The sequence below is a fragment of the Malaclemys terrapin genome, chromosome 6, assembly GCF_027887155.1.
Source record: "Malaclemys terrapin pileata isolate rMalTer1 chromosome 6, rMalTer1.hap1, whole genome shotgun sequence".
In the NCBI taxonomy this organism is placed as follows: Eukaryota; Metazoa; Chordata; order Testudines; family Emydidae; genus Malaclemys; species Malaclemys terrapin.
Genome location: NC_071510.1, coordinates 9,711,287 through 9,999,644, shown reverse-complemented (window position 1 = coordinate 9,999,644; position 288,358 = coordinate 9,711,287). Strand labels below are relative to the sequence as shown.

Below are 288,358 nucleotides of genomic sequence, written 5' to 3'. Positions count from 1 at the left end.
CCAATTAAAGTCAATAGAATGGTGCCTTTTGACTACAGTGGGTATAGCAATGGGACCACATTGGTCCTTCCTCCCCCAACTTGTCCCTTTAAAGACACAGATCCTGCTTTTATCTCTCGTTTGAGGCCAGCTAGAGTGAGTTGTGCACTACAAGCCACAGTGACACACAGGCAGATGCAGGAGAACCTGAACCAGTCTATGAGGCCACTGGATGGTGTTTGCTGGGAGAGGATCCCCTTAGAAAACAGGTAAAGTAGGGAACAAAGTGATTTTGGAAGTGAGCGCTTGTTCTGGATTATTTAAAAAAAAAATACATTTCCTGGCTGATACCAGGCAAAGCTACACCACAGAATGGCAACAAATGGCAACCTCAGAGCTCTGACCTGCGCAAATGTACCTGAAAGTGACATAAAGTATATTGTCCTGGATTCATGCGGACAGCAACTACTGGCACCAGGAAACTACAGACCAGTTAGTTTAACTTCTGTGCCAGGGAAGATAATGGAGCAAGTAATTAAGGAAATCATCTGCAAACACTTGGAAGGTAGTAAGGTGATAGGGAATAGCCAGCATAGATTTGTAAAGAACAAATCATGTCAAACCAATCTGATAGCTTTCATAGAATCATAGAATATCAGGGTTGGAAGGGACCTCAGAAAGTCATCTAGTCCAACCCCCTGCCTCAGAGGACTTGCGATACCGTGGAAGGGGGGAGAACTTTCATGTGACTTAGCCAGAGGGCTAAGCTATGAAGAGGACAGTGCTGCCACTCCCAACACATGAGAGGCCACAGAGTAACTGAGGGGAACAATGGACTGAGTAACCGCAGGAAGAGGCGTCAGACCAGGTGGCACAGCTAATTCCCCAGATGAGCCACAAGGAGGTGCCGCCGAGCGGTGAGTGGACCAGTCCCCGTCACACTCGCTTTGTGCAAGCTGAGTCTAACAGTGCACAATGAATGTCCGTATACATTCGTGTAAATATTTAAAACAGGCACAGGCAACAACTGCGGTGGTTATTATTGAAGCCTCACTCCCTTTTCGTGGTTGCTCATAACTTTCTAAAGCAGGTCCATTGGAGGCTGAAATATCCCTTTTTGGTCTTAGCCTAGATTGTGTGAGCAACAGACTCAGCTGGGCCATTTGTGAGTTATTGGAGCTGAACAAAGGAAAGAAAAAAGAATCCCCATTTTCCCCTCTGAGTGCAGAACAGAAATGTACTTGCTTCACAAAGAGCAGAAAGAGGGCCCTGTCGTGCAAGTTTCACTCACGTTGAGAGCATACGTGACCCACTGGTGAGTGAGTATGTGTGACAGGCCCTCCGCTGTGGCAATCCACAGAGGCTACGAGTTGTTACAGCCCCCACCTATAGCGCCTGGGCTCTTTAGCTCTTCGTAGCAGCTGAGGCTTTTAGCTCTGCAGGTCTCCATTTCAATCCCTGGCATGATGGCCAACATGGTGGTCATCGTATTTAGTCACGTGAGGAGGCCAACTGAAGCCAGGGGGCCAGGGTCTGACAGCCTTCCTCTCGTTGAGTAGTACCTTACATTGACTTCTCATAGACTCATAGACTCATAGACTTTAAGGTCAGAAGGGACCATTATGATCATCTGGTCTGACCCCCTGCATGCTGCAGGCCATAAAACCGTCCCCACCCCTTCCCTGGACTCTGCTGTTGAAGTCCCCAATCCTGTTTTTAGTGACTTCAATCGGCAGAGACCCTCCTGCTAGAGATCCCTGCCCCATGCTGCGGAGGAAGGCGAAAAACCTCCAGAGGCTCAGCCAATCTGCCCTGGAGGAAAATTCCTTCCCGACCCAAATGTGGCGATCAGTAAGACCCCGAGCATATAGGCAAGAGTCTCCAGCCTGACCCCGTTAGCCATTATACTATTTACCCACCATTGCTTGGCTTTCCTTGACTACTATGTTTTACCATTAAACTGGGGCACTGGAGATGAGTACGGGCATCTTGCCATGCGTGCTCGCTGGGTGGCGTTGCTGTGATTACTGTGCTAAGGATGTAGGCTGTGGCTGCTGAGACCAACGGTTGGCCTCCCGCTAAGAAGGCATAGCTCCGGACTGCAGATGTGGCTGGTGCATTTAGATCCAGGAGATTGGGGGTTCGGTTCTCCACTGCCACTGATTCATGCAAGGGTGTTGTGTTACAGCGTGGGGACAATCTGGAAGAAGGCATGAAGACAAGAGTGGAAGAAGGATAAGAAGAGAGCAGGTCAGCAAGAGGCTAATGCTATATAAAGTGAGATCTAACTAGTCCTGTCAGTGGTCCGCAGCCTGGGGAACTCTCTGCCACTTGTAGTCCTGTTCCTGCAGAGCAGGGAGGGATTTGGTGTTGGCTTAGGAAATGCTGGCTGTGATCACCGGTATTAGTAGGTGTAATGATTTGCGGAAACTGTCTATGTACAACTTACATTATTGTATGCAGTGTAGTTGTAGCTGTGTCGGTCCCAGGATATAAAAGAGATTAGGTGGGGGAGGTGATATCTTTTATTGGACCAACTTCTGTTGGTGAGTGAGACAAGCTTTTGAGCCACAGGGAGCTCTAAATGTTACCTCACTCATCTTGTCTCTCGAGGTACAATTTATGAATTCTGAGGGATTTTTATGAAATTGCTGTATCACTGAATGCCTCAGTGGTATGGAGTCAGCCATATGCTATCAGGGCTGGTGCCACCTCTCTCCCAGACTAGGAACAATGGAGAGTCGTTAATATGAGTGGCTCCCATTCAGATAGGAGCACCTTAAGACAATGGGATGGCTGAAGCCTAGTGAAACCAATTCAACCTAGATTGTCTGCAAGGAGGGAGTTTGGAGCAGTGGAATTTCCCCAGAAAGGGGAAACAAAGAAATCAGGTGTTGGCTAGGATTTATAAACTCAAAAGGATTCAGAGAGCCAGGAAGGAATCTTGGAGCAAAGAGAGAGGAACAAAAGGACATGCTTTTGTAGCAGAGGAGACCTTTTCTGACTGAGGGTCCAGACAAGGAAGCAGTGTGCAGAAGAGAGAGATTCCATGATTTGGAGGAGAAGCCCTGTTGCAAAAGGAGGAGGAGGATCCTGGGTATCCTAAAGGACTCTACCCAAACCCCAAAGAATGCTCCAGAGTGGTGAGGAAACTGAGGAAAGGAAATGTGTGTAAGTGATTATTATTCTGTCTGGATCTGTGTAGCTTTTGTGCTGTCCAAGTAAAGAGTTACTGTTGTTTGGAACCTTTGCAAAGCCCGTATGTTAGACGCTGCCACTATCTCATGGCCCTGGAGCCATCAACTGTCAATCAAAGCGCCCACAAAGTTGGAGTTCCGGGCCAGGGTGTGCTTACACAACTGGGGGGACGTAAGGGGTGTGTGTCCTGCACTGGTCCGGGGCAGGGATGGATGGAGAGTGAGAGCAGCTGGGCTTCAGGGTCCTACTTCTGTGAAGGAGTAATAGACAGTCCATGCCTGGAAGTGTGCCAGAGAGCCCAAATAGGGTGACCAAACAGCAAATATGAAAAATCGGGACAGGGGGTGGGACCGTGGGGGGTAATAGGAGCCTATATAAGAAAAAGACCCAAAAATCGGGATTGTCCCTATAAAATCGGGACATCTGGTCACCCTAAGCCCAAAGAAAGAGACACAGCTGGAGCCTACCAGATCCAGGGAAGCTTAAGAGCAGACCAGTCCAGCTGTGTGGGACCCCAACACAGCAACCTGGAGCGTAACCAGCCGGGGGAGCTTAACCAGAACTGGACAGCAGGACACATCAGATCCCCCAGCTCAAAAGACTGAAGGATTTAAATGGCCCCAGTGAATACGCCAGCAGTTAGTTTCAGTTTGGTTCAAAATATTCCGCTCTAGGTCAGTGGATCCCTGGCTGCTCTTCCAGCTTCGCCTTTCCTGTCGTTGCAAGTTGTCACTGTAGTATGTGTTTAATTGCAGCACGCTCCTCGGGCTGAGGACCCCTTCCCACTCCAAGGAGCAACAGGGACGCCAAGTTTTGAAAGCTGCCCTGTTTGGTCACAGGGAGGAAAATTCACCCCTGTGCAGCCCTTCCCACCTAATTGGAGGACTAAGGGATGTAAGTGGGATCTGAATGGTGTGAAAGGTTTGGCCGCCTTCTGCACCGGGATGAATTTAAACCAGAACTGAATCCAATCCGACACACCCCACATGGCTGTGGCCCCAGCCGTGGCCCTGACCCTCCTTGTGGTGGCAGCCTGTGGAATGTAGCAGTTTACATCTCTTTGGGCTATTGTTTCAGGCTCTCTGCAGACTCAGCCAAGCATGTTTCATTTATTTCTTGGCATCCCAAAGGGCTAGAAACTGTTTGTTCACTGAAAGCTGAGAATCTGATATCATCACGTGACTCCAGTAGCTGGGGCTTCAGGCATGGCCCTATAAACATAGTCCAGCCCTGATGTCACCCATGGAATAAGAAGAATGGCATAGAAAACAGCCTGAGGGAATGGACTTTGCTAGTATATTTTTCGATGGGCAAATGGCAGGCATTTGTAACTTGTCAGAACCAGAGGTGTGGAGCATCACAGCAGGTAAGAAAAGACCTTTTGAGGCAGTACAGACAGAGAGTCTGATTCAGATCAGAAGTGTAAACCTGGGAGCGGCGTGTAAGGAAGCCCAGTAAGAACAATTTAACATAAAACCTGGCAATAGGGACGTCTCATCAGACTACGAGACATTAATGTATGAGGCAGGAGAAAAGGACAGAGAGAAAACCAGATGTAGTGGCACTGCCATGTAATGCGTAGCTGGAGGAGAAAGTGGGAGTATTACAGGAACATATGGCCCATTAGATGGATCAGCTCTTAGCCAGATTTGAAAAATTAAATAAGCAAAATGTAGAGGACATACAGCAGACAACATTGCTAGATCGATGCATGGAAACTGAAGCAGATGAGATCATGCACACTAAGACTGGATAATTTGTGCACTGCACTATCTAAAAATTATTATACTTGAAAGAACAAATTAACTGTGTCTTTATTTTACTGCAGTTAATGAGTATAAACAAACAGAATGGGGAGATCACGTGGCCTGGGGAATCCACACACCGCAGTCCATGTTAAAATACACGTCTAACCTGCCAGCACGACTGGAACAGTGCGGGCAGCACAGTCAGCCCTGGGCAGTCACAAATCATGAATCAGGCCCCCAAAAGTCACGAGAATGATTTATAAATCATGAGATTGCTAAAAGTGAGATATATTAGCGTATGCACTGACTCTGTGGGTGCTCCAGCCCTGGAGCACCCACAGAAAAAAAATAACGGGTGCTTAGTACCCACTGGCAGCCAGCTCCCCCACTCCCCGCCAGCACCTCCCATCCGCCGGCGGCCCTGCCAATCAACTCCTCCCCCGCCCTCCCAGCGCCTCCTGCCTGCCGCAATCAGCTGTTTCACGGCATGCAGGAGGCTCTGGGAGGAAGGGGGAGGAGCAGGGATGGGGCATGCTCCAAGGAGGGGGTGGAACTGGGCAGAAAGAGGTGGGGTGGGGGTGGGGGTAGGGTCTGGGGCGGGGTGGGAAGAGGCGGGATGGGAGTCAGATCTTGGAGGAAGGGAACAGGTGGGGGCGGGACCTGGAGCAGAGCAGGGGTTTGAGCACCTCCCGGGCCTGGAGGAAGCTAGCGCCTATGCGCACACACACACACACTGTCTGTCTCTCATACACACACACACACACCTGTCTATCTCTGTCTCTCTCACACGCAGTCTCTGTCACTCTCTCTCTCTCTCTCTCTCTCACACACACACACACACACACACACACTGTCTGTCTCTCATACACACACACACCTGTCTATCTCTGTCTCTCTCACACGCAGTCTCTGTCACTCTCTCTCTCTCTCTCTCACACACACACACACACACACACATTGTCTCTGTCTCTCTCTCTCACACACACACACACACTCTGTCTCTGTCTCACACATACACGCACTGTCTGTGTCACACACACTGTCTCTATCTCACACACATACACACACTGCATCACACACATACTGTCTCTATCTCACACACGCATACATACACAGTCTCTGTCACACATACACACTGATTCTATCACACACAGTCTCTGTCTCACACTCTCTCTCTCTCTCACACACACACACTGTCTCTCTCTCTCTCTCACACACACACACACGCACACACACTCTGTCTCTGTCTCACACATACACGCACTGTGTCACACACACACACTATCACACACATACAAACATACAAACATACACTCACTGTCTCTGTCTCACACACATACACACACTGCATCACACACACACTGTCTCTATCTCACACACACTATACATACACAGTCTCTGTGCATCTCTCACACACACACATACATTGTCTCTGTCACACACACACACACACACACACACGCACACACTCTGTGTCTCTGACACACTTCCCAACACATACTTGTGTTGTGTTGTTGTTGTTACTTCTTGGTACTTCCTGCAATGCACATATATTATTCTCTGTAATTTTATTTTTTCAAAGTGCTGTTATTTCAGTTTTTTGACTGGTCTGTGCATTTCATAATTTTATTTCTCTCTTATGCTTAACTTTAATTCTTTGAGTAGTAAGTTCTAAAATGCCTAACCTGTCTTGCCTGGAGTAATCATCCCTATGGTAACTTTTTAAACGTATATATTATATCTAGGTTTTTTGTTTCTACTGGTGGCGCACATCCGCACATACCTCGATATTGGTGCACGTAACAAAATTCATTCCGCACATGATGGAAAAAATTAGAGGGAACATTGGTGCAATGGCTACACAGCTGCTTCTGAGGGTGCTCCTGTTTTACCCTTATTTAAAAACCCGACCTTGGGAGTCCAGTGGGAGAAAGCTCCCCGTCTCTTTCCCTCCATTTATAAAGCTGGCAACCATATAGTCTTGATTCATGCTGCCTGGAACCGCTCCATGAACCTTATCCAGGAGTGGCATATATTCTTGTGAAGAGGCACCTTGTGTCTGTTACGATAAATATTCTAAAAGCACACACACTTAAATGTAGTGTTATATATATAGTGATAATAATTCTGAGAATACCGAGGTAAATTCAGCTGTATTGTGTGTCATAGTGTCCCAGAACACAGAGAAATCATGTGACCTACCAGCAGGCAAACACTATGTTAAATGTATTAGGTATGTGAATGGGGATGCACTGTTTCAATATTTGTACCATCAATTGTAGTAATGTTTGTAATGGGAAAGGGCAAGCTCTAATCAAATGTGATGTATAGCATAAATACTGATTCATTTTTAATTGGCAGTCGTAACTGTGACATTACAAAGTTAAATCTGGCACCCCCACAAGCCTGCTGGAGTCAGATAGTATCATTTTACTCTCTAAGGGTTTAACTGATAGAAGGATAGATGATAAAGACAAGAGAGAGTCAAATGTCTTTGAAAAGGCTGAAAACAGAGTCTTAAAGAGGGAGAATATTTCCCCTGAGTAATTCTCCTCCTAAGGAGACTATTTGAATGTGTGATCTTTTTATGTTGCATTTTTAGACTAAAGATGGGGTGGGTTGCACAGAGAACCCATTGTAACCACCGTTCCTGCCACATTTTAAAAGATTATTCATTTAACTGAGTGTAAAATTAAGCAGACTTATTTTTAAAGGGTGAAAGTCATCCCATGCAGAGGCCTAGCATCTAAGCTGGTTTTAAGTGGGACTGAAAGGGTGCATCAGCCTCATGGTGACCCACTGCACAGGGGTGAATTTCTCCCTATGTGACATTAGTGCTGCTAAAAACTCCTGACGGACAATGCTGGAAATGGAAGTCTTGTGTTTAGCATGGAGACACTGCAGGCGGCAGTTTAGGTTTTTGCAAACAGTCCTCCAACATGTCTTAACCTTCCTGTCCAAGAGGAACCCAGAATGGGGTAACACTGCAGCTCAGCACAACCTAGCACAAACAAAAGTGCGGGGGGGAGGGAGGGGGGAGATATATTGTGTAACACTATGGTTGAGATTTTAGACCCCCTCTGCCTTCCAAAAAAAGGACATTCAAACTTATGACTCTAACATAGCCCTACTCCAGCCCCTCGTACAAGTGTGATGCTTTGTAGCATGGCGCTAACTTTGAATGGAGGTAGGGAGGTTGCTTTTCCACCTACTAACCCCCCTCCTTACCTATCCGACAATAAGTCACACCCATGCATGCCTGCTGCAGCTCTCTCCTCCTCTCCCCTAGGCAGCTGATAGAACTGCTCCAGTCCAATCCACGGTTGTCAAACAGAGCGGGGCAACGGTTTGTTCACCACTGTGGTTGGCTCTGATGAGCTGGCTGGGCCCACGGTGCTGGCTCTCCTCTTTGTTTCCAGTTAGAATGCAACCAAGGACACACTAAATACTTTCCAGTTGTGACTCTTCTATGGAAGCAATTGCTGTAGCTGCTGTGAGGTTGGTATGCGATGGGGAATGGTCCATCTGATGTGATGCACATGTGGTCCATGTTGCAAAAATGACTATTTATTCATTATGTGTCCTGCATTAGAACTGCAGGGATTAGGACCCACTGTGGCAGGTGCTGTACTGCACTAAGGACCGTCAAAGAGCTGCAGGCAGGCGGATATATTAGTGGTTAGAGCAGTGGACTGAGGCTCAAGCGACTTGAGTTCTGTTCCTGGTTTTGTCACAGGTCTGCTGGGTGACCTTGAGCAAATGATTTCACTGCTCTGTGCCTCAGTTTCCCCATCTGTAACAATGGGGATAACGATACTGACCTCCTTTGTCCAGCACTTTGAGATCTGCTGATAAGACCTAGGGCTTCGTATTATCGCAGAACATGTTGCTGCTGGTTCAATGGGCATATTCTTCCCTGTAAGTCAATATTGAAGCAATGAGATTTAAAACTATGGTCCTGATTATATGTGGTTACTTGAAATATCCCAGAATTCTTTACCCTTTCCTTTTATTCTGTCATGACCTCTTCCCTTGTTTCCATTGCTCATCTTAAATCAGAGGGAGGCCGAGGTTTTCAGAAGTCACTAGTGATTTTGGGTGCCCAACCCAAGACACCGTAAAGCTGCCTGTTTTTCAGAAAGTCTCTAGCACCCACCCCCTGAACATGGTCTCAGGTTGGGCACTGCCACCCTCCCTAGCTGCATGTTGGCCTATGTTCTTCCTTCTCTTCCCCTCCATGCCACATGGCCCTTTAAATCCAGCGCAGCCATCTTCATGGAACAAACCATGGCTGGCAAAGAATCCAGCATGACGACTCCCTTTATGGCTTTGTATTTGCCTTCTCCCCAGTACACGCTGTGCTCTTTGCAGCAAAGACGTGTTTGCATCAAGTCCATTTTATCTCATTCATAATTAGAGTTGGGCATTTGACCTGTACAAAAATAATTGGTCAATTGGTAAAATGTTGGTCAAACATTGGTCCAATATTATGAAATAATGTCAAAAAGGGTCAAATGTTTTAAAGTACTAATATATTAGAACAGGAACAAACGAGGAAGAGTTTATGGTCTCTGTAACTAAGCGAAGACTCACTGGTGTGGTGCCTCCTGCTGGTCTTCTTGGGAATTAGCTCTTCAGCCTCAGAGCGCCCTCTGCTGGCCAGTGTCTCGCCTGTCTAAGGCCCCCGTGTCCCTCCCGGACCCTGGTGCCCCGTACCTTGGGGTTCTGGCCACTTGCAGTACCCCCACACTGGGTCTCCCCTCCCAGGGGAACCCCCAACCCCCTCCACCCACCTTGCCTCAGTGGCTACTGCCAGTCGTCACCTAGCCCCCTCTCAGAACAGGCACAGCAAAGGCAGTAGCGGTCAGTGAATGCTTCCCACATGTCTCTCCATGTGTCTTGCCCTGACTTGGAGGGGCCGCTTCTTGACAAAGAGTTTTGTGAGAATGAGGATGGGGAAAAGGAATGAAGTAGATCTTCCTGAAAACTCCCTGGAGGCAGAGAAGCGGTTGTCCATCCCTACTTTCTGGGAACAGCTTGTCAGAAAGGAAGGCAGCCATTTCAGCCTACTGTGTCTCTGAGGCAGGATAGTAGCGTACTGACTATCAAATCTGGTGGGTGGGCCCATAACCCGCGTGTGGACATTCTGCACCTGTTCACCTGCAGCAGGAGGTCCTCTGTCAGTGTAGCCAGGAACCTTCCCATTTGGTGTCTTGGTCAGAAGCCCAGCTAGGAGGAACCAGATGATTGCATTGGGTGGATGTAGCTCTAAGAAGCGTAGAGCTAGCTTTTCAATTGCCTTATGGATGGTTGGTAGTTGGCGATGACCTAAAGGACCATTAGAGAGATGCTTTCACTACATTCCTATGTTCCCTCTGCACCACAGTGCTCTCTGAGTCTCCTTCATGCACATGCATATTATGGAGGCAGCTTTGGAAACAGCTCCTAGCAATTTTTCAATGTATATGTGGAAAGGAGAAAGCTATTAGCTAAGGTGTAGAAAACAGTTATTCACTGTCTGTCAGTGGAGACTCTTTCTGTGAGTTACGGTGTACTTTGTGGTTCACTTGAAAGGAAATGCATTCGTGGAGCATTTTGTATTATTATTGCATTATAAGCGAACTATTATCCTTGGAATTATGGGCCAAAAGTCCATTTGCAGTAAGCGATAGTGTGGCAAGAGTTCCAAGTGAAACTGGTGTAGCAACAAATCAAATTTGGATGCTAGTCTGTGAGTCCATAGAGCGTCCAGTTGTCTGTCAGGTTTGGGTATTTGTTACTAGTTATTAATGGGCATTACACAAAGAAAACATCATTTAAAAATATTGTTGCCAGGTTGCATCTCAGTGACTCTGTTCAACTCTATTTCAATGTTTCATCTCCTTGCTCCTATGTTCAATGCAAACTGTCCTCTCAATACTTCCATGCTCCAAACAGAGATTTGTGCCATTTACACATCGGGGACAGTGGGTTGATTTTTAAAAAAAAAAAAAGACCAGGTGGCTTGATCTAAAAAGAACAATTTTGCTTCAGTGTATACCAACTCCATATTTTCCCATCCTAGATGTGGCCAAATAGCAGGCTGGTCATGGTGTCAGGCACACAAGTATTCTGAGGACAAATAGCTGCTATGTAACAGCTACAGCAGAAGCCAAGCCAGCAGGGAGAAGGTGGACAGTGTGTCCTGTACCCATATGTACACATCCAGCAAATGAGCTAATGGAAGGTCAGAGAGCAATCTGTATCCACATTGATGGGAATAAGTAATAGGTTGTTAAAGTTAATTGTGAGTAAAAACAGAGCTCTCAAAATTACAGGGAGCAGTTGGCGCGTTGGGAGAGAAGTAGAATAAGGAAGAGAAGGACAGCAAGGAGGGCTTTGGCAGAACAAAAAGGAGAAAATGTCCACTTTGGGTTGCTGTATGATATCACTCACATTGCAGAGAGCACAACCCAGAGAAACTAGGATAATACATGGAATCAAGGGGCTTAGATCTGACAGAAAACGATAAATTGGGCTTATTTCTTCTTGAGAGAAGCCAATTAAGAATTCTCTACCCCGATATAACGCTGTTCTTGGGAACCAAAAAATCTTACTGCGTTATAGGTGAAACCGCGTTATATCGAACTTGCTTTGATCCACCGGAGTGCGTAGCCCCACCCCTCCGGAGCGCTGCTTTACCACGTTATATCCGAATTCGTGTTATATCGGGTCGCATTATATCAGGGTAGAGGTGTATTTAAATAGCGGGCAGTTACTATAGAAGTGTGCTCGATGCTTGAGGTCCTTGGAGAGCTTAGAACAAGATGGACAAAGGTGTAAGTAAAGAGGTAAGACAGATAAGAATCACTGCAGGAGATACCACTGCACAGAGGGTGGTGACTAGGTGGAATGGAATCTTGTTGAAATGGGGAACCACGTACTGTTCCTGTATTAAAACAGAAGCTGGATGGGGTGTATTCCATTGTTGCACTCTCCATGGGAACGTTTTGCCGTTAATGCCTTTTCCCTCCCTCCCACTTAGGCTGACGGTGCCATTCTTGCTGCAGTTTGTTTGTCTGGTTTGCATGTTTGGTTTTTGTCAGCTCCTGGCACAAAGCGTTACACGTTGCAGATGAAATGATCTGGCACAGAGATGGCTGAGTCAGCATCAAGCGGTTGCAGATGTGGCCTGCTTCTAGCCCTATGCTGCCATGTCGCCATGGGTCTGACAGAGGCGCAGGCAGTGGGACTGTCTCGCCACCTGATGACGATCCTGTCCAGGACCCTAGGTACTTCGGCAGCTAGCCTGGGCTTCCAATACCGCTACACGTGCTTTCCTGATTGCAGTGTAGACAGATCCTAGGGTGGGAGAAGAGAGTTCAATATGAGATCTACTGGCCTGCAGATATGCAGAGACCAGAAAGAACTGAGAAAAGCACTTAGCCCCCACTGATTTGAATCAAATAAAAACTTCATAAACTATAAGAAACTGTTGTTTTTCCTACTCGTGAAAGCAAATACTGAAACTTTTTTGTCTTCCAAAATATTAGGCAATAATCCCAAATTCTGACTTAATTTGTTCTTCCAAAATCAGGCTTCTGTGGTTGCAAAGTGTCAGAGTTCTACTGGCTTCAGAGACTTGGACAGCCACTCCCATGCCGTGCCATATAATCAGCGAGGGCCTAAATTGAGCTGGGCTCCCTGATGTGCTCTGCCAGTACTTTTTGCCAGCTGTGCATACCAGCGATATTGCCAACTCAGTGAACAGCCAGAGCGTAGCTTGCTCTATGCTAACCGCAGAGGAGTGCTCCAACGACTCTTGCTTACCCCCGCCAGAAGAAATGTGGCTTCTTCCAGTGCCCACCAAGGATCACCAGCCCTTTCATGCAGTGGGGTCTAGTTATAGGGAGTCGAATGAAGGGGGCGGATGAATCCCCGGCTCCAGAATCAGCAGACAGATAAGTCCCATGGCCCCCGGTGTTGGGTGAGAGAGAGCCAGGAGCAGAATGGAAGCGATAAAGAGAGAGGATGGTTTGGATGTGAAGGGAGAACGGAGTGGGAAGAACAGAGAAAAGGAAGCGGGGAAAGGAGAACCTACACCACAGGTTATTGTCAGTATATTTGATCTGACTAAGTCAATTCTTACTGCCCCTTCTTGTCCTGGGAGAGGGCCCTGAGTGACAGCCAATCTGGCTGGGAGGAACAGCTCTATGTATAAAGCAAGTGTTACAGCTTAACGCTCTGCCCTGCCTCCGTGGGCAGTCTGCGGGAAGTGTGTGCGTGGGATTGCCCCCTGTTTGCCAGGCCGCTTGGAAGGAGCGCTCTGATCCCTGGCCCATTGCAGTGGGCTCCCCCCCCCCCCGCCCCCCAGGACTGAAATCCTGCTGTAGGGGCTTTTTGCTCCAACTGCAGATTTTGGGGCTGGTTATAGTCCTTTTCAGGCTCAGTAGTTCCAGACGCTCCACAGCCCCTGGCTGAGCCCCGAAACGGAGCTGTTTGGAGCTCCAGCCCAATTCTTTAAAATTCTTCCTCAGTTGATGGGTATCAGTCAGCAAAGAAATCACCCCGGTGTTAACACTCTGACATGCTCCGTGGAGTCCTTTGACTCCCATGTATTGAAAATGGGCTAGGCAATATCTGTGACTCCCCTGCTAGGAAAGGGTAGCTACAGGCAGCCATATCGGGTCACCTTTGTGACTCGGACTATGCACTCCATGCAGGACAATGTGAGACAGTAAGGCCCTTCCTTATCCTCCTGCGTGAGGCCCAAGCATGCAGGGTGCAGGGATTGGGGGAGATGCCTTGGCTCCACTCCCCGCTTGCTAATTACAGCCTCTGAGTCAGCCTGGGCAGGAGCACAGTCATTTGTTGCTGGAGATGTAAACGCTCTCCCCTAACCCCGAGCAGGGGGACTGTAACTCCGAGAGTCACACTGCCTCCCAGAGCTGCTCCTGGGGTGGTGCCACTTATGCATCACTCCTTGCCCAGGGCAGTGCCTAAAGGAACAATCTAGCCCCTTATTATTTGTACTGAGGTAGCACCGGAGGCCCCAGTCAGAGAGCAGGATTCCATGGTTCCAGGTGCTGTACAGGCCCGTAACAAAGAGAGTCTCTGCCCCAGAGAGCTCACAATCAAAGAGGCATTATGCAGTCGCTGGCAAGGGCATCAGGATTCTGCGGGCCCTATCCGGCTTATTCTGTTCTGTTCTGTGTAGGTCCTTACACCGCACGCATCACGGTAGTCTCTGAGCGCCTTCCAGCAGTGCATTAAGCGGTACGACTAATATCTGTCACGCGTGTTCTCCCATCCCTCTCCAGGGTGAGATGCGTGTGCAGTGGAGTGTCATGTGTTTTGGTGGGGCTCTTTTTCACTAGGATGGTGGTGGTTATTTGTAATATACACGTGTGGCTGTGTATTTATGTTGGAGACGGCAAGGTGAAGGAAATGAGCCTGGCACATGTAGTGGAAGATGATGAGGTTTGTGATGATACTTGGTTCCTGGAGGAGTTTGTTCCACAGGCCCACACTGTCCCCTAAGAAAGCTCTGTTTCCCACACAGACACCCTTTGCCCTTAGGGGTCAGGTGTGCCAGGAGAGAGAGATTAACAGCTGCAGAGGCTGCTTTTCATGGGAAGCAGACCCCAGTTGTTGGAGGACATCGGTACACAGGAATATAGGAATTGCCAGGGTGGCTCAGTCCCAAGCGCCATCTCACCCAGTAGCCTGTTTCTGGCAGTAGCCAGCACCGGCTGCTTCAGAGGAAGGTGTAAGAACCCTGCAGTGGGCAGATGTGGGATAATCTGCCCCCCACCCTGGGTCTCATCCTGGTCTCTAATAGAGATCATCTTAGGCACTGAAGCTAGTATCTATAACAGACGAGGGCAAACTACGGCCCGCAGACCACATCCGTCCTGCCTGGCCCCTGAGCTCCGGGCCAGGGAGCCTAGTCCCCGGCCCCTCCCCCGCTGTTCCCCCTCTCCCGCAGCCACGCCGCCTCGCGGGCCACACTCTGGCCCGCCGCTCCCGCTGGGCAGCGTGGGGAGCGCAGCTGGCTCTGGCCGGGTGTCGCGGCTGCGAGCTCCTGCTGCTGGTAAGGGGGCAGAGAGCGGGGGGATTGGGTAAGGGAGCGGGGGGTCCTGGGAGGCAGTCAGAGAGGAGGGGATGGTTGTATGGGGCGGAGGTTCTGAGGGGCGGTCAAGTGATGGGGAACAGGGAGGGTTGGGAGTGGTAGTCCTGGGGGGGCCGGTCAGGGGGCAGGGGTGTGGATAGGGGTCGGGAGGGCAGTCAGGGGACAGGGACCAGGGTGGGTTGGATAAGGGGGTGGGATCCTGGGGGGCAGTTAGGGGTGTGGGGGTCCCGGGAGGGGGTGGTCAGGGGACAAGGAGCAGAGGGCGGTTACATAGGGGGTGGGAATACCCGGGGGGGGGCTGTCAGGTGGCAGGGGTGTGGATGGGATCGAGGCAGTCAGGGGACTGGGAACAGGGGGGTTGGATAGGGGGCAGGGGTCCCGGGAGGGGGCAGTCAGGGGACAAGGAGCAGGGGGCTTGGATGGGTTGGAGGTTCTGAGGGGGGCAGTCAGGGGGCGGGAAGTGGGAGGGGACGGATGGGGGCAGGGGCCAGGTTGTTTGGGGAGGCATTCCCTATCCGACCCGCCATACAGTTGCACAACCCTGATGCAGCCTCGGGCCAAAAAGTTTCCCCACCCCGATCTATAACATCTAATATCCCTTCTGAAACTTTATCGCTATTATTAGTTAGTACTCTAATTTCTGTTGTAGTCAGCTATAGTGCATAGTCGTTTACAGTGAAAGGAAATGTGGAGGACTATAAAGAATGACCTCATGAAATTTATTTAAAAATGGTGATAGTTTATTATTAATTAAAATTATCCAAACCTCATAATGAGAGAGTTTTATACGAGTGTGAAATTACCGCAAGTTACCCTTTTCACCAGGGAAGAATATCTTTAAAACATCAGGGCCTGTCTACAGATTAACATACATTCTAGGTAGTAATTAAAAATATTTAATTTTAGAGCGGGAAAATAAAAATAATGCAAATTTGTGACAATGCCTTCCAGTGGCACGTAATGACATTTCACTGCAGAGATGTACAGTACAGCGCTGTAGGAGTATTCATGTTACCAGAGCATATATTTAATTTGAACCATTTGGCTGTTAATTCTGTTAATCAGTTTGAATGGGATAGAAAGCATTTCTGAAATTACGTGGGATTATTTTATGATAAGTTGGTCATTTATTGATATGGTTCAATGTAAAGAAGTTTTATAGGCCTTTTTTGGGTGTGGATTCCAACCTCTTAAAAGATCTGTGAATTTGTCTGCCTAGATGGCTTTCTAATGCAACTATCAGCTAGCGTACAGACGATGATGGAGTCTGGGATGTAGATCCTTGTCCTGTCCACTAAGAACTGGGGACCTCAGGTCTCCTCCTGTGCACCTGGAAGCCAATAGCAAAGCTACCGTTACTTCAGTGACACAGAACCTGAGGCTACCTGTTAATGTCACACAGGTCACTGAACAGCTGCCAGAGGGTAATTCCGCCAATCTGGACTGGATTCAGTGCTAGGGTTACCATATTTCAGCAAGCAAAAAAGAGGACGGGAGGAGCCCCGCCCTAGCCCCGCCCACTTCCCGCCCCCCCAGAACCCCCAACCCTCCCCCCGTTCCTTGTCCCCTGACTGCCCCCTCCTGGGACCCCTGCCCCTAACTGCCCCCCAGGACTCCACTCCCTATCTAAGCCTCCCTGCCTCTTGTCCCCTGACTGCCCCAACCCTTATCCACACCCCCACCCCCAGACAGACCCCTGGGACTCCCACGCCCCATCCAACCACTCCCCACCCCCTGACAGCCCCCCCCGAACTCCCAACCCATCTAAACCCCTCTGCTCCCTGTCCCCTGACTGCTCCGATCCCTCTCCGCACTCCTGCCCCCTGACAGCCCCCCCCAGAACTCCCAACCCATCTAAACCTCTCTGCTCCCTGTCCCCTGACTGCTCCAATCCCTCTCCCCACTCCTGCCCCCTGACAGCCCCCCCCAGAACTCCCAACCCATCTAAACCTCTCTGCTCCCTGTCCCCTGACTGCTCCAATCCCTCTCCCCACTCCTGCCCCCTGACAGCCCCCCCAGAACTCCCAACCCATCTAAACCCCTCTGCTCCCTGTCCCCTGACTGCTCCGATCCCTCTCCCCACTCCTGCCCCCTGACAGCTCCCCCCCAGAACTCCCAGCTCCCCACCCCCCTGCTCCTTGTCCCCTGACTGCCCCTTCCTGGGACCCCTGCTCCTAACTGCCCTCCAGAACCCCACCCCTAAGCCTCCCTGTTCCTTGTCCCCTAACTGCCCCCTCCTAAGACCCCCCCCAACTGCCCCCCAGGACCCTACCCCCTACCTGTACCCTGACTGCCCAAAACTTTCTCCACCCCCCCCAAAAGCCCCCCCCCCCCCCCGTTTCTTGACTGCCCCCTCCAGAACCTTCCTGCCCCCGGTCCCCCTTACCCTGCTGCTCAGAACAGGGTGTTGGGCTCTGTGCGAGCCGAGCCGGACACGTGGCTGCGCTCCCCAGCACAACAAAACCCGGTCCCTGGCCCTGCACAACAAAACCCGGTCCCTGGCCCTGCACAGTGCTGCCGGACCGGGTTGCAGGAGAGGCCAACTCAGAATGCAGGGCGGCTCCGGCTCCTCTACAGCTGCTCAGGAGTCCAGCCCGGGATTTTTCTGCAGCCCTCCCAGCCGCTCGCTCTGCCGGGGGAGGGGGAAATCCTGGACATTGTGAGTGCTTTACAAATTCCCCCCGGACGCTATTTTTAGCGCGAAAAGGAGGACATGTCCGGGTAAATCCGGACGAATGGTAACCCTATTCAGTGCCCTAGAGGTGAAAGGCTCCCTGTCTCATTGTGAGTGTATTCTCCATTCCAGTTAGAATGTGAACAAAGTGGAGGAGTCCAAGCCAACTAGTAGGGAAAGAGACTTAGCTCTGTGTCACCTGAGAACTTGATACCCCGCTCATAGTCCAAGGCTACATCTACACAGCATGCTTCTTTCAGTGGCATGTAGTGTCCATATGCGTGTAAACCCCCTCCCAACTCAGGTATAAATAGCCGTGTAGACCATGAGGCATGGCTTAGGTGAGTAGACTTAAAGACATGCCCGAAGGGTGTGGATATGTGTGCAAGTACATACCACACATGCTCTCTTCTTGCCTAAGTCCCACCTCCCTGTCTACACTGCTGTTTTTTTAGCCAGGTTGTGTCCCTCTGCCTTCTTATGCTGGAGCCCTTCCCTGTTGCAGTGAAAAACTCTAGGAGTGGGGAAAGGCTCTGGTAGCTCCCCATTGCTGGAGCCTGTCCCTACAGCAGGGAAAGACTCCAGCAGCGGGGAGCTCCCAAAGCCTTTTTCCACTGCTTCCCCTCTGCCAGAGCCTTTCACTGACACATGTAGCTTTTTCTTCTTCAAGTAGTGTCCCTGTGGGTGCTCCACTTGAGGTGTCAGTGCGTCCCCGCGCCGGAGATCGGAGATTGTAGGTAGCGGTGCTCGGTCGGGGCACACATGCGCAGCAGCTGTCTTGTGGTGCCGTTGGTGCCTCATGTAACACGCACACGACCCGACCCTTTCAGTTCCTTCTCAATGGTCCTTGGCTGCAGACGGAGCCTAATGGCAGTGCTGCCTCTTCGAACATCTTTAGAAAAGAAAATAGTTTACATAGTAATTTTAGTGTTAGAGCTCTTAGATGGTTTTAATTAGACTTTACTTAGCCAGTTATTTAAAAAAAAAAAAAAACATTTTTCCTTTTGATTTTGGTTCCTTAGCTTAGCGGTAGAAATAAAGTTTCCTTTAACCAATTTCATTTTTTCATCTCCCTTCCCAGTTGGGAAAAATTAACGGATGTAATGCCGGGCTCACCCGGTTTTTAAGAGATGTGACTCTTGCCGCGAGGCGATGCCGGTCTCTGACAGACATGCATCTTTTGTCCGTTGCCTGGGGGAAATTCATATCCCCCAGAAACGTACTCACTGTAGCAATTTAAAGGCGAGGTCATGGCAAGACAAAGATCTCCACCTTAAAATGATTTTGATGGAAAAGTCCCTCCAGCCTCCTCAGGAGAAAACATCAACTGAGTCACAGAGCAGCAAAACTTCTAACAATGGCAATGTTCAGCCTTCCAAGGCTTCGAGGAGGTGAGTTGTGACTTCCCCGAAACGGGACACGCAGAGAAAGAGGGGTTCCCCAGCAAGGTCTTTGCCCTTGGTGCCGAGCTTATCCAGAGAGAGCACCTACGAGGCCCTGGGAACCTCCAGCACCGTCCCCTCGCGGACCTCTGCCGAGCCCCGATGCATGAACTCAGAATCAAGACGCCATGTCTCCTCCACGGCACCGACGACCCCAGTGTGCAACCCGGTGCCGAAAGCAGTTCCGACACCCGTGCCACCACCACCAGCACTGACTCATTCGTCGGCACCGACAGACGGACCTAAAACAGCATCAACTGCCTCTGCGAAAACTGACCGCAATACGAACGCAGCACCGGCCACAGCAGCACTGGCACAATGTTTGCACCAGAGGGACATAGTGGTCTCCTCGGTACTGCAATCGCCGTTACTCAGCACTGACCAATCTCTGGGCCAAAGAACGGAGCAGCCCCCCGCATCTCCCGCCCCTCGGTGCATATACAGCGATGAAGATGGGGATGCACAGGGCAGCCATTTCTCCTCTCAACACTCCTCACCACTCTGGATAGATGCAGCAATGGTATTGGCAACCCTGTCCCTGTCCACCACCGCCCTTCCCAATGCAGTGGGCTCCATGGGATCCATGGGCTGCATATAGAGCCCACTACACCAGCTCTCCCACCCCAGCCAGACGGGAAATCAGATCACCTCCACTTTCACCAAGCAGGGAAACATCTGAGGTTCCCGAGTGGGGGATAGAGGAGGAAGAGGCGATTTCAGAGATTGAGCAGGAAGACACTTCATCTGCCCATAACTCATTCCCCTGACCGATGAGGCCATTATACACCAACTCCGACAACATCTGATGACCTGAAGCAGTTTCAAGAACTCTTCAAAAGAGTGGGCGGCCAGCCAGGAGATCACACTAGAGGAGGTGCAAGAGAAACAGCACAAGCTGCTTCAAATCCTCCAACCATCTACCTCAGCCAAGATTGCTCTTCCCATCAATGCAGCCATAATGGAGCCTGCAGAGACCATATGGCACACACCTGCATCAGCACCACCTACCAGTAAAAGGGCTGACAGAAAATGCTTCGTCCCAGCTAAAGGGATGGACTTTCTTTTCTCCCACCCACAGCCCAACTCCCTAGTGGTGGAAGCTGCCAATAACCACAGCAAGCAACCCCAGTTCCGCTCAACACCACAAGACAAGGAACATACTCAGCCACCCTCCAAATTCAGGGTGGCCAACTATTCCGTCCTCTTGGCAAATTATAACTTCTATAACTATGGCAAACTGCAGGAACTCATAGAGTAACTTCCAGAAGAGAAACGTCCCCAGTTCAAGCCCCTCATGGATGAGAGACAGATAATAGCCCGCACTGCTTTATAGGCCTCAATGGACGTGGCAGACACAGCCGCATGAACAATGGCCACAGCAGTGGTGATGCGGAGAGCATCCTGGCTGCAGGCGTTGGGAATCCCGAACAAACTGCAGCTAAAGGTGGAGGACCTTCCCTGTACTGCGAAAAACTCTTTTCTAAACAACCATTAACTATTCCCCAAGTTAGGGTTGCAGATAAATACAAAGAAATCTACTCTAAACCCAACACAACACCTGGAGTTCACTGGAGCCTACCTCGACTCCGTTCAGGCCAAGGCAATACTACCAAGCCACAGGTTTGTGACAATGAACACACTCATCTCGATGGTCACCACCAGTCCACAAACCGCAGTGAGGACTTGCCTTCAGCTCCTGGGACATATGGCGGCCATGACGTTTGTCGTAAGGCACACAGGACTCCATATGCGCTGTCTTCAGAGACGTATACGCCGAGCAAACACAGCCTAAGCAAAAGAGTGATGTTGCCCCCCTAAAGGCCATCACGTCACTATACTGGTGTACAAAACCAGAAAAGGTCTGCACAGGGATCCCCTTTCAACAGGACCCTCCATCACTCATTATCACAACAAACGCATCCCTGATATGTTGGGGCGCTCATTTGGATCACCACACCATACAGGGCAAGTGGTCAGTGATGGAAACTCAACTTCACATCAGCCTCCTAGAGCTCCAAGCAGTACACAACACAGGCTATCACTTCCTACCAATCATACAGAACAAATCAATTCGCATACTAATCGACAACAGAGCATGCATGTTCTATGTCAATCGATAAGGAGGAGCTTGACACGACAGTGTCCTCAAAATGATATTCCAGAAATGAGGCTACCCATCAATCGATCTATTTGCATCAGCAACAAACCTCAAGGGGCAACTCTTCTGCTCCAGACCGGGCCTAACACCCAAATCACTAGGGGATGCCTTCCTCATATCATGGAACACATCATTCCTGTATGCATTCCCGCTGATACCCCTAATCTCACAAGTCATTCACAAGATACCGACCGACAGAGCACACATCATTCTGATTGTCCCCACCTGGCCCAGACAGACTTGGTTCCCTTACCTGTTGTGCCTAGCAGTGTGTGATCCACAAACGCTTCCCTTGCGGATGGATCTGCTGTCACAGAACAGGGGCCAAACACTCCATTCGAATCCAGAGAAGCTCCACCTCAAAGCATGGTTCCTATGTGGTTCCAACATGGAGAACTAGACTGTTCAGAAAGAGTGAAACAGGTATTATTAAACAGCAGATGATCTACCACTAGAAATACTTACCTCAGAGGTTCCAGAAGTCAAAGAGATTCTCGCTATGGTGCCAACAAAAACAAACAGATGTCGTCACGGCGCCTCTACTGATTATATTAGACTACCTGCTAGAACTGAAAGAATCGGGCTTAACCATAAGCTCGGTCAAAGTACATCCAGCAGCCATCATGGCCTTTCACAATGAGGTAGTGGGGACATCAGTCTTTGCTCACCCAATCACAAGACGTTTTCCAGTGGGTATACAGGACATGTATCCGGAAATCCAACAATCTACACCACCATGGGACTTGAATCATGTACTCAAATGCCTGATCAGACCACCCTTCAAGCCACTAGTGACGTGCTCTTTCCTACATACGTCAATGAAGGTCGCATTTTTGGTGGCGAGCACGTCAGCCAGAAGGGTCCGTGAAATAGGGGCACTGATGACCGGACCTCCCTACACCATGTTCACTCAAGACAAAATCATGCTACGACCACAACCGAAATTTTGGCCGAAAGTAGCTACATCCTTCCATGTAAACCAAACGATACACTTACCCACGTTTTACCCTAAACACACAGGGATTCTCAAGAGGCCACCTTCCACACACTAGATGTCAGGCGAGTCATAGCATTCCATTTAGACAGAACCAAACCCTTCCGTAAATCACCAAGACTGTGCATCTCCTCAACAGACCGATCCAAGGGTTGTGCAATATCGACCCAGAGATTATCTAGATGGATCTCCACCTGTATCCAAACCTGCTACCAACTACACAATAAGAGCCTCCGTCGGGCATCAGATCCCATTCTACACTATGCCTACATCAATAGCCTTCCTAAACAATCTCCCTTTAATAGATATATGTAGGGCTTCCACCTGGGCATCAGAACACACCTTTGCTAAACACTATGCCCTCACCCAAGGCACTATGTCAGACACTATAGTTAGCCTTACCGTGCTCTCAACCATTTCACATATAACTCCGAAGCCCCTACCATCCACAGTGGGGCAATGCTCTACAGACACCTAAAGTGGAGCACCCACGGGGACACTACTCGAAGAAGAAGTTATTCACCTTGTGCAGTAGCGATAGTTCTTCAAGATGTGTGTCCCTGTGGGTACTCCACTACCCACCCTCCTCCCTTCTACTTCGGAGTTCATACTACCAGGCTCTGTGGTAGAGAAGGAACTGAGGGGATCGGGTTTTGCGCACTCTACATGAGGCGCCAATGGCACCGCAAGACAGCTGCTGTGCACGCACGCCTTGACCGAGCACCGCTACCTAAAATCTCCGATCTCCGGCACAGGGACGCACCGACACCTAAAGTGGAGCACCCACAGGGACACACATCTCGAAGAACCATCGTTACTGCGCAAGGTGAGTAACTACTTCTTACTCGCTATTGCTCATAGTGACTTTATGGAAACTTAACATTGAAAAGTGTTTTCTTTTAGTAATTTCTTTCCCATGACTAGGAGCAAATGCTGCTTTGTGGCTGTTGGGTGGTGGTGGGGTTTTATCGAGTACAAAGACCAGAGGCGCTGACTTCTAATGGTGCTGGTCGGTGCTCGACCCCCCCCACCCGGCCCCGCCCCAACTCCACCCCTGCCCCACCCCCTCCCACCCATGCCCTGCCCCCTCCCTGCCCCTATTCTGACTCCTTCCCCAAAGTCTCCGCTCCCTCCCTGCCCCTATTCGTCTCCTTCCCCAAATCCCCACCCCAGCCCCGCCTATTCCCCACCTCTTCCCCTGAGTGTGCCATGTTCCTGCTCCTCCCCCATCCCTCCCGGAACCTGCTACAGCTCTTTGGCGGCGGCAAGCGCTGGGAGGTAGGCGGAGTAGCGGGGACGCGGCACACTCAGGGGAGGAGGCGAAGGTGAGGTGGAGTGGGGCGGGGAGCTTGGCTGCTGGTGGGTTCAGAGCACCCACTAATTTTTCCCCATGGGTGCTCCAGTCCCGGAGCACCCACAGAGTCGGCGCCTGTGACAAAGACTACATATATTGGAGCTAAATCCTCAAGTGGTGTAAATTGGCATAGCTGCATTGGCATAACAAATAGCTGCATGAACTTGGCAAACAGATATGGAGTAGGAGAAGGGGCCAAGCTGAAGTTGGACCAACTAAGCTTCTTTACCCTTGTTTTGATGTAGGTGCCTGATCTGTGCTCTGTTCCATTAACACTGTTACAACTACCGTTGGAATCCTACAGCGGGTTCTACTGGAAACAGAAAAGAAAAATATGAAATGTAATATTTCAAGTACCCTATTAAAAGGCTCTGAGCAATCTGAATGGCTGATGAAGATGATGAGATGTGTAGGGATGAGGCCCTACCTACAAAGTTCAGAGCTCATTAACCAAGGTGTTAAAATAGCAATTTAAAAGGAGACTCCGGGATAGTCAGTTATACTCCCATACATCTATGTACTTCTCAGTGCCCAATGATCCAATTCAGGTGCGTGGATGTGACAACATCCACCCTGGAGTTTTGATGCTCAGGTGGGGCTAGATTGTGCTACTGCACAAGGGCATAAATGGGAGTAAGAATCCCGCTGCTGCCCCAGCGCTGGCTATCCAGACCTTGGCGCTGGGTGGGGAGGGCTACATGGGCCTCTCCTTTGTGGTGTGTCAGGGAAGTGGGTGGAGCTTTGGCCCTGGCCCACAAGGCACCACCCAGCACAGCCGAGCAGGGTTATGCAGGCCATTAGCAAATTACTGTCTTCCCTTGACCTTTTGCAAGAGCATGAGGAGAACGATTCCTTCCCTAACCCACTCCCGAGGCACGGCAGCGAAATGCTGCTCCATACAGAGGCTATGTAGCAAAGCCATAGTCTAGCCCTAATATTAGGAACTCTGGAATTGCCAGACTGCATCCGACCAAAGGTCCGTCTAGACCTGTGTCCTGTCTCCGACCAAGGGCAGAGCCAGGTGCTTTAGAGGAAGATATAAGAACCCGACAGTTGCAGAGGTGGGATAATCTGCCCCTATGTTAGGTCACATCTGGATCTCCAGACTGATTTAAACCTAGAAGCACAAGGTCTAATATCCTTCCAGAGTTTTTGCTGAAAGGTTTTTAGCATTCCCTTGTGCTGTCACTCTGGGCCTGTTAATAGCACTGGGGATCGAGCACACACAACAGAGGCAGCGCAGTCCTTGATGTGTCAGTTCACACATCTCTGGGTGTAGTCCCTTTCCCACTTTATCGCAAATTGTGTTTTCACGCTCCCTTTTAAAAAATAGGTAGAAAATAAATGGAATTTTTTACAATTGCATGAGAAGGAGGGAGAACAGCAGTGGGCTGGCATCATGCCTCTGGTTTCCAGTGCCTCTCGCGCTGTTACAGGCAGTATTGCCTTGGGGTGGGATGCAGCTGCATTATAAAATTACTCTCTCGTTAATACAGCCAGCCTGTCCAGGCTCTTGGACAAATGATGGACAATCACATACAACGGCTGCCATCAAAATCATTAAAACACTGTAAAGCACGGCCTAGAAAAACAAATGTAAGGGGACTGTTGGCCTCTTACTAAAACTCTGGGGGGAAGAGAGGGGAAGGTTGGTTGGTTGGCTGGTTGGCTGACTCCCAGTACAAAAAGAAAGGGGAGGGGTCGATGGGAAATCAGGACCCTGAGACTGACAGTCCCCAGGAGCAATGGGGAGAGGCCAATGCTCCAGGTCAGCCTGATTGACAGGGCAGGCAGGCTAGCGAGGGAGTCAGGAGGCCAGGGGGGTTCTGTCCTCTGTAGGGTGACCAGGTGTCTGGTTTTCGACTGGAACACCCGGTCGAAAAGGGACCCTGGTGGCTCCAGTCAGCACTGCCGACTGGGCTGTTAAAATTTCGGTCAGCGGTGCTGCAGAGCCAAGGCAGGCTAGCCCCTCCCTGTCCTGGGGCACCGTTCTGCACCCCGAAAGTGGCCAGCAGGTCTGGTTCCTAGATGGGGGGGGCCACGGGGCTCTGCACGCTGCCCCTGCCCTGAGAACCGGCTCTCCACTCCCATTGGCCAGTTCCCAGCCAATGGGAGCTGGGGGGGCGGTGCCAGCAGGTGAGAGCAGTGCGCACCACGGAGCTTCCTGGTCCCCCCCACTGCCTAGGAGCCGGACCTGCTGGCTGCTTCCGGGGCGCAGCGCGGTGTCCCAGGACATGCAAGCAGCCTGCCTTAGCCCCCCGCTGCACCGCTGACCAGGAGCTGCCTGAGGTAAGTCTACACCTCAACCCCGAGCCCCGACGCCCTGTCCCAGCCCTGAGCCCCTCCCAAACCCGGAGCCCCCTCTTGTATCCCAAAGCCCTCATCACCGGCCCCAGCCCAAAGCCTGTACCCCTCCTGCATCCAGGGCCGGCTCTAGGCACCAGCAAAACAAGCTGGTGCTTGGGGCGGCACATTTTTAGGGGCAGCATGGCCAGCACCAGAATGCCGCCCCTGCCGCCCCTAAAAATGTGCCCCGGCCGCCCGAGCTCACCTCCACTGCTGCTGCCGCTCGCGCGCCACGGCACGCGAAACAGCTGATTCACGCGCCGCTGCTCGCCCTCCCGCCCAGGCTCTCAAACCTGGGAGGGAGGGTGAGATCCCAAGCGGCCGCGGCGCGCGAAACAGCTGATTCGCGCGCCGCTTCTCCCCCTCCCTCCCTCCTAGGCTTCAGAGCCTGGGGGGAGGAGGCAGGGCTGGGGATTTGGGGAAGGGGCGGAGTTGAGGCGGGGCTGGGGGTGGGGTAAGAAAAAAAAGGGGGGGGAGCAAAATTGTTTTTGCTTGGGGCGGCAAAAATCCTAGAGCTGGCCCTGCCTGCATCCCAACCCCCTGCCTCAACCCGCAGCCCCCTCCGCACACCAAATCCCTCAGCCCCACCCCCCCAGCCTGGAGCCCCCTCACGCACCTCAAACCCCTCATCCCCGGCCCCACCTCAAAGCCTGCACCTCTATCCCAGAGCCCTCACCCCCTCCCGCACCCAACCCCCTGCCCCAGCCCGGAGCCCCCTCCCGCACCCTGAACCCCTCATTTCTGGCCCCTCCCTGGAGCCCACACCTCCATTTAGAGCCCTCACCCTCTCCCACACCCCAACCCCCTGCCCCAGCCCAGTGAAAGTGAGTGAGGGTGGGGGAGAGCGAGCCACCGTGGGAGGGGGAATGTAGGGGTGGGGCCTCTGGGAAGGGGCGGGGCTAGGGTGTTTGGTTTTGTGCCAATAGAAAGTTGGCAACCCTAGTCCTCCGTGTGAGCTGTGGAGAGAGCAGGGCCTGAGCTGAGCTGCGGAGCAGGGCCGTGCCAACCAGAGAGGCAGCCCAGGGAGCAGATCAGTGCTGGGAGCGGAGCTGCAGTAACCAGAGCCAGCGAGGGGCCAGAGAAGCAGCCCTGGGGGCTGGAAGCAGAGCAGTAGCGGTGCTGAGGCAGAGTGCTTGGGCTGGGGCTGGAGCCATCCGGAGCCGAGTGCAGTGAGCAGCTGGGGAGAGCGAGGGGGGCCCTGGGCAGCGGGCCCAGAGCAGGGAGACACCCCCAGCCAAGAGACCTTGCAGGGCAGAGTTGGGGGGAGGATCATAACCCTGGCAGGGGGGAGAGGAGACTCTGGGAAGAAGGGTCCTGCCACCTAGAGCCTGAGAGCGTGTGGCCACCGCCAGAGCAGGGCCTGGGCAGGGGCTTGGGACGTGTGAGGAACAGACTGAACTGCCCTTACACTCCAGAGGCGCTGGTTGTGACTAGGGTTACCATTCGTCCGGATTTACCCGGACATGTCCTCCTTTTGTGTGCTAAAAATAGCGTCCGGGGGGAATTTGTAAAGCACTCACAATGTCCGGGATTTCCCCCTCCCCCGGCAGAGCGAGCGGCTGGGAGGGCTGCAGAAAAGTCCCGGGCTGGACTCCGGAGCAGCTTCCTCCTCCCACCCCCCCGTCCCTGCATTCTGAGCCGGCCGGCAGCTCCTCCTCCTGCAGCCCGCTCCGGCAACCCTGTGCAGGGCCAGGGACCGGGTTTTGTGTTGTGCTGGGGAGCTCAGCCATGTGTCCGGCTGGCACAGAGCCCAACACCCTGTTCTGAGCAGCAGGGTAAGGGGGGGCAGGAGAAGGGACAGGGAGGTTCTGGAGGGGGCAGTCAAGAAACGGGGGGGGGGGCTTTTGGAGGGGAGTGGAGAAAGTTTTGGGCAGTCAGGGTACAGGTAGGGGGTAGGGTCCTGGGGGGCAGTTAGGAGCAGGGGTCCCAGGAGGGGGCAGTCAGGAGACAAGGAGCGGGGGGTAGGGGGCTGGGAGTTCTGGGGGGGAGCTGTCAGAGGGCAGGAGTGTGGAGAGGGATCGGAGCAGTCAGGGGTCAGGGAGCAGAGGGGTTTAGATGGGTTGGGAGTTCTGGGGGGGGCTGTCAGGGGGTGGGGAGTGGTTGGATGGGGCGTGGGAGTCCCAGGGGTCTGTCTGGGGGTGGGGGTGTGGATAAGGGTTGGGGCAGTCAGGGGACAAGAGGCAAGGAGGCTTAGATAGGGAGTGGAGTCCCGGGGGGCAGTTAGGGGCAGGGGTCCCAGGAGGGGGCAGTCAGGGGACAAGGAACGGGGGGAGGGTTGGGGGTTCTGGGGGGGCGGGAAGTGGGAGGGGCAGGGGCGGGGCTAGGGCGGGGCTCCTCCCGTCCTCTTTTTTGCTTGTTGAAATATGGTAACCCTAGTTGTGACGTCCCCATGCCACAGAGCGGGGTGACGGGTTTTTTCTTTCAACCTTTCCCATTTTTTCCTTATTTTTTTCAAATTGATTGCTTTTTAATAAATTGTATTCGCTTTGAACTATCAGTGGGTCAGGGAAGCGTCCAGTGCAGAGAGAGCACCCCGGAGTGGGGACACCCTAGCTCCTGCCCAAAATGACCACAACAAGGTTGGGGGTCGAGCCCCTCAGGAATCCCGGGTCCAGCCTTGTTGGGGTTACGAGGACTCTGCCCCCCAGGAGAGCGGAAGGGGAGCCCTTGAGATCAGGGAGGCCTCTGGGTAAAGGAAGTGGGAGCGAGGACTCAGATCCTTTCGCTAGCCCATTCCCCTGGGGTAGAGTATAAGCCAAGAAAGTTCCCCACAACAGCGGGACCATTCCCCCGCTTAAGCAAACCAAAGCCCTATGTCCGGAGAGAATTTGCCATGCTCCCAAGCATTGCAGGGTGTGGCTGGCAGACAAGGATCAATGAAAAGGGGCAAAGGGCTCCAAACCTCTGCCCTAGAGCCTTGTAGATGCCCTCCTATGCACAGACCATATATTGAGGCTCAGACCCTCAAAGAGGTGATTTCAATGGAAGTTAGATTCTCCAAGGGATGGAGGTGCCTGGGCCTGAGACTCAGCAAGCGTGTTTGTTTTGTTTTCTTTTGGGTTTTTTTGAGGGGGAGGGGAGGGAAGGGAAGGGGAAGCATGCAAGAGAGGAAGGAGCAGATTAGGGAATTGAATTCTCTGTCTGATGTGCTCCTATCCAGAGCTGGCAGATTTCAACACGGAAACCCACTCATAGTCGCTTCCATGAATTCCCCTCTGTCTGCACATCTTCCCAACCTGTGGCTGTGAGGCAGCTACGGCCTAGGGGAAAGAGCCTCTGAAATGCCACCAGCTTTAACTTGCAGAGTTTCCAGAGCACTCCTCCCCGCCCCCACGGTGTGGCTTCTTCACAGGAAGGGAGCATTTCACCCTAATAAATCAAACCTAACTACTAATTAGACAAGTCCATGCCAATGTCTGGCCACCAGCTGGCAGGCACAACAATACACACACACATACACAGGCATGGCAAAAAAAAAAAAAAAAAAAGGAACTGTTCATTTTGGTTCTTTGATACACATTTTGGAGATTGCTGCTACATATTAGTGTTCAGATATTCCTCTCCTGGTAAAAATACAGATGGGAGAGCCCCTGGGAAGCAGGCCAGAGTTATAGGTGGGATAAATGGAGACACAGAACGATGTTATATTTGGGAGATGGGCGCTTAAAGCCCTTAGATTCCATTCAAAATCCTACCCTAAGTCACAGCTCGTCAGTGACAGAACTGAGAGTAGCATCTTACTCTCCCGCCAGTGCTTCGTCCCATTAGACTATGCTGCTTTAAGGCATAAATGAAGGTCTGGATAGTTATTGTTAGAAATAAAATGGATGAGCCCCCAAACTTGGGCACGTTCTGTGATTTTTAATTAATTGATTTCCACATTCATGACATGTTTTGTAATAACTGTCTTTAACTCATCAGCAAAGAGGGGAGAAAATTGTATCCTCATGTTTCTTTCCTTCCTGTTCTCACACCATGGCAGGGTGTCTACTCCTGTGCAGAGATCATTTTGGTTTAGCTTTGTAGGGCAGCCAATAGGGGAGGAAACAGCCGGACATTGGGAATTTGGGGAGAGGGATAGCTCAGTGGTTTGAGCATTGGCCCCTTAATCTAGGGTTGTTGTGAGTTCAATCCTTGAGGGGGCCATTTAGGGAACCGGGGTAAAAATCTGTCTGGGGATTGGTTCTGCTTTGAGCAGGGGGTTGGATTAGATGACCTCCTGAGGTCCCTTCCAACCCTGAGATTCTATGAATTCCCAGTTGTTTCCTTCTGCTTCTCCCGGAATCAGCCTTTGTGTGCCTCAAAAGGAAAGAGGAGATTGGAATGTTTTGGAAATAGCGAATTTTCTATCACCTGCTCGCTAACAGATGTCTGGATACCCCAGCCCCCATAGTGAGATGCAGCTTGCGAGCACAGCATGCTCGGGTTGGGGGAAAAGGTAGTTTTCAGTCACCTTTGCGCCCTTTGTATTGTGGCTCCTGTTATGCTCACAGCATACACACAGAGAAGTTAGATTAAAACCATCAAATATTCTTGCTGGAAGGATGCAATGTAGCACAAGTAGTTTGCTTACTCAGGGCTACAGTCTGTGGAATGAATTCCCCCAGGAATCCAGGACCATCACAATCCTCCCTAACCTCCCAGTCCTGGTGCAAGGTGCATTTCTTTGACCGGCCTTCTCTAACAAACATGGAGGAGCGTGTACATTTAAATAAAATCCTACCAAAACAACCCAGTGTTAGTCGCCTTGATTAATGCACTGCAGGAAGGTGCTCAGATACTCTGGTGATGGGGTGAGGCCGATAAGAACCTACAGAGCACAGATTTGGCCCCCCCGAGATCAACTTTAATCTACACGTGACATTTTTACATAAGCCAAAATACCGACTCATTTCAAGATGTCATTTTACTCAACTAGGGAAATGTTCATTGTAAACTGTCATCAAAAGGCTGAATTATTTTCCTGTGAAAAAATATAATTCCTTAATTGCTGATTTTTTCAGTGTTCTGAATATGCCAAGGATTTGCTTTTAATCAGCCTCTTTTAAATAGGATGGTTATTCAGTGTGGCAAAAGAATTCGCAGTGTAGCATCGCTCGCTGAACTGTACGAGGGGGAGGGCGTAGCCATTGCAGGTTAAACAAAGGCAATCTTTCTCATTCCGTTGTTCCACCCAAGCCCCTTTAAAAGAGAGTCCGCGTCTTCTCGGTCTCACTGAATATTGGCTTGGGACTGTAGTTGAGACCACTGGGTGCTCCATTTCAGATCTTGTTTACTGTACAAGGTCAGAATGGGTGGTCAGGTGCCATTCTTCTCAGAGACAAAGTAAAAGGCTCTCTTTGAAGGGAGTTAAGAAACAGTGATTTTTTTCCCCCACAGCTTGCAGACGATCAGCTGATAAAGGACAGGCACAAACCTCCAAGAAATCCCTGATCCTTTCCTCAGAACGCCGCTTGGGGTGAGCATAACATAGGGGATGTGGATCGGGGGGAAACAGACAAACCTGGATGTCAAATAGCTCCACGAGGAAAAACACCAGGGGTCTGACCCAATTCCTATTAAGGTTAGTGGACAGCCTCCTATTAACTGCCATAGGCATTGGATCAGGACATAGAGAGCAGGGCCGGCTCTGGCTTTTTTGCCGCCTCAAGCAAAAAAAAAAAAAAACCAACCTGCAGCGCGGCCGGAGCGGCAAAGCAGGAAAAAAAACCCCAAAACCTGCGGGGCGGCCCGAGCCAGAGAGCAGGGGGACTCCCTGCACTGCTGACGTGCCCCGGCTAGCGGGGCGGGGGGAGAGAGAGAAGGGGGGCGGCCAGGGCTTCAGCGGGGCGCTCGCCACGCGGCCCCAACCGCCGCACCGCCTGCCGGGAGGGCTCCGCGCCGCTCCGGTCGGCGGGGAGGGAAGGACGCGGCTGCCCTGCTGGGCTTGCTACAGACCTGGCACCAGCTGGAGCAGACGGATCGCGCAGCCCGCTCCCAACAGGGCGCTCCCCTCCTCCGCGCCGCCACCCCCTACAGGGCGGCCGGAGCAGCGAACAAACAAACAAAAAAGCAGCCGTGCCGCCCTAGGATTGGGCAGAATGCCGCCCCGTAGAATCTGCTGCCCCAAGCACGAGCTTGCTCGGCTGGTGCCTGGAGCCGGCCCTGGTAGAGAGAAGTGCTACAGACATATGCTCCCTCTTTGTCCCCCAGCTCCTTTTCCCACCCGCAACAACTATTGTGGGAAAACACAGCTTGGAAGGGATGCAAAATTAGTAGAAAAGACTGAATTTGCCTTCTTCAAAAGCAGTGAAGACTGGACATTTCCCTCTCACATATATGGCTACTTCTGTGAATGTATTTAGAAAATGTGTTTGCATGCATAGGCGCCAACTCTATGGGTGTTCTGGGGCTGGAGCACCCATGGGGGAAAAATGGTAGGTGCTGAGCACCCACTGGCAGCTCCCCCCAATCAGCTCTTCACCCTCCGTCCCAGTGCCTTCCACCCATGGGGCAGGCGGGGGCAGGTAGAGGCAGGGCGGGGGTGGGTCGTTGGGGGAAGGAGTGGAGTGGGGGTGGGACCAGGGGCAGAGCAAGGGTCGAGCACCCCCCGACACATTAGGAAGTCGGTGCCTCTGTTTGCATATGATTGAAATGTAATGGTTTAAGAGCTTAATCCTGTTCCCTTGGAAGTCGATAGCATAACTCAAGTTCTGGATCAAACCCTAAGAGCTTGTCTACACTTAAAATGCTGCAGGGGCGCAGCTGCACCACTACCTATGTTGATGGGAGGGGTTCTCCCGACCTAAGTTCTTAGTGTAAACCAGGCCTAGGTTAACATCACCTCTGGTCTCCCAGGATTTGTCTTGACTAGGAAAAATGGTGAAGTTTACATTGGGATTAGCTAGTGCATTCTAGCTAAACTTGACCTCCACCTATTCTGCATCTGCACTGGGAAAAAGGATAATACCTTGAACTCAACTCTAGCTGGTCATAGTCTAGTCTAGGCGGGAACTTGTATTACACGGGAGACCCACACGCAGGGGCGGCTCTAGGCACCAGCAAAGCAAGCACATACTTGGGGCAGCCCATTTGCAGGGGCTGCAGCGATCCAGCATGGGAGTTGAGAACCAACAGGGGGCCCTGGGAGCTGTAGTTCCTTGGTTAGCTCCCTGCCTATAGAGCCAGCCCTGGAGCAGGGAAAGAACTACATTTCCCAGCATTCCCTTGGCCACTACCAACAGGAAAGAGGGGGAGGGAGTGAGGAAGCTGAGACCTCATGCTGCAGCCTGCTGTGAATGGAGAGCTGCGCTGTGAGTAGGGATTCCATGTTGTAACATTCAAAAAATAGGACACTCCACGGGGAGGGAGGGTAGCCCCACCCAGCCCCCATCCACTCCCTCCGACTGCCCCCCACAGAAACCCCAACCCATCCAACCCCCCTGCTCCCTGTCCCCAGATCACCCCCTCCCGGGACCCCTGCCCCTAACTGCCCCCCAGGATCCCACCCCCTATCTAAGCCCCACTGGTCCTTGTCCCCTGATTGTCCCCTCCTGGGACCCCACCCCTTATCTTTTTTGTTTTTATTTGCTTGGGGCAGCCAAAAAGCCTGTTTCTTTTGGAAAATTGGTACAAGTTATACTAGCTAAAGAACTCTTGCCAGTATAAGCTGTGTTTCCACTAGGACGGTTTGCTGGTGTAGCTATACCAATAAGGCGATCGCCGTAAACCCTTTCTAGTGTACGCAAGGCTTGAGTTAAACTAGTGCATAATCCTCTGTGGAGACACTTAATTCACTATGAACCTGTCATAGTGGGTACAAAGGTGCTTTATACCAGTATAGTTTATTCCCAGCTAAAGGTGCAGGTGGCAGCTGAACCAATAGTGCTAGTTCTAGGAACATCAACATTCAGGGGCCTGAATTGCTTTAACTACACCGGTAACCGATATAGTTAAAAAGGTACCGAGCAGACAAGTCCTCATGCTTTCATCTTCTAAGGAATAATGTGTGCTGTGGTGGCCTAAATCAGGGCTCTTCAGAGGCAGGGCCGTGCAGAGGGGAGAGAGGAGATGTGCCACCCAAGCCATGCTGTGTTAAGCAGGGGGTGAAGGCCAGTGTCCCATCCAGATGCTCCATCTCCTAGGCTGTTAGCCATCCATGGAGCATTAGTCCTTACCTCCATGTGTATTCTCCTGCACAGGCAGCAAGCGTGTGGCTGGCCACCTGGATGGGGCTATCTCCTGTGTCTAGCACACCTGTGCAGAGGCAAGTATAACGTGGCCCCATGAGCATGTGCACGCATACATGTGCACCTGACTTAGATAGGAACCATGCCCAAATGTAAGGCCCCACATCCTGGGTGCACTTTGTTTGAACATATAGCAACAACGGATGTGCAGTTTTACTGGTGGGTTCTGGTGACAATAAGGGCTAGTCATCCCCCTGGCACTGGGACACAAACAGGACATGTGACAGCACTGGGATGTAGCTAGAGTAGGGGTTCCCAAACTTGGTTCGCGGCTTGTTCAGGGTAAGCCCCTGGCGGGCCACGAGACGCTTCGTTTACCGGAGAGTCCGCAGGTACGGCAGCTCCCAGTGGCCGTGGTTCGCCGTTCCTAGCCAATGGGAGCTGTGGGAAGCAACACGGGCCGAGCCACCGCTTCCCGCAGCTCCCATTGGCCAGGAACGGCAAACCACAGCCACTGGGAGCTGCGAGTGGCCGTACCTGCGGACGCTCAGGTAAACGAAGCATCTTGCAGCCCACCAGGGGCTTACCCTGAACAAGCTGCAAACCAAGTTTGGGAATCCCTGAGCTAGAGTGAGACTTGCACCTTGCATGAACCCAGCAAGGGGCCTGTTAACAAGGGAGGCCTCAGTTGGAGCCTTAATTGCTCTGAGTTTCACAGCATTTTCATGACTATCTGTCAGAGGGGCACAGACCACCACCGTCTGGGCATAGATCCCAGTTCTGCTTCCGTTGAAGTCAATGGCAAAGAACCTCCAGTGGGAGCAGGATCAGACCTCTAGTGAACGGTGCATGTCACCCCAAATGGGGCATGGGTTTTTCACACCTCTGTGCGACATACATAAGCCAACTTAATTTTCTAGTGTAGACCAGGCCTCTCAGTCAGAGGTGGATTAAGATATATTGGGGCCATGGGCACAAAGAACATTTAGGCTGCCCACGTCCCCTCCCCGCCATGGGGCCCTGGTCCACCTCTCCTCCCCCCCCCCAAGGCCCCACCCCCCAGACCTGGTCAGAAGCCAGGCCGTGGTAAAAGCTGCCCAGGGAGCCTGGGCCACTGTGGGGAGCTCTGGACCCTCCACCTGCCTTGGGGGGCAAGGATACGGGCTGGAGTCTGCTCTCGGGCACTCCGGCCCCCTGCCCAGGGCAGATGGAGGGTTGGGGCTCCCCACAGCTGCCCGGGCTCCCTGGGTAGCTCTTGCCATAGACTAGGGCAGTAGTCCCCAAACTGTGGATGCTCCCCTAGGGGGCACAGAGGAATGTTTGGGGGGTGCAGCAGGGCCCAGCCTCACCCCCAGCTCCGCTCTGGTCCTACCCCAGCCCTGCCCCTAGCCTCAGCTGGGGCTCTGCTCCTGGCTGCACCCCTCTCACAACCCCCCAGCTGTGGGCCCCGGCCCCGCTCCTGCCCTGGCGTGTGTGTGTGTGCGGACTGGGCAAAGGGGGGGTGTGACTGAAAAAGTTTGGGGATTCCTGGCCTAGGGTGACCATATGTCCCATTTTGGCCCCAGACGTCCCAACTTTTTTGGCAAAACTGGGCCTTTGTCCCATTTTCTCTTGCCAACTGATCACCAGTTGACAAGAGCAAATGGGACAAAGGCCCGATTTTCCCAAAAAGGAACTTGGGGCGGGGTGAGCAGTGGTTCTGGCCAGCCCCGCAAGGGGGAGGGGAGAGGGCCAACTCTGTACATGGGGGGGAGGGAGAGGGCTTGGGGGAACCTCAGCACCACACAGGGGAGGGGGAAAGGGAGAGGGGCTCGGGTGAGCTCTGTGCTGCGTAGGGGAGGGAGAGGGGCTCACTCCAGACCTTTGGTCGAGGGCTGCACTGCGCTGGGCGGGGGGAGGGGCCTTCATCCGGCACGGGGCAGGGGGGCCATCAGGCTAGCTGAGCGTGAGGCTTGGGCAAGCAGCGCTCACTGTAGCCAGCTCTGTGAGGTGCTTGGATTCTATGGGCAAGGGGCCAGATAGAGAAGTTGTTTCCTGTGCAGGGGCACGTTTTTGCTCATTGAACGCACTTTTGCATCATCGGGGATATTTTAGTGCCCGTTACTAGAGTCCTGAGTTACAAATACAGCTTTAGAATAGCCTTTTACTTCAGTTTGTAACAACGATACAAACCATGACGACCCAAGAATAAGCGCTGCTACGTCTACTAGCAACACAGCAGCTTCTCGTCTGCCCCAACCCAGAATATGCCCAACTTACAGCCGTGATCTGCCCAGCACTTACACGTGAGTAGCTCTTTTGGGACATCTCATGAGGCGTAGAGTCAACCGAGTGTAAGTCTTTGCAGGAGCAAAGGCTAGGAAAAGGGCTTTTCAGGAACCGATTTGAGCTGTTTCACACCAAGAGTGTGGGGGAGGCAGTGAATTTCATAGAGGGGGGAGCCCTTCGCAGAGAATTCCCTGCTTTCCCTCCTTTTCGATCCAAGGGGCTGCAGCTTCAGCATCTTCACTGATCTCAGATAGGCACCTCCCAGGCCACTGAGTGCTTTACAGGTCAAAACCAACACCCCTTATAAGCCCTCAGAAGCCACTGCAGATCCAAGAGCACTGGTTGCATATAGTCAGAATGCGCAACTGCACTTGGCTATATTTTCCATGTGCTTCTGTTTGAGTGGATTCAAGGGGTAGTGCAATGCAGACTGCCCGGCACTAATCTAGGCTGTCTCACCGTGATAAAGGCATGGATCACAGTAGCCATGACTACATCCAAGAGAAAAGGTCCCAGTCTCCTGGCTAGAGGCCAATGGTAACCATTGTATAGGATCACTTCACAGGAACTGAGGATTCAACAGTGATCCCTGCCTGCTAACACAAGTCATTGGGATGGGTGTACTATCTACTCCTGAGGAAATTTTGTGCCAAAAAATTAAAAATTCTGTGCACAATATTTTAAAATTCTGCAAAGTTCTGCAAATTTTATTTGTCAAATAAATGTGGAGGCTCCAGCATGGTAGTGGGGAGCACAGGCCACTTGCTGCACAGAGGTGGGAGATCACTGTGCAGGTTCCCCCTGGGACACAGACTCAGCAATGAGGCTGCACCCAACCCTGACAGAGCGCAAGGACTGGGCCTGCCCCAGAAACACCCCAGGGCCCTGCCCCTCCATGCCAGGTGCACCAGGTGTGGGCAAGCAGGCTCAGCAAGGCAGGATCCAAGTGGAGGGGCTTAGTGTGGGGGGGATCCAGGTGTGGGTTGAGAGGGTTCTGTGTGGGGCAATCTGGGTGCAGACGGCTCAGTGGGGGATCCGGGTGTGGCGGGGGGGGATCTTGATGCACAGAGACTTTTGGGGGCAGGGTTCTGGGTGCAATGGTAATGGGACTCTGTAGGTGAAGGTGGTTGGGGCTCAACAGGTGGGATCTGGGTATGGGGGGGATAGAATTAGGCTGGGGAGTCTGGCTGTTGGGGGGTCCAGATGCTGGGGGAGTGGAGCTCAGTAGGGTGGGGATCCAGTTGCAGCTGTTTGGGGCTTGGTGGGGTGAAGTGGAGATCTGGGTACGGGTGGCTTGTTAGGGTGGTCCAGGTGCAGATGGAGTGGGGCTCATCCGGGGGGGGGGGAGGTTCTGAGTGCAGGGGAGTGAGGCTTGGTGGGAGGGTCTGGGTATGAGGGGGTCTGGATGCATGGGGGTTGGGCAGATGGAGGAGCAGCTCTCTATGCAGGGATCCCTTCCCCTGCAGCTGAGGAGAAATGGGTGCAGGAAAGGGGGGGGGGGAATTTGCAGAGCTTCCTGCAGTTGGGAGGAAAAAATCTGGGAGTGGATCTGACCTGGCCCCGGATGCCGTGCAGGAGAAGAGTAAGTCCCATCCTACCCAGCCAGGAATAGCAGCTGAGCCTGGCGCAGAGTAGGAGCCACCAGCCGGGTCTTCCCCAGTCCTGCTCCCTGCCCCACAGTGATTTACTTCTCTGCTGGCTGCCCTGGGCACCCGAAACATACTGCTGAGAAGGGTCACATGACCGCTCTTGTGGCTTCCTTTTGCTTCCCCATCAGAAACTCATTTTTCTGCGGGGAAACAAAGAATCTGCAGGGGACGTAAATTCTGAGCATGTGCAGTGGCACAGAATTCCCTCAAGAGTAACTATCTCCAAAAGTCACATGCCAACAAAGAGCAGAGACACCAATGCTCAATGCTGCAAACCCTTTTACTTTATGCAAGTGAGTTGTTCCCCTGACGTCACTGGGACTATTTGTGTGCATAGATGTATTCATGCATAAATGTTCGCAGGTTGAGGCTCAAATGTTAAAGGTTTCTTCCATTAGTAAGTAGTCATCACTTCCTCTCCTCCTCAGTGTATTTCTGTTTGTTTGATCGTCTCTGTCCTTCAGACAGAATAGCAAATCTGTGTACATTCAAGGGCATTTTGCTGAAGTAGAGCAAATAAAAAATTCCCTTTAAAAAAAAAAAGAGATGGGCACAAAATGTGATATCATGCCTTGTTTAACAATATGTTGTGTTACAGGATGTAATGTTGCACTTTAAAAGTGACCTGCAAAGGAGAGAATACTTTTTTGTGAAGTATAAACACCTGCAAGCCTTTTTTTTTCTTCAGAAAGATCTTTCTGCTCATTTTAGAGAGATTCAGGTCTGTACTAACCTGGAAGACTCTATGGTCTTGTCCACACTTGTAAATTCTGTCATGGTAATTAGCCATATGTAGCCTGGGTGTAGCTGTCACAGTATTACTGATATTTTAAGCTGTAATGTAGGCTGGGTGCTAGGGATTTTAATACTGTGTCAGCTAGCCTAGGTCCTGATTAGAACTGGCTAACGCAGTATTAGTGACTTGCGTATCCCGCCTACACTGCAGCTTACAATGGTACCTGTACTTAATACACTAGTAAAATGTGTTCCTGTCGATGGAGCCCACAATGGTGAGTGAGACTGTGGAATTGTGAGAGCCAAAAGGGTTAAAGTGAAGCAAGTGAGGGTCTGTCTGCACTGCAGAGTTAACTCAGGTACTGCCCCAAGCCCCCTTCTGTCCAGACACAAACCCCTCTCACCTGAGTGTGGTGGTGCTTTACACCCAGGCTAGCTGGCGCAGCAGGGGCGACAGGCTAAAGCCCGGGTGCTGCTTCCACTTGGGCTGGTGACCCACATTGCAGTGAGGACACAGGCTAACCCACTCCAGTGCCAATAGTCCTCCAATGCCTTCCCACAATTCCCCTGTGCCCAGAAGGACAGACAAGTTCTCCTATACCACAATTCATTGGGAAAGCAACAGAGCGTGGCTGGGGTTCCTGTGGCACAAAGAACCATGGGCCGTGACCCCAGAAGTGCTACCGAGGCACACAGGTGAGTGCAGCACCAGTGAGGACACAAAAAGAACAGGAGTACTTGTGGCACCTTAGAGACTAACAAATTTATTTGAGCATAAGCTTTTGTGGGCTACAGCCCACTTCTTCGGATGCATCACACCAGACACAGTAACTTGGGGAGGGCTTTGTAGAGTGGCTGCCCACACCAGGGCCAGGCTAACTGGCATTCCAATCACCTGAGTTAAATCTGCAACACAGATGACCCCTCAGAGGGGAAGGGGGTTTTAGTCCAAATTTTTTCAACTCTTCATTTTGTTTTTCCGTTCTCTTTGTTAACACTGATTTTAAAGCCTATGACAACCTAACAATTGGAGGAAGGAAGTCTTTTTTTGGAAGGCTTAGCACCTGCACACCTATTACTGAGGTCTGAGAGCTAACAATATACATCCCCTGAGACTCCCAACAAGCATTCCCGTAAAATCTGGAAGGAGGAGTTGGTGCCAGTTTAACTTAACTTGTCTCCCTCTGCATGTTGCATGTGGTGAAGGTCACATGATAGACACATTTTTCCTTTCACTGTCCCATTTTGCTACCTCCTCTGCTGCTGTACTGTGCAAGCACTGTGGCCCTGCTCCAAAGCCTATTAAATCTTGACTCCAATGGAGTCTTTCCATTTACTTCAGTGGGCTTTGGCATAGACTCAGCCCTTTCTTCCCTCTACACCCTGGGGGTGAAACTGGAACCAGTGGCCCATGCACTTCATCCTCACTTCAGTCCTTAACGTGGTGTTTCAGAGCTCCATACGCTCTTCTTATTGCAATTTAAAAAATGTTTACAGCGTCCCACAGTGTGCTAGCTTCTCTACGGGGCAAGACAAAGAGCTTCCAATCTAACTCTAAACACGACACAAGTGGTGATACCAAACAGCAGGTAGTGTATGGAGGAAGAAAGACAGGGCTTGCAGCAATAATTTCATGTGGTTCAGGGCTTGAATTGGGCTGGACTATGCTGAGTTGGCAACCTGACGCTGGCGGCTAGTTCTGCAGAGGCTACATTTTCATTGAAGAGGGGGGTTGGGGGGAAAGGAGTCTCTCTAGCCTGCCTGCATCTGCAGAAAGCCTGAAACAATAGCTCTGAGAGCTGTGAACTGCCCTGTTAATTGAAATGGGGCTAACTCAGATGCTCACTGATGAGGAATGTAATGACCTTAACTATTTCACTGCTGATCAGTGTGTAAGAGAGGAGAGGGAGTGTCAAAAATGTGCATAATCTACTGTGTGTGGCATCTGTTTGGTGCCCCAAGATTGGGCTGGGACTACCCACCTTTTCTTTCCAATCTGCGTGTGTCCCTAGGAGGGAGGAACAGAGCCTGGGGGTGACTGTGAGCACTACTAATCCCACAGTGCATAGGAGGACTCCCAACCAAGCCCGCTGGGAGCAGCAGGAGTCAGGTCTGCTCTGGATATGGGGATGGGATCAAATAGCTCTTGCCCTGGTTCTAGTGACTGCTGTCCCTCCCTCTGCTGGGGCTGGTTGCAGACTCAGGCAGATATTGCTGCTTTGATTATACTCAGTTCACGTTTTCAAGCTTTTCTTCTCAACCATGAGGACTAGAAACAGGTGGGCTAGGGGCGGGGGAGTTGAAATGATAGCTGTCATTCTGATGTGCTCACATGACTCTGGGATCCAGGACCCTAGGCATGTGCATACTCTGACAGTGCCTTAGTCAGCCCCCTCCACTCTTCCCCCTGGGGTGTAGCCAAACCTCAGGGAGGACACGTGATCAGATTTTGAATGTCTGCACGCTCTGGTTTTGAGTGGCATCTTATTTTGGTGTCTCCAGTGGTGGAGATTGGAGAGCAGCAGCATTGTTATCCCTGCCCCTCAATTTAAGCCATAATACAGTCATGCTGTTTAGGCAAGTGCACTTCTAGAGTGTTTGATTTAAAAAATAGTAAATACTGATATTCATGATCTGTTGTGGACTGGCTTTCCATAGGCATTGTGGAAGAGCAGAGCCTCCCCTGCTCATTCTCTGAATGGAGGTGAATTTCACCCTGGGGGAGGCAGCGTGGTGCAGCTGGATCTGGGCTCCACGCCTTGGTCTGCCACGTGACCTGAGGCTAGTCACTTTACCTTCCAGTGCCTCTTTCCCCTTCTACCCTATCTCTCTTGTCTATTTAGATTGTAGGTTCTTTGTTTGTACAGTACCTAGCACAATGGGTCCCTGATGTCAGTTGGATCCTCCAGACCACTGGTTCTAGACCATGGGGGTACACAGAGGTCTTCCGGGGGTACGTCAACTCATCTAGATATTTGCCTAGTTTTACAACAGGCCACATAAAAACCACTAGCAAAGTCAGAACAAACTAAAATTTCATACAGACAATGACTTGTTTATCCTGCTCTGTATACACCATACACTGAAATGTAAGTACAATATTTATATTCCAATTGATTGATTTATAATTATGGTAAAAATGAGACAGTAAGCAGTTTTTCAGTACCAGTGTGCTGTGACACTTGTATTTTTGTCTGATTCTGTAAGCAAGTAGTTTAAGTGAGGTGAAACTTGGGGTATGCAAGACAAATCGGACTCCCAACAGGGGTACAGTACGAAAGTCACATCACGCTATCACTGAAAAACCACTTCATTTCTACCATATAATTCTAAAATAAATCAACTGGAATATAAATACTGTCATTACATTTCAGTGTATATAGAGCAGTATAAACAAGTCGTATGACATTTTTGTTTGTACTGACTTCGCTAGTGCTTTTTATGTGGCCTGTTGTAAAACTAGGCAAATATCTAAATGAGTTGATGGACCCCTGGAAGACCTCTGTGTACCCCGATGGGTACATGTACTCCTGGCTGAGAACCACTGATCTGTACTTCCTTGTCAATAAACATCAAAGAAATAACTGACTCTCACCAATTTCTCCTCCTAACTGGAGCAGCTTATAAGGCTCTGAATTTTTGACTAACCACTTGGATCTGAAGGGATAACCATATTAATTCTACACCCAAATGAATGATATTCTTCAATTGCATAATGAGAGGAGGTTCTTAGGACCCTGCAGGTGACAACAGATGGAATCTAACGAGTAAATTATGTCACGTGTTGCCACCCATAAACTAGTTTTTTCCACAACCACAGGCAAAACATTTCTCTTCACCTATGTTGCTTGCTTCTGTTTGTTTACTAATAAGCAAGTAATTGTACATGCTCTTCGACTGTGATGTTTGCTCAGATTTGCTTTTCTTTTTCATTTCCTTACTGAGCTTTGCATAGCAGGAGATGTTGCCTCTCAGTGAAATCTATGTCAGAGCTTTAATTTTTTTTTGTTAACGATGAGTGTAGCTATGTTAGATTGAAAATAATTCAGCTCAGCACCAGTACGTGAGCCTAGAGAAGGGAACGGTAGGGTAGGCTACATGTGGCTGTTCCAAGACTTCTGTGATGCTGTTCAAAGTTAATTTGTATTAGGAAAATGTCGACTCATTGGAGAGATAAGGACTCAAAAACAGTTACATGCAAAACAGCTGCCAATATTTGTTTCCTGGGAAATCTGTGTTTCCTTGAGTGACTCCTGAGGATCCCCCATTTTCTGGTCTCCACGTTTCTAATTCTGCCCTGTGAGTAGCATTCTTCCAGCTAAGGCCTATATGGGATTCCCCCTTTTGGAATGTGTGGGCCCGATCCTGATGTCTGCTGAGTGCCTTCATTTCCTTTCAACCTGGAGTTGAGAATGTTACACACTTGGCAAGACTGGGCCCTCACTAAACAATGACTAATCACCCTGCCTCTACAGAGAGCATAAGGGGTCTCTGGGAAAGGAACTGATATAACATAACCCTTGTAGTAAGTTACATTAGGCTAGTGCATTTAGCTCCACTGCCCATACTGGGAAGGACAATTCTATGTCTTGCACATGATGACAAATCAGAGGGCATCACTGCAAGACTTGTCAGTTGTTTAATTTCTCATGGCTTCAACTATTTTAATTGTAAATTGGTGGTGGAGGGATTACAACACTGGTTGTGCATTTCCCCTGGGGAAATGGCCAGCCTTCTTTATTTGCCTATGGAGTTGAAAAATCTCTGTAAAGATGGGGTAGCTAATGAACACAGTCACCATATCTTCTGGTTGCTTTCCCCAGACTACCAGTGTCACGGCAGGGTTGGAGTGAAACATTAACCAGGTAGCCTTCATCCATGCCCCCCTCTCAGCCAGGCCCTTGGGAAGGCATTCAACAGCACTAGCTGGGTCAGAGGATACAGATAATTAAAGCATTCAGGGTTAAAATCACCCAGCGCAGAGGCCTTAAGCATCACTTGAGCCTTTATTATGGGGCTTAAGTGATACCTAGGACAGGTTCTTCTATGAGGTGAGTTTAATTCTCGGTGAAACAATATCTAAGGGAGGGATAGCTCAGTGGTTTGAGCATTGGCCTGCTAAACCCAGAGTTGTGAGTTCAATCCTTGAGGGGGCCACTTAGGGATCTGGGGCAAAAATCTGTCTGGGGATTGGCCCCCCTTTGAGCAGGGGGTTGGACTAGATGACCTCCTGAGGTCCCTTCCAACCCTGACATTCTATCTATCATTTCCAATAGTGGATTATATTGAGAACAGTGAAAAGCACATTACAGGTAAGATTCTGATAGAAGATTGGGGATTTTTATTGATTTATAGGACATACTTCACTTTTCTTTTCAAAACAAAAACATCATTGAGCAATTTGTTAAAAATAGTTGCTGTGGAGGGGAAAAAAATAACACACCAAATAATTACTCCAGATCTGTAGTAAAATTTTTAACATCAGATTTTCATTCTTTATCAAACTGGTGAGCTTTGACTGGCTTGAAACTAAATGAAATGTTTAATATTTAGATTGCCATGGATTTCTGATCACTGCAGTATTGAGAGTGAAAAGGCTGATTACGTAGAAAAAGACAGATCTGCTATCACATTCCGTGGTGCACTCCAGAACAATGAGGGGTTGTCACTACCTGCCCTGGGGTACCTCATAATGCTTTGTTGTTATAGATCCTCACCTGGGGTGCTCACAAATAGCCTAACAGCATGCATGTCACATCCTGAGTCTTTGTATAGCTACAGACCTGGTCCAGCAACTCTGACCCCTGCAGCCTGTCAACAACACACCAGCCACATTCTGGCTTCCAGCAGCCTTGGTTACTACCTGCAGGGTGACCCCAACACACTCCAAGTCCCAGATTTTCCCCACAAACACATTTTGCACTGACCAGCCCCCTCCTGGACAGTTCAGATATAAAAGGTCCATTGTAACCCTGTAAGGGATCAATATCCAACAGTTTGCTACTTCAATTGGAGTTACCAAACAATTCAAGTTAAACATGATGTTGGATTAGTTTTGATTAAAAAATAAAATAAAATAAAAGAAGCTTATTCAACCACAAACAAAGTGAATACAAGTAATAGGCATTAAAGTCAGAAATGGTTACAAGAGGAAAAAGAAAATGCTTTCTAGTAACTAAAATTTAACAAACTAGACTTGGTTCTAGGTAAAATCCTTACCATGTGTTTGTGATGTTACACCCCATAGTCTTTACGGAAATATGCTTATGATATGGCATAACTGAGATATATTTTATGCAAGATGGGTTTGGTAAGGTATCATTGGAAAGGTTATGATTTACTGAATGTGATTAACCAATTTGCATGCATGTATCATTTCTGTATCTGAAGCTGGGAATATTGACTTTGTAACAGTTACAACTGGGTGTATATTTAGGGGAACGCCCTCCAGACAGTAAGCAATCAGCCTGGATGAACCATTTAAGAAGGATAATAGAACTCTGGAGATACTAATCTCTCACCATCCTGAGTTTCCTGGGATGTTGTTTTGACACTGCAGGGTCATCTGATGATGTCACTTGGTACAGAGTCCCACCTTGGTCACTGCTGGTACTTTCCCACTGGAAACAAAGGCTTCCCGCCTTATGTACATTATATTTAAAGCTGGGAAGGAAGTTATTCCTGGCTCTCCATTTTGCCTGACTGCCCAAGAAGAGGGACTGCTAAAAACACCTGAAACGAAGGCAAAGTGGGGAGTCCAGATTGAGATGGGGTCCAGTCTGTAAAGAGAAAAAACTGGAACTCTGAGCTACAGAAACTCTGCAACCTGCCTAAAATAACCTTTAAGGTAAGAAATTACACTCAAGAAACAGGTTACAAAACGTATTAAGCTTAGCTCATGTATTTTGTTTTATTTGCTCAGTAATCTGCTTTGTTCTGTTTGCTATCCCTTATAATCACTTAAAATCTGCCTGTAATAGTTACTAAACTTGTTTTTGTTTATTATTAAACCCCATTTGTGCAATTTCCAACAGGGGGGCGCGCAAGAAGCTGTGCATATCTCTCTTCACATTGAGGGAGAGGGCGAATTCTTATGAGCTTGCACTGTATAAATCCCTGTACAACACAAGACAATATACCTTTGGGTCTGCACTACAAGGGAGGTGGGCACCTGAGTGCTGGGGCAAGTCCCTTAAGTTGAGTCTTCCCAGAGCTGATCTCAGTGTCTGTCTTTCTGCAGCTGGGTGTGGCCCTACCTGAGTGTGTGCTAGAGAAGGCCTGAGCCTGGCTCAGCAAGACAGGGTTACAGGGGGCCCAGGCTGGTGGAACAGGCAGGCTCAGTGGTATCCCAGTACATCAGGTGGCACCTTAAAGGGGGGCAACTCGTCACAGTGTTCCCAACAACACTGCTAACCAAATGTTCATGTCAGGCTCCCTCCCAAAGTCAAAGGGCTGGTTCCTTTGTCATCTTAAATGAAAGGGAGAGAAAGAAAGAGAGACTACGTGGGGTGTTTTTTGCTCCTCAATTTTATAGTCCAGTCACCCTTTGAAATGCATTTCCTAAAGGTTACTCCTACATAAAGTTCCTTCCCACTGTGAGGATGGACACAGACTCTCGTGGTGAAAGAGGTTCCATGTTGTTAAAATACAGATCAATCTGTTTCTGCCCTCCCCCCCCCCCTTCGCTGTTGCCAAAGAACGGCCACTTCACCGGTGAGTGCTCATCAACTTTGATGACAGCTGCCTTGAGACATCAGCTTGTCCTTTGTCTCTGAGAAACCGGTTTACCCCTCCCTAGACTTGTCTGGTCAAATGTTTCAGTCATGATTTCAGCTCATATTCATAACTTTATACACAATGTCGTTACATACATTTCACCTTGTTACTGACCAGTCATTAGTTTGTAAAGGATACCTCAAGGCATATTTTGTACAAAGATTATTACAATAGTGTATGGGGTGTGACTATAGGGTGCATTTGGTCACATATTGCTTAGAGCAGGTTGCTGAAAACTATTGATAAATGACCCTGTTAGTACCATTTTGTTAAATGCTGTATAGTACCAGTTGTCTTCATCTCAGAAGTGGGAAAATGATGTCTTTATGTAGCCATGCACTGAAAATAGCCAGATCTAACCCAACAGTTATATTACCTTCAAAAGTCTTGGTTGAAATTTAAACTAACTTTGTAAGGAAATACATCATAACTCCGGTAGTAAATAAACCATCATGCACCAGAAACTTTGTGGTTTTACAGTTCCATAACCTAGACACACACATTAAAAGTAGAGCTTGCCCTGAACTTCCAGATGTTCTGCAACCTTCTCATTTCCACTGGAAAGACAAATCTTTGAGTGCACATTAGATAAATGGCCAAAGCAGCTTGATAAGGCAGAACTATCCTTTTATTACCTATTTGTGGAGGCAAATTAATGGAGTGAGCCCCTTTAGAAACTGTTCTGTAGGAAAGAAATCCCCTATGCTTTGACCCTACCAATTTTTGGAGGGCTTGTGAAAGGGTGAATCTGTGCTATGACTCAGTAATATGTGATATTGAAAGCACAGGAACAATTTAAAGCAACTTCCCCAGAGGAATGGACTGGAAGATGTGATCAACAGCTGCCCTCCAAATCCTCCTTTTCCTTCCATTGCCCTTCCTCCATAGTCTTCATGTGGTGGTGTGGATTGTGACGGGGCCTGCTGTACACTGGTTCTCAGCATTAGGCTGCAGGAAGCATTAGTCCTGTCTGGCAGGTGTCAGCAAGGTGATGTCTCTCCAGATAGAGTAACAAAAAATAAATAAATTAAAGAAATTGGTGTGGGTGGCACGGGGTGTATATGTTGCCAGGTGGCCTCCACATTCAGTGAAATATAGTGGAAAGATGGCTCTTGGTGGGGCCTGGTGATGGGTTTTAACTGTTGCCATACTTTAAAAAGAAAAAATAGCAGAAGCCTCTTCCTACTCAATATTTTGTACCATGTGTTATGTAAAGATTGCATTGTTACAATGCAGTATGCAATGAATAAGATTTTAGTAAGTTTCGATAAAGAGCCAAAGTAAATGTCCTCATTAAAATACAACACAATGCATGTCTCCTTCCAGGTAGTAAATCTCATTGTTGGCTTCCAAGATGTCCTTTTTTTCAGTAAAATGTCACTTTTTCACATTATTTTCTTTACTATCCCTGAAAACTTTATAAATATGTTTTTGAACTGCATAACATTGCAGATGTGTGCATTTGCTTTAACATATACAACTACTGTAAGGATTTTCATTGTAAGGAAAAAAGTAATCTCTAACCACTTGGTATCTTTTCATGTATAAGGATTAAGGTAAAGATGTTTGTCACTGATATGTTACCAACACCATATGCAGTATATTGCAGAAGACAGTCACATATTATAACTAATTAAAGCTTACTGATTTATTAAACTCTCTATATAAAATGGGAATGTCAATTTAATCCCTAGCACCAAGAGATAGCAAAGTGCAGGTTTGGAGAATTTTACTCCTTCCAGAACTAAAACAGTGTTTTTGGAAGCAAATCAATGTAATTTAAAAGTCTTGTTTTAGCCTGGCCAAACGTTTCAATTTTATGTTCTTAAACAAAATTAACTGTTTGTCTTTCCAGACACTTTTCCTGATTGATTTTGACAGCAGAACTGGGCATCACTATGCTAATTAAACATCTGGGATTATTAAGTGAAAATTAATCTTCATGGCAGGAACCTGCATTGGTTGAATGTAACCCCCACGAGAATTTGAAGTCCTACTGCACTCTCTGCGGATGAGAGCCCTTTCTCTGAAGGTAACTAATTGACCTGACAGTCAGGCAAGAGGGGCTGAAACGACTAACCGATTAAGCACACACTTCTTCACCCTTAGAGGGAAGGGAAATTAAAAAGGGTGAGTTTTTCGAGATTACTCTAGCCCTGAAAACACATGCACCCCTGCCTTGCACTATGAAATCACAGCAAGGTGCAAATTTTTCTATAGGCACCACCACCCACGCCCCCATTAAATCAACCGTATAGGTAATTTTCGGTAACAACCATGTGGGGGTAAATGCACTTCTTCCAAAGGTTTGCTCCCTGCACCAGGGGCATGAGCAGCACAAGGCTCCTAGGGCAGATGGGGGCAGGATCTCACAGCAGCGGAGCACAGAGCCATGCACCCACCCCCCATGCAGGACTCTCGGTTTCTAGGTGCACCCAGCAATGGGCAGGTGCTGTTCATAAGTTGGTGGCCGTGCAGCAGAAGCCAAGCCAAGCCAGCCCCTGCCCTGACCACAGGCAGCTCTCTCCCCAGCCCCTGCAACAGCTGCCAGGTATTTGTAAACCATTGCTTCCTTCCCCTCCCCCACCGCCTCCGGCCCCTGCTCGGTCCGGCGGCGGCTCGCCCAGCCCTGCCCGGCCGGCTGCCCCCCACTAGCGCTGGCGCGTGATGGATAGAGAGCCAGCCCCGGAGCGGAGCAACCAGCCCCGTGCAATCGCCCAGCCGCCCAATCGATCGCAGCAGCAGCCGCCCGCCTCCCCTGCAAAGCATGCCAGCTGCAGGGGGGTGCAGCAAACCTGCGGGAAGCAGCAGCTTTCATGCACTCCCCGCATCTCAGTGCAGGGATTGCAAAGGCGAGTCCCTTCAGCTGTGCTGCAAAGCCACCCTGCTGCTAACTCACTCCCCCCGAGCTGCCGCCGGGGGCTGGGGGGAGAATCCTTTATTTGCTGCGGGTGAGAAACGGGAGAAGCGAGACCTGGCTGAGCACAAAAGGCTGCAGGGGAATCACCAGCAGCCCGGGCTCCCTGGGTGGCGTTTCCCTCCCCTGCACGGCTGGGAACAAAAGGGGAAAGGGAAGGGGGGGGGGAGGGGGTTGAGGATGATTCCGGGCTCTGCACATTTGGTCTGCTCAGGGCTTCCCAATGCCATTGCTCTCTGCACATTTCTCCTCTCTCTCCCCGGGCAGTGTGTGTGCGCGTGCAACTTCTCCCAGGGGCCCGCCCGCGTGCCAGCGCGCACCTGGGCGTGCAAAAGGCACATGCATAGAAAGTCTATGAAGACAGGTAGCCCTCTGCTGTCCCCACCCCCTTCACACCACTAAGAACAGATTAGAACATTGCACGGCGGCGCTGGGTTTATTGCACACACACGTGCATGCCTGAACTACAGTAGCCGATGTCTGTGTACACGCATGTAGAGCCACGCGTGTACAAACACACAGCGGCCAGCACACTTCATTTTATTTGCCCTAGAGCTTTTTAAAAGGGCGAGGGGGAAGAAACATGACAAGCAGATGCCCCAGCCATCCTCCTTCCCTGGCCCGGGCAGTTCTGGATTAGTACCAGTGCCCCCGCCCCCGCCATCTTCCCCCCTCCCCGGCCTGGGCAGTTCTGTGTTAGCACCAGTGCCCCCGGCCCGGGCAGTTCTGGGTTAGTACCAGTGCTCCCCACCATCCTCCCCCCCAGCCCGGGCAGTTCTGGCTTAGTACCAGTGCCCCCTGCCCGGGCAGTTCTGGCTTAGTACCATTGCCCCCGGCCCGGGCAGTTCTGGGTTAGTACCAGTGCCCCCGGCCCGGGCAGTTCTGGGTTAGCACCAGTGCCCCCCGCCCGGGCAGTTCGGGGTTAGCACCAGTGCCCCCGGCCCGGGCAGTTCTGGGTTAGTACCAGTGCCCCCTGCCCGGGCAGTTCTGGGTTAGTACCAGTGCCCCCCGCCCGGGCAGTTCTGGGTTAGTACCAGTGCCCCCCGCCATCCTCCCCCCCCGGCCCGGGCAGTTCGGGGTTAGCACCGGTGCCCCCGGCCCGGGCAGTTCGGGGTTAGCACCGGTGCCCCCTGCCCGGGCAGTTCGGGGTTAGCACCGGTGCCCCCGGCCCAGGCAGTTCTGGTTTAGTACCGGTGCCCCCGGCCCGGGCAGTTCGGGCTTAGTACCGGTGCCCCCGGCCCGGGCAGTTCGGGCTTAGTACCGGTGCCCACTGCCCGGGCAGTTCGGGCTTAGTACCGGTGCCCCCGGCCCGGGCAGTTCTGGCTTAGTACCGGTGCCCCCGGCCCGGGCAGTTCTGGGTTAGTACCGGTGCCCCCCGCCCGGGCAGTTCTGGGTTAGTACCGGTGCCCCCCGCCCGGGCAGTTCTGGGTTAGTACCGGTGCCCCCCTGCCCGGGCAGTTCTGGGTTAGCACCGGTGCCCCCCGCCCGGGCAGTTCTGGGTTAGCACCGGTGCCCCCCGCCCGGGCAGTTCTGGGTTAGTACCGGTGCCCCCCGCCCGGGCAGTTCTGGGTTAGCACCGGTGCCCCCCGCCCGGGCAGTTCGGGGTTAGCACCGGTGCCCCCGGCCCGGGCAGTTCGGGGTTAGCACCGGTGCCCCCCTCCCGGGCAGTTCGGGGTTAGTACCGGTGCCCCCCGCCCGGGCAGTTCGGGGTTAGTACCGGTGCCCCCCTGCCGGGCACTGTGTGAAGCAGGAGGTGGGAAGCCCCAGCCAGTCGCTTTAAAAGGCTTCCCCGCTCCCCACACGGCCATGGGGCGGGCGCGTGGCTCTGCTCCGCGGGCAGAGCCGGGCTGGATCCCGAGCCGCTAGCGCGGCTCCCCGCGGGAGGAAGGGCGGGAGGCCGGGCCAGCAGGAGCCGGGGGAGAAAAGTTTGTGGGTTTGCCGGAGGGGAGCCCCGGGCAGGGCGCTGGTGGGTTCCGGGGAAGCGCTGCCCCCTCGCTGGCGGGCTCCGGGCGGGCGGGCCGGGCACGGCAGTGGGAAGGCGCGGGGCTGGCGGCGGGCGAGGCCGCGCACAGGCAGGGCAGCGCCGGGGGACGGAGCCAGGCGAGTTTCTTGCCCAGGGCGGCGGAGGCGGCAGCAAGTTCTCCCCGCGCCGGGCGCGGCGCCCCCCAGCAGGCCGGGGGCGGGCCGAGGGACGCGCACACACAAAGGCGGCCGGGGGCCGCGGGCGCACGCCGGGCGGAGAGGCGCGGCCGGGAGGGGCGGCGGAGCTGCCGCCCCCTGCTCCTCGCATGCCCTTCGCTTTCGGTTCGCCGGCGCGGCGCGGCGGCTCGCAGGGCGGGGGCACCGCGGGCTGGCAGCCGCCTTTGTTTCCTCGCTTGCGCGGCTGAGCCCCCGGCGCCGGGCGGCCCCCCTGGCCCGGGTCCCTCCCCGCCGCGCGGCTCCGCGCCAGCCCTTTCCCCGCCCCCCAGCAAAGTAAGTTTCCCCGGCGGGCTCCCCCTCGCGCCCCGGCCTCGCCGCCCGCCCGCCCGCTGGGGACACCCCGGCCCCGCCGGCCGATGCCGATCGCCGCCAGCTCGCAGCCCCGCGCGGCGCAGCCCGACGCCCGCCTCTTCCCCCCGGCCCGGCTGCGGGAGCGGGACCGGGAGCGGGACCCCGCCAAGCAGGGGGCCGCCGCCGAGGAGCCGCGGGCCGCCGGGCGCCTGGATCCCCCCGGGCAGGCCGGCGAGGCGGCCCCGGCAGCCGGGCTGAGCGGCAGAGCGGCGGCTCCTCCCGCCGCCCCCTTCCTCCCCTCCCCGCCGCCGGCCCCCGCCGCCGCCTCCCCGCCGGCCCCCTTCCTGCTGCTGGAGCCGCCCCGCACCCGCTCCCGGTCCCGCTCCGGCTTCCTCACCCTCGCCATGAGCGGGGCCGCCGCGCACTTCCAGCCGCCGCCGCCCCTCCACGGGCCGAGCCTCCCGGAGCAGGGAGCCCGCAGCCAGGGCAGAGGCAGCCCCGCCGGCCACGGGCACCCCCGGGCCGCCCCCGCGCCAGGTAACGGGGACGGGGGAGACTGAGGGGAGTGGGGATGTGGGGGAAGGGTGGGGTGGGGGTGATTGGGATGCAGGGGTGTGGGGTATGTAGGGGGAAAGTTGGGGGGAGTAGGGTCTGTGAGGGGATTGATAAGGGGTGCAGCGGGAGTGGGTGCTGGGTGGGGTGCTGGGGAACTAAAGAAAGGTCGGGGAGACATTGCTGGGGGCCTGGGCTATGGGGGTACTAAGAGTGCTCGAGGGACAGGCTGCTTGGACTTGAGCTGATGGTGGCGGTGGGGTTGTTGGGGGGGGGGGGGGTCTGAAGAGTTGGGTGGTGCGGGGGCTGCCATAAGAGATCACAGGAGTAGCAGCCCACTTTGTTTTTCCGAAGTTGACACAATCTGTAACACTTCTGCCGAGTTGTTCAGCCTTAGCTCTTCCAAGCAATCTCTCTGTATCAGTCCCCACAGGGAAGATGACATGTGTCTGTCTGTACAGCGTGGTGGTGGGTGGGTGTATTTAGTATCAGACATTATATTGGCTACAAAAATGGCTACACAGTATTAAACATGCTTTCTGCTTACTTGTGGGAAGTTTGGTGCAGCGAAATGGAGAGACTTCTGTGTGTGGAGGCATTTTTCTGCCCCACACTCCTCATAAATTGGAGGGGTTTGTTTTTGCCTGTCCTATTCTGCTGGGGGAAACCGTGATCTGATTACGACTTCAGCTCTGAGCTCAGTCATTTTCATGGACACTCACAGTGTTGTCACACAGACTGAAGCTGTGAGGTGATAAGTCCCCAGGATGACATGGGAGCAGCACATACAGGGAGAAGAGAAGCTCAGGTTCCTAAGAAAATAACTTTAAAGGAAGTATCTTGAAAAAATACAACAAAGTAAATAAACTGGTTGTGATTTTATTCAAGTTTTGCCTAATGGTAACTTTCAGTACAACTGAAACTTTTATGATAATCAAAGTGAGAAATAGACTGGCCAAGATCAGTGTGGATCTATTGAATCTACAAGACTGCACGGAGGAGATAACTTCCTTTCCTACTTTACATATTTACTCACAATATTTGTGATGCTGGAATGATTGAATTGTCTGCCCAAAGGATGCTGTTTAATTCTCTTGCTGCATATAGTCCATTGGGGTAATCTCTGCCACGTAGATTGTATTCTAAAAGTTAGTATATAAGCATTTAAAATTATTCCATCATTTGAGATGTTTCAGGGTTTTTTTTCTTAGTGTCAGATGCAGAATTATAAATTATACTATTGTGGTAGAGAGACTAAAGTTGAAATAGCACATCTGTTATTAATATAATAATATATTATCATCTTCATTTTTTCTAGCCTATAGCTATAGTAGGTCTTAATTTATTTGACATTACTTTCTCTTTACATTGGCTTCAGCTGTAGCTATGCCCTCATACAATATTTTGTTAAATATAGACTTTGAATCCTTTAACAGAACAACAGAACTTTGATAATAATACTCATAGGGTATTCACTGCACATGGTAACCATGTGAGATGTGTGATTGTTCGTGGCTAGCATGGACTACTGTGGGAAAGAAACAACTAGGTAATAAAACTAACTCTTAGTATTAATAACATATAGTTTTTAGCAACCATACATCTCAAATACTTTTATTTAATCTTAATGAGTATTTGTGATTGCTTTAATTTTTGCTGTCCAACAGCTTTTTGTCTTGGCATCAGAAATCAGTTTTCATAGAAATAGCATTCTGATTTTTGTTATTTTCTTCTCAAATTAAATATTGAATAATCAGTTAGCAGCGATGCTTAGTTTTGAAAATATATGGCAGAGGAACTACTATGTCTATGTTTCAGAGTAACAGCCGTGTTATGCATCCGAAGAAGTGGGCTGTAGTCCACGAAAGCTTATGCTCTAATAAATTTGTTAGTCTCTAAGGTGCCACAAGTACTCCTGTTCTTCTTTATGTCTATGTGTAAATCCAAAACGGAGGCTAACTGTAGGCTATCTTTCCCTCTTTCCTTAATTTCTAATAAATATGCCAATTAAAAATAGGTGAGTTCTTAAATTCTTGTATATCTTGGTAATGTGGGGATTATTGGAAAACATCCTTATTCTTTTGGAAATACCATCTGCCTTCTTAATTACCACTTTATATTGGTCATATGACACCTGACACTTTTTTTTACTATTATTATTTAAAGAGTCATGTCTGTTTCCTGTTAAAAATGGCTACACAATATTACCCCAGTGAGGAACAGTTTTTGGCTGCTCACTCCAACTTTATTTTGGTGCTAAAATGTTAAGGCCTTAAATCTGCAAACACTTAAATGCGTGTACTTAACATTAAAGCATGTGAGTGGTCTCATTGACTTCAGTGGGACCCCTCTGTGTTTAAAGTTGTGCATGTGTGTAAGTGTTTAAAGGATTGGGGCCTATGATGATTTCTCTTCTCCGAGTTGTGTATGGCAATAGGAATTTTACTGTATGTTTATGAAGTTACTAGTGCAGGAAAACAGCAAAGAATGAAAGCATTTTGGGGAATTGGTGAGTAGGGAAAAGCTGTTTGTCTTCTCTTTGGAACATACAATTTTATTTATGCTAATATTTTGGGGCTGGGTGTTTATTTTTGTGTGTGTGGGTTTTTTTTTTTTTTTTTTTTTGAGCGGGGGAATGATTTACGGAACTGGTACAAGTTTTACTTTAAAATGAGAGCTATATAAGTATTTTATAAATAGCTGGATTTATTTATGTTTACTGGAATTTGTACTAAGGAGACATCAACTTAAAATCATACTTCTATTTGATTGTTTTACCTATTATTTCTAAAGGTAACTCTGAAGATTACAGAAAAATATCTGTTTGTGTTTTACTTTGTATATAGTCAGTTTTCACCATTGCTCTATGAAAGGCCCATACAATCAGAGAGATGATATTTAATAGGAAAAACATATTTGTAAAAGTGCAGAAATTGGCTAATCTTGGGAGCGGCTTTTTTTACTTGAAACTATTTCTATTTCTTTTTAAAATTGATTATACTTTAAGTGAATTTGTTGACTTAAACCCGAAATTTTCCTTTCTTATAGCTGCTCCTAACTTCCTGATACTTTCAACAACTTGTACAGTAATACTGGCAATGAAAAACTTGAAATTGTAGATGTATATTTCCTGTGATTTGAAACCTGTCACAATTACAGAGAAGAAACTCAGTCGAAGTGTTTAGTTCATCATAGTCCGTGTAAGATGTAACTATATAGCACTGTGGCAGCACGGAATTAGACTGAATGCATTTTCTTTAGCCTTCTCTGAGAAGGGGAGGGGTTGGTTTTATTTATTAGCCCAAACCTTTTGCTTAGAAACTCACTTAAACTACAGTTGCAGAGTTGTTGCAGTGAGGAAAGCTTGTAGGGCCTGTGTATAAAAATAGTACTTAGAACTGTGTTAAGGCCAGATTCTTCAAAAGAGATTAGTTCCTATTTAGAGAGCTGCCTAATTGAAGCTGGGTTTTTTAAAAAATCTGGCTATTTATGTTTACTGATCAAGACTTTCATGGAAAACAGATTAGTCTTACAAAAAATACACTTTAAGGCCCCAATTCTGCAAACATTTATGCACCTGCTTAACTTTGCTACCATGTGCTGAAGCATTTGCAGAATCAGTGCCAAAATTGTTTTTTGTTTTACAGTTGATAAAGTTTTTCTGTTAGCCACACTATTGAAAGTAATAGTTTTCAATTAGTTTGCTCTTTAATCGAGTCTCTGTTCTCAAAACATTGAAATAACAATATTATGAATTTCTATTTAGATTTCAGTATTAAGGAAACTTAGTACATTTTACAGACCAAGTCAGAATCTGTCGCAGACAATTACTGGGCGTCCCCATCCCCCACAATGTTTAGTGAAGTGTTTTTTTGTTTTTTTTTCTCATTTGTTTTCCCATTAAATATACATGTCAACAGATGCAAATGGCTTTATTCAAGATTGTCAAATTAATAAACGGGTAGTGGAATAGAAAACACAGAGCTGAACTGCTGAGTCTTCTTTTCATCCAGGAAATTGATCCTGATCTTAAGAGGCACTTTCAGGCAGAACTAGAGGAAAGTGCGTTACCTCTGTCACTGTAGGCATATCTTGTAAGTGAAAAAGATGAGAACAGCTAGAGACATGCTTGTCAGTTGGTAAGAGAGGTGTGGTTTTAATGGAAAATTTCAGTCCTTTTTCACCTTCAGTTTTTTGGAAGCTCCGATCTGTAAAATTATTTTTGTTGTGGTATTTGGGGAGGAAGGAACCTTAAAAACAATAACCTATTAGAATAACATACTTTCAGTGCGTGGTAGACAAAGCATTTTAAAGGTGGCTTTTCTCTGAAATGTTTCTACTTAGGAAAGCTACCTTTTGGCTGACTCCTGGTAGCTACATTAAATAAATTAACGCTGATTTCAATTTTCAGCCTTGTTATATTTCAATTTTAGATGGAATAGTTCTAAAAACTACAAATTAATGATGTCAGTCTCACATCAGTCAAAGCCTTACCATAAAATATTATTAAGAGGGGTGGTGGGAGATAAGTAAGCAGCTGCTAAGAGGTTTTAGTCTGAAGGAATTGAAACTGCTGATCAAAGGATCAGTGCCTGTTTTCAAACATATGCAAAAGTGCAGGGTGTGAAGGGGATGGACTTGCTTGTAAGGGTGCTGCCACTATTTGTATTGAAAGTGAGGTGGAAAGCTCTTGCAATTCATAGCGATTTTGCCTGATGCAGTATATGCTAAACAGTAGTAATTTACTGAAAACTCCCAATAAATTTCAGATTGTCACATGCGATTTTTTTATGCCCTTAGCAGTTATCTGTGTGCAGTACATATGGTTCTATTTTTGAATTGAATAGCAGTTACAGTGGTTTTATGGCGAGAGTCATGCTTAAATTTTGCATGCTCAGAGATGTGGGTCTTCTTACTTAGGTTACACTGGTCCCTTCACAGCTTTATGACCCTCTTAAGTAGAGCAAGATGCAAGGATATCTCCTTAGTAATAATGAATGAAGCACATTCAATACTTGGATTTGGTGGATAAAAGTCTGTTCTTGCACCTTTTTATATTCAAGGCTAGTGTATTTTAGCTGAAATGATTGTAGTTTGATGGCAATCCTTAGTGAGAACTTGCTCAGAATTGTAAACCCAGAGCACGTAATGCAGCCTAGTCTTTTGGTAGAAATTAGCTAGCTTGGATAATAAATTACGATTTACCTTTTGGGTTCTCTGAATTATTTAGTGAAAACCTTGGAAAGTAGGTTTTTAAAAAACAAAACAAACATTAATTTCTGGTTCTTATAAACAGCTTTTCAATAGAAATAAATCGACCACAGTATATGGAATGACGCATTTCAAGGGTTTAAGCATTTAGTATATTTTTAAGAAAGTAAATGTCCTTAGCCAAAGGGGGAGAGATTTCGGGCTTGTTTTGGGAAAAGTACACATTCATTTGTACATCTTTTTTTTTTTTTATGATGATGATCGTTTTCAGATAATATGCATCTTCCCGTAAGATTCTCCTATGAATCATCTTGATAAGTTTTTCACTTTGCTCCTAGTTTCTTGAGCAAATTAAATATTTATTAATATATGGTGAATATAAATATGTTCACTCAGTTGGGAAAAGATTCTGTGGTATACTAGGCCAGAGATATGCTATGTTGCTTTGTCAGAACATGTTAAGTTGATTAAAAGGTACAGTATGGAGGGGAGGTGATGGCAGTTGCTTGGGCTAGTTACTGCTGCTTTCCTATAGCAAACAGCAACTGCTGACAAACTTATGTTTTTCAGATTTATTGCTCATTATGTCGTTAGTCTGATAACATGATGGCTCTATTTTAGGGCGCATTCTTTTTAAAACTACAAGACAAATAACTGTAGAGAACCCTTCAGGTTTCAGACAAACATAATGACATAAACCACACTATTGCTACAGTTACTGGAATATGAATACTCTGAAAGTAACACTTGCTGGGGGTAGAGTAGGGAAATCTTTCATAATTTAAGAAAAATCTGTCTTTTCTATCCCATAGGACATACTCCTATTTAATATTGGGAAGGGGAAGAGAGAAAGTATTTAATTTTAAAATATATCTTTTGCTGCGCAACATCAATTTAGATTGCATAACTAGTGAAGGCCTAATCCAGCAAGGCGCTGAGTGACCTCAGTTCCCATTGATTTAAGTAGGAGTTGACTGACCTTGCAGAATCAGCCTCTAAAACAGTAGAGGGACAGGTTCCTTGGGTGCAATGCCACACTTGCCAAGGTACAGGACAGGGCTGTGGTGTGCTGATAGCCCATTCTGGATAGTACAAAAAAGTCTCTTCTGAATATTACTAGCTATTTTAGCTACAACATGAAAACTGGTTAGCTGCAGAATTCACAAATACATTTGGATTGCTGTACTTCCCTCTGGTGTACAGCCCCATCCCTGGACCTTGGCTACACTTGATAAAAGACTGGGTCAGGTGCTTCTGTCAACAAGGGAACTATTGCAAAGCTACATGTGAAGGTAATGGGCGTGTCTCTTCTCTTACACCTGTTTTATATTAGTGTAACTACGTAGACTTCACTGGAGTTATGTCTGCTTTACCACTGTGTAAGTGAAAGGAGAATCAGGCCTAATGTCTTACAGTTAAAGACTCTATCCTTTTTGATTTAAAAACTAGTACTTCCAAATAAGTTGAAAAATACAAAATGATCAATTACAAGTCATTTAATGAAATTCAGCACAGCCTCAATGAAACAAAAGTATCTGAAAGAGGCTCAGGCCCCCCCAACGTCTAATAGCAACACTGAAAAACGCCTCAATTATTGAATGACTAAATTCAGCTGCCAATAATTATTCAGTACCCCCTTTACGGTTGGATAGTCATAGTTACATTCTTTAGTTTAGTTTATATTATGGAACTTCCTTTTTTCCCTGTATGCGATTTAATACGTTTGAAATTCTGGTGCTCCTCTGTGTTCATGTCTGTCTTGTTGCTGAGACATAGTTTGTCTGTAGAGTGCAGGTGCTGCTTGAACGTCTAGCTAATTCATTCCAGTTTAATATTACCTTTAGAAAATAAACAAGCAGAAGGTTTTGTACTTTTTCTGGTTTATCTGTATGTTGTGCTTTGGGGCAGGTGGAGAGGCAGAAATATTTTGGGTGATGCTCTGCTTGCACATAATTAAGGTGAAAAATAGTCTTGTCACCAAAGGGAGCATGAAGAAACGCTTTAACAAGAGTACTAATAAGCATGTCTGTGAACATTATATAAATCTGGGGGTGGGGGAAGACAGGTTCAATTTTTAGAAAGATTTTGCTTACCTTTTTATATTTTTAGCCACTTGCCACTTTTCACCCACAAGATTATCTTGGCAAAATGAGGCCCTCTTGCATACAAAATCTTTTTAATTCATGATTTGATATGAAAGATGGTGTTTTAAATCTTGTTGCAATGATATTAGTGAAACTTCAGCTTCTTTCGTAAAATATCTGAAGCATGAGAATTACAGGTGGTTTCTTGTTTGGTTTCTAATATGAATCAGAAGCTTAGGTGGAGAGAGTTTTGACTAAAATGTCAGTTAAATATGAATGTGCCCAACCTGAAAGGTGTAGTACAGAAGGAGGAGGGGACTATATGGAACAGGTGAGAATACAAGATATTAAAGAGCTAGTCTTAAAAAGTTTGTGGTCTTTAACTTGTACAACTGATTAATTTGTAACTAAATTATACTTTTCTCCCTTCATGCTTGTGGCTTACTGTTGTGATATGTTGATGCAGTTAGAGGTGAGATGGAACATCCATTCTGTGCATATTTTTCAGTTGCTTTTTATTTGCTCTATAGATGCCTTTTGGTTGAAATCTCTCATGCTTGTTCTGAAGTACTCTTTCTGTCTTGTGTGCACAAAGCATAATACATATCCATTTGGTTGTTTGAGCTACCTGAACGTGGAAAAACATTTTTTTTCAACTGGTGAGAAGTATTGGTTGGTCTTTTTGTGCTCTGATAACAATATAGCTTTCTTTTAGCACTTATTTGACATGTAATGTAAAATGAAAAAATGCATGCTCTCTGTTCTGTTTGGAGGAAGGAGAGGGAAGTGGTTTTGAAATAGCAAAGTTATGGGTATTTTAAGAAGTGTTTTGAGCATGCTGAGTGTTTTGTTTTCTGAACTTCTGACACACACATGCTCTAGTTGTTCACTTTCTTAAAACATACTCTGCCCCCACCTCCCCCATTGAAGGATTTGAGCTGCTACCAATATGCCACCTTCTTATTTGGGTTGATCTTGAGCCTGCTTGCTCTCATCCAAGGTTCACTCATGGCTTCGGTTTTGGCCCAATGAAAAGGGATGTGTGTCATCAGCATACTTGTGGCATAACACTTCAAAACATCTTGCTAACTTCTCCTTCTGCATCCAAGCGAAGATAACCCATGTTCACCAGGCTGTCGAGCACCTGCAACAGTCTCGTTGGGAATCTTTCTTTCATAGATGGACCAATAATGGAGGCTTTTATGTTTCAGATCTTGCTTAATAATAGTGTTTGATTTTATTCTTGCTTAATAATCAACTTGCTGTTATTCTACTGGGGGTTGTAATCTTTCAGCTCTCATAAATTAAGCCATTGGGCTTGATCAGTAGCTGCACGGGAGACTTCCAAGGGAAAAACAAACTAAAAGGAGCTTTTAATGCAATGTTGCTTGATTCTAATTGCACAAAAATCAGGTACACTTATTTTAAGATTTGCACTTAATCTTCATTCCTCCTCCTTGTATCTATGCATTACAGTAGGGCAGGGGGAATGAATAGGTGGATTGCGGGCCAAATCGAGACCACCAGACACTTTTGAACTGACCCCAAAATCTTACTATTATTGTTGGGATTTTTATTACTTTCTCTAGAGTTTGGACCTTGACTGTACCTTGACTAAGAAATTTGGATCTTGACAAAAAATAGACTACCCCTGCAATAGGGTCTTCCCTTGCATGATTGCACAATACTGAACAGAACAATGCTACTTGTGTCGGCAAATAATAAATACCTTACAACCATTCAAAGAAATTGCACTATAATAGTACATACGCATGCACATACATAGGATTTTGTATTAGGAGATATATCATATGATCATGTCTTCAAGTACGCTGTCTTAATGCAAATGTACAAGGAACAGAATTTAACTCTGAATTTCATGACTTTTATTAAATTTCAATTCTCGTCCATGATCTACATACTCCCCTGTGTAGGATTCTTTTTACTTTTTTTTTTTTTTTTTTTTTGAAGGAGTAGTTCTCAAACTATTGTACTGGTGACCCCTTTCACATGGCAAGCCTCTGAGTGTGACCCCCCCCCCATAAATTAAAAACACTTCTAAATATATGTAACACCATTATAAATGCTGGAGGCAAAGTGATGTTTGGGGTGGAGGCTGACAGCTCGTGACCCTGTAATAACCTCGCGACCCCCTGAGGGGTTCTGACCCCCAGTTTGAGAACTCCTGTTTTAAAGGAATCGCCTAAGATTGTGTGTGTGTGTTATGTACCGTGTCATCCAGGTGTGGAGGGAGAATGGCTATGTAATTGGTAGGGGTTGTGTCCAGTAACACGCATTGAAAAGACAGAATTGCAGATTCTGTGCTGGGAAAAATATGGAGCACTTCATTACTACATGTGTGGCAAAATTTGTAGTAAGTGACCACAACACGGAGCAAGGTGCAGCAAACTATTCCAGTGCTCTGGCAGTTCTAGGTGAAGTATTGCTCCCTCACCACGGTTCACAGCTTGTCCTGTGTATATGAATGTCGACTGAGGTGTGTATGTATTTTGCCAATAGCAAGTTACTGCTGTTCAGAGCATAAATTTACTCTGTTTTCTGTAGTAGCTTAGGCCCTGATCCTATAAAGACATTTATTAATGTACTTTATGCATGGGAGTGGTCCCATTGATTTGGCTAAGGATCTGTGCAAATGTTTGCAAGATTAGAGCTATACTTTCTTTTCCCCTGCGGTAGCATGTGTTGTACTTTTAGCTTCTTCCTTACATAATCAGACTGTCACCTTTTTGGAGTTTGCAGATATTCTGGTGTAGCTCTTGCATGGGACCACTTTCTTTCTCTTATAAGTTGGTATGGCAGAAAACCAAGCAGGAAGAAATGGCTTGTGCATGGAATTTGGAGGCAGGTTTTGTAGTAAAATGCTGCACTTTTTGGCTCATAAGCCCTGGGAGCATATGGATTCTTTGTGGTGCAGAAACTGCGTGTGTGTATTTTTAATACATGTATATTTATATTTCAAGCAAGGTTTTGATTTTATATTTAAAGACGTGTTTACAAAATTGATAGGAAAACAAGTATGGCAGATACTATAATTCTCTTTAAATTATGCCTATGGATTAGGGCATTTCAGGACTTTCCGAAATTCTTAATGCTTTATTTTTTAGGGGAGAGAAAAAGCTCTTAACCAATTAAGAGAACAGTGTGTCAAAACTATCAAGACTGTGTGACAGTAACGTTTATGTTTGCTGAACAGTATGCTATAAGCTGAAGTATCAATTTACAAATAAACAGGAAAAATGTATAATGGATGTTCTTCATTGATGTCTATTACAGTTAGTAACAAAAATGGGGAAAATTCTTTTTCCTCTTTTATTGAAACTTCTAAATGTTTTTTGAAACTTCCAGCCTGTTTTTGTCTATGTCTTGCACGCTTTCACTACTCACTGTGTAGTACAAATGTAAGCTTCTAAATTGTATTACTGTACTTGGATATATAGTCAGGAGGGTGTCCCATTAGTTTGTTCATTTTTAATAGAAGAAAAGTGTTTTTACAGGTTGTTTTTAAGACACTTCATGTTCTGATGTATTCTTTATTAATTTGTAATATAACAAAACTGTTCTGAGTTTCCATCATAATACTCTTGTGGTCCTTAACTCAAAGTATTGTGAGCATATTGGTGTGTAAGCTGATGAAGCACAAAAGTGCAGGGTCAGCCAGATAGATCCCCTTTCCTAGGGAGAATTTTATCTCTTGGTCTCAGAAAAACAGATAACAAACATAAACATGTAACACGCAGATGTTTCTTGGCTCAGTTTTTTACTCAGTCCTGGGTTCAAAGAACAGCCTTCTTTCAGGCAATTCCTTTGTTCCTGGCGCAGCTGCTTCTATGCAGCACCTGCATGAACCTGAGTTGCTATTAACTCCTCCTTTTCCAGGCACAGGATAGGGTCTCTGAACCTGGTAATACTATGCTTTGAATATCAACCATATTTAGGAATCTGCTGCCAACAAAGGAGTATGTTCTTATTGTCCATTGAGTAGCAAATCTGAGCTCATGATGTTCTAATCCACTGATGTCCCATCATTTGCAAAAATAACTCCTGTGTGAATAAAGTCTGCTTCAGTACGTGTAGTTAGTATTAGTGGAGTAGAACAGTTTGTAAACTGGAAGCTCCTTTTTGTTGAATTTCAGTAGATCAAAAAAAGTTGATAGGTTCCCCTCCCCCTCTCCTCTTTTTCCAGTTGCAGAAATAAAGAACTTTGGAAATCTAATCTGATGATACTTATGGTGTTTTTTCCTATCGTATTTTTAGTTGTATTTGCATAAATGACAATCTGAAATTGTTTTATTATCTTTGTGTGCCCTTTCCTTAAAGAACTGGTTTTCTGTGGCAGGCTGGGATTGAGCTAGTCCCACTCCTAGAAAGTGTCTGGGAGATGATGATTCTACCTCCAATTCTTCCTGAGGCTACGACACTTCTGTAACAGGGTGGTTGGAATAGGATTGAAGCTAGTAATAGCGAGCAGTTCTCTTATAGTATGAGAGGATAGTGAACTTAAATTAGTAACATCGATTATATATACCATTTTGGCATACCATAGGCCAAACAACAAATAAATACACATCAGTCCCTAAAATAGACAGATAAAAGTCAGATTGTCATTCCCTTATTCTTAAGGGTTTGGCATAGAGTTTCCAGTAGGGAATGCTAAGACTCCCTTTTCCTGTGATAACCATAGTTTAAGATTACTGACCAATTGTCAATTAAATAAATAAATCCACAGGAATTGCTTAATGATTTGTCTGGGTATTTTTGTAATTGATTGGCTGGGTCAGGAGGAGGTTTAAAAAAAAAAAGCGGTGAGGCTTTAAATCATAAAAAGGTATAATAATCTTGCCTTCGCTTTCTATAGGTGGGCTCATCCTTTGAGTGCAAGAGAGAGATTTGCTAAACTGAGTTGTGTGCATGTATGTGGAGTCTCTTCTCGCATTTATTTTCTAAAATTCTTGTAAAATAGAGTTTAGCTATTCAGAATAGATATTCCTGTATTTGAAAATCATATCACCCATTTCAACTGAAATTCTGCTGATGGGGATTTATTTATTTTTTGCATGTGAGAGTCCATTTACTTTTCTCTTGCTCTCTCTAGGGGTAGTCACTGATCTACATAAACTGATTTTGAATCCTCCTAGACACTATTCCTGTTATTTCAGAAGTACCTGTAACAAGGGTATGGTATCTTGGGGCGCATTCAGATGAGTAAGTCAATCTCTTGTCTGTGACTTCCTATCTGAATTCCTGATATTTGTTTTGAATTGATGGCTATGGCTAGAGATTCAATTACAGTGGAGTGTTTGGGGCAGGAATGGGAGAAAGCACAAAGCATAGAACACAGACTGCTTACAAAAGCAGGTATGAGACAATACTACTTGCGCTGCAATTTTGCAAAAGTACTTCCTGGCTCCAAATGGACTGGTTGCGATATTCCAGCAGGGTCACATAACTGTTCCAAATGACTGATTGCCTTTCACCACACTTCTTTAGACGGTAATCTGTTTGTTTTTTCTGAACTTAAAATGTTTCAGAGGAGAAAAAATGGCCAGTCCACTGAATTCTATTACTTTAATTGGAGATCTTGTGTACTATGATTGAGTTTGTAAATTTATAATACGCTGGCTGGTTATGATTTGACAAAAGGACGACAGGACTCCCGTTTTTGAGATGCTGTCAATGATTACTACCGCTGCCACTTATGTTTTGTGATCCAGAACAATAATAGTGAGGGGTTTGTACGTCAAGAAAAGTGACCAAATGGGTTGTCCTGAATCTCCTCATTCAATAGGAGCAACTCAGAACAAATTAATCTACATAAGAGAGCAGCAGTTGCAGATGCTTATATTGCTAACCAGTGATTGGCATAGTGAACTCAAGGGATTAGAGAAGAAATTTAGGTAAATGCTAAAATAGCAGATGAATGGGGCCTATTACTTACAGCATCGGGGATCCTCCATCAGCCACATGTAAGTGGAGATGTGCCAGTACTATGAAACTGAAATACACCTCTACCACGATATAACGCTGTCCTCGGGAGCCAAAAAAATCTTACCGCATTATATTGAACTTGCTTTGATCCACCGGAATGCGCAGCCCCACCTTCCCGGAGCACTGCTTATTTGTGTTATATTGGGTAGCGTTATATTGAGGTAGAGGTGTACTCCAGCAATTGGAAGTGGTGGTGGAAGCTCTGACTTCTTCAGAAACCTGCCAAGCGTGATTCTATTTTAAAGTGGGGTTTCTGGTATCAAAATTAATAATTTTGAAGAGAGACCAAAAAAGACACATTTGTCTTTTAAACCCAGTTTGTATTTAGAGGTGTGCCGAAGGTTGGATAGGGGAGGGAACAGGTGCGATCTCCCCTCCCCTTTCCTTTTCACTTCTGTTTTATGATGTATAAAGAGATCCTGGAAGGTTCCCTTCTCCCAAGGATGTCTGTATGGGGTGGGGATGTGGTATGGTGGTGTGTGGTGTTTTTGTTGTTGTTGTTGTTGTTGTTTTCCCCCTAAAACCTTAGATGTGTCAGGAATGTCAAGTCTCATCTTTCCGGTTTTGCCCAGGGGACTCCCTTGGAGGACTCAGAGGCAAATGCAGAGCACTTTTACTCCTTAATCAAAGTGGCAGGGATGTTGAGCCTAACTGCCACGTTCCAAATTTCTGCCAGTTGTTCGAGGTAAATCTGTGCAAACAAAAAAAGAAAACTTCGCGAGAGGAAGCAGTTTAATCAGTTAATCCTCACTCAAGCGATATCCGTGATATGATAAATCTACTAGTTATCCAGTCATCCATAGTTTTCCAAGTAAAACAGGGTAGACAAGACCTGAATTTGTGAAGTAAGAAATGACCAGAACAAAAAAATTAGGCATTCTGTTTGTCGTCAAACAAAAAATATACCTTTTTTTCCCTTGCAAAAAAAACCGCTCTGTGTGTTCTAAAAGATGACTTGCAAAAGAAAAGGAGTAGGTGTGGGGTGAATTATGCCATATATAGCTAGATGTGAGGAAGCTGGACTTTTTGTTTGTGTGTGGAGGGGTAAGAAGAAGTGAAAACAAGGGAAGTAGCTGAATTTTCTGGAGAGTTTGAATCCCAGATTAATGTGGAGCAAATGTAATCTTAAAACATTTTGATACCAAGACACTTGCCACTCTTCCCATTGCTTCACTTTATCTTATTCCTCTACATTAAGAGAAATAATTTGAGGCTTTTTCCTATCAATTATGTCTTGGGATTTTTTTGATGTAGCACTTCCTGTCTGGCACTAACAAGAGAAGCATTTATAAGGGCATTTTCCTTCTCTTCATAACTCTACTTCTCCTGCTGTTTTTCTTCTCTTCTGGCTTTATTCAGCCTTCCTGACTATATAAGGAACTTGAGGATTCAAGTTTAATAGTAACATAAAGAGGAGACTACATTGTCCAGTTGCAGCAGAGATCTATTAAGATCCTGGGCTGCATCAAAAGGAGTATTATAAACAAGACCTGGGAAATCATTATACCATTGTACAAGGCTATGGTGTAGCTGCACCTTCAGGGCACTGCATCCAGTTTTGGGGCATTTTACTTCCATAGGGATATACACATTAAGGAGAATTGTCTGGAGAAGAGATACTAATGGGCAATTCAGAATGTTTTAACTATGATGCTCTGAAGAGCTTACACCTATGCAATTGGAGAAGAGGTGGCTATGTGTGGTTTATTGCTTTTATAAAGAGGGAGCAATTGAGTAAGGATTTAGCTATCTATTCAGGTAGCAACAGGAAAAAACACAACTTCTTAAACAATTAAAGTTTAGCAGGTACTGGCAGAACCAGGGGTGGTTGTGGAGGTTTTTAAGACCGTTTGGTATTGTCAGCATCTTGGGTTATAACTTGTGATTTAGGGTTTGACAGCACTAGGAAGGTTTGCTGTTTTAACTATACTGGGAGTTTCAGGAAGTGGAATAAGCTATAGTGGTATAAGGCACTTTCTATACCAATATAACTGCATCTATAGTAAGGTCTGTACTGTTGTAACTGACAGCTGGGGGTGTGATTTGTGTGTGTGTTTTTTTTTTTTTTTTTTTACTGATACAGTTATATCAATCTAACTTTTCTAGTGTAGACCAGCCCTTAGATGCTTAATGTAGTTGATTCTTGCTCACGTTTGCTTTGTTTTGGATCAAGAAGGAACTTTCTCTCCAAGTATATTAGGGCGCTCAGAGCTTTCCTTCCTTTCTCTGGAGCATTGAGCATCCTCTCTTAGAATCAGGTGGGTGAATCCCAAAAATATTCTCCCCACCCATTGTTACTCTTCTCCTGTGCCGCCTCTTTTGTTGTTGACTGGCTTCTGATCTCCTATGCATACATGTTCCTCTCAACTTTTCCCCCTCTTCCCTGCTCACCTATCCTGTGGGACATGCTAGCGCACTCTGCTGGAGTGGTCCAGCTTGATGTGCATCGTAGTGTTGAAGGACAAAGTGATATCTTGATTCAGCACAGCACTTTCTCGCTGATTGACTGAGCCCTGCAGTCAGCCAAGATGTCAGTGCGGAAGTGGGATAGGCAGATGGCTTGGGGTTTCCTAGGCTATTGCTAATAACAAGGTTCTAAAAGGTATTCAAATTTTGCTTGAGTGAGTTGCAGCACAATTTTAACACAGATGATCTCGTGCCCAAATGTTTTAGTTGGGATAGTTTAGTGGCTCTGTAGCTCAAACTGTAGCAGCTTGTGTCTTTTGATGTTGTGAAGGCCAAGACTGTAAGAGGGTTGAGGATAGGTCCATCAGTGGCTATTAGCCAGGATGGACAGGGATGGCGTCCCTAGCCTCTGTTTGTCAGAAGCTGGGAATTGGCGACAGGGGATGGATCACTTGATGATTACCTGTTCTATTCATTCCCTCTGGGGCACCTGGCATTGGCCCCTGTCGGAAGACAGGATACTGGGCTAGATGGTCCTTTTGGTCTGACCCCGTAGGGCCGTTCTTATAGCAATATCTATTGAGGTTGTCGGAGCTCTAGATAAATGCTAGCTAGCTAACTGCTACTGCAGCACTAGCATGTCTCTCTGTGAAACTCACAAAAAATAGTGGCTGTTTTATTCTAACTTTCAGTGGTGGTAAATCACTTTTTTGAGAGAAAGAGACAGAGAGATGACATTTGAGATGGCTTCCCCATCAGCTAATCATTTAAAGTTGCGTCAAGTTTTGAACACTTACATAAGAACATATGTGTGGTCTGTCTAGCCCAGTATCCTGTCTTCTGACAGTAGCCAGTGCCAGATGCTTCAGAGGGAAGGAATAGAACAGGACAGTTTTGAGTGATCCATCCCCTGTTGTACAGTCCCAGCTTCCGGCAGTTAGAAGTTTAGAGACACCCAGAGCACGGGTTGTGTCCCTGCCCATTTTGGCTATCTTCCCATGAATTTATCTAGTTCTTTTTTTGAACCGAGTTATACTTTTGGCCTTTATAACATCTCCTGGCAATGAGTTCCACAGGTTGGCTGTGTGTTGGGTGAAGTAGTACTTTCTTTCTTGTTTTAAAACTGCTGCCTATTAATTTCATTGGGTGACTCTTGGTTCTTGTATTATGTGAAGGGGTAAATAACACTTCCTTATTTACTGTCGCCACACCATTCATGATTTTGTAGACCTCGATCATACCCTACAATAGCCATCTCTTTTCTAAGCTTAACAGTTCCAGCATTTCTGTCTCCTCATTTCGAAGCTATGCCATACCCCCTAATCATTTTTGTTGCCCTTCTCTGTATCTTTTCCATTTCTAATATATCTTTTTTGAGATGGGGTGACCAGAACTGCATGCAATATTCAACCTGTGGGCATACCATGGGTTGATATAGTGGCATGATGATATTTTCTGTCTATTATCTATCCCTTTTCTAATGGTTCCTAACATTATGTTAGCTTATTTGACCGCTGATGCACATTGATCACAATTGTCCACAATGACTCCAAGATCTTTCTTAAGTCATAACAGCTAATTTAGACCCATCATTTTGTATGTGTACTGGGGATTACCGTATATACTCGTTCATAAGCCGAATTTTTTTAGTAAAAAAGGGAAGCACCAGAGACGGGGGTTGGCTTATGAACGGGTATAGAGAGGGAGAGGTGGGACACAGCCCCTCTCCCCAACAGAGGGAGCAAGGAGAGGCAGCAGAAGGGAAGAGGTGGGGCCAGAATCTCTCTGCTTCTGGCCACGCTGCTCCCCCCCCCCCCAGCCTCCGAAGCAGCTGCAGCTCCGGGGCTGGCAGGCTGCAGCCGTGCTGCTCGGCCCCACCCCCCCAGAGCAGGCTGTGGCTGCACTGCCTGGCCTGCTGGAGCACACTACGGTGGTGCCGCCCGGCCCAGCCCGCTGGAGCAGGCTGCAGCCGCGCTCTCCAGCCTGCCGGAGCAGCTCCAGCCAGGTCAGAGACATCGTCCCCTGGCCCTCCCCAGATAAGGTGGGAAGGGATGGGATGGGAAGAGTGTGGGGGTCCCGGGCTAGAGGTGGGGTCATGTGGGGGGTGGTCACAGGGGTTACTCCCCTGACCCCCAGCTTCTCCCCCACAAAAAATTTCCCCACCAGTTGCTGTCCTGACCCGTCAGGGTAAGCAGCTGGCACGCCGGGACACTTTGTTTATTTAGGTTTACCTCCGTGCCTGCAGACACTCGAGGTAAACAAACCATCTTCGTCTGCCAGCAGCTTATCCTGATGGACTAGGAGCCAAAGTTTACTGACCCCTGAATTATAAGGTCGTCTTATGAATGGGTCAGATTTGTTTGGGCATAAGCTTTCATGGGTAAAAAACCCACTTCTTCAGATTGTCCGGTGGAAGATTGTCTGAAGAAGTGGGTTTTTACTCACGAAAGCTTATGCCCAAATAAATCTGTTAGTCTTTAAGGTGCCACCTGACTCCTCGTTGTTTTTCCAGTTTAGTGAGATACCTTTGTAGCTCTTTGCAGTTGGCTTTGGACTTAACTATCTTGAATAATTTTGTATAGTCTGCCAACTTTGCCACCTCACGGTTCACTCCCTTTTCCAGATCATTTATGAATGTGTTGAACAGCACTGGTCCCAGTATGGAACCTTGGGGGATCCCGCTTTTACCTCTTTCCACTGTGGAAACTGACCATTTATTTCTACCCTTTATTTCCTATCTTTTTAACCAGCTATTGTTCTACAGAGGACTTTCCCTCTTATCCAATAACTGCTTGCTTTGCTTAAGAGCTTTTGGTGTGGGACCTTGTCAAATGCTTTCTGAAAGTCCAGATACACTATATCCACTGGATCACCCATGTCTATGTGCTTGTTGACACCCTCAAAGAAATCTAATAGATCGATGAGGCATGATTTCCCTTTACTAAAGCCGTTTTGACTCTTCCCCAACATATTGTGTTCATCTTCATGTCGGATCATTCTGTCCTTTACTGTAGTTTCGGTCAATTTGCCTGATACTGAAGTTAGGCTTACTGGGCTGTAATTGCCAGGATCATCTCTGGAGCCTTTTTTTTAAAATTGGCGTAACATTAGCTATCTGCCAGTCATCTGGTACAGTTTGATTTAAGCGATAGGTTACATACTTTAGTTAGTAGTTCTGCAATTTTACATTTGAGTTTCTTCAGAACTCTTGGGGTGAATACCATCTGGTCTTGGTGATTTATTACTGTTTAATTTATCAGTTTGTTCCAAAACCACCTCTACTGACACCTCAACCTGGTATAGTTCCTCAGATCTGTCACATAAAATGAATGACTCAGTTATGGGAATCTCTCTCATCCTCTGAAGACTGATGCAAAGAATTCATTTAGCTTTTCCACATTGGCCTTGTGCTCATTTAGCACCTTGATCAGTGGCCCCACTGATTGTTTGGCAGGCTTTCAGCTTGTGATGTACTTAATTTTTTGCTGTTAAGTTTTGTCTCTCTTGCTATTTACTTTTCAAATTCCTTTTTGGCCTGCCTAATTATACTTTTACACTTGATTTGCCAGAGTTTATGCACCTTTCTATTTTCCTCAGTAAGATTTGACTTAGTTTTTAAAGGATTCCTTTTTGTCTCTAACTACCTCTTTTACTCTGCAGGTTAGCCATGGTGGCATTTTTGGGGTCATCTTACTGTGTTTTTTTGATTTGGGGTATACATTTGATTTGAGTCTCTATTACTGTATTTCTAAATAGTTTCCATGTAGCTTGCAGGCATTTTACTCTTGCGATTGTTCCTTTTAATTTCCATGTAACTAGCTTCCTCATTTTTCTGTTGTTCCCCCTTTTTGAAGTTAAATGTTACTGTAGTGGTTTCTTTGTTGTTTTCTCCCCTGCAAGTATGTTAAATGTAATTCCATTATGGTTTCTATTCCCTAGCGGTTCAGGTATGTTTACCTCTTGGACTAGAGCCTATGCTTCACTGAGGACTAAACCAAGACTTGCCTCTCCCCTTATGGGTTCCAAGACAAGCTGCTCCAAGAAGTAGCCATTTATGGTGTCTAGAAATTTTATCTCTACATCCCGTCCTGAGGTGGCATGTTCCCAGTCAATGTGGGGATAGTTGAAATCCCCCTCTATTATTGTTTTTGTAGCCTCTCTAATCTCCCTGGGCATTTCACAATCATCACTACCATCCTGGTCAGGTGGTCACTAGGAGATTCCTACCGCTATACTCTGTTCAAGCGTGGAATTTCTATCCATAAAGGTTCTGTAAATAGATCAAACTGTATTAAGATTTTTACTATATTTGACTCTAGGCTTTCTTCCACATATCGTGCCACTCCCCCACCAGCATGACATACTCTGTCAATCCTGTGTGTTTTTGAAATATCATGTCCCGTTGATTCTCATGCTTCCACCAAGTTTCTGTGATGCCTATTTTATCAATATCTTCATTAAATGCAAGGCACTCTGATCACCTATCTTAGTACTTAGACTTCTTGCGTTTCTATACAGGCACTATAAAATTGGTTGATATTCAGTTGTCTGCCTTCATGTGATGTAATTAAATAGGACTCTTTTTCGTTTCACTCTTTCTCTTCAGTTCCTTCCTGTACATTATCAACTTCTATCCTCTCCTCTTTACTAGGATATAGAGTATCGCCTTTAATAAATCCTCCCCTAAGGGATATCTGCCTGAACTGTGTGCTCCTCTGCACCTGTTGGCTTCCCCCCAGCCCTTAGTTTAACACTCCCCTCTGGCCTCTCTAATTTTACATTCCAGCTCTCTGGTTCTGTTTTGGTTTAGATGGAGCCCATCCTTCATGTATAGGCTCCTCCTTTCCTAAAAGCTTCCCCAGTTCCTAACAAACCTAAATCCCTCCTCCCTACACCATCCTCTCATCCACGGATTGAGACCCTGCGGTTCTGCCTGTCTTCCTGGCCCTGCGTGTGGAATTGGAAGAATTTTAGAGAATGCTACCATGGAGGTCCTGGACTTCAATCTCTTACCTACTAGCCTAAGTTTGGTCTCCAGGACCTCTCTCCTACCTTTCCCTATGTTGTTGATACCTACATGTACTAAGATTGTCTGTTCTTCCCAAGCACTGCATGTAAATTCATCTGGATGTCTTGAAGCCCGCGACCTTTGCACCCAGCAGGCAATGCACCATGTGGTTTTCCTGGTCATCTCAAAGCCAACTATACGTGCTTCTAATATTTGAATCCCCCATGACTATTATTCAGGGGTATCCTCAGTGTGAGAGGAAACTATGACCTAATCTGGAAGGAGGGTTCTAACTATGGGATCGTTTTCCTCCTCTCTAGCTTGATGTCCTCCTTCCCTGAGACTGTCGTGCTCCTCAGTAGCACAGCAACCGTCAGAGTAGGGGTGGGACCATTCTAATGTGTCCCTGAAAGTCTCGTGGGTGTATCTCTGTCTCCTTTTGCTCTTCTGGTTCAGCCATTCTTATCTCAAGAGCCCATACTCGGTCTCTGAGGGCCATGCATTCCTTGCACCGAATGCACACATAAGTCCACCACCTGCCCACAGGGCAGGTAATCATACATGCTGCATTCAGTGCAATAAACTGGTTAGCCCCCACTCTGCTACAGGACTTCTGCCTGCAGTATTTTTACTCTTGCATGCTTTTTTTGTTTTGTTTTGTTCTTTGTTTTTTCAGGGGGTTATTGGCCAAAGTGTAGAGTATGTTTTTAGGTATATTTGCCTCACGTACTCCCTCGCAAAACTCCCGTTTGCTAGCACCTCTGGTGCTGGCTTTTAAACCCCTGTTCTCCCGGAGAAAACAGTCCCCTCCATGTTGAAGTGTCCCTACTTTGAAGCATTAGTTTACAGTCTGCCTTGGTTCTTTTTAAATTAAAGGGGAAGGGTTTTGGTGGAGTCTGGGTTACCTTTCATGTCTAGAGGATTTTTTAGTACAGTAAAATTATCTGACCCAGACTGCACACAGCATTTTACTCTTTCTAGTACAGAATCCCAGGCATTTAATGTACCAAAGACATTTCTGGGTGGGGTTTTTAATTATTATTTTATTTTTTATTTGGCAAACTGCAATTCAATTCAGCACCTGAGAGCATTTATTGAGACCTTTTGAGAAGGGTCACCCAAGTCCATAGAGCTTTAAATGGTCACCTGTAACCTTGCCCCCAGCTCGGTGTAAAAAGTACAGTAGTTGGATTGGGGTCAAACAGATGTGACTGGGGCCCCTCTTGCTGGCATTTGGAAACATTTTAGTAACCCTGCTAAAGAGAGAGCAGTCTCAAAAACCAGAACCGACCTAGGTGCAGACAAGCATTTCAGCCTGGGAACCAGTAGAACTGCACAAACCTATGTATCCTATGGGGTTGACAAGTTATGTCTAAGTACATCTGATTCTTGAAAAAGAGAAGAGAAATGGGTTGCTTTATTTTTAATGTTTGAAAGAATGTGCAAAAGCAGTAAATGCATCCGTTTTGGTTTTAACACATCTGAATTCCAGCAGTTTTCTGCCAGATGTTGCATGTATTATGTTGCAAGAGTTTGAGTTTTGAGAAATTAAATCCTTAATTTATTCACTTAAATTTGTGTAGCAGCTAGCCTACAAATGTTTTTACAGGAAGTATTGTGGAAAAGGAGCAGATGCGGTCAGAATTTGGGGGTGGGAGGAAGAACAAGGCTGGTACCAAACTTGTAGACACATTTTTCTGCAAAAACTGTCCCTTCTTGACAGTTGTCGGAGACGTTTGCCTTAGCGGTATCGGTAGGGTCGGCTGTAGTGCCCTCTTGAGTGCTGCACTCACGCACTGGTATATCAAGTGCTGCCGACCCTACGCCCTCACAGTTCCTTCTTACCACCTGTGACGGTTGGAGCGCCTTGTCTTGCATCGCAAGAGCGTTAGTGGTTCTTACAGTCCATTGTTCTGTCTCCTTTGTTGTTAGTTGATCGGTACTTAGACCTTTGAGTTAATTGTTAGAGTAGTTGTTTAGAGAGTCCTGCCTGGGACTTGGCCTTCGAGCGGGGCATGCCCCGTTCCCCAGGCTTTAAGCCATGTTCCTCTTGCAGCTGGCCGATGCCCATTAGTGACGTCCCATTTAAAGTGCTTGGGGGAGTCCCACGGTAAGGATAAGTGCAGGATCTTCAAAAACTTCCGCCCTCGAACTCAGAAGGAGCAGGATATCCGCTTGAGGGCCCTCCTCATGGAGGCTGCGCTTCGTCTTACCTCAGAGCCCTCTTGATCAGACTCCATGCTTGGTGCATCGGCATGCAGCGCACCACCGGCACCAGAACCCACCGAGCACCGTTCCCCCTCCCTGGTGCCTAAGAAGTGGTTGAAGTTGATGGGTCTGCCAGCACCAGAGAAAAAGGGGGATTCGGGCAAAGAAGCCATGTCAGGCCACGTGCCTGCCCCGGAGCTGATTGGGTGTACTGCTGCGGGCTAGGTCCCCATATCCAGCCAGAGACCTGCTTCCGACTCCTGGGAGAGGCAGGGGGTCCTGGCCCCTAGTAGGGTCATTATGCCAGAAGCGGGCCCAGCAGCCAAAGGGCAAGCAGGCTGACCGACACCGCGGGCGCCAAGTCAGGCGACGGACCCGGTCAAGGCCCCGGCATCTACAGGCAAGGTAGTTATGGGACTGTCCCCTAAAGCAACAGAGTGTCCCTGATCCCCGGACTGTAGATGTCAGTCCGCATCACCGTGGCCTCATACCCTGGCACTGCAGCCTTGGTCCCCAGTTAGGGGGTCCCTGTTGCCAAGGTCTCCCCCTGCAAGGCACGGGACACCTGAGTTGCGACACTGATCCCTGTACCCATGGTACCATCGGGCCTCCTGCCGGAGTTCACCATGGTGCAGATCTCCATGGCCTAGGCAGTCTCCCAGGCATTGATTTTTCTTCCTCCTCCCCCCCCCCCCCCAGGTGCCATAGACTCAGGCATCTATGGCTCCACTCTGGCCCATCTGTCGCGAACTGGGGCTGTTGATAAATGAGAAGAAATCGACCTTAATGCCTGTACAATGCTTAGAGTGCATTGGAGCAGTCTTCGACTCTGCTCAGGCCAGAACCTTCCTCCCTGAAGCTCATTTCCAAGCCATGGCGGACCTGATCTTGTCCATGGAAGCCCACCCTCTCACCACCACTCACACATGCCTACAATTGTTGAGTCACATGGCAGCCTGCACTTACGTGGTCTGGCACACGCAACTCCACCTTAGGCCCCTACAGTCCTGGCTCGCGTCGGCCTACGTCCCCAACAGACATAGCATGGACCATGTGGTCAGGATCCCGGGCCACGTACTGTCGTTACTCACATGGTGGTGGAATCCTGCATTGGTGTTGGAGGGGGTTCCCTTCACGGCTCCATCCCTTTCAGTGATCCTCGTCTCTGATGTGTCGGACCTGGGGTGGAGAGCCCACCTGGGCAATCTCAGCATGCAAGGCTGTTGGTCAAGTCACAATCGCTCCTTACACATCAACGTCAGGGAGCTCCGAGCGGTTTGCCTGGCCTGTCAAGCCTTCCTGTCTCACATAGAAAGCAGGGTGGTCCAGGTCCTGACGGACAATACAGCAACTATGTTCTGTATCAACTAGCAAGGCAGGGCCAGGTGGCCTGCCCTTTGCCAGGAAGCCCTCAGGCTCTGGAACTTGTGTACAACATGGCATCCATCTCGTATTGCACACCTCCCCCGGCCAGGAACACTTTGGCAGATGGCCTCAGCAGCACCACCTCGTCTCAACACACGTGGTCCCTCCATCCGGAAGTGGCCAGCTTCATCTTCCAGGCAGAACAGGTAATGCCACCTTTTCTGCTCGATTTTTGGGGGATCGACAGAGGCTCCCTGTTGGATGTTTTCTGCTCCCGTGGTCAGGGGCTCTGTTGTACGCCTTCCCTCTGATGCCGCTGATTGACAGTCCTCATGAAAATCAAGCAGGACAGGGCGCAGGTGATCCTCATTGCACCGGCTTGGCCACGCCAGCACCTGTTCACCACTCTGCTGGACCTCTCTGTGGCTGCTCCATTACAACTGCTCCTCAGGCCGGATCTGCTATCCCAGAACCACAGCAGTCTTCTGTATCTGAACCTGGTGGCACTGAACCTGACAGCTTGGCTACCGCATAGTTAAATGCGGAGGAGCGGGAGTGCTCAGCTGCTGTCCGACAGGTCCTGTTGGGCAGCAGAAAGCCCTCCACCAGAGCAACGTGCCTGGCCAAATGGAAGTGGTTCACTGGTTGGACTTTGGATAAAGGTATCCGGCTCAAGCAGGCCTGGCTGCAGTTGATCCTGCACTACCTTCTGCATCTAAAGCGCCAAGGCCTCTTCCTTTCATCTATCATGGTCCACTTGGCTGCTGTTTCGGCCTTCTGTCCGACACTCGGGTAGCTCGGTTTTCACTGAGCATGTGACTGGCAGGTTCCTCAAGGGCCTCGAGCACCTCTACCCGCACGTCAGGAACTGAATCTTGCGCTATCACAGCTCACGGGACCCCCCCCTTCAAGCCTCTGGCTTCCTGCGCTCTCCTTCTCCTGTCCTGGAAGGTCACTTTCCTAGTTGCGATAACATCCGTCCACCAGGTCTCAGAGATTACAGCGCTTATCTCAGAACTGCCCTATGGTCTTGTAGAGAGCCACACCCAGCTTTCCTGTCCAAGGTGGTCTCTCCGTTTCATACAGGCCAGGACATTTACTTACCTGTCTTTTTTTCCAGAGCCGCATAAGTCAGAGGAGGAGCGTACATTGCATTCCCTAGACGTCAGGAGGGCGCTAACCTTCTACATTGAAAGGACCAAGCCATTGTGCAAGTCGACGCAATTGTTCGTCGCGGTGGCCAACAGGATGAAAAGTCGTCCAGTGTCCGCTCAAAGAATTTCTTCTTGGATCACTGCCTGCATTCGCTACTGTTATGATCAGGTGATCATAATTGCCCATTCAACTAGGGGGCAAACTTCCTCGGCAGCTTTTCTAGCCCAAGTGCCTATCCAGGACATCTGTAGGGCGGCCACCTGGTCGTCTGTCCACACCTTCACGTCCCATTACGCACTTACCCAGCGGGCCTGAGATGAGCAGAGCAGTGTGACAGTCTGCTAGACTATGAACTCTAAGCCCACTTCTGAGGATACTGCTTGAGTCACCTAGAATGGAATCGACATGAGCAAGCACTCGAAGAAGAAAAACGTAAAACGTTTTGTAAGTGGTGTTCTTTGAGATGTGGTGTTCATGTCCATTCCATTGCCCGCCCTCCTGCCCCTCTGTTGGAGTTACTGGCAAGAAGGAACTGAGAGGGCATGGGGTGGGGAAGTGAGGGAGGTCTGTCTGTGGAGTCGGAGGGAAATGTGGCTTAAGGTTTCAGTGAGATTTTTTCAGAATAAGAGCTCTGGTGTCCCGGTGGGGGGTGAGGTGAAGAAAGATGGAGTCACTGCTTGGCTGAACTCCAGATGGAAGGGGGAATCTGGGCCCGAATGGAAAGTGAATCTCCCTCACCCCCAGGGTCAGGGCTGTGCAGTAGCTGGTGCAGAAAGGGGCCTAGGGCTTGCCTTGCCTGAGCGATCCTGTGGCTACCCTCACCTTGTGGGGCCCCTCTGGGCTCTCTTCAGATTGGGGCGGGGCGGAGATAGGGCAGGGGCCAGACCTCTCATGGTCAGAAGGAAGTTAGGGTTCCATGGTCAGCACATCTCTGCCCCAGTCACCAGGAGATCAACCCTGCCCTGCAAACCTGAACTCCCAGCATTCTCAGGACACATGCTGATCCCTAGTGGCCACTGATGATATCCAGCACCTCCCTCCTCTCTTAACCTGTGAGTCCCTCTCTGGATTGGAACTGGACTGGAACCAAAGACCATCTTGGAAGCAACATTACCAGCCCAAGCAGTCAAAAATCATGAGTTAGACCCGCCCCCAAAATCACAGGCTCTACCGCTGCTGCTTCATTCATTCTTCGGCGCAGAGCGCGACGGGGGGAGCCGCGATCGGCGGCAGGCCCTTCCTTCCGAGAGGGACTGAGGGACCCGCCACCGAATTGCCGTCGAAGAGCCGGCCTGGGGGATGGCGCAATTTATATTCTTGCCTCGGGCACAAAAATACCTACTTACGGCTCTGCTCAAAGGGGCGCTACAGCTGACCCTACGGATACCGCTAAGGCAAAAATCTCAGATGACTGCGCACGTGGGTGCGCACACACCTAAAATGGAATGGATATGAGCAACACATCTCGAAGAACAACAGTTATGAAAAGGTAGGTAACGGTTTTCCATGATTCTACATTGTGAATCAAATATAATGAGAACAGAGAGGCGGGGAGCTATTGATCTCAGTTTGCTGATTTCATGTGTTATGCATATGGGTAAAGCAGGCATATCTGTTTGTAACATGTGAGATCTGTATTTGGGGGGAGGGGACGGAGTGAGTGACTGCTCCTGTAGACTTCCAAGAGCCCAATTGCAGATCTCACTTACCACGGTTTTCCTTTGGCCTAGGGCTCAGTGAGCAGAAGGTACCACAGGGAAAAAAGCAAAGGGTAAATGCGCTGAATGAAAGATTGATATCCACAGGTCACAAAGCCATTGTTCATTCAAAGCCTGCTTTAAATATGCATTTACATTTCTGTTGAATATTCAATGAGTATTTTTCCCCTGCCATTATTTAGTGTGCTGCTAGCATACTGATGCTCTCAAAGAAGGGTTAAGAGTTCAGAACATGCACAATGATGATAAAATACAGCTTCTTAGTGGTCTACATCTCTCTTTTCCTTGCATCTGTTTTCAGTTGTTCATTTGATGCTAGAAACAAACACCCCATGCATATGGAAACATTTGCAGACATGCACACACAGAGTAATCTACAGATACAGCCATCTCCGAATATTTTGGATGGATCTTAGTTTGGCAGTGGCAATGTTCCTTGATTTCTGATCACCTCAGTGCATTATTTAAGAGAAGAGCGATGAAAAGAGGTACCAGTGAGGAGGGAATTGGCTCTATGGCATCCTGGATTTATGTATCTGTTAAGTGCATTGTAAACTTTGTAGGATTCTTTGTGGAAATGTGTAGGCGATATAACGCTATCTGCTGATGACTACTGCTGTTAGGGCTGGCTGCTGAAGCTTGTTCCATTTCAGTTCTAAAGACTCCTTTTGCAAGGTCCTTGAGCTCTTTGCTGCAATTAAAAAATAAATAAAAAGGGCAGTACAGTCATTTTTAAAGTGTGCGTGCATGAGGGCTAGAATTACAGAGCTATGTGCCTGTTGTATATGTTATCTAATCCAGAATACTTCTCGTGTACAAGAAAGGCAAAATAACCCACTGTAGTCACGCAGACACATCTGTGAAAGCAGCCAGAGTTGTAAAAGGTTAGCCACTGATATGGCATGTTAGACCAGATATAATTTGAGATACCTTGCCCTCCTGTTCAGAGCTCCCGTGTATCCCTAAAGGGTTTAATCTAATGTGAATGTTTTTATCACTATTGCATTTTCTATAGTTAAACTATTATTGCATCTAAGTTGGCTTTTCTGGTACCTTCTGTGGAGGGGATATGACACTTATTCTTAGATGATAATCCAACTTCTAACTAATGGGGGTTAGAAGGAAACTTTGCCTAGGGGCAGGTTATTGCACAGTTGCCTACTGCTGCGTGTATGGCACCTTCCTCTGGGATGGCTATTGCTGTCGGAGGCAAGGTATTGGACTAGGTGGACCGTTGGTCTGGTCTAATGTGGCATTTCCTCTGTCTGTGTGATACAATTATTTTAAAATTGTAGATATTAGTAAGACTCCACTCAGCTTGTCAGGTCTTTGGGGGAGGGACAGTTTTGTTCTGTGTTTGTACTGCACCTAGCACAGTGGGGCCCTGGCCCATGACTGCAGCTGGTAGGCGCTACCGTAGTGCACATAATACATCTAGAAATGCACTGGGAGTGGGGGTGGGGTAGAGTGTGGGGGACACAGTGAAACGTGGCAAGTGAGGGGGAAAATTTACATATATGTTAATGAAAATAATACAGAAATTAGGAAAAACTTTGGGGCTCATATTAGCCACTGAATTACTCAGTTTCAGTAATGCAGTGGGCACATTTTAACTGACACGAAAGTGAAATCTGCTACTGAATTCCAACTGTTAATTTACATCTTGTGATTTGGATGCACATCCCCTTGTTAATAAACTTCTAGATAGAGACTACTGTACTCTTATGCAAAACTTATTAAAAGTACTTCGCCCGGTGGATGTGTAAGGGGACACTGTGGAGTGATGTATCTTCCCCACTGCGTGCACACTGCTTGCTTTCTGAATAGCATTAATGTTTATAAGGGACGGGATGGAGCATCGGAAGGTTGGGAATTAGGCATTTGGGGGAGAGTGTAGTGAGAGCCTGTGGAGGAGGCTAGAACAGGGGATCATCAATAAGGAAAGGTTAATATTAAGCAGGGTACAGTGTCAATGAAGTTGGTAGCTGAAGTTAAAAGGAGAAGAGTGAAAGAAGAAAGTAATAGAAGGAGGGAGACAGCAAGCACAGAGAAAGAAAAGACTAAGAAATGAATAAGCTTCCGGGTATTACTCTGTAGCTCTTACTTCTTTGGGAGGGTTTATTAAAGGCTTGAATTGTCAGCTGGCATTTCCGTTTCTCCTCCCACAATGGAACATATCCTAGTCTGAGCTTGATCCTGCTCTGGCATAAGCAGGCCTGCACTCGGAGGATGTCCTTGTGCAACGCTGCTAGTGTACAAACCACTAATGGAGGTGAGCAGAGTGAATTCAGCCACCTAGATTGTACTGCATGTGCCTCTGGAAATCTATAGCCAGGCTATAGAGAAGGCTGTCTGGGCTCTAGGTCTTCTATCCCACATTGAAAACAAGCTGTGCACCAGCCATATTGCAGATGCTCCCAGCTGGAGCTGGAATTACTGTGTACATGCAGAATTTGCTAACGCCAGTGTAGCGGGGCGGCCTGGCTTCCAGGCGCCCCAGGAAGCGATGAGCCAGAAAAGCCGCCAGAGTGGGCGGAGCCACCGCGGCCTGTCCCCGCCCCCCGGAAGTCAAGGGGCGGGACAGGAAGTATAAAGGCCAGGCCCCAGCGCTCAGTAGCTGGCCGGCAGCGGGAGAGGACAGACGCTGGTGCCCGAGCTCCCGCGGACATGAGCCTGCCGAGAGCCCGGTACCCTGAGGAGGACTGGCCGAGCCTGCCGAGAGCCCGGTACCCTGAGGAGGACTGGCCGAGCCTGCCGAGAGCCCGGTCCCCCGAGGAGCGGCCTGAGCTTCCCCCCGCCGAGGGCCCAGAGGGAGCGACAGACCTACCTGGTGCTCGGGGCCCGGAGGAGCCCATGATCTGCGACCCAGCAGACGGAACTCAGGAGGAACAGGTACCCATGGAGGAGGAGATGGGAAGTGGCCCGGGGATAGCAGACCCCGAACCCATGTCAGTGTGTTGCGGTCAGGCTCCCCACTGACCGCGCGGCAGACGGACTGCTGCGGATAGGGCCCCGGGCTGGAACACAGTGGAGTGGGTGGGCCTGTGTTCCCCCCTGCCACCCCGTGCTGGGTGGCAGTCTCTCCTCCTCCCTGTCCAAGGGGCCTGGGCCCCTGACAGACTATCTGTTGGCTGCCCCGCCCTGACCTAGGGCCTGGGCTAACCCAAACTGACCCAGCCCCTGCTACAAGGCCTGGGCCACTGACTGACTATTGGTGTGCTGCCCCGCCCTGACCCAGGGCCGGAGCTGTTAATTGTATGCTCAGTCCCTGCATAAGGGCCTGAGCTCTAAACTGCTAATTGTGTGCTCAGCCCCTACCCAAAGGTCGGGGCCCTAACTGTTATTCGCTTTGTAGCGGGGCGGCCTGACTTTCAGGCGCCCCAGGAAGGGACGAGCCCCACCCCGGAACTACTACAGCCAGATTTTGGATCCTATGAAAGTTCTTTCCATTCTAGAAACTGTCAGTAGCCTAAGGTAGGATTGCCAACCCTCCAGGTTTGGCCTGGAGTCTCCCAGAGTCGGCATTGATCTCCCGGTGGCTATCGAAAGCAATCCAGGAGATTTTAATAGGGTAGTTTAAGAAAATGACATTGTCCTGTTGGGGGGGGGGGGGATCTCGCAGAATAGCTTCAGTGAGAGGTGGCATCCCTGGTCCTAAGGGACAATGCTCCATATGCTGAAATATCTTTATCATACAAAAAATCCTGCGTCGAACAAAAAATTGTGATCCATTTCAGAAGGGGTGGAAATATGAAACACAAAAATGTGAAAAGCTACATTTTAGAGACCCTCGGAAGACATGGTTTTTGGTTTATATCTATGGGAATTCAGGGTTATAATTTGCCCCCCTGGAGGGCTACCATATTGTTCTTTCAGAACAAAAAAACTTCTCGACAGACTTATTCTGTTTATAGGCTTTTTAAGCACAGTGATCAGAGAGAGATTGTTCTAGTTCATCCACTTGCATGCAGACTTTCATGAAAATCACAGCCGATCTACTGTTCTGCTTCTTGAGGAAAATGCTACATTTTTACTTACAAAAGTTTTTGTAAGTATAGAATCACATAAAATTGGTGGGTTGTTTTTTGTATTTACAGGGGAATCCTCTAATAGGAATTGATTTGGGCAGTTTCTGCCTTGATAGTTAAATATCAATGATTGTTACATCCAGGTCCATAAGAGTGTCTTTCCCAAAGCTGTCACATGCATATAAGCAAGAGTTCCGTCATGCAAGGACAGAAGGAGCTCTGCTAGATGTTTTAATGCCAGGCCAGGCCAGTCAGGTTATAATTGGCTCTAACTGTCAGTTAAGTAAAAGATAATATCCTTCACCTATAGCCAGGTGACACTCAGAAATGTGTGAAATCCTTTTCTACCTCTGGTGTTAGGAAAAAAATTACTTCCAGTCTGATCCCTCTGCTATAAACAGAGCAAATACAGTTGCCCCAGTAGTAATGGATCCATAGAGCTGAATGAATTATGATTTTAAGTGAGGGATCACTGAGGGCTCATCTTCACCGTAAAAATAAAAACAACCATTTTGGGGGAACTGTGTTACAACATAGTTGTCCCGAAGCATGGTTAAAACACTGTTCTCTCTTGGATTATAGACTGGACCGTAACTGTGTTCCTGTGCCATGTTAACTGTAACGCCGTTGGAAAGATGTTTGAAATATGATTAAAGCCCCTCGACACTACTGTGTTTTAATCATGTCGTGGGTAATTTGTCTTGTGACCAGGTCTGTAGATTTGGTACATGGTTGATTTCATAGCAAAGTCGGGCCCTAAAGGCCTATTCTGCTGTGATGTTTGAGAGAGAAGGTCTGCTCGGGGAGGGGGGGGGGAGGGGAGGAAAAGAAAAGAAAAGACAAGACAAGACAACACCATTGATTCGTGATCTCTGATGATGTGTCAGATTCTCCCTTCCAGTTCAGTATTAGTTATGGCTTTGGAACTTTGTTCCAGCAGGCCAAGGGAGGAAGCTAGAATTTGGACCTTCAGGATATGCTGCAAGACCCCCCCCGTTTTCCTAATTTTCCCTTGGAGATTTTGACCGACATCAGTTTTGGCAATGGCATCGCTTTTGTCAAAGAATATGACGCGCTTTGCCCCTGTCCCATCCCCCTTAGTTCTGACCATTTCACCCATTTCTGAGCGTCACCTGGCTATAGGTGAAGGATATTATCTTTTACTTAACTGACAGAGCCAATTATAACCTGACTGGCCTGGCCTGGCATTAAAACACCTAGCAGAGCTCCTTCTGTCCACAAATCATTCAAGCTCCCTCGCCTATGTATTTCTGCACCATTTCAGATCCAGTCACTCTGATGATGCAGGCATCGGTCCTGTTAGTAACAGCATGAGCACAGGTTTTGCCTGAACCAAGTGGTTCACAGAGAAGTACTCATTTGGGGGTTCAATCCAAGACTAACACACCTCTCAGGAGGAAGCAGAAGGGGTTTCAAGCACCTCTGTTTTTCAGTCTATTCTTTGCAGCCACTAGCATCATTGTAAGTGACATCTATTTTGTTTTTTTTCTCTGCCTGCATAACAGTTGGGTCAGTCCTTCGAGGCCTGGGAAATGGTGCTGGAAATTGGGGGCGTTAAGTATGAACATCTTTTATTGGTAAACTAGAAGTAGTTTTACTGTGAGGAGGGAGGCTGTCAGCTTTGGGGCACTGTTGGGAAATGCACGTTTTGGACAGGCCTGAAGCATTAGATTACTGTGACTCTGTGGGGAGCAAATATATTGGTAAGACCGGAGGGGAAAGAGTCTGATTTCCTGTTGGCCTCCACCTCGTTTACACTAGTGCGAAGTAAGCGTTTGACTCTATACTGGTGTGAATTGGGCTGAAGGTGTGAGTAGCATTTCCTCAGCCTGCCAATTAACAACACTATAAAATTGTGGTGGTGTGGTTGGATTGCTGTTGACTTCTGCACGTATTTAAGTTCTTCTTTGTGCTGGATGGTTTTATGGAACGCTCACTCTTCAGGAGCCTGAAGCTGTGGAGAACGGTGCCACTGAGGTAACATTTTTATTACAAGATCACGTTTTTTCATCATTGCTACCAAAACCACAGACGTGAGGCTGGTGTCTGCCAGCTCACAATTACGAGCTGTGATTGTTGTAGCGATCTGCTCTGACTTGTCAACACTTTCAGTAGGCCCTCATGGGTATGCTAGTATTTTTGTTGCTTCTATTCTCACGGGCAGTTATCAAGTAGTGGAAATTGCATTTAAAGAAAATATTATATGAAGTTTAGATGGCATTTCAATCTTAGCCAATAAATCACAACACATTGAATATTGTTGTTGAGCCCCCCCAAAGTGTGGTAGGCACTTGACAAATAAACATTATCAGTACAGGCCCTGTCCTAAGCTAAATATCTGTCTGGGACATTTTTTTGGCTGAACTGTTGGTTAACATCATTCCACCATCACAATTGTTTTCAGCTTAACACACACTCTGACAAGCTCTAGCACAGTTGCCAACATTGGGAGAACACAATTTCCTGTTATAATTGGGAGAATTTCCCGTCATGAGAGAGTTGCTTCTGTTATGAAAATAAAATAGGATAAAACATTGGCAAATAGACAAGTGAGGATCTGTGTGTAGAAATTCAGAGTACAACTTAGTCATTTGACTTGAGAGGGACTAGCAGTGAAATGCTGTTTGAGTCAAGCTGCTGGTAGTGCTTGAGTTGTAAGGGCCAAGTCCTGCTTCTCATCCTCAAGAGATGGATTTCAAGAGAGGGAAAAGTGAGACCCAGGACAACTTTAGGAAAATTAAGTAGGGTCACCGTTGTTTCTGGTGGCTTCTGAGAGAGTTCCTGCATTGAGTGCACTTATTTCCTTTTAGTCTCTGTTCTGAGATCGCAGGACTGGTCCTGTTGGATGATGCTCTTGTGTGCTGCTACTGCTAGCTCATTTCATGGTGGTGGTTGGAGGGGAGGGGGGCATTTAAATGCCAGTGCCTTTTTAAGGCTGAGGCACTTGCTCCAGCTCCTTCCTTCCCACATGTAGTCTTGCCTCTGCTCTATAGGCAACTCATGCCGTTCGTTTTTTATCCCACATTACGTTCCCTTGCATTCCACTCCTCCACCCCCAGTCCTTTCCCTGCAAGTGTTTCAGCCAGTGGGAACAGCAAAAGAATAAAAGGAAATTATTTGCAAATGACTTCTACCCTTTTTCTTTCCCTCCTCCTTAAAATATGAATGCAATAACCAGAGAGAGAGCCCGAGCCCGATAGGCTCTCATTAAGGACCCCCCCATCCTAAAATGGAAAACAAACTGAGCCCCTCACCATGTACACCAGGTTTCTTACTCCTGCCCTAGACCACTCAAGCCCCAGATGTGTCAGTTGTGCCATTTTACTGGATTTGGCTTTCCAAGTGCCTGAACTGGGAAGCCAGGAAGATGGCACATAGCTGCCATACTCCAAGCATGAGCAATCCAAAGAAATGTCAAGCTTTCCCACCCCCCACTAGAGAGCAAGTCCAGCCACTTGGCCCTGTTCCAGGAAAGTCACGGACTATGTGGGCTTCTAAAATGGAATAATGTTGCACTCCATGTGCTTTATGGAAATATGCTTATGAATATGACATAACTGGAATATGCTTTATGCTAAATACCCCTTGTATGGTGCCATTCGGAAGTTTGTAATCTACTAAGTGTGTTCATCCTATTTGTTTGCATGTATTATTTCTATATCTGGAGTTAGGAGAATAAGGTATAAACTTGTATCACTGATATAAACATATTAAGTGGAGGCCATTAAGGGTGCTCCAGAAACAATTAATTGTAAATGGCCTTAGTTACTTGAAAGCCTTCCTGTGTACGTGTGGGCCAGCCAATGGGGAATGGAGACTTGGGGTCTTATAGTGACATGTGACCATGTCACCTGATGAGGAAATCCATCTAAATCTGGTACTTTTCCATTTAGAAGCAGGGGTGGGGACCCAGAGAGACAAACGATTCCCGCTTTATGCCAAAGTTATAAAAGGGTGGAGCAGGACAAAGAGGGGAAGTCATGAGAGAACCCCTAGTTACCACCTGAAGTGTCTGCTGGATTAACAAGGACTGTACCATGGGAAAGGATTGGGCCCAGACTAGGAAGAAGTCTAGTCTGTGAAAGAAGCTTATTGGAACATCTTTGAGTGTGAGATATTACCCATAGTCAGTTTCTTAATGCATTAGGCTTAGACTTGCGTGTTTTGTTTTATTTTGCTTTGTGACTTACTTTGTTCTGTTGGTTATTACTTGAAACCACTTAAATCCTACTTTTTATACTGAATAAAATCACTTTTGTTTATTAATAAACCCAGAGTAAGTGATTAACACCGATTTAATACCTGGGGGAGCAAACAGCTTTGCATATCTCTCTGAGTGTTATAGAGGGCGGACAATTTGAGTTTACCCTGCATAAGCTTCATACAGAGTAAAGCAGATTTATTTGGGGTTTGGATCCCATTGGAGTCTGGGTGCTGGAGACAGGTAACCTGCTGAGCTGTTTTCAGTTAAGTTTGCAGCTTGGGGGGCATGGCCCAGACCCTGGGTCTGTGTTGCAGCAAGCTAGCGTGTCTGCAAGTCTCAAGCTGGCAAGGAAAATAGGCTCAGAGGTAATTTCAGCACACCAGGCGACAGTCCCAAGGGGGTTTCTGTGACCGAACCCGTCCGTCCGTCTCTCTCTCTCTCTCTCTCTCACACACACACACAGACTCTCTCTCTCTCTCTCTCTCTCTCCAGTGAAGAACTTACAATCTAAATAGACAGAAGAAAGGAAGTACTACTATTCCCATTTTACAGGTGGGGAACTGAGGCACAGAGAGCAAGTGACTTACCCAAAGTCTTGCAGGGAGCTGCTAGCAAGGCAGGGATTGAACCTAGGTCACTGGAGTCCTAGTCCAGGGCTTTAACCACAAGATCATCCTTCCCGTTCAATAAATAATATATATGGAGATCTACTTATCTCATAGAACTGGAAGGGACTTTGAAAGGTCATCAAGTCCAGCCCCCTGCCTTCACTAGCAGGACCAAGTACTGATTTTGCACCAGATCCCTAAGTGGCCCCCTCAAGGATTGAACTCACAACCCTGGGTTTAGCAGGCTAATGCTTAAACCACTGAGCTATACCTCCTCCCCCCCGAACGGATAAGAGATTCTGACCACTTCCTGCAGGAATTGGCATGATTGCCTCCACCACCCACCTTGGTCCAAAGTGGGCCAGAGAGAGGAATTGGACACTCTGAGAGAAGTGCATACCAACACCAGTGACCAGGACCCATGCTCTTTCTGGAAAGTCAGAGGCTGCAGGGTAAGCCTTGTCCCCATCTGATAGAAATAGCTGGGCCTCCCTTAGCGGGGGCACCCTGAAACATTCGATCATCTGACCCATCCTCAGAGCAAAATGGCGTGCTGAGTCATCCTGGGTCAAAGCTTTCTCTCTCATGGCAAAGGGCACATTGAACAGATTCCTTCATGAAGATCTTTGTCTTCCCACTAGCTTCAGGTCACAGCACGGAAATCACGCAGGCTGCATGGCTGGCCAGTCCCCTCACAGCAGTGGACAGAGGTGAAACAACCTAGATTGAGTAGCACCAGCAATCAGCTGGTACCCTTAGTCTTGAGAGACGGCTGACCCGCCTATCCACCTCTGCAATTGCATGAAGCTGTTTGAGTTTGTTCCTTTCCAGCAGGCCCCACGCAATAATGATGGGCAGCTGCTTCTCAAGAGCAATGGCTTGCACGTCCTACAAGGTGCTTTTCTGTCACCACTTTTAACATCCAGGGGCAACTGCTAAGAGATTTCCTAAAACGTCACACACCATAAAGCCATCAATATATTGAGGACCTGCAGCTCCGTAGTCTCCAGTTCCAGCACAGACACCTAGTGTCTCAGTGCTTGATAGCTATTAGAGCATGGCTTATGCTGGACCTAGAAGAGACTAGAGCATGGGTGAGCAAACTTTTTGGCCCGAGGGCCACATCTGGGAATAGAAATTGTATGGTGGGCCATGAATGCTCACAAAATTGGGGTTGGGGGGAGGGCTCTGGCTGGGGGTGAGGAGTTTGGGGTGCAGGAAGGTGCTCTGGGCTGGGATCGAGGGGTTTGGAGGGTGGGAGGGGGATCAGGGCTGGGGCAGGGGTGCGGGGAGAGGCTCAGCAGTGCAGGCTCCGGGCGGCGCTTACCTCAAGCAGTTCCCGGCAGCAGTAGTATGTCCCTCCTCCGGCTCCTATGCAGAGGCGCGGCCAGGCGGCTCTGCGCACTGCCCTGTCGTCAGGCACCAGCCCCACAGCTCCCATTGGCCACGGTTCCTGGCCAATAGGAGCTGCAGAGGTAGTGTGCAGAGCAGAGCCCCCTGGCAGCCCCTACACGTAGGAGCCTGAGGGGGGGACATGCTGCTGCTTCCGGGAGCCACATGGAGTAGCCCCCGACTTTGCTCCCTGGCTGGAGCGCCGGAGTAGGGCAAGCCCCAGACCCTGCTCCCCAGTAGGAACACAAGGGCTGGATTAAAATGGCTGGTGGGCCGGATCCGGCCCCCGGGCCGTAGTTTGCCCACCCCTGGACTAGAGTAAGGCTTGTTGGAAGTGGGCTACTCTTCTAAGAACCAGTGAGCCATTGTTGTGAGTCGTGACCCTCCCTCTATCTTGTTTCTTGTAAGCTTGCCATCTTCAGATCTCACTGGAAGAATTGCCTGTTCCCCAAAGCATTCTCTGAGGGCCGACAGCAGACGAGAACCTAGCACTCATGGAGGAAGCATGGTTTAGCTGAAGAGTAGGATGGAGAATTGAGGATCTTGTAACCCCTGTAACGATTCTAGATACTGCTGTGAAAGATGCTTTAGAAATACTTGTAGTCAGATTCATTTGCTATGTTCCCATTTCAGCCTTTTGTTGTAGTGCCTTGCTCTAGAATTGTTTTTTAAAATGTGTTTTTCTCTCTTTGCCCAAACCAAAATAACCCACTAGTTCCTCAAAAGAAGCAAACCCAAGAAATAGGATTTGTCCCAATTCTGTTTTCCTTTAAATATGGACCAAAGGAATAGTCTCTATACAGTAATGCTCATTGGAGCAGTGTTACCATTTTTTTTTATTTGACTGGATGGCTGTTAGATAAGGTTCACAGTGTACTACTGTGGAAACATGCCTCCTGAGTATATAGGATCTGGCAGTTCTCTATTGTGGGCAGTTCTCTATGATCTGAAAACTGTATCTTTTGGAGGCAGAGTGACCTTTGTGATGGTGATAGGTTAGTATGTTCACAAACTTTCAAATATGTTAACAACCGAACTGGCCAGTGATGGGAGCTCTCTTGCCTCTCTCCTGTTGTGAAAGGCATAAGGCAACTTTAGAATCTTGATTTGGAAGATAAGGGGTAAGAAGGGAAAGCAGAAAGAGTCGCAACCAATAAATTGCTGGACTTTCATAAACCACTGCAGTCTTAGCTGCCAAAGGAGCCTTCTCTGGAGGTCACAGCCTGCTGGCACATGTCAGCTAGAGTGAGCGTTGGAAGAAAGGCCCTAAAGAGTATTGCAATAAGAGCAGCTGGCAGTGGGGGCTAATTTTGGGTGACCCGAAGAAGAGCTCTGTGTAAGCTCAAAAGCGTGCGTCTCTCTCACCAACAGAAGCTAGTCCAGTAAAAGAGATTACCTCACGCACCTTGTCTCTCTAATAATCTGGGACCAACACGGCTACAACAACAATGCATACTTAGATGGGTTAGTGAATTTGGTCATCAAGGCTGGGAATGCTCAGAGGTTTTTGGCTGCCAAAAAAAATCATACAGCTAAAGCAAGATGCTGAGTAATAGATTAGTGCATGCTTCACTTTGGAAAATGCACAAGTTACCATTTAATACTTCGGGAGTTAGTGCAGACTTTGCTGTAGCAGATTCAGTATGTTTCAATTTTATTTCTCTTTGGTTCTTGTTAAACCTGTCTCTGAAGAGTATCCCTTATTGACTTATCCTGGAGTGTCAGCCAGATTGAGTAACGGGAATACTAGTTAGCGATTTGACAAGCTGGCTTACATGGTGCCAAACTGCCAGTCATTTGGGAAAAGAAGCTGTTTGTGAAGTACTGCCAGTTTAACTCTTCAGTAGGTGGGCTGCTTCTGAAAGGTTTCATGTTTCAGCAATTCATACCAGCATACTAGGGGAAAGACTATCTTTGATTTCGCTGGCTACTAAAAAGATTTTACAAGTATAAGAATTGTGATGCATAATACAAATCCATTTTTCCCCTCTCCATTGTTCCCCATCATATGTTCTTGCTGGGTATAATCTTTTCAAAATTTCCCTCCTAGATCTTAAAAATCATCCAGTGACCTCCCCATCTCTGTACCCTCATCTTTCTATTTGTCACTCCATTCCCAACACTTTTACAATAAGCTGCTTCCCCCTCCCACAACTACTCTTTTCAGCTATTTTCAAATCCCATGTACTTTTTCAGGTGTGTGACACTTAGATTTCTTGCTAATTTCCCCCAGCAAAAAAAAATAATAAAAAAAAAAAAACCTTAACGCAAAGGTGAAGAGTGTATGAAACTTTCTTAGGAATGATGGAATGATGCCCCTATACCTCTGCATAATGAAATTCAACTTCCAGATCCCCTAAATTTGCTCAGTTCTCTCTGAAATTTGGCCTTTGTTCCTCTTCCCTCCATTCAATCCCTGTTTTTACCATATGTCGAGATGCCACTTATGAGATAGAAAACTCAGTTTTGTTGGTATTTGCCTGTACAGTAGAACCTCAGAGTTACAAACACCAGAGTTATGAACTGACCAGTCAACCACATGCCTCATTTTGACCAGAAGTGTGCAATCAGGCAGCAGCAGAGACAAGACTGAAAAGCAAATATAGTACAGTACTGTGTTAAATGTAAACTACTAAAATGCTGCTTTTCCTTTACTATTCAGAAGAGGAAAAAAAATAAAGTTTCAAAGCTGTATTAAGTCAATGTTCAGTTGTAAACTTTTGGAAGAACAACCATAATATTGTGTTCACCATTACGAACATTTCAGAGTTATGAACAGCCTCCACCCCTGAGGTGTTCGTAACTCTGAGGTTCTACTGTAGATAATATATACCTATCTCATGGAACTGGACGGGACCTCGAAAGGTCATTGAGTCCAGTCCCCTGCCTTCACTAGCAGGACCAAGTACTGATTTTACCCCAGATCCCTAAGTGCTCCTCTAAAGGATTGAACTCACAATCCTGTGTTTAGCAGGCCAATGGTCAAACCACTGAGCTATCCCTCTCCCAATCCTAATGATAAATTCTTGTATGCTACTGAATTATTTGCACCATTTTTTGTACTTTAACATAAAAACTATTAAAATACTATGGAGCATGGTATAAAAAGTTTTAATTGCAGCTTGTTTTCAGTTTTGATGCAGGGACTTCAGAAAATGGCAACATTTCCTTGGAAACTGTGCTCAAAATCCTGATGCAACGTACAGTAACTCCTCACTTTAAGTCGTCCTGGTTAACGTTGTGCAATGCTCCACTCTTACGCTGTTTGGCTGCCTGGCAGCCTCCCTACGTGCCCCGCCTCCCACCAGCCGGCAGACACCACGGATCAGCACCGCTGGCTTGCAGCGTTTCGGGGGAAGGAGGGAGGGGGGAGGAGCGAGGCCTCGGCACACAGGCTCCCCCTCCCTCCCCAATGCTGCAAGCCAGCTGATTGCCCTGGGCAGGAGGTTGGGGGGGGTGGGAGGGAAGGGGAGCCTGCCTGCCGAGTCCTCGCTCCTCCCCCTCCCTCCTGCTCCCTAAACACCGCAAGCCAGCTGATTGCCCTGGGCAGGAGGTGGGGGGGGGGGAGGGAAGGGGAGCCTGCCTGCCGAGTCCTCGCTCCTCCCCCTCCCTCCTGCTCCCTAAACACCGCAAGCCAGCTGATTGCCCCAAGCAGGAGGGAGGGGGGAGGAGCAAGGACTCTGCGTGCAGGCTCCTCCTGCCGGCAGCAGTCAGCTGGCTTGTGGTGTTTAGAAGGGAGGGGAGGGAGAGGGGAGGAGCGAGGATGCAGCATGGGAAGTAAAGGGGGAGGAGGTGGGGGGGAAGAAGAGGCAGGTGGAGAAGGGGGGGAGTGGGCTTGCAGAGTAGGGGAAGCTGCCGCTGCTGCACAATGTGCTTCTCCTAGCCTACAGCACCTTCAGCCTCCTTGCCTGCCCCATTGTCTGCAGTGCCAGTGGGCTGTGCCTGTGTGGGGTAAGGCAGGGGCACCTCCCAACTACTGTACTTGCAGTATTTGCAGTACTGTATGTATAGTATGTTTGTAAACACACGGCACGTGCACACTACTCCCCCCCCCCCCCCCCCCCAGCGTAGTATTAAATTGCTTGTTTAAAAATTGTTTAAAACTTATACCTGTATTAAATTGCTTATTTAAAATGTATGTAATGCCTTTTTGTCTGGCAAAAAAAAATTCCTTGGAATCTAACCCTCCCCACCCCTCCGCATTTACATTAATTCTTATGGGGAAATTGGATTCGCTTAACATCGTTTCACTTAGTCGCATTTTTCAGGAACAGAACTACAACGTTAAGTGAGGAGTTACTGTAGTTTAGACTGCCACAAGTTGCTATGTTGTAGTGATTTGCTCGCGAGGTTACCTTGCACAGAATGCAAATGGCAATGACAACATACAGAGGCCAGGGGGAGAGGAGAGATGCAGTTTCATTAAATGAGCATCATTTTTTTAAGCAGTAGAGTTAAACTATGATTCATAAAAGAAAGAGAAATCAATACTTTACTGTCTATTGTCTATACGATTATGTACATATAAATGTACCCAAACTGGTGACTGCACTGACTGTACCATGTACAGTACCATATCAGCTTTTCTAAGAGCCTGAATCCTGTTGACTGTCAATACATACCATACTAGGTTAGTGAAGACCGAAGTTCTGTGCTGTCTGCAGTAAGTAACCTGATACTACCAACAGAGATGACGATTGGTATTGCAAGAGTGGAAATAGCTCGAAGTCTATAAAATATGTCCTGACCGTTTGTTTAGATTTAATTGATTTTTTCCCCCCAGGCACACTGTCAATCATCTGTAAATTTTAGGGCACTTTTTGTGTTCTTTTTCTGTATTTGATGGACTTAAAACTTGAATCAGGATGTTCATGAGAACTTACTTCCTGGGTCAGGGTATAGGGACATGTACAAATGCTTAGAGGGCTTGTGTACTGAGCTCTGTTCTCAAAGTCTGTCTTAATTTCTACTACAGCTAATGCAGGGGTAGGCAACCTATGGCATGCATGCTAAAGGCGGCACGCGAGCTCATTTTCAGTGGCACTCACACTGCCCGGGTCCTGGCCACTGGTCCGGGGCGCTCCGCATTTTAATTTAATTTTAAATGAAGCTTCTTAAACGTTTTAAAAACCTTATTTACTTTACATACAACAATAGTTTAGTTATATATTATAGACTTATAGAAAGACCTTCTAAAAACGTTAAAATGTATTACTGGCATGCGAAACCTTAAATTCGAGTGAATAAATGAAGACTCGGCACACTACTTCTGAAAGGTTGCCGACCCCTGAGCTAACGGGTCAGAAGTAGTAGTTGGATGGGACACCAGTTTGCAAAGCATGCTGCAGTGATAGTCATTGTTCTTCACAGTGACTACCAAGAAAATTCTTGGGAGAGGATTTCAGCCACTTCATGATGGCTGAGTATAACCACCATTTTATTGGGTTATATGGAACCACCAGGTGCCAGAAAAAGACACTAAAAGCAAAAGTAAGAGTGATTTCAAAAGAGATTGTTCAGGAGAATGTTGTCAACTTGAAATCTAATCAATAAAAAGAATGAATGCATATCGGAGTGTCAACTACTTCCCCTGCCATAAGGTGTAATTTTTGTAGTCCTCCTTTACTACCTTTTAAAAATAAATGTTTTGGCTCCTCTGTTCCTGTGTGAAAGACTCCAACAATGGAGGAAGCTACTGTCATTTTTTCCCCTTTGTAGTTGAAGCCCTGTTATAGGCTCATAATAAAATGGAGAAATACTTTCTCTAATTTCTTTCAACTATAGGCCTCTTAAGTGTTACAGGTAACAATTGGAGGGTTTCAAAAAAAAAAAAAAAAAAAAAAAAAAAAAAAACAGGCACAGGTGTGATACTTCTTTTTAAGTTGATGATGCCCTTCCCTTCCTAATGTAGCATATATACCCTGTTATGAGTTCTGCTTGCTGGGAGGTCTTCTAGCCTCCACCTCCCCTTCGTGTTGTTTTATCTGCCAGGGTAAGGTCACCATTGAAAGAGACCAAAATGAACAACAGCAGAACAGATAGCTACATTCCCTGGAACAGAATTATGAGTTTTTTGAAAACCCAAATGCAACCTGTTGGGAAAAGCAGTTCCTCAGACCAATTTTCTTTTTTCTTGGAAATTGAAAAGTATGTCAATGAAAGCACAGAGTATAGCAGGTGAAAGCTACTTAATTTCATTTTAAATGCTTCAAGGCATCCGAACACGTACAACATCTGTTAACCGAATGTTCTTGAAATCTTTAACGATTCTAGAGACTGACTTTATAACAGGGCTAAATGCTGCTTCAGTTATTTTATAATTGTTTGATTTAAGACAAACTAAAACTTTGGATGATTGTTTATTTATAAATATATTTCACAGTTTTGTTCTTTTTTTTGCTTCTCCCAAGATTTATAGGAGATGTAGCAGTAACTACATAATTGAATTTGACATGCTTTATATTGTAAATCTAACTTTAAAAAAAGTCATATTTACAATGTATAAAGTAGGTCATAAATGTGTTTTACCTTGTTCCCTCCAACTTTATCACTAAAGCTGTTCTGTGGTTGAAATTTTGCATGCTTACCCTTAGTTCAGAAGAGTTTATTTAATTTTAAGTTTGCAATAGAATTCTCCTGTTCAGAGCTCTCTGAATATTTTTTGTTTGGGGTGGGGGGAATCATTTTGGGTCAACCCAAAATGTACATGTTTCAAATTATTTTGGCAAAATGAAATTTCAAAAATGATCTGATTTTTTTTTTTGATTTTTTTTTCATGTCAGCGCCCAAAATGCCTTTTGTTTTTAGTTTTTTTTAAATGTTTTAAAAAATTTTTTTTCATAAATTTAAATAGGGCTGTCGATTAATTGCAGTTAACTCAAAATATTAATCTCAATTAAAAAAATTGTGATTAATCAGTTTTAATCGCACTGTTAAGCAATGGAATACCAATTGACATTTATTAAATATTTTGAATGTTTTTCTACATTTTCAAATATATTGATTTCAATTACAATACAGAATACAAAATGTATAGTGCTCACTTTATTATTTTTGATTATAAATATTTGCAGTCTAAAAATGATACAATTTCTTTTGTTTTTCAATTCACCTCATACAAGTGCTGTAGTGCAATCTCTTGTGAAAGTGCAACTTACAAATGTAAATTTTTTTTACATAACTTCATTCAACAATAAAACAATGTAAAATTTTAGAGCGTACAAGTCCACTCAGTCTTTCTTCTTGTTCAGCCAATCGCTAAGAGAAACAAGCTTGTTCACATTAATAGGCCATAATGCTACCCGCTTTTTATTTACAGGGTCACCTGAAAGTGAGAACAGGGGTTCACGTGGCACTTTTGTAGCTGGCATTGCAAGGTATTTACATACAAGATATGCTAAACATTCATGTAAAAAGCAACAGAGGGTCCTGTGGCACCTTTAAGACTAACAGAAGTATTGGGAGCATAAGCTTTCGTGAGTAAGAACCTCACTTCTTCAGATGCAAGTAGACATTCATATGTCTAAACATTCATATGCCCCTTCATTCTTCGGCCACCATTCTGAAGGATGTGCTTCCATGCTAGTGACACTCGTTAAAAAAAATAGTCAAGTCTCATCTTATGCGTATTTAACATGCGCGAATTCAGCTTTGTGCGGTTGGCAAAAAAAAAGAGAGAGAAAAATAACAATTTAAATACTGTACCTTTAGTGCAGGCGATTCCGCCCGCCATTACACTCAATGTAATTTTGACTGTATGCGATTTTCGCTTTATGCGCTGACAGCGGAACGTAACCCCAGCGTAAGATGAGACTCGCCTGTAATGTGTTAATTAAATTTATGACTGAACTATTTGGGGGAGAATTGTATGACTCCTGTTCTGTTTTACCCGCATTCTGCCATATATTTCATGTTATAGAAATCTAGGATGATGAACCTTCTGCTGGTGGCATTTGACTCAAATGATGAAAATGAATATGCATTGATCCGCTCTACTTTGGATCATTATCCAGCAGAACCCATCATTAGCATGGAGGCATGTCCTCTGCAATGGTGGTTGAAGCATGAAAGGACATATGAATCTTTAGGGCATTTGGCACAAAAATATCTTGTGACGCCGGCTACAACAGTGCCATGTGAACACCTGTTCTCATTTTCAGGTTACATTGTAAACGAAGCTGGCAGCATTATCTCCTGCAAATGTAAACAAACTTGTTTGACTGAGTAATTGGCTGAACAAGAAGCAGGACTGAGTGGACTTGTAGGCTCTAAAATTTTACATTGTTTTATTTTTGAATGCGTTTTTTTTACATAATTCTGCATTTGTAAATTCAACTTTCATGATAGAGATTGCACTACAGTACTTGTAATGGGGGAAGTGCAAACTACTATTGTTTTTTACAGTACAAATATTTGTAATAAAAAATAAATATAAAGTGAGTACTGTACACTTTGTATTCTGTGTTGTAATTGAAATCAATATATTTGAAAATGTAGAAAACATCCAAAAATATTTAAATAAATGGTATTCTATTACGTTTAACAGCCCAATTAATCTCGATTAATTTTTTTAAGTGATAGCCCTAAATTTAAGGGGAAATTCCTAAACCAAAAGTCAAAATGTTTCATTTTGGAAGTGCCGAAACAAACCATTTCAACACAGGCAATCTTAATTCAAACCATTCCTAATTCTTGAGTGCTTCACTTTGCAACGTTAGCATTATTTTATTGTTTTGTTATATAATGGGAAAAATACAGTGGAGAAACTGGTGAAGCCATGTAAACTATAATGAAGCTTATTAGAACTGGTTGAAACTACCAAAAAACAAAAACAAAAAACCTTTCACGGAAAACTCACTGGTTTTTTTTTCAAACCCTTCTACTTACTGCCTGTTTTGACACACCTTGCACATAAACAAACTGAAATAGGGTGTATGGGGTATGGTTGAAAAGATTTAGCTCATATTTAAATATAATTATCCTTTTTTGTTTGTTTTAAGGGATAATACTGAGGTTGGTAAGACTTAAAATTCTTTTTTTAAAAAACACATGCATACATATGCCACCTCTCTGCAGTGTCTGTTTTTGATTTTATGAAACAAGAATTATTTTCTTGAAGGCTCTGTGTACTTGTGAGGTATATTAAGTTCAGTGTGTGTCAACTCTGACAGTGTCTTTAGATTTAAATGTTTTCTTTCATTTTACTAGATCTGTTATTATTTAGATTGTATCAGAACATAGGAGCCCCAGTTATGCACCAGGAGCACCTTGTGCTATACCTTTGCACAAATGGATAGCAAAGAGAGGATCCCTGCCCACAGAGCTTACAATCGAAGTGTAAAGGTTTAGTACTAACAGCTTCTTCTCCAGAAGTCACTTCCCGTTCGTTATTCAAGGAAGTCATACCCTTGACTTTGCATTCCCTTGGTAACAGATTTCCATTCTATAAACTGAGAAAATCAGCTTTTATGATTCTTGCTAGAAAATCCACTGGCTTTTTTTTTTTTTTAAATTCATATATATAATATTCTCACACATGCCTTTTTTACTGTAGTATGGAAGAAAAGATGGGACTCCAGTCTGTCAATAAGCCTTAACTCTCGTGGCAGGTGATCTGCTGTTAGGTTAGCAGGTGTGAAAACCTTTAGTAAACTGTTAAACAGTTTCCCCTGTGTCTTAAAGACTATCCATTGAATGCACGACCTGCAGTGGTATGTAGGCTGTGCACCTGCAACCACTTCCTGATGGCTACGAAACAGAATTGTTAGGAAAGTACTGCACCTTGCACTAAGTTCTGTTCAAAGATGTATTGTATGTACGTTAATAGGGACAGGGTCAGCTCAAAATAAAAAAAAATAAAATTAATGGAGATATGCCATTTCCCTAGAACTGGAAAGAACCTTGAAAAGTCATAGAGTCCAGCCCCCCCTGCCTTCATTAACAGGACCAAGTACTGATTTTGCCCCAGATCCCCAAGTGGCCCCTGCAAGGATTGAACTCACAGCCTTGGGTTTAGTAGGCCAATGCTCAAACCACTGAGCTATCCCTCCCCTAAATGGAGTTTAGTCTTTCTCTCTTTACAAAGTTCTATATGTTCACGCTTCCAAAATAAATTAGTTCAATGCTATTTTTTTTAAGTTGGCATCAGTGGCTGAACATACATTAGTATCTGTGCTATAATTAACGTAAGTGTGATTAAGAAAACAAAATCCATTAACTGATCTCATTTTCAGGCTTCTTGGTGACAGACGTAAATAGAGGAGAAAAATTAAAATCTTTGTTTGAACTATGGGATAGCTTGGAGACCCCTACTAAGATAGGGCTGTTTTGTGCATTTGCACACTGCCTAGCATACGAAGAGACAGCATTTACCTTCAACCAGACAAAAAGTAGGAGAGGGGATGAATTTTTATCCTTATTATAGAATGGGAATTGAGGCACACAGTGTTGTGACTTGCCCAGTCACTCAGGAAGACTGTCAGGGCCAGGAATGGATCTCAAGGTCTCAGTCCAGTCTTAACCATGAGAGCTTCTTTCTTTTCACCTCCATGTGCTCTTCTCTCTTCTTCTTCTCCTTGCTTTTCTCCTTCTCTTCTCTTCTCTTCTCTGAATGAAATACCAGGTTTTTTTATTATTGGAATAAAGAGTTATTTGCAAGTTCCAACTTCAGACACATTTTCAGCAATTAAAAAAATAAGAGATGCTCAGATGGCACGAGACTTTCTACAGGGTTTTATTTACTAAAATGTCCTGGATATAGTTTCACTTTCTGTCTTTGCTTAATATTTATGATCGTTCCATCTGCCATGAAACAAGAACTGCAAGTTCTGTTCTTTGATAAATGGGGTGGAAAGAGCAATCCAGTTTCTCTGTAGCATAGGTAAGTACTTCAGGAACATCTGCTGAAATACTCAGATGTAACTTTTGCGATTCACAGAGTATTGGACTAAAAATGCCACCTTCCAGAGAAGGATTGTCCAGTGGCTAGGGCATTAGGCTGGATGGACTACTAGCAACACTCTTTATGAGGTGGTAGATAATTTTCCTCTCCAGACTCTGCATCTTGATTCATAGCAACAAAATTTAATGCTTTGCAAAGGAGGGTAAATAGCCCCATTTTTGGATGGGTAAACTGAGGCACAGGCAGGTTAGGTGATTTGCCCAAGGGGACACAACAACTTGGTGGCAAAGGTGGGAATAGACCCTAGGACTTCTGACTTGCAGGCAATTCCCTCTCTCTCTTTGGAGTGTGTGTTTAGTCTCCACATTCCTTTCTACAAAAGCCATCATGCATAGATTAGATGTGAAGAATGTGCTGAAGTTTTTCCTGAACAGAACTTAGTTATTTTTGGTTTCTTCTTAACTTTTAAGATAGATCAAAGGGATGCTCGTCTTCAGGCAACATCCTACTAAGTAGTTACATACGTTGTGTAATGCAGGGACGATAACATTGCTCTTTCTCAGACAACTGTGTGGCAGCTGCCGAAATATGTTTGCACTGCGTTTCTCTAGCTGATGTCTCTAAAGTAGCCAACTGGGAAGAGTTTTGGTCACCGCTACTGTTCATACTCAAAGGCTAGGTCACATGCTTAGGTTGGTCAATTTCCCTGACTGTTACACTACAGAGCCTTGGATGGCTTATAGCTAGGTAGTCTCTGTGGCTGAGATTCCGTGAAGGCAGTTGACAGAGAAAACAACTTTCCCATCTGTAATTGGAGTCTTGCAAATATATTCCTTCCACAGCATGACACTCCACCCTTGCTTTCTCTTTGGAGTTCTACTCGGGACTCCTGTTTCTAGATGCAGTCTTAATACTTCCTAGTGAATGCTGTGACGTGTGCAATCCCTGGAAGGTTTTGAGTTTGTGCAGGTTGATATGCTATTCCAGGAGGCATACACTGTAAGCACAATATAGTCCGTGAATTCCAGCTGTATAACCTCTACATGCACTTGCAGTACAGATGCTGTATACAAATGAATGCGTGCCTTGATAATTTTGCCTCATTAATTGTACAAAGTTTTTCTGATGTGGCGAGGAATTTTGAAAACATACTGTGAAGAGTGATTCTGGAAAAGTGGCACAATTGGGTTCTGTGTTTGTGTGTCAGTGACTTCCTTATCCTTGAATGGAGTACATTTGATAAAGAGATTTTCCTGACTGCCAACCGTGCAAAGTCGCCCTGAGCTCTGACATCCAAGCTGGGTTCTTTCCGCATTTTAATAACCAATAATAAAGGTCCTGCAGGCCAAATAATGACGTTGGTTCTACACATGCAGCCTTGTTGCGTTCCCGTGGGTTTGCACAGGTGTAACAAACTGGAATTTAGTAAACAATTCCCTTAAGGATGCACAAGAAGTGAGTCGAATCCCTCCCACTTCTCCCTCTCTCTGAGCTGTGTTGGCTCCATATTGCTAACATGAGTAAAAACTTATTTTTGTCACTGAAGCTAACAGTATTGACTCAGCACACAGGAAGCAGCTCTGTTGAGGTGAGACTGTACCATTTTTATATAGGTACTCTTCAGGTAGAACGATACTTCAAGAAAATGGTGGACCAACCCTTAAACATTCATTTCCAGTATGTTAGTCTTGAATTCAGAGCACGACATCTAATTATGTGGATTCCGTACTTTAAAGTTTTTGGTTTCTGAAGGCAGAATGCCAGATAATTATTGGGCAGTGATCAAATGAATTCCTTAAAACAAGGCATAATTTGTTGGTATGACTCTGCAGTAGAAAATGTGTATGTGTATACTGTTCACATTGACTTGAAATGTGGTTGTACACCTTAATTTGTCTTGTGATCTCTTATAAGCTATTAAAAAAGAGGGGTCAAATAAAAATGTGGTGATTTTGTTTCAAAATGAATGTTTTACTCCTCTTCCTTTCCCCCACCCCAAACAAACCCAAAAGAGAGCTTTTTCTTTGTTTTTGTTTTTTGTTTTCAAAGGCTTTATAAGGTTTCCAAGTTCTTGTGAGCAAAGGCTGTCTTCAGCTCATAGTCCCTTCTAACTTTGTCTGCAGATCAGCCAAAAATAATCGATTTCTGCATACTTAGAATTGTGGGTCTAAAGTCTTACCACAGCCCAGCAAGCTCAGCAAGTTTCTCGCAAATGGTGCTCCCTTGAAGTCAAGACGTAAGAGTTCAGTATGAACGACAGCTGTGGCTATCTGCTAGCGTTAATCTCCACAGGAATATATAAATCCCCCTCCGTTTGCTTATGATGGCAGAATATCTGTAATTGGAGGAACGTTTTGGTTGTGCATTTGACCTTCCTTCCGTATATCCCTGCCCGTTTTTCTTCCTCCTTTGGATTATAGTTTTTATGTATGCTCTTCAGTGTGTATATAGTTATATATCGATAATGTAATGCCTTTCTCTCTTTTACTCTTCTTTTGATGTGCTGTAATATATATACTGCTTACTGTATTTTTTCACTCCATGCATCTGATGAAATAGGTTTTAGCCCACGAAAGCTTATACCCAAATAAATTTTAGTCTCTAAGATGCCTCAAGGACTCCTCATTGTTTTTACCTTTCTCTCTGTGTTTGGTGTGAGTAGGTCCAATGAAGGCACCTAACAAGCAGAGGGAAGAAACGGTTACTGCGTGGTTTTCTTCCATGTTTTCTTCCCTGTTCTCCAAATAGGCAGATAGCACCGTTAGATCCTCAATTGTTTAATCCTCTCCCCTCTCAATCCAGTTCTATCTCGTTTCTTTCAGCACTCCTCACCTGCTGCTGCATCATCTGCCGTCGCCCACTCCCCAGCTCTCTGTGGCCGTTCACGGGTTGTGTGCTTTTTTTTTTTTACTAGAAATGGCTGGAACAGCTAACAGAAAAAGATGAAATTGTATCAGCTACAGCTCAAATGAGTTTGGCTATGGGATTCTTCTCTCTCATTTACAAGGACTTGCTGTCCCCCCAGGAATCGGCAGTCACACTGGACCTATTTCATACTCAAAAGACTGGCAGCTTCTCACTCCTAAATGTGGAGGCGAACCCTTTAGTTCTAACAAGCCCTACCCTTGTTGTACCCAGGGTTGGTTACCCTTTTTAAGGCATTTTAAAGAAGTCTCATTGTTTGAAATACGGTATTCCAGCAGTTGGTCTAAACACAAGCAGGTGAGTAAGTGCTGGAGAGGTGGATTTGAAATTCCTCAAAGGTCACAGGTGAAGACTAATTCAGGTGTTCGATCAGAGTTTCCCTTCTGGAGCTGGTGAGCCTCTTCCACACTAAGAACAGTTTCCTGCTGCTTCTAACCATGAGCAGGTGAAACTTTGTAACTGGCGCTAGTCAAAAGTTTTCAACAAAACATCGATCAAAAAATGCAGTTTCACCAAAATCAATACGGTTTGTGGGAGTTTGTCGATTTTGACAAATTTCGTTGGTTAAAAGTCTGACCAAATCATTTAAACCAGGTATGGGCAAACTTTTTGGCCTGAGGGCCACATCGGGGTATGGGGATGAGGGGTTTGGGGTGCAGGAGGGGTCTCCAGGCTGAGACCAATGGGTTCAGAGGGTAGGAGGGGGGGATCAGGGATGGGGCAGGGGATTAGGGTGTGTGTGGGGCGGCTCAGGGGTGCAGGCTCCAGGCAGTGCTTACCTCAAGCGGTTCCCGGAAGCATTTTCCCCCCTCCGGCTCCGAGGGCCGGGACGAGGGTTTTAGCCGCCTGGATGGATAGAAGAGGCTGTAAATAAGCATTCCCCTGTGAGCATTCTGGGCTAGCGTTTCAAAAAACCCAGTGTTCTTAAACCTCAGCAGCACGCCACAGAACAACTAGAAGCTGGACTGCACCAGAGATGTCGACTGACTCCTTTTTCAGTTGAATTTCTAAGTAGTCCCTTACCCCGAGCTTGGAAAGCTCACAGACCTCCTCAGCCATGTCTCTCTCCCCCGCTGCATGAAACAGGAGTATTTGATAAAGGTCTGGTGTGTGTCTGTCTCGTGCTTTTTTTTTTTTTTTTTTTTTTTTTTTTAAATGATTATTTTTTTTAAAGCCTTAAGTTTCTTCCAGAAATGATCTCAAGCTCTTTCTGTAACTGGATGTTTGGTTTCTAAATGTTGTAATAACTTAGAGGGCTTCATGCTCGAGCTGCCAGCATCTCAGAGTACCGTATATGCTCTGGTTTCAAATTCGTCAATGTAAAATTATCGTATCTTTCTCACAATTCAGTTTTTCCTTTCTGAGCTATCCCTGGAACAACTTGATACTGCAATATTCACACAACGATTTATCTTTCCAAATTGCCCATTGGCCACAGTTGAGTTTTAGCAAAGACTGAACAATTGATGCAGTACAGTCATGGAGGCTCAACAGTACCCTCAAAGCCTGAGCAATTACAGTGAATATGTCCACTGTTCCAGTTCATTGGTGTGTGTGTGTGGATACTACACTTAATTTTGTACATAAGATATAATGATTGTAATGGTGAGTGCATTGTTTTTTATGTGATATATCCAGGCATATGCACAGGTACAGGCTTAATACTGACTTTATTAGTAGAAGCTCTGGTAGCCGGCTGCACACATGTGTGTCCTGTGCTATATTCTGCAGTGGCCCTTTTGCTAGAACTCTTGGGTTACAATAATATGGTGGCTTTAAAAGGACATGCTTCCTATCCCTTTTTAATATCCATTTGAAGTCTATGGAGTTTTTTTCATTCCTGTGCAAACTCCTTCAGGACACAGGTCATATCCCACGCTTTGGGAAACAACCGCTCTCATTGTCAAAACTCTCAGGAAGGTTTATCGGGGGGAGGCGGTTTCTGAGCCACATGTCTCCAGATCTCCTGCTTGTGTCAGGTCAGGATCCTTCCTTCTTCCTGCTATTCTGAACCTTTTCTGCCAGAGTGGCCCATCTTCCATAGCAGCCTAGAAAGATGACAGCTTGGTTTGGCATATGAGCAGAAATATTTGAAGAGTTTCCTGTAAATGTGAATTGTACTTATGTCATTTTCGAACCTTCCAAATTTTCTTCATTGTGTGGGACATTTTTTCTAAGAGCTTGTCTACACTGGAAGTGTAAGCCACATTAACTAATGCGCTTTGAATTCACAGCTTTAATTGACGTGTGTTTAAACCTCAGTATGGATGCTCTAATTCAGATATAAAGTTGCCTTGCTTTAGTGAATGCACTTTAACGAATGTGCTTTATATTCACATCTTTCCCCAGTGACCCTGTATAGCCCCTGGCCCCAGTGATGTTCTCTCAGCTTTGACCACTTCCAAATCATGTTCATTCTCCTCAGTGCCACTGTGTCTTGAAAAGGGATTAGGGTAAGGATTTGGGACTTTGAGTTCTTGCTATTCTTTAAAATTGTGTGCTGTGAGTTAAGGGAGCTATTGGAGGCCTTATAGGTTTTCTGTAGGTTATCATGCAGCTTTTTTCTGTTTCTTGATATCTGTAGCCAGGAATAGACATAATTAAAGTTATCACTTCTTGGAATTTTGACATAGTTTGAAAAGATTGATTTCTCTTCTCTCCCCTCCACCCCACCGCCCAGTTCCACACGTTGGTTCTTTTTACTCTCAAAGATGCATGGATTTGTGGTAATGGTACAAGTATGCAGATGGATAGCTATCTCCATTCACCGCCTGACTAGAGCTGTGTGGAGATAAGGTAACTTTATTTTGCAAAGGATTTGATATTTTGAAATTTGGTTTAGTTTCAATTTGGAACAAAACCCCCAAACTTCAGAATTCTACAAAAGGGAGTGGCGCCCCAGCTCTGGGCCCCTCTGCCGGATGGGCTTCCCCAGAGCCGTGGTCTCTGACTTTGGGGGAGTTTGGCAGGCAGACTGCTGAGGAATCGGTGGACGAGCTGGGAGGAGACAGAGTGGTTTCTTTCAGAAGCCTCCTTGGGTTCCCGCCGAACTTCATAGAAATCCATCTGTCTCTGTGAAACACTTTTTTTGATTTTTTGACAGATCACCAAATTCCAAAGAGGATGAGGGAAGGTTTCATGGGATTTCTGACCAGCTCTACTTGTAACCTTAAAAATTAGCCCGTTTGGTCTGTTTCCGAGTGCATCATCTCCACCTTCTACTATATGGCCAGTAATAGAACCTGAAGCGTCTCCATTAATTTGCCTGTGCTTTCCTGAGCTATAGTGTTGTGACTCCAGAAGGAACTTCCTAGCTGGAAGGCTAGTCTCGTTGTGACTTTTTGAGAAGCATCAACTCTTTAAAGTGCTTCTACATTTCTATTAATGTTCTCTTTTACATCAAAGTTTATATTTCCATTCGTTTAAACTCTGGTTTAAATGATTAATAAGACTAGGACTTTTCAGCTTGGAGAAGAGATGACTAAGGGGAGATATGATAGATGTCTATAAAATCATGACTGGTGTGGAGAAAGTAAATAAGGAAGTGTTATTTACTCCTCATAACACACAAATTAGGGGGTCACCAAATGAAATTAATAGGCAGCAGGTTTAAAACAAACAAAAGGAAGTATTTCTTCACACAACGCACAGTCAACCTGTGGAACTCTTTGCCAGGGGATGTTGAGAAGGCCAAGACTATAACATAGGTCAAAAAAGAACTAGATAAATTCATGGAGGATAGGTCCATCAATGTCTGTTAGCCAGGATGGGCAGGGATGGTGTTCCTAGCTTCTGTTTGCCAGAAGCTGGGAATGGATGACAGGGAATGGATCACTTGCTGATTCCCTGTTCGGTTCATTTCCTCTGGGGCACCTGGCATTGGCCACTGTTGGAAGACAGGATACTGGGCTAGGTGGACCTTTGGTCTGACCCAGTGTGGCCATTCTTATTTTCTTATGGTTAATTTCACTGTTTAGATAAAGTTGCTGATATCTTTAGTCACAATTTGAGTCTTAAATTTGTGATTATTTTTTTTAATCTTCGTATGTTCTCTCTTGATGTCTGTAACCTTCTTGTGAGTCGAGTTATTTTAAGCCTGAGGTGATCAAGGGTTGCGTATTGCTCTTGCTAATTAGAGAAACACTCTTAAATTTCTATTAACTGAAGTTGTTCTGCAGATGGTAAAAGCTTTTTAAAAACATTTATCTATAGAGACTGAATAAGATAGGTCATGTCAAAATCTTTTTTTTCAAAATTTCCTAAGTTAAATACCCATGAAAGTAATGATTCTACACTATTGTGTAAAAATGTTTTTCTTTTGAAATTGTGCCACAGAAAGCCATTGGAGATGAAATATAGGCTCATTAAAGCAATTTTTGCTGCACTGGGACCACTCTCCAGTCAGAGGTGTCGTGTTATTGTCCTGCCCACAGGGCTACCGAGTAAGCTGTAGAATGTGATGGTGGTAAGCTCTAATATTTCTGAATGGAGAGTGATAGATCCTCCCAAAGTGCTGGTAAACCGGCTTCTGCTGCTTTACGCATATTCTCCAGGTGCAAACAATGGAAGTGAAGATTGACTGACTCAGATTCTCTTGGCACTAATACACTTGTAAGCAGAGAACTAACCAAATGCAGACAGCAGAGTCTAAAAGGGCACATTTCAAACTTTCCAAGCAGAGCTCGATAATGCTAAATCATTATCTGGTGCATTGATTAAAAAATAATAAATATTCTTTGGCACCATCAAATACGGGTTCTGAAAAATTGATAAATGTACTAACTTACCGTATGTGAAGCAGCTGCCAGGGGGAAGTTTCCCTGGAGGAACTGATATTCTTAAGCATGGCTTTGCAAACGCATTTTTTGTATTTTGATTTGATTTGCTACTCTCTAAGCCTCTTAGAAATAGAAAGGTTTCAATTTCAGCTGTGATGGAAAAATAGTATCTTTTCCATATCTTATCATGCTCTTTTAAAAAAAACTCGGGAAGGAAAAAGTACAGGACTATGTCACCTGTTCTGAGAAAAGTAGACTATGGTGTGTCAGACTAGATTCCAGATTTAACTAGAATCACAGAGGCTTAAATAAAACCTCTCTGTTCTGGATGTATGGACTTGGTGTTTGATCTATTTTAAGTTATTCGATAGTGGCTCTCGTGTAGTATTTAAGCCCTTTCCATCTGCTGTTTTTCTTCCCAGCCATACTAAGGGCCCCATGAGAGCTGAGGGCATTCAGCCCCTTGTATGCCTTTTGATGTAAAGATGCTGTTTAATAATAAGAAATGTTAGTTTTTGTTAGGATCCCCTGTAACTCTTAGCTGCCTCCCTGTCCCTTGAAAACAAACGAATGTTGGGTGATGAGGGAGCATGGCTGAGAAGTGGATAATTCTGAGCCATGTAGGGAACAGTTGGAACCTCCTAAAGATCCCAGTTTGGGTTCACCCCTGTTGTAATGTTAATTCTTCTGTTGCCTCCATACTTGATATCTGTGTCAGGTTGATTCTGTATGTTGCGATTGGAAACCATTTTTTTAAAACTTAAAGCTATTAGTGATCTACTTTGTTCGAAACAGTACTTCATTTACTGATCACTTAATTCAGTTTATTTGATAGATATGGTGAATTCTGTGCAAGAGAAACCTAAGGAAAAGTTTTCAGAAGCTAGATGGAACTGATATTTGTTCGCCAGATGTCTTGTTCTTTAGCTGTCATTGTCATTTTTTCCTCTCTTTCTGTAATTCACAGATGTTGTATGGATTTATAGAAGTCTGCAAAAGATAATATGGTACATTAGGTGCCATGCTTAGATTCCCTCAACTTTACCTGAACAGAACTCAGGAAGAAGCATCATATGCATTCAGAATTCAGATCCCTGAGCAGGTTGTATGTTGCATCCTCTTAAATTCCAGATGCTAATTTTCAGATAATTGTAGCTATCCCTTCTTTTGGAGAGAGATAGCTGCATGCCCCATGCTGGGAACATATACATTAGAAGTAAGACTGTCTGCCAGTTTTGGTATTTGGGGGGGGGGGGGAGAGAGGGGAACGGGACTGAGGTACATAACTTGGGGCCTATTGCCTTTGAAGGTGCTCTTCAGAGGATATTTAAAAAAAAGAAGTCTTTTGTGTGCTTCTTTTACCAAAACATCCTGTAAACAGGCATGGGCATCAGGTTTTGGATGGGTGGTGGTGAAGTATTTTTTCATGCTTTATCATCTTTGTAAATATCAGGAATGTCAAGTCTGGTCTTCACTGGTTTTCTTGCATGTCTCAGAGCATATGTGTTTTGTGCTATCCTGCTTTAAGTGAGAGGATGGGGGTTTTGCATCTGAACAGATACTCTTTCTCCTACAGTCGGACTCTAAAATTCCCTCCTCTGTCAAATGCTTAGCTTTCGTTCTCTTGATTCTTGTGATGTTACCATTTCACTTGTTCTTATATCATCATTTTATTGGGGTTTTTTTGTTTAATAGGTCATAAATCTCTAACATTTCAGGTCTTTTTGTATGTCATGAAGCAAAAAAGGGGCACAAGCTAACTACTTCTCTCTGTTGCTTGTCATCTTTAACATGATATTTTAACAGTGCATGTGTAGGGGGAGACCTGTAAGTCTTTCAGTAGCTCTTGGGGTGAAGGCAAATTTTTTTCTGTTCCTTGTCCAACACAAAGGAAGCCAAATTAGTCAAATAATCGAAGTTCGGTAACTGGCAGTCTCTCGGGGAATACGGTGTTTAACTCTTCAGGCTCTCAGATTTAGGGTATGAAGTCAAAGCTTCCTGCAGTTGTGGCTTTCCAAATAAGAAAATGATCATTCGTGCAGTGTTTAATTGTTTGATTTCTGGGATTTTTTCAAGACTTGCAATCAGATAAATTTAAGAGTATGTCCACTAAATGTTGTAAATTAGCATTTTTATTAGAAAACTTTAGAGTTAGAGGGACATTTGTTAGCTTTAATGAAAAAAAAATCACACTCTTGTCTGAATTTTTTAACTTACTGGTACAAATAACACACAAAATTTCTAGACCTGGAAAGAAGCTACGGGTGCTGGAAGAAGTCTTTGTCTTTTTCAATTTTGTTTACTTTTTCTTGTAGTCTTGTTTGTTGTTTTCCCCTCTATGGTCTGTTGGTTTCCTGTGATTTTTTTTGTGTGGGTCTTTCACGCAGCAACAGTAGAGGGCGAGAAACATTTTCCTATTTAAGAAAAAAAAAATAGTTTGCAAAACCACATTTGGCAGGGATGGGCTCAGGTGTATATGTTGGGAGTGAAAAATAGTTTCAGATACTTGTCTGAAACTGACGAGATTTAAAAATATATTTCCCATGTGAATCCCTTGCAGAGATTCTCGGGCACCATAGTGAAGAGGGGAGAGCTGTGATGCTGGTAAATGAATAGGTAGTTCTTGTCCCTTGGTTGGAAACGAAGGCAGTCCACGTTTCATTATTGCCCTTGTGTAAAGAGGTGATGACTTCTGTAGTTTTCGGAGTATAATTTTTGTAATTTCTGATTCTATTAGATCAAATAGAGATTGTCACCTGCATCTTGGACACTCAAACAAAAATTGAAAGCTGTTGAAAGGAACTACAGTGTCTTCCCAGGTTTTGTGTAGAGTGTGAAGTAGTTTCCACATGGCTTGATAATGATTTTCCTAATATCATGGACAAGTTCAACCCTTGGCCCATACGGATCTTCCTATTGTCACTATGTGCATAACCTGCTGTGCTAAGAGCCTTAGCCTTTCCTTGTCATACTTGAGAAGATTTGTTTAAGCAGGTACCAATGTAGGCTGTGAGACCCTTCTTGAAGGTTGATGCAGAGCAAGATCAATCCTGAAGAAAGTGCCTTGCTTAGAACAGCTTCAAGATAGTTTTAGAGGGAGGTTTCCCTTTTCCAGAGGATTTGTATTGAGTGCAGGTTGCAGACAAGTGGTGCTATTGGAGGCATTACTAGGGGATGCACAATGGGCACATACCCATTATCATCTCCTCATGGGCCATATTGTTTTAATAAATATGTATTTCCAGTAGTACCTATAATACATTAGCGGCTTTCCAAAATGAAAGGAAGGGACAATCTCTGTCCCAAACAGCTCATACAGCTTCTAAAGCCTTCTCTCCAAAGCACAATTGTCACCATTTCCCTGTGACAACTACTCTACGCGGTTTAGTTATGTGGCAGAAATAGTAATAGGGTAGTATGAAGGAGTCAAGACAAGTAAAAGCTAGGACAGTCAAGCATTTAAAAAAATTAATCGTGATGAATGGCGTTGTTAAACAATAATAGAATACCATTTATTTAAATTTTTTGGATGTTTTCTACATTTTCAAATTCATTGTATTCTGTGTTGTAATTGAAATCAAAGTGTACAGTTCTCACTTTATATTTTTGATTACAAATATTTGCACTGTAAAAAAACAAAAGAGAGAGTATTTTTCAATTCACCTAATACAGGTACGGTAGTGCAGTCTCTTTATCATGAACATTGATTTTACAAATGTAGAATTATGTACAATAAATAACTGCATTCAAAAATAAAACAAAGTAAAGCTTTAGTGCCTACAAGTCCACTCAGTCCTACTTCAGCCAATCGCTAAGACAAACAAATTTGGTTACAATTTGCAGGAGATAATGCTGCCCGCTTCTTGTTTACATCACCTGAAAGTGAGAACAGGCATTCTCATGGCACTGTTGTAGCCGGCGTCACAAGGTATTTATGTGGCAGATGTGCTAAAGATTCCTATGTCCCTTCATGCTTCAACCACCATTCCAAAGGACATGTGTCCATGCTAATGATGGGTTCTGCTCGATAACGATCCAAAGCAGTGCAGACCAACGCATGTTAATTTTCATCATCTGAGTCAGATGCCACCAGCAGAAGGTTGATTTTCTTTTTTTGGTGGTTCAGGTTCTGTAGTTTCCACATCTGAGAGTTGCTCTTTTAAGATTTCTGAAAGCATGCTCCACACCACATCCCTGTCAGATTTTGGCCGGCTCTTCAGATTCTTAAACCTTGGATTGAGTGTTGTAGCTATTTTTAGAAGTCTCACATTGGTACCTTCTTTGCGTTTTGTCAAATCTGCTGTGAATTGTTCTTAAAATGAACACTCTGAGGTGACATTGTAAATAAGAAGCAGGCAGCAGTATCTCCCATAAATGTAAACAAACTTGTTTGTTTTAGCCGTTGGCTGAACAAGAAGTAGGACTGAGTGGACTTGTAGGCTCTAAAGCAGTGGTTCTCAAACCTTTTTTCCCCCACCGACCACTTGAAAATTGCTGAGGGTCTCAGTGGACCAATTAATGATCTTTCCAAATGTTGTTTGTACCGTTAGCTGACTATTGTAAAGCGCTTTGGATAAAAACACTATTAAAAAAAACTTTAATAATAAACTTTTTTTTCTACAAATAAAAGCACACAATTCATATTTTAATATCAGTAGTCTTACCTTTCTAATGCGATGGATGTGCCGTCTCTCCCGCGCCATGGCAGCCCCCGAGCTGGAGCTGGGAAGAGGAGGGCTCTCCCCTGCCACGGCAGTCACAGAGCTGAGGCTAAGAAGGAGGGCCATCACTCCCCGGCAGCCACATCCCTGGAGCTGGGGAAAGTCGCCTCTTTCTCTGGCCGCCGCAGCCCTGCACGTCCCAAATTCTCCCCACCCCGTCTTCTCACCCCACTGCCCCCTACTCCCTATTCTCCCCCCCCCTCCCCCAAGGCCACCACCTCACCTTACATATGCATCTTCTCCAGGGTCCAGACACCTAATTAGTGGAGCCATGTCTGCGCTGCTTCACTAATTAGGTGGGTGACCCTTCATTCTCCCAGGCGTGCACCTTAGAGGGAACTATCCACGGACCACATGAATGGGCGGACCACAGTTTAAGAACCTCTGCTCTAAAGTTTTACATTGTTTTGTTTTGAGTGCAGTTATGTAACAAAAAAAATCTGCATTTGTAAATTGCACTTTCATGATAGAGATTGCACTATAGTACTTGTATGAGGTGAATTGAAAAATACTATTTCTTTTTTCATTTTTACAGTGCAAATATTTGTAATAAAAATAATAATCTAAAGTGAGCACTGTGCACTTTGTATTCTGTGTTGTAATAGAAATCAATATATTTGAAAATGCAGAAAAAATCCAAAAATATTTAATAAATGTCAATCGGTATTCTCTTGTTTAACAGTGCGATTAATTGCAATTAATTTTTTTAGTTAATCGTGTGAGTTAACTGCGATTAATTGACAGCCATCGTAAAAACCTGTTTTAATGTGCAGGGTGGGCTTCTCGGCTATGTCCCTACACTTAGTGCATCAACTGTTGGCTTCCTTTCTTTGTGGGTTTTGTCTGGCAGCTACCACTTCTCTAACCCCTCTAGGTCAGTTAGGTTATGTCCTCCTGCATGTGTGCTGGCCTTCCAGGTTTGGTGTCCCTTACACACTTGATCAGGATTTCTTTCCCAACAAAGAAACATCCAGGAAAGACGCGAAGCAGTTGGACTGGGCATAGAGAGGTGCTTGGAACTTGGAGTTTGGTTGGTCAGAGAGTTCCTTGGCTGCAGTTAGCAGGAAATGTTACGGTTTGCAGGCTGACAAAGCGTCTCCATGGACTAAGGAGCACTGTAGACTGAAAACTAAAACCAAATGCTCAAAGCAGTGACGATTCTCTGTCATCCTCTCAAATAATTAATCTCCTTATACTTCCTGACAAAAAATGGTGGGCTTTTTCAGTGGTCACCATATTACCTCATTCTGTGGTAGAGCTAGTTTCTGCTTCTTGTAGACTTTTAATTTCCTCCCCAAATAGTAAAAATTGTCTTAAACTCTCCTGGGTGCAAACTACACTCCGCTATTCATATTAGCCAGATATTTTTTGTCCTTCCTTCCTTTGCTAAACAGAGAAAAGGTCTGGCATTTCTCAGTTGTGGTCAGGGCACTTACTGTAGCGGAGAGGATTTCAGATTATGCTGCTTTGATGAGAGGAAGGAGTGCACTAGTGGTTACATTCAGCCTTTTATTAGGGGGGTTTATGTTGCTTACAACGTATATGCTGTTAAAATCCAGGCTATATCTTCGACTATTGCAGCTACCTGGTTTAGAGAGGGAATAAGCATTGGTGGGACAACTTCATTACAATTACCAGTGCAAAATCCCTTTATTCTTTTCCCCAAAATTACAAAAGATGCTGGGTGTTTGGTGGTGGTTTTCATTTTTTTAAGCATCTGAGCATGTGGGTAGTAGCCTCCATTCAAGGTTTGGCTGCCTGCTGGTTGTTCCTTTCATGTATAGATTAGGAATCCCAGTGTTAGAACTGTTCCCACTATCTAGACTAGTTCAACTGAAGTACCAGCAGGATTAATTTCTTGCCTGGAGATCTGGATTTGTTGCTTTTGATCAGCAAACTGAAACCTGGGTCTGCTAAAATGAGCGTCACAGGGTGGCTGCCCCCAGTAAATGAAGCCGGTCCAATTCCCCTGTGTCAGAACAGGTGCTCGCAAATGGCTAGTTAAGAGGGCAGGACACCATGTGGGATGGTAAAGGGTTGGGGAAAGACCTGATTAGTTAGAGCACAGACTGAGCCAGTCAGGAAAAGGGACAGGTGAGAGTTGCCAGAGACCAGGGCCTGGGAGGAAACTGTAGGATGTTCCTTGGGGAAGGCTGGAGAACAGCAAGAGGGGTTTGCTGGCTGACCTCCCTGAGCCAGAGGACTGAAGGGAGGGAGGAGCAGCAGAGGGAGTTGCCTGCTGGTGTCAAAGCTAGAGAGATGGCACCAAGGGCTGGAGAGGGCAAGGGAGCAGCGGAGGTGCTTACCTGTTGACATCTCCATGCCAGAGAGCTGGACAGAGGGTGGGGCAAGGGATGCTCGCCTAGTGAGGATGACCTCCCAGCGGAGAGGCTGTGGGGGTTCTGGCTGGGAAGAGTGGGGCGGCTGTCGTGGCAGAAGGACAGAAGAGGTCTGACAGAGTCTGGGTGTGGCAGAAGGTACTGGCATGTGGGGCATTGAGGGATGAGATGTCTTCAGATTCTAATAACTACTTGCGCTGGGGTGACGAGTGGACTGTGTGTTGGATGGTGTGGTACAAATATTAGCCAATCAGTTAATCAATACCAAAGTGGCGTGGGTTCCATATCTGGATTGGAATGAATGACCGAGTTTTGTCTTTGTTTCTCTGTCTAGAACCCTGATTACACTAGCAACACATTGAGGTTATGTTTATTAGAAAAGCAATTCTTAATGTGCCCCAAAAATCCCATGTGGACCAATGCAGTGCATGAGACAGAATGCTGCATTTAATTTATATTTCTCCTCCGTGTCCCTTCGTGGCCATTTCTTCAAGTACATATGCTGCATTTTGAACATGTGCAGGCAAAAAAAGAAGCATGTTGGCATGTGGTTGTTGCTGCAGAGTGGGTCTTATTTCTGAGGGAGGGGGCACCTAACATCATCTCTTTCTCCGCCTTGCCTTACCTTCCCACCCTAAAAGTCCAAAGCCAAGGAGGAGGCCATTCAAATCCTCCTGAATTGTTTTACATTAAGTCTTCAGCTTTTATGCTGTACTCTTGAATAGCTAGCTACAAATATTTTGTGCCTCTTTTTTTATAGTTAATTGGCAAAGGGTAGCATGAGCCTCACCTCCAATCTCCCACACAACCAGCCCATGTGCCATCCTTTCTCAGATGCGCTCTCTTGCTGCCTTGCCCAAGACCTCCCCCACTGATAAAAACAAGAAGGATGCTGCAGCAGAAACTGTGTTGCCCCTCCCAGCTAGTTCAGACACATTGGTACCCCTTTGGGATGACACTGCCCTGCACAATCAATATTTATTTCTTGTAACTAGAGATTTGTACCCTTCAAATATGATTTAAATAGCCACTTTGAATGTACTGCTGAAGCTGTTTGCCCCCCTTCGCGTGTTACAGGGTGCAAGCACGCCCTCTCAGATGCTTGGTAGTGTGCTGTGTGCCCTGAGTTGTAGGCGCTCCCAACAGTAGCACTGGGTGGGGTCTGAAGTAAGAGTCTCATGGGTGCATTTAGTACTAAAAGGAGCCTTTGCCGTTACACAGAGAGAAGATAGGGTAGCTTCTAACCAAGGCCTTAGCTGTGTATTCTGGTATTGAGCTGCCCCCTAGCATTGTGTGTCTGAGCACTTTCAGGTCTCCTTTCTGGGAAGGAGATGGTGTTGGGCCCTTGGTCTTCCAGGCCTATGCTTGTCTCACCCTTTTGTATGCTGGACATCAGCTGTTGGTAATTTTGGGGTCCTCTGTGCAATCTCCCTGCTCTCTGGCTGCATTAGTGGCATGGAAGTCTGTTTGGTGGCTGCTCCTGTGGGTGACCACCTCCTCTCTAGATACACCATCAGATATCTTACAGCCTGCATGCCTGGGTGACTCTCCTCCCAGCACCTTTTCCACTATAACTCTCTCACTGCTCACACCACTCTTCCCTCAGCTGCTGTCTGCATCCTGTGTCACAGTTCAGGGTGTTCACATCATCCTCTTGTAGCTGTTGTAATGAATTCCCCAGTGCAAACTCTGCTCGTTACAGCATTCATTTCACTGGCCCTTTCCATCACCCTCATGTGGCTATAATTACTCACATAAGCGAGTGCAGTCTGACAGCAGCATGAAAGAAAGACCCTGCAAAGAATTATACTGAACTGCCTCCTGATTTGTAGTTTTATTTGCTCTCTATTGCCATTGTTTTGTGGGGTCTTTCTACTTGCTCTCTGCTCCATATATACAACACGGCCCCCTCTGCCCAACCCACTGAATGAGAGTCTGCTGCAGCCTGAGGTTACGCAGCCTGGCTCAAGCAGTTGACTCATGGGTGTGGTTCTGAAGGTTCTTGGTTCATTCCCTGGTGTGTTGGCCAAGATGGCATCTGCCATGTGCACAGCACAGAATCGTGCCTGGTTTGGGATTGTGAATGTGCAATTAGACTGAGAGGCACACTTTCATAAATCAGCAAAAGAATTGGATAAAAACAATTTAGCGGGAATCCCAATCTTTGAAGTGTCGGAGTGCATCAGAAATCATGGCTCTAACAAATTCTGCTTTGCTGCCCTCTAATCAACTGTCCAGATGTAAAAGACCTAATGAAGAGGAAAACAACCTGTCAGTGCACCATAGGAGATGTTGCTACAGTAAATGCCTGTCTAGACCCAGGCTATTAGTATGTGATCTGGTCACACAAGACAGAGCAGAAATTCCTTGCTTCTGAGTGTTTTTAGACTCATGGTGAGATTTTAACATTTAGTCTAAACATAGCGTTTAGAGAAGAGAATGTTTCAGTCAATTTGTTAATTTTCCTACCAGTTCTGTACTACAGCTTTATCAGGTTAGTCTTGTATATGAATATAGTTACAGCTGTACTATAGCTTTAATCTCAAGTGTTTTTTTTGTAATTTAGAATCCTAGAATCTCAGAGTTGGAAGGGACCTCAGGAGGTAATCTAATCCAGCCCCCTGCTCAAAGCAGGACCAATTCCCAACTAAATCATCCCAGCCAGGGCTTTGTCAAGCCTGACCATAAAAACCTCTAAGGATGGAGATTCCACCACCTCCCTAGGTAACCCATTCCAGTGCTTCACCACCCTCCTAGTGAAATAGTGTTTCCTAATATCCAACCTAAACCTCCCCCACTGCAACTCGAGACCATTGCTCCCTGTTCTGTCATCTGGTACCACTGAGAACAGCCAAGCTCCATCCTCTTTGGAACCCCCCTTCAGGTAGTTGAAGGCTGCTATCAAATCCCCCCTCATTCTTCTCTTCTGCAGACTAAACAATCCCAGTTCCCTCAGCCTCTCCTCATAAGTCATGTGCTCCAGCTCCCTAATCATTTTTGTTGCCCTCCGCTAGACTTTTTCCAATTTTTCCACATCCTTCTTGTACTGTGGGACCCAAAACTCAACACAGTACTCCAGATGAGGCCTCACCAATGTCGAATAGAGGGGAACGATCACGTCCCTCGATCTGCTGGCAATGCCCCTACTTATACAGCCCAAAATGCTGTTAGCCTTCTTGGCAACAAGGGCACACCGTCGACTCATCCGGCTTCTCATCCACTGTGACCCCTAGGTCCTTTTCTGCAGAACTGCTGCCTAGCCACTTGGTCCCTACATGGAGACACTGCCATTTACATAATTTTGAATCCTGATACTTATATTAGTGTCAACTGAGCCATCTTAATGTCATTGCAGTATGGTCTGTAATGGGAATCCTTCAGATTCAGAGTGGTCCAACCTTTTTCAGTGCTGTGGGCCAGATGCTAGTTTGGGGGCATTTCCACAGGTCACATACAGAAATATAACCTCAGATTTCAGAATCGGATCACTTTTTTAGGTTTTACCCTTTAAGGCATTAATGGGATTAAGAAATAATACAGTTAAATTAAGACGATAGCTTGGATATTAATGAGAACCCTGAGGAAAAAGGCTTTTTTCTACACAAGCGTTCCAGTATTGACACCAATATTTATAGTGGCAAGTCAGCAGCTAAGAAACTCCTTAGTAGGGCCATAGGCAGGCCAGCGTTCAGACCCCCACTTAGTTCCTTCTGACAGAAAATCAGAACTTCAGTGACATATCAAGGGAGAGGCGCCCCCACAAATGTTTCGTATGCCCCTCCCCCTCCTGGCTCAGGGAGGAGACTGGCAGTGGGCTCACTGTGATCAGGGTGTGCGCTGAGACCCTTTGGCCTGTGCCGCAGGAAGGAGTGCCATCTGCACTGACCATAGTGGAGTGGGGAACACGGGCCCAGCCTCCCCACACACACTCCCTTTGGCTGACCCAGCAGCCACTGCCTCCCCTCCTGGCTGTGCCCAAGGCAGCAGTGCGGGCAGCCATAGACCCACTGCCCATGCAGGAGGTAACAGCCTGGGGCATCTGCTGGTTCTGTGGGGGACTGAAGACCCCAGCACTTCTCCTGCCCCCAGTGGAATAGCTGTGGGTGTTGCAGCCTGGATGCTGGGACTCGGCACCAAGTTTATTTAAGCTGCACTCACAGTGTCTGCCCTTGGCCTTCTCTGCTTTATTTCTGTGAACTGGGAGGAGATTGAAATTGACAAGAATCCTGCTTCCTTCAGCAGTGTGATAAATCTCTCTCCTTTTCCGGAGCTGGGGATGGTTAACCCCTTCTGTGCTATGGCTCAGTGCCTGTATGTTCATTGGCATAGAAGTTGAGCGGGCTTGCTCTGTGTGTAATGCTGCCATAAATAAACGAGATGTGTTTGAATATCTGATACCAAAAAAATTCCAGCAGTGAAATTATATATTGGAATTTATTCTTACATCACTTTCATGTGAGGATTCGTATTTGGATTTTGTACACTTTGTTCCAGGTGGTACCTAAACACCTTCTTTCAACCTCAAAGTGCAGGTTACTCTCTTGCTTTTTATTTTAAATAGAATTCTGGTTGGAATGAAAATTCTTCTTTTTTGTAATCCTTGTAGTGCTTCATGATAGGCAGAAGTCCAGTGTATATAACAATTGCAATCCTGGAGGCTATGGTGTATCGAGGTTGCTTGCTAGCAAGTCTGTCATCCACTCTGAGAATCTCAAAATTAAACTGACGGCCCTGACTAGCAGTATGTTCACAGGCTTGCAGAGAAAATTTCTGGCTAGCAATGCCATAATGTGGGGAGCCATTGATAACTTTTCCCCTTCTGTCGGAGAGTTAGTTTATTAGTCCAGTACCCTGGGAACATTGGTTAAGTAACTGTTCTTCTTGAGCAGTGTGTAGAGTGGGGGGGTGAGGGGAGGCTGAGAGCCATTGACCCAAACTGTGAACCCTATATATAATGGAGACCACTTCAAGCCAGGGGTGCGGCAGCCTTCTTTCCCCCTGAACCCCAATTCCAGCACCTATATTTGTTGAGGTCTGGAGGAATGGAAAACATTTGAGTGTTTGTAAGGAGACTACAATATGGGTGCCTAAACTTGGCTACACAAAGACACATTAGCCACTTCAAGAGCCTCTGGACTGTACTTGTTTGAATCAGAAATGCCACAGTATTGCTTGCTGGCTCTTGTATCATTCTTGGTTGTGGATATAAATTGCTTGTGTCTGTTTCACCAGCAACAAAAAGCAGCAGTTGATCAGCTTTGTCTTCACCCTGCAATTACAGGGAGAGGGCAGCCAAGAACCAGCCATACATCAGGAATCTGTGAGTTGAATTTGGCCCTCGGGCTGCATGTTGTTCATTCTTGGTTTTATTGCTGACAGTCTTTCAGTGAGGTTTCATTTTATTGGGCATTTTGCAACGGGCAGAATAGAGAGTTTGAGAATTGCTCCGTCTGTACTTCCTTCAGTAGGTTTTAAAATGTGCGAAAGTTGGGGAGGAGGTGAAATCTTAGGATCTAAACTGTATGAGGAAAGTAAAACAAACCTACTTAAGACATTAACATAAATGTGCTGATCCAGTTGTAACATGTAAGAGAGGCACACCTGGGGAGTTCTGAAAGGAGACCTTGCAGTGACTTGAAATATGCAGATGCAGGTTGTGTGCGTGTTTGTATAATGGGAGAAATTGTTTATCTAGAGCATTACAAAATTAATAAACAAATACTTTAGGTTACCTCTGCTTGCAAGGTGAAAATATACTTGTGGTATGTTGCATGTGTGTTTCTTTTTTTGGGCGGCTGGAAGCTGAGTAAAGATGGGACTACAGGTAAAAATGATTTTTAGTTTCCTGGGGAATTTTCTGTCAAACGGGAGGATCCTCTGCCCATTTTCACTACATACGTAGCTTCCTTCCAATAGAGGGCCAGCTGGAGTTCCTTCAGTTGGCTAGAGAAGAGGTGCCCCTGAGCAATGTAAGACCTTGAATTGTCTGCACATGGCGGCCTAGAGAGGGAAGAGACTAATTCTTACCTTTGTAAATTCATGGTTTCTTTACAACAGTTGAGTAAAGACTCTTAGATTTAGAGGGATCCTCCTGCCACATTCAGCTTTTTAGTCTGTCACCAGTGGAGCTGATGGCAGGATGAAACTCTGTTAGAACTTTTGCCAAGAGTGTATTTTCTTAATATTTCAGATTGATCTAAGCTGCCCTTGGAGATTTTTCTAGCCTTCTCGCTTTACAGCTCACAGTGAAACTTGCTGTTTAAAATGGTTTTTCTTCACTTTTGTCTTATTTTAGTGCAATTCAGTTTTGTGGCAAAAATGATGGTTCCATTACGGGCTGTGTTCCTCCTTAGCCATGACTCAGGGAAGGTACACAGTGAGAAGATGAGATTGTTTGCACCCATCCCTCCTCTTCTGTCCCCTGTCTGCCATATGACAGTTGCCTAGTGCTTGTGTAGCAGAAAGCAACTGGGGATGTCTGGCTTAGGTTGGCCTTCTGGCCTATCATTCTTGCTGCTTTTTGGCCTATGTCTGGCAATATGCAGAGGACCATTACTGGAAGAAAATGGAGCAAATGCCATGATTGTAAACTTGCCCCTGCAGGCCTCTGTTTTAATCTGATTTTTCTCTCTTAATAAATCGGTTTTAATGAGACCATTTGAGTCTTGGGGGTGAGTTGAGGGAAAAGCTGGCTTATCATGGGGCACTCAGCTGATACAAGTCGCTAAGGAAAGTGCCTCTTAGACCCTGGGTGCGGTCAGTAGGAGCTTAGAGGAAGCCAGCTGACCATGGTGAGTGGCAGGATTAGAGGACCTCAGGTTGCCTGCCATATGAAATCAGATTCCTGGCTCTTCCCTTCAGTGGCACCACACCCTTTTTAGAGTTGTAATAAATTCTGCTCTCATGGAGAATGAACCTTGGAGGCTTGTTTGCAGCCATGTCCTAGCAAAACAAATGTCTGGTGAGTTGTTTTCTGGCACGTAGCTACAGCACAGTACAGAAACCTACTCAGAATCCTCATCCGGCGTCAGTCGCTGGCACGGTGACTAGTAATAGGTGGGTTAGAATGGGCTCACTTTTGAGCTTTCCAATTTTGGAAGCTCTCAGTTGGGGAGCCAACATAGAGGGAGGAGGAAGTGGGTGTATAAATCTCCTCATCTGATCATTTGCCTTCTGAATGGCAGTGAAGGAAGAACATACCCAATGCCAGCATCATTTTGGCTGGGTCCTGGAAAAGCATTACTAAGTAAAAGAATTGGATTTTGCAGTGAGAGTATGTTGAATTTGCTAATTTCCTATCTCTGTATATTTTTACCTCTTGTAGAACTGATTCCTCTTGATGGCATTACTGGTTGGATAACACATTTAGCGGGGTAACTAATGTGTAACTTGGAATTTGTTTGGCTTGCCATTTATCGTTTCATTCAGCTGTGTCTGTTACAAAGGTTTTCACAGGAGCTCAGTATCATTTTGCTTAGGTAATTTGCATTCTGAAAACTTTGAGTGAGTAAAGTAGCTTGAATGCTTTAAAGGCAATGAGTATTGGGAACCGATCATTCAGAGAGATTATTACCACGGAAGCCAAAGAGACTTTTAACTATTTGGCAATATTGAGAGTACTCGAAGTTTCAGGTAAATAGATTCCAACACGCTGATATGGAACAGTGGCAGCCTGTTGTCCCATTTATTCTCTGATCAGCTTGTGGAATGTTGTTGTATGACAAATGTAACTGTTACCGTGGTGTTTCAGTCAGTGGCTATTCATCCACATCTCTCTTCTCTAATACTATTCCCATTAAGAATTTGTTTATGGGGCCAAATATTCCCTATGTGTCCAACAGTCTGTCTTGAGGGAGCGCACAGATACGGCTGAAGGTCACAAGAAATCCTTTCAGCTCAGCACACTTGGGACCATGCTTTACTGCTGCTTTCAGAGTACGCCACTCGCTGGCCGGTTGTGGTGTTCGCCGCTCATGGTAGCATATGTGATTCTTGGCTTGGTAGAGAAGCAGGTCTCTGTTCCACTTACATTCTGGTGTGTGTCCTGATGTATTTCTCAACACTCTTTTGTGTACTATGGATGCATTCTGTCTAGCTGTATAAAAAAGTACACAATCCACTAGTGTGGATTTGTGGGAGTGTGCTTCATTTCCTCCCTTGCACACCACACAACGAAGGGGAAGGATTTAGTTCATAGTTTGAGAAATGAAAAGTATTTAAAAATAACAATCAGACTTAAAGGGTCCTTTTGAAAAACTACCTGTATTTTGACATAGACCCAGTACAAGATGAGTGCTATAGTTTCAAATGATGCCATTCAGTGAAACATGGTAGATGGAATTAAATTCTCCTGGGTATCTTCTGTATTTCCTTTCTTGGTTCCTGTGTGAAAACACAATGTGGAATCTTTAGTCATCAAAATATTTTTCTAACTCCTCTTACTGCTTCATTGCTGCCTGTGTCATCCTTTTTTTTTTTTTTTTAATTGTACAATGACAATGCATTGATACTGTGACTTTGCAGGAGTGACATCTGGAAAGAGGCAGTGACTTGTGTGGGAGAAATTCTTCCTTCAAATTTGCATTGCATTTGGGGGGAACACACTTGGTCATTAATCTCAGATCTCAAAATAGGGTTTTACTTTGTGATCCTTGTTTAAAAGCGGCACCCATTAGTAACTCTACAGTTAGAAATTGTCTAGGTGTATCCATTATAACTCCTCTATGGCAGAATTAATGACTTTGTGATAAAAATATACTCCAGGCAGTAGGAAGTTGGCATTCAAGGTCTGAATCCAAGGAAATGTTATTTTTTTAAATTTGGAAATGTGATCCTAGTTTGATTTATAGGTGTGTCAGGTAATAGCAGTATAATGGTTTTGGTCATTGTTTGTGGTTCCTATAGCAGTGTTTTGTTTGTGTAATAATTGCTGGGTCATTAATTCCATAATGTGGTCTAATTTGTTTTCATTATATGGACACAGTGTCCAATTTTACTTGAATGTTTGCTATTAGTTATTTTATATCAAGTACAGGTAAAACATTTGGGGGACTCTTTGTTTTGATATATAATTTTAACCTTCTCTTGGGCTGGTTGATCTGCAAAGGTTGGAGGATACTTTGCCTACATAACTAAAATAGAGTGAGATGTGAAAATTTGGGGCCCAAACCTGAAATCAGCGGCACTATTTGTATGAGTAATGTTTCCAGGCCCAGGCCGCTATTATGGGAACAGATGTCTTGGTCAGCTGGTTTGCTGCTGAGTTTGTGTATGTTAGTTTGCATTCTACTTTGTACTTTTTTTTTTGCAAGTTATTTTGCAATTGAAAGTTTTGATATGCTTCTGACTTGGCAGACATTTAACCTGGGTCATGTGAGTAGCAATGTTGCTTGTGTCCTATACACTCTAGCTTGGTATGCTGGTGTAAAAATGTCTGGGAATATGTGGCTAAAGGGTGTGGTGTCAGGGAGGGAGTCAAGAAAGAGGTAGTGGATGGAGACTAAGGGTATATCTACATAGCAAACAAAAACCCGCAGCTGGCCCGGGCTCCAGCTCAAGCCTGGAAGTTTACACAGCAATGAAACAGTCCCGCAGCCCAAATCCTGCAACCTTGAGTCAGCTGGCACAGGCCAGCTGCGGGGTTTTCTTTGCTGTGTAGACCTACGCTTAGAATATGACTGTTACTGTAAAAACAAAATTCTGCTTTCCCTGGACATGGGGGTTCTAGGAATAATTCTAACTTTAAAAAAAAAAGTGGTGAGAAATCAGCTTTTTTTGTCTTTGCATTCAAATACTGTACTCTTCCTGTATGTGTCATGCTTAGAAGCTCCCTATCCCACTAGAACCTGAATCATACCTAGGGCCCTACCAAATTCAAGGCCCATTTTGGTCAATTTCACGGTCATAGGATTTTAAAAATAATAAATTTCATGATTTCAGCTATTTAAATGTGAAATTTCACGGTGTTGTAATTGTAGGGGTCCTGACCCAAAAGTGAGTTGTGGGGGCAGGGGTCGCAAGGTTATTGTAGCGGGGGGTTGTGGTACTGCTACCCTTACTTCTCCGCTGCTGCTGGTGGCGGCCCTGGAGAGCGGCGGTTGCTGGCGGGGAGCCCAGCTCTGAAGGCAGAGCCACCACCAGCAGCAGCGCAGAAGTAAGGATGGCATGATATGGTATTGCCACCCACACTTCTGTGCTGCTGCTGGTGGGGCATTGCCTTCAGAGCTGGGCGCCTGGCCAATAGCTGCCGCGCTCTGGCTGCCCAGCTCTGAAGGCAGCACAGAAGTAAGGGTGGCAATACTGTGGAACCCCCCTTCCCCAATAACCTTGTGCCCCCCTCCTCTCCCGCAACTCCTTTTTGGGTCAGGACCCTCAATTTGAGAAACGCTGGTCTCCCCTGTGAAATCTGTATTGTATAAGGTAAAAGCACACACAAGACCAGATTTCGGGGGGGAGAAGGGAGGAGACCAGATTTCACGGTCCGTGACATGTTTTTCATGGCCGTGAATTTGGTATGGCCCTAACCATACCACAAAGCCTGCTAAGCAGCTTGACAGAGATTAAATCTATATGGCTGTATGCCGAGTAAATTGGGACAGAATGTGGCCCAGAAACTGCAGTGTTCATTCATTAGGATACCGGTTCAACTCCCCAAGAAGTGAAGGTGTTATGCCTTTGACCTAATGCCTCACAACGCATCTAGTGCACACCCCAGCCGCTCACTCATGCAAATCTTAGGGCTAGAATCGCTGTAGTGGCACAGCTGTACAGATGTAGCAGCACCACTGTAGTGCGGCTAGTGCAGCTGCTCTGTGCCAACAGGAGAGAGCTCTCCTGTCAGCATAATTACTTCAGCTCCTTGATTGGGGCAGCGTTGCTTCCGCCGGCACCGTGCTGTCCACACCAGTGTGTAGGTCGGTGTAACTTACGTTACTCAGCGGGGTGGCTTTTTCATACCCCTGAGTGACTTAAGTTATAGCAAAGTAAGCGCTAGTGTGTACAGGCCCTTACATGTGGTGCTGAGAAACGTATCCTGGCAGAACCCGTGTTGTATGTGTTTTGTGGATAAATAGGATTTTGGCCTCGAGCTGCCAAACTGGCACCTTTCTCAAGGGCTAAATCACTCTGAACGTTTTTTAAAGGGATGATTTATCAAGTAATAGTAGGAGATGCTGAAGTAATGAATTAGGAAAGCTATATGGGAGATGAATAATGAAGATGGGAGATAAATTAATTAACAGGGTGGATTTATCTAGATTCTAAATTCATCTAGATGTGTAAACTCTTCAGGCCAAGGTTCATGTTTTTTCCTGTGCCAACTACCCTGTTGGTGCTTAACAAACAATCATGTTGATATTATTTGTTAAATTACTTTTTATGGTGCCGACAGGCACTTGACAGAGAGGCATGATGAAAAGGTCCCTACCTCACTCCACCCTACCATAGGGAGTTTACAGTCTTAGCATCTGCTTGATTGAGAGGTTTTGCAAGGGAGCTTCCATTTCCTATTGAGCTGGATAATCTTAGGTAGGACATGTCCTCCAACCCCCTTCTTTGGAATAAAAGGAGAGTTTTGGGGTTTTTTAGAGTCTGGCTTGTTTTGCACAGCGACCCTCTGCCAGCTCTTTGGTGATCCCCTTTGGCTCACAAGAGGTGGAGCGGAAGGGAGAAATGTTGAACTATGGGGGTTTATAACTGCTTGGGGGAGAGTTGGTCTGAGGGAGAAGGTGCTTGTGCTGCAGCCACAGAGGGCAGCAGGGAAGGGAGATGCACCCAGAGTGAGAATACAAGCTGGTGAGTAAGAATAGGGACGAGGCTCCAGGAGCTTGTGAGCAGGTGACAGCGCAAGACAACCAGGCTCCAGCCTAGGGCAGCAGGACATGTGGGCGGAGCAACCCTGGAGTCTGCCAGACGGAGATGCAGCCACTTACATCGGAGTAGATGGGGGACGGGGATGTTCCAGGGCCGGGTTACTGGAATTCAGAGCACAGAGTGTGATAACATCCAGTCAGAGGCCACTGATGGAGGAGAGTGTGACTGGGAGGGTGGGGGAGTGGGTAGACAGCTACAGGTAAACAAGAAGAGCAACAGAGAGTTCCTTTCTTTCATTCAATATGGGTAACTTTTTGAATTAAGCCCCCATCAGGAGCATCACCATTCCTTGTTTCGCAGTGGGGGAATGGGGATAGAGACGCTGAACCTGAGTGGGGTTAGCTGCTGAATTCAGGGGGAGCTGAGTACTCAACATTTCTTGGGGTCAGACCCATCTAGCAAAGGGGTGCATTCAGGCTTGACTGGGGATAAGACCAGTGTAGCGTGGTGCCATCTTGTGGTCTCTGCAGATACTGGACAGGAAGTGAGCTAGAGAGAAACACACTTCCCCGAGAATTTTATAGCTACGAGTGCCCAGATGAAAGAAGCTGGAAGCACCTTTTGTTAAATAAACCAGGTACAAAGTAATAACATGGGTCTGGTCTGGTCAGCCTCTCTTCCCTCTTTGCTTGACCCTTCAGTACCTCTGCACTTACCCTCAACAGCAGGTCAAAGCTGATCAAATAGGAACCCTCCAGCATCTTGTGGAGCATCTTCATCTCTTATTGGCTTATGTGGTAGTTCAGTCTGCTCACTTCTTCACAGGACTGGTTTTATATCGTGGCAGTCCAAGTTCCTGCCAAAACTAAGCAGTTTGTACATGGTGAAATAATAATAATGACTGATATTTAGCACTTGTATAGCGTTTTCATGCGCACTTAGCACAGGTGGGTAAGCATTATCATCTCTATGCTATAGATGAATAAATGAAGCACAGGGAAGTGAAGTGTCTTAAGGTCACAACAGATAGAACAAGGAGCAATGGTCTCAAGTTGCGGTGCGGGAGGTCTAGGTTGGATATTAGGAAACACTATTTCACTAGGAGGGTGGTGAAGCACTGGAATGGGTTATCTAGGGAGGTGGTGGAATCTCCTTCCTTAGAGGTTTTTAAGGTCAGGCTTGACAAAGCCCTGGCTGGGAGATTTAGTTGGGGATTGGTCCTGCTTTGAGCATGGGGGTGGACTAGATGACCTCCTAAGGTCTCTTCCAACCCTAATCTTCTATGATTCTGTGAACAGGCTAGTATCAGAGCTGGGAATAGACCCCAGCTTGCCTTCACCTAGGCCTCGTCTTAAACACTGGCATGTTTCCTACAATATCCCCATGGTGGGAGTACTAATATACAGGCTCTTGTGCCACAAGCATTTTTGCTGCTGTGTTGTCTAAACCCCTGGGCCCAGTCCATGCTGACTTTCTCACCATTGCTAGCACAGGTTTCCACGCACAATACAACACAGTGGGCAATTTTATGAAAATGTGTATGTTGGCAAGGTCTGGTCTGTTCTCCTCTCAAGACCTTTACTGCCTCCTGTAGCCAATGAGAGAGGATTTTCATTGTTGAAGTGCTGCATAGGCTGTGCTCTTGTTGGTTTGTGGGGCTATCTAGGCTGAACAACACCACTTGAGTATTTCCTGAGTGGGCTGGAGTGCCCTGCTGCCTGACCCCATCTCTGTAGTCAGGAAAGCAGCTAGATGGCCCTGGCAGCTGGGGAAGGTGGCATGCGTCTGCCTGAGAATGTAGGGTGCCATCATGCCTCTTCGGCACGTATATAGATTCAGCCTCTGCCTTCTATCTGCCACTTGGCAGCTGCAATTAAGTATATCGTGTATGAGTTTGAAAGGGGTGGGGAGGTAATGTGAAGGCTTCTCAAGGTTTTGTGGCATGAGCTAATTAAATGTATGGATTGTTAAACTATTTAATATTTAAACTATGAGCTGCTAAAGTTAGTGAGTCTGTAAGATAGGACTAGATTTTATAAATCAGTCTAGATTACCACTTAAACATAATAGTGATTTGTATTTTTGTCTTTAGTTATAATTGCGCAGTTGCACTCTGTTAGGGGGTTGATGTTGTATGTTCTGTGCTATCAGCAATTTTCTTTCTCTCCTAGAGAGACCATCTAAATTTAGCAATTCACACTTTTAAAATAAATGACATTGATGTAATGTTGGCATATTTTCTATTTACTTATATTTGCGTGTCTGATCTTGCATCTTTACTTTTGGCTTTAATAATATTACTGTAGATAGGATTATGATGGACTAAACTGCATTGCCAGGTCAAAGGTTCTGAGATGGGGGCTGCTAAAACGCTAACTGAGAATAAAATAGAACCATATATTGCATGCATTTAAAAAAAAAAAAAGAATGTTAAGGTGGTATGTTTAAATACTCAAGCCAAAGTTAATTTTCCACTCACAACTTTGTCTTCCCCCTCTTATGCTTATGCATTACAGTACATGCTTTAATTTATATGATCACAGTAGTTCTCAAATATAACATACAATTTTTATAGCCTTGCATCTTAAAGCACTATGATCTTTGTGTGTCTGTCAGCTCATAATGTCATTTATCTTAAAATTACCCAGTAAACTTTTCTTACATGACACACTTCACTATTATTTAAGGCTGTTATTCTTAATCTGAACATTTTGCTTTAGTATATCGGCAAGTTAGTTTTTTAGTTAACTGCTTTATTGTGAAATTGTGTCCTAAGGAAGGCCATTCTGCTGGTTGAAACAAAGATTTATAATGTTGCTTACTGAATTATTAATGTACATACCTTAGAGAGAGAGTTTATCATATTAAAATGTCTGTCAATAAAGAGACACTTAAGCACTAATAAGTATAAAAGAATGGGAATAATGCTATGCATGTACCTATGGTAGGCTGTAAAACAAAAAAAGGAACAGAAAACCTTGTGGTGTCTGTTCATACATACATACATACATACATGGGTGGAGTTAAGGTTGCACATATCTTAACTGTTACTTGATTTTTTTTGGTAAATACTTCTGTGGAACTTCAGTGTCTTTGGTGAATGTCAAGTTTCAGAGTAACAGCCGTGTTAGTCTGTATCCGCAAAAAGAAGAACAGGAGTACTTGTGGCACCTTAGAGACTAACAAATTTATTAGAGCATAAGCTTTCGTGGACTACAGCCCACTTCTTCGGATGCTGTAGTCCACGAAAGCTTATGCTCTAATAAATTTGTTAGTCTCTAAGGTGCCACAAGTACTCCTGTTCTTCTTTTTGGTGAATGTGTTTTTGTATGGAATTTCGTTTGTGTGTGTGTGTGTCTTTTTGTTTCTTTAAAAAGAAAAAAGATGGAGGGGAACAAAAGACTTAAAAAGGAACTTTTCTCCAGAACTGGAAAACTCTTTTATAGTTTGTAAATATTGCATGTCAGTTACAGAATGTGGAACTCTATGGACAGGTACCACTGTACATACCTTTGGATGCCCCCAAGAGGGAGTCCCCATCCTGCAGACCTTGAATTAACAGAGGCCCTGCCTCCAACTCTTCACCCCTTACAAAAGCAACAGTGACCCTTCACTTAGCCTCAGTTCTTCTTACCAAATTTATAATCTATAGTTAACTGTGAATATAACTTAGCTGCGCAGCTCAGCCTGCCTTAGTTATGCACTTCACAAACTTGATACCAAAAAAACCATCAATAGAACACAAACAAAAACCTGTCTGCTGTAAATGCTCAGTATTGGGGGTTCAGACACTCAGAACTCCGACAACTCCAAAGGAATATCTAACAGATAGTGGCTAGGCTGTGGGGGGCGGGGGAGAGAGATTTCATGTTCATCCACTTCTGGGAATGAGGCTAGGGAAAAAGTCTCTGCACTGAATGAGGTGCTGTCCTGTGTGGGGAAATGTGCTCATATAATTTAAAGATAGTCTCATAATACATATGCACTATGGGGATGAACGAAGATGGTACAGGCAACCTTTTTTACCTTCCCGCCCCAATATGTTGGGCATAATTGTCTCAATTTGATTTTGCTTGTTCAGTGAATTAAAATATTTCTAAAGGTTTGATGTTTAGTAGAACTATACTGTCTAGTTGCTGATGGCTTTCGTTTGTGGGTATAATAAAAAGGGAAGGGCAGAAGTAAAACGCTGAGTGTGAACATGCCCTTCTTGGAAACAAGACTGGGACAGATGCTCACTAATTGGAGCGAGACCAAGAAAGATAGGGAGAGAGAAAGTTAATTTATGTTTGACGGGCCATGAAATAACTTTTGTCCTAGCAAGTCAGTCCAACTGATTATTAATGTGAGTTACAGTAGTAAGCACTTCATCTGCTGTAGGGAGATTGGGGTGGGGGAGAGCTCTCTACATGGTAACAAAATGCTACTTAATTTTGGTCCCTCTGGAGTGAGACCAATTTTAATTGTATTTAGGGATGTGGCATTCATTTCCATTTTAGGAGGCTATCCATATTGAGATTGAGAATTTCCTAAAGATGTCCTTTTTAAAGATCTGATCATGCAACGTGTGTGTTAGTAGTCCTGTTGTAAGTCTTTGCAGGGCTGGTTCTGAAATCAGCACTACTGCTTGAACAATGGGGTTAGAATCTTTGAATTTTCAAACTAATCACAAAGCAACAAAGATACATTTAGTCTCAATTTTGGTCTCAAGAGTTTGCTGACATTTTTACTATAAAAATAGAAAAAAAAATGGGGGGGGGAAATGGTCACAAATGCACATACAAACAGAATAGTTGTGTACTTAACTGGTTTAAAAGCTGAGAGAGTCAGCTGGAGTATGATCTTAGACCTTCTCTTCCTCTCACACAGGCTTTGTGTGGTAGCTTTTTATAGCTTTTATTTTCTAAATAGGTGTGTGCGCATATTCTAATAGACAACATGCAAAACACACTGGACGTTGGTGCAATGATAAAGGTAGCACTAAAAAGTGAGGAAGATGGTGAGTTAAAGTTGAAAGCTCAAGTGTAACTCTGCCCCCTTGTGCTCTATCAATTAATATATGATCTCTTCATCCTAAATAACTTGTCAATTAATCCATCCTACAGTTTCTTGTACAGCTTTGTGTAAAATAAGTTGCAGTGCAGTACAGTACATACAAGTCTTTCTTTGATGTTCAGATGTCAGTGAGATCTACAAAACAAGGTGAGGCTGAAGAAAAATCAGTCCAGTAGTTTATGAACATTTTAAAATTAAATGGCCCAGCATTCAAGGCAGCTTTTACATAATTACTCACTTCAGTCAACTCAGCGACTGTAACAGCCCAATGTTCAAAGCCATTATATTTAATTTGGGCTAAAAAAAGTTTTAAATCTTATTTATTTAGACCTTCATAACTTTAAAACTGTTGAACACTGCTTTTGTTTTCAAACTAAGTTTACAGAGACTGACGTTAAGAGTAAAGAGTCCCGAGTCTCAACATCCTCATGTTGAGAATGACTGACTATGTGACCGTGAACAAGACATGGAAGCCTTTGAGCATTTGTGTCTCCATTTTACAAACAGAGACTGATATTTACCCTCTTCCAGTAGAGATGTTCTGAGGTCTAGCTACTGTTCGTAGAGTGCTGTAAACGTATCAAAGCATCAGTGTCACTTGTGAGACTAAAGTTCTATAGTTCCTTGTTCTCAGTCCTGTAGTAATTCCGCTAGTCTAGATGGGTCATAGAGGTTGTCATTGCTACTGCTCTTCCAAGTTAGTTGTTTCCCTGCCAAATTCTGGAAGTGTCAATTTTGGAAGACTTTAAAGTACTTATACATTGAGAGCGAAAGCACTTTGAGTTCAATCTTTAGAAAATCAGAGGCACTGAGAAATTCTTAAGTTCTTAAGAACATAACAGAAGATGCACCTGCAAATATATCAAAAACTTGTAAACACTACTAAATCAATTTACTTCAAAGCTAGCTTGTTCCTTCCAAATGAGCTTTTCTTGATGAGAACTGTAAAATAAGCCAAGTTCGAACTGGATTGGTTCGAGATATTAAGTTATGCATATGCAAATCTGTTTGCATCTTTTGAGAAGTTCCTCTTTTTAACCCTACACAGAAATGGTTTAAAGGATTATGCTCATAATTTATACACCATGACACATGCACAAATCACCTTTGGAATTTCTTTCAGAATGTTATGCGTAGCTGAAAAAGTAGGTTTTAATAGAAACTGGAAATCAACTTTGCTTATACATTTTGCTGCTTTGGAAGCTGTAATTAACTATATAGGCATCCAGGTAACAGGAAGATGTGCAAAGTGATAGAAAATAGGAGAATCACAGTGAAAGTCTTCTTGTTTGGTTGCACCCAGGTTTTGTGGTGTGTATTCGAACAGTCATCACCCTCATGTTCTCTAATTTAGATTGATAATAATAAAAGAGAATTCCATGAAGAGACCAAAAGTAAAATGTTAGCCTGACTGGGAATTTTTATTTTACTTCCTGGACCTAGGGTGATTTGGTTTAATTAAAACACAGCACAACCTTTGCTGAAATATCTGGTTTACAGTGTTTCTGTGTTTATACATGAATATGAGGGGTTTTTAAAATGTATGTGTATCATCTAAATCTTTGGTCACTGAGACTTAACAGGTGTTTAGTGAGCTGCTATTTACCACCTCAGCAGCTATTAAACTTTCCAGCAGAGGGCACTGTGCGTGCCTGATTTGAAAGCCCACTGCTACATTTTAGCTGTTTGGTAACCTTTCCCCGCAGTGCTGCTTTCTGTGGTGGTCTGCCTGAACCAACTACTGCAAATTATTTGTACGAAAATAATTATCTACCTTCACTCTGCTGCTGCACTGCATGTACGTCTGTGTGTGCTGCTTTGTGCTGTGTACGTGTTTCACTTGCTGCAGAGTGAAACTGCCAGTAAGTTTCACTGTGGTACTTGGTGCAGAGAACCCACAAAGGGCTGTGGCACCTGGGACACATCATGAAATGGGCTGCACAAGAGGGCAGGCAAGGAGGGGACTGACCTCAGAAGACAAGAAGCAGCAGCAGAACAAGTCTCGGAGGAGGGGCCAAAAGTAGGGTTACCATACGTCCGGTTTTTCCCGGACATGTCCGGCTTTTTGGCACTCAAACTCCCGTCCGGGGGGAATTGCCAAAAAGCCGAACATGTCCGGGAAAATGCCGGCCAGGCACTTCCCCCTCCCGCGGCGGCTCTGCTCCTCCCCTGACTCTTCGGCTCTGTTTAAGAGCCGGACTGCCCGAGCGCTACCAGCTTCGGGCAGCCCCCATGCCTCCGGACCCTGCGCCGCCGGAGCCCGGGAGGGGAAGTGCCCGGCTGGGGGCGCAGGGTCCGGAGACAAGGGGGCTGCCCGAAGCCCGAGCGCTACCGGCTTCACGGTTTGCCGGGCATCCTCCAGACCCTGCGCCCCCGGCTGGGCGCTTCCCCTCCCGGGCTCCAGCTGCGCTGGGGGGGCGCAGGGTCTGGGGGCTGCCCGGCAAACTGTGAAGCGGGTAGCACTCGGGCAGCCCTTTCCACGTGGCTGGGAGGGGGCGGAGTTAGGGCAGGAAGGGGCGGAGTTGGGGCTGAGCTGGGGTGGGAAATGGGTGGGGCCAGGACCCTGTGGAGGGTCCTCTTTTTTTTTTTTTTTTTTTTTTTATTTAGGTATGGTAACCCTAACCAAAAGTAACAAATGGTAGGTGAAAGAGGCCAAATGGTCTTCTACCAGCCCTTAGAAAATACGGCATCGAGACAGAATGTAGTACTTCTCTAACACAGACTGGTTATGCAGCAAGTTATTACATTTACTTACTAATCTTCGTTTTCTATCCCTCCCTAGCTGCACATGGCTGATAAAATCCCACTGTAGGAGCTGTAAACCTTGTGCAGTGGGGAAATGTGGGGGCACAGAGCGAGAGAGAGGAAAACGTATCCATGTTCATCTGAAAATGTCCTTTAAGTATTAAGGCCCTCAGATCCAGCTCGCGGTGGGTCTGACGAGGGTTTCATAGTTTGGTAGCTCAGAGGAAATGCGTGCTCATGCTTTATGGTACGTATACTTCAAATGAGAGTTTAAGTTGATGTAGGTCAGTTGAATACAGTCACAGTGGGCTCCTATCCATGGAGATGCTCTCAGTAGGTTGGCTCCTCAGGAGGACAGGCCACACTGTGCCAGTGTGTGACAGGTTTGGTTTTGGTCCCCAGAGCACCAGTCGGATTGCAAGACCCCCTGTAGAACGTATAGACCCTGTTACATGGAGAAAGGAAATCTTTGGTTACGCACGGAAACATATTTTCCTAAAGTGTGCAATGTGGCAAGTTCATTATGCTGTAGGAGTCTTAACTCTTCCATTTTTTAAGTATCATCTGTTTTTAATGTGATTAAATGATTCAGCAATGTTCCTTGACTGGGCCAACTTTTGGGTTTTTTTGTTTTTGTTTTAAATGACAAGGTATATGTTAAGTTGCTATTCAGCATGTGCAGTAACTTGGTTTTCATGGGGTTTTTGACTGTGTACATAGTTGGGTTTTCAAAAATTAAATATGAACTCTGACTTTAACAGTTCTTTAAATGTAGGATTTTGTATGTTCATTTTATTTGGAACCTTACATTAGCTGACAGTTTGCTTCAGGCAGGCTGGCTAGTACAGTTTGTGCATATAAATCTTAAATAGAAATAGTTATAAAAAATGTTGTTGTTGAGTTATTACACGCTCATTAAAAGTCTTCGCTTATCCAGAAACGCTGAAGTCTCAGTTGAGGGGGAAAAAATTCTTTTGATGTAATACTAGACATTTAACTTTAATAGCATACTAAAGATTTAATTTTGTGTAAATCCCCAAACCGTATTTTAAAAAAGGGGTGGGGGTGGGGGGAAGATTGGAAGAACTAGAATCATTTTGGTCTCAAGACCAGAGTCTTGCTAGATGGGTTTAATAAAGGAAAATGAAGTAGATGTCTGAAGCCCCGCACCACTAAGGTCTTCGCAAGCATTTCAGAATAATGTATTACATTCGTACATTGGAAAAGTCTAACAAAATAAGGCCCAATCCTGCAAACACTTATGCATGTGAGAAACATTGACTTCAATGGGATTGCTCGGATGCTTAAAGTTAAACATAGAGTAAGTGTTTGCAGGCTTGGGGCCAATGTAGTTACGTTCTTAGAGGGTAAAGGCATAAAACAGTAGCTTCTCCACAGAAAATAAAGAGAACAACTGTACAAAGAATGAACCAATGCATCTGAAGTAATGGGTTAAAAATTGAGCTGATAGAACTCGATTTGTACCAACTGGCATACTAAGGAAGATAGAGCTGGTTTCCACTGCAGTTAGCTGGGAGGAGCAGGTGAGACAAAATGCCTCCTGTACATGGAAAACAAGTATGTGCTTGTCTACATGTAAATGGAAACTGAAATAACTAAACTGGTTTAAATTCATACCTTTAGCTATTTCTGCACAAGTCTGGGTTTGGATGCTCTTATTTTGGAGTAAGAGTGTCTTGTTTTGAGTGAATTGAAATTGGTAAATAACTCAGTTCAGTTGAAATAAGATGCTCTTAATCTGCAATAAATGTCAGATTTTCACTGAATAACTAAAGGTGTGAAATAAAACCAATTTAGTTATTTTGGTTCTGGTTTGTGGATGGACCAGCTCTGTGAAGGCTCAGTATTCAGCTTTCTTTCTCAGATAACTGCTCCCTTTTTAAAACTCTGTTTTTTATGTATTTATTATTTGCATTACATGGTTAGTTTTAAAATCCTAAATGTGTGTTTTTTTTTTTTTTTTTTTTTTTTTCTTGAGCTGCTGTGCTGAAGCCACTCAATGGGAAGGGGGTGGAGATATTGGGGGAGGGGAGGGGAGTGTCTCGGGTTTACCTTACCATTAAATGCATGGGCTGCTTTCCAACTCCCCAGCTCATTGGTCATCTCATTCCCCATGCCCTTGTCATTCCTCTTCACCCCCCTCACTTGTACTTTTTGGGCAAGCAGACCAATTACCAAATTAGTGGTGAGTCCCAGGTTTGGATGCTGGCATTCACACAATCCTGCTCCTGCTAGGCAAGGCCCAATATTGTTGTTGTGGCTTTGGAATGGAAGCAATAAATATTTGTTACTTTTGAAATACTCTTGTTGTTTATAATGGCGCTGCCATAAATCGCTAAAAGACATCCGCAGTAAATAACAAATGGTACTTTATGGCGTGAGCAAAGGCGGTGGAGCCATATCTGAATCCAAGAGTCTGGGACCAGTGATGGCATCACTTGAGAGAGGGCTGGAAAAACCCAGGAGGAGGAGTAGCATGCCCACATGTGTGTGATGAAGGGCAGCACCGGGAGAAGAAAGAAGAGGCCTGGATTTGACAAGTTCCCCCCGGACTTAAACTCCTTAGCCCAGTCCAGCAAAGAACCTCTAGTTGCAGTGGAAAGGCAGTATCAGTTACTTGGCATCTGGGGTGGGGAGGAATGCGGGGGGTTAAATGTATAAGTGGTGGTCTCCAGTAACCCCAGGTTGTCCCTGGCAAGGACTCGGTGTTTTGATTGTTTGAGCTGAGTTCTGGACTGACGTGCCGGTGCCTGCTTTCTGGCTCCACGCTGAGAGTGCCTGAAGGGGTGCTGCCGTCAGACCGTTTGGAAACACTAGCTGTGTAACAAGCACGTACCGCTCTCTTGCCAGGGCTCCATCGGGGACTTTTTTTCCTTTTTGGGCAAAAATGTGAAAACTGCTTTGCATCAGCCTCTGCCTCATCCCCTCGTGGCAATCCCCTTCATGATGGGGGTGTTGAGGGCATCCTGGAGTGGGCTGCGCTCTGTTCCTTGGCTGCATAATGGCCCCTTGGGGTGCTGTCAGCCAATGTAACTTAGAACAGCCCGGAGGCTGCTTGCTCAGTTGTGTTAGGGACTGACCTCACCCTCAGCTGCATCAGGATGTGGCACCACAAAGGTGAGTTTAAACTAGATTTCCCCCTTTCCCGTCAGTCCAGACCCGAGAATCAGGCCCCCAGGTCTCACTAAGTTGCCATTAAGTTCCACAGCTGCAGCACCATCCAAAACTATTTAGTGGTGTGGGAAGTGAGAAGCTGCTGAGGTCCTTCTTTGGGTTCCTTCCCTGCTGACCTCACTCCTGAGTGAGAGAAACCCCCACTGAGCTATTTTCAGACTTGCCTCTCCTCCTCCTTTTGAGGCATATTCTTGCAAATCAACAATTTCAGAAAAGTAATAGTCAGAAAATATATATATAAAAGATCCTGCTGGAAAAGCATCTTTTCTGCCAAAACTAGGTTGGATTGCTTGGAGTCTCAGAGCACAAGCTTTAGCCAGTGCACCTGTGCGTCATGATCCATTATTTCCATCTCCTCTGCTCACCTCATTCTAAGAGGTACATTTTCAGTGCATTGTGTTTGCAAACCTGTCCAGTGTCTGCAGTGTTGTGCTCGATGAAAGAGGGTACAGGTGAGCTTGCAGGATAGCCAGTCCATCAGTTGGCACAGTGTAGATGGCATACACGGGACCATCTTTGACCTTGCGCTTCAGGTCATATTTTGTTACTATTTTTTTCTTTCCTTTTGCTATAGAACCTTAACGGGCACAATGGGAAGACAGTACAAGTATCTGGAAAAGGTCTGAGGTTTGCCATAGGCTCTGCTCTTGGTAGTTCCCTTAAAGTGTGATCATGTATGTATTTTTAAATGGACCAACATTTCTTGGTCTCACTCCAATCCTGGAGATTTCCAAAGAGCTGTACTTTTTTGGCAAATATTTGAAAATTGCTTTGCATCTGATATCTGATTTCCCTATTTTATTTGTTCTGCTGTAGCCACTAGATAGTATTCTTGAAAAATACACTTGTAGAGGGAATGGTCTGTGCGCCCTTCCATTACTTAAAGATGGGCAACACACTTATGAATACATCATGGGATAGAATGTCAGAGTGGTGCACAAAGGTTTTAGATGGGCAATGCATACCCCTCCCCCCCAAAAAACATATCCTCCATGACCAGACAAGTAAATACTCAAAGCACCAGTATAAATTTAAAAAATGATTTAACCGAACTTTGTCTCATCATTTTTTGCTCTCTGTAGTTTTTATATAAAGGCCTTTCAGATTAATTCTGTCCTTGGTGTGATGGCCAAAAAGCCTTGAGCCCTGGGGCAAGGAGTTAAAAAGCTTGGTTGCATCCGATGAAGTGGGCTGTAGCCCATGAAAGCTTATGCTCAAATACATTTGTCAGTCTCTAAGGTGTAACAAGTACTCCTGTTCTTTTTTTCTTGGTAACTCTGTTCTTCATGTCAGCAGCACCTTCTCTATAAACCCCACTTTCCCATGATTTTTAGCATGCCTATTAAAAGTGCCATGGAGATTAATTCAAAGTCCAAAGTTAAAATAAAGTTATGTATAATATATAGTTATCTATATTAGAATTAAAGGTTTTGGAGTCTAAGTGAATGAAAACAAGGGATTCAAGATATTTTGGACTTCTTTTAAAGTGAAAATGTTTTCATTTTGAAACTTTGACTATGCAACTTTTCTCTTCCTTAAAAAAAAAAAATAAAGTTGCAACAATACTAAGCGCTCGCACCAATGTGTGCGCACAACAGTTGGATTGATATGACTCATGGAATCATGTCCTGACGAGCCAATAAGGATGGCACTTGATTCTTGCAATGAAATGCTTCCTTTTCAATGGGATGAGTCAGAAGAAAATTCATTTCACAAAATACAGTTGGATTGGGGGAAATATACAACTTTCAAATCTACATATTCTTGTCAAAATAAACATTTTGTTGACAAATCATAAATCCTTCCTCTACTGAAGTAAGTAAAATAGTTAACGGAGTAGAAAATTATGCTTTTAAGTCTCAATATGTGTTTACATGAGCCTAAATATAAGTTTACCCTGGGGACTGGAAAACCGCTAGTTATGTAATTTAAGGACCAAATTGTTTTTCAGTTGTTACTTGACAATAGCAGACAGGAAATGAAAGATTAGGACTTGATGCTTCAATCTAAAGCTAACAATGAAATTCTCTTCTCTCCCCTCCCGCACTTTTCACGAGTTGAATTAAGAAGTGTGTGTTCATGTTCACCTTAACACTGAATGTCTCGGATCTGGTGGTTTCTATCACAATCATAAAAACCCCTCAGGACAGCAGTCGGTGTGTTCCCCCCCAAGGGTGACTTAACCTTTCATCATCTCCCTCTATACCTCATCCCTGATAAACTTGATTGGAATATGTAGATTTAAAGATCATTGCTCCTTTTTGCTGCTTGAAGGCATGGGAGGAAAAAACTAAAGAGAAGCACGGCGTGGCTCTACTTGGATTTTTCTTTATAGTTATCATTAAGGATACGATTCTGTCACTGCGGTCCTGGATTCTGTGACTTTCCGGGACTACTTCTGGGGCAGGGCTGAGGCAGCAACTGTGGTTGGGTCAGCACCCTTGGGGCTGGAGCAGCTGCCGGCCGTCAGCCCTGGTGTTGCTGGTACAGGAGCAGCGCCCCCTGGGGCCGCCTGAACAGCTGACCAGTAGCCAGCCCAGGGTCACTGGAGCCGCAGGCCTAGAGCAGCTACAGGCCCCTGATAGTGCTCTACTGGTCCCCTCCCCTGGAATTTTTAGTAAAAGTCAGGGACAGGTTGCGGGCTTCCATGAACTTTTGTTTATTTCCTGCAACCTGTCCCTGATTTTTACTAAAAATACCTGTGACAGAATCTTAAACTTAGTTATCATGGATGTCAAGTGTGGGTTTTTTTGTTTTACTGGAGGACTTGTTAGAGATCTCCGAGATGTGGAACATGAGGTTTCTCCTCCCTTCATTGAAGGGGTGTTTGAATATTTAGCGGGCATGTTTTCTCCTAGGTGTTTCTCAAATACCCACCTCCATGTAGCTGATTAACAGTACCTAATATAACTAGAGGATAATCAAGTTACATGTATTTAGCCTTGCAAGCAACTGCAATGTTATATTGCCCTTGCCCTATCCCCCTGCCTGTGGGGGGTTGGCTTTGCCTACTCTCCATTTTACTGAGACTGTGAACTCATCTGGGCAGGGACTTGATGTATCCTGTCAAGCAGCATGCATATTTGTGCAGCCCTGTAAGTTTAAAAAAAACAAACAAACAGAGCTTTGGAAAGAATTCTGCTGGCAAGTCATATTTTCTGTAGTCCCTTTTTTGTTGCTAAGGACACTTGTATGAAAATACCTTATTTTTCAGTAGTTCATCTGCTCCTGCTGGCTGTTCCTTAACTGAATTCATGTTACCTTCCCAGCAACTGGTTGTGATGTCATAATTAAACAGTGGATTATGACTTTAGATGTGGGATAAACTGCAGGAGCAGATGAACTCTCAAGAAGCTAAGCTGCTGCTTTCATGTAAATGTCTCCAGAACTATAAAACCAGGAGAGAATTATTTGTAAATAGATTTTGTTTTTCAGTTTTAATTTCATTTACACCATTACGTGCTGCAAATATTCCATCTGCGAGAAAATGTTTATCTGTAAATTGAAAGTAACAGCAAAGATTTCTTCACATAGCAAGCAGGAAGAAATGGATACAATTTTCTTCATACTGAATTTTAATCCCTTTCCAATAAGCAGGATTGTCAGTGTTAAATGTCAGGTTTCCCATTGAGAACATCCAGCAACAGACTCTCACAGCCAGCCTGTCACAAGTATTGATTTCCCCCCCCCACCCCCTTTTCCTCCAGCAACCAGCTTTGAGAGTATCTTTTTGCTGTCACTACATAATGATGTTGGGGAGCCCAGAGGAATGTACTGCTGTTGAGGGGTTTCTTGTCAGTTGTAGCTAAGAATTTTCAAGGAGCAGTACCAGCCACCTTTCCCCAGTAACAAAAATCAAAAACAGCTTAAAATAGCTTTGCTAAGATTTAAATGTACAGATGTGGCCAAAAAAGCATCTCCTATTGTAACTTGAATTTGCAGCTTTGAACATACTTGTATACCTGTTAGGCCAAATGTAGCCCTGGTATAAGCAGACACAACTTTGTTGACTTGAACAAATTTGTGCCTGCGAACACTAAGGCTAGGTCTACACTAGGGGGGTGATCGATTTAAGATGCACAAATTCAGCTACGCAAATAGCGTAGCTGAATTCGACGTATCGGAGCCGACTTACCCTGCCGTGAGGACAGTGGCAAATCGACCGCCGCAGCTCCCCCGTCGACGGCGCTTACTCCTACCTGCACTGGTGGAGTACGCGCGTTGATTCGGGGATCGAATGTCGCTTCCCTACGAGACGCAATAATTCGATCCCCGAGAGATCGATTTCTACCTGCCGATCCAGGCGGGTAGTGAAGACAAGCCCTTAGGCTAAGCTGTATCTGTATTTATAAGGTCACATTGGGAGCCAGGTTCTTTTTGCATTGCCCTAAGGGGATGTTAGTGTTTTTGCCATTAATTTAATATTGTTCGTACCCAAGGTAAAATAGCCACAAAACTGTGAGCCAGATGACAGAAGAGGTAAATAAAGGAATTGGTTATACTGTGGTAGTTTTTAATTGCATGAATTTGGGATGGCCCTATAACGCACTTGTGGTTTTGCTGAAAGTGAGAAATGCAGATTATCTCAAATGGGTGCCAAGAAAACCTTTTATACCCACACCACACCCCTGTGTTCTTTGTTTGCCACATACTTTACCAAACACACTTTAGAAATGTTAAAAGCATAGAAACATTTTTGTGGCTATTTTTCATTTTCCACTTCCTATAAAGATCAGAGAGCCTTCGCTATTATGAGTCTGATTATACTGGAGAACCGTTATAACTAATAAAATGTAGAAACCCCCTAAAATGACCTAAAGTAACTTTTTATATAATTACGTTGTGACTTTCAGTATTGCCAACCTAGAGTGCTGAAAAATGGAGTCAGCCCCCTCCCCCCCCCCCCCCAAAAAAAATCATGAAACTGGGCTTAAAATAGTGAGATGTTTAAACAATAATAAATGTTGGTTCCTTTCCTTTGCCTTCTTGTTTTGGAACCTTTAGTATACACTCACATCATGTTTTCAAGCTTATCTCTGCAAGCATAAGGGCCAGAAACTTACTTTATTTTTTTATTTTTTTTAATGAGAGCTGTGATTCTGGGGTAATAAAATCACTCTGAAAACTAGGTCTTTAAGAAAAACACCAGATTTTGCAAGGTGAGACAGTAAAATCGTTAAAGTTGGCATCTCTGGACTCCTTGGGTGTGTCGACATAGCAGGTGAGCGTGAGCCTCCCAGCCCGGGTAGATGGACTCGCTGGAGCTAGCGCGCTAAAAATAGCAGTGTGGGTGTTGTGGCTTGTTTGGCAGCTTAGGCTTTCAAGCCCCCTCAACCTCCTGAGTCTGAGCTCGGGTGGCTGGCTTGCCAGAGCGACCATGTCCACACTGGTAATTGTAGTGTGCTATCTTGAGCCCTGCTAGCATAAGTCTCTCTGTCCAGGCTGGGAGAGTTGCTCCCAGCTGCAGTGTAGACATACCCCTGTGGGTATTTACTTGGGGAAGCTAGCCTGTGCTGCTGCTCGCTGCTGTCTGTCACATTCTTGTTTTTTGGCATGTTAGCTCAACAAGAGCTAGTGTGAATATGTCTCTTCGAGGTGGGTATATCTACTCCCAGAGTCGATGTAGCCAGAGGTTTGGAATGTGAGGAGTCGTTGTCCTGGGAAGATGAGTTGGTCAGAAGTAAATGATAAATTTATGATGCAGTTTACCACATAACTTTGCAAATTATTACATGAATATGACTTTCACCTAAGTGAAACACCAACATACTGTAGCTTTTTATTCTTAATTCTGTGTGCGGACAATAAATATCAGACTGTGCGCCCCGTCCTGTCAAGAATTACTGTTTTGTTAGTAAATTACATATGCATGAAACTGCAATTATTAAACTTTTCCAACTGAAAGAAATTGTTAGGTTGTTGATTTACTAGTGTACCAGTGCTTTCCAGCTGTTTCTCAACTGGTAGCATGTTCTTCTAGTGAAAGGTGACTTTTTTTTTTTCCCCCCATAAGAGAAACTTCAACTACTCTGAGTACTGCATGTGTTAGAAAATGTGCTTGTTTCCCTCTTAGTTTTCTTATTTCCTAGGACTCTGCATTTAATGTGCAATGTTTTCTCACTTGTCTGGGATGGATATGCTATGCCATCTAGGAGGGAAGATTAAGATAATTAAGGGCTACTATGAATTATCACTTAAACTCTCTTCTGCATCCTCCCATGTTTTTATCACCAGTCATAAAATAAATGGCATAGTAAGTTTAATGTATTATTAGCAGTAACATTCCTATTGTGTGTAGGTGCGTTTCTCATCTCTGCTGGACGAACTGCAGCCACAGGACTTGTTTGTATTTGCAACTTCTGCTTCCTGCAGTGTAACGGGGGGGGGAATCAAAGCAAACTTTTTATGTAGCTTGGGAATGGTGTTTGTGGTTTGCCTCTTGGTTAGAAACAGATTTACCATAGAGGCTTATGGTGACTAGATTGTTCTCTTCTTACTTTTCTCCTTCTCTACTTTCACCCTACCTCCCCACCCCTTTGTGCTCTGAGCTATAAAAGCTTCTGTTAAATAGTCAATCTTTCTCACTGATATTAGGGATACTAGAGTGTTGTTTTCAGTGCACCAGAGTTGTGTGGTTTATAGGAATTTTCCAAGTGCATTTAATCTCATCTGGAACTAACATGCAGTGCTATATATGTTCTGAGATTCACCAGGCCAGTTTCTGAGGCACTAGGAAATGGAAAATAGGAAAACCTGTGGGCCTTTTGCAGCAGTGATAATTATATCAATACATAATACATGGTAGTACAAAAGTGTGTGTGTAAATGGAATATCAAGAAAGCCAGGCTACTTAGTGCCAAGTTTCCCACAGCACTCTTAGCTCTGTCCATTTGCACATATCCATTTATCAAAAAAAAAGGAGTAAACAGTGAAGTGGCAAAATTTGCAGGCTACTAGTAAAGTCCAAAGCTGACTGCAAAGAGTTACAAAGCGATCTCACAAAACTGGGTGACGGGGCAACAAAATGGCAGATGAAATTCAGTGTTGTTAAATGCAAAGTAATGCACATTGGAAAACATAATCCTAACTATACATATAAAATGATGAGTGGTAACAGCTAATTTAGATCCCAAGAAAGAGACCTTGCAGTCATTGTGGATAGTTCTCTGAAAACATCCACTTAGTGTGCAGCGGCAGTCAAAAACTAACAATGTTGGGAATCATTTAAGAAAGGGATAGATAAGTCAGAAAATATCTTATTTCCTCTATATAAATCCATGGTACACCAACATCTTGAATACTGCGTGTAGATGTGGCCGCCCCATCTCAAAAAAGATATATTGGAATTGGAAAAGATTCAGAAAGGGGCAACAAAAATGATTGGGGGTATAGAATGAGAAGAGATTAATAAAACTGGGACTTTTCAGTTTGGAAAAGAGACGACTAAGGGGGGATATGATAGAGGTCTATAAAATCATGACTGGTGTGGAGAAAGTATATAAGGAAGTGTTATTTACTCCTCATAACATAAGAACTAGGAATCACCAAATGAAATTAATAGCAGGTTTAAAACAAACAAAAGGAAGGATTTCACACAACGCACGGTCAGCCTGTGGAACTCTGCCAGAGCATGTTGTGAAGGCCCAGACTATAACTGAGTTCAAAAAAGAACTAGATAAGTTCATGGAGGATAGGTCCATCAGTGGCTACTAGCCAGGAGATGGGCAGGAATGGTGTCTCTAGTCTCTGTTTGCCAGAAGCTGGGAATGAGCAACGGGATGGATCACTTGATGATTCCCTGTTTTGTTCATTCCCTCTGGGGCACCTGGCACTGACCACTGTTGGAAAACAGGATACTGGGCTAGATGTACCTTTGGTCTGACCCAGTATGGCCATTCTTATGAGGGTCTTTTGTTACATGATGATTCCATACTGGGCAGCATGGCATATATATTTGGGCTGACTCTGATAGTACTCGTATGTCAACTTATGAAAATATTTGAGAGGTTGGCTAGGAAGTTATCGGGGGAAGGGTGTGGGGGAGAGTAGAGTTCAGCATGCCAAGTGATATTGTGTGTGATGGTGTATATGCATGCATATAAAATAGAAAATTTCTAAATAATTAAACACATAAGCCTAGAGTAATCATACATACAATAAAAAGTTCATTTTAATATTTAAAAATCTAATGGAAAAGGATATTTCATGTCTTTAGACCTGGCCAGGTAGGAACTTCTGTCACGCAGCCTCTGAAAATAGTGGTTTGTGTAGTTATTTAAAAGAGTAAACGTAAATATGCTCATTAAGCTAGATTGTCAGCTCTGGAAATTGAAGTCTCCTAGCTATGGAACTGGAGTAGTATGGACAGCAGGAGTGCCAGCTTCACTGCCATTGCAACGTGATGTGTATTCACCCTGACTTGCTTAGTCCACATCTAACCGACCTTGCCAACAAGGGGGCCAGGTTTTCTTGGTGGGCTTTGCAGTGTGAACACACATCCTCTAAGAACTAGACTGAAACCACTATCTCACTTTACACCAGCTGCCAAATCACCCTCAGAGTGGTTGCCAGCCTAGGCTCAACAAGAACTATGAGTCGGGCCCTACCAAATTCACGGCCATGCAAAACGTGGTGAAATCTGGTCTCCACACCCTGAAATCTGATCTTTTGTGTGCTTTTATCCTATACATATTTCACAGGGGAAACCAGCATTTCTCAAATTGGGGGTTCTGACCCCAATGGGAGTTGCAGGGGTGTCGCAAGGTTATTTTTGGGAGGTCACAGTATTGACACCCTCACTTCTGCACTGCCTTCAGAGCAGGGCGACCGCAAAGCGGCAGCTGTTGGCCGGGCGCCCAGCTCTGAAGGCGCAGCAGTGCAGTCGTAAGGGTGGCAATACCATACCATGCCATCCTTACTTCTGCGCTGCTGCTGGCAGCGGCTCTGCCTTCAGAGATGGGATCCTGGCCGGCTGCCACCTCTCTCCATCAGCAGCACAGAAGTAAGCATAGCAGTACCGCAACCCCCTCTACAATAACCTTGTAACTCCCTCCCAACTCCTTTTTAGGTCAGGACCCCTACAATTACAACACCGTGAAATTTTAGATTTAAATATTAAATTTATTATTTTTAAATCCCATGACACTGAAATGGACCGTGAATTTGGTAGGGCCCTAACTATGAGCCTAAAGCTGGAAGGCTCTTTATGCCATTGTCAGGTCCCTGAGCAACCGGTTCCCCGTAAATAAGCACTAAAAACAACAAACATTACTTGATTTTGTGTGTCACGTTCAGAATATATGTGACACTTCAATATATGGAGGTGAATTTCTTGCCTTCTTAAGTAAGGCTGTACGCTTACTTCATCCATATCACCTAGACAGGCCAGAATATTATCAACAAGGAGTGTGAAGTTAGGATCACATCAAACCCTGCTTATGAGCACAGATGCTAATAGTCTTAAATAGGCTCTTGCAGCTGGGTCATGTTTTTAATTTGGATTCTGAGAACCAACTGCCCCTCCCCTCCCATCTCCAAAAGGTAACTGGTGCCAACTTTGTAAGCTCAAGCCAAAAAAAAGTACTGCTTTGACCCTTTTATCTGGGTTTAATGGTTATTAATTAAATGCATGTGCTGTTCAGTCTGTATCAGATAAATAATTTAGATAGGGTAGAACTATAATTTTTTGCAAAATAACACGGATCCAGCAGATTTTTTTTTTGTACTTTTTTTCAGTAAATTTTGGGAGAGAAAATTGCAGGATTATTTAAAAACTTGACTACCATTCTACCTGTGAACAGTTCTCCCATCCTGGAACTAGTTTGTGTACACGTGTGTTTCAGTCTTGCAGGAAAATATTCCCTGGACCATGTGCACATTCCAACTTGTTGGAAGGGTGTGTGTGTGTGTGTGTGTAATGCTCAACAGTCCTTGCTACATTTTTTTATTTGAAAATTAAGAGATGATGATATTTTCAGATGAGATCTTTGTAACTCATTCTGATGCTCAAGACCCCTGAATAAAATAACATTCATTAGCAAAGTAAAATTTCATACCAACAAACTCAGGCCTTGATCCTGCAACTGGATTTGCTGAGATATAAGAGGCGCTCAGCTTGGATCAAGTAGCCAAATCAGGGTCTTAATTTTCACTTGAGTATAGGGCTGTCAGGTGATTAAAAAATAATAGAATACCATTTATTTTAAATAATTTTTGGATGTTTACTACATTTTCAAATATATTACTTTCAGTTACAACACAGAATACAAAGTTTACTTTATATTTTATATATGCTCACTTTATATTTATTTTTGATTACAAATATATATGCTATAAAAATGATAAAAGGAATTCAATTTCAATTCACCTCATACAAGTACTATAGTGCAATGTCTTTATAATGAAAGTTGATTTTACAAATGTAGAATTATGTACCAAAAAAACCCAAAAACGCATTCAAAAATAAAACAATGTAAAACTTTAGAGCCTACAAGTCCATGCAGTCCTACTTCTTGATCAGCCAGTCACTCAGATATTTACGTGCCAGATGCACTAAAGATTCGCATGTCCTTTCATGCTTCAACTACCATTCCGTAGGACATGCTTCCATGCTGATGATGGGTTCTGCTTGATAACGATCCAAAGCAGTGTGGATTGACGCATGTTCATTTTCATCATCTGAGTCAGATGCCACCAGCAGAAGGTTGATTTTCCTTTTTGGTAGTCCGGGTTCTGTAGTTTCCACATCAGAGTGTTGCTCTCTTAAGACTTCTGAAAGCATGCTCCACACTTCGTCCCTCTCAGATTTTGGACGGCACTTCAGATTCTTAAACCTTGTGTCGAGTGCTGTGACTATTTTTAGAAATCTCACCTTCTTTGCATTTTGTCAAATCTGCTGTGAAAGTGTTCTTAAAACGAACATGTGCTGGGTCATCATCCGAGACTGCTATAACGTGAAATATATGCAGAATGTGGGTAAAACAGTGCAGGAGACATACAGTTCTCTCCTCTCCCCCCCCCCCCCCCAAAGAGTATAGTCACAAACTTAATCGACGCATTATTTTTTTAATGAGCATCATTAGCATGGAAGCATGTTCTCTGGAATGGTGGCCGAAGCATGAAGGGGCATACGAATGTTTAGCATATCTGGCATGTAAATACCTTGCAACGCCGGCTACAGCAGTGCCATGCGAACGCCTGTTCTCATTTTCAGGTGACATTGTAAATAAGAAGCAGGCAGCAGTATCTCCCGTCAATGTAAACAAACTTGTCTTAGCGATTGGCAGAATAAGAAGTAGGACTTAGTGGACTTGTAGGTTCTAAAGTTTTACATTGCTTTGTTTTTGAGTGCAGTTATGTCACCAAAAAAAAATCTGCATTTGTAAATTACACTTTCATGTTCGAGATTGCACTTCAGTATTTGTATGAGGTAAATTGAAAAATACTATTTCTTTTGTTTATCATTTTTACAGTACATGTATTTGTAATCAAAAATATTAAGTGAGCACTGTGCACTTTGTATTCTGTGTTGTAATTGAAATAAATATTGAAAATGTAGAAAAACATCCACAAATATTTAATAAATTTCAATTTATTGTTACAAATGCGATTCATTGCAATTAATTTTTTAATCGCAATTAATTTTTTTGAGTTAGTCGTGTGACTTAACTGGGATTAATTGACAGCCCTACTTGAGTATAAAAATGAAGCTAAGTAAATTGCCTTCTAGACTTAAGAACTGAGTACAGACCTGGAGCTTGCCTGCTTTACAGCACCTTTTAAAAAGCGATTTGTGTACGTAACGCATTAAAAGTAGTTCTGCTGCTGTTCTACTGAGTGTATTTAAAGTTTACTGTATAGCTTTTGATGCACAGTGTTAGGAAATATGTCAATTTTAAAAGAGAACAAAAACATGTGGAAAAGAGAAATTATAAGCATATGACATTTTTGGACAAATGTTTAATAATACTTTTCAGAACACAGTCAGGCTACTTTATTTCTATAAATAAGGTGAGATTGGCATGTTAGCAGAATTTTCTTGTGGATGCAGTTTGGTTTCTTGCAAGAAGGTTAGATTTTGTTTTTGGTTTGTGGTGGTGGTATAAGAACACTTGTTAGAAGAAAAGAGTGTTTTAGGTGGTGAGGAAACATACTTTGAAGTTTGTCTAGATTAATTGAATTCTGCCAGCATGTGAAACTTTAATCTTCTGGACAGCAAAACTGGAAATTGTATGCAACTTGGAAATCCCCAGGCCAGTATTTATATGCAGCCATGACATGAACTGTTTCCCAGTAGCTGTGGTAAAGTTGGATAGTCTGAAAGTGGTGTGATTCAAGCCTAAAACGATGCAAATTGGCCGTGTTCCATCAATGAACAACATCCAGAGGCCAAGTATTGGGTAGGGCTCAACTGTTTTCACCCACAGTTAGGGTAGTGGCTATATAATACCACTCTGCTTTTTCCATACTCTTTGCTAGATCATAAGAAAAGGAGAATATGTAAAAACAGTAAAAAAAGGAAACCTAAAAAACCCCAAGTCATTAAAATTCCTGTGGCATAATAGCAGTAGCAATTGCTGTGGAAATACAGACCATTATATATTCTGGGTGCACAGCAGCATAAGCTACAAGAACATATTCTGCTTTGTTTTAGAGTGTGGGTGAAGGAGTGGGAGAGGGGACTAACTCTTCTTCTGTCTGCTTTTTCCTCTTCATGGAAATTTCTTGGTTTTCTTAATGTAATGTGAAAACTCTCTTGAATGCAATTAACTACTGTATATGCTTAAGCAAAAGTAAGTAAAATAGTTACGGTAATGAAGAGTGATACACACAAAAATAAGATGGTTATTCTGAAAAAGTGATAACAGGAGAGGTGTTTAGAGAGGTCTTGCAGTAGCAGTCACTTCTGCCTACCTTCCTATATTTGTTAAGCAGGATTACAAGCTTTCAGAGGGGTTGTCTTATGGCTGGAGCAGAGGGTAGACTTCAAACCTCTATTAAACACTATGGTTGTGAAATGGCTTATAGCTTGGAGTAGTCTTTCAAAGTGGGAATCTGTGCACTATCCTTCAAAACTACAGCAGGAAAAGAGGGAGAAGAGCGGCTGAAAGAAGTTCTGGGCAGAGGTTCTGCCCAGGAAACAGAGACCACGTAGCTTACAGATGAAATTTTTCTGTAATTTAATAACATTTCTTGCTCTGTGTTGGGGAAAAGCAATTTTGGTCCAGTGTTATATGACATGCAGGCTCAGTACATGTATTCATTTGCATGTTAGTTGATAACTGTTTCAGGCGTCTAATAATTCTGGTTACCAGGTTGGGTTTTTGCCTACTTTGTTTCTAACCTGACTCCGCAGTTCTTCAGACTGCAACTGCTAAAAAGTAAAAACCAATCATCTGTGCCATCCCAGTGTAGCTGAGAGTCCCAGTTTTCCAGTGGTATAAAGCATGTATCTCTTAACACCAGCAGTTCCTGAAAACTGCTGCTAAAATCATGTTGGAATTGAAGATGACAGGAGGAAAAGTCAAGGCAGTAATCTGAATGGGCTTATGTGTCATGACCTATATGAGAAATAAAACACTTATCTGGATCAGAACAAATTATTTTGGGACTAGTAAACTTCACCAAACTTTTAGCCTAGGTCAGTGATCAAAAAGATAATATTTTGGCACCGTAATATGGTATGTTCTGATGGAATAAAATCCTTTTACCATAAATAAATAAATGACTGGGTAAGGCATACTAGAATGATGTCACTAGGGATGGTATAGAAGAGAGTGGAAGGGAAAGAGTTACCCTTGGTTTGCTAAGAGGGTAACTGACAACCTTCATTTGTATTTGCAAAATGAATGTGCTTGTGGGCTTGTAAATTAGAGCAATGTTTAAAATAAAATTGGGCTTGCATGTTGTCAGCCACTGTGTTGCATATTTTAATTTGGCTTTGTTAAACTCCAAAAAATAAAAAGGGAACATCAGCAGAGTCTCTTCTCTCAATTTGCTAGGCCAGATTGCTTTAGTGGGGATGTTACTGTGTCCCTTTCAGGGAGGAAACAAATGCATGACATAAATAAGACTTTACAAAACATAGCTTGTACTGTAAAAGGATTTAAGGTGGTTTTTTTTATGCACATAAAGGCGTATTAGGGTGAACCAGTAGCTGCCATCCTTCTCATAAACAAGCCTTGTGGTCTTGCACTATTAAGCCCTTGCCAGGGTTGATCTGCACCATAGCCTGCCACATACAAGAACATGGGTAGGAAAGACTTGCACAAAGCTTTTGGGGGGGAAATTCCAGCCTCAACAAGAATATTATCAACAAAATGAGGATTCTCTCTGCCTCTTGGTCCTAGCTAGTCTGTTGTTTGTCTTAACAAAAGGAAGTAGTATATCTCTTCCCCAAAGGGTTAACTACCCATTGTGTTAATAACTGGGTTACCTAGTAGTGGGGGACACTACCTTAACACTATGTGTGTAGCTGTTCTTGACTTATGTTTGGCGTGTGTATTTTGCTGCTTTATGGCATATGTTTGTTTTGGATTAATGAACAAGTACTAATTTTGTTCTGTTTTAAATGTTTAAAAAAGTCTTGGAGAAGATATCTCTGGCACATAGTGAAAAATGTCTCTGCTGCTTATCCCATCATCAGAATTAAATACAAGAGCTGTCTGACATAGATGTTTGGCAGCTAAATCTCTCTGCTGTGTGAAAAAATTTCTGGCTCCTACACTTGTCTGTATTTATTTTTAGTATTCCCAGGGATTGGGTTTCCAATTCTAATTATTTTTTTTTTCCTTTGTCCCCCCTCCCCTTTTCTCTTGTAGGTAGTACTGGTGCTTCCTTCCAATGCCAGTCAATCCATCAAGACCACATTTGTAATGATGACAGTGACAAGGTGAGATCTGTGTAAATTTCCCCTTTAGGGAAGGTGCATGTCATTCTTTTGCAGATTGCATTGCTTTTATAGACTAATGGTTGTTTTCCAGAGCCAAAAGCTAACTTTATATGAAATACATGTTACAATCTGAAATATCTCTGGTCTTTTATGAAAAATGTATATTTCACTCAAGATGATCTTTTAGTTGATTAAGGAGACACTAGCCTTGTAATCTATTTTTTTTCTGCTTCCATTCCCTCATTGTTCACAATTTTTCTGGCTTACCACACTGACACCCACAGGTAATAATGGGTGGTGATTCCCCTATTGGCTTTGTTATATACAGCAGTAATGTCTTATTACTGTCATTTTGTGGCTTGTGAAGTTTGAGCTGGGAAGAATATTCCATCTGTGCTGTAGGTTTTCTCAACCTATCTCATGTGTTTTGGAGACAGGAACTTATTTTTTCACACTGCAGCTTCAAAATATCCATTTCTACCTGGCAGTGTGGAAGTGTTTTCTTAACCTTTTGGCAAGAGATCACGTTCATGCACTGGCTTTAAGTTAATAAAGATGTTCACTGGTATTTTTGTTAGAAATGTTTTTTTGGGGGGGAGGGTTTGGATTAGTGTTATAAATGATACATGCTTAGAATACAAAAAGAAAAACTTCAGATTGGATCATTCTCAAGTCAGATTGTTTGGGGGTGTTTTTCCTTAAAAATGTTAATATCCCTTTTAAAGTAAATTAGCTATGGGCCACTACATAGTGGTACTTTGTCATACTTGTAAATACTGTATATAAGCTCCTGATTGGATAGGAGTGGGATGGGAGACTATACTAAATTCAGAGTTTAATTAAATACAGAATTTGGTAGGAACGTCTCAAATCTAGACTGGGGCCTGTTTGCTCAACTGCATAGTTTAAAGGATATCCGCTAATGTGGTGCTATTATGTACAAGTGTAGACTCATAGTCTTGCTAGCTAGGGCACTTGCATACAAAGCCCTGTCTGTCTTGCTAGTTACATGGCCCTCAGTATAATCTGAGGGCCTGAGTATATGGGCCAATCTTTAGGGGTGTGATACAGGTGAGCCTCTTCAGAATTATGCAAATATGAGACAAAAATGCTCGGCAGAATATGCTAGGATTATCTAAAGATTCCATTTGGTTCTTTAGTCAGCCTGGTTATTTTCCCTGACTTCATTTTCAAAGTTTGTGAGCTTCCTTTAAAACAGTGGCGCTCAAACTTTTTTACGGGTGACCCCTTTCACATATCAGAGGGGTAGCCGTGTTAGTCTGAATCTGTAAAAAGCAACAGAGGGTCCTGTGGCACCTTTTAAGACTAACAGAAGTATTGGGAGCATAAGCTTTCGTGGGTAAGAACCTCACTTCTTCAGATGAAGATGACAGGACCCTCTGTCCCTTTCACATAGCAAGTCTCTGAGTGTGAACCCCCCCTCCCTTATATTTAAAAGTGTTTTTAATTTATATTTAACACCATTATAAATGCTGGAGGCAAAGCGGGGTTTGGGGTGGAGGTTGATAGCTCATGACCCCCTGAGGGGTCCTGACCCCAGTTTGAGAACCCCTGCTTTAAAACTAAAGAGACATTTTAGTCTGACAGCTTTAAATTCTGTTGATATCTTGTCTCCTCCGCTTTGTTATAGATGGTTCTATCCTTCATGCTGCTGCTGGTCTATCTGTTCTCAATGGGAGTAGGAGAAGGAAGCATAGAGAATGTCCCAGCTTAGCCTTCTACAGCTGGTACATTTATTTGTTCTGTGTGGAATCTTTAATGTCCTCTTTGGACCACGTTCACCAGTTGCACAGCCGGAGAGGAACTGACCAGGCTGGAGGGCATTTATAATGATGGAATGACAAAAGAGTGGTACATAGAGGATTCATGTGAGGAGCGGGGAAGGGGAGGCTACTGGAGTTGGAGATGTCTTTCAGTGTCCGATATGCAGCCAGTACTCACCAATGGGCCTACTGGTGCTGTTTCTGTGGGCAGACAATGTAACAGTGGTTGTTTTAAATCTAATGGATCCTGTCATCTCCTTTAGTCTCATAGCTCACTCCTACTTCAGGTGCTCTTGGCACCAAGAGGGTCCATGGATGGGGAACAGACAGTGGTAATAAAGTTCCTTTTCTGTGCACCAATGTCTAGCGGTTAAGTTACAGAACACTTCCTTTACATTGCCTCCTCCCTTCTGCTGTTGAAAGTGAGCCCCCAGGAGTGACCACCTCGTGGGAGATTACTTAATCTGTAACAAGGAAATGGAGACCAAACTGAAAGATGAAAACATCCAGAGGTAGTTAAAAATGTTAGTAGTTTTAAGAGCAGTTAGGTGTTTTGCTTCGAAGGTGATTCGCTGCTGTTTAAATTGCAGCCGGGGAAGGTAGCTTGTTAGACTCTGAAAGGTTCATAACCATTTCCAAGTCACAGGATGTGAGGCACCTCCACAGCATTCAGGGAAAACACAAAAATATCCTATACAAGATTAGACCTCATGTTGAGTGGAGTAGATCTCTTCCAAAGAGCATGATGAAGAGTGCCATTTTGGAAGTGCCGTGGAGAAACGTTTTCCTCCAAATGACAGTCTTATGCAGTGGTGTCTTTGATTGTTCCTCCCATTTCTAAGCACTCATATGGAACAGTCTGCCTTGCACTTTCTTAGAAACTGGTAATCATGTAGGAAAATGGCTGCTTGTTCAGGACAATTGTGAACACGCCTGAGAATGCACATCTGTGCTCTTTTCTGATGTGCCAATGTGTACTGCATCCTCCTTTTTATTTTTACAGGGGGGATGAAGAGAGAGCACTGGTTCTCAGTTAATGGCATTGAGAAGTATGTGTTAAATTTACATCTTTCCTTTGTGTTATAACCCTTCATAGAATTTTTTTATGGACATAAACCCTATTTGTGGTGCCTTTTTTTTTTTTTTTAAGTTGGTTATGTTGTTACTTTATCCTTTTTTCATACATCCTCTAGCACAAATGCATGTAAGTGACAACTCAGGGATTTTTGGTTTGGGGGAGGGGGGATTTTTTTAATCTGTTAGATTCTGATCCAGATCTGATGTGAATCAGTTTGAAAACGAGAGGCCTGATTGCACCATCATTACGTGGGGGTAACTCCAGTTAATAGTGATAGGAATAGCTCTTGAATTAGGAATACAGGATCTAGCCTTAATTTACAAGCAGAAATACTACTCATAGTAGACTGGATACAGAAAGGTGTTTTTTTTTTTGTTTTTTTTTTTTTAAATAATATATAAAAAGGAATCCCCCAGGATAGCCGGCCACATCTTCAACTTCTGCTAACTAATGCACAGAAGTCTCAGTAAAATCCTACACTGCCCACACTGACATCACCAGTCAGGGCACTATATGAGAAACTTACGGTATAGCAACTGACTGCCAGTTTTGTATGTGTATTTTGCAGTAGCTTCTCCACAAATCCTGGTATACATTTCCTGGAAAGCAGGTGACATAGGAAATGTTCTGTGCAACACAGAATGAATGAATGTTACAAATTTAACGAAAATTATTCCCAGGCTTCCAACCCAATTATTTGATTTTTGTTGACTTGGCTACACAGGAATCTTGAATACATGTTCAATCAGATCAGCAGGAAACCAAAGACTAGAATTTTTCAAGTGTGGCCTCACTGCATTAAAAAATGAATAATTGGCTAGAGCATTATTGGTAATATTAAGAATCTGTTTAACTTTATAGGTTCAAAAAGAAGCATGCCACTTCTCTTAAAATCTTTACTTGAATCTGTGATATACTATAATTTCCTTTTTATATGCAGTTTTAAAATGACTTATGGAGACAAGTCTTAAAATAATTGCTGTTTTGGAGGTGGAGGGGTGAAGTGTAATGTATAAATCAAAGGCCCATTTTTTCATGTTAGTAATGTCTTTGATTCTTAGAATGACTAGTCATTCATATTTAAACCGTTAATGTGCTATTCATATAAGAATGATTGGTGTGATTTTGGACTAAGACTGGAAGTGTCGTTACTAAAGAAACAGAATTCTGTAGTCTAAGCTGTTCTTCAATCAGTGCATGTGGGGGAAAATATTGCAAAAAAGAACCTTTATTATAAGAAATGTTGCTGTTTTTGTTTTAAAACCAAACAGTGATGTCCCCTTGGACGCGTAACACAAGAAGAATGTTCTTTACGGTGCATTTCAACCATATTCAACTTGTTTATGGCTATGAAAGCTATTTGTTTTTTTTCTTCTTGCCCTTTATTCAAAAGGATGCACCCCAAGGTAAGATGAAGTGTGTGGTCTCCCTACTTGCAGACAGCTTATATTAGTGAAAGAACAGGACCAACCTGACTTGAGGTTACTTATTTTTTTCGTTGTCTTTGCAAGGGTTTTTGTTTTACACGGTGAAGCATATCATAAAATGCAGCTTGTCATGATCATCCTGGGTTTACTTAAACAATGTAGCATCCAGTCTTCAGAAATCCACTGGGGCCTGGCATGTTGAGGGAGGTTTAATTTGTGTAATGACGTGGGAATATTTAGATATTGGACAATGATTGTTTGTTTATTACATATGTGTTTAATTCCTTACTGTTCTTGTTTGTAAACAAACCGTCCTCAAACCTACAACTTGTAATGTACAAACTCTACTTCTGGGAAATCTCTTGAGACCTGACCCTTCTATCAATCCCCCACTTCACACCCAACTAAAAACAAATAGACTAACCAGGAATAGTGGGAGGGAAAAGTAAAACTGTGAGAGAAATCTGATGCAGGGGTTCTTGCAACAAATTTTTTGATGGCCTCTGGGTGCTGCCACCAACTCTTGCTGGTGCCTGCTCTGACAATTTTTCCTAAAATACTTAATTAACTTTAGAAAAAACAAATAAATATGCACAGATGCATGCCCAAATCATTGTAATTTATTTATATAGGATTTTTTTTGCAGACTCAATAATAAAAACAATGTACAGTTGTCTCTATTTTTTACTGGACCTAAACAGAATAGAAACGCATTTTGCACATTCTTGTCTTTTTTCCTTATTGTGGGTTTTTTTTTTTTTTTTTTTGCTTTTTTGGTTGCCTTCTTATTTTATTAAAGACTTGCTAGCTACTAAGTCTGCTGTGAAAAGTGATATTAACAAACACACATGTCCCTTTTCACAGCAGACTTACTCAACCCTGGCAATTATGGGGACAAATTGAGCCCTGGATGGGGAGGTGGGTACGGAGGCAGCGGGAGCCAGGGGCAATGGGGCAGTAGAGAATGAAGCGGGGCCAGAGGTGATGGGAGGGGTGGTGAGCTTGGGGAATGGAGCCCAAAGCCCCATGGCTGGACCCTGCCACCCCAGGCTGAAGCCTGACCCCCACCACCCCTGGGAAGGTGGGGAACTCATTGGCTGCCTGCTCCTCTAGCTTTTGTGTCTCCAGAGAGGGGCCACTGCTTCTTCTCTCCCCCCTCTCCCCAATAACCACCCAGAAGTCTCTGGCTGCAAGAAAAGCCCCTGGTGGCTGCATGCGGCCACGGTGGCCGCATTTGAGACATGCTGATCTTGTGGGCCTGTCTGCATTACGGTCTGCTGAACCAGGCCCTAAATAAGGGACAGATCACATGCATACATATGACAATCCCACTGGAGAAATCTGGAAAGCAGCCTTCAGTGTTTTCCCTATATTATTTGTTGGTGGGAGGAAAAGAGGTGTTTGGATAAGTTTGCTTTCTGACAGAGACACACCCTCTTTCCGCCCCTGCCGCCCCCTGGAGAATCCATAAAAGGCGCAGGGCATGCGCACTCCTGGAGAATCCAGAAAAGGTGTAGGGCAGTCTGTGTACTAGGCCCAGCAGCTGCCTTCATACCTGTTTTGGGACTTCTCTTCTCCCTGAGGCATTAGTAGAGATGTGTTGCTTATGAGGTTTTCTCTCTGTCTAGTGCTGCTCTAGGACCTTCTCCCATCCCTCAACCCTTCCTTTAGGGGGCATCCACAGCACAGAGAAAAACTGCACAAAAATTACTGCAACCTTGCACTGTATTGCCATTTTTGTGGCATGACCCCTCTCATGTCAGTTTGGCAGCGCAGGACCAAGAGACATGGCACCAAAACTTTCAGGCTGTGTGTGTCCATGCTCCCCAGAATCTTCCTGCCTCTTGGTGAAGAGGACAGCAAGTCTTCCTTGTGGAAGAGTCTAAGGTCATCTCCATTCTCCTCAGTGGCATGTTAACTCTGAAGTCCAGGGAGGGCAATTTAAATGTTAGCATTTACTATTTCGTGCTATTTGCAGTGTAGTTGTAGCTGTGTTTGGTCGCAGGATCTGAGAGAGACAAGGCAGGTGATATTATTTCTTTTATTGGCTCAGCTTCTATTAGTGGAAGAGACAGGCTTTCAAGCTTACACAGAGGTGTGTGTGTGTGTGTGTGTGTCCTATTCATTTTGTTAGAAAAGCCCAACCACTTTGGGATTGTCAGTAGTGTAGCTCTGCTCCCTCCTCAAAGCTGACCCCTAATTGAGAGTATTTAAATGCTAACATTAGGTAAGAGCTGTTCATACTTTTCTTTTCTAAGAAACAAAGATCTGAATAACAATGCTACTGAAAAACATTACTACAATATTGAAGTCCCAGAAAAATGTGTAGCTGGACAGTATACAATTTAAGATGTCATAAGTAGTAATTCATCTGTTTTGAGCATATGCAGTAGTTTCAGTTCTTTTTTCCAGTTAAATATTTGTTAATATATTACTGTTTTGTTGTAAAATGCATACCATGAAGAATGTAGAAAGTGCTACACAGTTGGGTTAGCAGTGGAACCTTAACTTTTGCCTTTCCTTACTATATGTGGCTTTGACTGTCCAATTTTAATGTATTAGTGTAGTTTTTTGCATGTTAATATTTCCTAGTGCTTTATCTTGTATAGTTTTTAAGTGTCCTCAGGAGTGGGGCTTCTGACACTTTTTTGGAAACCTTTCCTATAGTTGTATACATCTTATTATTGGAATTGATTATCCTTGTGTCCAGTTAGTCACACTAAATTTTCCCTTCCTTGAGAACAGCATGAAATCCTGTTTTATACCCTTTCATACCACCTGATGAATTTCTCTCCCTCCTTGGTGCCTACATCCTTCAAATATCTAAGATCTTATGTCTCCCAAGTGATACCTAATCTTTCAATCCCTCTTCGAGTAAGTTCTCCAGACCTTAAATAACTGTTATTGCTCTTCCCTGCACTTGCTTCAGTTTGTCTATCTTTTGGTACTGAGATGCTCTTAACAAGTAGTTTTCTGGGGGCCATATCTTCCTCGTTGTGCATTTTTAAAAAAGTGTGGAAATGGAGATTTCACCAGAAAGTTCTAATGTGTCTAATCAAGAATATCCTCCATATTCTACCTGGGTGGAGCAAGGCCAGGGCTTAAGCCAATAGAGCTGTGCATAACTCAGGCTTGGAAAAGCAGTTCAGGAATCCATTTCAGAATCCTAATTTATTAATGAACCTACTTATTTATCTGTAAAATAGGAATAATGACACTTACCCACTTCCTGTGAGGTGCACTGTGATCTACTGATGAGCAATATATAAATTCTAAGTATCTTTTTTCTGTCTAGTATTACCCTTCCCCCGAATTATCATTGTAAAAGCTCTTCCTGTTCTACTTAACTCATCCTCTAATTTTTTTGCTCCTCTTATCTTTTTCCTGCAAGTCTTAATTGACACTCTATTCTTGTTGGGTTTCCTCTTCCCTTTTCCATTTCCTACGCAGGTCTGGCAGATAGTACTCTGCTGGTCATTTATTGATTTGACCCTCTTGCATGCTGTAGTGAACTATTTACTACTGTTGTCATTTTAATTTTGGATATCCTCCACGGTTTTTTTTTGTTTTTACTGGTTGGATTTTGGAAATGTTACTAGAATGGAGTTTACACACAGATGTAAAAGCTCAGGAGTTTTAATGTTCACCTGTTACCTGTGACCTGGGTTGGTGGTTGTATCAGTTGCTGGATGCTAGCTTTGAACCCTCAACAGATGGGAACATAATGGTCTTCAGTAGGTGCTTGCTGTCTGGCAGTGTATGCCTGAGAATCCTTCTGTTACCAGGTGATGATCCGCTAGAAAATGTTGCATGTTTCATTGACTCTGTTACAAGTGCTCCTCACCCTGTCCGAATATAAGGGAGATGGGAGTCACTCAAGAGAAAGATTTCAGAGTAACAGCCATGTTAGTCTGTATCCGCAAAAAGAAGAATAGGAGTACTTGTGGCACCTTAGAGACTAACAAATTTATTAGAGCATAAGCTTTCGTGGACTACAGCCCACTTCTTCGGATGCAAATATATATGCATCCGAAGAAGTGGGCTGTAGTCCACGAAAGCTTATGCTCTAATAAATTTGTTAGTCTCTAAGGTGCCACAAGTACTCCTGTTCTTCTTTTTTCAAGAGAAAGAGAAGACCATGGTTGTGAGCTGAGAGTAGCCAAGAATAGAGAAAAGGCTTGGGTTGTATTTTGAGTTGTTTCATTTTGAATTCCTTTTTTAATAAAACCAACCCCTAGGATGTTGTTATGCACTATGGGGAAGAGTTAAGGTTAGGTGAAACTTTAACAGAATTTCCTGACTTCTGGGTGATTGAAATAGCAGTGTGTGTGTGTGTATGTATGTGTGTGTATATGTGTATATAAAAATGTATGTATGTCCAAAAGTCAGGAAATTCTGTTAGTTTCACCCAACCTTAACTCTCTCTATATTTATTTCTCATAAAAGACATGGAGGGAGTTAGTTGTTGTTCCAGACTCTCTGGAAGATAGAGATATGCAGTGTTGCGTAGATATAGCTGTTTGAGGGTTATTTTTAGTTTACTAATTAGTTTCTGAAGCTCACTTCACTTTACCTATAATATAAAGAGTTTTTTACTGAAAGAAAGTGGGAAAATAACTGACAATGCTGTTTGAGCCCAAGTTCTATGGCCCAGTCCTGTGGATTTTGAGCACCCCAAATCGGTGGATGCATGTAGTACGCAGGACTTTTTTTGTTTCTTTGTTTTTTGTTTTTAAGAAAATGGATTTGATAAAGAACAGACCAAGAATGATATAGAAAAACAGTTAAAATAGTTTAAAATCCTACTAACTACCAGGATATTTTCCCCTCCACCACATCTATACTGATTTTTCTTGGAACTGCTTGAGTAAGAATGTGGCAATCGAAGAGTAACATTTACCGATGTGAAAAGAAACCTTGAGGGAAGAAAAAACATTTGTCTTGAAAGAAATGATGGAAGACTTGGAAGATGAGATTGTGTCTATAACAGTAGCTTCTGGCACCTTATGTCTTCACTTGACTTATTAAGTGTTCTGACATTTCAGTACAGTGTAGTGCTGAACTATTTCTGTCCCATAAAATGACTTGGGTCTGTAAATGAAAAGGCTGTTTTGTACATCTTTCTAAATTAAATGACTTACCTGTGTCAAAGAGGCAGGTTTCATTGGCTTGTGCTTTGAAAGGTGAAGACATTTTTAAAAATATTGTTTAGTAATGTTCCCCGGGAGTGGGAGGATTAGGAAATATTGTATATAGCTAGTGAAAATTACAGGGTTGTTTTGTTTTTTTTTTTTACATTAGACTGAAGCACATTCAACGTTTGGTATGTATTCTGCAAGAGGCAGGATGTGCATGTCTTGGTTTACTGATCAATATAAACATCTTTGTATTGTTGTACAATGCTTTCCTGAATGGGAACGTAGGGAAAGCGATCTGTTAAGTCAATGTTTCCCAAAACTTTTGAAAGCTAAGCCACCTTTCAAGAAAACTAAACCATTCTCATCCTCACCTCTTAATTTATACATCATCTGCATCCTCTCAGCTAGTCCTTCAGGCTCCACAGTTTAGGGAACACTGACTTAAATGCTCCCATGCATCTGAAGAAGTGCATTTTTTACCCATGAAAATTTATGCCCAAATAAATCTGTTAGTCTTTAAGGTGTCACCGGACTCCTCGTTGTTTTTGTGGATACAGACTAACACGGCTACCCTCTGATACTTAAATGCTCCCAGTTCTCATAGCTCATTGCTGTGTTCTTCATGTTGTGAATCAAAATGATGTGATGCCAATGGATTGTAGGGGATGTCCCAACAAACCATCATGTGGAATACTGCATTGTGAGAAAGGGGAACAAGAAAAGAATGTGCTGCTGTGGAAACTTGGAAGTCTAGACTGACTTAGTTTCATTTCACTATCCATACAATCAGAGCACAGATGTGCTTTGATACGATCAGGTGCCTATTGATTCAGCTCAAAACCCCACTAGTCGAGTCAGTAGAAGTTACCTCTTTATAAGACAATGTCAGTTATCTTATGTAGCTCCCCTTCTTTCTTCAGGCAGCATTTTGAGATCTAATTATATTGGGGCTTTAATTTTGTTGTTTTAGGAACGGTCTCTGGTACTTTATTCTCCCCTTCCCCGAAAGTCCCACAAATATGTGGGGAGGAGAAACAAGAATTTGAATGTTTACACATTAGCTCCCTCTTTTCCCTCACTTGTCCCCTTTGTCAGGGACGGTCGGGGAGGAGGTCAATATGCAAGATTGCTGTGGTTTGTAAATGTCAGAGTATTCTAGAAGTTCAAAAAAATGGAAACCCCCAATAAACCCTGTAGGTTGGGAGAGTTGGGGAGGACCATTAAATTGTCACAACCCTGCTTGGAGGGGAATAAGCAGTTTCTCTGCAATGTCAGGTCAGCTCCTTGCCTTCCTGGTGTCCATTGCATAGTACAGCCCCCTTCCTCCTTGTCTAGCATAGGTACCACTGGTTCCCATTGAGACTGGCAGCAGCACTACATGGTGGCAAATGCTCATTAGCAGCTGCCAGGGGAGTCAGGTCTTGCCGAGAGCTCCCTGCAAGGTTCTCCATCTCCAGTCACCAGAAAGGAGTTGAGGGAGAAGGCTGCCTGGCCAGGTGCCAGGCTGCTATAGAGTGTTGGGAATGCAGGAGGAGTGAAGCATGAAGTCCAGCAGCATTCAGCTGGGGAGAATGATTGCAAAGACAGGCTTAAAAAAGCCCAATCACTGTGGCAGCAGGCTGGTTTTAAAGCCCTGGTGTTGATCGTCAGTGGCTGCTATCAGCACTCGTTACTTTGCACTACACCAATACTCGAGAGGAGTCCCTAACCAGAGGTCACCATCCGGCATCTTGGCAGTGACTTGGGAAAATGCCACAGAGCAAGCAGTGATGCTCTCTTGTTGCACAGTGGTCAGCCTTTATCTAGTTGACCTGAAGAATAGACTTTAGGAGGGCTTCAAAGAAGCAATGATCTCAAACATTTTGTTGGTTTCTTTCCAAAATGACACTTCCTTCCTTAGGTCAAGTGGGGAGACGTGTCTGTCAGCCATTTTTTCACAGCTACCTCTTCTTCAGTGTAAGAGTAGAGGGAAATAATAGCTCTGCCTAATAGAACAGTGGAATGGGGGAATCTGTAAATCAGACAGGAGCAAGAAAATAGCTTTTTGCTGTGAGATTATTTTTAACTACCCCCAGAAAATGGTCACAGAACAGGAATCCATCCAATGCATTCGCTCTCTCTCCCACAAGTACTTTCTGTGTTTAATTTTTACAAATTATATGGGTACCAGTTAGAGAAATCTGGAGTCAGACCTTCACTGAGAGTACTTGAAAAGAACCCTTTCCACTGCACCACAGATATTGAGTATTATAATGGCTACGGCTATCAATGTCTTAACCAAAGATTGTAATGCTATAATCCTTTGAATGTAGACAGTAGATTGTCATTACTTCAGAGATTTTTTCCCCATAATGCAGTGGAAGTGAATGAACAAGTATTTTGAATATACGTATGGACTTCTGCTCTATCTGAAGTTTCTTTTCCACCAAATCATCCCTAGTTCCTAGATTCTCCATCACTGACAATTATTAAATCAAGATTGGATGTCTTTCTAAAAGATCTGCTCTAGAAATTATTTTGGGGAAATTCTCTGGCCTGTGCTATACAGGCGTCAAACCTGATGGTCACAATGGTCCCTTTTGGCTTTAGAATCTGTGAATAGCTAGACTGGTCCGTTGCTCGAGTCTATGGAAGTAACTGTTACTGTACAGATACAAATGAGTTCAGGATTCTTTACTGTGGTGGGTTTGCTGCAGGATGCCAACTCCGTAATAGAAATCCTTCTGTTTACTTCAGTGGATGTTAGATCAGGACCTCAATTTTCCAAACGGAGCGGGTCTACTTTTCTGAGGTATAAAACCAACAAGGAGTCCGGTGGCATCTTAAAGACTAAGATTTATTTGGGTATAAGCTTTCGTGAGTAAAAAAACACTTATTCAAATGCAACAGATATGTCTGAGGTATGTCAGTCTCATGCAGAGCAAGAGATCTGGGTAACTAATGGTCTTGTATTATTAATCATTGCTGGAATTAGGTTGCTAGAACAAGGGAGGTCACGCTCATTGGTCCTGATTCAACACAAAAAATATCCATTTTCCACAGCATCCAAGCTAGTTTTTTCATTTTTGGAGGAATAGGGAGGAACTGACCTTCTGTAGCATAGCATGGATGTTGGACATTTAGCAGGAAATATCTTATTCAGCATAAAACAGAAGATAAAAAAAGATATGCTACCGAGGAAAAAGCTTTAATTTGCTGAATCTTTTGGCTCCCAAATACTGGTGGAGGATGTGGGATCCACTTATACAAAATGTTTGGAAAAAACTAATCTGGATTGATTTAAATGTCAAGTATGCGTGAAGGGTATCATGATTTTCTTCCTCTTACATTTGCACACTTTCTACCTTATGGAAAGCCAGAGTAATCTAGTCTGATATTTCTTGAGCTCAGACAGCTTTTTTGGATATATTATTTCCTCTCTGTGATTGACTATAGGTTTTGGTCAAAGCACCAAAATGTTAAGTGGTTGTCCCACTCTCAAAAAAGACACACCAACCTTCCTCCCCATTGTTTACTTTATTCACACTGAATGGGGGGAGAAGATGTTAAGTATTTTGTTGTTGTATTGCTTATTTCTGGCTAACCCTGGGTTTTGCTAGGAGGACCGGTTGGTTACCCATGAGTACATTCTGTGCCTCTAATCTGTCCCTATTGTTGTCATCTTCTGTGAATCATGACTGCCTATTTCAGTTATCTTCTGCACCTGCATATGCTCTTGAACCAGTACAGTGCACTGAAGCAGACTGTAAAAGAGAAAATGCTCTCTGTTTACTGTTCTTGATGGGTAGGAATGGCATCTGGTACTTTCCTTTATCATCATGCAGCTTTAAGCCTTTTTTTGAAAAAGGTACCAGAAATCAGCTCAAACCCAAGGTCTCATTCTTTTGTCTCTTGAAAGACAGTTGCTACCTTTGTGCCTTGCATGAGCGATTCCTAGTAAACTCTGGATATTAATTTTTTGAATCAAGTTGATGAATATATGAAGTTGACATTCCTTTCTGTAAAAGTGCATTTACGCAAGTGTGACTTTTTTTTTTCAGTGCAGATTAAAATACTTTTTTATTGTTTTTGAGGAAGCCTGGATCAACTTGAGGAGTTTTTAGTACTATTCCTTCCAAAGTTTTAAAGGAAAAAAGCTTTTTCTGCTATTGTATTGTTATCTCTAAAACCTTCTTCTATACACCCTTTTGTAGTGGTTGTCTACCTGCATCGAATGCCGTAATTTGATAAAACCATAGTCCCTTTGGTAACTTTTTAAATGTTAACTTTTTTTAAAAAAGTGTAAGTTCCATGTGTGTTTCTCAATGACTTCTATGTTGAATGTGTTTTCATTTAAAGGACATTGACTCTCAAATCCCTGACTCCAAATGCCTATTAGCAAACAGCGTAATTTCAGGGTCATGTGTTGTCAGTGCTTTACTTTTGAGGCAAGTCCTTACAGTCTCAGTTATGTGGAAGTGGTTGCTGTTGCTGACACAGCATGGGTGAGCAGCTCCCAGGGGCTCAGGCAGTGATACTCAGAGTGAGGGGCAGACCCACCACTATGGGTAGGGCTGCATGAACGGCCCTCACCTAAGGGGCCTGTGCAGGTGTTTCAGGTAGGGGTACAGCTGCTGCTGGATAGGGTGATGGTTGTGTGTAGGAATGTCAGACAGGGTGGGGTATGATGTGGGACAGTCCCCTGGGGGGGGGGAGGGGAGGATATGGAGTAGGGTGACCAGCTGTCCCGATTTTTTGGTCTTTTTCTTATATAGGCTCCTATTACTCCCCCCCTCCCCCCCTTCCCACCTCTGTCCTGATTTTTAATATTTGCTGTCTGGTCACCTTAATGTGGAGAGATGTGGGAATGTGACCCCTAGGGTAGGCCTGGTCCCCTGTAGGGGGGGGTGGGAGGAGCCCAGGAGTGGGGGCTGGGTCAGGACCCCTGGCTATGGGGGAGGGACAATGCAGTGTGGATCCCTCTCTTCTTCCCCCCCCCCCCCCCCCGGCTGTAATGGCCCCCGTGGGAGGGCGGGGCACGCAAACAAAGGGGTGGGGAAAGGGCGTGTCACGGAGGCTCCGCCCCCTTCTCCTAAAGCGGCCGGGCAGCCGCCTGAGGGCCGTCAGCGCGGCCGCGCTCCGCCCTCGTGTGAGCGCGTGCACTGTCTGCCCGTCAGCGTGCGGCTGTGGAACGCGCTGGCGCCCTCGGCGCGCGCCCGTCGCTGCGGCCCACCCCCCCCCCCCCCCCCGCGCACGCCTCGAGCGACAACAAAGGGCGCTCCGCGGCGCTTGGAGGAAGGGGGCGGGGCCCGGACGGCCCCTCCCCGCGCCCTGATTGGCGGGCGGGGCAGCCAGGTGGGTGACGCGCCGCCGTTGCTGGCGGGGCGGGAGCGCCCTCTGCGATGGCAGGAAGGAGACGGGCCGACACTCCCGGAAGCGATCGCGCGGCGGGGGCGGGCCCGGCCCAGGCGGCGGTGGGGGACCCGGACGCTACGTGAGGCGGCGGCGGCGGCGCGTTGGCGGTAGCCGTGGGGCGGGCGGCGGCGGCGGAGCGGCCGCAGGTACCGGGCTCCTGGCTGGCGGGGGGAGGGGGCGGCTCTACTGCGAGCCCCTCCGGGGGGTGCTGCTGGCCGGGCCCGGGCCGCGTTCCCGAAGCGCGGGGTGGCTGGGAGGGAGTAGGCGGCGGAGGGCCCGGGCCGGGTACCTCAGCCGGCGGGCTGGAGGCGTCGCTCGGAGAGTCTCGGGCCCGGCCCGGCCCGGCCCGGCCCGGCCCGGGCGGTGCTGCTGGGTGTGCCGGGCCCTGGCTTGTCAATGGTATTACAGAGCAGGGGAGCCTAACGCCCCGGCCCTGTGCTCGGCGTGGGGTCCCCCGCCGTGGGAAGGGGGAGAGGGACGGAGCCGGTCCGGGAAACAGCCGCCCCCCCCCCGTGAGCTGGGAGCTGTCAGCGCTGGGGTGGGGTTGGAGAGCCCTTGTTTTGACTGAACACTCCCCGCCTCTCACACTGCACCCGCTTTTGGTGCCCTCCCCCCTCGTCTCTAAAATCCTCCCTGAGCCTCCCAGGCTTCCTCACAACTCCACTGGGATTTCACAAAGCAATGCGTGTTTAATGGGGGGGGGGAGGGAGAGAGAAACAATGGGAAGGAAAAAGTATCCCGTGGGATATAGAAGAGAGGTTGGCGTGGCAGGGACATAAGTTGTTTGACAGTTTCTGCAAGGAATATGGATCAGTTATACAATTTTCCTTGATTGCAGACTGCTCGGTTTTCCTGGAAATGCTCTGTACTTGTAAAATAATAATAATAATAAAATAAATCTCTAACTTAGGGGGTCTTCAAAAAAACTACAGGAGTACTTGTGGCACCTTCGAGACTAACAAATTTATTAGAGCATAAGCTTTCGTGGACTACAGCCCACTTCTTGGGATGCATAGGAGATGGTCCAGGTGATCCCTAAGTGTCATAGAGCTGTAATAGGGTAGACACACAAGTGCAATTTACGTAATGTCTCATTCTAAAATGACTCAAAGTGGGTTTTTAGAGGAGAAAGATATAGTCATCTGAGAAATGTGTGGATTTTTTTAGAATGTTTTAAAATTGCTTCCATCCTTGAGAGGGAAATGTACCTATTTTAGCTAATGGGTCTTGATAAGCAAAGATTATCAAAAAAGTTTGCTACTTTCCTGCCTATGCATATGTTTGAAAGTGCAGTTCCAGTATGAAAATTGACTATACAAATGGCATTATGAGTTTACAGATTGGTCTCAGTGATGTCTAGATCAACTATGTGTAGGCATGGCAGAAATCAATTTTTTAAAATAATTTTGACAGATATATTTGTATTTAAGCTTTTTTCAATTTTTATCAATTCAGCTTTTATCACAGTTGCATAAAATTACGGTGGGTCAGATAATTAATAACAGTAGATGTTGAAATTGAAAAAGTAAAAATTGCCAACATATGATAAAATATACAAAGAAAATGGCCTTGAAAATCAAACTCTTGAGTTCTCAAGCACCATTTTTTCTTTGTCTATATGTAAATTTCAGTTATCATTGATGGAAATATTTTTGTCCGCTGGTGTATGTACGGTGAAATGGACAATTATCAACATTTATTGATAATTCTAATCCTTCCAACCCTAAATATATGCTGTTTTACATACACAAATACTTTTGCTGTCCTCCAGCCCAGCAAACTCACTCTGAGATCCAAGTCATGCTGTGTTTTTTCTGGCTCCCGTATCTTCAGTAATAAAGATTTAGTGGGCCAGATTCTCTTCCCAGTTATACCTGTGCAACCTTATTCTCTTCATTAGTTTGCACAGGTGAAACTGAGGCCACAGAATATGACCATTCAGTTAGAACTTAATTAACATTTCTGTTCATATAGTCAATCTTTTTCTTTTTTGTTCTTATTGCTCTGCAGGGCAAACAAGTGCAAATTAGTAAAGCTTTTTCATCACTAAAGGAAGCATTGCTGCCACCATTAGGGACCACTGCTCCATAGGAGAGGAAACCGCTGCTTTTAGGGCTACCACCAGGAGGGCTAAGGTTCTCTAGTGGAAGGGGAATATCCAAGAGGATGGGAATCAGGCAACAGGTGCAAGGGACAGAGGAAGAAGGGGAACAGTCTGCTGAACATGTGCAGTTGGGAGAGAGAAACAGAATAGATGGAAAGGAATGTGAGATAAAGATCTTTTGCTAAGGAGAAAATATCTCTACTGCATTTAATAGTTAAAATGGAATACATAAATATTCCAAGTAGTATGGGGAAAATAATATGATCAGTGGTAGTTGCCACATAGATGTAGCCTGATCATGAATGGGGATCGTGATTGGGCAGGGAGGTGGCCTGTGATAGATTATCTATCACTCGATGTCCTTAAATCAAGACTTTGTCTTTTTAAAAGAGAACTCTGGCTCAAGCAGAAGTTATGGGGCAAGGTTATTTGGCATATGTTATGCAGGAGGTCAGACTAGGGAATCTAAATGGTCTGGCCTTAAAAATCTACAAGCAGAACTCTTTAATAAGACAGGGTTCACACTGAATTGACGTTTGAGAACGTTTGTTACAAAGTGTATTTTCTCCTTCTCTGATTGTAGATGGGATTCCTATGATTTTTTGAGGCTCCATTTAAAACTGTAATAAATCAAAATCACCATCACTGCAGACCCCCACTGTTTACAATATATGGGTTTTCATTAAAAAATTCAGGCTGAACAGCTTTTCCTCTGCACCTGTGTTGATGCAGTGATGGTAGGAGCTGTTGCCTCTTTAAGGCCTTGGCTACACTCGGGACTTCCCAGCACTGCCGTGGCAGCACTGTGAAGCGCGAGTGTAGTCGCGCCGCCAGCGCTGCGAGAGCTGGTTAGTAGTATTAAAACTTAGTTTTTCTATAGTGCTTTTCATCAATAGATCTCAAAGTGCATTATGAAGGAGGTTCGTTTCATTATCCTGTGTTGGTTAAGGGGCTAATGGAGCTAAGTAGGGTGACCAGGTGAGAATTCCAAAATATCGGGACCGCCGCAGGGGGTACGCCTTTTCAATTGTTACACTCACCTGTCCGAGTCTTCGGCAGAGGGCCCTTCAGTCGCTGACGGTCTTCGGCGGCTTTTTGGCGGTGGGTAATAAACCTTGCTGCCAAAGAAGGAAGTACCCGCCGCCGAAGACCGTCGACGACTGAGGGACCCTCTGCCGAAGTGGACGTGTAACAATTGAAAAGGCACTCCCCCTGCCGGTCACCGCCGCCTAAGCAACAAGGGAAAAAAACAAGGGATCTTTGTGTGTGAGTATATGTGGGATTGATGGAGGCTTTGTCATTTAATCTGTCTCCTGCAAACATTTTTCTATTTCCAGATGCAGGAGGGTGAACCATGTTTTAAAGTAATCTATGCTCTCTGTAGGATCAGTGTAGTGAATTAAGATTAGGGAAATAGTTGGGGTTTCTCATAATCGACAGTCTCACAAACAAGTGCAAACGCACAGTTCCACTTTCCAGTCGGTCAGTAGTTAACTCTGCAAAGTAAATTCTGCTTCAATAGGTTTTCCAGTTCCTAAATTTTTCTTCTGGTATTTATTTTTCATCTCTCTTGGATGCTGTTCTGAGGGTTTACAAGTTATATAATTCGCATATATAATTACAGTTTTCTTGTGTCTGCAGACAAGACCAGTATCCTACCACTAACTCTATCTGTGATGGCTTTATAGGTTTGGTTCTAAGATTCTTTAAAGCATGATATTTTGCTTGCAAGCAAAGGAGACAAATGTAACACAAAAACAAAATTATTTTCAGAGCATCTGTAATGGGTGTTGTTAAGCTACGGCCCAGACTTCCTTGGGCTGGCTTCCTGGTAGAGATTACCTTCAGGGTCAGGGTCCTACTCCCTCTAACCTGCAGTTTGCAATGGCATAGTAATGGTCTTATTCTGGTTACTCCCTTCTTCCTTTTGTAATGGGACGTATTTTTTATCTACTGGAGTCCTAAGTGCGTGTGCTGTGACTGTGATAATGCTTAGTTTTCTAAGACGTAACTTTCTTTTGGTACCTTATTCAAGTTTTGCCAGAAGCTGGGAATTGGCGACAGGAGATGAATCGCTGGATGATTACCTGTTCTGTTCACTCCCTTTGGGGCACCTGGCATTGGCCACTGTCAGAAGACAGGATACTGGGCTACATGGACTTTTGGTCTGACCCAGTAGGGCAGTTCTTATGTTAAGTGAGATGGCTGTGCTCCTCATTTGTTTTGTTGGGTTTTCTGGGATTTTTTGGAAATGCCGCATCTAATTTTGTAGTTTACTTTTGCTGGGCAGATGTCCCCTCATTTTAGATCTTTTTGATCTCATCTACTGTTTGCAAAACTGTTGTTGAGATAATCAATATTAGTTTTTCATATAAATATATTAACAGCTGAAGTAAAGTTTATGGTGGTGGTTGTGTAAGGAGAATTTCAGGTTTTACTGCAGGAAAAGGTTCCAAAGAGAAAGATCTGCTCAATACAGTTTATTTAGTTTATCTTCTTCATCTCCTTTACTTTTTTATGAAAAGGAAAACATTGACACTTCTGTGAGGAATTGCTCACAGTCTCTTAGAAATGTCTTTTGTTGTACAGAAGCCTGCTGTTTATTTTGAGTGCATATAGGACAATTCTGGTGTTTGGTAACTTTTACTGAAATACTGTACCTTATTGCTTTAGGTTGTTTGCATATTTTGACTCTCTATATAGCAGAGAGTCAGATTTAATACACTTGTAATTTTCTGATGTGTGTTTGCTGTTTCTTGCTTCTAAAATACCATTACAACTGAATCTACTTTTTTCCACAGTTTCTAGCTTAACTTTTATTCACCTTGTCAAGAGGGAGTTTGGTACAGAAGGGAGTAAATGAATTAGGATTGTGGAAATTCCTGTGCTTGGGACGTTTCTGCTACAAAGGACTCCTAAAACTGATGATGTGGTTGTGTTTTTTGCAGCAAGTGTACCGACATGCATTAATCTCATGCTGTGGTCTACTAAAAAATAAACATTTTGAAGCATAAATACAAATGTTCTTTGGAACTAACCTCTACAGGAGGGCCATCTTAGAAGTTTATATTGGTGTACAAACATAAGTTTCCAGTAGGTAAGACAACATGATTTTGACCACTAAATTTAGGGAGGAAATTGATGCTCACTTATCTATATTTATTTATTTGGATTTATACAATATGTTAAAACAAGGACAAGATGTCCTCATTATTTAAAAGTACAATAAAAACTGATACCCAAATATAACAGTGCATTATAATTCCATCTCCAGCAGTTCAAATGCCTGGGGAAGTTTAGCTTTGTGGTTTGCTGTCAAGGTCCCCAAGTTTTGAAGTATTATGGACGGTTGTAAGAATTAAATGCAAAAGTCCAGAAGCTCTCACAGAGAACACCTAGTCAACAACTCCTTCCTAATGGGGCTTCAGCTTGAAAATCTCTTCTGACCTTCATTGGGGTGGGGAGGTGCAGCGAGAGAGAGAGAGGTGGTCACAGGTAGGTAGATTCAAAACTGTTTGAGCTTTGTGTCAAACCAACACCTTATATTTATCAGCACCAATGCTTATGGGATTCCCAGCTGAGCAGAAGTTCATAGATTCTAAGGCCAAAAGGGACCTTGTGATCAAATCTGACCTCCTGTGTAACACAGGCCAGGGAACTGCCCCAAAATAATTCCTAGAGCAGATCTTTTAGAAAAATATCTAGCCTTCATTTAAAAATTGTCAGTGATGGAGCATCTACCATGACCCTTGATAAATTGTTCTAATGGTTAATTACTCTCGCAGTTAAAATTTATACATCATTTATGGTCTGAATTTGTCTAGCTTCAATTTCCAGCCACCGCATCGTGTTCTATCTTTCTCTGCTAGGTTGAAGAGCCCATTATTAAATATTTGTTCCCAATGTAGATACTTATAGACTATAATCAAGTCACTCCTTACCCCGTTTGTTAAACTAAATAGGATGAAGTCTTTGAGTGTCTCACTGTAAAGAATGTTTTCTAATCCTTTAATTATTCTTGTGGCTCTTCTCTAAACTCTCTTCAATTTATCAACATCCTTCCTGAATTGTGAGCACCCAAACTAGACACAGTATTGCAGTAGTGACTGCACCAGTGCCAAACAGAGGTAAAATAACCTTTTCTGTCAGGTTCCACTGTTTATGCAAAAAGTTTTAATATACTTGTTGCGAGGTACTCTGCTTACCAAGTTGACTGTTGCATTCTGCACCAGTTTGTTTCCTGATAGTTTTAAGATGTATCCTTATGTAGAGTGCATCATAATGTCTTAACTTGAGGTAACAAAGATATGGATCAGTAAACAATGGTCGCCACCTCCTGGCAGTACATGAGTGATGACCTAACCTGATTGCATAGCGGCTGGGTGTCCAGCCAGACCCCTGAATTGTGAACGTGACCAATGAATGGCAGACTTGACTCCCTTTCAAAGGGGCAGGTCGTATTCTTGCCTTATTTTTTGACTGATTTCCCCAGATAATCAGCATCACTGTAGTTTAGTCTTGATTAAGCTAGCTACTTCGCATCCATGCCTGTCTTGCCCAAAGACTGAATAAAGCCATTCAGTGATTTGGCCAGGTCCGATGACATGGAGACATAAAGCAGTGTGTCATAAGCATTCTGAAGACACCACAGCCTGTGCCCTTTTTAATTCTCCCAGTGCCCTGGCCCTGCCAGTACATTAAAAAAATGACCAAATCAGATCCTGCAAAACTCCACATGAGCTTTCCACATATATGGCATTATACATTGGGCAGGTTGTGCCACAACAAGCGAGGCTGTACTCAAAGGAGCTTTGTCTGAAACCAGTGTTTAATGCATATCTGCATGAACGTATTATAGTACTTCCATTAATTTTTTTAAACTGTTCCAATTTTGGGATTTGATAGTGCCAGTAATTTACAAGGGAAAAGGTTCAATTTTATTCTAATCACAGTTTTTGTGAAGTGTAAGCTTTTTGGTTTATTTTATACATTGTTTATAGTTATTAATCGGGTTGTGCAATCCATTATTATCTCGCTGGGGTTAATTTCAGGATTGTTTCTTCCCTTCCTCAGACTTTCAAGTGTGTCAGTTTGATTTTGTTACCTCCTATATCCAGTTAAAAAATTAGAGTTAAAAACAGAAAATTGTTGTAAATCTCCTTCCCCCTCCCTCCCCCCAACCCCTTCCCCCAAAAAGGTACCCATATTCTGCTCCTCTTTCTCTTAGGCTTCCATTTTCCATTGCTGGTTGGATCTTTTTCTTTCTTATATTCCCATATTTGTGGTTTAGTTCCTTTGCATTCTCTTGCTTTTTTTTTTTTTTTTAATTTTTGAGCGTACTTTTTATTTCAGGAGTATTGCGGCTCTTCTTGACGCATGAGTTTTCCCATCTCAGTGTTGTGAGATTAGTCTCAGTAATTAGTGTTGTGTCCTTTTATGCTTCTTTATGATGTATAGAGAGAGGCCTGAAAGCGTGTGTTGAGTGGTTGAATGTCAAATATGGTCTTACCTTGGGTTTGGAAGATTTATTGTGGATCTGAGGTGTGCACAATGGGCTTTCTTGTACCTTAATTGAAGAGTGTTGAGTATAAGCCTAGGAAAGAAGCTAAGTTTTAACTTGACTAATTTAGCACATGCTTAAGTATGGCTTGCCTTGTCTTGACTGGCATTTTAGAAGCTGTTACTTCAAGCTAATGTGACCTAACATTACGCATTTAAATCCTATTCTAGACAAAGCCTAAGGGAACAAAGGTCTGAGTATGGTCCACATGCTACCATGAAAGCCTTGCGTGTACCCTCTCCCTCCCCATTCCACTCTTCTCTCCACAGAAGGATAATGCCTATGCTTCCTGCATAAATGCTTCTGTACCCTTGAATTCCAGTTGGGACTGGATGGGTTTCTGCTTTCATCAGATGCCAGTAGATCATTCTAAGCAAGTTGCTTTGCCTCATTTCTTGGTGCCCTCTGCTCAGTCCTATCAAGATGTGCTAGAATCAGTTAAAAAGAACAGGAGTACTTGTGGCACCTTAGAGACTAACAAATTTATTAGAGCATAAGCTTTCGTGGACTACAGCCCACTTCTTCGGATGCATCCGAAGAAGTGGGCTGTAGTCCACGAAAGCTTATGCTCTAATAAATTTGTTAGTCTCTAAGGTGCCACAAGTACTCCTGTTCTTACTTTTGCGGATACAGACTAACACGGCTGCTACTCTGAAACCTGTCATAGAATCAGTTGTTTTTCTTCTTCTCAGCAGTGAAGCTGCAGTTGCAGCAGCTCTTCAAAGACACTCACTGAAAACAAAGGGTGGGAAAGGGAATGGAGCTGAAAACTCTCAGTACCTCCATCCTGTTGGTAACTACTTCAGGACCAGTAGACTGCAGCTGCTGCGACTGCCTTTCACTTTGAATGGAAGAAGCAGAGTTGTGGGGCAACTTTTAGCCACCTCACCAGGTCTCGAATCTAGAGGCTTGGCTTTACAGCAGCGAAATGGCCAAGAAGGCAGCTTGACTTGCAGGACTACAGAATTCAGCGTCATCAGCCAGAGCCTTTGTGTCTGCTGTTCTTCCTAAAGTGATACTTGCTTTGCCTAGAGCTTTGGCAGGGGCCAGGTGTTAGTTCAAAAGGCCTAACTCAAGCTACTGCTTTCCGAACTCCCCCTACTGCTAGCAGTACTTCCCAGCTCTCACCACCTCCAGTCACCTCGCTCCTGATAGCTCCCTTGTTTTTTCCCCTGTTGGCTTCTCTCATCCACTCAGTAATCATGGCCGCACAGGATGTCTCTGTCTCAGCTGCAGCAGTATATCCAGCCCTTACTCCTGAAATCACTGTGTTGTCTGTCCTTTGTCCTAACTGTCTCATGGGCATACTCAGCAGACCCCAGAACTGCAGCCCCCTTCCCTTTCTCAGAGTCTTTCACCTTAGTCTTGTGTCTGGACCCTTCAGCTCCTTCAATTTCTGATCGTCCCTTCCATGATCTGGAAGGCGGAAGAAGTGAGAGCAAATTATTCAGAAGGGGACAGTAAGCATGGAGAGCGCAACTCCTGGTGTTAGTTCTCTTCCTCGAGGAGGTGGAACATCTGGGAATCTTCAGCTAGGTTCTGAGGAAAATGTGCTCTCTAAAGTGAGTGCAAAAAATAAGACAAGATATCCTCCTCTGCCCAGTTATTTTCTTAGATGCCTTGGATCTGAATAGTTTGCTCTTGGTTAGAGCTGATATGTGCTAAGCACTTTATTAACAATTTGGCCCCAGTGTTTGAAATCTGGCCCATAAAGTCTAACCGAGTTGCAAGTGCAGATAGAAAGAAATTTTGATTTGGGTATTGAGATTTTTCTTGATTCAGTGCTGTGTGCATGAAATTATGGTAAGATTATTATTAGTTGTTTATGTAGCATTAGCTTATGATTTCCTTCATTTTTTATTGTTTCATCATGTGCTTAACGGTATGTCTTGTGTGAAGTATCAGGGGGTAGCCGTGTTAGTCTGTATCTACAAAAACAAGAAGGAGTCTGGTGGCACCTTAAAGACTAACAGATTTATTTGGGCATAATATGTCTTGTCTTCACCTGCCCTTGGTGTCCTTAACTCTTCAGTTACTGTAGATTTTTTGGGATAGACAACTTTTTTTCTCAAAAAGGAACTTTGAAATTTAAAAATGAAGCAGGCATAAAAATGTGTGCCTGGTGCATAAAGTTTTTTTTATATTTAGTGCTAAGCTCCAAGAAATTGTTTATAGAAAAATTAGTTAGATCTGGGATTTTCTTTAGTGGCAGGCTTTCCTTGAGTTTTGCAGGACAAGAGTAGACTTACCTGTTTCTGCCTTGGAATTTGAGAAAAACGTCTAGTGGAATGTACCTTATCTGTACAGAAGAGGGGAAGCTGCAGTGGTGAAAGGGCAGTTAGGACCATAAAATGTAAATGATCCTGCAGGGCATGCTTATCAAGACAAACAACAAAGTTCTATAGGGATGAGTATTGGCGTAAGAAGTGTGTGAGAGGATGGGAGCCCAGACAAGATTGTTTTGCACCAGATTGTCTATCTAGCAGAGCATTTTAGCTCTTCCAGGAAGGTGTGTTCTAGTGCAAGGTTTCTCCATATTTGGCCATGGAACCCTTTTCAATCTAGTGTTTTCTTTCTCTCTCCCCCTTCTCTTGCACCCCCACCTCCCCCTCCAGGAGGACAAATGACTGGGGGCATTGAGGTCTAGAGTCTAGTTATGGGAGGCTTGCACCAAAGGGTTCTTGTCTACTGGAGATTAAACTCTTCTTGATCACTTCTCTTCTCTTCCCCCCCCCCCTCCTTTCCCTGGTTTCTGGCATATTGCTCCCACTCCAGCTATAGCATCACAGGGCCCTAGACCCTTACAGGAAGCAAAATCTCAACTAGTATCTCTTGTGCACTTTGCATTTTTACACATTTTCCAGTTATGAAAAGTACAGGTCAGTGTGTGAGAATGCGAGTGAAGAGGATTCAGGGGGCCATCAGGGCTTGAATGAGGCTGGGATTCGAAGACTGCCTAGTTTAGAGCTCTCTTCTCCCTTCTTCCCCCCTCCCCACTAATGCGACAGAGGGAGAGGCTTTCGCTCTCTGTCCATGTCACTCTGTACATCTGTTAGTTTATATTACAAACCTGTTAGAGGTTGAAAAATTGACTTGACTTCCCTTAGCCTGAGAATGGATCATAAGCACCAGAGTAAAAAAAAAAAAAAAAATCAGACCCCCCCCCCCCCCCCCCCACACACACACACAACGCACACCCCTTCTTGAAAGTTAGAGGACCTGCAGGTGATCCATTTTTCAGGGTCTGACCCTCGTATTTAGTGCTGATCCATCTCTGCTTTATTTAGTTTTGTCAAACCCCATGGTTTTTTACTTTAGTTTTAAAACGTGACTCTGATACTTTTCCCCAGCTTTCTATCACACTTTTTACTTAAGCGTTGCTGTAGTGTCTTGGTTAAAGTTATCACCTTGCTTAGGTTAAAGCTGTTATATCGTTGCCTCCCAGCACAGGTTATGTGGGAACAGCAAAACCAGTTCAGGCTGCAGCCAATGATTAGCACAGGGGTTCTCAAACTTGGGGGTCGGGACCCCTCAGGGGGTCACGAGGTTATTACATGGGGGGGTCATGAGCTGTCAGCCTCCACCGCTTTGCCTCCAGCATTTATAATGGTGTTAAATATATTAAAACATGTTTTTAATTGATAAAGGGGGGTCGCACACAGAGGCTTGCTGTGTGAAAGGGGTCACCAATACAAAAGTTTGAGAACCCCTGGATTAGCATGTTTGTAGTGAGTATTTCCCAAGTCACAGAAAATGTCCCAGGAGCTACTGAGGGCAAAGGGCGTGTCCAGAAAGCAAACTGTAAGGAAGAATAAGATAGTATGTTAGCCTGAATCCTTTTTATTATTAATCATTTAGGCCGTTACCTACAGCTGATGAACTCCAAAAAGAGTGAAACCATTTAATATAGGTCCTGTAGTACTGGCCTGATGACCTGCTTTCCAGATAGGCTTTGTGTACATGAGGAAACATTACCATGTTTAAATGTGTTATTTTTTAACAATACAGTTGGGTAACATGATGCCGACTGTGCAGGCAGGAATGGGGCTTGTTCAACATCGTGTAAAGTCTAACCCTGCCTACTGGGCATTCTGAGCATTGCTTGTGCTCATCTGCACTGACTGCAAAGTTGTCAGCATCACATTAGCCTACTTGATTATGAAAAATTGTTTAAAAATGTGTCTTTATGTAGACAAAGCTGTAGTGTGTGTGTGTGGATTGGGAGAGAAACAAAAGAAAAATGGGAGAGGGTAGGATGAAAGGAAGAGGAGTATGAAAACAGGAGAGAGAGAGACATACACCTAACCTAACTCCTGATCTTGACCCCCTATGTTGGTCAGATCCCCAGTCTGCTTTGTCAGTCCAAATGTGAATGCAGTCTGTCAAAATAGCTGCATTGGTAGCAGTATGCCAGTTGAAGTCTTGTTGGTAAAACTTTCTAGCGTAGACAAGCCCTTATTCCACATGGGAAGGGGAATAAACTGTATTGGTTATAAGCACCTTTATGCCGGTGTAACTTGTCCATCCTAGAGGTTGTATTGGTATACTTACATAGATTATTTCAATTAGGGGTGTGTTTTATTATTGCAAAGCCTATGTGTAGACCAGGGCTTAGAATGCAAGTAACAGTCAGGCACTAATGAGTGTATTTGCCCATCCTGTCATTCCACAGTTTGGAGATATGCGGAGTCTAAAAAGAATTATAACAGTTTCTCAAAATTGAATGTCCCCTTATTCTTTTGAAACCCAGTATCTCTAAAACACTTTGTTCTACTTGCACCAGACTTCCCTCCTTCCCTGCTCCTTACAAAAAGAAAAAATTACCCTTGGGAAAGATGTGCAGTATAAAATGTTGAGGTAGATTAGTTTTTAATATTGGCAAAGTTACCAGGGAACAGCATCGGTAATACTTAGTGGTAAATTAGTTTCAGCCTTACCAGAGAAATGACCACACTCTCCATAATAAATTACAAATTTTATTTTAAATTGTTGAAATTTAACTTCGTCTTGACATACCAGAATTGGAGTTCAGGATTCTGTGTATACCCAAGAACTACTGTTAGCATCATCTCCTCTGTATTGATTTAGGTGGTGGTGATATCAAAAATGTGGACACTTGAATTCCGATCTTGGTAGGTAACTTGAAGATGAGCTGTTATGAAACTGTAAATATTCTTATAATGACACAAAAACACAATTTGGTAACTTTTGCTATATAGCTTTTAAAACTGCAGTTCCTTCAGAGAGAGAGTGAGTTTGTAAGTATTTAATGGTGAGATGTCAAGTATTGCTTTTTAGCATAGTGTGTTTAATTTTAATTTTTCAGGAAATTCTTGCAAAAGGTACAGTTTTTGTTTTCAGACTATTTAGTTTACATCATACCATCCATATCCTACTGAAATTGATTTAAATGTTTCAATAGTGAGACAATAAATTGAGATTTAAAGTAGCAAATTTAGCCAGTCTTCATAAAAACAGATTGCATGCCTTTCTTTACTGTTAATCTTGGTTTTTATTATTATTATTAGGAAGCAGTGTTTTTGGTTTTTAAGGAGGTATGGTTGATTATCCAAATCACAGTAATAAAAAGAATAATTTATGGAAAATACTAGGTAACTGTCTCTAATTGGAAAAATCCACCTTGATGTAACATTAAAATAAACACACTTTACCTTTTGTTTCTATTTAGCAGTATTGACATTGGTTTAATTCACTTCTTTGAAAAAATAAGGAATGCAAAATGTTTTCATATTTCAAAAGATTTGAATTGCTGTTTGCACGCAGCAATTTGTATTTAAAAGGAATCCATTCCGTGTTCTGTCTTTGACATGCAAATACCATTGACATTCAATTTGAAGAACTTGGAGATTGCTATGCTTTTCTTTAATTCTTATAAGTTGCTTTAGCATTACAAAAATAGTTGCTTCAGATGTAATGCATGTGTTCCATCTTTATATGCAGGGCCCTTTGTTGTTGTATGAGTATATACATGGAAAATTATTAAATGCATAACCTTGGTGATTACAATTTGCGGATTCTTTTTTGTTAAGGATATTTATGCATTATAGTATGCTGAATGGGAAACTAAATTTTTAGATTTAAAAAAAAATTAACAGTTCCTATGTTGTCTCACCTTTTTTCACATGCAGCAATTATATATTCTGGTTTTTAAATGTAAAATAACTGACAACCAGGAAACAATTTTTTAAAATGTTAAAAATGTTACTACAGTGGACCACTGCCCTAAATGCTAGTTATTTTAATATGAAAAGAGGATTTTAATTCATAGAGATTAATAAGCAAAATGGCATATGTAAAGTGCGAACCTGGCACAACGAATTTTATATTTAGACTATCTGTAGTTAATGTTGTAACTTGATTTCCATTCTAAGTCTGATTTTTAACTTCATCATAACATTCTGTAAGCAAGACTTCTTTCTAACTACTGTCTGTTACATGTATTCCATCTGGGGCAGATCTCTTGACCTGCACATATTTTTATGCTTTTTCTGTGCAAGTCCTGCATTCCTGCATGGGAGTTGCCATTCTCCTGCTGCCTAAGACTAAGCCCCGGCATGGATGGCGAAGCCTTTGATTGGGGCTTGATTGCTTCTGCACTGTTATTAATCAACCTGATTTGTGCAGCTTTTCCTTTGGTAGCACTGCAGAGTGCTGCTCCCAGTGATGGGTAGTCTCGGTGTGTGCTAATGGCCAACAGAAGTGCTGAGTAAGTGGCCTGGGAAAGGAAAAACAGTTCAGAATTGGCAGGAGCCACAAACATGCTTTGCAGGGCAAGTACCAACATTGCTAAATCATATGGAACCTATGTCTACCCTACAAGTCATGCAGCTATGCTGCTGTGTGTAGACCAGAGATTGGCAACCTTTGGCATGCAGCCTGCCAGGGTAAGCCCCCTGGCGGGCCACGCCAGTTTGTTTACCTGCTGCATCCGCAGCTTTGGCCGATCGCGGCTCCCGCTGGCCGTGGTTTGCCATTCCAGGCCAATGGGGGCTGCAGGAAGGCTGCCAGCACATCCCTTGAGCCGCGCCGCTTCCCGCAGCCCCCATTGGCCTGGAACAGCGCAGCCAGTGGGAGCCACGATCAGCCGAACCTGTGGACATGGCAGATAAACTAACTGGCGCGGCCCGCCGGGGGCTTACCCTGGCGGGCCACGTGCCAAAGGTTGCCAGTCCCTGTTGTAGACACTTACTACAGCAACAGAAGGGATTTTTCCGTTACTGTAGTAAATCTACCTCCCCTCAAAAGGTGGTGGCTAGGTTGATAGAAGAATTCTTCTGTCAGTAGGGGTGAGGTTGACCTAACCACGTTGCACAGGGCGTGAAACATTTCACAGCTTTGAGCAGTGTAGATAGGTCAACCTATGTGTGATAATCTGTACCCTTATGTTCATCCTTTTTACAAGACTGATACATTTTATACAAAGTATGCCTTGAAGTATCATTTGAAAATGCATAATCCGCTGAACGTTATTGTCCCGGTAAAATGTGATTGGGAATATTGTATGTGAAGTTATAAAATTCTACTGTATAAGACATGTTCCAAGTCTGAGAAGAAAGCTTCAGACAAGTTCCCAGAGACAAAAGGCAAGCCAGCACCTCAGCCAGGTGTCAGCATAATCAGATTGACAGTCACCTGATTAAGTAGCTATTCTTTGGCAAGAAGAAGGTTGTAAATGAGAAATTTACGTCTTGGCAATGGAACAGCTGGAGGTTCCCATATAAACAGACTGGCTGTCACCTGTACCCCAGCTGAAGATCCTTCTCAAAGAGGAGGAAAAGATGAGGAACAGAGACCCAAAATCACCTCTCTCCTCCCTTTCTTTCTACCCACGGCATCCACAATGCCTGAAGGACAAGGAAACGAGCATTGTACTGGGGGAGGGGTCCTGGCTGAAAGGTATTCAGCCAATAAGACTGCCAAAGAACATATGGTGAGAGAGATCCCTTTGCTTTAAGTTTACTTAGGTTGTTAAGTTAGGTATTAGTTTGCATTTTACCTTTTATGTCTTTGTAACCAATTCTGACTTTTATGCCTCATTACTTGTAATCATTTAAAATCTATCTGTAGTTAATTAATTTGTTTTATTTAATCCAGTGTGTGTTTGGATGGGAGTGTTTGAGAAGCTTCATTTGAGGTAACAGGATTTATGCATATCATTTTCTATTAATGAAATGGTGGACTTTTTATGAGCTTGTATTGTCCAGAAGAAAAGAACTGGGCAGTTCAAGATGCACATTTCTGGGGACAAGTCTGGGACTGGGAATAGGCTGATGTCACTCTGCAAAATAATTCAGGACTGGCTAGTTAAGAGCATTCAGATGACTGAGCTGGGAATAGTTTACATGCTAGAGCAGGGGTAGGCAACCTATGGCCAAAAGTGGCATGCGAGCTGATTTTCAGTGGCACTCAGACTGCCCAGGTCCTGGCGGTCCAGGGGCCTCTGCATTTTAATTTAATTTTAAATGAAGCTTCTTAAACATTTTAAAAACCTTATTTACTTTACATACAACAATAATTTAGTTCTATATTATAGACATAGAAAGACACTTTCTAAAAACGTTAAAATGTACGACGGCACACGAAACCTTAAATCAGAGTGAATAAATGAAGACTCGGCACACTACTTCTGAAAGGTTGCTGACCCCTGTGCTAGAGGCTATGTGAGAGCAGAGCAGGAGTGGTTGGTTGCACAGTGAAACAGTGTAAAGTGCTCCCCAGGTTGGAGAACTGAGGGGACACAATTGCCTAACAGTCCAGACTGTACCCCGGGGAATGTCGCACTATATTTTAAGTATAGACCAGGCCCGAGTTGCGGAGGTGAAAGGGTTTGTTGGGGGGATGGGAACCTGAGGGGGGTGTGTGTGTGTGGCCGGGGGTAACTGGGGAATAAGATGCAAGATAAAAGAAAATAAGCAACCAAGTAAAGAAGTAGAGCTAAAGTATGTTCCTTTATCAGACAATCCTATACCAAAAACAAGTCCAACCAGACAAAATTCCAGCAACGCTCCTGTTGTAAACCAGAATTTAATATTATTGCTGCTACTCCCCAACAGTCAAAGTCCTGTTGGGATTCAGGGGTGACGTTCCTGTCCCTTTCAGCTGAAACAGGATTACCTGTCAGTCAGCACTCAGAAAATTGGAGCCATCTCCCACTTCCCTCTAGTGGGGACTGGGTGTTTGTTCCAGATGTCTTATTCCTGGGCTCCAGTGGGCTGTGGTGGTGGTGGAGTGAGTATGCATATTGTCAGTTTAGCCTGAGGTGGCTGAATCGCTTTGTAAAATACCTGAAGGTGAGCATACAGTGTCTGTTTCACTTAGCAGCCATAAATCCAGTTGGACTATCTTGTCTGTCATCCTGAAGGAAGCATACTGTATAATAGTTATAAGCCTAGAAATAGTCACTTTATTCACAAACTCCTAAACTTGCAATTTTAGTCACTACCACAAGAACCTTGCTTTTAAATTTAAGTTTATTGCATATATTTGCCTTTCTTAGTAGCTCCTTTTAAGGCTTATTTAGGGCTAGAATTTTGAGAGCATATTAAAAGGAAATGTCTGGTTTTATTTATAGATCCCAAGAGCTTTTCACCTGTCACACTGAGATTTAATATGATTGCACTTTTTTCCTTTCACACCCACAATAAAGAAAAAATAAGTCGTAATGTTAATAGGTACATTGTTCTACCACAAAAAAAAAAAAACCTTTATCTAATTCGGTTTGTAGAAAAGGTGTATATATTTAAGGACACTGGCAGTGCACTCTGGCATTATGTTAGATGTGTGATTGATAGAAAACGGATGAACTTTGTTCTTTGTGGTGGGTCCGAGGGGACTGACAGCTTATGTACAGTAAAGGGGAAACAAAGACATGGAAAAATTAGAATATTGAGTTACATTATGCAGAATAAAAATAAATAGGGAATGTAGACCTTTATGCTTCAGGATATAAACTCTTCATAAGGAAAGCTTCTTGCTAACCTCATTAGCAGTTGGTTTATATCATAATTGTCCATGACTTGATTTCTTATTCCGGCTATGTCTACACTGGCAATAGAACGATAATTTTTTCGTCTTTCAGAGGTGTTCCCTTGCCTCCCCCTCGAAGACAAAAGTTTTGCCATGACAAATGCCCGTGTGAACAGCATGTTGTCGGCAGGAGCGCTCTTCTGTTGACAAGGCAAACGCCGCTCATTGAGGGTAGAAGTTTTTTGTTGGCAGGAGACCTGACAAACAGTGGGTACACTGCGCAACTTTAAGCAGCACGGCTGTGGTGGCACAGTCCTGTCTCTAAAAGCTGTGTAGTGTAGACATAGCTTCCTTCCTCTAAGACACCTGGCACTGTCAGGGACAGAATAGACCTCTGGAACTGGTGTGATCCAGTATGACACTATTCATTGCTGATTAATGGATACTGATCCATAGTGAATGGCCTTATTCTACAGATTTTTTTCTTGAGCTAATCTTCACAAATATTTTGCTGTTTGCAGTGATGTTGTATCCATGTTGGTCCCCGCATATTAGAGAGACAAGGTGGGTAAGGTAATATCTTTGATTGGACTAAATTCTGTTGGCGTGAGACAAGCTTTCAAGCAGTTGGCTGTAGAGGTGTTAACTGCTCACTTCACCTTGTATTTAGGTGTGACATTCTGAGTACCTTTCCCAGACCTGAAAAGCTCTGTGCAAATTTGAAATATTTTGCTAGCAGACCATTGTTTTCCTACAATATTGTTTTCAAAGACTAGTTTGAACAATGTTTTCCATGTATCAAAACTGTCTCACTTCTCAGTGAATATTTTACCTCCTGGGAGAGAGAACTGCCTTTCTCCATCTTTCTTCTCCTGTTGCCCTTATGTTCTAATAGTGAGAACACAAGATCAAAAAACTTTGCAGGGACATGTTACTGGCATTAATATCAGTAGCTTGGTTTGTTTGTAGTCTAGTTTTTTCCTGAGCCACGTGAGCATGGCTCATCTTGTTGCAGAATTATGCACATTGACCAATACTTGTCAGCTGCCAAAACAGGACTCTTTTGCCAAGAGGTAAAAATGCACTCAGGTGTGAATCCTAGAAATGTAGATGAAAAAGACCTGTTTAGGAGGGGTCTGAATACTCTTCTGAGCATGTGATCATGGAGGCCAATGTGCCAGAGATTAAGAGATTTAAACAGTTGGGTTTCTTGTTGAACCCGTTTTGTACTCCATCTTTCCCCACTTCCTCCATCCTCAAACTCAGGAGTACATTGACAGAAAAGGGGTACTTAACTCATGGGAATGCAGGCCTCACTGGGCCATCATGGCAGGTTCCTGGATGTTCATATGCAGTGGCCAAGAAAAGCCAGGATGTCATAATTTTCAAAAATATCTGGACTTATCAAAAGGGAACTTTGTTCCCCACAGAACCACTTTTGCTATGGCTAATGAAGCCAAATACACAGATGCGGTCTTTTCAGCCGTACACTCTGCAGATGAGGGTGGTGATGCAGTTTGCTTCTTGAGACACAGGCACCTGCTCCATAAGGCTTGTTATATGAATATTTTTCCTCATCCCTATGTCAGAGGCCCCTTTTGAGTGTTGTGTGTTTTTTTTTTAAGATTTGTCCCGCTCTCACCACTGACCCATACAAGATGGTGCACAGACATACAGATTCTCATTTTCTGCTTCTGTATGGATGGAGAAGCTAGGGGCTCCACTTGTGATTCTCCCTCACTTAAAGGAGGACTTTTAGCATCAGTACCAGTAGGGGAAAAGGTTTGTAAAGGGTTTCGGAGAGAGAGCCAATGTTCTATGGAGCACTCAGTGCTGAAGTGGAACCCAGTGCTAAAACCAAAAGGGGGAGGGACTCCTGATTTGGCGCGGTACGCACGGACACACCCCTTTTTTCCTCTGACATCTATAAAATCAGTAGCAACAAAACAAAGATGACCTTCAGGTTCCAGGAGTGATCTTTTTGTGGCAGAACCTTGGTTTCTCTATGGAAATGTCTTGACTTGTGATGACGGGTCAGAGAGGAATGTGTAATGATTGAAATATTTGCCAGCTGCAGTTTTGCATAATATATGTAGAAGCAAAAATGGTGTTCTGCAATGGAGTTGGGGGCAGCAGGACTTGGCACCACTTAAGTGCAGTAGGCCAGACAAACTGTTTGCACATGGGCTGTCGCTTCTGTTAGCACAGCTTTGCTGTTAGTGTGCTGTATACATTAAAAATGCTGGGCACATAATTTCAAACTGATAGGGGCAAATTGAGGATGGATCGTGTAGATCTGCAAACTAAATATTACACAATGTGTTTTTGTGAAGGCATTTCTTGTTACCTTGTTGCTGCTTTCTCTGTCTTAAATGCAAGTTTTATCAATTGTCCCATTGACTTGATTTGTGTGGTGTGGTAACTACATATATTGATGGGGCAATAATTAGTAATTCCAGCTTCATGAAGTATCTGCTTTGGTGGTGGACTTCAGCTGTTTATGTGCTAGTTTCTCATGATTTATTAACTTGTATTAATTAGGTTGAAGGAGTTTAAGGTCAGTATAGCAAATCACATCCCTATAAAGAGAACACAAATCATGCTGTATTTTAGTCTTTCAGAATTCACTTGTATAATAAACATGGAAGCCAGCTGCAATGTCCAGTTAGGATAACAGATTTGGTCACAGTGGCAGTAGGGGTTGTATAATAAGAGGACATAACGCATGGCTTGGAGATTCCAGTTTTCTTTACCTCATTCATGTGATGGGTTGGAATATCTTTGGATTGGGCATAAGGGATCTGGAAGATTGGGGCAGCCCAATAGGTGGGGGGAGAGGGGGTCTGAGTCAGTGGTATATATTAGACAGGTGGTGGAAGAACAGGTGCAGGACCTAGGTGTATGATAGCACAACTATCCCTTCAGCCTTTATATCATTAAATATTTCTCTCTGGAATTCAGTCCTCAAGTCTGATTTCCCTCTTGTTTGTGAAATAGTCTAGCATATGTTATCTTCCTGGCTGAACCTAGTCTGTTTACATAACATAAGTAGTACTGGTCTTGTCCTCCCTGATCTGATCTGTTGGACTTTTTTCATCTCCACTTGGATGTCCAGGAAAAGTTCTTGTCTGCTTTTTAGTTTTTCCTTGCTCTCTGGTCAGTGTTCCACCACTTGGCATCTTGATCCCAAGGTCCTCCACCCTCCTCCCTGCTCCAGGAATTCCTTGGTGCAGTACTGATCACTGCAGTGAAAAATAGAGAGGATGGGGTGTTAACTTATAGCACTGACTTGTTGGTACTTTGAAATACCAAGGAATGCAATAAAAGTAACCATTTCAGTTCACATACCTTCCTTCAAGATGTTAAGTGAGAGATTGATAAAATTAGATTTCTCACACACAGGTAATAAGTGTGGCCTATAAAGGCAGGGGTGGGGGGAGGATTATTGTGAGTGTAGCCTGTGGAAGGGGACATTTTTGTGTCCCAGGGAAGCCGACTTTCTTTGAAAGTGCAGAGGGGGGAAGGCTGTTAAGTTTACATTCATGGGCTTATATCAGAGGCCCAGCTCTGGGAATGACATGGTTGTGAGAGCTTCTGTGGAAGTTTACTGAAATATGCATTGCCCCAGATTTGATGGGCAGGCTAGACAACTGGCTTTTGTAAATGATTTGCAGACACAGCTTCAAAGCCTGGGGGAAAATAAGGGCTAAAATTAATTGATATCTCTGAAGAAATCTAGCATGTCTTTGGTGTCTGGCAGCAGGTAGGAAGGGTAGAGCAATTATACCTTCAACCCTCGTGACCTGTATTGTACTGTAGTTTGCTATCAAATTATACCTGACTGTTTTTCATGCATTAAACAGAAAGGTAAGGATGAAATATGATTGTAGGTAGATCAGAACAGCATGCTAATTAGGTGCCCCAGTCAGGCGTGGGGGCAGATGGATAAAATATAATGCAAATGCTTTGTTCACAGTGGTTTTGTGAAATAAAATTATCTTGTGTTCAGTGTGCACATTATGTATACAGCTTTTTATTGTGGGGTGATTCTGCAGGGATAGACACTGGGGAAGATGTTTGGGGGTCTAATGAAAACTTTTGCCCACATGCAAATGGCATTATCGGTGTTAAATTGGTGGATGTCAAGCATCAGTCTTTCAACATTGTTGTTTCCCAGATTTCTCACTGACTCCATGTATTTATTTAGGATTATGTTCACACTGATCTTTTCTCTTACATTTTTCCAAACTAAATCTCACTTTATTTTATACCCACATTTTGTGTTTATCCTCTTGTATTTCCATTGTGATTGATGTTACCAACTTTCTAAGTTAGGAACATCTGCAAATCTTATCATATGTTTACTCTTCTCTCCAGATTAGGTGATCCTACCCAAACCAGTGTGAATTTATATTTTAATTAAGATTGAGACCATATCAAATGCTTTATTAAAATACAAATGTAGGACATTGTTTGTCACTTCCTCCACTAATTTTGTAATTCTGTTTTTAAAAATCAGTCTCATCTTCTGACTTACTAATTTTATTTGTTTACTTATTTGGCTAGCACTTAGCTTGTATGGGTTTTGTTTTGTTTTGCTGTCCGTATCTCCTTCATACAGGTCTGAGTGCGGTTTGACTCATTTTTATCCTTAACGACACTTTAAAAATGTAGGATGTTCCTTACCAGTAAATTCCCCTTACTCACCCTTCCCTCCCCCAAAAAAGAAAGTTTCCTGACTTTTCCAGGTTCTGGATCCTCCTCCAGGCTGACAGATCGTTTCACCTGGTCAGCAACTCAGTATAGTAGGATGTGACAGATTTGAATGCCTGGGTTACTGTTTGCATAGCCCTGTGGCCAATGAGAAAATGCAAGCCAGTATTGCAAAGAAAATGATTGTTCTTACTCTAAAAAAGAGCAGGAGGACTTGTGGTACCTTAGAGACTAACACATTTATTTCAGCATAAGCTTTCGTGGGCAAATAATATGCTGAAATAAATGTGTTAGTCTCTAAGGTGCCACAAGTACCCCGGTTCTTTTTGCGGATACAGACTAACATGGCTGCTACTCTGAAACCTGTTCTTACTCTAGTGAGCCTTTCAATGGCATGCTTTTTAAACTCTTATCCTTCGACTAAGCACTAAGTTATCCTCCACAGGGACACTATATTCAGAGGGTGGAAATGGTGCAGTGTTGAGTTCTTTGTGTAATGCAACTTATATTTGTTTAAATTAGTTTGTCTGTGAGGGGTATTATAGTATTTGAGACTAAACTAAAGGTGGGGGGAGGTTTTCAGGGAAGGGAACATTTTAACATTTCTGGAAAGAGCTATAGAAAGAACAATAGAAGCATTCTAAGGGAGTTGAAGAGGAGTGGACACCTGTAAAGTTGTCACCTGTTGAAAGTCTTGCTGGAGCACCTTGATTTGTCTGGGGTGGGTCCCAAGCTGAAAATACTTTCAGGTTGACGGAACATCTTTGGCCTGGTCCACACTAACCCCCCATTTCGAACTAAGGTACGCAAATTCAGTTACGTTAATAACGTAGCTGAATTTGAAGTACCTTAGTTCAAACTTACCGCGGGTCCAGACGCGGCAGGCAGGCTCCCCCGTCAATGCTGCGTACTCCTCTCGCCGAGCTGGAGTACCGGCATCGACGGCGAGCACTTCCGGGATCGATCCGGGATTGATTTATCGCATCTAGACAAGATGCGATAAATCGATCCCAGAAGATGGATTGCTTACCGCCGGGTCCAGCGGTAAGCAAAGCGTAGACCTACCCTTTGTGTCAGGACTTGTCCCTGCAGGAAAAACTTGTAAAGATTGCAGTTTGAGGAAGTAGAGTGAAGGGGGAGTAATGCAGTAACAGATGCAAATAGAAGGGGCATCTGATCTTGTTCTTGGTTTGAACCACTTTTGAATTCAGAACCAAACTTGGGTGGTCCTTGTGACAACAGGAATTAGGAATCCTGCAGAAACAGCACCCTTAACCCATGTGGAGAAGGACGTGCATTCCGTTGTTCTGTAGTGACCACCTCACACCAGCTAAATATCAGGATTAATAGCTCCGAAGCAGCCTCATAAAGCCCTTTCTAGCCAGCATAAAGGTTTATACAGTGCGTGATCTTTATGTAGAATGGGCTATCCAAGAGGAACTCCCTGATAGCAGCCTTCAACTACCTGAAGGGGGTTCCAAAGAGGATGGAGCTCGGCTGTTTTCAGTGGTGGCAGATGACAGAACAAGGAGTAATGGTCTCAAGTTGCAGTGGCGGAGGTCTAGGTTGGATATTAGAAAAAACTATTTCACGAGGAGGGTGGTGAAGCACTGGAATGGGTTCCCATGGGGAGATGGTGGAATCTCCATCCTTAGAGGTTTTTAAGGCCCAGCTTGACAAAGCCCTGGCTGGGATGATATAGTTGGAGTTGGTCCTGCTTTGAGCAGGGGCTTGGACTAAAGACCTCCTGAGGTCTCTTCCAACCCTAATCTTTTGATTTTTCTGTGATTAAAATCTACCTTTTTATAGTTGCTAAACTTGTTTCTTATATAACCCAGTTTGTGCAACTGATATGGGGGGCTGGAAGGAGGGTAAGAGGCTGTGCATACTTTCCTCCACATTGAGGGAGGAGGCGGATTTCATAATATACCTTTGGGTCTGTACTCGGGGGGGGGGGGGGGGGGGCGCACCTGAGTGCTGGGACAAGTCCCTTAAGCTGAGTGTTCCCAGAGCGGGTCTCAGTGTTTGTGGTGTTCTGCAGTTGAGAGTGGCCCTGCCTGTGTGTGTGCTGGAAGGAAAGGGGACAGAGGAAGGACAGGAAAGAGGGTAGCTTTAATATTTTGCTGGCTAGTCAGTCAGCTACCAGGTCATTGGTTAATTCAGTAGTTTGATAAGATCAGCTTTTCCTCACTGCTGCGCCCCAAACATCCAGATAATGTTAAAACTTCTTAAAGGAGTTCCATTTACAGTGTTGCCATGTGATGTTGAATATCTGCAAACACAAGACTCTTGCTGTGTTAACTTTATCTGCCTGGAGTACTGATATCTTTTTTTTTTTAATTCAGATTTAGTGCTTCTAATTTTGTACAGAAAAATCTGAATTTGGAATATTTAGCTGTTAATTTCTTAAAAGCACCTGGTTGCCTATAAATCTTCATAAACTTTATTTTTTAGTCCCTGATACAGGTTGCAATGTAATTACCAAGACCTGCTATACTAGGTTGTGTGTTCTGATGGTGTAGTGCACACTATGGCTGTGCTGTAAGACTATGAAGTGCAGGTATTTTCAGCTATGCGAAAACTAACATAAATCAGATTTATTTTGTAAAACTCCATCCTTCCACTGAATAATTAATTCATAGTGGAGAATAAAATAAATATATTACACTATTTTTTGTGATTATGTTGAGGTCTAATATAGAAGTAGTAGTTTTATATAGTTTGATAGCCCTGAATTTGCAAGACGAGGAAGATTCAGGATCTGTTTCAATCTAAGATCTGGGATACGTTTCTTTTTAAATTAAAAACCTGATAATTTTGTAAAATACAAAACCTTATATTAAAGGGACACTTGCTAAAACCAGTGAAAAGCCTGCTCCTAAGTGACAAAGATGTCAGCATCCGTGTTGGTGCCCTGTCAGTAGCATTTTTGGCTCCTGCTGGTCTGAGATGAGCCATACTCCAAGAGCAGTGAGGACCGATATCTGCTCAAGTAGAAAATTCGCCCATTCCAAGGCTTTAGGGTTTCGCTGCAGGTTTCCCACAGTTTCTGCTCTGTTCTATACGAGCTAAGCCAGGGGCGGCCAAACTTACTGACCCTCTGAACCACATATGACAATCTTCAGAAGTTCGAGAGCCGGGGGTGCCTGCCAGAGTTCAGGGCTTCTGCCCCACAGGAGGGTCTCGGGGCTTCAGTCCCGCTCCTGCTGAAGCCCCGAGATCTGGCAGGCGCACCCCACAGGGCTGAAGCCCTGAGATCCCCCGCCCTGCTGGGTAGAAACCTGTACCCCACCACCCTGCTGCAAGGCAGAAGTTCCAAACCCTGTCTCTTCCCCTCCTCTCCCCTCCCCCCAGTCTGGTAGGTGGAGGGGGGGAGTAGAGGGGGTTCTGGGAGCTGCACTTTAACTGTAAAAGAGCCATATGTGGCTAACGAGCCACAGTGTGGCCACCCCTGAGCTAAGCATTCATTTTAAAAATTGCTAATTCTTCTTCGAGTGATTGTTCACGTCCATTACACATTAGGTGTGCGCGCGTTGCGTGCACGGACGTCAGAAACTTTTTCCCTCAGCGGCTCCCATCGGGCCGGCAGGGGCCCCCCTCCCGCCAGAGCGGCGCCCCACTCTAGCATATATATATCCCTGTGGGGCCCGACCCTCCTTCAGTTCCTTCTTACCGTCCGTGACGGCGTTGGAACAACTGTCTCTCGCTTGAGAGTATCCCTTAGCGTTAATAGTTAGTGTTAATCTTAGCAGTTAACAGTTCTTTAGTAGTAGTTAAGCTCCTTTGTTTTAGGTGTTTGGTCAATCCAACACCGGCCCTGGGCGGCGGGGCATGCCGCACGCCCAAGGCTTGTGCCGTGTGCCGCAAGCCTATGCCAGTAAGCGATTCCCCAGGACTCGTGCCTCCGTTGCCTGGGGGAAGCACACCAAAAAGAGCGCTGCAGGATCTGTAAGGCCTTCAAGCCGAGGACTAAGGCTAGGTCTAGACTACCCGCCTGAACCGGCGGGTAGAAATCGACCTCTCGGGGATCGATTTATCGCGTCCCGTTGGGACGCGACAATCGATCCCCGAATCGGCGCTCTTACTCCACCAGCGGAGGTGGTAGTAAGCGCCGCCGACAGAAAGCCGCAGAAGTCGATTTTGCCGCCGTCCTCACAACAGGGTAAGTCGGCTGCGATACGTCGAATTCAGCTACGCTATTCACGTAGCTGAATTTGCGTATCTTAAATAGACTCTCCCCTGTAGTGTAGATGTACCCTAAGAAAGAGAGAGACTTTAGCCTTAAGCAGCTGCTCATGGAGGCTGCGTTACAGCCCTCCACTTCGACGCATCAGGCAGCGGCCCCAGCATCGGTTCATGATCCGGCACCAGCGGGGCACCCTCAGCCGATGGCACCGACACAGCAGGACCGCCCCCGGCACCGGTCCTCTTTGCCGGCAAAATCGAAGGGCCAACCCAAGGCCCGAGGACGCTCCCCGCATAAGAGGGCAGCACCCGCGAAGACCTCGAATGCGCCTAAGGGAGTGGTGACCCCAGGACAGATCCCAGTGCCAGTGGCTCCGGCGCACAGAGGCCCGTCGAGCCCTGGGATAGGCGCATCGAGTGAGGAGGAAGGGCTGGAGGAGCTTTTGGAACAGCCCTCCACCCTGGACACATTTGAGGCAGCCAAGGACCTCATTGAATTGTCTGCTGAGGGCCTCCTCCAAGCCAAAGATAATCCACCAAGACTGCCATCCAGAGGCAAGCCGGCAATGGTGCGCCCATCATGGTCACCATCTCAGCACTGTTCACGGCGCCGTTCCCGGTCAAGCTCCACCTCGACCCTTGGCTACCCTTGGCGCAGAGGGCCGCACAGCCGTCGGGTCCCAACAAGCACCCGGCACCAATCCAACAGCCCTACTCAAGTAGGCACTGGGACGGGTCAGCCACACGATCCCCAAGACTGACCACTCGCAGTCGTTCCCGGTCCCGAGGTCACCGGTACCGGTCCAGGTCCTGGTCGGCAAGATGTTACTCCCGGTCCCAGTCACGGAGGTACTACTCTCCGACTCCGGACCGGCACCATCTCATGGCACCACCGTAGCCATCCAGGTCACGGTCCGTGGTTTCGGAGACAAATTCGGGCCAGTCCAGCAGATTTGCCCACAGGGCACCGACCGGTAGGGAACACGAAGCCGCTTGGCACCCACAATGGGGCCAGCCAGGACAATGGCCATTCTGGACCCCTTGGGCCTACCACCAGCAAGGCCCCCCCGTCCAGGACCTCGAGTTCTGGCCCCTGGAGACACCTGTCCTACTCCCCGCAGGGGTGCCCCTCCTCTCGCAAGGAGGCCACGGTCGCCAGACCACCGGAGCGAGAAAGAGCCGACTCGGCACCGAGCCAGGCACCATCTCAGACCCACACTATAGGACAGACCCCAGAGGAGCACCCAGTCGGTGAGGAGTTGCAGGAAGAGGAGGACACACAGAAGGCCCTAACCTCTTCCTCCTCCCCAGATGAAGCCGTGGCAGGCACGACAGTGTCCGGCCCTCCCCCGGTTGACCATCGGGCACACCAGGATCTGCTCCGCCGAGTAGCCCTCAATCTGGGGTTGCAGGTGGAGGAGACGGTAGAGCAGGAGGGACCCCATGGTTGACATCCTAAGCCCGGAAGGCCCCTCCAAGATCGCACTCCTGCTCATAAAGACAGTACAGTCTAACTATAAGACAGTGTGACAAACACTGGCCTCCAGCGCACCAACTGCGAAAGACGTAGAGAGGAAGTACTTTGTCCCCTCCAAGGGGTTCGACTTCCTCTTTTCTCACCCAGCACCCTGTTTGCTGGTCATCTCTGCGGTCAACGAACGAGAGCGGCATGGCCAACAAGCCCCGGCCCCCAAGGCCAAGGAGGCAAAGCGCTTGGACTTATTTGGTAGGAAGGTCTACTCACCCAGGGGTCTCCAGTTGAAGATCGCTAACCAACAAGCGATTCTGAACAGACACAATTTCAATTCTTGGGCATCAGTCTCCAAGTTTAAGGACTCCCTGCCCCAGGGCTCACAACCAGAGTTCTCTGCCTCGGTGGACAAAGGGAAGGCAGTAGCCAAAACCTCTTTGCAGGCCTCCCTTGACTCCGCGGACGCAGCAGCCAGGATAATCGCGTCAGGTGTGGTGATGAGGCGCTCGGCATGGCTACAGGCTTCCGGCCTTCCCCCAGAGGTGCAAAACACCTTGCAAGACCTCCCGTTTGAAGGGTCAGGCTTGTTCTCAGACCAGACGGATGACAGATTACATAGCCTAAAAGATTCTCGAGCAACCCTCAAGTCGTTGGGTATGCACACCCCAGTGACACAGAGGAAACCCTTTAAGCCTCAACCACCGCAGAGGCAATACCACCCTCGTCCTAGACAGGAACCATACCACAAAAGGGGCAGGGATAACAGGCGTAGATGTAACAAAACGCCTAACCAGGGCCAAAGCCACGGCCAAGGCAAGCCGCAACCAGGAAATAAGCAAGGGTTTTGAAGCTGCGATCGAGGACAGCATACCGACCCTTATACCGGATCCTCCTCTATGTTTCAGGGATCACTTGTCCCATTTTTACCCTGCTTGGTCCCGTATAACATCGGACCGCTGGGTCCTTCGCACGGTGGAGGCGGGATACACCCTTCAGTTCTCCTCGCCCCCTCCCTCCCTCCCCCCATCCCCGTCCCTCTTCAGGGACCCCTCTCATGAGCAACTCATTATGCAGGAGGTGCGGGCCCTCCTCAAAGTAGGAGCGGTGGAAGAGGTCCCTCCGGACCTAAGAGGGAAAGGGTTTTACTCCAGATATTTCCTTATTACTAAAGCAAAAGGGGGCCTCCGTCCTATTTTGGACCTCCGCAAACTAAACAAATTTTTGGTCAAGGAACGTTTTCGTATGGTCTCCCTTGGCGCTATTATCCCATCTCTGGATCCGGGGGATTGGTACGCTTCCCTCAATATGAAAGATGCGTACATTCACATCGCCATCCGCCCGACCCACCGGCGGTTCCTGCGCTTCACCATCAACCAACACCATTTCCAATTTACGGTCTTACCCTTCGGCCTAGCAACGGCCCCACGAGTGTTCATGAAATGCATGTCCGTGGTGGCAGCCTTTCTTCGAAAAAGAAAGATGCGGGTATACCCGTACTTGGACGACTGGCTCCTCGCGGGCAGGTCAGAGGGCGAGGTCCGCTCCCACGTGGCACTGGAGTTACAGGTGTTCCGTAAGCTCGGTCTACTGGTCAATGTACCCAAGTCCTCACTGATCCCCACGCAGAGACTTGATTCATAGGAGCAGTCCTGGACTCGGTGGCGGCACGGGCAAGTCTTCCAGTGTCCCGGTTCCTGGCCATTCAAAGGGTCGTAAGCTCCATCCAACAATTTCCCATGACCACGGCCAGATGCTGTATGCAGCTCTTGGGGCACATGGCGGCTTGCACACATGTAGTCAGACATGCTCGCCTAAGACTCAGGCCATTACAGTTGTGGCTAGCCCAAATGTATCGCCCCAACAGAGACCCCTTAGACCTAGTAGTGACAATCCCAGCTCGGGTGTTGAACTCCCTCTGCTGGTGGCTCGATCAGCAGCAGGTTTGCAAAGGGGTCCCTTTTGCCACACCGCAACCCACCCTGACGTTAGTGACAGACGCATCGGACCTGGGCTGGGGGGTGAACCTAGGGGACCTGCGGACCCAGGGCTTATGGTCTAGGGAAGAAAAGTTGCTTCACATCAATCTGAAGGAATTAAGGGCTGTTTGCCTCACCTGCCAGACCTTTCACGCTACCATAGAAGGCCACAGCGTGTCAGCTCTGAAGGACAACAGTACCGCCATGTTCTTCATAAACAAGCAGGGCGGGTCCCGATCCTCTCCTCTCTGTCACGAGGCGCTCCTCCTATGGGACTTCTGTATAGCCCATTCAGTCCACTTACTGGCAGCATATCTCCCAGGGGTCCAAAACGGGTTAGCGGACCGCCTCAGCAGGTCCTACAACATGCACGAATGGACTCTGAGAGAGGATGTCCTGCATTCAATCTTCCAGAGGTGGGGGTTTCCCCAGGTGGATCTCTTCGCCACCAAGGACAACAGCCAATGCCCTCAGTTTTGTTCATTCCAGAACCTCAGCCCGGGCTCATTGGCAGATGCCTTCGCGATTCAGTGGGGTGGGAGCCTGAGGTATGCCTTCCCACCATTCCCGCTCATCCACAGGGTCCTGCTCAAGTCCCGCAGGGACAAGGCGACAGTCATCCTCATTGCACTGGCGTGGCCACGCCAGCATTGGTTCACGACCCTGCTGGAACTGTCTGTGACCACCCCGATCACCCTCCCCCTCCATTGCGACCTCGTCATGCAGGACCGGAGTCGTCTACTCCACCCGAACCTACTGTCGCTACATCTCACGGCGTGGTATCTCTCTGGCTAAACAATACGGAGAACAGGTGCTCCCACCAGGTCCAGCAAATTCTTCTTGGTAGTAGGAAGCCCTCCACAAGAGCGACCTACCTGGCCAAATGGAGAAGCTTCTCCCACTGGTGTGAGCCTCATCACATACAGCCTTTGCAGGCCTCCATCCCATCAATACTGGACTACTTGCTGCACCTCAAGCATCAAGGGCTCACCCCCGCCTCAATCAAAGTGCATCTGGCCACCATATCGGAGTTCCACCTGGGAGAGTTGGGGGTTTCGGGGTTCTCCAACCCCACAGTAGTTCGATTCCTCAAGGGGCTGGAGAGGGTGTTTCCCTACTCGCGCCCGCCGGTCCTTGCATGGAATCTTAACCTGGTCCTAACTAAACTCAGGGGGCCGCCCTTTGAACCCCTAGCCTCTTGCTCCCTCATGCACCTCTCATGGAAGGTAGCGTTTCTAGTGGCCATCATATCAGCTAAGAGGGTATCGGAATTGAGAACCCTCACTTCGGAACCCCCTTATGCAGTTTTTTATAAGGGTAAGGTGCAACTGAGGCTGCGCCCCAAATTCCTTCCTAAGGTGGTCACGCAATTTCATATGGGGCAGGACGTTTGTTTACCGGTGTTCTTCCCTAAGCCTCATACGGACCCAAGCCACCGCAGCCTGCATACCCTCGATGTCCGTAGAGCCTTGGCGTTCTATCTGGAACGGACCAGGCCATTCCGCATGTCGACACAACTGTTCATTGCCATTGCGGAGAGAATGAAAGGCCAGCCTATCTCGGCTCAACGCTTGTCAGCATGGATTGTGCTTTGCATACGCACATGCTATGAGCTCGCCAACGTACCAGCCTCGGAGATCAGGACTCACTCGACTAGGACCCAAGCGTCCTCGGCGGCTTTCTTGGCACAGGTTCCACTCCAGGAAATCTGTGAAGTGGCCACCTGGTCGTCGGTGCATACGTTCACAGCCCACTACGCAATCCATCATCAGACCAGAGAGGACGCGGTGGTTGGCAGGGCTGTGCTTCAATCAATTGTTCCTTGACTCCTACCCTCCTCCAATGGTAAGCTTGTGAGTCACCTAATGTGTAATGGACGTGAACAATCACTCGAAGAAGAAAAAACGGTTACCTGCCTTCTGTAACTGTTGTTCTTCGAGATGTGTTGTTCACGTCCATTACACTTCCCACCCTCCTTCCCCTCTGTCGGAGTTACCAGCAAGAAGGAACTGAAGGAGGGTCGGGTCCGCAGGGATATATATATACACTAGAGCGGGGCGCCGCTCTGGCTGGAGGGGGGACCCTGCCGGCCCGACGGGAGCTGCTGAGGGAAAAAGTTTCCGACGTCCATGCACGCGACACGAGCGCACCTAATGTGTAATGGATGTGAACAACACATCTCGAAGAACAACAGTTATAGAAGGTAGGTAACCGTTTTTTTCTGATTGTAACGCCAGGATACAAATCAATGCAGTATTGTGTTGAGTCTGCAGGCTGAAAATGAGGTACAAATGTCTCAATTTCATTCAGTTTAACTGGCTGTCAGAAGATCATAATCGGATTCTAAGTTCAACATAGTTAACTTCTTCATGTACTTTTTCATGTCATATTTTCCTGTAGGAGAAACACCTAGCTCTAATGGTCTTTATCCATTAAGCATGGACATACCTGTCACATCTTTGATTCCTTTTATTTGAAAGATCTTTCTTTAGGAAGAGGTTTCAAATTTTGAATGTATAAATATTTATTTGGAGGCGTTACTGTGCTTAAAAACTAAGGTAAAATGATATTCTGCTGTATGTCATCAGTTTCTTTAAAAAACTCTCATGGGACTCTGCGAATTTGTGTACAGAATTGTATAAACTATATTCAGAAAAATTTATTCCATCTCTAGTCTGTCTGCATGTCAGTGCAGGCCTAAAAAAAAAAAAGTACACTCAGTGGACTCAGGTGTGCCTTTGACCCCATGACCTCTTCCAGCCTAATCAAGGATCGTGCCCCTAAACCTACAAATTGGATAAGTGTTGTTCAAAAGCAGCAATCAGTCTCTTCTGTTGGGTATTGCCTCCCCCCTTTACTGCTGTCAGGAATTCACTCCCAGCTCCTCAGTCTCCTTTAGTCACATGGCCTGGGGAAGACCCTATGGTGATCTCCTTCCCTCCAAGTGGGGTTCCTTAGCTGTCATATTCTGTGGGTATTTGGAGGTGGCTCCCTTCTGCCTCCTAGCAGCATCTGCCATCATTTACCCTAAATCGGCAGGACCCAGCTCTGCTGGTATGTGCAGGGGCTCAGGGAGGGCGAGGCATCTTAGGCCTTGTCTAAGTTTTGTAACATTTTCAAGCTGTCACCTGGCAAACACACAACTAAGGAGATACAGAACGCTCCATGTAACCTTTACAACTTAAGGGGGAAAGGAGACCACATCAAATGCTATGACAATATTATTGTCTTGGTAAAAACTTCTGCTTTTATAAAAAGCCTAAACTAGCGACTTATCCTTTCTCATAAGAGCACAGAGATGAGCAGCGTTAACATAAATCACATAGAATGACTGTGGAAAAGTATTCAAAAGCATAACGAATGGTCGCGTCAACAACGTATCAGAATTTCACTCCAATTTATACTAAATAGTATAAGAGAAGGATGCATTTTACAAATGGGTTTAATTCTTTGCTGAACAGTGACGTGACTCACTACTGGTGTGTCTACGTGATAAGGTATCATAGTGCACAGTTACAAGGGAAGGGGTATAGATTTGCTAGGGGAACATTAATTGTGAATTTCCTGACTCTTGTGGATTTAATTTCAATCCTAATTCTGCCTTGGCATAAGCTTCATCTTCTTTCAGTGGTAACATGGGATGCTTATCATGAAGTCTTTCTGGCATTGGTGCTTTGACGTATGAAATGTGCTGTATTTTGTGCAGATGTTGTTTGCTCTTCTAGAAATTCATGTTTGAATCAATGCAGTCTTTTAGTTCCTGGCTTTTGTCATATCAGTTTTTAATTTATGTAATTAATAAAAATAAACTGCATTTTCCAGAGCTATCAGGCCAACATCCTTCTGTTCTTGCTGCTTGTTTGGCCGCAGCAAAATCAGACAACACAGAATGGCCTGTCAGCAAAGGAGGTAGTCCAGGGACTCTGAGTTGGCCTGTTGAATGTTGGCATGAAATTTGGGGAGATGTAAATGTTGCAACAAATGACATACGGTACAAATATAGCACCGCATTTGCCAACTTAGGGTATTATAGACTGCAAAATTACACTGTTTGTGGCCAGCTCTGCCATGAGTTCAGTGTAATTGAAATGTAAATAGATCTTAATTTGTATGGGATTTGTTTCTGCCACTAATTCCATGTTACTCTTTGCAATATGCTCTTGTAACCCTGTTAAAATCATCTCATGAGAATTGGTTTCTTAATTAAAGCCAAGAAAAAGCACCAATGTTTTTTTCTTAATGACACTAATTTATGAAGAAGTTAGGATTTAGCTTTAGGTTATTTTTTTTCCAGTTCAGAAAAACATAATTAGGTTTTAAAAGCATGCTTTTATATGTAGTTCAGAAAATGATTTTATCGTTATTTTCTTTCTAATGGACAAGTTGGGATGGAAATACTGTTGCTTAACATAGAAGGCAATTAGCACATATTATGGAGTTTGGAGTAGATATACTAAATAGTAATTTGGAATGATGAAGGGTAACCGCCTAGCAGCTTGTTAGTTTGGTACATCTCTGCCATCTTCTATAAACTCATGAGCTCTCTTTTGTGCTTGGAGTGCATCTCTTCAGAGACAAAATAATCAAAAGAACCAGTGTTGCAGGATAAATATGCTTTTTTGGACAAATAGGGGATGGGGGAAGGGGTATTTAAGCATAAATTTAGTGCTAAGGAAAGGTGCCAGATGCATGGCATTACCAATCAAAGTTTGTTAGCCAAACAATAGCTTGAAAACTCCCCTCTCTCACCAACAGAGGTGAATACAATGAATACCTGTTACCATTCACTAGGCTTTGCCCCCTCTGCCAGCTTACTGAACCCTTTCGTCTCATCCTCCCATCTGCACCTGTTTGTTTTCATATGGTTCTCTATAGCCTCCAAGTATGCCTGGCCTTTTTGCCCTATTTACCTATCGGTACATATACCTCTCTGGATCTGACCCACTCACCTTAAGCATACAAGTTCCTGTTTCCAAAACTGTCTTTGAAAACTCTCATTTTGGCCACGAACCATAGAACCCTGCCTTCGTGACTTACCTCAATCTTCACAACACTAACTTTAAACATAAATTTAAAAATCAAAGTAGGAACTTGAAGCATGTCAAAGGTACTGCTTGCTATGCTTTTAGGCTGTACCCTTTTCTCCTTCCTTACCACTAGTAAAGTTAGGCAGTTGGTGGTCCGATCTGGAATAGGTTTTGAATGTACAGTGTTGAGGGGGATCAAAGAAGCAACTAAATCAGTGAAATGATCATGGGAAACGTCAATTACCAGCATCCAAACATCACAACAGGGCAAGGTTTAGGGAAATGGTTGCTTGACTTACTAGTGTACTTCTTGGAATCCCTAGTCCTAAAGCACACGAGGGAAGGTTGTTTTTTTTTTTGACTTACTCCTAACTGAGATACAGGAGTTGGTCAAAAAAGTAATTGTAGCCTTACAGCTATTAATGATTATAATTTAAGTACTGCATCCTCAGGGAGGAATTTCATATAAAAAATAAACCTGTCACTATGCACTTAGCTTTAGAAAAGGAGATTGGGAGAACGGGGGGGACGAGGGGGCGAAGGGAGCTGATCAAAAAGGCCCTGAAGTAAAAACTTAGGAAAGTAAAATCCTTAGCCTATAATAGATATGAAGACTGTGCATATCCCGAAACAGGAAGGTAAAAGAGATGTGGTTAATTGTCAGAGATGAAGAGAGTATTCAAGCCAAACCAGTATTCTTCTGAAAATGTAAATGCAACATTAGTGAAACTAATAAAAATAACATAAACTATGGCAGATGAAATATATACATATGTATATTTTATGAAGACAGGGATTTTTGAAGAGTAAATAGCCACAGAGAGAAACAATGCATTTTTTTTAAATGTGTGAAGCAGAAAGCTTGCAAAAGAATGAGTACGTCAACTGGACTATCAGAGAGTAAAAAATGAAATTGAGACAGACAAGGCCATAGCAGAGAAGCTGAATTTTCTCGGCATCAGTTGCCTTTCCACAGAAGATATCTATTCTGTCAGGTAATAAAATTTGAGATGTTGTCAACACCGGTGGTATTGGAGCAATTTGGCCTCCTGTAGTCCATTAGAATTCTTTGTGTCAGCAAAACAGGTGGTCAGATCAGGAAAAAGGTATCCAACCAGATAATTTTTTAAAGTAAAAATTACATTGACTTAGCTGACGCTTTTGTCAAATTCTTTTTACACTTAATTGCCAGTCTTGCGCTAACAAGTTAAAGGACAAGAGACACATCTGAGCGGAGTAAGCAGAACTAAAATTGGCTGCAATACAAATCAGATGTCTAATAAGCTGTATAGTGATCATCCTCCTGGTGGATCTGGGGTGCACATGCTGAGCTAGAACTCCATCTGGCAGACTATTTAATGATTGACAAATACGGATCCCATTGGCATGAAATTGGTGCTTAGCCAGCAACATTTTTGGAAGAGTCCCTACATTTAAAAAAAAAAAAAAAAAAACACCCCTCTCTTGAAACAAACATTTTTTTAGCTGTGTATCTCTGGCAACTTTGTTTCTACCTCAGCATTAGAATTTTTAAAATATTGCACTGAATTCTGTAATAAAACTGTACTTGGGGTGGGGAAGCCATAAAATAATTGTAGAATCCATTACCTTCATGATGTGACAACTAGACATTTAACTTCAAGTGGTATTTTGTTTTGAATGTATATAGTCTACTTCAGTTTTTTCCCCCACAGATGTAAACTGCAGTAATAATACAGAACAGTGTGTCTGGGGTATGACTCATTCAGGTGCATTTATTTTTTGCATTTGTATAGAGTGAAGACAGTCCGAGTCCTAAGAGACAACGCCTTTCTCATTCAGTCTTTGACTATACAGCAGCATCACCAGCCCCATCACCACCAATGCGACCATGGGAGATGACATCAAATAGGCAGCCTCCTTCAGCTCGACCCAACCAACATCACTTCTCAGGGGAACGATGCAACACACCTGCACGCAACAGGAGGAGGTAAATGGATTAGTCAGATTGTGGAGTGGTTTCTTGCTAGCTTGTCTGCTGATTCAGGCGAGATCTTTTTCAAGGCAGCAGTGATTCATTAGCATTAGAAATGAAGTATTCCTAGCAGAAGACTCCTAGTTATACAAGACTATATGATAAATATTAATTTTGAAAGCTTTGTTGATAAACATTTGCTATTATCGCTGCTGAAAACTGGTATTGGAAGTAATTTATGAGGTCAGTGTACTGTCGTCCTATAATTTCGTGTGGACATGTACAGTTGGAGAGGGTGGCTGCTCCTTACCATTTTCAGTTAGAATCCGTTCATTGCTCTAATGCTGTACATTAGTGTGTTGTACACATAGACAGTGTGTCAGAAAATCAACCAAAAACTAAAGATTCTTATTTCTGGACAGGCTACTACTAGTAGTAGTAGACTAATTATTTTTATAGTGCAATAAATGTGTATGACACTTAGAAAACTTACAACTTTGTCCTTCCCTAATAAACGTACAATCTAATTTCAAATGAGCATAAGAACATAAGAAAGGCCGTACCGGTCAGACCAAAGGTCCATCTAGCCCAGTATCCTGTCTACCGACAGTGGCCAATGCCAGGTGCCCCAGAGGGAGTGAACCTAACAGGCAATGATCAAGTGATCTCTCTCCTGCCATCCATCTCCATCCTCTGACAGTCCGAGGCTAGGGACACCATTCCTTACCCGTCCTGGCTAATAGCCATTAATGGACTTAACCACCATGAATTTATCCACTTCTCTTTTAAACTCTGTTATAGTCCTAGCCTTCACAACCGTCTCAGGTAAGGAGTTCCACAAGTTGATTGTGCACTGCGTGAAGAAGAACTTCCTTTTATTTGTTTTAAACCTGCTGCCTATTAATTTCATTTGGTGGCCCCTAGTTCTTGTATTATGGGAATAAGTAAATAACTTTTCCTTATCCACTTTCTCCACATCACTCATGATTTTGTATACCTCTATCATATCCCCCCTTAGTCTCCTCTTTTCCAAGCTGGAGAGTCCTAGCCTCTTTAATCTCCTCATATGGGACCCATTCCAAACCCTTAATCGTTTTAGTTGCCCTTTTTCTGAACCTTTTCTAGTGCCTGTATATCTTTTTTGAGATGAGGAGACCACATCTGTACGCAGTATTCGAGATGAGGGCGTACCATCGATTTATATAAGGGCAATAATATATTTTCAGTCTTATTCTCTATCCCCTTTTTAATGATTCCTAACATCCTGTTTGCTTTTTTGACCGCCTCTGCACACTGCGTGGACATTTTCAGAGAACTATCCACGATGACTCCAAGATCTTTTTCCTGACTTGTTGTAGCTAAATTAACCCCCATCATATTGTATGTATAGTTGGGGTTATTTTTTCCAATGTGCATTACTTTACATTTATCCACATTACATTTCATTTGCCATTTTGTTGCCCAATCACTTAGTTTTGTGAGATCTTTTTGAAGTTCTTCACAGTCTGCTTTGGACTTAACTATCTTTAGCAATTTAGTATCATCTGCAAACTTTGCCACCTCACTGTTTACCCCTTTCTCCAGATCATTTATGAATAAGTTGAATAGGATCGGTCCGAAGACTGACCCTTGGGGAACACCACTAGTTACCCCTCTCCATTCTGAGAATTTACCATTTATTCCTACCCTTTGTTCCCTGTCTTTTAACCAGTTCTCAATCCATGAAAGAATCTTCCCTTTTATCCCATGACAACTTAATTTACATAAGAGCCTTTGGTGAGGGACCTTGTCAAAGGCTTTCTGGAAATCTAAATACACTATGTCCACTGGATCCCCCTTGTCCACATGTTTGTTGACCCCTTCAAAAAATTCTAATAGATTAGTAAGACACCATTTCCCTTTACAAAACCATGTTGACTATTGCTCAACAGTTTGTTTTTCTATGTGTCGGACAATTTTATTCTTAATGATTGTTTCGACTAATTTGCCCAGTACCGACGTTAGACTTACCGGTCTGTAATTGCCGGGATCACCTCTAGAGCCCTTTTTAAATATTGGCGGTACATTAGCTAACTTCCAGTCATTGGGTACAGAAGCTGATTTAAAGGACAGGTTACAAACCTTAGTTAACAGTTCTGCAACTTCACATTTGAGTTCTTTCAGAACTCTTGGGTGAATGCCATCTGGTCCCGGTGACTTGTTAATGTTAAGTTTATCAATTAATTCCAAAACCTCCTCTCGTGACACTTCAATCTGTGACAGTTCCTCAGATTTGTCACCTACAAAAGCCGGCTCAGGTTTGGGAATCTCCCTAAATCCTCAGCTGTGAAGACTGAAGCAAAGAATCCATTTAGTTTCTCCATAATGACTTTATCGTCTTTAAGCGCTCCTTTTGTATCTCGATCATCAAGGGGCCCCACTGGTTGTTTAGCAGGCTTCCTGCTTCTGATGTACTTAACAAACATTTTATTATTACCTTTTGAGTTTTTGGCTAGCTGTTCTTCAAACTCCTCTTTGGCTTTTCTTATTACATTCTTGCACTTAATTTGGCAGCGTTTATGCTCCTTTCTATTTGCCTCACTAGGATTTGACTTCCACTTTTTAAAGGAAGTCTTTTTATCTCTCACTGCTTCTTTTACATGGTTGTTAAGCCACGGTGGCTCTTTTTTTAGTTGTTTTACTGTGTTTCTTAATTTGGGGTATACATTGAAGTTGGGCCTCTATTATGGTGTCTTTAAAAAGCGCCCATGCAGCTTGCAGGGATTTCACTTTAGTCACTGTACCTTTTAACTTCTGTTTGACTAACCCCCTCATTTTTGCATAGTTCCCCCTTTTGAAATTAAATGCCACAGTGTTGGGCTGTTGAGATGTTCTTCCCACCACAGGGATGTTGAACACTATTGTATTATGGTCACTATTTCCAAGCGGTCCTGCTATAGTTACCTCTTGGACCAGCTCCTGCGCTCCACTCAGGACTAAACCTAGAGTTGCCTCTCCCCTTGTGGGTTCCCGTACCAGCTGCTCCATGAAGCAGTCATTTAAAGTATCGAGAAATTTTATCTCTGCATTTCATCCTGAAGTGAAATGTTCCCAGTCAATATGGGGATAATTGAAATCCCCCACTATTATTGAGTTCTTAAATGAGAATGAATAAAACTGACAAGGTTGATGCAAGTAGTATCATGTGATTGCTTAGATGTGTGGTGCATGTATTGCAAGGGTTTACATTTTTATCTTAGTTAAGTTTTGAGCTATGGTTCGTAAGCTTCTTTGTCAGTTGGCATTCTGTTAGTTTATTGAAGCTGTAGCACATTGTTACTTATTGTTAAAGAAGTCTTTAGGGTCACAAATCTTGGAAGCTTTGGGTCACAACTTTCAAAATTATATTGGTTTTCATACAACCAGCAGTCAAAACTAATAATGCAAGTCAATGAGTTGATTTCTTGGATTATTGCATGGAGAGGGGCAACGTGGTCCAGTGGATAGGCAATTATCCTGTGACTCAGGAGACCTGTATTTTATTCTCAGCTCTTCAATTGACCTTCAACTGTGAGTCTCTGTTTTGCCCTCTTGTCCTCTGTCTTGTCTGTTTAGACTAACCTCCTCAGGACAGGAACTCTCTCTACAGTGCCTAGCACAGTGGGCCTCGAACTTGCATGGGGTTTCCAGGCACCATCGTAATACAAATAAAAAGTAGATTACTAGTAAAATAAGCTCAATAGGCTTTTACATAATTCTGTTTAAAAGTGAAGTTAATTTGCCCTTCTTCTGATGAACTTGCTTCAAGTTTTATCAGGTTTAGTCTCTGTCACTACGTATATCCATTAATCTGCTGCCCATGTAACAAAACCTGAGCTTGCTCTGACTGGAGACTGTTTTGAAGCTGTTGGTCACCAAATGGCTAGCAAATAAATCAGTACTGCCAGCACCAAGCATTTTAAAAAAAGCTAGACCCCAGAAAATCTTGATTCAAAATAAGCTTTGTTTGTTAGTCTGCCTTCTTCCCTCTACAGGCTCAAAAATCAGCTGTCCTCTCAATTTGTGATTATTTAGGTTTGACATTCACCCTTATGTACACAGTGGACACAAGGGTGGACTTCTCTCAGCTGCAGGGAAAGTGTCTGCATGGTTTGCCCTCTACTATTTGGGAAGATGGAGCTGCCGTTTTCCTCCTTTCGTCCTTTCCTTGCCACACTCCAGCTTCCATCCCCATTCTTCCTGCCTCCCCTGATGTATAATACACCATCTTCCCTCTGCCTTCTCCTCAGTCTTGTTACCCTCATGTTCCTTCGCATCAGCTCCATGGCAGTAGTTCTGGTACTCTGCTCCCTGATTGAGAACATTAAAAAAGTTCGTGGGGGCGGGGGAGGGGAGTACTTATGTTGAACAGCTAAATACAGTGGACAGGAATCTCCAGTTACAGACAGCTGTGATTGTTACTGGCTAAGAATTGCATGCATCTGGTTATATTTATTTGTTACTCTGTTTCCCCAACCTTGTTTCATTTGTTTGGTCCACAAGTTAGGCCTTGTCTTTTAAGTTTTTAGAGACAGATTGTCATTTACTATTTTTGTGTATTACCCAGCACAATGGGGCCCAAACTGGTTGAGGCCAATGAGCACTACTGCAGTATGAAGGTTAAGTGCAGGTTGTGACTACTTTGCATGAGGCATTTCCAATAATTCCAAGTTAGTCATCTGATAGAGCTACACATGGGGAGGTTATCTCCGAGTTACACCTAAGGAAAGGGACATTTCTTCGCAATTCTGACATATATCTGATCACCTCAGAGAAGTCTGTTTGCATCAAGTTCTGTTTTTTCCACAGTACTATGTTCTGTGCTGCCCATAAATCAGTATATAGAAAAGTGCCCCAAAAGTGTTGACAGTTTTTGTTTTCGTTATGACTTGTTTCCTTCTGGGTAATTAACAGAAGTAAAGCTTGACCACTGGGACTACTTGTGGAAAGGTAAAGGCAGAACTGAAGCTAAAAAAGCTACTGTGTCTAAAGATAAATGGCAGGGGAAACTAGGGTGTTTCTACTTGTTTCGTTTTTTCAAAATGTTGAAACTGCCATCAGTGACTTTTACCACTCCGAGAACTTTTCCAACCCCAAGTCCTTCCTTCCTATGACGTTACAGCTTTGCACCGATGTTAGCTGAAGATTAGAGAGATAAATCAGACCATTTAAGCTTCATATCTGCTACTGTAAAGGTGTTTATAAAGAAAGTTTAAATCTGAATTCACTAAAACTTAAATCTTGCTGCCTGCAATATGAAATAAAATATCTGCAGTAGTAGATACAAACTACTAGTAGTAGATACAAAATTATATAGGTCTATCTTATCTAATGATGTACAACCTTGAACAAGTGGACCTTAGTAGTAATGCAATTTTTAGACATTTAAAAGCCGTCACTAACATAAAGCATACTTGAATACCTTGGGCAAGTTGATTTATATGTAACTGAATGTACACAACCTTAAAGCTAGATTTGTATCTGTGCAGCTTTATTTGATTGTCTAGTGTGATTATGGAAAGCACTGGGGGTAAATCTTTTCGGATGACACCAATAATAGCTACGTCAGCATAACTTTATTAGTAGTTATGCAAAAATTATCAAACACTATAATAGATTCCTAAAATGGAGGAATACAAGGGAAACATGTACCTGCTTATAAGGCTTAAATCAGCAAAGCTCTCCTATAATATAACACAAGTAATTATAAGCGGGATTGGTAACAACACTTGTTGTTAAGATTGCCTGACAGTTCCCATTATAAGACACTGTTTTCAGTTGCTTATGACTTTGCCAAACTTTAATGATTTGAGCTGAAATTTTCTATCCTGGGTGTTTTAGCTCAGGAAGATTTTTTTTTTTTTTTTTTTTTTTTGAGGTGGAGGGAATTTCAGCCAAAACAGTTTCACCTTCTTTTGAGAATCAGGTGAGAGGAAAAAAATGTTTTGCCCATGTTAAAACAGTCTGGTGTCTTTTTCTTTGAGGAAAAAGTGCCCCCATGCTTTGCAGCAGAGACTTGAAATTTGGGCAGAAGGTGGCCTATGTCAAATTTGCCTTTTCCTGTTCTTGTGAAAATCTGCCCAAATTTGGCCAAATTATAAGACTTGGAAAAATTGCAGTTTGCGTATGCTCTGTAGAGACTTGCTAGCGCGCAGCTATTCGCCAAAGTTTTCGTCTGCAATGGGCGTGCTCCAGAGACCAGGCAAGTCACTTAAACTAAACTTCTTGCAGGTAGTCATTAATTGCTCATTTTCTGAGTGCTGACTTCAGACCCTGGCATCTGATTAGCAGAAGGCCTGAGCACTCTCAGTTGCAAATAAAGTCAATAGGAGCTGTACTTTGATCACCGAAAGAGCTATGTTATGCTCCGTAATCCGGTTTTAGATGTCTCAAATTGGGCATCCAAAATGAGTGGATACTTTTTATATTAATCTGTCACAGTTCCCCCTCTGTAAAATGGGGATAATATCACCACCTTAGCTCACAAGGGTGGTGTGAAAATAAATGAAAGTTTGTGAAGCATTCAGCTACTACATTAAGTGCCAGAGAAAAAGCCCATGAAGAAATTAATAATTCTATCTTCAGAGCAGGGTATGAATAGTGTGCACTACATAAGGCCTGAGGCCACACACTGAATAATGAGGAGAAAACAAGATATTGAATAGCTGCTCATTTAGTGAGCAACATCCATTCTGTGTGCTGAATGAGTCACAGGGTCCTTTGGGGGGGAAAAAAAAGTGTGAGATCATATACTTGTAGACTGTCTCCTCATGCATACGTACAAGATTGCACAAGCCACCTTAATCCTGGCATTTTCTAACTTTTGAGTGCTTGACTTGGCAACCTTCATGTTCTTTTAATGTATCTTGTGATTACAATATCTGTATAAAGTGCTTATATTAATTTAGCTTATGCTGGTTCTCCTGATTGGCATATTTTGGTATAATCACTGTATCCTGAAATAATTGCATCTATACTGAGGCTTTTATCAGTATACCACTGTCTGTTTAAAAAATAAAATCACATCCCTAGCTGACATAACAATGTTGATGGAACTGTCTAGTATAGACTTGTCCTCAGTATTGGATTATGTATGATATTGTTTAAGAAAGAGGCCTGTGGCAATTTGTGTGACGTCTTCCCTTTTAACGTGTTCCCAGTCCTCCTGTTAGACGCCAGAGAGCGAGAAGGGATCGCCTGTCTCGACACAATTCCATTAGTCAAGACGAAAACTATCACCATCTCCCCTACGGACAGCAACAAGCAATAGAAGAGCCCCGAGCCTTCCACCCACCGAATGTATCCCCCCGTATGTTGCACCCAGCCGCTCATCCGCCACAGCAGAATGCAGTGATGGTCGACATTCATGAACAGGTATGAGAATGTTGGGCTGAATGTGCTAAGGACACTGCATTTCTCTAAGACTTCCAAAAACTCCGAGTAGTTGGCATTGAAAATAGAACACTGTGGTAACTACTGCTGGCAGTCTGTTGGGGCAGTTTCTTTCAAGGGTCATAATGGTGCACTAGTAACATACAGCAGTGAAAATATCATAAAATATTGGTTATAAAAAAAAAAAAACCAAAGCCTAACAGAGAGTGAAAGTTACTGATTTGGCCAAGGCAGCCATCAGCACAGTTCCAAAGGCCTTCAGATCACACTTTTGAAACGTAATTTTTCTGCTTCTGAAGTGAATTTAGTTTGAGAGGGGATGTGGTGTAGTTATGAAGTAGGCATTCATAAACACTGAAATAAAATACATATCTTTAGCTCTAGGTGCTTTTACAGGATTAAAGTAGACAGTATAAAAATAGAATTCACAATGCATATAATTGACTGCCTTCATGTGGATAGAATCTAATAAACTCCTGTTTTCAGCCCCAAATCTGTTACTCTGACTCTCAGCCCACTCCCTCCCCAAATGCCCCAGAAAGAAGTTAATCTTGGCAGCATATCCTGAAAGTGAAGTTTCAGATTGAGACACCAAGAGGTGGAGCAGTTTCCAGAATCAAGGACCCTTTGGAGAAGATGTTCCACTAGCCTAGCCCCACCCTGTTCACATCAGAGGGCCTAGAGCCCAAGTGCATTTGTTGACTGCAACTACATAGCATCACATGGGGAGGGAGTTGGCCTGTCAGGTAGCCAGGTCGCAAACTGTTTAGAGCTTTATGTTAAAATTAATACTTTAAAACCCTGCCTGTAAACTAATGTGGTCAGTGCAGATAAGGGATCACTGTGCAAAGTTCTCCTCAGTAAGCAGACATCTACATTATGTGCCTGTGAACAAGTACAAGTTTAAGCTAACAGTCCTTCTGGCCTTCTCCGAATTTTCCCTTATGTCTGATAAGTGATCAACTTGCTGGAGCATCTCAAAATGAACACCAAATTTGTCCTCCCACTCCGAATGATGAGATTACATCAGGGCATGTCTGGGGGGAAACAGGTCCCACAGCACTGCTTCTGTGCCCTCTCGGCATCTTCTATAACCAGTGTGTCAATGTTACCAAGGTCTAGTCGCCGTGGTTATTGGTGGGTCCTTCATGCTGGTCCTTGACACTGATCCTACTTCAGGGAAGGGATCACTTCCTCCTGGATGCCATGGTTGCTCTGCTCCATGAGAGAAGTAGTCCTCTCCTGACTCACATTTGGCATGACCATCAGTGCCTAGCAGTCATTGCCTAGGAACCTCTGCTAACCCTGCTACAAAAGGTCTGCAGTGGTGCCCGAGCTAAGTCAAAGGCCACTTGGACTATCTCCCCATAATGTTTTCGTCATAGAGGTATGCAAGACTGTCATCTGTGTAGTAATACTTGTTTGGTTCTGTAGCAGATCAGGAGAGCAGTTGTCTTTCATTTATATTAGGGCTGTCAACTAATAGTGGTTAACTCAAGCGATTAACTCAAAACAAATCAATTAAAAAAATTAATCGCATCTTTAATTGCACTGTTAAACACTAATAGAATACCCATTTAAATTTATTATACATATTTTTGGTTGGTTTTTCTACAGTTTCAAATATATTGATTTTCAATTATGCTAACGAAGCATGAAAGGGCATACAAATGTTTAGCATATCTGGCATGTAAATACCTTGCAATGCTGGCTATAACAGTGCCATGCGAACTCCTGTTGTTGCTTTCAAATGACATACATAAGAAGTAGGCAGCAGTATCTCCCGTAAATGTAAACACACTTATTTGTCTTAGCGATTAGCTGAACAAGAAATAGGACTGAGTGGACTTGTAGACTCTGAAGTTTTACATTGATTTATTTTTGAGTTCAGTTATATAAAAAAAATCTACATTTGTAAATTGCACTTTCACAATAGAGATTGCACTACTGTACTTGTGTGAGATGAATTGAAAAATACGATTTCCTGTTTCTTTTTTACAGTGCAATGATTTGTAATAAAAAATATGAAGTGATTACTGTACACTTTGTATTCTGTGTTGATTGAAATCAATATATTTGGAAAATGTAGAAAATATCCAAAAATATTTAAATGGTATTCTATTCTTGTTTAACATTGCGATTAAAACTGGGATTAATTGAGATTATTTTTTTAATTTTGCAATTAATCGTGATCCATTTTTTAAATAATTTGACAGCCTTAATTTGTATTTATTTCCACCTGTGTACTGGTTTGTTCCTGCTTGTTAATTCCCCCAGAGCGGGATCTAGGCAAGCAATTCATGAAGGAAGAAGAAGGGTTTCTCAAGATAACTGCCTTTTATGGATCCACACTCCTTGTCTCTAATTCTTTGGAGTCTTTACTGGAGATTTCTGATATAGTATAAGAAACCAAGCAGTGGTTGGGGCCCTCTGTCTTTTAGTCCCTCGGGTTTGAATGTTGAGTTCTAGTAGATGTTGCTAATTCCCAGCCCTGGGCATTTTCAGACCAGGAGTGTGGGTCCTTAGTGGCAGTTACCTGTAATTGTGGTGCTTTGAGGCATGTAACCTTTCCCTTCCTAGCTTTTAAATTAGCCTTTGGTTTTATCCACTGTTCTGTTAAGCTTGAGCTTTCACCTTCGAGTGGGAATATGCAAAGATGGTTATCTTGGGAGAAAAAAATTATCTGAATTTTTTTCTTCGATATCTCTGTGGAAAATCATTTATCCTCTCTTCCCATCAGAGTTTGGAAGACTGTTTAGCTACTTGTATATTTTTCCTTCTGATTTTAATTGTCTTTTATGTGGGAGTTACTGCCTCCTTTTTGAAAGGAACTAATCTGAACACATGAGGGGGGCCCTACAGAATCTGAGATGTTTGTGTCTTGGAGGATTTAATGTTTTGAGTTGAGAGTTCCCTCTCTGGCGTTATTCAGGAAGCACTGATGTAAGAGCAGTAATCTATTGAGGAGGATATTTTTTAAGAACAGGAATTACAGGTTTGTAACTCTCTTTTATACTGTCAGTGTAAAATGTGATTTTTCTGGTATTCAGGTGAAAGTTTGCTATTTTTAAATGTCAAACCGTAACTGTTCAGAACCCTCTGAATTGTGTAAATTAACAAAATTACTGAAAATTGTTTGTTTCAATACAGATCCACCAGGGCACAGTCCCTGTCTCATACACAGTAACAACGGTGGCACCACATGGGATTCCGCTCTGCACAGGCCAGCACATACCAGCTTGTAACACACAGCAGGTCCCAGGATGTTCTGTGGTTTTCAGTGGACAGCACCTTCCCGTCTGCAGTGTGCCTCCTCCAGTAAGTAGGTTTATCTAATGACACAGGCTTTCATCTCCAGTGTGTGGGGTGGGCAGCCTGGAGCTTCACAGCTAATGTGGTTTTGCCGTTTCCATCAGAGAAATCCATTCTTCACTGGGGCAAAGTGTGGGTGGCCTTTTAGCTTGATGCAGGGTTGCGTGTTTTATGTTTATGTACTTTTTTTCCATAGTGGTGTAGTACTTTCTTAACATGTTTTAACTAAAGTCAGAACTAGCTTAGGCTCCAGTCTCTGGACACACATCCATAGCTTCACAAAACAAGTTAAGGAATTTGGAGGAAAGGGTTTTTTAAGTTAATCAAATAGTAGGAAGCCCACTAAAATAATTGACTAGGTGTAAGAGACCCCTTCCCCTCAGAGGGTGTGCGCGCATATATAAAATCAGGCCTTCCAGCTACATCTCTAAAATCAATAATTTGTGTAAATACTAGCAAAATTTTTAAAAGAAGACTAACACAGGCCAAAAGATAGCACAACTATTTGGAAACACATTAACAAAGAAACTGTCAAATCATCCTTGTTTATCTAATAACCATGTTTCTCCCACATTGCTGGGAGCAGAATAACTGACTTGCCGAGCTAACTCTTTCCTGTCTCAGACCTGAAATGATACAGAGAGTTCATCCAGATACTAGATGGGGATAATACCATCCAGCTACATTACATGCATACCGCCTTGCTGTCAGAGAGAGAACTATCATTATGTAAGTGCTGACAGTGCACTCAGTATTGTACAAGTAACAAATTAAGCCACTCCCTGAGGAGCTCACACAATCCAGAAATCCAGAAAACTGCCTTTTCATGTGTGTTTTAAATAAGGCGATAATGGAAAGTAACACATGTTGTGTCTACGCCCCAGTAATCATTTGGAACATATAGACTGGAAAAAATCTTTGTGTACGCAGGGCTGCATTTCTCTCAGTACCAATTCTTCTGTACCTGTCACACTACTGAGCGCTTCTCTAGCCCCCACTTCTGTACTGATTCAATTTTTTTTTCTATATAGTTAACTTGGCTTTGTTTTTATAGAATCATAGAATGTCAGGGTTGGAAGGGACCTCAGGACATCTAGTCCAACCCCCTGCTCAAAGCAGGACCAATTCCCAACTAAATCCCAGCCAGGGCTTTGTCAAGCCGGCCTTAAAAACCTTGAAGGAAGGAGATTCCACCACCTCCCTAGGTAACGCATTCCAGTGCTTCACCACCCTCCTAGTAAAATAGTGTTTCCTAATATCCAACCTAGACCTCCCCCACTGCAACTTGAGACCATTGCTCCTTGTTCTGTCATCTGCCACCACTGAGAACAGCCTAGTTCCATCCTCTTTGGAACCCCCCCTTCAGGTAGTTGAAAGCAGCTATCAAATCCCCCCCTCATTCTTCCCTTCTGCAGACTAAACAATCCCAGTTCCCTCAGCCTCTCCTCGTAAGTCATGTGCTCCAGACCCCTAATCATTTTTGTTGCCCTCCACTGGAATTTTTCCACATCCTTCTTGTAGCGTGGGGCCCAAAACTGGACACCGTACTCCAGATGAGGCCTCACCAATGTCGAATAAAGGAGCGATCACGTTCCTCGATCTGCTGGCAATGTCCCTACTTATACAGTTGCCCTACTTATACACTACTTATTGCAGTTCTAGAAGTTATGAAAATAGGGTGACTTAATGTCGTGGTTTAGGTGTGAACTAACGTTGTGTTAAGAACCTTAATTTCCTGAGTAAAGCACTTTTCTGACTTCAGAGTTAATTTCTCAGCTTTAACAATGCATAAATAAACCTTTTAATCTGTAATATTTATATGAAGTGTATATGCAGAAGCATATCAGTCCATTTTGCAACATTTTGTTAACATATGAACGTTGACTGCCCCAATTCACACCAGCATAACTTTTTTTTTCTTCTTTTTCAAGAAGAAGATTCATTCCCTTTCCAGCTCCTGTTTACTTCAGGGGCTTTTTGAGCAGTGAAAATTGCTCATATAATTTGTAAAAAATTATGGGCTTGATTCTCATTTACACTAAAGATACTCTGCATTGTAATTACATTCACAGCTATTTCAAGACCCTTTACACTGCCAGAGCAATCTATTTCAGAAGTTGTTGATGCATCTAAGTTGATGGACCAGGGACAGCAGTTTTAATTCACTTTGTCCAAACCCCATTCACTCCCCGTTGGATATCTTCTTCAGCTTTCTGGCATCCTGCAGTCTAAGATGCCTGTTGGTAGCACTTCCTCTTCCTAGTTGTTTCTTTGCTGCAGCACCTCAATCCTGTGCAGGGAGAGGGAGCTGTCAAAATTGAGGTGATCTGTTACATGGTCAGAGTGCCAGGGAAGCAGAGAGGAGACCTCTCCGGTCTATATAGATTAAGTCACAGTTTTAAGAGCTGTGGGATCTTTAATGCTCAGTACCAGTCAGTGGAGCCACATCTAGCTCACGGAAGTGAGTGACTGTGACAATGAAACAGTGGTTTGAACAGTGAACTCCTGTGAAAGAGACAGTCTCACATGGCCCCGAAAGTGCTAAGGAGCAACAGATGAAATTGGAAAAGGAGCATCTGTGCAGAGCAACCCGAAGAACTGATTGGAGGTGCACCCACCTATCTACCCTCCTAATGAAGCATTTCTGGCTTTATGCAGTCTCGTAAAATCTGTGGAACAGCAGAGGACAACGGGGAGAAAGTCCAGTTCGAAAGCAACTACTACAATTAAAACTGCAGAGGAATTAGTTTTAAAGGAACCCTCCGGAATGTTTCAAAATCTGAGCTGGGAGAGCACAGAGAAGAAAATCTTTCATTGACAAATGCTCAGAGTGGTGTAATCTGATTGGGGAAGCAGCTCTGTAGTTCCAGTGCACACATGGGTGGAAGATAATTATGGGTTTGGAACCATCTTCACTTAAACTGATTTCTGCCTTATCCATGACATTTTGTTACAATACTATTTTGTATTCAAAACATAACAAGTTTGCCCATAAAACAGTCATAAAATACAGTTTAATCTGCTCATGGAAGGAGATAACACATCAATTTCATCGTGTATATTCAGTTCAGTGAAATCACTATTAAAAGAACGTTACATTTGCAGGGAAAAATGAAGGTGAGGAAATAGTCTGCCCATCTTCAGCCCTGCCCTCTTGTGCTCATACATTACAGTAATTTTTAATCACATGATAGCATGATATTATTTCCATAAGACCTCTTGCTCAGTGCCTATATCTGTGACCAATCAAAACTGATTTTTCACCTGATCATCAAAATGTGTTGTCTGTCTCAAATTTCAGCTTTCTAGGTCCACTTATAGATATTAGAACTGTTCCCAAAAAAGGTTGTTGGGTTTTTTTTGTTTTTTTAATGTTAGGGTGGCTTTTCATTGCCTTCATCTAAGAAATGACAGAAACATGTTTGCATACATTTTTTTAAAAAATCACCTTTGGGCAAAGACAAAATCTGGAAAATTTTTAGCCTGTAAAATGAAAGCTTGACAGCTTATGCAAGGCATTTGACTTGGTACCATGTGGCATTTTGATTTAAAAAAAAAAAGAAAATGATGCAAAGTTAACATAGCACATGTTAAATGGATTAAAAACTGGCTAACTGAAAGATCTCAAAATGCAGTGCAAACAGGGAATCCTAGAGAGCGTGTGGTGTTTCTAGTGAGGACCTGCAGGAATCGGTTCATCGCCCTATGCTATTTAATACTTTTACCAATGACCTAGAAGAAAACATAAAATCATTATTGAAAGTTTGTGGATGTCAGGAAACTTAAAGTGGTAAATAATGAAGAGGACAGGTCACTGATACAAAGCGATCTGGATCGCTCGGTAAACTGGGCGCAAGCAAACAATGTGCCTTTTCATATGGCCATATTAAATGTATACATCAAGGAACAAAGAATTCAGGCCTATACTTACAGGGCTGAAGATTATATCCTGGGAAGCAGGTGACTCTGACATGGACTTGAGGGGTCACGGTGGATAATCTGCTGAACATGAGTTTAAGTGCAATGCAATGGCCAAAGGGGCTTATGTGATCCCTGCATGTATAAACAGGGGAATCTCAGGTAAGAGTATCATATCAACAGCCGACAGACCAGGTACTCATGGTACTAAAAAACCCAGCACACGGTACCGAGCTCCGCCATCCCACCGGTACTGAGACCAGGCACATGACAGCAGTTCCTGTGTCACATAGACTTATCTGTCTCGGTACTGCAGTCTCCTCTCCTCACACTAACGGTACCATGGTACATGCGGTACTTAGCCAACCCAGCTCTCCACAGCGTTCACCACAATTCTCTAGTGGGGAGGACAATGAAGAGAAGGATATAGGAATGCTGTGGCAAGTGTCCTCTCCTGTGGCTACTCCTCCCACACAGGCCCCACCAAGCATGGGATTCCCTGTAGATTTTACAAACCAACCCTGGTACGGCCAACCTTGGATGCCCACAGTGCCCTTTCAACCGCAATGGCCATTCTGGCAGCCATGGGCTCTGTATCCACAACAGCAACAACAGGGAATACCCACCACTCTGCTCGCAACTGGTGCATCTCAGCCACCCATACTGCCATCAAAGGCACCTTCTGCTGTCTCCCAACAAGGGACCGAAGAACAGGAGGAATTCTCGGACCCAAACGACCAGGCTGACATTCAGGTTTCATCTTTCTCACCGGATGGCACAATTATGCCTCCACCTCCCACCACAGCAGACAATTTCAGGATTTCTACAAGACGGTGGCCACTTTGCTAGACATCTCTCTGGAAGAGGTCCAGGAATCTCACCATAAGCTAGTGGATATACTACACACGTCCACTTCATCCAAAATCGCCCTTCCCGTGAATGTTGCGATTATGGACCCTGTGAAATCGCCTTGGCAAACCCCAGCAACGATTGCACTTGCCTGTAAAAGGTCTGATAAGAAGTATTACATGCTGGCCAAGGGCACTGAATTCTTTTCCTCACATCCAACGCCGAATTCGTTGGTTATCGATGTGGTGAACGAACGGGGTAAGCTATCATATGGGGTGTTTCTATAGTATTGTTAAGACTGGAAACAGCTCGACCTGTTCGGCCGCAAAGCATACTCGGCTGCGACCTTATAATTGAGAATTGCCAACTTTGAGGCCCTACTGGCAAAGTATGATCACAATAATTACACAAGTCTCTCAGAATTTATAAACTTTATTCCAGAAGACAAAAAGGATCAATACAAAGCACTCATCACAGAGGGCCATCTTATCACCAGAACAGCGCTACAAGCTGCCCTTGACTCCACTGATTCCACAGTGAGATCCATAGCAACAGGAGAGCCTACTCATTTCATCTGTCCGGTTTCCTAAAGCCAGTGCAGACCACTGTAGAATACTTACTGTTCAAAGGCTCCAAACTCTTCGCGGACAAAACGGACAAGTTATTGCATATCCTGAAGGACTCCAGGGCCACCTTGTGGTCTCTGGGCATCCACACACCTAGGAACAAGAGATGGCAGACCAATTATCAAACTCCTCAATGCTTCCACCCCCTTCCGTATACCCAACTAAATAGATATTACAACCAAAAGGGGCGGAAACAGAAAACTTAGAGGAGAAGGCAGTTAGCTTCGTCGACTACTACCTCTCAGCCATCAACCTCTAGACAAGATTTGAAGCCTTGGTCCAGGGCTCAAGAATCCCATCTCTCTCCATGCTGGCACGATCTACCACTTGCAAAATTTTTGGAGGTCGCCGACTTCCATTCTACCCCATCTGGCAGTCCATCACCACAGACAGATGGGTATTAGAAATCATCAAAACCAGATACTCCACACACACCCCTTCCCTGTCCCTCTTTAGGGACCCCTCTCACGAACATCTACTGTGGGAAGAGGTGAACCATCCATCTCCTATCCCTGGGAGCAGTAGAACCCGAACCGACCGAGTACAGTAGTCCCATTACTTTTTTATGCAGGAAAAAAAAAAACAGGAGGTTGGAGACCTATTTTCAATCTACGGCGACTCAACTATTTGTAAAAACAGAGATTCCCAGGATTCGAGAACGGGGACTGGTTTTCAGCCCTCGACCTTCAGGACACGTATTTTCATGTATCTATCCATCCCTCACATGGGAAACTTCTGCAGTTTACAGTAGCACGAGAACACTTTCAGTTCTACCCTTCGGCCTTTCCACTGCACTGTAGGTATTTTCCAAAGTACCCGCTGTAGTAGTGGCCTACCTACGCCGAGAGGGAATAATATTCCCGTACTTGGGCGACTGCCTGCTGAAAGCACCAACACTGCAGACAGCCATAGATTCCACCCAACATACAATAAATCTCTTCACCTCCTTACGACTTCAAATAAACTTGCAAAAGTCTACTCTAACACTTGTCCAATGCAAAGAACTTGCCTACAACTCCTAGGCCACATGGCTGCCACGACATCCGTCATCCAACATGCAAGGCTACATGTGCGGTGCCTTCAAGCCTGGTTAAGGACAAATTATGCACCCCACAGGCATAGCATAAACAAATTCCTCACCATGCCCAATAAAGGACTCCCTGCAGTGGTGGACCAATCCAGACAACGTCTGCAGGGGTGTGCTGTTTCTGCCGAATCCACCAGCGCTCACCATCACCACGGACGCATCCCTCCTAGGCTGGGGAGGCACATCGACAGACACATTCCAAACAGGTCCGCTGGTCTCCAGTAGAGTCCCAGCTTCAGATCAACCTGCTGGAACTACGAGTGATTCAGAATGTCTGTTCTCATTTTCTACTACTAATCCAAAACAAAACGGTACAGATCCTCATGGACAATGTAGCCATTATGTTCTACATAAACAGGCAAGGGGGAGTGCAGTTACACTCCTACGTGTGGAAGCCATGCATCTTTGGCAATAGTGCATCAAACACAACGTCCGTGTTGTAGCTTCATACCTACCTGGCTGCCAGAGCAACGTGGCAGATGTCCTGAGCAGGAAGTTTTATCAAGACCATGAATGGGAGCTGAACATCTGGGTCATCCGAGATATTTTTCAGATGTGGGGGTCCCAACAATAGACCTCTTCACAACCACACACAACTCCAAATGCCCCCAGTTCTGCTTCAGAGCAGACTTGGGCGACATCTTCCTCATCAAGTGGAACACCCCCCTCCTGTACTCCTTCCTCCCCAATCCCCTTCTAGCCCATGTACTCCATAAGATGAAACAAGATGGATCCAGAGTCATCCTAATAGCCCCCACATGGACGTGACAAACATGGTATCCTTACCTTCTCTACACATAGGCTCCCACTTCTGCCTCGGCTTCTATCGCAGGATGCAGGTCACATCATCCATCTGGATCCCCAAAAACTCCATCTCAAAGCCTGGTTACTACATGGCTCTTGGGTTCTGAAATGACATATTCCGCAGAAATTCAGAACATATTAAACAGCTGTAGGGTAACTGCCCGACACACCTACAGACATAAGTGGAAATCACTATTTGAATCAAGGTGCCAATGCAAACAGGCTGCACCTGTGTCAGCCTCCTTACCTCTTATTTTAGACTCTCTCCTGGAACTTAAACGGGACTTTCCATGAGTTCCATCCGTGTACACCTGTCGGCCATCACGACATTTTATCATAAAGCTGATGGATTCTCTATTTTCACGCTTCCTAAAGGGTGTCTCCAACTCCTATCCAGAAGTGAGAAAACCTGCCCCACCATGGGACTTCATCCTAGTCCTTCATGCCCTCACTGGGCCCCCCTTTCAAGCCCATAGCTAGAAGCTCCTTAGTACACCTCTCTATGAAGGTTGCATTTCTAGTAGCCATTACATCTGCCAGATGGGTGGGAGAACTAGCTGCTCTCATGACGGATCCACCCTATACGATCTTTTTTAAAGATAAAGTATCTCTCAGACCCCCATCCTAAGTTTTTGCTTAAGGTGGCTTCATCCTTTCACCTTATCCAACCTATATACTTACCTATATTTTTTTCCGAAACCACATACAGACAATAGACGATCCAGACTACGCTTCTTGGACGTCCGCAGGGTTCTCGCCTTTTATAGCGATAGAACAAAATCTTTTTGTAAGTCTCCAAAATTATTCACCGAACAATCCAAGGGGCACGCCATTTCCAAACAATGCCTATTGTGACAAAGTTCCTCCTCTATCTTGGTGGGTACTGCGCTTATTGGTGGATTTTCTTGCCTCAGAGATTCACCATGTGGGTTGGGGAACAGCCCAGAGACCTTCCCCTCTGGGAGAACCCACAGTCCAGGTCAATTGGGAGGTTTGGGGGGAACCCGGGCCCGCCCTCTACTCCGGGTTCCAGCCCAGGGCCCTGTGGACTGCAGCTGTCTATAGTGCCTCCTGTAACAGCTGCATGACAGCTACAACTCCCTGGGCTACTTCCCCATGGCCTCCTCCAAACACCTTCCTTATTCTCACCACAGAACCTTCCTCCTGGTGTCTGATAATGCTTGTGCTCCTCAGTCCTCCAGCAGCACACCCTCTCACTCTCAGCTCCTTGCGCCTCTTGCTCCCAGCTTCTCAACTCCCACCACAAACTGAAGTGAGTTCCTTTTTAAAACCCAGGTGCCCTGATTAGCCTGCCTTGATTGATTCTAGAAGCTTCTTCTTAATTGGCTCCAGGTGTCCTAATTAGCCTGCCTGCCTTAACTGGTTCTAGCAGGTTCCTGATTACTCTAGTGCAGCCCCTGCTCTGGTCACTCAGGAAACAGAAAACTACTCATCCAGTGACCAGTATATTTGCCCTCTACCAGACTCCTGTACCCCACTGGTCTGGGTCTGTCACACTATCCAAATGGATATCAGACTTTATCAAACTCTGTTTCTCTAGTATGAACAACAGTCCCCTACGGGGCTCCATACATACTCTACTAGGAGTCTCTCAACCACCATAGCATTTTGCAATAACATCCCTATTGCAGAAATCTGTAGGACCGCAACCTGGACCTCATCGCACACTTCTATACAACACTATGTGTTGCAACAACACGCATCTTCCGATACCCTGTTTGGTCACGCTCTGCTTTCATCTACTATGACTTCAACTGCGGAGGCACTGCTCTGAAGTCATTTAAAGTAGAGCACTCACAGGGACACCACTTGAAGAAGAAGAAAGTTACTCACCTTGTGCACTAACAGGTTCTTCAAGATGTGTGTCCCTGTGGGTGCTCCACTACCCACCCTCCCTCCTCCCCTCTGCTTTGGAATTCTATCAAATACAGACTCTGCAGTAGAGAAGGAATGGTGGGGTGGGGTTGGTCGCACAGCACTAGTTAACCACCTGAAATGGTGCGCGACGGGGACCGCATGTGCGGCCCAATCAGGCACTGCTACCATAAATCTCCAGTTAAGAGCAGAGGGCCGCAATAACACCTAAAGTGGAGCAACCACAGGGGGACACATCTCGAAGTACCTCCATTACTGCACAAGGTGAGTAACTTTCTCATCTTTAACAGTGCGAGTAATTAACCATCAGAACAACTTATCAAGGGTCGTGGTGGATTCTCCATCATTAGCAGTTTTTAAATCAAGATTGGATGGTTTTCTAAAAGATCTACTGTAATTCAAATAGAAAGTAGTTCAGGGAAGTTCTGTCCTGTGTTATACCGGGGGTCAGATCAGAGGGTGAGCTGGGCATGCAGGGTTACTTACACACACTCACACTCTCTTCCCCCCTACCCCCGCCCGGAAACACCTATCCGCATGGCAGAGGCGATGCATGGATGGGGCATGCAAGGTCAGCCCTCTTCTTGCCCCCTCCCCGATTTCTGCCCAGTAGGATTGACGGGGTCAGGCCTCTGCCCTGTACCCTGGGGAGGGGGAGAGCCCTGATGGGCTGGCACTGCATCCTGGGCCTGCACCAGCCGCCCTGCCACCGTGACAAGGAGCACAACACTGCCCCCCACCTTGAGTGTGAGCCCGCAGGTACCCCCTCCAGACCAGCCAACATACCCCTCCTAGTCCACAGACACACTCCCCTCCAGCACTCTCCCTGCTTTGTTTCAGTAAATAGATTGGGATGTTTTAAAGTGACTTTGGGCTATTAATGCAGTATAAATCTGGCAACCCTGGTGCCGGCCTGAGACACCTGACTCCACAGAGTGCAGGGCAGAGGCTGGGGGCTGGCTGTTGCTGAGACTCACTGCCAACTTCTCCCCTCCTCACACAAGCCTGGGCTCAGCAAAACTGCCACGGAGCTTCCCCATGGTGGGCAGGGCACAGAAGCAGAATGCAGGGCTCCCTGGCCACGCTGCAGAGCAGACAGCACTCACACCTGCTCTCCGCAGTATCCACAGTGCCTCTCCCCTGCTCCCCTCCTGCACACAGCTGGCTCCTGCCGCCTTCCTCCCAGTACACAGCTGGCACTAGCCCTCAGTGCCCCATATCTGTCCCCCACCTCCCCTGTGGAGCTGGCTCTAGCCCTCAGCATTACAATACAATATGTTTGTATTAATATAATGCATATCTGAAATTTCTGAACTAAACAGCTTTGAAAATCCAAAATTACTGTTTTCTCATTGCCAGAAAACATTGGCCCTAGAAATAAGCAACTGGAAAAGGTCTATTAGAATGGAAATGGCCAGGCATCTTTACCTGTAGTGATCACTCCACGCTCCAGCTTTATACGTAACTATAATAAAAACACAAATGAAATAAAATAGTCTTGAATTGACATGTTTTCTCAGTGTATTGTGAGGTAAGCAATAAAGATTTTGTTCTCAATATTGAATAATAGTGGTTGTGTGGACAAGATCAATATTCATAGGTTTTAAGGCCGGAAAGGACCATTATGATGATTTGTTACACAGGAGGTTAGACTAGGCCATAGAACTTTACCCAGTAATTCCTGCATCAAGGCTGTAACTTCCGTTTGAGCTATTGCAAGCTTTTAGAAAAGCTATCTAATATTTATTTAAATACGTCGTCATTGAAGTCTGTTTTAATATGCTTCAAGAATCTCCACCAAACTGTTGTACCATAGTACTTAATGTTCTAGTATATAAATTAATCTTCAGTTAATTCAGAGAACCAATCCTCAGTTTATGGTACACAATAAAATTTCATTTGCACTACAATAACTTGTCACCACAAGATAAGGCTGTGGGCTGCCACTTAAATTGCATTGCAGTAGATGATGGTGAATGGTCAAGGACAGTTAATAGTGCATTTCAGGGGAAATCAAAATTCAGTTTAAATTTAATCTTATGTAGTATATCAGCCTCCAGTAAACATTGATTTTTGGGGGGGTCGTGACCTCAGTGATGCCTACACAAAACTTGACAACGGTTAGGCTGCTAGAGTACAAAGACCACTGCCCATCATGCTGACCGCTATTGTCTCATGTTCACTTGTACTCCCCTGTCCCTAGCCATCTGTTTCTTGTTTTATACATAGATTGTAAGCTCCTTGGGGCAGGGACTTCTGTGTTTGTACAGCACCTAACACAAAGGAGTCCTTGTCATTGACGAGGCCTTCCGAGCACTGTAATAATACAAATAATTAGTAGTAGTAGTAATAGAGTGAGGTTGATTACGCCTCCAGTACTGGCATTTGCTCATCAGTGACATCTCTTTACCATCTGCAGAGTCAGTATTGTCAATATATACAGTGTGTTGGATGTTGACAACGCTCCTGGGCCTACGGAGGTGGAAGTGTGTTGGAGACAATGTACTGAGCCATTGGGGACAGGTTCATGGCACCTTCTAGCAGTCCCGCTCTAATCAGTAAAGGCAGTGGTGATTGTTTTGCGCATATTTGTATTGAGGCAGAACTGTCAGTCACACAGCACTTACTCACTGCTGTACTGAAAACCTGGTTTTCCCCATTCTTAGGTTCTCCTTCATGACCTTGCCTGCACAGAGCCATACTGCAGGAGTTGTGTGCCTCACCATGGCACCTTTTTAAAAAGTAGTTGGCAGTTCAGGGTGTATATGTGCTCCTTTAGCCTTGTATTCTATTGTGCAGAGGTATGAATACTGCATCCCTTTCAAGCAGTCCCTCAGTTCCTCTCTTTGCCAGAGCATTCATAAAATGTAGTAAAAATTGTATGTAAAAGTAGAAGGGTTTTTTTGGTAGCTTTAAAAACTTTCTAGTTTTGATTTTATTGCAATTTTCTTTTTCTGACTATGGCCCCTATTAACATAACAGCACAGCACCTCAAATCTTGAATGTATTTATCTTCACAATACCTCTGTGAAGTAGAGGAGTACGATCATCCCCATTGTACAGATGGGGGAACTGAAGCACAGAGAAGCTAAATGCCATGCCCAAAGTCATGCAGGAAGTCTGCTTCCTGTATGTTTCCGAAGTTCCAGACTAGTGCCCCAGTCCGTAACCACCAATCATCTTTCTCTGGGACAACCCTTCTTCCAGCAGAAAGATTGGATTTTGTACCCAGCGCCCAAACGACAACGTGACGGGTTTCTAGGTCAAGGTTACTTTCTTCTGTTGGAGTGTGAAGAGTCCAGACCCCTTTCACTAGGAAGTGCTATGCTTCTAAGTGCAATTGGTGTTGAAGAGACTTCCTCTTATTTGATGTCTTGGCAACAGTTATGGCTATTTCTGCATACAATATTTCTAAGAAAGGGGTGGCTTTTTCCATTCCCTGGTGTAACAAGTTAAAGGATCTTACAATCGTGACACTTCCCATCTGGAAGCCTGCTGATCCCTGTGACTTGAATTTGGTTTCCATTAAAATTACCAAGAGTCTTTCTGAGTACATAGGATCTTGCTCTTTCTACCCCTTTTCCCCTTGTCTTAGGACTGTGTGCTCAGCCAGGAGAGTCTTGGAGCTGGATTCTGATGGTAGTTCTACCCTATAGAATCTTCATGTCTGTATTTTTCCAACCATACTGAGGGAAGTGAAGTCCCTTCCTGTGGATATCAAAATTTCTGTCCCTCCTTAGGAAGCCTAGCAGTCCGTGGCGTCTGGAAAGCTAAAGATTAGGCCATCTCAACTGAAGGCCTGTCTCAAGTGCATAAAACTGTGCATGTGCTCTTGTTAAAAGCTGGCCTACATCTTGTACCTGATTTCCCAGGGCTCATTCACTAGGGAGTTTGGCTGCTTCAGTGGCCAGTATCCACAATATGCCCTTAACAGAAACTTTATGGGATTCCTCTCTGAAATTCGTTCCACGCCTTCACAAATGGAGATTCTCTCAATCCTGTGTCCAGAGCAGATGTTTGTTTTGGGAGGGGGCATGGCTTTGATTGTCATTCAGTTAGCAGTGCTCCTTAGCCCGCCTCCTTAGAACTCTCTGAAAAATTCAGGGGAAAAGGAAAACTTTGGACTATTTTTTTTTTTTTCCATTTTAAGATGAACTGTAGAGCTGGTTAAACTTTTTCAAATTTTGAAATTTCCATTGTTAAAAAAAATTGAAATGTCCATGAAATGTTTTCCTTTCCTCAACCTGCTGCCCTTCTCCAGAGGGCATACTACCGAGTGTCCTGTAGCGTGTCCTGGGCAGGCAATTTGAAAGGAGAGAAGAGGGACAACCTTCTACAGAGCTTAGGGTGTGTTCCCTCCACAGAGCCACAGTGATACTTTCCTCTCCTATGCTTCAGAAGTTAAGGATTCTGGAGATAGAGAAGAACTGAGCAATGCTTGGGGTTGGAATATTTATACCTAGAACTTGAGACAAGTTGTTGCTCAATTGTTATAGCTGTGTTGATCCCAGGATATTTGAGGGTATGTCTACACTACGGGATTAATCCGAATTTAGATAATTCGGATTTGAGAAACAGGTTGTATAAAGTCGAAATGAGTGCGGCCACACTAGCACAGTAATTCGGTGGTGTGCGTCCAAGTACCGGGGCTAGCGTCGATTTCTGCACCGTTGCACTGTGGGTAGCAATTCCATAGCTATCCCATAGTTCCCGCAGTCTCCTGCGCCCATTGGGATTGTGGGTTAAGATCCCAGTGCCTGATGGGACAAAAAACATCGTCGCAGGTGGTTCTGGGTACAGCCTCACTCCCTCCCTCCCTCCCTCCCTGCATGAAAGCAACGGACGGCAGACAACCATTTTCGCGCCTTTTTTCCTGGGTGGGTGAACACTGCAGACTCCATACCACGGCAAGCATGGAGCCCGCTGAGGTCAAGACAGCACTCATGAATATTGCAAACACCTCGCGCGTTCTTGTGGAGTTTATGCTCAGCCAGGACCAGAAAAACGAGGCGAGGAGGCAGCGGCGGCGGCAGCGCAGCGACAAGCATGATGAGGACATGGACACGGACACGGACACAGAATTCAGTGAAACCACAGGCCCCGGTGCTTTGGAGATCATGTTGTTAATGGGGCAGATTCTATCCATGGAACGCCGATTCTGGGCAAGGGAAACAAGCACAGACTGGTGGGACCGCATAGTGTTGCAGGTCTGGGACGATTCCCAGTGGCTGCGGAACTTTCGCATGCGTAAGGGCACTTTCATGGAACTTTGTGACTTGCTGTCTCCTGCCCTGAAACGCCAGAATACCAAGATGAGAGCAGCCCTCACAGTTGAGAAGCGCGTGGCGATAGCCCTGTGGAAGCTTGCAACGCCAGACAGCTACCGGTCAGTCGGGAATCAATTTGGAGTGGGCAAATCTACGGTGGGGGCTGCTGTGATGCAAGTAGCCAAAGCAATCACTCAGGTGCTGCTACGAAAGTTAGTGACTCTGGGAAATGTGCAGGCTATAGTGGATGGTTTTGCTGCAATGGGATTCCCTAACTGTGGTGGGGCAATAGACGGAACCCATATCCCTATCTTGGCACCGGAGCACCAAGCCACCGAGTACATAAACCGCAAGGGGTACTTTTCAATGGTGCTGCAAGCACTTGTGGATCACAAGGGACGTTTCACCAACATCAACGCGGGCTGGGCGGGAAGGGTTCATGACGCTCGCGTCTTCAGGAACACTACTCTGTTTAAAGGGCTGCAGCAAGGGACTTACTTTCCGGACCAGAAAATAACCGTTGGGGATGTTGAAATGCCCATAGTTATTCTTGGGGACCCAGCCTACCCCTTAATGCCATGGCTTATGAAGCCATACACAGGCAGCCTGGACAGGAGTCAGGAGCTGTTTAACTACAGGCTAAGCAAGTGCAGAATGGTGGTAGAATGTGCATTTGGCCGTTTAAAAGGTCGCTGGCGTTCATTATTGACTCGCTCTGACCTCAGCCAAAGAAATCTCCCCATTGTTATTTCTGCTTGCTGTGTGCTCCACAATCTCTGTGAAAGTAAGGGGGAGACCTTTATGGCGGGGTGGGAGGCTGAGGCAAATCGCCTGGCTGCTGATTACGCGCAGCCAGACACCAGGGCGATTAGAAGATCACACCATGAAGCGCTGTGCATCAGAGAAGCTTTGAAAACCAGTTTCATGGCTGGCCAGGCTACCGTGTGAAATATCTGTTTGTTTCTCCTTCATGAAAACCCTCCCCCTTTACTGACTGATTTTCTGTAAGGAACCCACCCTGCCCCTTCCCCCAGCTTTCTTTCAAACCAAATAAAGTCACTATCATTTAAAAATCATTTATTCTTTATTAATAGATTAGAAAAAGAGGGAGGGAACCCGGGTGGTATTTGGGAGGAGGATTGCTGGGAGGGAAAAAGCCACAAAGAAAAGGTTAAAAAAATGACAGCCTTTTGCTTGGGCTGTCTACTGGGGTGGAATGGGAAGGTGTACGGAGCCTCCCCCCCCGCGTTCTTACACGTCTGGGTGAGGAGGATACGGAACATGGGGAGGGGGGAGGGTGGAACAGGGGCTGAAGCGGCAGTCTGTTTTCCAGCAGCCGTTCCTGAACCTCCACCAGACGCCGGAGCAGCCCCAGCGTTGCATCCTTCATCCTCTGGTCTTCCTGCCGCCATCTCTCATCTCGATCGTCTCTCCTCTCCTCACGTTGGTCCCTCCTCTCCTCACGTTGGTCCCTCCTCTCCTCACGTTCACTGACTTCTTTCCTATACTTTGAAACTGTTTCCTTCCACTCATTCAGATGAGCTCTGTCACTCCTGCTGGATTGCATAATTTCAGAAAACATGTCCTCCCGCGTCTTCTTCTTACGACGCCTTATCTGTGATAACCTTCGGGATGGAGGAGGGAGGCTTGAGGAATTTGCAGCTGCTGTAGGGAGGGGAAAAAAGAGAGAATTGTTTTAAAAGCTACATTTTGCAGAACAATGCTTATACTCTTTCACGGTGACCAACACTGTTCACATTACATAGCACATGTGATTTCTGTGCAAGGTCGCATTTTGCCTCTTAATGCTGAGTGCTTGTGGCTTTGCTGCTAGAGATCACAGGTCTGGGCAACAGAATTCAGCTTGCATGCGGCCATGGTAAGCCATTGTTTTACAGCTTCTGCACCCTCCTTTCCCACATACCAAGCATAGCCTGTAGAGTGCTGCAGAAGCCTGGCCAATCTCAGCCAGTTGGGGGGGGGCAGTGGGGGGGGGCTTGTCTGGGCCCCTTCAGGCAAGTAGAGTGCTGCGGTTTTTCTGTTAACATTCAGCAGCACCAGAAAACAAACTAACCCCCCCCCCGCCATGAATTCTCTGGGATGATCACGGTACCCCTCCCCCCACCGCATGGCTGGTATCAGGGAAGATCCCTGCAGGCACCAAACTACCCCCCCCCCCGCCGCCGACCCCCCCCCTCGCCATGAATTCTCTGGGATGATCACGGTACCCTCCCCCCACCGCGTGGCTGGTAACAGGGAAGAACCCTGCTAGCCAAACGCGGAAAACTTCAGGGCCAATTTCCCATCTGCGCTTGGCTAACTGCAGGGAAGGATTTATTTTCCGCCACAGGCAAACAGCCCAGTAGGAACGGCCACCTCTGTCCCCTTAATTAAGTTCCCGTATTTCAACCAGGTTACCAGGAGTGATATCACTCTCCTGAGGATTACACAACAAGATAAAGAACGGATGTTGCTTGAATGCCAGCAAACACCGGGACCATACGCTGCTAGGCTTTGTCAGGCAATGATACCAGATTACTTGCTGCAAGCATGGCGTGGTCAAGTGTCCTACCATGGAGGAGGGAATAAGGATGCACTGCCCAGAAACCTTCTGGCAAGGCTTTCGGAGTACCTCCAGGAGAGCTTCATGGAGATGTCCCTGGAGGATTTCCGCTCCATCCCCAGACACGTTAACAGACTTTTCCAGTAGCTACAGACTTTTCCAGTAGCTGAACTGACCGCGAATGCAAAGTCAGGCAAAGTAATCATTAAAAACCGTTTGCTTTTAAAACAAGTTTTATATTTTAAAAGGTAAACTCACCTGAGGTCCCTTCCATGGGGTCAGAGTCTTGGGTACTGGCTTGGGAGGCTTGGGAGGGTACTTCAGTCAGGGTGAGAAAAAGATCCTGGCTGTTGGGGAGAATGGAGTGCTGTGTGCTCTCTGCAAGCTCATCCTCCTCCTCCTCCTCCTCTACCCCATCGGCAGAATCCTCAGGCGTCGAGACTATCCCCGACCCAGAATCCACGAACAAAGGTGGGGTAGTGGTGGCAGCCCCCCCTAGAATTGCATGCAGCTCGGCGTAGTAGCGGCATGTCCGCGGCTCTGACCCGGAGCGACCGTTTGCCTCCTTTGTTTTTTGATAGGCTTGTCTGAGCTCCTTGACCTTCACGCGGCACTGCTCAGAGTCCCTATTGTGGCCTCTCTCCATCATGCCCTTGGAAATTTTTTCAAAAGTTTTTGCATTTCGTCTTTTAGAACGAAGTTCTGCAAGCACTGAATCCTCTCCCCATACAGCGATCAGATCCAGTACCTCCCTCACGGTCCATGCTGGTGCTCTTTTTCGATTATCAGCCTGCATGGTTACCTGTGCTGATGAGGTATCTGTGGTCACCTGTGCTCTCCACGCTGGGCAAACAGGAAATGAAGTTCAAATGTTCGCGGGGCTTTTCCTGTCTACCTGGCCAGTGCATCCGAGTTCGGATTGCTGTCCAGAGCGGTCACAATGATGCACTGTGGGATAGCTCCCGGAGGCCAATACCATCGAATTGCGGCCACACTAACCCTAATTCGAATTGCTAAAATCGATTTTGGCGCTACTCCGCTCGTTGGGGTGGAGTACAGAAATCGATTTAAAGGGCCCTTTACATCGAATTAAATGGCGTCGTTGTGTGGACGGTTACAGGGTTAATTCGAATTAAAGCTGATAAATCCGAATTAAAGTCGTAGTGTAGACCAGGCCTGAGTGTAGTAATACTTTCTATGGGACCAACTTCTGTGGTGAGAAAAACAAGCTTTCGAGCCTATACAGAGCACTTCTTCGGGTGACCTAATGAGAAGCTCTCTAAGTTTGGTAAATTTGTCTCTTTCACCAACAGAAGTTGGTCTAATAAAAGAAATTACCTCACCCATCTTGTCTGTCCAAGTTACTGCTTAAAATGGTTGTGTAACCATGTAGTTAGGCATGTGGTTCTGAGGAGGCAATACATATGGAGAATAGAAGCTGCTGGGGTAAGTAACCACTACCCCTTCTTGTATTTCAGTCAGAAGTCCTGCCTGATCCTGCGAGATGCGGAGCACCTTCAACTCCCCTTATCTTCATCTGAAGTGAAGGGTACTCAGCACCTTTCAGGTTTTGCCTGTGATATCAAAGCTCTGAAATAAATCTCAGTTCTTGAGTGGAAGCATCTCTTTTACCACATTAGGGTTATATAAAAAATCAGTGCATTCTGAGGCAAGTGGTACATTTCCTTTGAATGCCACTTCTAGTGAACAACAAAACTATGATAAATTAAAGGAATATTCAGGTTAGAAGCAGAATTGTAAAATTGTAAATGTGGTCTCTTCTTTTCTTTTACAGATGCTTCAGGCATGCTCAGTCCAACACTTACCAGTACCATACGCAGCATTCCCACCCCTTATTTCTAGTGATCCGTTTCTTTTGCATCCTCCTCACCTCTCTCCGCACCATCCTCCTCACCTGCCACCGCCAGGCCAGTTCGTTCCCTTCCAAACACAACAGTCACGGTCGGTAAGTATCATATTTTACTAACTAACTTTCCTAGAATATTTGCTGTCATCATTCAGCTGGCTTTATGGTAGGGGAAAGTGGGTGCACCTGACACTCAGTAACCCTTACAGGTTTTGGATGCAATGGCAGAGCTTCCCAAGCAAAAGTCCATGGCCCGTAAGAATCTGATACAAGAAATTACGATCACCTTTGTCTTATTAGTATTTCCCAGGCCACATACTCTCTTGTTCCTCCTCTGCTCCTGTCAGTAGAGCCTAAAGTAATGTTCACCTTTTTCATATATTTCCTACTGCTTCTACAGTTGTTTTTTCTCTCCTGGGAGCAGAAGGGAAAGTCTAGTGGTCTTGGTGGAACAAAATCACAGGTTGCTTCCTAGAAAGAAACAGGAGAATGTGAGGAGTAAATTGTCCTTTCTCCTCTCCTTGCCCCCATCCAGTTACCTCAGACAGATATTTTTTTAAATTGCCAATTTCGACAGAACAAAGGAGAAAAGCATAGTGCCTTGTGTCCTTGAAAATGCATTCCAGAAAACCTAGATATTTTTTGGAGAAGGTTATGGAGCCCTTCCACTCAGGGAAAGCTTAGTGGAGGGGGTAACAGCTCCGTGATAGGGGTCCATACAGAAGTGGAGCTTAGGTGACTTTATTTTACATATTTCACCTAACAAAAAGTGAGACTTCATAATCTCCATTTATTATCTCTTTGGAGACTGTGGGCAGGCATCTGTATCCCCCTAAATGTATGTTTGGCTGGCACTTTAGAAGATGCCAATATCTGATTCATACGTACATACAAAGGGGCAGTTTCAATATGATTAAGTGCTCAGGCCTATGCGTGCCCCTTATGGCTGAACCTCTGAGTCAGGTGTGGTGTTACACTAAGATCAGGTGACTCCAGTATGGTGGGGGTTGACCCCTCCTATGCCAGGCCCACAGGGTTACAGTGATGAGTGCCATAGAAATGCCTACAGTTTAAAGTTTTGTTCAGCAGAACAGGGGACAGAATTTCCCATTCCCTTTGTTTCCACCCAGTGGTTTCCTCTGCTGTGTTTCGTGAAGTGGGTGGCGCTATCTACCTGCAACCAGGAAGTAAAGGGGCAGTTAGTGAGACAGTAGGGGGTTAAGAATTTTAAAAATTTTGAAACCAAGATTGATCTGATCCTTGGGCTGACCTTTCTTAATAATAAAGTAATATATAATATAGCAATGCTTTAGATTAGCATATCTAGTCTCAACCGCTGTCGTACGCTATTTATGAATTCCTCCTAAAATGGTCTTTTGGGCTGGAACTTATGCTGCTGCTTCTCTGCCCAGAAATAATTTAAATCAGAACTGAAAATATGTTGACTTTAGTACCAGAGTGTTTATGGGGGGATGGGTAAAGTGGGGGGTGCCTCCTACTCTCTGTTTCACTTATGGTCCTTTACTTTGCTGTTGGTGCCAGAGAGAGATCCACCTAAGCAGATTTATTGCCCTTTTATAGGCAAATGATTGACTGGCTTCTGAGGTTAAATGCAGCAAAGTATCATTGCAGAGCTGATGTTAGCATCTTTCTAATGAAATAGTGTCACAAACAAAGCCATTGTGAGGATTATTGACTCTTGTGATAGAACTTACGGACAGTCATTGGGTGTAATAACCTGGGCACCCCAAGGGAGGATTGTGGTGCCCAAGTGCAAGAGGGGAGCGGAAACCTCTTATTTAAGAGGTGCTCTCTCTGTCACTAGGTAAAGAGTGTTTTTAAAATGTCTTGTGTAAAAGCGATACACGATTGACATGGCTATGAAAGCAACCAAGACAAGGCAGAAGCTCAGTACAGTGTATCCAGACCCTGCATTTTAGTGGCAGAGGGAGCAGGCTTTGGTGGAGGAGGCTTGGAGGGAGGATAACAGTTCTTACTTCACGTGCAAACAATGAGCGGCGTTCCCATAGGAAACATTTTTAACTTGCTCAGGCACGTAGCGGAAGCTGAAGGCACCTGGAAATATGTAGGTAATGGATTCTATAAGGAAACAGTAGAGAACTGGAACCATTTTCGAGATAATCTGTGGATTAGGCACTTCTTTGTACTAGGAGTAGGCAGTTAAGATACTGCCCACCAATATGCAGCCTACTGATTCAGAGGATCAGTATTAAAGTACTCCTGGATTCCAGTAGTGATTTTACTTAAGTATCTAAAACAGATTTTATCTGGCCCCCATAGCGCCTCCCACTCTTCAGTGTATTTATTGTCACAGGCTCCCCATGAGGTAGGGGGAAGTGCAGTCATTCCCATTTTATAGATAGGGAGCCAAAGCACATGGAGACAAAGTGACTTCCCCCAGGTCCTGTAGGGTCTCTGTTGGAGCAAAGAATTGACCATGGGTCTCATGAGTCCCAAGCTCGCATCCTGACCATCTATCCACTCTAAGTCCTCGTACTGCTGTGAAATATTTTATTGAAGAACTTGCATTGATTGATATATTTGTGTATTTCTGTGTACCCTGGTGATTTTCTGTGTACCCTCGTGATCATCTCTGGTTGCTGATTTCAAGGGGTTATTTTTACAATAGAACAGGGGTTCCCACCTATTTACCATTGTGGGCTGCATATGCAGCTCTCTGTGTTGTATGCCGCATCCGCACAATATCTATACTACATGTATGGCCCTGAGGATGTCACGTGGGCCGCAGCTGTGTGCTGATTGGGCCGCAGTTGAGAACCGTTGCTATAGACTGTGGCCAGAAGGACAAAAGAACTCTGAGCCTCTTGCTAAAAGTCTTTCATTTGACGTTTCACAGCTGGCTTCATTCTAGTGCATGAGGAGAGCAGGCTGCTGCTCGTGTTCTTAGGGAATTACAGTAACTTCCATGTTTAATTTTCAGTTTGCAAATGTCCTGGCCTCTGGGTGTGACTAGCTGGGAAATGTGGCTATATACTAGATCAGGGGTTCCCAAACTGTGGGTACGTGAGACATCTCGGAGGAGGCGGTACATGGGAGACATTGTGTAATGGTGGGTTTTATTAATTTTATTTTTTGCATTTTCATAATAGGCTATTCAGACAAAGCTTAAAACTCTTGGTATTTGTTATATAAAATATGGTAGTTAATTTACTTCAAGATGTATCTACGAGAACACAGATACAGAGACGCTGACATACATAGTCCTCATCTCCAGTCACCGTACATTTGCTCAGCAACTGTCCATCTAACTGAGCTCAGAACTTAGGTTTTTTTCAGTTGTATACGTTGCACTATATCTGTACGTAACAGTGAGATAAGGACAGATGGCTAAAGACAGGTAGCATTACGAACAACTCACAAAGTATCAGTGATGAGAAGGGTAGAGGCACATGGGCGTTTGGTAGGTCTGAAAGGGGGTACATCATAAGAAAAGGTTGGGAACCTCAGTACTAGATCCTTATTTAACCCCTTGGGGGATAGAGAAATGTTTTTCCACTAGTGTTAATGACAGAAGCCATGGATCCAATCAGTTACATTTGTTCTGTAAAAAGATGACAGCAACCAGGGAACACAAAACTGTAAGTTTGTCTCCTCTATGGGGAAAAATTAACTATCTTAAATACAGCAAATGCTATTTTTTCCTAGCCACTTCAAAGGATAGAGAACGAAGTAGAACTTCTTGGAGAACACCTTCCGGTAGGAGGTTTTACCTACCCTCCCTCAGCCCATCCACCAACATTGACTCCCTCAGCCCCTCTCCAGTTCTTAACGCACGACCCTTTACACCAGGAGGTGTCCTTTGGAGTAGTAAGTATTGCTTTCAGCACTTCCCTCTTCCTCATGCTATCTTCTCAATTCATCCATATCCTGGCATGGGTTACTATTGTACATCACAACAGTTTTTATTAAAAAAACATTACTGAGTAGAATTTTGTTAGAGGCTGTCACTGCATAATGAAATTTGTTTAATCTCCATGTCTAAACAAGTCAAAGGTAATTTATTAGTGACATCATTTAATGGTTTCTGATAAACATTCCCTGTAGAGAGCCTGTCATGCCAGTTGCTTAAGAAAGGTTTTCTGTTCCAGCACAATCTGCTACTTCTACAACAGAAACTATACAACCATAGTGCTGAAATGCTGCACTTGTTTTGTAATGAATTTCTATGACACTTAAGGTATGTCTGCACTGCAGTTGGGAGTGTGCTTCCCAGCTCGGATAGACAGACACATGCAAACATGCTTAAATAGCAGTCCAGTTGGAGTAGTCTGGGCAACGGCTCAGACTCGCTGCCCGAATACGTACCCAGGTGCTCCAGAGGGATCTGTACTCTGATGGTTAACCTGAGCTGTTGCGTGTGCTGCCGTGGTTACACTGCTGTTTTTAGCATGTTAGCTCAAGCAGAACTAGCCTGTGTCTATCGGCCTGAGCTGGGAAGCACACTCCTAGCTGCAGTGAAGACATGCCCTGATTGGTTCAGTTGGGTATGGACATGTTCTACAGCAAGGTGCACACAAAAACCATTTTTCAAGTTAAATCATGTTACTAGTTCATTACTTCCCATTTTATCCTCTTGAATTGCTGCTGCTAGTCATTTTATGCTTGTTTCCTTAGTTTTCTGGTTGTTAGGTAAAATCTGAAATTCTTTAAAGACTTTTTTTTTTTCTGCTAAGAAGTTTCACGCTTAAAATGCTTACCTATACTGAAAAAGGCAAGTCCATGGCCTCGCTAATATCTTTATTCTGAGACCAAGTCAAACACGAAATTGATAAGCAAATAGTCCATGCTACATGCACAACCACTCCCATCTTCCAATACGTCTAACATCCAGCAGTTAAGAAAGCTGAAATGCTTTGGCCAAGTTATACTCCTCTGTCAGGGTTTGTAGTCTGCAGTCAATTGGAGTTGTGTTCTTAAGTCACGTAGATGCTTTTGAAAACCCTGCTATTGGGTGTCTAAAATGGGCTTAGTAGCCTAATTTTACTAATTTTGAAAGTGTGAACTTTTTATACAAGGGCCAAAATCACTTTAATGTATTGAAAGTGTAAATAATTTTTCACTGTTAGCACTGAGCAGTTTTGTTTTAAAATAACATTGAATAAAAACACAATTTTAACCCCCGATCCTGCAACCACATCTGCACATATTTATTTTTAAGCACATAAGTAGTTTTATTGAAATCAAAGGACTATTCATTAAAGTTACATATTTTTGTAAGTTTGCAGCATCAGGGCCTTCATTTTCAGTATCTTTTTTTACCTGTAGTGCCTTGATTTAATTTGCTCCACCCTGTTGCCCATCCTACTATTTGTGTGTGTTGGGGGGAAATAGGGTTTTCTCAAGTACAAAGTTCAGCTTTTAAAAGTTGAGAAGGGATGGGAGCAGGGTGAGTGTTTTCGGTTTAGCAAATTATAGAAGTATCAGTTCTCCATGAGACTTTAGATTTGTTGATTTGTACTATTTGGGACAGGGAAGAGTAATCTTTGAAGCTTTATGAAAAATGATCAATGACTCCTAAGCATTAAAAATTTATCCTGTATTTTTCATACTGATTTATTGAAAAGTTAGTTTGATGCTACTTATGTGAAATAGAAAAGAAAATGAAGTATTAAAAAGTAACTAGTCAATGGTGAATGGCTCCATTTCTGATTTTCTTGTATGCTTGACTTAGAAATGAGAGTAAATGAAGACACACACAACCCATTTTGATAGTGTTGGTACTTGTACTTGGTACTAGGGAATAAAATTAAAGCTTATTGTTTTGGAGTAGAAGTTAAGTTTTTTTAAGGTGAAGTGTTTGTGGGAAAGAATGAGAGTGCTATTATGTGTCAATGTGTCAATTTATTGTCCTAAATTCTGGGTTTTATGTATGCATATATATTTATAGAATTTGTTTGAAATAATTTCTCAATTAAAAAAAAAAAAGAGGAGGATCAGGTATTTTTAGGGGCCTTCTACTAATTGTAGTTTATTTGCACGGATGGCACAAACATGAAGAATGACTGACAAGGTGCCACCAAAATCCTTCAGTGATCTTTCCCTTCAATAAATAAATTTATTCAATATTCTTTTAAATGTCACTTCAAAACAAGTGGCAAAATTTTACCATGTTTGCCCCATTTTCATAGGCAGAGTAAGAAATGTTAGCACAAGGATACCCAGGACTAGTTTACTCCTATTCCCATTTGGGAATAAACTATAGTGTAAGTAGGGGCCTACTGAATTCAGGGCCGTGAAAAACACGTTGCCACGGACTGTGAAATCTGATCTCTCCCGTGAAATCTGGCTATTGTAGGGGAAGGGCAGGGCTCCAGCTGCTAGTCCTGGCCAGGCTGGGGAGGAACAGGACTTCCTCTTCCCCTACTGGGGCTGCTTCAAGAGCTGGGTCAGACCCACCTCTGGGAAACTGCCTGCAGGAAACTCCGCAGCTGCTGGCTGGGATAGCCCTGGACCCGGGCAGGAGGCTGTGGGTCAAGCTGTCACCCCCCCCCCCCACACACACACACACACACACCTGGAGAGGCTGCAGCTCCAGCTGTCAGCCCCCAACTGGTAACCTGCCCCTCACTTCTGCGCTGCTGCTGGTGGTGGCGGCACTGGCTTTAGAGCTTGGCACCCAGCAGGCTGCCCAGCTATGAAGGCAGTGCCCCTGACAGCAGCAGGGTTGGGAATCCCACAACCTCCCTACAATAGCACTGCAACTGCCCACCCCACCTCCTTTTGGGTAGGGACGCCCATGGTTACAACACTGAAACACTGAAGTTGACTATTTTTAAAATGCTATGACTGTGAAAGTAATCAAAATGGACTGTGAATTTGATTGGGCCTAACTGTAAGGAACCTCTATACTAGTATAGCTGTGTACACACTAAGGCTTGTGCCAGGATAACCATATCAGTAGGTCATAAGATCACAACTCTAACCAAGTTTCAGAGGGATAGCCATGTTAGTCTGTATCAGCAAAAACAGCGAGGAGTTCTTGTGGCATCTTAGAGGCAAATCAAAATAGTTACACTAGTATTAACCCGGTTTTTAGACCAGGCCTTAGAAGGATTTTAAAGACTACTGTATTTTCATGGTTTTCCTGTGTACGTTGTATATCTCAGCCATTTCACACCGAATGCTGGAAGCTGCATAATTAGGAATCCTTGTCTTAATAATATTGTGTTTAAATAAACATTTTAATTTGATTTGTTAATGCATTTTAAAAATCAGTTCTAATAGTCCAAATTTCAGTTAATTTAAATATACTAGTAAACTGTGCAAGAAAATACTGAAGCTTTTCTTCCTCCTCACAGCCTTATCCACCCTTTATGCCTCGAAGACTCACAGGGCGCAGTAGATACCGATCCCAGCAGCCAATACCACCACCCCCTTATCATCCCAGCCTGTTACCATATGTGCTGTAAGTTTTGTGCAGCTTTTTGTAGCTTGTTAAATAACGTTTTAAATGTACTTTCATTTTTAAATGATCCATTTAACATAGGCCTTATCCTGTCCTCAGCCCAACACTGTAGAGCCTGTTCCCTTTCAGGCATAGCACATAGCAACACCTGTCATTAGTTTGCCTCAGCATTCCCATGGGAAGGGGCTTCTTTCAGTTGCCTTTAACTTTCTTCCATGTTTACCTTTCATATCCAAATTTCCCACATTTGGGCTTTGCCCTCAAGCAGAAACAGTTGAGCCACTTTCAAGGATGAACAGAGTCAAACACTTGCTATTATATATTTTTTTTAAGTGTTTGCATCCTCTTGTGATCAGCGCTAGCGCTTCAACAAGCAAATGGTAGAAATGTGAAATTGGGCAGGGACATAGTCCCATGTCATGGGCCTCTTCCTCATCCTGTGGAAGGCTATTGAGAGTTGGTCCACCTGTAACAGTATATAAAATATACTTGCATGCTAGGCTTTTGTACTTATTTTTTGTTATGCGGGTACAGGTTACGTTCTGAAATGTCCTTACAATGGGATAAAAACTGAAGTGTTTATACTCCATTCAAATCCAACAGTCTTTATTCAGGGATAAGTTGCTTTACTTAGTTTGAAACTGTCTTATTGAAAAATAATGGAACACTATGTGCTGTTACTTTTCTTATTGACTGAACTGCTAATCTGTTGTAGATGCTGAATTTCTGTCCTGCTTCCAATCAGCCATTTCTTTAAGAGGGTGGGGAAGAAACAAAATTCAGGGATTATGATGGGCCTAAAAAACTGGGTAGGGCCCCTTTCTGCTGGAATCGGGTGGACGAAAAGATTCCACGTGCTCTGTTTGTTCTGTGGATGCTCCATCTATTTTTGAGCTGAACATAAAATGCTTGGAAAGAGAAGATGAATATTTGTATTCCTCCCTATATCTGAAAAAGAGCTCATCGAGTTTCAAGTCTTTTGTTGGATTCCCAAACCTCCAGTTTCTTTCACTGTGTGCACTCTGCAGTTGCAGATTCTGCTAAATTACATTTGAATAAATGATCCAATGAACCTGCAAAGCTTTAGATCACACGTTCTTGTCAGAACTTCCCCAGATGCCCTGTCCTCCTGACTTCCCCATCACTGGTGACTTAGCAAAGTTGAGAGATTGCTGTAGTGTGAGCCCAATGAGACCAAATTTACAGTGCCCTAGAAATCTTAACTTGTGAATTTCCCTACTCTCTGCTGTACATTTTAAACTATAATCATGAATTTTCTTAATTTTCAGCATATATATTGCTTGTTTTTAATTAAAAAAGAAAAAATTAAGAACAGAAAAATTGGCACCCCACGCTTGATCTCATTTTCCAGATGCAGAAACCCCTCGGTTTTCTCCTGGGCTAAGTTCCTGTAATAAACACATGTATAGGTGAATGTGCAGTGTGATCTACTCTCAAAATGTGCAATTGGACTATCTTGCGCACTTAATTACATGTATTTGTCTATTGGAGAACTTAGGTTTTTTGCATTTCAGAGCCACATCAAGTTTGGGGTAACTTGTCTTTGGTCATTTTTTTGTTCTATTTTAAAAGCCGAACAGATTGAAGCCAGAAGTTCTGTTCTGAATTTTAGTTATCAGTGCAATGATGCTAGTTTCTATGGGAACATTGACTCGTAGGTATCTGAGACATAACCTTATAAATAGCAATTGAAAATACTCTACTGTCTCTCTCATGTGCCATGTCCTGGAATTAACTTTCCTGTGAGAACCTTAACTGTTGAATAGCCTGGATTCTGTATTTTAATCCTTTACTTTAATGCATTAATTTAATATTTCCATTTAGTTTCTAAAGCATATTCATTTTAATAAGTGAACAAAATTGCAGGTGGAGAACATTGGGCATAACTTTGCTGCAAGAAAGCAAAAGCGTATTGTTTTGGCCAACTGTTTAATTTTATGAATAATAAATCCTATCCCTGATTGTTCTTCCTGCAGATCAATGCTTCCAGTGCCACCTGCAGTTGGACCAGCTTTCAGCTTCGAGTTGGATGTGGAAGATGGAGAGGTGGAAAACTATGAGGTTGGTTTATGAAGTGCAAATATGTTTGGGAAACAGTAGTTAACTTAAATGATGAATTTATACTGACTACCATCTTTCCCTCAATCCTTTTTTGGCCTTCTAAATAAATGTAATGTCTGTATGTCTGAAAATAGAATCTAGAAACACTATTTTATGCCTGTTGTATTGGATGTTAAAAACTAAGATGTTACACTTTTATTTTGTTCATATTTATTTTCAGAACCCTCCCCGACTACTAATCATTAATTGCTCCGTTTTTCATTCTAGATTTCACTTTTTTCTTGCATTTTAATTGATTTTTAAATATTTTACAGAAGTAAGTCTTGTGCAAATAATGTCATGTAGTGCATTTTACATGACTTGCTAATTGATGTTCGCTTTACATGCTAATGCTATTATTATAAGATGAATTCAGCTGAATGTGAAACATAATGCGTACAAACTTCCGTCATGCACTTTGTTGCCTTAATGTTAAGGGTACTGTCATAAGTAACAAGTATTGGAAAAAACACATACCAAGGAAGTTACAGGCTAAAAATCCTAACCTTTGAAATATGGAAATAAGGTATAAAAGTTGTGAACTGGAAGAGTATATAAATATGCAAATACCATTTCAGTTGATGCATTCTCTAATACAAATTGATGTGAAAATAAAGCAGTAAACCATCTTAGGGTGTGCTCTTAGATGGCTTATTGGTTCAGGATGTGCATTGGGAACAACCTAATGTACAACTTGAAGTAGCTTGTTGCTATTAGAGTACAGCTTCATTCTTTTTAAAACCATTCTTCTATCTCAGTCCCAGCACTTGCGTTATATAGTTCCTCCCAGCTAGCAGATGGACAGTGATATGTCTTAAGCTTTTCTTTTCTCTTCCCTCCCCGCCTCTCTCCCAGTTCCCTGAGCTTAGAAACCCACTTCTCCCTTTTTCTGTTCCCCCGGAACCTCGCTGCCTTATTAGTAACAGATAGTGGCCAGACAGCTGCTTTAAGTTTTCAACTACATATTGAAACAATCAGGCTGCAACTCTAGTGGGGGTTTTTATTTGCTGGGTTTTTTTTTCCCCCAACGGAAAAAGGGCAGCTGTGCTGAGAGGGAGAAATGAGAGGGCAGTTAAGTTGTTTTCCCTTCCTCTGCCTCTCCTTTCCCTTGATCCGTCGCCTTGGTTCTGCGTCCTTGCAATGGTGCAGTATTTCCAGTGTGATATGTGCAAGCTCCACTGAAGCAGTTGCCATGCCAGTTAAGACAGTAGGCTGGGCTCAGGAGATCCAAATTCAGCTTTCACTTCTGCCACATGCTCCCTGCGTGAATTTGAGCAACTCACCTAATTTCTCTGTGCCTCAGTTACCCTGTTTCTGAAGCTGTTGGCTGCTTCCTCAACTCACAAGGGTATTGAGGATAAATCATTTACATGGGAGAAGTGAAGTGTTTTGATATCGTGCTCCATAGCGAAGCCTGTACGTGAATAAAAATATTCTACTACTGAAAGAGTCTGCCCAATTCAGTGTGATTTCGTCATTCCTTGGAAGCGCTCAGCACATAATCTCTCCATACCTGAACTCAGCTAGGCAAGAAGTGGGAGCCAGAGGTGTTGTCCCTTTAAACTATAGGTCAACCAGGCAGCAATATGCAGTCAGATTGGGCAACTGTTTCCTCTGATTATTCATACTATTATTTCAGCTTTTTTCTATCTAAAACAAAATATTTATCGTGCTGTGAGTGCAGCTGCAGGATGGATTAAGAACTGGGTCATGAAGATTTAGATAACCTGAACAGAGCTTTCTTATACAGTTCAAAAAGTACTTACCTGGGATCAAACTCTGAAAGGAATGTTTTCCAAGAGCCTGTAATTGTGAGGGAAGGGGAGGTAAAGATTCTCAATCCCTCTTGCTAGAACTATATGGTGGGATAGTGATAACATTTTATATCCAAAAAAAAAAAAAAAAATTGCATTTGTAGGGGAGCTCCTTTGAACAATGAGTTTTTAAAAAGCACAAACTCCACTTTCTGCAGGCGCTGTTGAATTTGGCAGAACGATTGGGAGAAGCCAAACCACGAGGACTGACAAAGGCAGACATAGAACAGCTTCCATCTTACAGGTTCAATCCAAACAACCACCAGTCAGAACAGACTTTGTAAGTGCATTGCTTTTGCCTCTCAGTTTAAAATGCATTATAGGTAATTTTGATCCTTCTAGGTTGGAGTCCATATTTGCCACTATTGTAACATACGTGCTCAAAATGCACATCAAACGGTATGTGCCTTTTTAAATTTTCCAGCCCAGATAATAATTACCCTGACTTTGAAAGCTCATACATTCCTACATGAAATTTGGGATGTTTTAAGGTTTAAAATGATGAGTAGGTAAACTTGGAACAGTTTTTAAAAGTTATCCAGTTATTTATTCAGTTTGCTACATTAAAGGAACATCGCCAACTTGAAATTTACCCTGTATCAAAAGTGGTATCAAGGAACTGTCCCTACCGCTGAAAGCCCTGGCCAGTTTTTGTGGTTTACACATTTTCCTGTTAATCTGTTTATCTGTTCTATTTGGAAGACCACACAAACAAAAGGAGAAAATGATTATACATGGGAGGCAGTGAAAGTGACCATACACAAAGTGCTGTCAGATATATAAAGTAAACACACTGGAAGAGGGAAAAAAACAGGCCTTTTTTCAGACTTCTAGTTACAACAGTCTTAGGTATTACTTGTAACGAGAAGTAGGGAATAGATTTTCAGGTGGAAATGTTTTTTGCTTTAAGTTGACAATGTTTCAACCATGATGAATCTGTTTTAAGAAAACATATGACTGAACAGAAATATAAATTAAAGGGGGCATTTCTAAAAAGAAGTAATCTGCACTGACTAATCTTCAGCAGCTCATTGCAAACTTTAATATTCTTATGAATTACTGTAACACAATCTTGCTTGTGCTATTGATTGGGGTGGTGAAGATGCTCTGTGGTAGGAGCATTAGCCCTTCTCTATGCTGAGGTTTGAAGCCAAGGTAAGCGGCAGTGGAGCAGCTCTGTTTACAGTGGCACAGCCGCTCTACACGAGAGGTTTGTACTCATGCCGCTCCATGTAGCTACTCCTACTAAAAACCCCATTGCAAGCACAACCTATAAGTTGTCTATAGAATGCCAATTTGTTGTTGTTGAATAGCAAATAACTTCAAACTCTGCAATCTTTTTTTTTTTTTTAGGTGCGTAGTATGCATGTGTGATTTTGAGTCAAGGCAGCTACTTAGAGTCTTACCTTGTAACCACGAGTTCCATGCCAAGTGTGTCGATAAATGGCTTAAGGTAAAAAAAAAAAAAAAAAAAAAAAAAAAAATCTGTTTCAGTGAGAATTTATAATGGCCTAGTTTGTAGTTGTATTTATTTTCAGATGCATTTCATCTCTTGTTTCATCTCTTATTTTTCCTTTCTGATATTTAGGCTACAAAAGCCAACAGACTGAAAGTGCTGCCTCCTTTTCCAATAGCATTATTTTCTAGTAGTTGATGAAGGGAGATTATGTGAAATCTATATCAAAACTAGTGTCATTAAAAAACTGACATGAAGAGAATTATCTTGACCAACAAATGTAGTTCATTTTCAGTTGGACATAACCATGCCTGTATTAATATAATTTTATGATAAAGTAGGAAAGTTCAAAGTAGAGTATGAGATTTGTGAGTGGTCTGAATACTGCTTATGTCTCTTGCTTAAGCAGGAATTGATATTAACTGAAAGTGAAACTATCAAAAATCTTTCTAGCTCTTTTATATAAATGTAAAGTCTGGGGCCGGGGAGAAAAATATATAACTGGTCAAATTTCTCACAAAATTAAGGCTTTACACATGAAATAAGATATATATCTTTCAAAACAAGTTACTTTAAAAAATATGAAGACCCTAAAATCAGGACAACACGATAAGATCAGAGATTAGGACAACACCATACAGAAGGTGAAAAGTGCAGGGTACAATTAGTTAGGTAGAAGATGATATACAGAGACAGATCTCTGCAAGCTGCATTATCCAGACCTACTGCCAGCAAGGTATTGTTTCCCATCTTGTCTCACATTTTTAGTACTTTGTTCTATTCTGATTAATTTATTCTCTATTTTAATCTTTTCCATAATAGATCTCTGGTTACAGCAACCCAATGAGAGAGAGAAATATGAAATAATCATTAGAGAATAGTACAGCCACTGTCTTAACATTGTATCTGTTTTAAGATGCCTTTTCTTAAAAACATGGCATTCTTATAGATCAGGGTGTGTGTGTGGCTCATGTGTGTGGCCCGCCGCAGGCTCATGTGTGTGGCCCCCCAAGCTCCCCGCCCCTCTGCCTACCCGTGGGATTGCCTCCTGATGCTGCAAGTGTCGTGCTGCTCTCTGAAGCAGCCAGCAGCACGCCCCTTCGGGCCGGGGGGAGGGGGAAGGAGGCAGAGGGCTCCGGCATTGCCTCCAGCCAGGTACCGCCTTCCATAGCTCCCATTGGCTGGAAACAGGGAACCATGGCCAATGGGAGCTTCGTGGGAGGTACCTAGAAGAGCGGCAAGAGCTGCACAAGCAGGGAAGCCTGAGCCCCTCCCCCTCCCCCAGGGGCTGCAGGGACATGATTCCAGCTGCCTCCTAGAACGGAGCAGCATGGAGCCGGGGTCAAAGCAGGCAGGGAGCCTGCCCTGGCCCCAGTGAGCGCCGCTGCCACCCCGGAGCCGCTCTAGGTAAGTGGCACCAGGCTGGAGCTCACACCCTGAACCCCTCCTACACCCCCAGCTCCCTGCCCTGAGCCCCCTGCCACATCCCACACCCCCAGCTCCCTGCCCTGAGCCCCCACCACATCCCACACCCTTCCTGCACCCTTTCTGCACCCCCTGGGGGCAGCGTTGGGGACTTCAGGGAAGGGATTGGAATGAGGCAGGGAAGGGGCGGGGCAGGGGCGGGACCTAATTGGAAGGGGTGGAGTTGGGGCGGGGCCAGAGGCAGCGGAGGGTGGGGTTCAGTGATGTGGCCCTCAGGCCAATGCACTAGTCCTCATGCAGCCCTCGGGGTCATCTGAGTTTGAGACCCCTGTTATAGATCATACACAGCCTAACATACACAGAGAGAGTACTACATTGGTAGGCTTCTGAGAGTCAAGAAAATAGCTGCTTTATCATGCTTACTGCAGAATATCTTTAAGGTGGTAGTCAGTAATAGTCTGGTTGATGAATATACCTTCTCTTGGGTAGTGAGTTCAATACTAAACAAATGTGCATGAATAAAAGACTGGGATTTAGAGGCATGCTACTAGATAAGATACTCATGCTCTGAGATTGTGGAATGGGTGCCCTACATTAAATTTAGGGCCAAATGTAACTTCAGATAGTCTAAAGCTTGTAGAAAACCTAAGACCAGTAATAAAATTTCCATACATTAATTTAAATTTCCAGTGGAAACCATTTGTATGCAATAGATGTTCTGCAATATTCTGAACCCAAACATTGCAGCATTATGATAGTGTCTAATGTTTTTAGTAGCAAACTGAGAAAAATGTAAAGAATAAGGGTTATGCCTACACCAGATGTTTTTACTCAGGCTACGTCTACCCTTGCAGATGTAGAGCGCTCAGAGACAGCAGCAGGGAAAGCGCTGCTGTGTGTTCACATTGTCAGCTGCAAGCGCGGTGGCGTGGCCACATTAGCAGCTCTTGCAATGCCACAAAGAGCAGTGCATTGTGGTAGCTATCCCAGTGTGTAAGTGGCTGCAGTGTGCTTTGGAAGGGGTTTGCAATGCCTAATGGGGCAGGCACAGCATCACATGATGCAGGTTTCCCAATCCCATTGTTACAGGGCATCCTACCAGATTGTCAGCTGCTTTTCAAATGGGGAGGTGGAGTGTGACAGGGAGTGTGTTGCGTGTATGTGCGGGGAGAGACAGTGTGTTTTGGGGGCAGTGTGTGTCAGCATGCTGTCTTGTAAGTTCAGACAGCGGCGAGGGGAAGGGGAAAACCCCGACATCAACCCCCACCCTCCGCCCCTCTCTCTCTCTCTCTCGCACACACGCCTGTCTCTGCAGCAGGAGCATTCCACAGTAATGGTTTGCTTTGTGTCCCAGAGCAGATACGCATGCGGGCTGTCAGAAACGGAGCTTTGAAAGGGGATAGCCGCATGCCTGCAGCCAAGTTCAAAACAATGACACGAGTGGCCACTTGACTTCAAGGGATTATGGGACATTTCCGGAGGCCAATCACAGCGCAGTAATGCAACACGTCATCCACACTGACATCCCAGCGCTTCAGCCAGGACGCAGCAAGCTCTATGCTTCTTGTGGAGGTGGATTACCAGGGGCGCTCCAGCCGCGGAGTCCAGGCGCTCTAGGTGCCTTGCCAGTGTGGAAACCTCAGGAGTTAGGGCACCCGGGGCTGATTCAATGCACTCTAACTTGCAAGTGTAGACAAGGTCTCAGTGTTTGACAGTTAACTGGAGATACTTAACATGTTTGTAAGGGCACTCCCCATACAGTCCATCCCACTCTTACCAGTCCCATGCATTTGTAGCCTGGGCCAAATGTGTGGGAGGTGTCCACACTAGCCTTTGCAAATCTGTTAAGTACTTCAAGTGAGTTGGCAATTCAAAAGTCTAGTGAAGACAAAACCCTAAGAAAACAGTATAGTGAAAAATCAGATTTTGAAAATGTTTCCAGTAGCAATGATCTAAGGTGATTTATTTACTATAGATAGGGCCCTACCAAATTCACAGCCGTGAAAAACGTGTCACAGACCATGAAATCTGGTCTCTCCCTGTGAAATCTGGTCTTTTGTGGGCTCTTACCCTATATAATACAGATTTCAGGTGGGAGACCAGAGTTGCTCAAATTGGGGGTCCTGATGCAAAAGGGAGTCGCAGGGCGGGTCACAAGGTTATTGGAGGGAGGGTTGTGGTACTGCTACTCTTACTTCTGCGCTACTGGTGGCGCTGCTTTCAGAGCTCAGCAACTGGAGAGCAGTGGCTGCTGGCCGGGAACCCATCTCTGAAGGCTGAATCACCGCCAGCAGCCGCACAGGGTGGCATGCCCTGCCAGCAGCCACCGCTCGCCAGCTGCCCACCTCTGAAGGCAGCACCACCACCACCACCCGCAGTGCAGAAGTAAGGGTAGCAGTACCGCAACCCCCCCTCTCCCCCCAACAATAAACTTGTGATTTCCCCCCCGGCCCCTCCCACAACTCCTTTTTGGGTCAGGATCCCTACATTTACAACACTGTGAAATTTCAGATTTAAATAGCTGAAATCATGAAATTTACAATTTTAAAAATCCAATGACCAAAAATTGACCAAAGTGGACAGTGAATTTGGTAGGGCCCTAACTATAGATAAGGGGATTTGATGATGGTGTCCCTTAAACAACTTAAAAATCACTTCAATAGCAACTTTTGTACCTATTTTTGTTACTGGTAACATCTCAAGGTTGGTCTACATGAGAAAAATGTTCCTAGTCAGTGTTGGTTTGGTTTAAAAAAAAAAAAAAAAAAATCACAGCCTTGTCGTTCTACTGGTATAGGGATTATACAATTCTACTGGTATAAAGATGTCTTATACTATTATAGTTTGTCGCTTCCCAAACTGGAATAAACTCTACCAGTGGTATAAGCACTTCTATGTCAGTATAATTGCATCGACATAGGGTGGAGGGATGTTGCCGCTTTTATTCCAATATAGTTAAAGCAGAAAACCTTTCTAGGGTAGAGAAGCCCCTAGGAAGAGATAAAAAAATTAAATATTTTCCTTTTGTCCATTTTATATTCTGTGCATTTGACAGCTTTCTTTGTATGTTGTCAGTTTCACTGTATTCTTTGAGTGATGGTCCCTATTGTATGCCACTGAGGGTTATACGCATGCATTTGGAGCCAGAGATTTTGAAACTACTAGTGTCCGTTGGGCCGCACATGCACCCTTGCTCCGCCTCATGGTTTCGTCCAAGGTGATAAAGGGCGGAGCGGACCGACTGCGCCTTCCGTTCCCTCTCCCCACCACATGGTTTGAGTTGGAGCCTCTACTGTTCTCTCATCTCTTGTGACACTACTAAAAAAAGAAAATGGTTTATTCCTGTGTATAGTTAGTATTTTGTTATTTTTTGTAGTAATTTTAATGTTAGTAGTAGTCGTTTTTAGGATTTTAAGGCCTTTGGGGCACTGTTTTACCAGTTGCCGCCCCAGCCCCCATGCCTGGGTACTGGACTATGCCGAAGACACAGAGGTTCAAGATCTGCACCTCCTGCTCTAACTCACTTTCAACCAGTGATGAGCACCAGTGCTGCCTTTACTGCTTGGGAGAAGCTCCCATTGCATACAGGTGCAGTATCTTCTTCTCCTTCCCAAGCCGTACTCAGGAAAGCTGGGCTCTCTGCCCTAAGAAGCACCTCACGGAGGTTGTCATCAGGCTGCAGTTGGATCCAGGCTAGGGAACACCACCTCCCCCTCCATAGACTGAGCAATCTAGGAATGCACCTCCTACCGCGGAGCTCAATTCCGTGCTGAGGCCTAGCCATGAGGCAAGGAAGCATGCACATAAGAATGGCAGCCTTTCTCCAGACCCAAGAACGATACTGCTCTGTCCACCAGTTCCAGCCATGCAGAACTGGCACGTTCCAAGGCTCAAACACAATAAGAAGCCGCACAGAACGTCTGATCTGCCCACCGAGCTGCAAACTCCTTCCAGGTCAGCACCGCCAAAGTCAAGGGAGTCTTATGTTCCTAGGCAATTCTCCTTTTCAGTGCCTGTTCTGGCTGTGGTTCCGACTGCAGAGAGCGTGTCACTGACACAGGGAAGACTCTTATGAACTCTTGTCTTGGCAGAGGTGAGGTCTCCATTCCCTCCTAGGAGAGTATGCTTCCCCACGTTAGACTTGCCTCTTTCGGGCCAGGTTCCTGCCTGCTCCCCAGCGACTCCCGTGGTTCCAACAGCACCATTGTTTGAACTGGGCTCTGACTTCTCTGCATCAGAGAACTCGGGACAGAAAGCAGGGTCCGCCCCTCCTCTATCATCAGTATGCCTACCCTAAGGTCCTGCTGATTCAGTGGCAATACCCTCCCTTTGCCAAGCCCTGGTGGTGTTGGTATCCCACTCCTAGGGACTGTACATAGCAACTACCGGATCCGCCTGTTGGCCATACTGGCGGTTGTGGCCACAGTATCTGCCATTGGAGTCTTCCCGCTCTGCTTGTGAGGAGTCTCCAATCTCGCCCCTTTGACTATCATCGAGCAGGTGTTCAGAACCACTGTTGGAGGATGCACCACTTAGTCCGACTCCAATGGTACTGACGGAACTGGAGCAATTCCCCTCGTCATCCCCGGATGCCATGGTGTCTTCGACTCCCTCTTTGCCGCCAATTTCAAGAACTGTTGCGTAGGGTGGCGATTGCCCTCCACGTCCCACTGGAGGAAGTACAAGACCAGCAACACCAGCTTCTTGACATCGTACACACCTCAGTACTGGCCAGGGTGGCTCTACCGATCAGTGATTCCATTTTTCAACCAGAACGGACTGTATGGCACAGTCCAGCTAGCTGCAAACCCACTCCCAAGGGGCGGAAAAGAGGTACTATGCCCCTCTGAAGAGGTCTGAGTTTTTCTTCTCTCGCCCCTTAGTCAGATTCCCTTATTATTCAGGCAGCAATGGAACAGGCTCAGCAGCAACACCCATGCTCCACCCCGGCAGACAAGAAAGGCAAGCGACTGGACCTTCTGGGTTGTAAAGTCTTCTCCTCTGTCAGCACACAATTTTGCATTTCCAATTACTTGGCTCTGTTCACCAAGTACACTACTTCCTTACCTACAGCAAGCTGGTGGATTTCACAGACAAACTGCCCCTGCAGGATCTAGCTGGCTTCCAGTCTATCCTACAGGAGGGGAAATTGGTTGCGAGAACAACACTCCAGGCTGCAGTGGATGTGGTGGATACTTCTTCGTGCACAATGGCTACAGGGATCGTCCTGCGTAGGGAGTCGTGGCCACATTTGTCCAGGTTCCCGAGGGAAGTCTAGACCACCATAGAGGATCTACCTTTCATTGAATCTCAGCTCTTCAATCAGAAGACTGAGTGACTCCCTCAAAGACTCCAGCGCCACTCTGCGATCGCTGGGTATCTACACACCAGCACCCAAACGCAAATTCTACTGCTCACCTCTGACGCAGCGATTTAGAGCTTCCCAATTCTTCCACCAGCAGCCTTATGAGTCTCCTTGCAAATGGCAGAAGACCCAATGAGCTGTCATCCTGGTTCATCTTCACAACCTTCAGCGTCTCATACTCAGTCTCTGCAGAAGCATTATTTCAGAATGCAACCAGAGAGCCATCAATTACCCTGTCTCACATTGTGCACCTGACCCATCCCCTTCGGGGGCATCTAGCACTCTTTTTTTACCAGCTTGGAGTGTGATAACAGACAAGTGGGTCCTGGATGTCATTCAACATGGCTATACAATTGAGTTCACAACACTACCTCACCCACGTCCTCTGCCTTAGCCCCGCCTCGGGAACCATTTTCACAACAGTATCCTTGCCCAGGAAGTGGACTCCCTACTGCAAAGAGGAGCAATAGAACCTACGATGTATCAGGGCGGTGGTCCCCAAGAAGAAGGGTGGGTGGAGGCTGATCTTAGACCTCGACCATCTCAACCATTTCATATGGAAGCCAAAGTTTCGTATGGTCACCCTAGCAGCCAGCATGCCTTTCTAAGAAGGAGGCATGTGGTGTATGGCTCTCGATATGCGAAACACTTTCATGTGACTATCCATCCTGCCCCCAGTTGTTTCCTGAGATTCACAGATAACCTTCATCACTTTCAGTACATCTACTGTTTGGACCCACCACTGCTCCACAGGTTTTCACCAAGGTTTTCTCAGTAGTGGCGGCCCATGCTCGGTGCTAAGGGGTCCTCACATTCCCTTTTCTTGACGATTGGCTGCTGGCAGTGAGATTAAAAAAGAGAAGCTTGAGCCTTGATCTCCGTGCTGCTCACACTCCTCCCCTCCCTGGGGATGAGTGTACACGTCAATAAATCAACTTTGGATTCCACACATCTCCTAGAATTCATTGGGCCCACATCAACGCGTTCTCAGCACGTGCCTCCCTGCCATAGGACAGGTTCCAGACCCTGCAAGAGTTAATTTCCATGGTGCTCTCCAGCCTTTCTGTTCTGGCCAGGACTTGCCTTTCTGTTCTTGGCCACATGGTGGCTTGCACATATGTGACTGCCTTGGCCCATCTCTGCTTTGGCTGCCCATAACCATGGCTTCGGAGTCTGTTCCCCCACGTGCCACACCATGGACTTTCTGCTATTGGTTCCCAACAATATCTCTTCCCTCCAGTGGCGGACGGACTCAGGCCGGGTCTACACCGGGATGCCATTCTTTCAGCCCTCTCCATGAACAGTGATCATCATGGATGCGTTGCTTGTCGGATGGGGCGCCCACCTGGGTGAGCGCATTGATTCAGGGGACCTGGACTGCTCAGGAATGTCAGATTCACATCAACATCCTGGAACTTCGCAGAGCATTCCTCTGATCCATCTATTCCAGTCACGTTCTCATCATGTTGGACAACACCACCACAGTTTACTACATCACCAAGCAAGGCATGAGGTCGCCTGTGCTTTGCGTGGAGGCTGTTTGTCTTTGGGATTGAAAAGCCCAACCTGAGTGCACCTGGATGGCTCAGAAATCAGAAGACAATGAAAAGGAACCCAAATTATTTTTTCCAAATCCCATGATTTTTAAGCCACTCATAGGGGTTTTTTAAGGCCTGATTCCTGATTGTTGAACACTTGGGTTTGGCAATACTGTGTGTTATATTTTTTAAAATCCCAAACCATAAGTAAATAGTTGTAATCCATCTTGTTTCTGGTGACATTATCAAAACCTCTCCGTTTTTGCTATAAGGCTTTCACAAAAAGCCCCTAGGTAGAACTACTCAGTTTTAACTAAATGGTATTTAGAAGATCTCAGTAGAAAGTTTCTTTAGAATACTTTTGAGGAAGGTTACAGTACATCATCTAATGGTATGTGTATACTTACGTTTAAGAAAATTAATTTGCTTCAAGTAACTGCACATTAAGTGAAGTTTCCATTCATGACCTGCACTTCAGTATGCACCTCCAGTTCCTACTTAAACCATTGAGAGTGATGTTCAGATAAGGAGAAGGGGACCAAATTCCATGAAATACAGCAGAATGCAATGCATTTAACTGATTCATTATGGTAGAGAATCCTAAAACATGGGAAAATGCTCTACCGCTAAAATTTGTAGAACTGTTAATATAGCATTACAGGAACATGAATAATTTGATTTATGTTGATATTAAGATGTTAGTTATTGTTTATTTAGTCTGGTTTTGTGGATTAGTTTTCTATAATTTGCTTTCAGTAAACTACAATGTATTGATACTACCACTAGATGTCATATTTAATACTACAGATAGCAAACACTGAAATATAATCTTGAGGAGTATATCTCAGTGTTGTTCAGCTCTTGAACAGTATAAATTAGGAAAAGACAGTTTTATTCTAAAAATTATATGGATTAGTTGCATTATGTCTAGAATAGAAGGGTGCAGAACAGATACTTGCTCTACTACGCTTAAAACCTATATTGACATAGCTGTGTCAGTCAAAGTTGTGAAAAAAAAATCTCCCCAGTGACAGCGATACCAGCCAAAGCCCCCAGTACAGAGACAGATGCCAACACCAAACTTAAAAGGGGAGGTGGTGTTCCCACACTTACAGGAAAAACTCCTCTGTTGGTATAGGCTGCATCTATACTAGGGTACTGGACTGACATAGGCTCTGCAGTGTACACATAGCCAAAGGTAAGGTGATTGAATTCCCTCAAATGGTTATGAAACCATAATGATACAGGACGAAGTCCGCTTGGGTTTTGTGTCTTCCGTTTGCAGCACTGTTTTTCTCATTTCCTCCTAAAATGTCAATGACACTTCGATGCAAGAAGCTGTAGGACAATAATGGTTACTTACAAATGTGATGGAGAGAAAAAATATATATAATGTTCATTTTTGGTTGCACTAAGAAACGGGAACATTTTTCTACTGATTGTGAAAATACTCAAAACTTGGCCACTTTATAGACATTATTGAAAGTCCAATAGTTCACTAATCATCAGCGCTGTTGTTTTGATTCAAACCTTAGTGCACCTATCTAAATAGTTCAAATTGCAAATATCAAATTGGAGGAGAGTCTGGGAGTCTAATTTCCTTTTTTGGGAAGATTTTAATTGTAAATGTTATCTGCAGAGTATTTCTGCAATATTGGCTTGCCTCTTTGTAAAGACAGCTTGAAAGTGTTTATCCCTTCATTGTTAAAATTTCTTAAGCAGTATCAGGAATGCGAGTCTCATCTTCCCTGATTTTACTGGGGGTGGGTGTTGCAGGAAATATGCACTTAGGGCATGTCTGCCCAGCACAAAAGAACCCCTGTGGCAGCAATTTTCAGACTCCCAGTCTACAGACTCAGGCACTCTCTGCAGTGCTAAAAACAGCTGTGTAGTGTTTCGGGCTCTGAAACTCATCCCCCTCCCCAGCTTCAGAGTCCAAGCTCCAGCCTGAGCCCAAATGTAGACACAGCTGTTTTTAGCACTGTAGACCAAGGTTCTAAGACTCATTGCTCCACAGGGTTTTGGTATGTAGATGTACCCTGTGAGCACTCTCCCCTTAACTGAAGGGTGGCAGCACTCATTCTTGAACAGACATCTTTTTACATATACACCTCTACCTCAATATAACGCTGTCCTCGGGAGCCAAAAAATCTTACCGCGTTATGGGTGAAACCGCGTTATATTGAACTTGCTTTGATCCACCGGAGTGCGCAGCGCCCCCCCCCCCCAACGGAGTACTGCTTTACCGCGTTCTATCCGAATTCGTGTTACATCGGGTCGCGTTATATCGAGGTAGCGGTGTAGTTCTCCGTACTGTGTTCAACAGGCATTGTTAAAAACAGTCTAACTAAAACTCCCTTCTCTTCAGCTGCTCAGCTTTCAGTGTCTTGTGATGGCATAATGTCATCATTTTCCATAATTCTTTTAGAAAATTCTCATCTCTCCCAATTTGTGGGTGTTTAAAAAAAGGCAAAAATTGTAATTTGGCAGACCTCTTGGGCCACCTTCATGCACAATAAAGAAGCCCAAACGGGCACAGACCCAATTTATCTTCCTGTTGTGATTCCATTTTGGATTAGTTAGTACATGCCTGTTGTATAGTGTGGTATACGTTGTTATATAAATAAGCATCCTTGTCAATGCACTAAACCTTGTTTTATTTTTGTTTTATAGGCAAATCGTACCTGCCCAATTTGTAGAGCTGATGCTTCAGAAGTGCATCGTGATTCAGAATGACCAATCTAAGAGCACAATTCTAGTTTGGGTGTTCCTAGTCACATGTATAGACGAACTATCCATTGAACTTACCCGTGTGGCTGCCAGCCTTCCCTTTACACAAAAGGGTCAATGGACCTTTTTTTGCACTGTGTGATTTAATCAATTATAAAGCTTATAATTAGTCTTCACAATTATGGGATTGTTATACTAACCGTGTGATTGGAACTCCAAAGATTTTATTTTCTTTAGCTTAATTTTGTGTGTGCACTAACATTCCCTGGTTTTTGTGTGATCATTCCAAGTGTTGCTGCGAGATTACAGTGGACGTGATCTTTTAGCATGTGCTTTTATAAAAAGTGGTAGCTCCAAACAATATAGCAATCTACCTTATATAGAGCCTTCAGATACTGTGAGTGGGAGCGAATGGTGTGGGTGGGAGTATGTATGCGCACACCAGAGTTTGTGTGGGGTGTGCTAGCGAGTGTGTGCGTATGTCTGAGAACCTATATACCAGCATGTACTGAGAACGTATGTGAGTAGTATTAATTATGCTGCAATGTATAATCTTGTGTGTTATTTAAACAGTACTAGTACTGTACACTGGTTTCTTTCCTTGTGTTTGCAGTTGCACACTGAATGCTAAGGGTGCAGCAATTATAGGCATTTAATATTTCCTCCCCAATGTACTTAATGGTATAAAAAGACCTTTTAACTTTTATTCAGACAACTGTTATTGCTTCCCCTTCACTGGCGGTTGTAAATGTACCACTAAAGAGTGCATTGATTGCGCAATACATGATTAATCTTGTTTTTAGCTCATGTCATAAAATCCAAATTTTACATTTGCTGATTTACTGCTAATTTATCAATAGTTGCAGTATCGCACAAAATCAGTTAGCAATATTAACATTGTCAGTTGATCGTTTGAATGTTGATGCTTTTCCGTTTTCCTTTTTAATTCCTCTAGCCAGTTTGAATTATGTTCAGTTGATTTCAGAACACAGGTCAGTTCTGAAGATGCTGAAGTAACATATTCCTCCCCATACACAGAAGCTGAAAGGACATTCAGAGTCTTGTGCAACAGCTCCTCACATTGTTGGCCATTGTACTTGCTAAGTACATAATCATTTAGCTTATAAACTTTGGCTTTAAATCATTTATGTTCTTTTTCATGTATAAGGGAGTTTGTGTAAGTGGAAGAGAGGCTACCTTTTTAGTCCTGCAGCTTTATGAACAAAATATAATTCTTAGCATTTTCTCAGAGTGGAAGAATTTCTATCTTTGTCCTTGTACCACAGCAAGTTTTTTGTGGTCATTCACTGACTGGTTCAGATGGCATAGGATGCTGCTTCTTCCCTTCCCTACTAGCTTTTGCATGAATAAAAAACTCCCTTGGTTTTTCGGTTAGTAGCCAGAATAGTCCCATTAAGAGAAGAGTGTGTTAGTACACCATCAGGAACAAAGAATGCTGTGAAACAGGAGTTAACCTCCATTCAGCTGCCCTGCGAATGTTCGAGCTGGATTGAAAAATTGGCTTTGTTTAACATTTCAGACTGTTAAAGGTTTTAAAATTTGTTCTTCAGTCAGATATTTAGGTCTACTACGTATGCCATCGTTATTGAAGAGATGCACTGTTTTGCATCACTGTGCTTTCTCCTAAATGTCGTGTCATTACTTTGGTTGCAATAGCACAAGTGGCACAATTAGCAATATTGCTGGAACTTGCTGCCAGTCTCAGCTTTTAAGTTTCTGTGTCATTTCTGATGCTTCTGTGTGCTGCTACGCTTTAGTATCAGTTATCTTTTCAGACAGTGTTACATGTTCTCCATGCTGCTTGCCCTTCGTTGAAGGCTCTACAGACCAATCCCAGCTTGTGGTTCAGTAAAACAAAATGAAAGCACAATTTTGCCCATGTTTCAGATGCTATTGCCTCTGTTTAGTTACACAAGTAGAACGAAAAACTTGCTTGTCTGTCCATATGTCAGTACCGAACACTAAGTCTATCAAAACTATTACAAAATATACAGTGTACAACAACTTTAAAATGTTCGTTTTCCCCTGGACGTGCTAAGGAATGGAACTGTCACAACATGTCACCAAACAAGTTAAATCACATATAGTAAACTTTATTTTTTTAACGAATGAAATCATGTGTTTAAAAAGAAGTGTATGCCACACATCTTATAATACTTAGGGTCTTTTATATAGCTGCAAAAAAATTTCTACCTGTACAGATCTAACCATAACAAACACTACTACACTCAGTATTCACTTCGTTGACGCATGGAAATAAGGCACTTTTCTAAGTTAGATAGAAATGCATAATTAACAAGGCATATTTTACTAATATTGAGGTGAAGTAGTCCTCTTTCCTGAACTGGAGACATCTTGATATGTAATGGCCCTCTTTCCCAGTAAAGTTCCGTGACGCAAGTGGAGATCTAGGAGGCAGTAGGGTCTCATTTGGTAAAATACTGAATTTCATTGTTGCACTCTTGTGGCTGGTCTCTTCTGGAATGTTTCTTTCGTTTGCATGGGACTCTTGCAGATGTGTGCAGACTTGCTTCCTGTGGTTAGTGTGTATAAAAAGCACACATGCATGTGTTCTGAACCAGCTCAGACTGGCGACAACAGACTTCATTGTTGTGGCTGCCATGTCAAAAGAGGAGGGGAAGGGGATTCATGCTCAGCCTTTACTGCCATGTGTTATGCACATTTGTGTCTAATTCCACAGCCTGCAGTGGTGCCAGGCAGCACCAGAATCCAGTAAAAGGTTTATGTTGGTTACCTTCCCCCCCCCCCCCCCCCATTTCCCACCTCCCTTCTAAAAACAACAAACTGTTGGCTTTACCATGTTGGCACTGCTGTGTTTTTTGCATGAATTGTCAACTTAATTTGACTTTGTTCTGGTTTTTAATGGATACCAAGGCCTACAGATCTCTCCAAGGTCTAATTTTGTGGGGTTTCTTTACAGAAAGTTTTATGTGCAAAGTAATTTTTTTTGTTGTATACAGTTTTTGTAGTCTCTTGAATGTGATTTTCTCAGCTGTTAACATTACACTTTTTGTAATACTTGGAATGGTGGGATCTACCAATGTGTTGGGTTTTTTTAAACTTACTGAAAATGCATTTTTGACTGAGTTATCTTTAGGCCTTAATAAAAGAGCTGTGTTTTTCCCCCCCTTTGGTACATTCAGTTACCTCATTTTGCTATTTGTGTTTCAGATTTGCTAATGATTATGAAAGCTTATGGGTTTTGTTGGAATCATATTTTGTCGAGTGTTTTCTTTAAATCATACTCTATTGTATCAGTTAACATGTAGTTTTAAATGTATTATAAATATCTGTAACCAAATCATTTGAAGGCTTGATAAATTTTTAACAAAATTTGTACATTTTTTATGAGAGTTACTAGTAATGCTTTACTAAGTAGTGCAATGAATTTTTATTTTTAATCCCTGTGCCCAATTTTGGAGTTGAGAGAGTTGTTCAGTAATAAATGTATGATGTACACTTAGTTTTGTCCTGCCTCTTGTTCTCCTGTTGGGGTACATTGTTTACTCTTCATAGTCTCCATATTTCTATTTTATTGTAAAAACTTTAGAGCTGTACCACTTTGCAACTGGAATTAGGTTTTTTTTGCTTCTGACTAATGCTGTTCATATGTAAAACAAGAATTTATTTTCTTTCAGACAAAAAAATCAATATTTGGTTAACGTGTCTGCTTTTAGAAATCTCAGGAAGACAAGTTCAGAGAGCTGCAGTATATCCTTTTTAAAATATTAAAGGTATTTTCAGCAGCATTGTCCTACATTAAATGAATGTGCAAATATGTATAATTGACAGCGCTTTCTGCCTTGATTGAGATCATCTTTTTGAAAGTTTTGCTTAACAGTAAATGGTGTCATAAGGAAACTGGGGGGGGAGTGATTGAAAAATATTGGGCACTTGGGCACTCCTCTGGCATGTTTTAGGTGAATGTCTTAGTGTTTTACAAATGAGGTAAGCTTTGCAACACTCCTGTAAGGTAACATTGTCTCCATGTTAGAGGTGAAGCTGAAGTATAGAGGGTTTGATTTGTTCAGGCTCACAGAAAAAGCTGGTGGAAGGATCAAAACAATTTCTGGATCCTGATCCTATGGTTTAGTGACAGGACCATGTATGGTGAAGCTTAAAATACAAACTACCTTTTAAAATGGTTTTTAAGTAAGTAGCAGTTAGTCCTCCAGGTTCTAAAGACATATCTTTAAAAATGCAGTTGTCAGGCCCTAAAAGTAATTTTAATAAAGGACCTATATAAATTTCTTTTTGGTTTTGCAGCACTTGTTATAACAAAAGTTCACCAATAAATGGGAATGCTGCTTTATGCAGCATGTGGAGTTGCAACAGTTAGCTACTGATTATATTTTAAAAATGGGATATCACCACCCATAGTATTTGCACTTACACAATCTAAGAGGCTAATTATATAGAGGGTCTTAGGAAGGAAAGCCTCGCCTCAATGCATAGCAACATACACATTTTGGGAGGTGCAGGATAGCCCAGCTCCTTGTACTGTGTATACTAGGCCTACACTGAGTGGCGTTCTGCAACAGAGCTGCACTGAATTATGCAGCACTCTTAGTTACAAAATAATGAACCTTCAGTTTTATGGGAAAAAATATATAAAATTCACCACAGGATGAAAATGATGACAAATCCCTATTTGCATTGCAGTAGAGGGATATTGCTCATCACTTTTTGGTATTTCCACAGTGGGCAAAACCTTTGACAAAAGTGAAGAGCTAGTTCACAGGCTGCTTCCCTCTACACCCCTACAGGTGAAGCAAACGAAATTGTTCAGGCGCTCAACTCAGGATGGTGAGAGAGAGAGAGCACGGTTTAGAAAACCTACCCACTCCCTGACTAAGCCTACACCAGTGCCTGAGCTGTGACCTTCCTGTCTGGTCTCCTGGGGGATATCTGCACTCTTCCTGGGAGCCAAGGGAGACAGACTCAAGCCAGCACACTAAAAATAACAGTGCAGATGTTTGCAGCTTGGACTCTCAAGCTCACTCAGCACCTGTGGCTCGCTGGAGCTGCAACATCTAAACTGCTACGTTTTGTGCGCTAGCCCAAGCCAGGCTGGGAGGCTTGCCCCCAGATGCAGTGCACGCGTACCCCTGTTGGTTGGGTGCCCCAGCTGCTTGGGTCCCAAGACTCAGTCTCCCAAAGGCTGAACACTGTGCCCCAATTAATAGGCGCCCCCACATACACACTCCAGGCTCAACAAAAGTCAACCCTGCCCCAGTAAATCCATGTTGGGGCACCACTCCCGTTTATACACAGATTTATAAGTGAATGTCCCTAGTATACTCCTCTCCGCCTGTAACCCTATTGTTCTGCTCCTGGTTTCATCCAGGTGCAGAGGCAGTGGTGAGGTGTTTTCTCTCTCTCTCTCTCCATCCCAGCACGTTTAGTCATGTATGTTAGCCCCACCATAGCCATCATTGATCTGCATTCCTCAGATCTGCACAGGGGTTCACCACCATTATCTGGGTTCTCTGCATCTTCTACAATTGCCATTTCCTTTTACTGTCCAAATAAACCAACATTTCCATACACTTCTAGTGAAAACCCACTGCACAAATGGGCTTCTCCCTGCAGAAAAAGCAGCACTTAGCGGCTGTTTTTAAATGTACTGCGATCACTAACCACAAGAAGCCAGAGCAGTGGAGAGCACATGGTAACCAGACAGGCCAATCCAGATGTGACGCAGTGCAAGGACTACCTGAAGTGGTACAGTCAATTCAAATGGGGATGCGCCCACACAGACCTTACAGAACTCACTCTGAAACCATTATGTTGCTTCCAAAGCAGATTAATTGTAGCAGGATAAGATGCAAGACAAAACAGAAGATTAGTTTGTGTGTGGATGCAACACAGTGAATGCTGAAAAAAATTAAAGCGATCCTGAAAAAAACATTCCCATATCAACAAGACCGAAGTATCTACAGCTACAGGCACTTGGATTATATAAAACTCTTGTAACATCTCTCATCTTCTGTCTGCCATGTACTTTCTCTCCTTTCTTGAAACCCACTTCTATAATACTACTTTCTTTTCCGTGCTTCTTCCTCTCATGAGCTGGTCCCCAGCATCTTGTTTATCTTATCACGTTCAGGCAGGTGGTATGTTTTACCCTGCCAAGCACTTAGTAAATGTATGGAGAGGAATGAGGGGATTTAGAATAACACGAAAGCTGTACCAAGCAGCTGGAAAGAGTCTAATCTCTTACTTAGATGAGAATATCTTAATGTTCAATAGACCCACGTATGCTAGGTGCACAGGAAATCAATAGTGCTGTTGAATCCTGATAGCATGAACATGGTTACAAGTTGAACAAACAAGAAAGGAATGTTGTGTATGTTGTAAACAGAATTCACCCTCTGTACGGCTCCATGGAACTTGAATGAATTTGGCCCTGTCTCTTGATTTCAGTAAAGCTTTCAGTGCATGCTTGGATGAGCTTCTAAGAGGAAAGTTAGAATGATATTGTTTGGTCAATGCAATGTGGAGTGGATACAAAATTGACTGGCTGATAAGCCACAAATTGAAAGTTTTCATAACCAGTCAAACATCAGAGTGGTGGTGGGGCTGTATAAAGGAGTGATAGAGAAGGAATGGGCCCTTGTTAAATATCTTCATAAATCATCTGAAGAAAAAGTAGTAGCTCATTGAAGGAATTTGTGGCTGAAAGCCAATGACCACCGGAGGATCCACAAAAACCACATGGAATAGAAAGAAATAGCAGAAGGACCTAGGGAATTTAGAGAAACAGGCAAAGATGATGGAAAAGTGAGGCATGTGGGGGAAAGCAATACATAACATAAGAATGGCCGTACTGGGTCAGACCAAAGATCCATCTAGCCCAGTATCCTGTCTACCGACAGTGGCCAATGCCAGGTGCCCCAGAGGGAGTGAACCCAATAGGCAATGATCAAGTGATCTCTCTCCTGCCACCCATCTCCACCCTCTGACAAACAGAGGCTAGGGAGACCCTTCCTTACCCATCCTGGCTAATAGCCATTAATGGACTTAACCTCCATGAATTTGTCCAGTTCTCTTTTAAACGCTGTTATAGGCCTAGCCTTCACAACCTCCTCAGGCAAGGAGTTCCACAAGTTGACTGTGCTCTGTGTGAAGAACTTCCTTTTATTTGTTTTAAACCTGCTGCCCATTAATTTCATTTGGTGGCCCCTAGTTCTTGTATTATGGGAACAAGTAAATAACTTTTCCTTATTTACTTTCTCTACATCACTCATGATTTTATAGACCTCTATCCTATCCCCCCTTAGTCTCCTCTTTTCCAAGCTGAAAAGTCCTAGCCTCTTTAATCTCTCCTCATATGGGACCCATTCCAAACCCCTAATCATTTTAGTTGCCCTTCTCTGAACCTTTTCTAATGCCAGTAGATCTTTTTTAAGATGAGGAGACCACTTCTGTACGCAGTATTCAAGATGTGGGTGTACCATGGATTTATAGAGGGGCAATAAGATACACTTCATCTTATTTTCTATCCCCTTTTTAATGATTCCTAACATCGTCTTTGCTTTTTTTTGACCGCCACTGCACACTGCGTGGACGTCTTCAGTGAACTATCCACGATGACTCTAAGATCTTTTTCCTGATTCGTTGTAGCTAAATTAGCCCCCATCATATTGTATGTATAGTTGCAAGTATACCAAGTGCAAATACAACCTGGCCAGAACACAGCGAATGTACGCTGCCTTCATCATTTGATTGCAAATTGGCCTTTCCTCCTCCCAATCCTTCTAGTTTCCAAAGCCTCTGGGCAGTCAAATCTAAAGTTCCCAGCTGCTATCACGTATGTGCCTTCACTTGGGGGTGAAGGTTCCTCCAGCAGATGCTAACAACTTAGAGAATGGGTTCTAGACAGCATGTGAGAATGTGAGCTGCCTAGGCACCCACTCTGCAGCCATGCCAGACTGTGGCCTTGTGGATTCATAGATTCCAAGGCCAGAAGGGACCACCATGTTCATCTAGTCCAATCTCTTGTGTAACACAGGCCAGAGAACTGCCCTGACATAATTCCTAGAGCAGATCCTTTTAGAAAAACTTCCAGTCTTGATTTAAAAATTGCTAGTGATGGAGAATCTGCCATGGCCCTTGGTAAGTTGTTCCAGCGGTTAATTACCCTATTAAAAATGTACGCCTTATCTCCAGTCTGAATTTGTCTAGCTTCAACTTCCTGCCATTGGATTGTGTTATGCCTTTGTCTGAAGAGCCCATGATCAAATATTTGTCCACCGTGTAGATACTTACAGACTATAATCCAGTCACCCCTTAACCTTCTCTTGGTTAAGCTAGATTGTCTGTCACTAGAAAACAAGTTCTTCGAGTGGTTATTCATGTCCATTCCATATTAGGTGTGTGTGCTCGCCACATGCACTGGTGCCGGAAGTTTTTCCATTGGCAGTATCCATAGAGGAGCAGCTCTGGCGCCCTCTGGAGTGGCGCCTGCATTGCGCGGTATAAGGGGCGTCACTAGCTCCCCCCACCCTCGGTTCCTTTTTGCCATCAGTGACAATGCTGGAACTTCTGTTGCTTTGGCTAGCTTTTGCTTAGTTCAGTGTCTCATGAACGTTTCATGTAAAATAGTTGTGTATATAGTTAGTATTTACCCTTAGTGTTAGTTCTAGTTAGTTGGTCCTGGACGGGACTCAGCCTAGGGACGGGGTATGCCCTGGTCCCCAAGCTTTAAACCATGCGATAGTTGTAAGCGGCCCATGCCCATCAGCGACCTGCACATTAGCCGTTTAAGATGTCTAGGAGAAAGACACATAAGCGACAAGTGTCGCATCTGTAAGTCGTTCAAACCCAGAAGGAAAAAGGGGAGAGACATCCGTCCCAAGGCACTCCTGATGGAGTCGGCGCTGACCCCGGCACTGGAGCAGAGGTCCGACTTGGCCCTGAGCACCGCAGCGTCAGTACGGAGCGCCCCGCCGGTGCCGTCTACAAGCTGGCACCGATCCCCTTCCTCAGCCAAGAAGCCCAAGAGGTCCATGAGGGGAAGATCTCCCACTTCCCATAAGGGAAAGCAGAGGGCCGGAGGAGAGCCAAGACACATGCTGGGCGGTTCAACACCTCTGTCAGGGAGTCAGGCCCCACTCATGTTGAGCCCCTCCCATACTATGCTTGCCACACCGGACAGTGACGAGGGCCTCCATCCATGTGACGTCCCGTTGACGCCTGAGGCCCTGCAGGCAGTGCAGGAGATCCTGATGCTATCGGTGCTGCCCACACCTGCTCCAGCAGTACCCAAGCCCAGCGGTAAACCCACCTTGGACGGTTCGAAGTGTCCCACCTCATCAGTGCTGCTCCCCATCACAGAGGACATCCTGCCAGTGTTCGCCTGCACAGAGCTACCATGCCTCGGACTTTGGGAGGCAGGCTCAGAGAAAGCCCTCTTCGGTCCCGGGGCACTGACAGTGGGATTCAAGGCGCAGCTCGCCGGTAACCTGGTGCAGACCTGTGGAGGCACGCGCCCCCTGGCATGAGTGTCAAGACCGACCCATTGGGTCGCCAATGTCTCTGCACCGATCCTGTGATCAATTGGCGGAACAGGGTCACCGGTCACCCACCTGCCAGTGTCAGTCACAGAGACATGTATCCCCTCAATCAGGGAGATTCTACCGACGATCGGCCCACTCTGACTCCGGTCCCGCTCTAGATCCCAGTACAGGTCAAGCAGCCTGAGGCATAGATCGCTGGTCTACTGACACAGATCGTCCGAACACCAAAGATCCCCAGGGTCCCACGGGAGGAACTCGTCCCGATCGGACAGGTCGGCGTCGAGGCACAGCAGCCAGCACCATGGGGAGGAGGCTGCTGGGCCAGCCAGTCATGGTCAATCCACAGCGTCTGCTGTGCTTACAACTCCGGTGCTGATCAGGAGTCCCTGGTAGCAGGACAGGCCCCCGGCACCAGTGGTACTGTCAACCTCATCAGCACTGCAACAGACCCCGTGGCCTCCAGGCCAATGGCCGGCAGCATGGTACCCCTGGAATCCATGGGGGTTCACCCAGCCTTCCCAGGCCGCCTGATCAGTGGCGGGGGCCTCAGATAGGCAGTCAGCCATAGCATCCCACCCTTCTCCAGAGGTGGAGACTCCACAGGCAAAGACCCCCCCCCCCCCAGGACCATGGGGAGCAGCCATTTGGACCACAAGGGGATGTGGTGGATCCCTCAGCGCTGGCTTCGTCCTCATCATCGCCAGACGAAGTGATTACAGGTCCCGCTCACCCACTTCTGCAAGGCGATGTCAAGGCTCATCAGGCGTTTTTGAAGAGGGTCTCTTCTAACCTGGGGCTCCAGGCAGAGGAACTCGAAGAGCCGTCGGACTCACTGTTCGATATCCTTTGCTCCACGGCACCTGCTAGAGTGGCTTTACCCCTACACGAGGGGGTATCAAAAATTATTAATGCCCTATGTCAAACATCCTCCTCCCTGCCACAAATCTCAAAAAGGGCTGAGCGCAAATATTTTGTGCCAGTTAAAGGCCATGAGTATCTCTATACTCACCCGGCCCCAAACTCCCTCGTAGTTGAGGCCGTTAACCCGAGGGAGAGGCAGAGTCAACCTGGGACTACACCCAAGAATAAAGACTCGAAGAGAGTGAATCAGTTTGGACGAAAAATGTATTCGTCTTCCAGTCTTCATTTGAGAGTTGCCAACACCAAGCTCTCCTTGGCCGCTATGACTACAACATGTGGCAGTCTATGGCCAAATTCGAGGTCTCACTGCCTGAAGGGTCCAGGAAGGAATACCGGGCGATGCTAGGAGAGGGCATGGCTGCAGCGAGAGAGGCCCTCCAAGCAGCCTGGGATGCAGCAGACTCCACGGCTCGAACCATGGCCTCGGCCATTTCCATGCAAAGGGCGTCCTGTCTTTTCTCTCGGGTCTGTCAAGGGAGGCCCAGCAATCGATGCAGGACCTCCCCTTCGATGGCCAGGCCCTGGTTGCAGAGCAGATGGATGGTAAAGTGCTTTAAGGACTCCTGCAATACCCTGAAAATTCTGGGGCTGTACATTCCCAGTCCATTCCATAAGCAGTTCAAACTGCAACAATCTCAGGGCCAAAGGAGTCAACCCCACCAGGAGCCTCCCCCCATAAGAAGAGTAGGGCTACAAGCACTGCCCAAGCCACCCACCACCTCCCTCTGTCCAGTCAGGCTCGACCCGCAATAAGCAGGGGGGTGAGGGGGGGCAAGCAAACATTTTGAGGGTGCGCTCGAGGGTGACCTACCAAACTATACCCTGGATCCGTCTGTCCTGCTGTTCTCCAACTGCCTTTCTTTTTTCCTCTCCGCATGGACAGCTATAACTTCAGACCGCTGGGTTCTCAATACTGTGGTGGAGGGTTATACCCTACAGTTTACTCCCATCCCTCTTCAGGGACCCTTCTCAGAAGTGTCTCCTTGTGCAGGAGGTAAAGGGGTTGCTGCAATTGGGTGCGGTGGAAGAAGTTCCTCTTGAGTACAGGAACAAGGGGTTCTATTCCCGGTACTACTTAATCCTAAAGGCCAAGGGGTGGTCTGTGGCCCATCCTGGACCTGCGAGACCTCAACACGTATCTAAAGAAGCTAAAGTTCCGTATGGTCTCCCTGGCTTCTATCATCCCCTCCCTGGATCCGGGAGACTGGTATGCCGCCCTTGATTTGAAGGACGCATACTTCCACATAGCTATCTTTCAAGGTCACAGACGCTTCTTCTGGTTTACAGTGGGGGGGCCCCCCCCATCACCAGTTTGCGGTCCTCCCATTCGGCCTGGCAACAGAACCCAGAGTGTTTACCAAGTGCATGTCGGAGGTGGCTGCTTACCTCAGGCATCAGGGTATCCAGATCTACCCATTCCTTGACAACTGGCTAGCCAAGGACAACTCCAGGTCTCAGTGGTGCGGTGCTGCAAGCCACGTCCTGCTCCCTGGGCCTACTGGTGAATGACAAAAAGACTGTTTGTTCTAAGGAAAAGGATAGAGTTAATCGGAGTAGTGCTCAATCTGCGCCAGAGCGTTCCGGCCACTAGAAAGGTTCCAGACTTTGACAGATCTCATCGCGGAGGTCTCCACATTCCCCCTGACTACAGCCAGGGTTTGTCTGTGCCTGCTGGGTCACATGGCAGCATGCACATACATTGTCCGCCATGCCAGGCTCCGGATGCGCCCCTGCAGCAATGGCTGGTGACGGTCTATTCCCAGTCCAGAGATCACCTGCACAAGGCCGTTACCATTCCGCCAACGGTACTTGCCTCACTGCAATGGTGGACCAATGGCACGACGGTCCTAGACGGGGTTCCATTCAACACACACACACACACCCATCACTCCATCGAGTTGGTATCGGAGGCCTCGGACCTTGGCTGGGAGATGACATTACACATAAACATCAAAGAACTCAAGGCAGTCCGCTTGGCATGCGGAGTCTTCCTACCTCACCTGTTGGGCAAGGTGGTGAGAGTTCTGACAGACAACACAGCCTCGATGTTCTACATCAACAGGCAAGGAAGAGCATGTTCGTCGACTCTCTGCCAGGAGGCACTCCATCTCTGGGACTTTTGCATCAGCCACAAAGTCCATCTGGAAGCTTGTCACCTCCCTAGCATCAAGAACACACTAGCAGATGACCTCAGCAGGGACTTCTCCTCTCACCACGAGCAGTCGCTCCACCTGGAGGTAGCCGGCATGATCGTCCAGAGTTGGGGAAATTCCCTAAGTGGACCTGTTCACCACCAGGCAAAACACGAAATGCCGCCAGTTTTGTTCACTGCAAGGCATGGGCAAGGACTTCCTCTCCAATGCCTTCCTCCTGTTGTTGTCAGGGAACCTGATGTACGGGTTCCTTCTGATTCCTCTCATCCGCAAGGTCCTAGCAAAGATCAAGAGACACAAGGCACAGGTTGTCATGATTGCCCCAACGTGGCCTCGCCAGCATTGGTTCAGCACGCTCATGAACCTGGCAGTGGCCTCTCCCTGGCCCCTGCCCAACCGACTGGACCTGCTGTCACAGGACTACGGTCGGCTTCTGCACCCCAACCTCATGTCCCTCCACCTCTTGATGTGTATGTTGCGTGGCTGAACTCCAAGGAGTGGACCTGCTCGGATGAGATCCAACAGGTTCCCCCTGGGAAGCAGGAAGCCCTCAGCCAAACTGACTTACTGGCCAAGTGGATGAGGTTTTCCTACTGGGCATCTAAGCGTGCCATCTCTCCCTTGCGCTCTTCCGTACAGTCTATCCTAGACTACTTGCTTCATCTTAGGAACCAGGGCCTGGCACACTCTTCCATTAGAGTGCATCTCGCGGCCATCTCCGCTTTTCACCCACCGATCCAGGGCCAGACGGTGTCTTCTCATGACATGATGGACGGATTCTTGAGAGGCCTCGAGAGACTCTTCCCCCAGGTACGGTCCCCTGTCCCGCAGTGGGATCTTAACTTGGTCCTCTCCAAGCTCATGTTCAGCTGATCATTTACTGTGGCCCCCAAATCTTTTTCAGAATCACTGCTTCCCAGGACAAAGTCCCCCATCATGTAAGTATGGCCTGCGTTCTTTGTTCCTAGGTGTATATGTAACACCGACAGACCCTGGTCGTCGGCGGGCGGGTTCGAACCTGGGGCCTCTGGAGCTTAGTGCATGAGCCTCTACTTCATGAGCTAAAAGCCACATGGCTGTTAGCTAAGGCTGTAGCAGACTCATTAATCTCTCTCTAAGTGGTCTCGGTGCCACTAGCCGGGACAGAGCACCACACCCAGGAGGTGTGTGGGTTACATATACATTTAGCCTTATTAAAATGGATATTATTTGCTTGCTTCTAATTTACCAAGTGATCCGATTGTTCTGAATCAGTGATCTATCCTCTTCACTATTACTGCTCTCCCAATTTTTGCATCATCTGCAAACTTTCAGTGATGACTTTAGGCCTTTTTCTAGGTCATTTGATAAAAATGTTCAATAATATAGGGCAAAGAACCGATCCCTGTGGAACCCCATTAGAAACACTCCCGTTTGATTTCCCCATTTACAGTTACATTTTGAGATCTGTCACTTAGCCAGCTTTTAATTCATTTAAGGTGTGCCGTGTGAATATTATTCTAGTTTTTGATTCAAAATGTCATGTGGTACCAAGTCAAATGCCCTACAGAAATCTACGTATATTACATCAACCAAACTTGTAATCTCATAAAAAAAAATATAGCAAATTAGTTTGATAGGATCTATTTTCCATAAACCCATCCCGCCCGGAGCTGCTCTTCCAGGACCAGGGCCACCACTTCCACCCCAACCTAACGGCATTCCACCTCACGGCGTGGCTGCTCAAGGGTTAGGCCGGGAGGAAAGAACGTACTCAAAAGGGGTTCAGCATGTCCTCTTAGAAAGTAGGCGGCCCTCCACGCACTGAGCCTACTTGGCAAAGTGGTCATGGTTTTCCCGATGGGCAGATGAGCAGGGCATTTCCCCTGTGGCTACCCCATCCCAGCTAATTTTGGTTTACTTTCTTCACCTTAGGGCCCAGGGCCTGGCGCCCTCGTCTGTCAAGGTGCACCTGGCGGCCATATTGGCCTTCCACCCGCCGGTGCAGGGCCACACGGTATTCTCCCATGCTATGACTGCTGATTCCTTAAGGGATTGCATAGTCTCTTCCCGTACGTTCGACCCCCAGTGGGACCTGAACCTGGTGCTGGCCCACCTCATGGAATCCCAGTTTGAGCTGCTGGCTACATGCTCCTGGTCGCACCTCTCATGGAAGGTGGCCTTCCTGGTGGTGATCACGTCGGCTAGGCAGGTCTTGGAACTCAGCGCCCTGACCTCCGAGCCCCTATACACGGTGTTCCATAAGGATAAGGTCCAACTCCGCCCACACCCCTCGTTCCTCCTGAAGGTGGTCTCTGCCTACCACGTGGGTCAGGACGTTTTCCTGCCGGTCCTCTGCCCCAAGCCCCATGCGTCCAGTGAGGAGTGCCGCCTCCGCATGCTGGATGTGAGACGGGCTCTGGCCTTTTACCTGGAGCGGACTAAGCCATTCAGGAAGTCTTCGCAGCTGTTCATGGCCTCGGCTGAGCGCATGAAAGGTTGGTCGATCGCCACTCAGTGGTTCTCCAACTGGATCACGTTGTGCATCCGTACCTGCTATGACCTGGCTGGAATCCCCCCGTTGTCAATTGTGAGGGCACACTCAATTAGGGTGTAGGCCTCGTCGGCTGCCTTTTTGGCCCATGTCCCCATTCAGGACATTTGTAGGGCTGCCACGTGGTCTTCAGTTCACACGTTCACCTCGCACTACGCGATCGTCTCCCAGACCAGGAAGGACGCCGGGTTTGGCAGGGCTGTGCTCCGTCCCGACAGTTTGTGAACTCCTTCTCACCTCCAACAGATATAGCTTGGAATCACCTACTGTGGAAGACACATGAGCAATCACTAGAAGAAGAAAAGACAGTTACCTTTTCCGTAACTGGTGTTCTTTGAGATGTGTTGCTCATGTCTATTCCACATCCCACTCTCCTTCCCCTCTGTCAGAGTTGTCTGGCAAGAAAGAACTGAGGGTGGGGGAAGTGTGCAGCGCCTCTTATACCGCACCATGGAGGTGCCACTCCAGGGGTCGCTGGGGTGCTCCCCTCTGGGTACTACTAGGGGAAAAACTTCCGGCACCGGCGCACGTGGCAAGCACGCACACCTATTGTGGAATGGACATGAGCAGCACATATTGAAGAACACCAGTTATGGAAAAGATAACTCTCTCTCTTGTCTGGTGAAAAAAATTTCCCTGGAACCTAACCCCCCCCCCCCCCCCATTTACATTAATTCTTATGGGGAAATTGGATTTGCTTAACATCATTTCGCTTAAAGTCGCATTTTTCAGAAACATAACTACAACGTTAAGTGAGGAGTTACTGTATCTACGTCATCCCATTTACCCTTTTTAAATACTGGCAAAATATTAGCTTTCTTCCTATCGTCTGAAACTTCCACTGTGTCTAAGACTTACTGAAAGTCAACATTAACAGTCCAGCAAGTTCCTCAGCCAGCTCTTTTTAAACTCTTTTATGCAAGTTATCTGGACTTGCTGATTTAACGTCTAATTTTAGTACCTGCTGTTTAACACCTTCCCGAGATGCTAGTGGAATGGAAAGTGTGTTATATGACATGACTACATAATCTTTTTTCCCAAATATAGAACAGAAATATTTACTTTTGCCTTTTCTGCATTATTGATAATGGTATTGGTCCATGGTACATGGTAGAATTGTTAAAATTGTTTTTTCCCTAATATACTTTAAAAACTCCTTATTGTCCTTAGCTTTGCTGGTCATAGATTTCTCCTTGTGTCCTTTTGCTTCCCTGATAGTTTTTACAATTCCAAGCTTCTGATTTATATTCATTACTATTAACTTCCCCCTTTCTTCCGTTTGCGATATATTTTTTTATTTTTCATAGCTTCCTTCACTTCCCTTCTAAATCAGGTTGTTTTCTTAACCAGTGCAGCTTTCATCCTCGATTGTGGCTTTTGGAGCATCCAGTAAGGTGTTCTCAATTAATATTGACATTTTTCTGATTAAATTCTTCCTCCCAGCTGATTTGGCTCATAATTGCTTTCAGTTTTGTGAAACTGGCCCTTTTAAAGCACCAAGTATTTACATCATTGATCTGGACTTTATACTATATGCACATTATAAACGTGATCAAGCCATGATCACTTGCACCTAAGTTACCATTAATTTTTAGTTCCGTGATCAGTTCCTCTTTATCTGTCAAGATGAGGTCTAACACAGAATTCCGCCCGTGTTGGATGTAACACTCTTTGTGTTAGGAAGTTGTCGCCTATAATATTTAGAAATTCTGAGACTGTCTTAATACTAACACAACATGCCGGGGGAACTCTGAGAGCAGTTCTCTCTTCCTGTGGCAGAATTCTCCCCACAATTCCACAGGCATGACTCCACACAGGCCTGAACACTGGGATGGACAATGGTGCCACAAGCTAATATTCACCAATCAGAAGTTTATAATTTGCATTCATCTGTGTATTTGGTTGCTGCTTACGTTGCACTGCACTGGGGGCAAATTTAATCAGTGTTTACTTCCAACCTGTTAATGTTGTAATAGTGTCATTTGTTTATCTTACCAGTCTTGGAAAGATGCACTCAAGATGCAGTCTGGTAATACTATTCAAGGCACATTCCCAGTTACTGCCTTTTCTGTCCTGGAGTAAGAACCAGAGGCCCCGTTTCCAGTGAAAAACCTCAGGATGTCCCATAATAGGCTCCCCCACTGTGGTGTGCCGTCCGCTGCTTTCTATCATAGGCCTGGTCTACACTGGGGGGAGAAAATCGATCTAAGTTACGCAACTTCAGCTACGTGAATAACGTAGCTGAAGTCGATGTACTTAGATCAACTCACCGCGGTGTCTTCACTGTGGTGAGTCAACTGCTGCTGCTCCCCTCGACTCCGCCTCTCGCAGCACTGGAGTACAGGAGTCGATGGGAGAGTGCTCAGGAGTCGATTTATCGCATCTAGACTAGATGCGATAAATCATAGAATATCAGGGTTGGAAGGGACCTCAGGAGGTCATCTAGTCCAACCCCCTGCTCAAAGCAGGACCAATCCCCAGACAGATTTTTGCCCTAGATCCCTAAGTGGCCCCCTCAAGGATTGAACTCACAACCCTGGGTTTAGCAGGCCAATGCTCAAACCACTGAGCTATCTCTCCTGCTGGATTGATTGCTGTCCGCCGATCCGGCAGCTAGTGTAGACATACCCGTAGTGTTGTGTCTATGGGAGCAAGAGGAAGGTAAGTGTAACGTACATCACTCTCCCATACGCTATAGTTAGTCCGGCACTATAACACAGTGCTGGGTATCCCGACACCACCCTGTTTGCACAGCAGCGTTAATGCTGATCGTTTAATACAAGGAGCTTTTCCTTTCAAAACTAATTTATCCATTAAACTTCTTTAAATTAAAGGGGTCATAGTAGAGGGATGTTCTGAAGTAGCTGAAGCAGTTTAGGGAATACACTGCCTTTTACAGCGACCCTGACTAGCCTTAGCAAAGGGAGCTGATGCCCCAGAAATGTCCCCGTTTCGGGTATTCTGGTTTCTTTTCCTAAATTGTTTTTGTATGAATCTCCCTGGGTATCCCTCTGATTTTTCCAGAACAAATTAATGCACTAATTGGGACAAGAAATGCTCCTGTTAAGCTATCACCATTAAAGTTGCCATACAAATATGGTAGCATTGGGATGCCCATAACCAGAGATGTGGATTTTTATCATTTTTTTTTTTTCCTGTTATGGTCGCGAGCCCAGCTCAGATCAGGGCCCCGCTGCGCGAGGGGTTTACTATGCACAAACACATAGTAAGGGACAGTCCCTGCCCCAAAGAACGCTCATCTCAGTAGACAAGAGCAGGAGAGGGGAGTACTGTTCTCCCTGCTTTCTAGAGAACACTGAGGCACGGAGAGACGAAGTGACTGGCCTAAGGTCACGCACAATGTCCATGCCAGAGCTGGCAATTGAACTTAGCTCTCTGGAGTTCCCAGTCTGATGCCCTACCCATAAGTCCACCCCTCTCTTATGCCATGGGGTGTTCCCAGGCAGGAAAACCAGCTGAGGACTATATAACTTTTATAGACCCAATACTGAGCGCTGGCAAAGAGATGCCGTGCCACAGCTCTAGCCAGGGGTCACTCAGAGCGGGAACTGGGTGTGCAGAAGTCAGATGGGCTGTGGATGATTGCTGGGGGTGGAGGGGAAGAGTTGGATGGAGTGCTGCTTAGAGGGGAGGAGTGGGAAGGGGAAGGGGCTGGAAATAGCAGGCGAGAGGCAGCTCAGACTCTTCCCCTCCCCCCAGCCCATGGTTCTTTGGAGACAGCGCGGGGCAAGGTGTGAGAGAGGGGGGAATGCCCTCAGGGAGAAGGAAGCCTGGTTTCTGAGAGCTGGGGAGGTCACTGATCGCACTGATCTTAGCGATAAAGCAGGGCAAGGTGGGCCTGGGTGTACGGCCAGAGGGACAAGGTGGGGAGGGTAAGGATGGAAGTGTGGGTGCCATGACGGGCGAGGGGTAGCGACAGATGGCTGGAAGATCGCTCAGAGGGAAGTTGGCTGGGAAAGTGAACTCTGTGGCAAACCAGAAAGGCCACGTATGCTGGATAGCAACCACAGCAACCAAATCAATACAGTAGCAAATGGTTTGCGCCTGGGTCGATAGGGTGAGGAGAGGACAGCTGGCTGGGTTAATGATTGAGCAGGGCAGATAGCACTGGGCTGGTGAAAAGGGTGCCAACAACCACCGCTGGGGTAGTGAGCTGGCGATGTCGGCAGGGGGCAGGTCTCAGGCTGCGGAGGTGCCTAAGTGGCTATGGAGGAGGTGGGGCAGCTGCCCTGCTCCAACCTTGCACGTTATGCTGAGTAAACAAGTCGCATCTTGGTCCTGTTTATTCTCAGGGCAGGGGCGATGGGGAGTGTTTGGTGTTTGGCCAGGACACAGGGCCAGTGTTTACAGAGCGGTTTCTGGCCTGGCGATGCAGCCTTCTGCCTCTCGGCTAACCTGAGCAGAGGGCGTGTGGAATGCCGCTGCTCGAGTGGAGGGAGGAGGATGGGGGCTTGCATGTTTGTTCCCAAGCACATTACCAGCACGCTGTAATAAGTGTCAATGGCTCCAAGGTGCTTCCCTCCCCGACAGTCAAATTCAAACAGGGCTCACCACAGAGCCGGGACTGAAAACTAACCCTTAGGAGGGGAGAATGGACTCCTGAGGGATGGGCCCCGGAAGGGCCACGACTGACCCTCCTGTGGCAGCACTGGGCTGGTCAGAGACTGATGCACAGCTGAGGGCCCTTCCCCTTTAGCTGATGTGGGGTGTGGAACTAGCAACAGGAGCCATCTTGGGGGTGGGGAAAGAGAGGAGCTCTCAGAGTCTGGCCTGAGTTTGGAGCCTCTGACTGGGGAGAGGGGGAGCTCTGTGCAGGGACAGGCCTGAGGGGCCAAGGGCTCTAGCTGGGAAGGACTAGGACTCTGCCTCTGAGTGCGTCCCCAGAAACGCACAGATGCCAGGCGGCTTGAGGTACCCACAAGGCCTTACTGCCCCCTGCTCTTTGTGTCAGTGTGTGGGCCTGACTCATGTCTGGGTGTGTGTGTTGTTGCATGATTGAATTCCCAGGATCCCCCACAGGCTAGGAGAGAAGGTCCCCGTGTAGGAGCACCATGCTTGTGGGGACCCGGCAAGGGCTAGGCGCTACCTGCAGGGCTTGTGGGGCCATGGTCACAGCAAACCAATTGCTTTGCCCTGCTGCTTACATGGGCTCTGAGCCTGGGCCTGTCTGAGGGCAAAGGAGGGCTCGGTGGCCGATGCTATGGTGAGATGATCAGAGAGACTCCTACAAACCCCGTGTAAATTCCCAGGATGGCTCTTGCCCTCTAAGTCTTTCCTGCCACTCCCTGTCTGTACAGCCTGGAGGACAATGGGACCCTGATCTCCGCCTCTTGGTGCTAAGGGAATACCAATACTCTGTCCCACCTTAATACTTCCTAGGCCTGGGATATTGAGCATGTTCATTATCTCGGAAATCCTGAAATAAACTTGCTTGCAAGAGAAATCCCTTTTGAGGCTGTCAGTTTTTGAAGAAGCGGTGATGATGCTGTCTAGATGTTACTCTGGCACTACAGCACACTGTACGTGTGCAAACAGGGCTCTGAAACTAGTCTGGCATTTCTGTGTGAAAGATTATCACTTTGCAGTTGTGTGTTTTGTGGGTGTGTCAACAGGACTTTCACCTTCGTGCTTTGGATGGCTAAACACTAGCCTGGCTTTGTCACTTGATCTTGTTGAAACTTATCCAAGTTATAAATATTTGCAGTGGGATAATTCTGTTTGGTGTTGAATTATAATCCAAGCTAAAGGCCCAAACTCTTCCCTGTTTGAGTAACTTTACATGCATGAGTAGTCCTGCTGCTTTCTCAAGTTGGAAGTGGGTCAGGTAAGACTACCTTGAAGGGATAATAACTTGTGGCATGCATAATTGTTTTGGATATTTTATATTCTGTTGAGAAGCCAAACTACCTAGGTATTAGACCTTGTGGAATTATGAGCAGCAATATGGTTTGAGCATTGGCCTGCTAAATGCAGGGTTGTGAGTTCAATCCTTAAGGGGGCCATTTAGGGATCTGGGGCAAAAATCTGTCTGGGGATTGGTTCTGCTTTGAGCAGCAGGTTGGACTAGATGACCTCTTGAGGTCCCTTCCAACCCTGATATTCTATGATTCTAGAGCTGTGTAAAGCCAGTGGAAAAGTTTCCATGAAAATTCACATTACATTTTTCACAAATTCAATCAGTGTAGGTGTGAGTGAAAGCACCCCTGTATTCACACCTTACACACTATTATAATCTTTGCACAAAATATGCTTTGTTGATGTATCATTGATAACTGATAACTAATAACTCTCTGGTCAATAATATCATGGTGAAATGTATGTAGCACCGTTATATGTAAGGCTATGATTGAAATCCCCTGGATTATGGTTTTAGCACATGTTCAAAACCACACAAGCAGAAGTATTCTGAAGGAAGAAATGTGTGTTTACATACTTCAAAATATTCTCCAAAAAGAAAGCCTAGAACAGGGGTCAGTAACCTTTCAGACGTGGTGTGCCGAGTCTTCATTTATTCACTCTAATTTAAGGTTCTGCGTGCCAGTAATACATTTTAACGTTTTTAGAAGGTTTCTTTCTATAAGTCTATAATATATAACTAAACTATTGTTGTATGTAAAGTAAATAAGGTTTTTAAAATGTTTAAGCAGCTTATTTAAAATTAAATTAAAATGCAGAGCCCCCCAAACCCGTGGCCAGGACCAGAGCACTGTGAGTGCCACTGAACATCAGCTTGCGTGCACACATGCCATAGGTTGCCTAACCCTGGTCTAGAATATACACATTAACACACTCAAAACTGCCTTCACCAAACAGGACACCCCACCAGAGAAGTAGATTGCATCATGAAATGAGCTACCCCAATACCCTGAGAGAGCCTGCTTCAATACAGAAATAAAACTCCCTCCAACTGCACATCCCCAGTTGTCACCTACCACCCCCCACAGCGGAACCCATATGGGTTGTCACCAAACAACTACAACCTATGTATGATGGGGACCCCACCCTGAAAGAAATCTTTCCTGAATTCCCTCTTTTGGCCTTCCAACAATCCCCCAACCTCTCTAAAGTCATCTGAAGCGGCTCCCCGCAAACGAGGACACACCAACTCAAAGCGGCCGCAGACCATGCCAGAACAACACATGCAGACATCTCTCCATTGCTACAATGATCAAAAAAACCCTCGACACACCTTTCAAGATCCATGGGTCCTACACATGCCTACAACATATGGTGCACCTCAGTCAGTGCACTAAATGCTCCAATAGCAACTATGTGGGTCAAACCAATCACCCCACTCTCGAACTCACACAGGAAAATAAGACGACTCCCTATCACCTGTGGGTGAACACTTTTCAAAAAGGGATCACTCTATATCTGACCTATCAGTCCTCATCCCCAGTGGAAATCTGCACAACACTTTAAAAAGGTGAGCCTGGGAGCTTAAATTCATAACTTTGCTAGACACTAAAAATCATGGACTGAATAGAGACACTGGATTTATGGGTTATTACAACAATCTGTAACCCACTAGCAACCTCCACCCCTGGCTGCTTTTTCTCCCCCCACCACCTCCTTTCCTCTCTATGATTGGAGCAGTCACTTTGAATGGTCCTTTGAAACATGTGGGAGCGATAGCTCAGTGGTTTGAGCATTGGCCTGCTAAACTCAAGGTGTTGTGAGTTCAATCCTTGAGTGGGCCACTTAGGGATCTAGGGCAAAAATCTGACTGGGGATTGGTCCTGCTTTGAGCAGGGGGTTGGACTAGATGACCTCCTGAGGTCCCTTCCAACCTTGATATTCTATGATTCTACTTATGCTAAGCAATCTTTTTCACCTTGTATTTAGCTGTGACACTGTGAGTACCTTTCCCAGACTTGGAGAAAAGCTCAGTGTAAGCTTGAAAGCTTGTCTCTCTCACCAGCAGAAGCTGGTCCAATAAAAGCTATTACCTCCCCCACCTTGTCTAAGATCCTAGGATTGACACAGCTACAACAACACTGCATATAAGAGCTAGGGTTACCATTCGTCCGGATTTACCCGGACATGTCCTCCTTTTCGCGCTAAAAATAGCGTCCGGGGGGAATTTGTAAAGCACTCACAATGTCCGGGATTTCCCCCTCCCCCGGCAGAGCGAGCGGCTGGGAGGGCTGCAGAAAAATCCCGGGCTGGACTCCTGAGCAGCTGTAGAGGAGCCGGAGCCGCCCTGCATTCTGAGCCGGCAGCTCCCTTGCAGCCCAGTCCGGCAGCACTGTGCAGGGCCAGGGACCGGGTTTTGTTGTGCAGGGCCAGGGACCGGGTTTTGTTGTGCTGGGAAGCGCAGCCACGTGTCCGGCTCGGCTCGCACAGAGCCCAACACCCTGTTCTGAGCAGCAGGGTAAGGGGGACCGGGGGCAGGAAGGTTCTGGAGGGGGCAGTCAAGAAACGGGGGGGGGCTTTTGGGGAGGGGGTGGAGAAAGTTTTGGGCAGTCAGGGTACAGGTAGGGGGTAGGGTCCTGGGGGGCAGTTGGGGGGGGTCTTAGGAGGGGGCAGTTAGGGGACAAGGAACAGGGAGGCTTAGGGGTGGGGTTCTGGAGGGCAGTTAGGAGCAGGGGTCCCAGGAAGGGGCAGTCAGGGGACAAGGAGCAGGGGGGTGGGGAGCTGGGAGTTCTGGGGGGGGGGCTGTCAGGGGGCAGGAGTGGGGAGAGGGATCGGAGCAGTCAGGGGACAGGGAGCAGAGGGGTTTAGATGGGTTGGGAGTTCTGGGGGGGGCTGTCAGGGGGTGGGGAGTGGTTGGATGGGGCGTGGGAGTCCCAGGGGTCTGTCTGGGGGTGGGGGTGTGGATAAGGGTTGGGGCAGTCAGGGGACAAGAGGCAGGGAGGCTTAGATAGGGAGTGGAGTCCTGGGGGGCAGTTAGGGGCAGGGGTCCCAGGAGGGGGCAGTCAGGGGACAAGGAACGGGGGGAGGGTTGGGGGTTCTGGGGGGGCGGGAAGTGGGAGGGGCAGGGGCGGGGCTAGGGCGGGGCTCCTCCCGTCCTCTTTTTTGCTTGCTGAAATATGGTAACCCTATAAGAGCAGAAATGTCAAACAGTGGGCAGCTGGAGAAGATTTGACTCCTCATTCTTCTCTCTGCCCTGCACATGGTGGCTCTGTGCAGTAACTGGTGGCCCCTTTTCCTCCTTGAGAAAAGTGAGCTGTTCAATTTCTTTGTCTAGAGCACTGGCTACAGTTCCATTAACCCATGTTTCCAATGAGAATCTGTAGCTTTGTCCTTCACTTCTCTCTCCAACAGTTCTTACGGCTTTCCACAGAGCAAAGCCCTCCGCTCTCCACAACATGTCTCACACATCAAGGAATTCTAGCTGTCTTGGTTGCAGCACTTCATTTGGAAGGGATATATCTCGACCTAGTCCTTGGGGAGTGTGGGACTTTCTGGAGAGCAGCTGTGATTTTTCTAGTCAGCCAGAACATCTATCAAGGTCGTTCCAGGAAAAGGTCTTTTGCCAGGAAAGCTGCTTTCATTTGGGGAACTGATATGAGCTACACCAGCTACAGCATTTTTTGTTTGTATAAGCTGCATCTGCACTAGGAGGATTTGCCGCTCTAGTTATACCAGTATAGCTGCACCGGCAAAGCTTTTCTAGTGTAGACCTGGACTAGCTCTTGGTTTGGGGATAATTACAACACCTGGTAGTAAGGCATTTTACCTTTAAGCTACTCTGAACCTTAAATCGATCTTAACATCTTTTTTCTTTCAGATTTATTGACTGAGCCCTCAGACTGCATGCTGTAAAAATGAAACCAGAAAAGACAGACCCATGCTCCAAGGATCTTACAATCCAGTCTGGACAGATAACCCCTTTCAGATACACAGTGCTCCATTTGATCAGGTGACATTCAGAACTCTGTGTAGTGAGCTTATTTTTTTTAATCATATACTTTTGGAGGGCCTGGCCTGGATGTTTTGTCCTTAGGGTGCTCTTAAATCTTTTGTGTGCTGAGCTGGTGTTGGTGTGGAGTCTGCCATTTTAACAAGTGGATTATTTTAATAAGGAACTGAATATAATATGTGAGGAATGTGAAAAAAATCTGAACTGCACACTTCTGCTTAAGTGTATTTTTAAACCATCCTGTTTGCATTTTACAATAATCATCCCAAAACCCTTTCTTGAGAGAGGGAGAGAATCTTGCTCTATTTCACTAACCAATGGCCATGTAATTTAGAAACGTGCTTAAAAATTCAAGTGTACAGAAATAATTACAACGCCGCATTGAAAATGCCACATCCTGTAGAAAAAGTGTTTACTGGTAACTTCGTAACAAATAGCAAGGAGTATATAAACTAATATGTTTCTTATGCCCCCAAAAAACTTTCCACTTTTTTTAATTAAGAAAAATGGAAGTAATTAACTCAGGAAAATACTTCTTGCCTTCATTTATTTTCCTAATGAAAATGTTCAGGGGGGAAAGTACAAACAAAATGTAATCAATGTAAGTTAAAATTGGACCTTCAAAGCTTTTTTTATGTTTGAAGAAAATAAAAATTGAACATGAAAATTAAGCTTTTGCAGCACTATTGAAGGCACTTTAAAGGCCTCCTAATCTTTTGTAAAATTAAATTACTTAAAATACACAGACTCACAAAAGAGATCCCAACAGGTTAGCCTGACCCAGAATGAAACTGCAGTAATTAAAATAAACATTCTGTTCCTCACCCTGCCACTTCTCAGCACTTCCAAAGTAGTTAACCTTGAAAAATAAACTAATTCTCCAAAAAGAGTCAGGATTTTGCTAGAGTGACGTTTCAATCTTTGAATTCACACTGGTCTCACACAAGGGTATGAAGCCTGGTGAAAAATGCCATTGACTTGCAGTAGGGCTGCAAACCAATTCCTCAATCCTGCACACACTTATGCATCTGCTTGATTTTGCTAATGTGATTAGCCCCAGTGACTTCTCAGGTGAGGAAAGTTAGCCCTGTGCAGAAAGGTTTGTAGGAGCAGGCTCCAGGCTGCTCACCATTAAAAACAGGGAGGAGGTTAGTTTTAAATAGAACTGTTTGGAAAACTTTCAATGAAACATTTTTCTATTGGAAATTGCCATTTTGAGAAAACTACAGAATTGTATCTGTTTTGACAAAACTTGGTTTTGAAAACAATTGAGGGGGGAGGGAGTTTTTAAATGTCAATGTCCCATTTCAACATTTTTGGAATGAAAAGTTTTGATATTTTGTTTTGAAACTATTTTTTGCTTAGAAATGTATTTGATATTTAAAAGGGTTGAAATAGAAACAAAACACTTCAACTAACCCAAAATGAATTTTTTTTTCAGCATTTGATTGTGTGATAAATTGTGAAATTTTGGCTTTTTCCTGATTTTAGGATAAAAATTTTCAAAACCTTGAATTTTTTAGTGGGACGGAAAATCCATTTTCTTACTAGTTCTACTTAGAAATCATTAAACGAATGCTACTTTGCTTGCTATGATTTTGAAGGACCACCCTATTGTTGTCTAAACAACTGGAAACAAAACAGGGAGGAAAGCAGATGGCCTTGGCGTTCAAACACTGACCTGCGACTTAAGAAACTTTGGGTTCAGTTACTGGCTCAGCCACTCACTCCTTGTCTGGCAGCAACCACTTACATGCAAATGCTTAAGTACCTTCCTGAATCAGGGTCTTAATCTCTCTGACTCCATTCCCCATCTGTAAAATGGATCAATACTTCCCCACATCACAGGATGCTGTAATGCAAGGCACTCCGTTACTGCCGTTATAAATAAGAGATTTTATGTCTTTTTAAATATTAAAATACATTCTCATTGCTTAGAAATCCTTAACATTCTTGGAACATTTATTAATGCAAGATCAACTCACTGATCCAGCTCTTTTTGATGGCTGTTGACCTAGAGAATTCAAATTATACCTCACTTGAGCCTGCAAATAATAAATAGACTAGGGCTGTCAAGCGATTAAAATAATTAATCGCACAATTAAACAATAGAATAACATTTCTTTAAATATTTTCGATGTTTTCTACATTTTCAAATGTGTTTTCAATTACAACACAGAATACAAAGTGTACAGTGTTCACTTTATATTTATTTTTGTTTACAAATATTTGCACTGTAAAAAACAAAAGAAATAGTATTTTTCAGTTCACCTAATACAAGTAGTGCAGTGCAATCTCTTTATCATGAAAGTTGAACTTACAAATGTAAAATTACGTACAAAAAAAATTCATTCAAAAATAAAACAATGTAAAACTTTAGAGCCTACAAGTCCACTCCGTCCTACTTCAGCCAATCGCTCAGACAAACAAGTTTGGTTTCAATTTGCAGGGGATAATGCCACCTGCTTCTTGTTTACAATGTCACCTGAAAGTGAGAACAGGCGTTCTCATGGCACTGTTGTAGCCAGTGTCGCAAGATATTTACATGCCAGATGTGCTAAAGATTCCTATGTCCCTTCATGCTTCAACCACCATTCCAGAGGACATCCATCCATGCTGATGACGGGTTCTGTTCAATAACGATCCAAAGCAGAGCGGACCGAAACATGTTCATTTTTCATCATCTGAGTCAGATGCCACCAGCAGAAGGTTGATTTTGATAACGTGAAAGTGGGGACAGGGACATGCTGAACCTGGGACATATGAGGGTGACAGCTTGGAAGTGCTGCTCGACCCAGCCTGATGAGTCCAGGAACATATAAGGGGTCAGCTTGGGAGTGCTGATTAACCCAGTCCTCTCAGACGTGTGTGTGTGTGTGTGTGTTTTCGTCTGAGTCTGGGCCTGGAAGAACCCATCCAGGGGGCACCTCGGTCCTGCAGGATAGCTCCATTGGGAGGGAACTTGCAGCAGGAAAAAGTAGAGCTCCGTATGAGAACACAAGCAGTACATTGATAGAATTATAGAAGCCCTCCCCAGAAGAGTAACCCTAATAAATGAGCATACCCCAAAGCAAAGGGCAAATCTGGTAACAGTGTTCTTAAAACGAACATGCGCTGGGTCATCAACTGAGACTGCTATAGCATGAAATATATGCAGAAGCAGGTAAAAAATCAGGGAGGGTGAGGTGCTCTGCTAGCAGTTGAGATGTGAACACCAAGGGAGGAGAAACTGTTTCTGTAGTTGGATAGCCATTCACAGTCTTTGTTTAATCCTGATCTGATGGTGTCAAATTTGCAAATGAACTGGAGCTCAGCAGTTTCTCTTTGGAGTCTGGTCCTGAAGTTTTTTTGCTGTAAGATGGCTACCTTAACATCTGCTATTGTGTGGCCAGGGAGGCTGAAGTGTTCTCCTACAGGTTTTTGTATATTGCCATTCCTGATATCTGACTTGTGTCCATTTATCCTCTTGCGTAGTGACTGTCCAGTTTGGCCAATGTACATAGCAGAGGGGCATTGCTGGCATATGATGGCATATATAACATTGGTGGACGTGCAGGTGAATGAGCCGGTGATGTTGTAGCTGATCTGGTTAGGTCCAGTGATGGTGTTGCTGGTGTAGATATGTGGGCAGAGTTGGCATCGAGGTTTGTTGCATGGGTTGGTTCCTGAGTTAGAGTTGTTATGGTGCGGTGCGTGGTTGCTGGTGAGAATATGCTTAAGGTTGGCAGGTTGTCTGTGGGCGAGGACTGGCCTGCCTCCCAAGGTCTGTGAAAGTGAGGGATCATTGTCCAAGATGGGTTGTAGATCACTGATGATGCGTTGGAGAGGTTTAAGCTGAGGACTGTAGGTGATGGCCAGTGGAGTTCTGTTGGTTTCTCTTCTGGGCCTGTCTTGTAGCAGGAGGCTTCTGGGTACACGTCTGGCTCTGTTCATTTGTTTCTTTATTTCCTTGTGTGGGTATCATAGTTTTGAGAATGCTTGGTGAAGATCTTGTAGGTGTTGGTCTCTGTCTGAGGGGTTGGAGCAGATGCGATTGTACCTCAGTGCTTGGCTGTAGACGATGGATCGTGTGGTGTGACCGGGGTGGAAGCTGGAGGCATGAAGGTAGGCGTAGCGGTCGGTGGATTTTCGGTATAGGGTGGTGTTAATGTGGCCATCGCTTATTTGTACGGTGGTGTCCAGGAAGTGGACCTCCCATGTAGATTGGTCCAGGCTGAGGTTGATGGTGGGGTGGAAGCTGTTGAAAGCATGGGGGAATTCTTCCAGGGTCTCGTTCCCATGGGTCCAGATGATGAAGATGTCATCAATATAACGTAAGTAGAGAAGGGGCATGAGTGGACGAGAGCTGAGGAAGCGTTGTTCCAGGTCAGCCATAAAAATGTTGGCATATTGTGGGGCCATGCGGGTGCCCATAGCGGTGCCACTGGTCTGCAGGTATATATTGTCACCAAATTTGAAATAATTGTGCGTGAGGATAAAGTCACAGAGCTCAGCAATAAGTTGTGCTGTGTCATCATCAGGGATACTGTTCCTGACAGCTTGTATTCCATCTGTATGTGGGATGTTTGTGTAGAGAGCCTCTACATCCATGGTGGTTAGGATGGTGTTTTCTGGGAGGTCACCAATGCATTGTAGTTTTCTCAGGAAATCTGTGGTGTCACGGAGATAGCTGGGAGT

General features: G+C 44.9%; 1 protein-coding gene across 2 annotated transcripts; it reads left to right on the top strand.

Annotated features, from left to right (window-relative positions):
* The first annotated feature begins 52,313 nt into the window (after nt 1-52,313).
* Nucleotides 52,314-259,458, top strand: RNF38 (ring finger protein 38). 2 transcript variants are annotated; one of them, XM_054031977.1, is made up of 12 exons: nt 52,314-52,544; nt 153,262-153,332; nt 204,952-205,145; nt 212,309-212,522; nt 215,691-215,858; nt 234,658-234,828; nt 238,417-238,578; nt 242,070-242,176; nt 244,174-244,258; nt 246,270-246,391; nt 247,465-247,564; nt 258,569-259,458. In XM_054031977.1, the coding sequence occupies exons 1-12, from the start codon at nt 52,412-52,414 to the stop codon at nt 258,629-258,631; spliced, it is 1,590 nt and encodes a 529-aa protein (XP_053887952.1). In that variant the 5' UTR covers nt 52,314-52,411; the 3' UTR covers nt 258,632-259,458. The 2 variants fall into 2 exon arrangements, with proteins under 2 accessions (XP_053887952.1, XP_053887953.1); XM_054031978.1 differs by lacking the exons at nt 52,314-52,544; nt 153,262-153,332 and adding an exon at nt 168,249-168,299.
* The last annotated feature ends 28,900 nt before the right edge of the window (nt 259,459-288,358 follow it).

Bases quoted from the DNA above. Each gene is read 5' to 3' on its own strand.
- RNF38 (XM_054031977.1), top strand. From the start codon at position 52,412: ATGAGCGGGGCCGCCGCGCACTTCCAGCCGCCGCCGCCCCTCCACGGG. The intron at 205,146-212,308 runs GTAAATGGATTA...ACGTGTTCCCAG, and splicing joins CCTGCACGCAACAGGAGGAG to TCCTCCTGTTAGACGCCAGA. The intron at 244,259-246,269 runs GTTGGTTTATGA...CACTTTCTGCAG, and splicing joins GAGAGGTGGAAAACTATGAG to GCGCTGTTGAATTTGGCAGA.